At 40.2% G+C, this 288,358-nt stretch overlaps 17 protein-coding genes across 19 annotated transcripts in view; 12 read left to right on the forward strand and 5 right to left on the reverse strand.

Annotated features, from left to right (window-relative positions):
• The first annotated feature begins 2,271 nt into the window (after positions 1-2,271).
• On the forward strand, positions 2,272-13,372 carry urm1 (ubiquitin related modifier 1). The gene is made up of 5 exons (XM_051413494.1): positions 2,272-2,348; positions 4,346-4,416; positions 9,823-9,904; positions 11,664-11,712; positions 12,283-13,372. The coding sequence occupies exons 1-5, from the start codon at positions 2,314-2,316 to the stop codon at positions 12,349-12,351; spliced, it is 306 nt and encodes a 101-aa protein (XP_051269454.1). The 5' UTR covers positions 2,272-2,313; the 3' UTR covers positions 12,352-13,372.
• A 15,318-nt stretch (positions 13,373-28,690) lies between these two features.
• cercam (cerebral endothelial cell adhesion molecule) lies at positions 28,691-40,271 on the forward strand. The gene is made up of 12 exons (XM_051412667.1): positions 28,691-29,139; positions 30,965-31,075; positions 31,822-31,939; positions 32,152-32,286; positions 32,574-32,778; positions 32,928-33,047; positions 33,231-33,307; positions 33,761-33,867; positions 34,119-34,251; positions 34,834-34,961; positions 35,679-35,882; positions 37,946-40,271. Exons 1-12 carry the CDS (start codon positions 28,937-28,939, stop codon positions 38,178-38,180), a joined length of 1,776 nt encoding a protein of 591 aa, XP_051268627.1. The 5' UTR covers positions 28,691-28,936; the 3' UTR covers positions 38,181-40,271.
• A 3,617-nt stretch (positions 40,272-43,888) lies between these two features.
• Positions 43,889-90,621, forward strand: sardh (sarcosine dehydrogenase). The gene is made up of 22 exons (XM_051412663.1): positions 43,889-44,086; positions 45,263-45,452; positions 46,329-46,465; positions 46,692-46,870; positions 48,342-48,521; positions 49,797-49,920; positions 50,243-50,343; positions 52,766-52,870; positions 56,846-56,975; positions 58,299-58,385; positions 63,025-63,115; positions 63,293-63,434; positions 67,895-67,978; positions 68,194-68,307; positions 68,779-68,917; positions 71,624-71,737; positions 72,716-72,863; positions 77,268-77,361; positions 80,152-80,314; positions 80,614-80,782; positions 81,749-81,884; positions 87,195-90,621. The coding sequence occupies exons 2-22, from the start codon at positions 45,268-45,270 to the stop codon at positions 87,321-87,323; spliced, it is 2,751 nt and encodes a 916-aa protein (XP_051268623.1). The 5' UTR covers positions 43,889-44,086; positions 45,263-45,267; the 3' UTR covers positions 87,324-90,621.
• A 127-nt stretch (positions 90,622-90,748) lies between these two features.
• Positions 90,749-108,316, reverse strand: dbh (dopamine beta-hydroxylase (dopamine beta-monooxygenase)). Its single transcript, XM_051412666.1, has 12 exons — positions 104,918-108,316; positions 101,450-101,596; positions 100,344-100,601; positions 99,713-99,889; positions 97,331-97,433; positions 96,249-96,415; positions 95,918-96,061; positions 94,265-94,303; positions 93,748-93,807; positions 93,382-93,509; positions 92,880-93,039; positions 90,749-91,407 (listed from the first exon to the last, which is right to left on the reverse strand). Exons 1-12 carry the CDS (start codon positions 105,284-105,286, stop codon positions 91,297-91,299), a joined length of 1,863 nt encoding a protein of 620 aa, XP_051268626.1. The 5' UTR covers positions 105,287-108,316; the 3' UTR covers positions 90,749-91,296.
• A 2,982-nt stretch (positions 108,317-111,298) lies between these two features.
• On the forward strand, positions 111,299-139,939 carry fam163ba (family with sequence similarity 163 member B, genome duplicate a). The gene is made up of 3 exons (XM_051412677.1): positions 111,299-112,229; positions 132,941-133,056; positions 137,231-139,939. The coding sequence occupies exons 2-3, from the start codon at positions 132,964-132,966 to the stop codon at positions 137,666-137,668; spliced, it is 531 nt and encodes a 176-aa protein (XP_051268637.1). The 5' UTR covers positions 111,299-112,229; positions 132,941-132,963; the 3' UTR covers positions 137,669-139,939.
• A 4,518-nt stretch (positions 139,940-144,457) lies between these two features.
• swi5 (SWI5 homologous recombination repair protein) lies at positions 144,458-151,195 on the forward strand. The gene is made up of 5 exons (XM_051412680.1): positions 144,458-144,659; positions 145,269-145,317; positions 145,401-145,504; positions 145,714-145,808; positions 150,678-151,195. The coding sequence occupies exons 1-5, from the start codon at positions 144,562-144,564 to the stop codon at positions 150,740-150,742; spliced, it is 411 nt and encodes a 136-aa protein (XP_051268640.1). The 5' UTR covers positions 144,458-144,561; the 3' UTR covers positions 150,743-151,195.
• A 1,657-nt stretch (positions 151,196-152,852) lies between these two features.
• slc27a4 (solute carrier family 27 member 4) lies at positions 152,853-170,650 on the forward strand. Its single transcript, XM_051412665.1, has 14 exons — positions 152,853-153,296; positions 154,845-155,006; positions 158,300-158,510; positions 158,698-158,881; positions 160,188-160,346; positions 161,842-161,911; positions 162,111-162,202; positions 162,683-162,792; positions 163,042-163,251; positions 163,593-163,719; positions 164,420-164,557; positions 164,650-164,814; positions 165,822-165,968; positions 166,103-170,650. The coding sequence occupies exons 2-14, from the start codon at positions 154,846-154,848 to the stop codon at positions 166,258-166,260; spliced, it is 1,932 nt and encodes a 643-aa protein (XP_051268625.1). The 5' UTR covers positions 152,853-153,296; position 154,845; the 3' UTR covers positions 166,261-170,650.
• A 1,821-nt stretch (positions 170,651-172,471) lies between these two features.
• ptgdsa (prostaglandin D2 synthase a) lies at positions 172,472-177,016 on the forward strand. The gene is made up of 7 exons (XM_051412675.1): positions 172,472-172,692; positions 174,410-174,549; positions 174,707-174,783; positions 175,686-175,796; positions 175,909-176,010; positions 176,139-176,170; positions 176,292-177,016. Exons 1-7 carry the CDS (start codon positions 172,597-172,599, stop codon positions 176,298-176,300), a joined length of 567 nt encoding a protein of 188 aa, XP_051268635.1. The 5' UTR covers positions 172,472-172,596; the 3' UTR covers positions 176,301-177,016.
• A 48-nt stretch (positions 177,017-177,064) lies between these two features.
• Positions 177,065-179,959, forward strand: LOC127370532 (protein AMBP-like). 2 transcript variants are annotated; one of them, XM_051412673.1, is made up of 8 exons: positions 177,065-177,213; positions 177,559-177,704; positions 177,843-177,919; positions 178,087-178,206; positions 178,281-178,379; positions 178,512-178,564; positions 178,672-178,748; positions 179,869-179,959. In XM_051412673.1, exons 1-8 carry the CDS (start codon positions 177,094-177,096, stop codon positions 179,903-179,905), a joined length of 729 nt encoding a protein of 242 aa, XP_051268633.1. In that variant the 5' UTR covers positions 177,065-177,093; the 3' UTR covers positions 179,906-179,959. The 2 variants fall into 2 exon arrangements, with proteins under 2 accessions (XP_051268633.1, XP_051268634.1); XM_051412674.1 differs by lacking the exon at positions 179,869-179,959 and adding an exon at positions 178,972-179,762.
• Positions 179,960-180,406: 447 nt separating this feature from the next.
• Positions 180,407-185,538, forward strand: LOC127370529 (protein AMBP-like). The gene is made up of 10 exons (XM_051412670.1): positions 180,407-180,580; positions 181,333-181,472; positions 182,208-182,284; positions 182,455-182,571; positions 182,901-183,002; positions 183,244-183,299; positions 183,901-183,991; positions 184,138-184,305; positions 184,760-184,933; positions 185,166-185,538. The coding sequence occupies exons 1-10, from the start codon at positions 180,461-180,463 to the stop codon at positions 185,189-185,191; spliced, it is 1,071 nt and encodes a 356-aa protein (XP_051268630.1). The 5' UTR covers positions 180,407-180,460; the 3' UTR covers positions 185,192-185,538.
• Positions 185,539-199,843: 14,305 nt separating this feature from the next.
• nrarpa (NOTCH regulated ankyrin repeat protein a) lies at positions 199,844-204,342 on the reverse strand. The gene is made up of 2 exons (XM_051412682.1): positions 204,152-204,342; positions 199,844-203,942 (listed from the first exon to the last, which is right to left on the reverse strand). The coding sequence occupies exon 2, from the start codon at positions 203,443-203,445 to the stop codon at positions 203,107-203,109; it is 339 nt and encodes a 112-aa protein (XP_051268642.1). The 5' UTR covers positions 203,446-203,942; positions 204,152-204,342; the 3' UTR covers positions 199,844-203,106.
• A 7,014-nt stretch (positions 204,343-211,356) lies between these two features.
• Positions 211,357-249,019, reverse strand: exd3 (exonuclease 3'-5' domain containing 3). Its single transcript, XM_051412664.1, has 21 exons — positions 248,922-249,019; positions 247,963-248,022; positions 245,199-245,263; positions 244,082-244,243; positions 243,604-243,789; positions 243,445-243,498; positions 243,183-243,322; positions 242,977-243,083; positions 242,821-242,894; positions 241,055-241,093; positions 240,754-240,920; positions 240,098-240,251; positions 239,719-239,917; positions 239,514-239,623; positions 238,659-238,842; positions 238,327-238,481; positions 237,438-237,656; positions 237,235-237,288; positions 236,983-237,114; positions 212,417-212,483; positions 211,357-212,249 (listed from the first exon to the last, which is right to left on the reverse strand). The coding sequence occupies exons 2-21, from the start codon at positions 247,988-247,990 to the stop codon at positions 211,909-211,911; spliced, it is 2,637 nt and encodes an 878-aa protein (XP_051268624.1). The 5' UTR covers positions 247,991-248,022; positions 248,922-249,019; the 3' UTR covers positions 211,357-211,908.
• Positions 249,020-250,560: 1,541 nt separating this feature from the next.
• On the forward strand, positions 250,561-259,727 carry cdc37l1 (cell division cycle 37-like 1). Its single transcript, XM_051412671.1, has 7 exons — positions 250,561-251,075; positions 252,062-252,361; positions 252,577-252,670; positions 253,333-253,448; positions 254,374-254,496; positions 254,748-254,921; positions 256,161-259,727. Exons 1-7 carry the CDS (start codon positions 250,971-250,973, stop codon positions 256,275-256,277), a joined length of 1,029 nt encoding a protein of 342 aa, XP_051268631.1. The 5' UTR covers positions 250,561-250,970; the 3' UTR covers positions 256,278-259,727.
• Positions 259,728-259,930: 203 nt separating this feature from the next.
• ak3 (adenylate kinase 3) lies at positions 259,931-269,081 on the reverse strand. 2 transcript variants are annotated; one of them, XM_051412679.1, is made up of 5 exons: positions 268,767-269,081; positions 265,529-265,648; positions 265,141-265,313; positions 262,117-262,235; positions 259,931-261,260 (listed from the first exon to the last, which is right to left on the reverse strand). In XM_051412679.1, the coding sequence occupies exons 1-5, from the start codon at positions 268,912-268,914 to the stop codon at positions 261,149-261,151; spliced, it is 672 nt and encodes a 223-aa protein (XP_051268639.1). In that variant the 5' UTR covers positions 268,915-269,081; the 3' UTR covers positions 259,931-261,148. The 2 variants fall into 2 exon arrangements, with proteins under 2 accessions (XP_051268639.1, XP_051268638.1); XM_051412678.1 differs by lacking the exon at positions 268,767-269,081 and adding an exon at positions 268,623-268,641.
• Positions 269,082-269,840: 759 nt separating this feature from the next.
• Positions 269,841-279,730, forward strand: rcl1 (RNA terminal phosphate cyclase-like 1). The gene is made up of 9 exons (XM_051412669.1): positions 269,841-270,060; positions 270,476-270,547; positions 271,243-271,418; positions 272,085-272,159; positions 272,276-272,400; positions 272,940-273,065; positions 273,310-273,466; positions 278,288-278,391; positions 279,554-279,730. The coding sequence occupies exons 1-9, from the start codon at positions 269,931-269,933 to the stop codon at positions 279,705-279,707; spliced, it is 1,119 nt and encodes a 372-aa protein (XP_051268629.1). The 5' UTR covers positions 269,841-269,930; the 3' UTR covers positions 279,708-279,730.
• A 43-nt stretch (positions 279,731-279,773) lies between these two features.
• On the reverse strand, positions 279,774-284,823 carry anxa3b (annexin A3b). The gene is made up of 14 exons (XM_051412672.1): positions 284,660-284,823; positions 284,166-284,205; positions 284,004-284,051; positions 283,702-283,789; positions 283,455-283,549; positions 283,228-283,341; positions 282,812-282,902; positions 282,616-282,695; positions 282,177-282,233; positions 281,777-281,870; positions 281,029-281,124; positions 280,876-280,934; positions 280,423-280,545; positions 279,774-280,234 (listed from the first exon to the last, which is right to left on the reverse strand). The coding sequence occupies exons 2-14, from the start codon at positions 284,175-284,177 to the stop codon at positions 280,178-280,180; spliced, it is 1,014 nt and encodes a 337-aa protein (XP_051268632.1). The 5' UTR covers positions 284,178-284,205; positions 284,660-284,823; the 3' UTR covers positions 279,774-280,177.
• A 1,325-nt stretch (positions 284,824-286,148) lies between these two features.
• Positions 286,149-288,358, forward strand: part of si:ch211-282j22.3 (ER degradation-enhancing alpha-mannosidase-like protein 3) — an 11,576-nt gene continuing 9,366 nt past the window's right edge. The window contains exons 1-4 of the mRNA XM_051412636.1: positions 286,149-286,457; positions 286,589-287,064; positions 287,170-287,215; positions 288,146-288,246. Coding sequence (XP_051268596.1) covers positions 286,901-287,064; positions 287,170-287,215; positions 288,146-288,246 — 311 coding nt within the window. The 5' untranslated portion in view covers positions 286,149-286,457; positions 286,589-286,900. The remainder of the gene's footprint in view (positions 286,458-286,588; positions 287,065-287,169; positions 287,216-288,145; positions 288,247-288,358) is intronic.

Here is a 288,358-nt window from a genome sequence, read left to right on the forward strand (position 1 = left end):
GTGGGGGGCGAGAAAGGGATTCAAATTTGCCTCTGTTTTAGTGGATTTAGGGTTGTAATTTTGCTTGAATATGATTTTTTCTGAATTTCAAGGAACATCAGATTCAATTTTGAGGATGAGAGGCTGAGGTGAAGATGATGGAGGAAAGAGATACAAGACATAGTATTTGTCACCACCACTCCTGCACGGAAAAAAATAATAATCTAATTTAAAAACATATAATAAAAAATGTCTGACTTCATAGTGAATTACATTTTTAGTGAGTCCAGGCCAGAGGAATATATGAATATTGGCACTGGATGATGAAAGCTGATCCTTTTAACAGGATATTCAAATTTTTACAAACACACCATCAAGGACATTAGACTGAGCATATCCACAAAGGCTGAAGTTAACAGCTATTTCACATCATCCTGGTAAAAATATATATATATATATATCCCAAAAGAATCTTGATTCAAAATCTAATTTGAATATCTACACCTGTAAAACAAAGAATCATATTAAATAGTACTGCAACTTTTTACGTACACCTATCAGATACATGTACAGGGTTGAAGAAAGCACAAGAAATCCATCAACAGAACAACAGAGGAAGCGCAGTGTACCATCCACAGCTTTAGGTGAACCTCAAAGCAGCTTAGCAAATGTGACGTGACATGCAGTGATGCTGTGATAATTCCTGGATAACTCAGGAAACTTAGAACCGTAACAATCCAACCCACTCCCCATCTTCTGCCTGTGTTGCCTCCCACTGGGCTCACCCTGTCTGTTTTCACTTGTGAGGATGCTGCTACCACGAATGGTACACATCATGTCTTCATTATCTTTCTAGACTGCCACTGCGGCCTCCACCATCAGAGGACCCCCTCGTTTTCCCGCCTGGTGGTTTTCATCCACGCCTCACTCTTCCCTTGCCCCCCTGCCAGGCCCCTGGTCGATCTGTCTATCTGCCCCTGCACTGACTCCTCATTAACACATGAATGTAAACAGGGAAGGGCCTACTAAGGCTTGGACGCCAACAGAAGGCAGCGGATTTGCAATTCAAACCTCTGACCGACCCTCTACCACCCCCACCTCTTCGTCCCAGCCCCTGTATACTGGGACTGGAAATGTCACCAGTATGATTGAGGATGTATGTAAGGAGGGAGAGAGGGGATAGAGGGAGAGAGGGGATATAGAGAGAGACAGATGTGCATTCACACACTCGTGTCATGCCTCTGCATAGTTTCATATTGACATACACAATGCAAATTCAATGCACGTGCACAGGACGTGTGAGAGAAAGAGTGCTGTATATACTAATGACTTTCAAATATAATGATTTTCTAAAATAAAGTCCAAAGTCCAAGGGAATACTAGTTCATAAATGGGGGCACCACCATAAGGCTTTGTAGTAATTTGGCTTAGAATGAAGTGCATCAGACAATTTATTTAACTTATTTTTACCCTCAGGACCAAAATACACCTCTGACTGTCTTTTGAACCCTCTCAGTCTCTCAGGTCATCAGGTAGAGGGGCTGCTAACTGTTCCCAGAGTGCAAACTAAACATAGAGGAGCATTAACTATGTGCACCACAGAGCTGGAACAAACTGCTTATGGCTTTGACTGAATCTGATATGCTCATTTTGTTCTCCTATGTATTTACGCCTCTAAACTTTTTAACATATCTATTCTTTTTAATTTTATTTAATGTTTTTATGCTGTTTTTCTTTATGTTTTAAATTACATTAAACATACAAACTTTCCTTGCCTTGGGATAAAAGAGTTTCGATTTTCAGTGCTGACTCTGGGGTTGTGCAGATTAGAACCATGTCCAAAATGCTTACAGGGCCAAGTTTGGGTTTATAACTGAAAGTGTAAAAAAATGAAATTCTGGAAACAATTAAAATAAAAATTCAAATTTAAATATCAGCTGCTCAAAAACCTGTAAGCTTGTCATGTTGAGGTCAAAGATCTCAATGAACCATAACACACACAATAAAATGAAAGCAATTGAGCAACATATATTTAGCCTATAGACATAAACAAAACTATTAAATTGGTAGGGACAGAGATAATTACATGAACACAATTTTAAAACATTGACTGGCACAGGCAGCACTGTGTAGTGGACTATATTGTGAATAGTGAATATATATATATTTATATATATTTAATTATAGGAGGCTGTACCACGTATTTTTATCTACAAAATACTTGTTCAATAATAATTTCAGATTTCTGTCTCCTTCTAACCACACTGGGGAAAACGTATCCGAATACGTCACTTCCGACTTCCCCTTCCTCTACTTCCTGCATGTGCCGACAGTATGGCAGCGCCCATAGCGATTCATCTGGAGTTTGGGTAGGCGAATTTAAAACCCTTTTAGAAACCCCGGACGTGTGTCTGCCTGTATCGGTATAATGTGAAACAAAGCGTTAGAGGACCGCTGCTGTATGAGTGTGTGTTTGTGTCGCCATCCTCCGTTTGTTTAAACAGGAGCTCCAGTCAGTGTAACAACCAGCTGTCTGCGAGTTTTGAGTTTGTTTATGAATTATCCATCATCGTGTGTGAGAGAGAGAGAGAACTGAACCAAACTAAAATGAGTATTACTGTCAGCTGACTGTGTTTTAACATCTTATTCTGCCCACGCTGCATTGTGCAGCCTGTAAAACATTAAACACTGAGATTATCTCACTCCCTCCCCCCTCCCTCCCCCAGGAGAGACACAGACACCGTTCCTCTCAGCAGCTTCAGACGGATGTGCAAAGTCTGTCTGGCAACAACAAGCCACGACTGTTACTGAGCATAATCAATGAACTACAGAATAAAATGGACTTCATGACTTGGATTAAAGTCAGGTTTGAGACTTTTCTCCCTAAAGACTTGACAGCAGCCAACATCAAGTCTCTAGTTTGGATTTGGTATGATCCCTGAACAATAAAAACACTAAATATGACAGAAATAGACTGTGGGTGCCATATTTCCCTCTTATTTCATAGAAAGGATCAGTTGGTAGAAAAGACCCAATCATAGATTAATATTTTATTAGCTTTAAAGTGTCAGTTGTTCCTGTCATTAAGACAAACTGCTCAATAACTGTTTGTAGACTCACGACTTAGATAACTGAAATCTGAAATGACTATTTCTGACCTTTGTCTTCATTCGACCAATATTTACTGTCTCTTCACAGTTGCAACCCATAAAGCCTAACGGACAGGTGTGTTAAACATCATCATAAACTTCTTGTGTCTTGTGAAAGAAATAAAAAAATCATCATGCAAATCTCTTAACAGTTAACAAGAGTTCTGTCTTCAGACATTTATCAGGTAAAATGAATACAAACAAGGAGCACCAGTAACAGTACATACAGTTATTACACAATTACCTTCAGTTTTTTTTTTGGAAACTTCCCCTGAAAGTTACAGACCTTTAGAATAAAGCATTACTTAATTTTCTGGAAAATCAATGGAAAAAATCATTCAGTGAATTAAATATCTGACAAGAACTTAATCGTACTACAAAATTCTATAAAAAATACAATATTGTCATAAAGCTGCCATGCTCAGTGATTTGTAACATTGTCCGCAATTGCTTCATGCAAGCAGAGATAAAAAAGGAATGACTGTAATGTAATGTAATATCGAGAATGACAGTTGACAAATATAAAAACATTTACATTATATACAGATGAGTGACAATTTAAAGGAAAAACAAACTTCCTAGTCTCTGGAATCACCTCCATTCTTCTATAGGTGTTCACATCATTTTCAATCTACAAACTATTCATTGACTCTCTCCGTCCTTTATGAAAGCATCTGCATTCATCATGTCTATTCACTCATTTATTCAGTTCTATTTGTCCCCTGTCTTAATGGTTTCTTTCGAGACCCCTAGTTTCTTTACTGAAACACACATACACAACCTTTTTCCCTTTGAGTAATGGATTTTCTATATTTAATCCTGCAACCTGTTTAAGTCACTTAAATGTATGTGCGTTGTTTATCTGTAAAAGGTGTTTTTACCTTGATGGTGGGGACATAAGAATTGATCTACTTCTGACTTCTTTTTCTGTTGTCTTAATGCTCCTCATGAGCGTTAACGGCAGGATTAAACAGCAGTATTTTTATTTACTAAAACTTTTACGTACTCTCAACTCTTCTAGACTTCATGTTATGTTAACAGGTAAAACAGTAGTTCCTGTACCCAATTATTCCTGTATTAACAGTTATTCCTGTGTTGTGTGGAAAAACACCACAGTGTGCTTTTGTTTTTATAAAATCTGAAGTGTTGTTAGACGGCTGGTGATGGAAAGCCACAAAACCACTCTCCATTGATCTATCTGACTTTCTTTTGTCTAGCGGCGGAGCGGAGCTGCTTTTTAATGGTGTGAAGGAACATCATGTGACCCTTCCAAGCCAATCGGACCCCTGTGAGTATCACCTGTCTGTGCATGTGCATGTGCATAACTGGTGTGTTTACAGACTGTGGTTACAAAATGTCAAATAGCCGCATCTCAGGAAACCCAAGGATGACACATGTTCCTAATGAGTGTTTAGAATTGTCACTTAAGGGTCCTGCCCAGTGTTTATGCAGCCATTAGTCCGTTTACTGCAGATTAGCATCTCGCCTGCCAAATGACAACTTTTTACTGCAAGTTAAATGAAAAAAAGTACAACTAGATGACGAGGTTCAGCGTAATGGATTACATGTCAAGTTTGAAGCCTCATCATGTTGATGGTCACAACGTAATGAAGTTAATGAAAACCAGTTGCTTCCTTCCTGGCAGGTAGGATAAATGTTTTTAAAGATATAATATAGATTTCATTAAGAAACCAAATCACACTGTCGATCACTTTTTTAAAACTTTATTAATTACGCCTCACAAACTATGAATACTTGTTTATTTTCATCCCAAATTTGTCAGAAAATTTTAAAATCTTTTTAAAATATCCTTGCATTGTATCTGTTTATATAACACAACAGTGTTATAACAGGATTTTATAACTTCAGATTGACCTTAATTGATATTCCATCGATATCAGACATTTGAGTTCCATGTTTCGGTGGCATTATGCTAGTATCATACAACAGGAAAATCTGGCAACTAGACGGGTCAGTATTTAAAATTATTCCATTGCTATTATATTTACCCATCACCAGCATTTAAAACAAATGTAAATAAGCCATATAATAGCTTTCCCTTTGCACTTGACACTGTTATAACTTCCTCCCACCAGCCATTATCCTCCCATCATTTTTCTTCTCATCCTGTTCCTCCTTCCTTCCATCACCCTTTCTATCTGTGTTGCTTCCTGTTCTGCTTCCAAACTGATCCTTTCTGCCTCTCTCACTTTAAACGTTGTCCACTGGTAATGTCGAGACGTCAGTTGAGATAGTAAAGGCGGTAAAAGGGATGTTTTTCTTCTGTGAGCGAGTCACTCTTTGAGTCTGAGGTCATTTTGGCTGACTTGGCAGGCATGTTCTCATTTCTCATTTCATAAAAACTTTTCCACCTCTGGATCCAAATTGATTAGATTTTATTTTGCTGAGGGATTCAGGTTCCTTCATATGGGTCACTAAATTCAGCATGAAAGAGTCAAAGGAAAACCTGCCTGCAGCCCGATTTTACTCCCCAAACTCACCTCAGGACCCGGGCCATTGAGAAAATAAGGAGAGGAAAAGTGAATGCTGTGAATGGCAGTTGCCTAGAAGTTAAAATGTCTTGTGATTTTATGTGTGTGTGTGTGTGTGTGTCTCTGTGTGTATGTCTGTGTGTGTATGTGTGTGTGTATATGTGAGACAGAGAGAGAACAAATGAAAGAAATATGTGTCTTTGGTATTTGACTAAACAAAGGGTGTTCATCCATGGCGCTGATGTTACCACGACAACAAAAAGACAAAAGTTGACCAGAACAGGGAATGTCAGGCAGATATGACCTTGCTTGTGTGTGTGTGTGTGTGTGTGCGTGTGTGTGCATGTGCGTGTGTGTGTGTGTGTGTGTGTGTGTGTGTGCACAGCACTAGAAAATCTGAGGTTTTGCCATGTGGTGCACAAAGTTCATCATTTTAGCGTCACAAGAGCACGGACATTTTGACATAACATTTCCTGGCTGTATTTGCTCATTGTGATCTTAAGTTTGTGTGTCTGGCAGGTTTGCTGATCCTGAAAATGTTGCACCGAACTAATTTCGAGTTACTTGTGTGTGTGTCTGTGTGTGTGTCTGTGTGTGTGTCTGTGTGTGTGTGTGTGTGTGTGTGTGTGTGTGTGTGTGTGTGTGTGTGTGTGTGTCTGTGTGTGTGTGGGTGTGTTAGTACAGAAGGGGTGCAGCAGTGAAGGCAGATATAATTGGTTCTGAATCCTTCGTATTTCTCTTTGACCCCAGCCGGTGATTGATGACCCTCGACTGAAAGACCCCACCCCCACTCACTCTCTCTCTCTCTCTCTTTCTCTACCTCTCTCTCTCTTTCTCTACCTCTCTCTCTCTATCTCATACACACACTCATAACAAAACCCCCGTGGTCTAAGGATCACACAGTTTTTGCCCCTCACATCAGCAGAAAGATGGATAGCTCATCCCCCCCCTCACATGACCATCATAATTGCACAAAGACAGAAAAGCAAAAGGAGAAGGAAGGGGGAAAAACTGCACGCACAAAAGAAAAAGCGGGCACGGTTTTGAATCGGTGTCAAAATGGCGCCTTTTCCCTCCCCTCCCTCCGTGTCTCCTTTCCACCCACGCAACGCAGCTATCCCAAGATGCTTTAGGAGCCGGTGACGCATTTTCCCTCTCGCTTGTCCGTTTGCGCCCTCATATTCCTTTCCCCCTCTACCTGGACCTCAAAGCGCCATCAAAAACCCTCACCTCTGTCCGTCTGTGCCGTCCTTCTTTCCTTTTCACCTCTCTAACTGCTAATTATCTTTACATTGCATTTTTTCACACAGTTTATTTATATAAGCCCGTCTTTTTGGGCTCAGACTGGATGATTTAAATGTGTGTAACCTTTACAAGAAAGCCATTAAAAGGGCAGCGCCTGATGACTGTTTCTGTTATAAAAATCTTAACTGATGAAACTTTGAATTATTATCGACCTGCCTATCGAGCCAAGACGGCCTGTTTATTTTCTGTGTGCAACTTTTTACATGTTTGCGTGTGTGCGTGTGTTTAGGGGAAGGGAAATAAAAAAAAAGACAAAGCTAAAGATGAAGGAGAGAAAGAGGGGAGGAGAGTTTTTATGAGAGAATTAAAGAGAGTGTGTGAGAGTGTGTGTGTGAGAGACGGAGAGAGCGAGAGAGATCAAATGAAAGAGTAAATGGGGGGCGAGAGGATGAAAGAGCGAATAAGGGGTAATGGTGGAGAAAAATTACCAATAGTCAAAGGCAGAGAGAAAGAGAGCAAAGAAAGGAGTCACCACAAAGAAGGAGTTATGACTGCTGTAGTGATTAGTTCTGTTTTTAGCCCTGCAGAGGTGTAGGTCAATATTCACTACCTAGTACTCTGGTGTGTGTGTGTGTGTGTGTGTGTGTGTGTGTGTGTGTGTGTGTGTGTGTGTGTGTGTGCACGTGTGTGTGTGTGCGTGTGTGTATGCGTGTGTGTGTGTGTGTGTGTGTATGCGTGTGTGTGTGTGTATGCGTGTGTGTGTGTGTGTGTTGCAAGGGGAGGTATTTGTCTTTTTTTTATATGGAGTCCTGGAACCGTAGAAAACCAGCACTATCATTACACTACTGAGGTGGCCGACAGCACTGCAATTAACTTGAACGCCATTCACACAGACTTGGGGGTGCATGTGCAGTAACGCACACACACACACACGCACCCGCTCTCACACACCTTTATACATCACATATCATCCACTCAAGTCTGTTGCTCTCATAGCCACAGTGACCGGGCTGGTGCCTCTAGAGATCCATGAATCTTTTATTGTCACAAGCTAAATGCCGCAAGTAGGCCTTTCTTTCTTTCATAATTTTGTGGGTTTTTTTACATTTTCTTCGTTTATATTTAATTTTATTGCATCTTCTGGGTATTTGTATTATGGGTTTGTAATCAAGCATTGGTTTACTAAAATGGGAGCACTGTCATTTCTGCAATTTTATGGATGAATATATATTAAACCTTAAACTTTTTAAGGCAACTCTTCCACAGATAATTAAAGAAACATTTTGATCTGTTTTGTGGAGCCAAAAATTGTATTTTGGTGAATTTTTGGAAGATGTTCGACACCAAAGTCTCAGTAATTTCACACATGCAGAATGTAAGCCCACATTCTATAAATCTAAAAAATCTAAATTCCTTGAAATGTAAAATAAAATCCACATTTGACCTTACTGTGAGCAGGCAACATTTTTTCTCCTGCATTTTTCTGAATGTATTTCATGTAAAAACTGTAGCCTTTGTGCTGGTTTAACGTGATATTAGCACTGCCTTTGGTCCAGCTGAACATGGGGAATCCCTGCGTGGTTCGACGCCTACCTGCTTCGACATCACAGCTCTCTTACACCTGGTTTGGGAGGACTCGCTGTCGTCCTCATACCCTCGTATCTGCTCCATCTGCTGCTGCTCTCTCCTTCTCCTGCTCTCTTGTCATGTATTTGCTCTTTTTCCCTCTCCTATTTATTTTCTTTCTCTGCCCCCCCCCCTGTTCTTCTGTTCCTGTGTAAACTGGTCAAGGAGGCCGATACTGTACATTTTGATGGTGTGTGTGTGTGTGTGTGTGTGTGTGTGTGTGTGTGTGGAGAGAGAGAGAGAGAGAGAGAGAGAGAGAGAGATATGGCTAGCAGAAATGGCAGTCCTGCTCTCAATGTTATTGCGAATCGTCCTTCTCCTGTACATTAACTAGACAGCCGTGAACATACACGCACGGCGCACACTCGAACACACAACCAGGAAATGCTCACAGGAAAATACTATATTTGTGTGTTTTGTGGCATGTGTCCATACTATTCCACTATTTTCCTTACAAAACGTACAGTTTTGTAAGAAAAACACGCCAAGCACTAATACACAGAGAATCAAAAGCTCTTACACCACCTTGGATCTTAATGTTAACGGCCACCATAACTGTAATATATTCATTATTAGTTGTTTAGGGGGGATTTATCCTAAAAACTCTCTTTGTCAGCCAGCCTGAGTGAGGCTCAACCTATTGTTGAGACAAGGTCAATCTGATTGTTCGAGAGGTCAGACTCGTAGAAAATTCAAGCATCGCTGATATTCAAGCTCAGACGGTTTAATGTCCGACTCTAACAAAGAAAATTATTATTGCGAAATTGGATTTTCTGTTAATTTTTTTTGGTCCTGCGCAAATTTTTAACTACAAAGTATGAGGCTTGGAAGAAATCTAATTGCATTTCTATTTTAAAAGAAGTAGATGCTTTTGGAAAATGTCTGGCTTAATATAATTTTTTTTTTATTATTATTTTAACCTTCGAAAATTACACATCACGCTGTGGATGGTCTTTGTTTTCTAATCTGTTCAGTCGATTCTAGATTAATACACACAAATCATTCATTTTATTTCTCTCTAACCAAGGTGAACAATGTCGCTCTTGGCCATTGACATCAGTCAACCCTCCCCCCATTTCCAGTGCCTTCTCCTTTCCCCCCTAACATACACATACACTCATAAATATACATGCACACAGACACACACACACACATATACACAGCCTTGTCCCGCCTGGTGCTACCGTCGCGTCACATCGACCAGGGGGCTGGAACCATGCACCTTGACCCCTAACCCCTGACCTGTGACCTCTGTTGTCTGCCTGTGTATGGGCTTTGTGTGTGTATGGGCTTTATATTTGTGTGTGTGCGTGTGTGTGTGTGTTTTCCAGGGGACGTGAAGCAGCTGCTGGTCTGGATCCAACGGAACCTGCTGAAGGAACGGCCCGAGCTCTTTGTCCAAGGAGACTCTGTGTGAGTATGTGTGTGTGCACTTGACACACACTTGATCTGTGTACAGCAAGATAACCTAAAAGGATATGTTATACATCACACCACCACTGGAAAAAAAAAATCTTAACTGCCAAATATGATAAATAATATTAAATACATTTACTTTCCATATATTGAAAGAAGAGCTTTCAATATATGGTACATTTTAAAATATAACTGAGTCGAGGAGCTTTCTGAAGTATTTTTTTTACTTAAAACTGCTGAAATGCTGGAGGGAAAACGGTCTGGCCTTCAGGTTATGGGTTTCAGTTCGATGATTACTTGTGTGCAATTGTGTGTGTGCATGTGAGCTTGTGTGTTTGTACCCACACACGTATGTATATATATATATATATGTGTGTGTGTGTGGGGGGTCCAGGGCTCACAGCAGTCTTATAGGACTGGCTGACTTTTACAGCTGCCTTTGTGCAGGACTATTTATAGCTCCACCTAACCAATGAATGAAGAAAAAGCTGGCCTACCTATAAACCTTATAGATTTGATGTATGTGTGTTTGTGTGTGCTCTGTGTTGGCAGAACACAGAGTTTTTGAGCAAACCATCATCAAGATGTTTTCTTCATTATCTTTTAAAAAAAGATATATGGATGCTGTGTGTGATTACAATTTACAATCCATACCTTCAAAAAATATATATTTTCATCCATTTCAATGCAGCCCTGTTTGTGTGTTTGTATTTGTGTGTGTGTTTGTGTAGCCACATGTTTGTACTCACAGGTTCCTCTCACATTGCCCTTTCTCATTGACGTCATAGAGCATCCACAAGGTGGAGAGAAGCTCACTTGAACAGTATGAGAGGCATCAGTGTCTGTTCCAGGCATTATCTCGATATCCACATTACTCAGTTTCTTCTGTGGCCTTCACAAAAAAAAAAAAAACCTGACACCGTACTAAATCTGCACCCATAGGTGCCTGTTGTTACCCTCCCCCATTACCCCCATTATCCTCTTCTGAAGGGTGGCGGTTTTATTTGTTTATTTATTTATTTCTTCTGTTATTTTTGGGCCCCCATTCATTTCTAGTGACAGTTTGTTTCCCCTCCACAATCTACTCTGTTACCTGAGTCTCTTATGTTTCTTTTATATTAAAAAAAACGTCATTACTATCAGTCCTTGTTGACCAGAAAACAATTTGGGAATTTGTGATTTGTAATACAAGAGCTCTATGTATATTCATAGATAGAGCTGTTTCAATGCACTAAGTGTCTAGGAATTCTATACAGTGAAGTGATGAAAATTAAAACATCAGACTTGATTTCTTATTTTCTCTACGCTATGTTTAGCTATATATTATATATATTATATATATGTATGTCCTGAAAAGATTTCAGTAGAAACAGCAAAATGTTGTTGTTTTTTTAAATGTTACTTTCAGGTGTTTTAATATATTTGTGTTTTTTATAAGCAAACTACATTACTGTAGTTATAACTGTTGTAACACAGGCTGTCTCAATATATGGCTTAATTGGACAGGCTTACATTCAGAGGGAAAATAAATTCTCCTGCCTGAGAAAGCAATACATTTCTATTTCTCTTTTAAGTTAAGTTTATATTGTGTGTTTTCTTTTTTTTTTTTTTTTTATGTATCTGCATTTTTCTGTGCATCTGTGAAGGCTTTCCTGCTCTACCTGTTTGTGTCTTTTACACATATGTGTACGTGTGTTTGTGTCTGTGTTTTCCTTTGGGAAATGTGTCGGACTCAAAACAATGTGTTTTCCCACAGGAGACCTGGGATTCTGGTGCTTATCAATGATGCAGACTGGGAGCTAATGGTGAGCACTGGGAGCCACGTTCACTGTCAGATGGTGTACAGAGTGTACATGTGTTTCCAGCAGCTTGTAGAATACACGCATTATTTTAATTTTAAGTTCTTTTAACCTATGTTGTCTGTTTTCAGGATGTACTATTATGGTGTAAAATGATTGAAGATCATGTATACAGCTTTATGTCTTCATGTTTAGATCCCTATAACTGTTTAGAAATGCTTGTGTGGACGTTTTGTGAGGACTGTGTGAGTGTGAAGGTTAGCCCTATATGTTCACTGAGATTGTTCATTTTCTCAGAGTCAGTTAATGTTTCATATCATTGGAAAGCAGCTGCAAGACAAGTTTGTCCTTGGGGTCTCATATCTGAACACATATTTACATGCACACACAGTCTGAACGCTTCAATTTCAATCCACTGATTCAATTACAGGACGCAACACAGGATGTAAATTAAATGAAAAGTTTGTCCTTGATTGGCCCACAATGGTAACACAGGAGTAATACACATATTTGTAAAAGTAAAGACAGACATTTCTGTGTGAATATTGAATATTTTGTGTATTTTCTAATCCTCAGGGGGAGCTGGACTACCAACTACAAGACCAAGACAATGTTGTGTTTATTTCTACTCTTCATGGAGGATAGAAAATGAAATGCGGAATATAAACATATCCTTAACATCTCTGTAACTGCCTTTTCACCACATCTTCTGCACTCTTCACTCCCCCCGCCCCACATCTCAACAACACGTCACCCCATTGGACGCTGTGGATGTGCAGCCTGCACCATGACATCTGAGGTGATTGATGTTGGTCTGCAAAAATGAGTGGAAATTCAAAGATGGTTAGCAAAAAAAAATAAATGTGGAAACTGTGAGACTGGAATTCTGTGGACGTTTGCGTAAATACCAACATTTTTTAATCGAGCCGGACAGGTTTAAAGGGCAGCCATGTGAAGCTCTGGTTGTACTGGTCAACCACCCAGGTGCAAGTGTAAATACCTACAGTTGGCGTGTAAACCTTCATCTCCCTGCATCTGCTCCTCCAGCATGACTGAAAGACAGAATGACCTTATCGTGGGGGCCACAATGACCTTCTGTTCGCCAGGACAGAAAAGAAAAGGTAACACTTTACATGAGCCGCATGTCAACATTTATTAAATTGTTTATAACAGATGTATTTGTAAGCAGATATATAAGGACATTTTAAGTGTTTTTGAATGTATTTGTCAACAATTACAACATTTTATGGTTATACACCAATAGCCAGATATGGATGCTTCACATGTGGAGTTACAGTTGTTGTCCGTTTCTCACATTTTCTGTGTTTACAACTGCCTTTATAGTGGGTAATAAACAATTCCTTAAATGTTTATGAAGTGCTTGGAAAAATAAATTTGGGGAGTGTTCAAATACAGTGTTACAGGAAAAAAAAAAAATTTCTCCTTTTTTTTTTACTTGTATGTGATTAAAAAAATATATTTTGTTTATTATGTTTTATTCTTCTTATTGCTTCTGATATTTCCCCCAACAAAATGAAAACAGATTAAAAGCTTTTTTTTTAAAAAAAATAAACTGCCTATATCTGCTTTTATACTGTAAATTCTGAAATTTAAAAGTATTTTTCCACATTAAAAAAGTATTATTTGTTGATTTCACTAACATTAACAGGATGGAATATTCTCAGTTATTAACACAGTAGAGAAATAACAATTTAAACATATATTTTATTTATGGAAATGAATTTTTAGCCTACTCTTTAATTTACAAAGAGTATTGCAATTGCAGTGAATCATCTGTTTGTAGTGAATTTCTATACAGTCGTCTATGTTATGATTTTCATCCTCCAATGTAAATGTTATAAATATTTCAAGTCCCAAACACCACATTGTGTGTTTCTACACTTTACAGTGTCACCATAAAGTCTAGTTTTGGCTGCAAGGAGCTCCAGCAGCCTGTACCGCACACAGGCCTGTAGCAAACGCTTTTCTCAATTAGAATTTAACATCACGCTTCGATAATTCCTGGTGATAGCTTATATCTGATCGATTTAAGCCCAGCTCTGTGATCACACTGCAGTTTTAGGCTGATTAGACGAGACTTGAGGGAGATTTTACCGTCCTATAGCCCCACTCAGCTGGAATATTCATAAGAGGTGGGGGGGTGGAGGGTGTGTGTGTGTGTGTGTGTGTGTGTGTGTGTGAGTGTGATGGTGGTGGTGGGTGGGGTGTGAACTACAGGACCACTGCGGGAGGTCGAGGTCTAGCCTCCGGGCTGCCCTCCCCTGAACGCCCGGGGCGACCTAAAACCTTTTCTCGGTTGTGGAGTCCGATTTGCAACGGGAAACCGAGCGATAATGGCCGGTAGAAAGGAAATGCTAATGAGGCTGCGAGGGGGTTAGAGAGGAGAAAATGTAACACTGTGTCAGCTAGTGCAGGCCTGGGACACTGAGTGTGTGAGAGGGAGACTTTTACAGAGATGATATAGGACATTTTTCTGTGTGCATAGACTTTATAGGCCACCATTAATTTTTTTTTTAGAATTATTTGGCCCCAATATTAAGAACACAAAAGCTTTAAAAGTTTTTTATTTTTTTTAAGAGTGTATAATCTTTTTAAATTGTATCTTCTATCCAGTGGTTAGTTTTCCATAATTTATGTGCAAATCATGTTTACACCCTCATCCTATTCCCTCTCACTCTCCACTGTCACAGAACTATAGAGAGCTCTCTAAATACTGGAGTTCCTCCATTACTCCTGCAGGGTTTGGACTATTACCTGGGCCTCCGCGGGGGGTGTTGGGCTAAACCAGTGCCCCCCAGCCTGCACACACACACACACACACACACACACACACACACACACACTGACTGGCTGCAACAGGAGAGCTGGTGACGATGCTGTTGGTGAGTGAGTTGACTTGGCCTCACCATCACATCACACACACATGGATCATAAGGACTCTGAACAGTCCAGGTTACAACAGTGTGTGTAAAAAAAATAGTAAAAAAGCGCATGTGATCTCCAGTCTGTGGTAACACCGCCATAAAGTAAACACCAGCCAATAAAAATAAACTACAAGACTATGATTTTACATAATAGCATTTTATCGAGAAGGCTAACCGGATGATTCTTGTGTAAAAAATGCTTTTTTTTTCTGTAACAAAAAAACAGCAAAACGAACATGCATTCCCTGCATTAAAGTAAACATATATTTACTCCTAATATTTCAATAATGATGACCAAATTGAAACCCCTAATTAAACATGTAAGTGTAGGCTATGTTCTTGTGTCATCTAAGATTGTTTACGAAATGCGATAAGAGAAAACATATTTTATTAAATAAATAAATAATAAATAAAGTGACACCTGCCTGCTTTCTTTTTTTACGCTAAAAGCAACTGTTGCCAGATTTACCCTCCATCGTGTTTTCCTATTGCACTCACAGGCTCCCATAGTTTCCTGCAGGGAATTCAGTGCTGAGACTCAATGCATGTTATCTGTAAGTGGACAAAACACTGTGTTGAAATATATACAGCCTAAACTGCACAAACTAATGGAAACTAAGCTCACAGCCTGCAAATAACTGATTGATTGATTAGAGGTTTTTTTTTTTTTTGCATCTCTCGCCACAATCAAAATGTTACAAGACTCAGCTCTATAACATCACTACAGCCTTCTGATTGTTATTTTAAGAAAAGGATTTCTGGGTGGGAAACACACCCCTGTTATGCTGCTGTTGTTGTTTTTTTTGTTAACACGTAACACCAAAAAAAAAAAAAAAAAAAAAAACGTTTGCATAAATCATGCATTTCTTTAAGAACAGGCTTCCGATATTAGAATATTTCATATGCGGTTGTAATTTAGAGGATATACCAATATTCTGTTGAAATAGAGAGAGAAACAGTAGCAGAGTCATTTCACACAGAAGCATTTGTGCAAACGTGATGCACTGATCCCCTGGAATTAAGAAAGGTTAGCCTTTAATGTTCAACAACACACACATTGGCTGTGGTGTGTGTGTGTGTGTGTGTGTGTGTGTGTGTGTGTGTGTGTGTGTGTGTGTTTGAATTAAATGATGGGTCTGTGAACAAAATTACGACGTTTTCTAAAAAAAAAAAAATTTGATATTTGAAATAAGAAGTTATCTTTAAGAGGTCAAATATTTTATATATTTTTTGCATGAACCGTTAAAAACTTTCACCGTTTTTATGTATTATTTTATTAAGATTAAAATTTGCCTAATTTGCAGGTAATTTATAGTTTTCGAAAAGAATAATTCGAACTGGTTTTAAGCAGCAAAATAATTCCATTTTAAAAAAAGGATGCAAAACGATAAAAACGTCCAACAATGGGCCAAAAAGTGTCCCACGTGATTTATCAGTGACGCTGTTTGGCTCCAGAGATTTGGCAGCTTCAGTCATCAGGCCTCTTCTGCTCTGTCTGTTTTCTGTTTGTACACCTTGGAACTGAGCACACTGCCTTTGATATTGTCTTAAAAAGCACTAAATGCGTTTTTAAAATTGTGTTTTAAGTAATATATCCGTGGTTAAGTGCCCTTTCTGTAGGATGCGTTGTAGCTTTGCCTTAATAGGCTCTAAATGTGCTCTTAATATATTAATAAATTATAAGGAATTATTTAGAAACCGTTTTTTAAAGCCAAATGTAGCTTTTAACGAAAACTTTCTTTTAATTTATTCTGTCTGCCTCGTTCATTTGTATTTATTCTCCTCGTTCATGACTCCATGTGTCTGAGATGGTCCAATTTTTTTTTTTTTTTTTTAGCTTTGCTCATCTCACCCACAACGTGCCTCTGTGCTGCATGCAGGCCTCACTCTGTGAGCACTCAACTTACTGCTTTATACTATTTGCCAAACACAGTCGATACATCAATGCTTCCAGTCGATATTTGCCATTTTAAACAAACAGTCTTGATTAGATCTTCGACAAAGTGTAAATACCAATCGGGCCAACCACAACGCACACCCCGAATAACACATTACATGAGGCAGAATAAGATTTCCTCCACTTTATTGGCCCAGTCCGGCGTCTTTTCCTCCATAAAATCCTAAATGTGGCTTGCATCTTACCTGAAATGAGACAGTTACAAAACAAAACAAGTCTAAAGGCCTTTCTATAGCCTTCTTTGTGGTTTGGAGGCCTACATTCTTGGTGTGGCGTTTGGCCAAAGACAGCAGTGATGAATGTGAGTCTGCAGCAACAGATGTCCATACACAATTCTTGGGGTTGAATTTGAGTTTACTCAAGAATTGCGTTTGGACAATCAGTCGCTAAAGACTCTGTGTATCCTCTGCCAAGATTTAAAAGGAGAAACTAAGCATTTGATTATTTAAATCACAAGTGTGCACGGGTAGTTATTGTATAGGCCCATGGCTGCACCTGCTACTGCTGCCTAAATGCCCTTTGACAGTATGATCTGCGTCTGACACTGAAAACTGTTTTCTTTCTCTTTTTTCCCTACAAGATAGGGGGTTGCAGCACTGTGCATTATTTTTTGACATTCTCACTGCTCAGCATTGCCTCGGATTTGCCTTTTTTCCTTTGAAAAGAATCAGCTCTCTCACTGAGCATTTCCAACAACTGAGCTGTTGCAGCAGAAAACTAGACCTCAAGATATTCTTTTGCGATGAAAAATATTCAAATGTAGCCTGTAGTTCAACTTTCCTCTAAACTAGTACATCCCAAAATGCTTGAGCACACTCTCTTGTTTAATGTAGAGGCTGATCGCCACATTAGAAGAAAGTCCATCCTTTTTTTTTTTTTTTTTAGCAATTGTTTGATTTAGTATCAAAGGCATTGTTGCAGCCACAATCACTTTGTGACTTTCTCCACTGCTGCTTGAAAGCATCCTATTTTCTAGTTTCTCTTACAGCTACCGTTATCTCTCCATGCCCTTACACTGGTTGCTACTTGCAAAGTTAAACCCCAAGTCTGTCCAGATCTCTGGGCCCTTAAGATGGCTGAATGGCCGTTGCATCTTTAAGTAAAATGTCATCTCCTTTTGGTTCACCGGAAAGTCTTACTTTCAAAGTGTCTAAAAAAAAAAAGAGGTGAAAAAGAAAAGAATCAAAGCAGCTCAACTGGACTTTCTTTCATTTTTAAAGTCCGAGGGGAGAACGCAAAGAAAACGTTTCGCCATTTCTGCACCTGTGTACTGTCATCGATTTAGGGAAAGACGGTTCAGTTCTGGTGCCTCAGGATGCACAATGGCTTTCCACGGATGTTAAATCTAAAAAAAAAAAAAAAAAAAAAAAAAATCCCCTCCTATTTGAAGAAAGACACTTGGAGCGTTCGTGCTGTTTCCTCTCTGGTGTTTTATAGCTGGTGATGAAACAGAACTGTTTTTTTGTTTGTTTGTTTTTTAAAGAAAAAGGAAACCCCTTAGTTCCCGTTGGTGCGTCCTTGGTTCAGTTCCCACGACGTGCGTTCTCTCGGATCTCTCTGCTCCGTCCAAATGCCCCCCCAGCGAGCAGCGTCGGATGGTGACAAAAAAAAGAGGCTGAGGAGCAGGAGAGAGGCAGCGGGCTTCGTGCACTCCGGACAGACGCTCCTGCCTCCCTTCCTTCCATCCTCTCTTTACGGGTCTCTCGGACTGACTGACTGACTGGATGGATGTCTCTCTGCCCTCCTGCCTTTTTCTTTACGCTGCTCCAACAATAAACGCTGCTGCCGCGACGCAAGGCGGAGAGAGGAGTGGAGAAGGTCCTCGCTTGGTACTGAATTTGAATAACACCACGGGGTGATAAATGTCCATTGTACTGCTTAAGTAATGAATCTCCGCTGTCCTCTATGTCACACACACACACACACACACACACACACACACACACACACACACACGCCAGCAGCTGCGATGAGGGACCAGCAGCCCCTCTTAAAGACACAACAGCCCTATTTTCTACCCAAAAAGAGATTACAATCCCGACACTGTTTACTCTCTGACCGCACTGCATGACGTTTAGTGTTTGTCTTGTGCCCCCTCTCTTGTGTGAGCAAACTAGTGCAACGCTGTAACCAGGCACTTGGACATAAAGCGATGCCTTCAGCGCAGCCATGTGCAGCCATTCTGCTGCAGAAAAGGGCAGCCTACTGTAGGCCTGTGTGGCAAGTGTTGTCCGGAGTGACAGAAAATGAGTGGATTATATGATGCTCATGTGACAGGCGATTGATGGGGACAGGGGTCACGTTGTCTTACATTTAAAATAACTATAAAATCACACTTATAGTAGCTTTCATGCAAAAAGATGCAATAAAAACAGCAAAAATAGTGCAAAACTCTTACGATCGTTTTGTATTGACTTAGCAATGCTTTGTACATCCTATTACAGTTTAAACTCCTTATATGTTGCACTTGTGCAGCTGTTTTTTTAATTTATTTTAAAAGGTTAAATATTGTAGCCCTCAAGCGCTCCTGGTATGAACACTGTAACCAATAAGATAATCAGTTTAAGTATTTTTACATGCCTTAAAAACAAAAGAACCAAATTAAAGAGCGTTTTGTCTTTGCATGCCTATATAGGCCTAACTGCATTTTAGGCAGCATCCTATCAAGAGAGCTGGCACGCTCTTGTGTTCATGCGTAAAACGGTTGTATTAATGCCCCAGTGTGTGAGTATAATTCAAGAGGTAAGAAGTCTTAGAGTGTCTCTCTCTATCAGGAAACTGGAATCTGAATCATGCCCATCCTCATGTCGTGCATATCAGCACTTTTGAATGCTGCGTCTGCGCTGCAGCTTTTTGATGCTTACAAACGCCTCCTCTCTCTCTCTCTCTCTCTCTCTCTCTCTCTCTCTCTCTCTCTCTCTCTAATAAATCATCCTGTCTGATCCCGCCCCGGGCGCAGGGGGTCCTCCTCTTTAAAGCTCAATCCGTTTTTTCCCTTTTCATCCTCCTGAAGAAGCAGAGTTAACCTCTGCTGATCCACAGGGCCAGAGCCCCTCTCAGCCCCAGCCCTCCTCTCATTCATTCAGCCAGTCACTCATTCATTGCTCTTTTTTTGAGTGGTGAAAAGCAAACCCCTCCATCTCCACTCCTTTCTCTCTCCCTCTTTTTTGCCTTTTCATTCTCTGATTCTTCCAGAGGCGGGAAACCAGTAAGAAGTCAAGGGGGTCCACTTTCACTCTCACCTTGACATCCCTCACTTATGGCACTCAGGGTTTACTTGGGGTTAGGTACCCGAGAAGTTTTGACACCCTCAGATTTTGCTGTGAACCAGAACCACAGTGCAAATATCAGGGTTTTTTTTTTAAAATCTTGTGATCACATTAAAGATGCAATACAGCACAAGTTTGATCTTTTGATCTAAAAAATCTGTGTGGCAAAAACTGACAACTCAGCAAGTGATGCATACATGTGGGATCAGTTGCAGTATTACAAACTTTAGTTTAGTGGATGATAAACATTTCAATCTGCACATTAGTTTTCTGACAGCAAAATGTTAGAATATTAAAATACAGTTTTTGCTTTAAGGTAAAACTCTGAATCAAGTTTGACACTTCAGTTCCTTTAGTTTGTGTTTTTTAAGTTGTGTGTATTTATTTTGCTCCAGTTAGTGAGAAAACACAGCTGAATATGGACATTGTCCAACTTTGCAGTTTTAAAAAATCATAGACTAAATAGCAACAAAAAAAAATCAAACACTATCAACAATCTCCAGCCGTTGAATGAAGGCCTTTTAGCTCAGTAGCTTTCATGTTGTCTGTTAGTCTTGGTGGTGTATAGTAGGGGTGTGTGTGTACACACAGAAACAGTAGGGGACCGCTGCACTCTACGTAGGGGCCACTGTGCTTCCCTCCATTCACAAATCAATGTTTAACCCGCTGGCTAAAAGGCCTGGCAGGGGAGAGGGAGGCCCAGTCTGCAGGGTGGGCTATGAAACCATCCCATCGAGAGATGGAGAGGAGAGAGAGGACAAAGGGAACAGGGGAATCCTTAAAATAAACCTCCTCTGGTGAAGGCATTTCCGCCCTGCTGCTAGGGCATGGCTATAGAGGATGGAGCGCCGAGCAGAGAGGTTAGAGAGAGAGGCAACACTGTGGCAGGGAATGTCATTGAAATTTATAGTGGGAGGCATGTTTAGGCAAGACAGGACACATAGAGTCAAATGGACAAAGAGGTACATTTGGGAAAAGAGTTTCTGAACAGGCTCAGTGCAGAAACAAGTCCTTCATCTGTGTATCTACCTGCTGGAGCACTGATGTATTTTATTAAAAAGATCAACATGGGAGCAGCACTACACTAACTTCATCCTGCAACCATGAAAAAAGTGGGACTAGTTCATTTGACATAGGCAGGAAATATGATGCACAACCAAGGGTTGAGACAGGCAGAATAGCAGGAAGCCAATTACAGAGAGGTGTTGAAGTCTTAGGGCCGTGACACACAAGAGATACATTTTTAGCTTCCATTATACATTAATTCTGTTTGCCAGAGTCTAATAAGAACATGTATTTTTTTTCTGTTAATCACCATTTATTTCATTGTCTGTTCTAACAGCCAAGAGATTGCTTCAGGTGTTGTTAGGGGTCAAGGGGTTGACCTTGTGACCAGGCTTAACCAATGAAAGCACACTGCAAACATCAAAAACACACATGAGTGCGAGTGCGAAGAGCAAGTGTTTCTTGGTGTGACAAAAGTTGACTCATCAGAGACCAGGGGTGTATTTAAAAGGCTGGATTGTAAAAGGGATCTTTAAGAATCACCAAGTGGTATAATGGCAAAGATTAAAAGATTAAAAAGAAAATTCTCATATAAATGCACAACAGAGTGTGTCCTGCTACTCTCTACTCAGGCCAATACACACTCCTGTTCCTCCTCTGCCACCACCACAACACACACACACACACACACACACACACACACACACACACACACACACACACACACACACACACACACACACACACACACACACTCCTTCCCCCCAAGCATGCCGCTGCCTAAACATCCCCCAGAATTCTTTGACAGTGGCTGCTCTGTTGCTTGGCAACGAGGCGACGGACAGCGTCATCCAGGGAGTAACAGAGAAGATGAGAAGCAGAGAAGTCTACACTAATCTCACCATTACTTTGTAGAGATCACGGGTGCTGGAGGGTGTTCACAAAAATCCTGTAATTTGTTAGGATTGTGTAAGTGTTTGCAAGATTTAAAGATACAAAAGTAATCCCACCTTTGATTAAATGTGAAAGATTGAACATTTCTTTGAGTTTTTAAAAGTAAAAAAAAAGCTGAAGTTCCTACAGCATGCCTCTGCAATCAAAATCTCTAAACTGGCTCTAAACTGTGGCACCATAAAAGTAGATGATGAGCTAAGGAGAATTTTTTTTTTCTGTTTAAAACCACTACTACTTCACTTTACACCAGACTGTAAGGCATCAAACCTGCCATCATCTACTGTAAAATCAATTCACTGTGCAGGTATTTTATCAGACAACATCAAAATTGAATACTTTTTTTTTTGTTTTAAATCGAATGAAAAATTATAAATGTTTTGGTGATGTTATGTTTCATATTCATGAGTGCAGATAATGCAATCATACCTGTATCACTGACCTCATAATCTCATTATTTCAGGCATTGCCGAAGCATTCGGTCTGAGCATCAGCTTCTTTGTGCTGACTAAGTGGTGCTGTGTAAAGACTGGACTTACACAGGTCATTTTTTTACAGAAGCAATTCTGTTTAAGTGCTTGAGTCAAACAGCAGTATTGGCCACCTGGGGTAAAAAAAAAAAAAAAAACATCAACGCCCAGCCCAGTGGCCTGAAAGTCAATTTATCTATACTGCTGCCAGCTCCTCAACATCCCAACCTCACACTGTCCATTGTGACAAGAAACATGCCGTCTGTAATGTGACTTGAACATATTTTATTGCATAGTTTCTTAAAAATATACACAAACACACTGACTTGTTGCTTACTTAAATGTACAAAAACATTGTCACAGAAACAGCTCTTGTTGGATAGGTTAGATCACTGAGAAAGAATGATGAAAAAAATTGTGTTTCAACAAAATTATAATTCAATATAATATAACTCTTTTATCAATGCAGCTAAATAGTGACAGTTTAGTGCAACAATGTGCACCTCAAAAACCTTTCTTCATTATCTGCTTAGTGGCTAAAAGAAGAGTTAAAAGATTTAAAGATTTGATTTTCTTGAAACTGCCTTAAAATGTTGAGAGTACCATAAGCTCAAGTGGTCGTGGATTTTCCTGAACCAACAGATGAATATATAATCACTCAGTTTAACATAAAACAAATAACTACAACAGCAGTTTACCAATAAGTAGATTGAGAAAAAAAAGTAATTGATAGCAGTGCTGATTATCAACTGATTGGTAATTTATCGAAAGATGTAAATCATTCGGTTCCAGCTTCTTGTACATGTGTAGTTCTGCTGCTTTTCTCTGTTTTATATCATTGCAAAAGGAATACCACTGGTTTTGGGATGAGTCGATTATTCAAAAACAATAATCAAAATCATCATTATTGGAGTCACAATAGGTTTTCACCCTCTGTGCAAAGAAAACAATCACTGATTGGATATTTAGATAAAACACATGACTCCTTACATTGTGAAAACTTCACACCCCTGAGATACATGATGACATGGGAGGAGGCAAGCAGTCAGTGAGGCTGCTGTAGCTGCTGAGTAAGAGGGTATGTGCCACGGCTCAGACCCTGAGTGACAGGTATTGACCCACCCAGCCAAAAGACGTCTCTGTGGGAACGCTATTGATTATTGCCACAGCAATAAAGGTCCCGGAAGCTTGTGAGAATGTCACGACTCTCTGCTGCCTACCAGCCCCGGTCCCAACACACAAACACAAAGACAGAAACATTTTCACTTTGACACATCCTAACCTGCAGTCACTCACTCTCTCACACTAACTAAAGTGTTCCGATTGGTTGAGATGTGCGTTTGTGTGAGTGTAACTCTGGACACATGCATCATGCAAGGTAGTTTGGGTTTATTTTGCTTGACGTTTGAGATATTTGTCAGTCAGGCTGCCACTCCAGTGCAATGAGGTAAATGGGGTTTAATTTGTGGTGCTCGCAGCAATGACAAAGTTTTCCTGTGTTTAAAGAATCAGTGTCCCTGCTCCTCAGAAAAATCTAATTAGAGAATTGTCTCTGAAAGGCAGATTGCTGGGGCTCCCTGATAGCTCACCTGGTAGAGATGGTGCCCAATGTACCAAGGTTGAGTCCTTCCTGCTGCAGCCATGGGTTCCAATCCGACCTGTGGCCATTTACTGCGTGTCATTCCCTCTGTCTGTCCCTCTCCTTGTCCATCTTCAGCTGTCCTTTCAAATAAAGACATAAAACCCCCAAATACATATATATATATTAGAGAAAGGCACATTGCTTTGAATTTTCCAAATGTCCTTTAGAAACAAAATCCCATTCATCTGCAATGTATAAGCAAGGAGGGAGAAATCTCTGGGTTGGGCTGTTATTTCAAAACCTACACAAATAAAACCATAAAAAATCTGCAAGGCATATACCACTAGAGGCTGCTAAGAAAATATGGGGTTTTTTTTGTAATATGGGTGAACCAACCATTTAAGCAAAGCCGTAGCACAAGTATATAAGCCTCAATAACTGCGGTTTATCCACTTTCTCTTTTCTTTTTTCCGTTTGTCTCCTGCAATCTGCTCAAAACAATGACGATTTTCTTTTTGTCTTTCCATCTCACTTTCCTTCTCACACCCCCACACACACAAACGCCATCTCCACCCTTGACCTCGCAGTGAAAAGTTAGTGCACCAGAGGTTGAACTCTCCCAGATCTGCCTCAGCCACAAACGCTGGGAAAGTGCCCCTGACATATGTATATTTGTGCGTGCGAGTGTGTGTGAGCGTGGCAACACTTGGGGTGTCATGAATAGGAGAGATTTGACCCTCAACCTCCTGACCTGTCCACACAAACAGCCCCCTTTAACCCGGCTCCGCTATTGTCAGCCATGACTGCCTTCGTTTATTCACAGAGCCCACCAAAAGAGTCAAAATTCATTATATACCACTTTGCTTATTATTTTCCACCCACATTTAGGCCTCTACGTCTCTCCTCATTTCTTCTTTCCATCGTCCTCATTCTCCTTCTCCCATCACTCCTCTTTTTGCTTTTTTCACAGCCTCTGTCCTGTAGATCATAACTTCTGATCTTTAATTTTCACTTGAGTGCTGAGCTGAACACATTTGCATCTTTAAACTCATTATGGACTTACCTAACTCAATTCTTGGCTAAAAGTGCCGAAATAAATTAATGCCTCATCTTAAATGCCAACAAATCTTTTGGGAAAATTATCAGTTTTTAGCATTCACTAAAAATTTCAGTTAAAATTATTTTTCCCAAGCTGCTCCTATATTAATTTCTTATTCTTAGAAAAGTGAACGTGTTCTTCTTCTGACATAAGTAAGATTTCCTTGAAGATCTAACTGTGCATTATATATATACAGTGTGAGTGTGGACATGATTGAACATGATTTGACACTTTTTCTATCATTTAGAAAGTGATATTGTGTCTAATATAATTAGATAAGATAATTTAAAGTCATTTTTGACAATGCTCTCTACAAACAAGGAAAATGATTAAAACTTCGATATATCCACTAATGAGCTCGAATCTTGTATTTCTTAATTTCTTTTGAAAACAGCCCTGACAACAGCTGTCAAAAGAGTTTCTCAAACTGGGCTCGAGGGACCTCCAGGGGTCATTAAAGAGGTTCAAGGTGGTCCCCGGCAGGCAAACCTGAGCTGAACACTTGTGTTGATCCAATGTGTTAAGGAACACAATGGGAAGTGGGGACTGGAGATGCAGTGAAGTATATACCAGTTATGACCTCATTAGGGAGATACTATTAAATTAAAAGGAACCTAAGATTGACAAATACCAGTGGATATTTATTTAAGTGAGTCCATTTTCCATCCATTTCTGGTTGGCATATTTCTTTGCTTTGTGACTGCGACTGTGCCTTGTTCCTTTTGTAAGTGACCCAGAACACATTTAATCCCCTGGCCTCGTCTGTTCACAACTTTGAAAGTCACCCCATTCCTAAGTCCAGTGCGCCTGTCTGCTCCCACATCCTCCTCTCGGCTATGGATTATACTGGAACCCAATACATTAAAGAAGCATTTCTGACCCTTTTATTTACTGAGGAACTAATCTCTGTTTTTGTAGCTCTTTCTCAACAATGGCTATCAACAGCACTCTTCTCAGACCACTCAAGGCTAGAGGGCTGTGAGAAATAAAGCCAGAGTGCAAATGTAAAATGACAAATTACAAGTTGTATTTAAAAAGTCCTCTTGGCTGAATAACCGAAATATTCAATTTTGTTCTTAAGAACTATCATGACTCCACTGACTCAGTGATGCCCCCCCCCCATCCCAAGAATTCCAATGAATATTAGATTGAATGTCCATCCCATTGATCATTGTTTCACAGATCAAGCCTCCAGTGTTTCCTACTTTAAACTCATTACTTAACCCCTCTAATGGGAGACTATAGCCATGAGGCCCTGCTGCCACTGTGGCATTCCACCAGACTCCCCATGCTTCACACCACCCAACCCCACCTTTATAAACAAGATCCTATCATCTTAAATCATTTGAAGGATTTAAGGTTATTTAATTTTCATTTACAGCCCAGGGTTGTTGTTCCCTTTATGCGACTCATAAAACAAACAAAATATAAAAATTATTAACTGTAAAATTGATTAATAAGTCATAAAAATAAAAAAAATACTATTTTGCATTTTGCAAGTACTGAGGATGAATGCAAGCAGTCTCACAGCCTGAGGGAAGAAGCTGTCCTTAAGTCTGGTGGTACAGTAGCGGAAGCTTCTGTAAGTTTCCATAAGAAATACAGTCGTATCTGCACTTTCTTAACCAGTGTGGAGATGTGAAATGACCACTACAGGTTCTCTGTGATATTGATTCCCAGGAATCTGCAACTGTTCATCTGCTCCACCTTAGCTCCACTGATGTAAACAGGGGTGTGTGTCTCTGCCTCCTTTCCCCCAAAAATCAACAGTCAGCTTCTTGGTTTTGCTGAAGTTAAGCAGTAGGTCGGTCCACTCTGCAAAACTGTTGATTTCCTCCCCCGATATGTCTGATATGAAATGTCTCATTATTGTTTGAAATCCGGCTCATGACGGTGGTGTTATCTGCAAACTTCACGAGTTGTCTCCATGTCGGCGGATGCAATAATGGGTGTACAGTGTGAACAGAAGGGGGCTGAGCACACAGCCCTGCGGGCCTCCGTGTTGAGCACTAGAGTGGAAGAGGTGTGAGCACCAATCCAAACTGTCTGGGGTCAGTTTGTGAGGAAGTCCAATATCCAGTAGCAGAGTGCGTACTCAGGCCCAGAGTTCTGAGTTAACCAATACGTTTCATGTTTCACGGGGGAGATTGTGTTGAATGCTGAGCTGAAATCAACAAACAGAATTGTGATGTAGGTGTTATTTTTCATTATTATTTAAATATTTTTAGGTGTGTGATGACTGAGTGGAGGGCAGTCGAGGTGATCCTTTTCCAAATGATCTTTTCTTTCTAAAGTACAGTAAAGCGTGTGTGCTGCACAGAGTGTGTGAGGTAAGCAGCAAAAAAAACAACAACCTGTGTTTCTTTAAAAACTCATCAACACAGCCGTCTATATACAGTAATGTGATAAAGCAAGCGGTGGAAGAAACACTCAGATCTTTTACTTAAGTGAAAGTAGCAATACTACAGTGTAAAAATACTTATGTACTAGTACATAAGTATTATCAGCAAAATGTATTTAATAGGGATGCACCAATATCTTGCCTTTTTGTTATCGGCCTGCTAATAATTATCTACTTATCTGCATCAATTTTGCAATGGTTAAATGTTGTGGTATTGGTCATTCATATTTATATTATTTATATTGAAAAAATATAAGCACTATCACAAATGGCACGCAAACACGCAGACAGTTCAGTGCACGAAGACAGCAAGCGGCTGTTCAGCTCTTCGTCTCATTCCTCTCATGAGAAGAGAAACAGGCTGAGCTACAACAAGGCAGAGATGCCTATTTTTGTAGATGACTTTGTTCCCTGGCACAAAAGGGTGAATAAAGAACAACAACAAAAAACCGTCAGTATCAGCAACAGCTATCGGTCAAATTGTTATATCGTATCAGCACAGAATTTCCGTGCATCCCTAGTATTTAATACATCAAATATGCAGTCTTTATGCAGAATGCCACCTTTTAATGTGTTATATTATTACAGTATTGGAGATAAGTTGTTATGTACCTTAATCTAGAACAATGCATCATATTTTCTAAGTTGATCATATGTTTTGTATGTAGACTGGTACGATGTAAAGATACTAGTCTTGCCAAATAAAAATAACTATTTATGGCTCTAAATGCGTGAAGTAACCCCAGCATTGTACTTGAGTGGTGTACTTAAGAAACTATAATTGGTTGACTGAAGAAAGCATGAGATCAAAGGCCTCAGACAGACACTCAGTTTGAGTAATGGGTCTTCTCTTGGATCAAAACCTCCCTCTGCTGGTGAGTCTCTGAAACTGCTACCAGAATAAACACACCAGAACATGTACATGATGTACATTGTGTCCTTCATGTTTTTTTTTTATTTTATACTACACCAATATATCTCATCCAAGTTGTATTTTATAACCCTTAATATGAGTGGAAACACTTACACTGGGGTCTAAATGTCTGACCCACAAATTACGCGTAAAGGGAGAAAAGAGCTGAACTACTATTGCTGACACAATGTATTATCACTTGTTACTATCAGTGAATTTCTTTATATTTTACACATTTATAGGTGATTTAGCTCTTGCAGAACGAGTGATAAGCGGATGTTTAGAGGGTTTTTCTGGCTGTATATTCCTGAAACATAGCTTCCCCACTATGTCACCATGCTTGTCTCCTGAGATTTACAAAGAACTACAACCTGGCCAAATCACGCCTTCATCTTTGGATGGCGTTGTCAGACTTTTTTCTTGTGCCACGGGCCTAAAAGCGGAAGCTGTAATTTAACCCTCTCTCGTGACTGGGTTTGGATTTGTTCTTGGAAAAAGCGAGCCAGCTTGTACGATAAGGAGGGGGGGTTAAACATTTGGGAAAGCCCTGATTTTTTTCTTTTCTTTCTTGGACTGCTGACGCGTCCAGCGGCTACGTGCTGTGCCTTAGCACTGTGGATTTTCCTTATCCTTCCACCATGTTACTTCACTTTATACTTTTACTGGCCTTGGTTTTCCAGGCTGACTCTTACTTTTCGGAGGAAAAGTATCCGGAGGAGTCGAAAATGCAGCTTCCTACGGTGGTTATCGCTATCATAGCCAGGAACACTGCTCATTCCCTGCCGTACTACCTCGGAGCTCTGGAGAGACTCAACTACCCCAAAGATCGCATCTCTGTGTGGTGGGTTTTTTCCCCTTGCATGGACACTGTGGGCTGCATGCACTGCCAGGCTGTTTGTAGACGGCTCTGCTTTTTTTTTTTTTATCCGACGATTGCAGCCGTTCAAAAGGTCAATGGCATTTAAATTAGTTTGTGAAAGCAGCAGCGTCCTACCCCCTCCCCTGTTCCCCTCTGCGCCTTTCACGGCACAGGCTGCCTTTCACTCTGCCACATTCATTTCCTACTGTGGACTGCATGACATTTTCTCTTCTGTGGAGTAACTTCTAACTGATACTCTTCCTGTGCAGTGATTTTATTGTAAAATATGTCTAACGATCATGAGTAAAACCCACAAACTGAGCTGTCCTCCAAGGGGTTTTAGCAGGCTGTGACTCAGTGAGGTTACTTTATGTGTCATAAAGTAGCCCTGATCTCATCTAAAAGCTATTCTGCTTGTATTCAAAGTTTGATTTGAAGAACCAAGAAGGGGAACATTAACTGTTGCGGCACAAAACAGAGCCCGATAATCATATAACACCACCAATGGGGAATAATGGTGTAACATTAAAAATGTGATGTGTGTTTTGCACAAAGGTGGTAAAGGTGCTGTAGGTGTTCACAGCAGTGTATGTGTGTGGGTGTGCAGGATATGTCTCTGTATAAGACACTTTATATCACAATATCAATATCATGATAAAGTACATTTTCTAAAAATCCATTGAGAAATTGTTCATGGATGAAAGAACTAGATAAGAGTGTGTTTTCAGCTAATTTAGCAAATTAAATACCTAGTAAATCAAAATACTTTATCTCGGTGCCAATGTGATATCCCGTTTTACTTTAAACATCACACTAACTAGTTCCTCATCCAATTTAATCCATTAATGACTAACCACTATATTTAGTATGTGAAGGACACAGAGTTTACAGAGGTGGAAACACAAATCTTGCAGTGGAAACTCTCAAGGCATGCAGAAAACGTTTGGATTTCACATATTTATCAAGCCTTAATTGGTAGACAAAGTTGACAAAAATAACCCCTAAAATTCATTTAACATGTAAAATAATATTAACACTGGATCAATGATGTGTATTATTGAAATTAAAGTTGTTCTGAATCCAATGGTACCATTGTGATAAAACTCCATTATAGTGTTTGAGACACACTGGAGCACACTGCATTTAGTCACTAGGGGTTACTCATTTTATCCAGAATCAGAGTGCATTATAAAATGTTTCTTAGGTCTCCACAGTGGAAATACTGGACCAAGAAAAAACTTTTTTCTTTTTGTATCTAGTGTAACAGTCCAGAAAATGTGTATATAAAAAGTTATAAAGATCTGAAATGAAGCTATTATTATATAGAGCTGTTTCCTGTCAAATAAAAAGCAACCCCTAGTAACTAACAACTAAAAGTATCTTAAGAAAAATCTTGTGCTGTAGCCTCATGTTTTGACCATTTTTAAAAATGTGTGCTTAATACTTTAGGTGCTGCAAAGGGAATTAAGAAATTCCATATTAATGTGGACATTAATGGGTTAGTGATGCTCTTCAAAGTGGTGACCATCTTCTCTTTTAAATAAAGCTTTCTCAGAAATTGTTCTGTGAGGGAAAAGAGATCCAAAGCATATTTCAGAGGACTATATGCAGTAACAGTGTGCTGTGAACTGTAGGCTGCACCACTGAATCAACTGAGTGTGCTTAAAGATGTAAGAAAATGCAACTCAATCACAGACATGAGACTAGCTATTATTTGTAAATATTTGTTGGGATTCCTTTTGAAACATATCAGTTCTTTGGTCAGATCATGTATTTTAACAATCTGCTTTCTCTCTGTGCACCTCAGGGCAGCCACAGATCACAACTCGGATAACACCACAGCCATACTGAAAGAGTGGCTTACTGTGATGCAGAAATATTACCATTATGTTGAGTGGAGACCGATGGACCAGCCCACGTAAGTCCAACTATATTAATTTATTGAACTTTATTTACAGTTGTGATCCAGGCAAACATCCTGTCCTGATCCTGTTGGTCTAAGCAAACTTAGTTAGCCAGGACACTTCATTGGGTGCATTAATATGAAGGATGAGACGGGAGTAAGCCTGCGTGTTGTCTTTTATTTCATCAGTATCACAATCAGATTCCTTGAAGCGCGATTCTGTTGGTGATGAGTTGAATTTATCAACTGGGGGTAACCAAATAAATGTGCAAATGGTCCAAAACTGCACGGCTCTTGCCTGCGCAGTCTTTTGTGAAGTTTATTAACATACCTTAATAGCCTCTTAGACTGTAGTTCATTTATTAGTCATGGTGGAGCCACTGTATTGCTTACAGTTAACGCTCATTTTCACTTAATATAATCAGGAATGATGCAGCACGCCTCTGCTTGTCCATACGCATAACTCTGTATGGACATCTGTTTGAGCTGAAGAGGCCATTAGTGGAAATGATTTGTGCATGTCAATTATACAGTTGGAGTGAACTAATCTGCTTATCACTGAACTCTATAGGCTGTCAGTCTAGCTGTATTTTAAGCTGTGTATAGAATATATATAGACGATTCATAGCATTTATTTGGATGAATAAATTCACCCCATATTTTCTTTAAGAGTTGCTAAAACCTCTTAACTTATTTAGGAAAGGTACAATAAAATCAGTACGGCAATAAACTGTAATGTCTGTTGTGTCTCTCTGTTTTAGGTCCTATGCAGGAGAGTTGGGTCCTAAGCATTGGCCCAACAGCAGATATGAGTATGTGATGAAGCTGAAGCAGGCAGTGCTAAACTTTGCCAGGAAACGCTGGGCTGATTACATCCTGGTACATAATAAAAGAATCTTTCTTGTGACAGCAGTTTAAGATTTATATCAGGCCCCTTCACTTGATTTATCTGATGCGATTTGTTCCCTCTTTGCTGCAGTTGCTCCAGTCCAGAAAAGATTTTGGCACTGATTGTTCCAGAGACATAACACCACAGTCACTCTCCTGTTTTTTCTGCTCTTTCCTGTGTCTCCTCTGTCTCTCTGTTTCAGTACGCTGACACAGATAATATCCTCACCAACCCAGATACCCTCAACCTGCTGATAGCAGAGAACAAGTCAGTCATTGCTCCCATGCTAGACTCTCAGGGAGCGTACTCTAACTACTGGTGCGGAATCACTCCACAGGTGAGTGTGAACTTGATAGTGATCAATCATCCACTGGAAGGGAAACACATGCGCACAACTGTGCTCAATCATTACTGAGTTGCATACATTAAGGACTAGAAAACCTCTTTAGCAAAAACACCCCCCTGAGAAGATATTTGTTTTAAAATAAATGTGACTTTTTTTAATGTATAGGGCAGAAAATTGACTGAACCGAGATTAAAGGTTATGTTAAAAGTAACCGCAGTTGCTCTATTTATATTTCTCTATGAGCGCCCTCTACACATCCTAATCCATCTCTCTCTCAGGGATATTATCGTCGAACAGCAGAGTATTTCCCCACCCGTCACCGTCACAGACTGGGCTGCTTCCCCGTGCCCATGGTCCACTCCACCTTGCTGCTGGATTTAAGAAAGGAAGGCATGAAGAAGCTGGCCTTCTTCCCTCCTCACGCGGACTACTCGTGGCCCTACGACGACATCATTGTGTTCGCCTTCTCCTGCCGAGCTGCAGGTTCGTCAGCACTTGCTTGTGATTATGTTTTTTGTAATGGCAAACCCCTTAAAGATGGGGAGAACAAGACAAGTAATAGGGTTGACTCAAATGTCTCGTTCGTTCATTCATTCATTAATTGATTCATTCATTTTTTTAATCCTACTTAGAGATACAGATGTATTTGTGTAACAAGGAGCGCTACGGCTACCTGAACGTCCCGGCCAAACCTCACCACTCCTTGGAAGATGATCGCCTCAACTTCGTCCATGTCCATCTTGAGTCCATGAGTAAGAGCAGGCTGTATTCCCTATTTTAAGACAAATGCTGACAGAGAATATAAACAAACCAAACTGATAACACAGACTGAAAAATATACGAAAAACAGTATTCACTATGTTGTGTTGGTTCAGCTTTATTTATATATATTTTAAAAGCTCTCTTCTATATTTTGTTCCCTCTTTGTCAAACAGTTGATGGTCCTCCAATGCAGCCCTCACACTTTGTCCATACGATCCCAAAGCAGAGAGACCTCATGGGCTATGATGAAGTAAGAGACACCCCATTGTTTTTCCAGTTGGGATGTAGCTCTGTTTCAGAGTTATTTCTGATATATATTAGATATTTCTAGACCAACATGGTAGTCTCAGCATCTGTGAAAAAAAACATTGTACCCTAACATCTCAACTTCTAAAATGATTATGGCTATCTGTTTTGTCTTACTTACCCTGATTCTTGAATGGCATTAATCAGAATCCTGGTGTTGTGCCTTACTTGTCTTCACATCTGCTTTCCATTTCATTTTTAAAGTCACACAAAGGACTATTAAATAATGAAAGTATGAAGGAAATCAACTTTCAGGCTGTTTCCATCCTTTAGAAGTGAGAATTACATTATTACAGAAAAGAAAGTACAGACTATAGACTTGTTGACAGAAGTCAAAGATTGGGGTTAGTGATTTCAGTTTTGATGTGTTAAATAATCATTGTCCTCGTCTCCTCAGATATATCTGATTAATCTGCGACGGCGTCCGGACCGTAGAGAGCGGATGTTGTTCTCTCTGAATGAGCTGGAGATTGACGTCAAGGTGGTGGACGCTGTGGATGGAAAGTGAGTACACTCACAGGGAAAGAGCACTCAACTGGCTTAGATGGGAAGTATGTTGTTGAGTGTTTCTGTTTTTCCATGAGAAAGAGATAAAAAAAATCAATGCCAGAATAGCAGATACTGACAGAAAGATTAGATTGGAGAATAGTTGGTGGGAAGGAAAAAAAAATCTCTTCAGAAATGTACTGATGCATCATGGTTTTGTTTAATTCATAGTATATAATATGTGTGTGTGTGCGTGTGTGTGTGTGCAGTGCACTGAACAGTAGTGACATTAAGATCCTGGGTGTCGACCTGCTGCCAGGCTATTATGACCCGTTCTCTGGACGCACCCTAACCAAAGGAGAGGTGGGCTGCTTCCTCAGCCACTTCTTCATCTGGAAGGAGGTGAGAAGACACTCACACTATACATTATACATTATATATGCATGACTAATTAACATCCTATACCATGTTTGTTTAATTTGTACAAAAACGATAATTCACCCAGCCAGGCTAGCTTTTTGGCCCCTGTTTCCGTTTTTTGTGCTAAGCTAACCGGCTGCTGGCTGCACTCTTATATGAGAGAACAATGGCATTCTGGTCTATGGTTGGGGTTAGAGTTGTTGTGCATCTTAATCTGTTGATCAAAACCATCCAAATCCCTTTAAAAATGTATTTAGAGGCGATGGGGGTTAGGACAATTTATCAATTAAAAAAATACAAATCTTTTTTATTGCATTCACTGCAACAGTTTTAAGTATAAATAAATAAATAAACTTAATTTTAAAGACTGAAATTCATAGAACCAAAACTCAAAATTCTTTCCTTTGCTATTAAAAAAAGAGGAGATCTGGAACTGGACTGGAACTGGACCCTTTTTAAGTCTCTCCCATCTTTTCTTTCTCCATCAGTCTCAAATCTTGAATGTTTTGTTTTTTTCTCTTTATGCCTTAACCATCAACAAATGTTTGTCTCTCTCCTCCTCAGATGGTGGACATGCAGATGGACAAGGCGCTGGTATTTGAGGACGACGTTCGCTTCCAGGCTAACTTCAAACGGCGAGTCCTCAGACTGATGGAGGAGGCCGAGAAAGTAGAGCTGGACTGGGACATAATGTAAGAGGGACACATTTTATTCACCTGGTTCTTGTTTTAAAAGGATTTAGGCTAATGTTGACAGTTAGGCAGGGATGGGTAAGGTCAGGTTAAGGCAATACAGTATCCTTAAAGGTATGTTGTGTGTATGTGTGGTGAGGAATGGGGTCAGAAGTCAGAAGGAAAAATTCCCGTGCAGGAATGCACATCACTCATTTGTGCACAGGCGTTTCTGTGATGAAGGTTTCCACAGGACAAAGAAACAAATGTTTCTACTTGAAATCATACTGGAATGAGTAGACCAAACTTCAGGCACACAATGAAAGCCGTCTCTATCATTCTTTTTTGTGTGCGTTGTGGTTGCCGTATCTCTCTGAAAATGGTTGGACACACATGCAGAACAAATGCTGCAAAAAAAAAGACACGATGCTTTAAAAATGATTTCCAACCCATATGGCCGCAAAGAAAAGCAACACTGGAACAGTCCCCAGATGTTTTGAACATTGCCTCTTCTCTTTTCTTTCTTTTTTTTCCTTTTCAGATTTGCATGTATTTTCTCTTTTATTGTCTTTATTTCATCTGTATTTTTATTTTTCTCATATTTATTGTTATGTACCATTATACCAAGGCAGATGTCTTGTATGTGAAAACCTACCTAAAGCCATTAAAACGGATTCGAATTCTTCTTCATTATAGTTTGTGTCCTTCATCCTCTCCTATTTCTCGTTGTGGCTAAAGATACTTGGGCAGGAAGCAGGTGAATCCTGGAAAGGAGGAGGCAGTGGAGAACGTTCACAACTTGGTGGTGGCTGACTACTCGTATTGGACTCTGTCCTATGCCATCTCCCTGCAGGGAGCCCAGAAACTGCTCAACGCTGAGCCACTTTCCAAGATGCTGCCTGTCGATGAATTCCTCCCCATCATGTATGACAAACATCCCAAGTATGTATGACAACACTGAATCCAAACACTTGTTGCACTTACACGCATGCACACTCATACTGTTATTGTTTTAATCTTTGATCTTGATGAATATTTTGGTGAAATTATATGATTGTTTCTTATCAATCATTTTCACATTTCGTGACTTCTGTGATAAAACTCTTTCAGCACTCTACAACGTCCTTGTGCTGCCACATCTATAAAGCTAAAGCTGACCTCATAATTGCTCCAAACATTCTTCCCTATAGTTGCCCAAACTTGCATACATGCTATGTATTTAGCCTAGTTTTTTTTTGTGGCGTTAGAAGATTAAAGAACTATAGTAAAGTCTGTGGTTTACTTTACTACTTTTACTTCTCGTTTTTGGCCATAATCTCTATTCTTGTCAGTTTAATATGCAGTGCCTGTCGAGCTGAATTAGAACACCACATTTCAAAGTAGGTCTGTAAGCTTTCTGAATATTTTTCTTTTTATGATGTACAGGTTTCATGGCAGCATCTCTTTCTGGGATTGATTGTCTGGATTTTGGGCAATGTGGATTGTCAGTTTTTTAGGTGCAGTGTGGTTGCCAGAGGGGATTCAGATGTGTTTGTTGCCAGACTTGTGCTGAACTGTTATAAAACTAGCATTTCCTTTAATGTTTTTAGTCATGCTATTGGTATGGGTTGAGGGATGGGAATGTTGGCTGGTCTGACGGTCATTCCATCATTTTGGTCCAGACTGAAATACCTCAGCAACTATTGGATGAAATTTTGTACAGACAGTCATTGTGCCCAGAGGATGAATCCCAGTGAACTTTCGTGAGGTTCACATTTTTGTTTTTTAGTGAAAGGTCTCGGACAGCTGTTAGATGGTTTGTCAAGCCAAATTTATATTATATAGCCCAAAATCACAATTTCAGGGGGCTTTACAATCTGTACAGCATTGAGCGCCCTCTGTTCTTAGACCCTCAATTCGAGTGACGGACAACTCCCCAATGTAAAATGTAAGAAACCTGAGGACGAGCCGAAGAGGAGGGATACATGCCATAAACATTGCATGTACAGAACAAACCAACAAAGTCACATTATATACAAATACTGATGACTATTTCTGACACATGAAGATTATAAAATATATGTGAATAGTATGGGTGCAGGAGGACACTGAACAACTTCAGGTGTCACCAAATAGGTAGAACCTTAGCCACACGACCTCTCAGCCATGGAGACTTGGACAAGGACCACAAACACAGTAGAGACAGCACAGTATTCACACAGAAATGAGACCAGGCCCGCCCACAGAAATGGCTGGGCCCCTGAAAAGGTTGAGGGAATGGGCCGTCCCCAAATATGCTCTCTCTCTCGCTACTATGTATCCTGATTATTGCTGGCCTCAATGTGCCCCCCCTTAGCAGCTGGGCCCCAGAAAGCATTGCCATGAAATTTGGAACAAACATGGCTCTAAACTCTTGTTTACTTGTTTTCAATTGTTTGGCTGCAATTATGCAACCCTGACCCCACTTCTAACCCTAATATCCCTAACATTAGCTCTAACCTAATGACTTTTCTCATCGTCCCACAGTTACAATCTAGCAGAGTAACTGAGACACACATGGCGCTGACTGTAGGAGATAAAATGCACCTTGAGCTGAAGGGCCTGCAAACCAGAAAGCCTCGCAGTGTCTGTGTGCTCCATCATGTGTGGAAAACTGGCTTACAGCCAACCCACTTTCTCTGTTCTCTCTCTCCCTTTCTCTCTCACCTCTATGATTCTAATTCGATATGCTTGACTGGTCCGCTAAGAATGCACAATGACCATGCACCGCACATTGGTCCTGCTGTTGCCCTTCATGCTAAGAGTAACCAAACTGTTTATGAAAATCAGCCTCTGTCTCCATCTCTTGTCAAATCAGTGTATTTCAAATACATCACAAAATGTCACTGGTATTAATGATTAACACTGAATTGTAGGAAAACCTTCAACTCTGACGCAGTTTTCCATACGAAAGAAGTTATATCTTGTGTTTAAGTCTCAAATCAAATCAAATCTACATAATCTCTATCACTGTTCCCTCTTTGCAGCGAGGACTACAAGTCCCATTTCCCCAACAGGAACTTACAAGCCTTCAGTACACACCCCCTCCTGGTCCAACCGTGTCACTACGCTGGTGACGCCCAGTGGGTGAGTGACACAGAGACATCCACTCTGTGGGATGATGACTCTGTACGCACCGATTGGAGGGGTTCCCACAAAACCCTGAAAGGGGCCGCACCGTCACCCGACATGCTATCAGCGGCCTACAAGGATGAACTTTAGCTCGAATAAGACGTAGCCGTGGAGGACATGCAGGTCAAAAGGCCATGAGGTCAGAGAGACAGGCGTCGGGAAGAGAAAGTGTTCTCAGACTTTATTTCAGTCCACTCTGTGTCTTACTGCTGACATGCTCAGTGTGATTTAAACTGGACTCCCAAGCATGTTAGCAAATGTAAAGCACAATATTATTTTTTGGGGGAAACAATATGAGGGACCGTGTGAATTGAGTCTGTTTGTAAAGACATTTAAAACAATGGGTGTTTTCAATACTAGTACCGATGTCTTAGCAATTCAAATGCTTGAATTTGCACAGTAGATTATTCGCAAGAACAATCCATACTTATGATTTTTTACTTTATTCAGACCTTTTTTTCTTCATTATGTTTAAGTTTAAACTGTTTGGTATGGCTGATGTCAAGAAGTTGACACCACAAGTTTCACATTCACAAGTTGAATGCTGACTGAGGCTCCAGTAGCTGCACTGTTCAAAACTCCTGGCAAGTCTGGACAAAGGTCTGATATTGTTATTGCTATTATTTCTCGGTACAACTGTCTGTTCACTTCTCCATTTGTGAATGTCTTCCAATGGGACTGTAAAGAGATACATTTGTATTAAACACAAAGCTAGACTGACCCTAATTAATGTTTCCATTGGCTTTAAAGCTGATGTACCTCATGGTTTCTAGGGACAGTATAAGACTATTTCAGCGGTACCAGATTGTATTCAGGAAATATTTTGTTAGTGAAACTAACACATTGAATGTTTGCATTTGAATGATTTAAGCTTCTTTAAAATGTTAAGTCATCCATAGATTAACTGAAAAAACATTGAACCATTAGACAATAGGGTTGGCCGATATATATCGGCTATCTCCAGTCCAGTCCATCACCAGTTGTCTTTTGTTTTGGGTTTTTGGTGCAATTTTTGTCATTTTATAAATGGTCTGCCTCCAAAGAATATTTTCACATCGAACTGCGTGTTTATTTCGACTAGTTTGACGGCAGGGAATACAATAACAAGGTAAATCACAGAGGATCCAACCAGGCGCAGCACACATGCATGTGCAAATTTATCGGCAATTACCGGTTGTTGGGCTGGCGGTGGCCGGTTGGAAAAACATATCGCCCGACCCTATTAGACAACCTTCTACTCTATGGCTGTGTTTTGGTGTATTTTACATTTAGCCTGAGAAATTGAAAGGTCAGATTTTATATAATTCTACTGCCACCAGGTCAATGCTTATACGCTGGCTCTTTTAATGTTATGTTTTCTGAAGTATCAAACTCTGTTCTATGTATTTAGAAAACTAAATGATATTCTTAAGATGAAACCACAAAATGTTTAGACTCTAACTAAGACATATCTGACTTAACTTAAGTATCTTAAAAAGCAGTTCCCATTATCCAAACCTAAAAAATGTTTCACATGTCAAAGTAATGTTTGAATTGAAAGTACATATGCTTGGCACTATGATACTGCACAATTACTTGACAGGTCAGTGGACTACTATTCCTTTAGACATGCTCATTAGAAATAAACAGCTGATTTGGGGAGTGCTCAAATATTTGTATAAAATAAATGCAGTATCTTGAGATGTTATTTCCACTTGTACATCTAAGAGGGTAATTTTGGTCTACCTGGTGTCAAACATTCATCCAGTCTTAAGTCAATTAAAGCCATATTAAAACAGCCTTTTTGTAGCATCACTGAGATCTTTACATCTAAGAATGTGTTGACACGTCTGCATGGAGTTGCAATGCAAGTAAATGATGTTGTAATTCTGATGTCCCTCATGGTTTTAAATCACGATGATCAAGTTACACTACCCTTATATTACATTTGTCTGTCTTCATAAGCATTTATTCATTCATTTTCTGTCTGTTATTGTTGCTTTTTCTTCATGTTTCTTAATTTATTTGTCTTTTTTTGATGTGGCTGATGGATGAGTCACACAACATAATGTAAAGCAAGCTATCAAAGTGCAATGGGATTTCTGCCAAAAGCTTCTGCGTGTGTGACTTTGAGCAATACATTTGTATTCAGATGAAAACTGTACAGCAAACTTTTAAACGTTAATAAAAAAGTTGATTTTATACTGACTCAATGTGTTTATGTGTTAATGAAGCACACTTTCTGTGGATAGAAAAGTATGTAGGTATACAGTAATTTGGAAAAAGTACTACCAGATTTTGTACTTACAAAAATCCACCACAAGAGGGTGTAATATATCTGATATGCAATAACCAGGTGGACCAGGCATGGCATGGGTGCTTGTATTTCTTGAATGTCTTTGGAAAAAAAGTTACATATTTCCATATTACTAAAATTTTAAAATTTTATGAAACTCTCAAAATGTAATAAAACAATGAAACAAACCACTTTTGCATATTTATAGTTCACACTCCAAAGTGGTAGAACCCTACTGTGTTTATGTCGATTTATAATTATAAGCCTGCTGCAGTGGCTCAAATGGGCTGGAATGAGCTAGAAACATGAAACCAGAAACAATAACTGGAAATGATGTACAATACTTCCCAAGAACCAAAAATGCAATTTTGAAAAGGCCACAACCCTAACACCACAAGTCTGAATGACTTACTTATTGGAAAAGCACGAGTCCAGCTCAGTGTGCTCTACAGTAAAACCTGTACACCACAGACTGCTGCTATCCACCTAGTATATCATCACGAAGCTTAGACATAGAGTGGATTGATAACACAGATTAAATGGTTAGCAATATGACCCAATTAATGTATGGCAAGTTTTGTTAATTAAAATCAGGAATGTCGTTTATTGTTCTAGACTGAATAATTAAACTTTGAGGCTGATGTTGCTCTAATAGCCTTCATGCAGATGAAGAGGTGTGTCATTCAGTTTCTGTGGTTGCCATAGCCACACCTCATGGGGCTTTCATACTGATGCGCGCCACTTCCATTCATTTCAATGAGGGGAGGGCAGCAGAGGGTAAATGATTGCGACCATGGCAGTAGGGGTATAAAATGGTTTCTATGGAAGCCCATTTCCGCCAGTATAATAAGGAGAAAAAAAGGATTCTGTAAGTCATTCAGACAGATCAGAAACTTTCTCAAAATACTGACTTAGTATATAAAAAAAAATAACGAGGTAACTGATGATGATGTTAACTTACACCCACAATCTAGCCAATAGCTAGAATGGCTCTGGATATATCTTGTGCTCCTTTTGACAGAATAATTGCGTTCACTTTAGCACACAGCTGCAAGTTTTGGTTTAATTAAAGCCATTGAAAACCACAGCTAAGCTAGTCAGAAGCTAGCTGAGTAACACAAATCATGAAAAGATTATTGCACAAGAATTTCACCAGAAGAAGAAAATCTAAAGCATAGAAATGGTCAATGTGTAAATGTATTTCTTTGACTGTTTTAAAGGATAAGGCTGGTAATATCAATATATATAATATATATTTTGCACATTGTAAACACATCCCATAAAAAGACCAAAAGTAACAATACATGTATCCCACTAACTACTATTGTGTGTGTATCCAAAGCCTGATCTTATTCCTCTGTGCCACAGAAGCTCCACACACCGTTGCACTGACATGTTCCTTCATCACCATGAATGCACACACTGTAGTTTATTTACACTCAATCACACATATACTGCCCTGATGCCCAAATACTCACTAGAAGACCAAATGTGAATTCAACCTGAAAGGTGAGTCCCCAACAAATACACTATTTCCTCCTATTTGTTCAACATTTAATAACACACCTTAAAACCTATAGATAGGACATTTTTTAATGAAACACTTCAATTTTGATTACGATTCTGGTTCCTAGTGACTGAATGAGCGTGGTCCACAGACAGGATAGGGAAGTAAGACAGTGTTGAGAGATGGATGAAGACACTGCTGGTTTTGGTCTTTTCATGAGATGTGTTGACATTAAGAACAATATAAAGTTGCACCATCCTTAGCCATTAATTCTTTATTTTTGTGTACTTCATAAAGAACTTTTAAGTGCGTTCTAAGTAAATCCAGGCTTTTCAATTCACATAGAATATTCAAGCAAACAACTGGCAGGTAGCTCCGCTCTCTGTAGTTAGTCTCCATCAGTATACAGCTTTGATTATGGCGTCAACCTACACTGAGGTGAGGGCCTGTTTTTATTTTTCCATTTCTCATGCACCGACCTGTTATCACCACTAAGGGTCAGCAGTTAGTAACTCTGATATAATCCCTATTCCACTTCACATCTATCATCAAACATTTTCTCAATCTCAGTCAGTTTGATTTCACCTTTATTTCAGACATTAAGGAGTCTAAAACGTGAATCCATTAGTGACATGCTCTAATTGTTATTGCAAAGAGATAATAATAATTTTACATTTTTGAATTTTAAAAAGAAGTTCATAAACTGTAGTTTATGCACCTATAATATATAATAAAACATAGCTAAAGATAAGTAACAATATACAATCTATGTGCATCTAGGCTTGCTGTTTGCACAAGCACAGCACACAGTTGCACATGCCATGCTGCACTTAATTACTAGTTCAACCTGTTCAAACACATCAAAGGGGTTTGAGGAAGACAACAAAGTTCAATGGTCAGAGTAGACAATTTTCTCTGTTTCAAACGTACGCCAGATCACACACACACACACACACACACACACACACACACACACACACACACACACACACACACAGTAGGCTACATAAGATAGTGACTGGCTGCTCCAGGCTGTATGAACTGGAGAGAACCTCCTATCACTGGTGTGAACCTAAACTCAGCGCCTTATTGGCTGCTGGCTTGGAGGTGGGGATTCACGAGGTCAACTTGGCAGGCAGATAAACTGCATAAGGCTCAGGCCTACAGAGCATAAGGTTTCATAATGTTGAATTACTGGGCAGCAGTGTTTGAGCTTTAAAAAGGTCTTCTCTTCTCACTCCTCTTTCCCACACTGCAAAATCGCCATGACTATATATTCAATGCATCACACACATACAATCTCTTCATACATGTTGTGCTGTGTTGATCTGATTTGTTACTTCTGCTTCGTTTGGGCTCTGGACCTCGAGGACTTGCAACAACAGCTGCTACCATGACACCCCCCTCCAACACACACACACACACACACACACACACACACACACACACACACTCATCAGACAGTTTATATAATTTAATCTGCACACAGCAAACAACAAATCAACTGCTGTGTTTCTCCTTTGACAATGTCTTGACAAAGGACTTACACGCTCATCTCATGTAATGTTAATTTTACCCAAATGTAAAATCAGAAAAAGAGACAGGAAACCACATATTTTATTTATATTTGTACATAAAACCCTGTGCATATACTTAACCAGCAACATTTGGTCAGTACATCAAAGCAAACAAATAAATGTTTTTAAAAAAATGCTCAATTACGTTATTTAAGCACAATCCTGCAACCTGCTGAGTCCTCACACCTGGATTTGGTCTTGTGAACTGCCTGAAGGACCATACTGATCCATGTTTGAGCTCCATAGGTCATGTATATTTTACCTTTAATGCATGCTATGGTTATGAAATTCTATACATTTCTGTAGCTTAAACTCTCTTCTGCCCAACATCAGTTATTTATTTGCAGTGTCCTTATCTGACTGACCTAATGTGTTGGCCCCAACTCAAATGGTATTTCTGAGAGTAGAGACTGTATGGAGGAGGGGAGGAGTCCCGACAGGAACTACAACTACAGTCAGCGCTCAGGCTTATACAGTACCTGACAGCTAACTGCAGCTCCCGGGCCACACTATTAAACCTCTGTCTCTGGCATTCACAAACTATTCGGACTTTTTCCCACGACTCCACTTCTTCAACTTTTTAGCTCTTGCACCGAGTGTCTTATCCGGGGACAGTCTGTACCGGCCAGAACCGAGTGTAAGTCCGCATGTGTGCAAACCACACTGCTCTCATGCAACACAGTTCAGTGCACGATGGTACTCGCAAGTTTGGTAACGTTGTTTTTATGCAATGCTTGTCGGTGTGAGGGGATCACATGCAGCGTGTATGCCACGTTTACCGCTTGCAGCTGCTCAGGCTGTTTTCTGTTTTGTTATTTTGGGACGTGGCGTTGACGTTAGTGCATGCAGTCTGTTCAGTGGGCATGTTAAATGCACGTTGATGTGCCTATTATTATTATTATTATTATTATTATTATTATTATTATTATTATTCATTCTCATGTGCAGTAAAGCGAAACTGAGTGTTGTGACCATGCCTATTAAAAACTGTAACAGTGCACAAGAAGCGCAGGATCAAGCGGTTTCTTCTGTTACTGCAGCATTGCTATTAAACTTCATCAGCCAGTTTCTCCACGCTTTTTCAAATCTTTCTGCTGCCTATGCAAATGTCACCCTGCTCTTCTTCATTCTCAGTCCAAATATGTACAGACAAGTTTGTATGCACAGCTAGTGCCAGCCTACTGTTTTTCTCTTAAGGCTACAGTTCACATTAGTAATTAGTGTAATGTAAGGCTTACTACTGGAACTGATGGTCCCTGTTCACTGGACCAGATCTTGGCCTGCTTTGAACCCTCTGCTAACATAAGCCATGTGGCTGAGAAAGCATAAAACCCACAAGTGATTTTTACCTCCAGAAACAATACTGTTATTCATTCACCATGTTAAAGTTGCAGCTTAATCAGTTTTAGTGATAATTCGACACTGTGAACCTTGATCTCCATAGAGGAATTTAGTTTTACATTTTTTTTGTGTGCAACTTTTGGTGGTAGAAATCTAGGACACTAATCAAAGCAGTTGACTGGAAATTATAACATGATCTCAAACCACCTGACTTTTCACGGGTGCACAATTGCACAATTCAATTTAGTGTGACGGTACACAATCTTTGGATTTGACTGTTTAATTACTACAAATAAGTGTAACATTATCATCTTCTTCAACCAGACCTAGCAGATGCAGAGTATTTTGGATACTTGTACGTGTATACATGTATTCTGGAAAACTAGTTGCATTGTACAAGAGTTTACATTGAGACCTTGAGTATTCTGCACAATACAACCCACATGCCTTTGTGTCATCTGACTGTCCACAGGGGCCATGGCCTTCCTAGGGAGCGCAGTTCGACGGGTGGTGTCAGCAGTGCGACCTCCTCTCTCTCCCTTGTGCCGGACAACCACTCGATCCTACAGCTCAGAGCCCACCAAGGAAAAAAGTGTTCCCTACGAGAAAACACTCAAACAGGCGGATGGAGTCTCTTCTGGACCCACTAAACCTTTACCCAGGTTAGCTTAGTGGATGCCTGCAGGTGTTGACGGTATTTTGTGCTGCAAAAGTGACCATTGACTTGCAGTAGTTTTTGCGACTTAAGACCTGTTTCTGTTCTGTTCTGACATCATGATAAGATGAAGAATACACACATAGCGGGGTAGGTTGACGCCCTGGTAGCTCACTTGGTGGAGCTGGGTCCTTACTGCAGCTGGGTCCTTACTGCAGCGGTCATGGGTTCAGCTCCGACCTGTGGCCCTTTGCTGCATCTCTACAAAACTTGAACAGATTGTAGATGCTCTGTGAATCACTCAGGTCTGAAAAAGGTCTGAAAACATCATCTGATTGTCAGTTTAATAAAATAAACATTGTTATCATTAATCTACTCAGTAATCAAAAACCAACACTTTTGAATTTTATGTGATAACATTTTGGGAAATAAGTTTATTTATTTTCTTGTCGAGAATTTGATGAGAAGATTGATACCACTCTCATATACGTGTGTTAAATATGAATCTACAGCCATTAGCCAGTTACCCTAGCTCAGTATAAAGGCTGGAAGAGAGGGGAAACTGCTAGGCTGACCCCTCCATAAAACCAGAAAGTGTTGTTTTTAAACCTAATCTATTTATGGATTGTTAATTAGTGAGCTTTATAGATGCTTGTAGAAGGATTTTGTTACCTCTGGTCAGAGCCAGGATAGCGGCTTCCCCATGTTTTCATTATTTTTTCTTTATCCTAAGCTAAGCAAATTGGACATATTAGTTATGAAAGCGGTGTCAATCTTTTTGTTAAATTCTCAGCAAGAAAAATATGCCCAATTAGACATCGACCTTATCCCACTTTGAAAGTCATTTCTCAGCTCACCTTTAGTAATCTGCCACCTACTTCAGGTCAGCTGATGTCGTGGTGATCGGAGGAGGCAGTCTGGGCTGTCAGACTATCTACCACCTGGCTAAAATGGGGTTGACTAACGTAGTTCTGCTGGAGAGAGACAGACTGACTGCTGGCACCACCTGGCACACTGCAGGTAACAAACAGGTGTAATGAGTGTGTATGTACCTGAGAGGGAGATGATGCATGCTGAAATGTTGTTCTCCTGTTTTTAAATTATGTTTAGTTCAACTAACATGGTCTTCATGTCTTGAGAAGGTTTCTGTAGATAAAGTGCTCAGTTTGTGTTTGCACACGCACTGCACATGCACTCCTGTCAAAAAGTGTCTGTACATCTGTCGACGTATGGATCTGTTCACTAGGCTTGCTGTGGCAGCTCCGTCCCAGTGATGTTGAGGTGGAGCTCTTGGCCCACACCAGGAACGTGATCAGCAAAGACCTGGAGGAGGAGACGGGTCTCCACACAGGCTGGATCCAAAATGGAGGACTCTTCATTGCCTCCAACAAGCAGAGGCTGGACGAGTACAAGCGCCTCATGTCGGTAAGAACCGAGATAGCTCTTTTATCATTTAATGTATTTGATCATTTTAAACATAATTAATTAAAGACTAATTCCTCTTACAGTATTAACTAATGTCAGAAATCAGACTTTCTTGATTTGTTTGTTTGAAATCAAACAAATAATCAGACCCTTAATGCGTGGTGCAGAAGATATTGAACTGACTAAAATTTGCTAACACTAGACAACATGCTAACACCTGAGCATAATTGTAGCTGCCTGCTGATTGTTTTTCACTATACAGCTGATTGCATTGAGATGAGGCTGTTTAAATATAAAATGAAAGGTCCGGTATTTAACATTTATGAGGATCTATTGGCTATAATATTTATAGGTTTGTTTAAATTAGTGTATAATCACCTGAAAATAAAAATCATTGTGTTTTTGTTCCCTTAAAATGAGATGTTTTTAATCTACGGAGGGAACTCTGCTATGAAGTTTGCCATATTGTGTCAGCAACTATACCACTAGATCCAACTAAATCCTACACACTGGACCCTTAACTGGGATAAGATACGGCATACTCCATTAGAGCTTTAAATGGTTTCCATAACAACGGGTGTCATTGTGTCCTGTACAAAGTAAGTGGCTGCAAACGCTTACAGGGTTTTCTTAAGAACACAAATACTTCAGACAATGGAAGTATCACTGTGGTGGGTTGAAAGATCATACCACATAGAGGTTTATCCTTGTATTCAAAATAATACATAGAAAAATCTATTTGCTCTCTTGCCTGTTTTCTAAGCATGATCGCTGTAAGTCATAGTGAGACATAGTTCTAAAATAAGTTTGTGGATAGGAGATAAATCTGGCCTGTGTGCATGTAAAATACTGATGGTTTCTGTCAGTTAGGGGGCTGCCAACAAATAATAGCTCATGAATAATTCTATTATTGATGAAAATTACCCCTGGCACGATTACCAAAGACCAGGTAGAAAGCTAATCTGTGCATACCGCCAGTGAAACAGATTTTCAGCTACTGGAACTACTCCTCAGGGCTTTAAAAGGCAGAGATGATATTTGGGTTTGTATTTGGGTGTTGTTCGCTCAACATGGTGTTAAGGTTGGGGCACATGACCGGGAAAAGGCTTTGTTTACCTTGATTATTTGTGTTGGAGGTCCAAAGTTCACTTGGAACTTCACCTAACCAATGCGTAGTGTGAAACAGATCGAGCCCCTGAAAAAGAAACTAACGTGTTCAACAATCCTCAGTTGAAACCTAATTAATGATATGCTAGTAGTGGCTGTAAGTCAACTCCTCCTGAGGCTGCTTCACAATAAGAGAGATAATCAGATGTTGAAAGCTTCTACTGTGAAGTACATACAAGTGTTGTGCAAGGATTTCTTATTTGATGTAGAATACAGGTGATGCAACTTAACATCTTTAAATGAAAGAAATCCCTCTCAAGCAACACCATAACCAATAAAACATGCTATCTCCCCTTATTTGTAGCTGGGTAAAGTTTATGGTATCGAGTCCCATGTCCTGTCACCTGCTGAGACCAAGGACCTGTATCCTCTGATGAATGTGGATGATCTGTATGGAACCCTGTATGTACCAAAAGATGGCACCATGGATCCAGCAGGCACCTGTACCACCCTGACCAGAGCCGCCTCCGCCAGGGGAGCCACGGTAATGTGAGCTGGCCCATTGTGGCTACACAATGTTTGGAAATAGATCATGGATGTACATATTTATAATTGCAGTCTAGGCAACCAAATAAAGTTATTATTTATAAATTGTATTTTTGTATTTTTAGAACAGTAGATACAAAGATACGATACAATACTGCAATTAGAAGCTTATACAATTGTGTGTATGTGATTCAAGTTTCAGTTCAGTCTTGCATACTTTTCTGTGTGCTTTACATTATGCTAATTGTCCATATATAGTAAATCCCATCATTCTGAACACTGCAAATATCTTTAAAATAAATTCTGGAAAAAATAAGTAAATAATGTTTAACTTTTCTGTTTGGATCATTTTGGTAGTTTGAAATAACTTTGCATGCATTGCATTTTTTCTAAAGGATTTTGCTTTGCACAGAGTTCTTCTTCTGTAAGCTGCAGCTTTTTTGTGTGACACAACACTGTACTGTGTAAAAATAGCACCCTTATCTAAACAAGAAAATCCAGTGTAGATAACCACGTCATAACCTTGTGTACAGCTAAATATTAATTGCTGGTTCGAACAAATTACGTCTTGAACGGCAGTGAGTAATTGTAACACACAGAACCATACTTCTTAAACTCATCTATAGCCTGAGCCTGACTTCTACATACTAATGCAATTTAAACACAAGAAGAGTAAATATAGGTTTTACATAAAAAAGTAGACATAAGCCTTTTAAGTAATAAAATGCTGAATTTGGGATTTAGCCTGACTTTTTTGCCTCATGAAGGTAGCTACCTTTTGGGTAGATCACCATGGTAACTGAGACTGCACAGCTGCTGGACAGCAAGCTAAACTCAGGCTATCAGATCCAATGTACAGTGTAGTCATGATGTCCTAGATTATGTTACTTAGCCTTACAATGCTAAAGCAACTTGCAACCACTGAAACCATGTGATCATTGAGTGGAAGAATGTGTATTGCACCGTTTGCTTAACTTTGACTGTTATATTTGGAGAACCTCAGCGAAAATGCACTTTAGTGTGAGTGTTAAACACATTTCTAAGTGTTTTACATTAATTTACTATATAGTGATCTATGAGGAATTTTTAAAAATATTATTAGGATTATTAAGTATGGCAAGGTTTCACAGCCTATGAGCAGATATTATTCGAATGATTTACTGCACAACTCCGATGTACGTTATATACTGGGACTCCTGCAAGGGTGGAGCAGAGCATATGCACCATCTCCATGTTGCATGTGAATAACTCCAGACCATCTTCTTTAAATCAGGTGATCGAGAACTGCCCTGTGACTGGTATCCAAGTGCGAACAGATGACTTCGGCATGAAGAAGGTGAAGGCAGTGGAGACCCCTCATGGGACCATTGAGACACCTTGTGTGGTGAACTGTGCAGGTGAGATTCAGGGGCAGCTGAATAATCATTCCAAAGACAACAGTACCTCAGGTTAAAAGGATTTTTCTTTTATTTGACATGTAAATTGAAGTAATTCTGCTGGTAACGTTTTGCCATTAAAGTCGGCCTCTGAAAAATTGTTTGTTACTCTGCTTGTGAGGCCTGACCCTTTCAGCGGGCCAACTGTAGCCCTGGCATAGACGTTTGACACTTAATGCAAAATAAGCAATTTGGTACATCAGGTATTTTTGACCAAATTGCATTTATTCAGAATTAAAGGTGGCATTTTTATTACATTTTTGTCTATGTGTGTTACATGCAGGTGTATGGGCTGCCAAGCTGGGGGAAATGGCCGGAGTCAAGGTGCCTCTTATCGCAATGCATCACGCCTATGTGGTGACAGAAAGGATTGAAGGCATACAGGTAAACCCTCTATTTGTCTGTCTATTTGACTGTGGTTCATGATATATTGTACTAAAAATAAAGTCCACCATTGGTACAATGATCTTTAGACCCCGATAGTGTGGTAGCAAAGGGCAGGTGTGATTTTCATATTTTATGTTATTGCTTTTAGAGCTTCATATCCTGAAAGAAAATGCTGACCTGTGCAGCAAAGCTGTGTCTTAAAATTCTTGTGTTGTCAATACAAGACACCAGAAGATAGAAGAGGCTCCTGATTATGCTACTTATGTTTGTCTCAGTATAGGGTTATTTTGATTTTATTAACTCAACTAAATGACTTGTTGAGCTGTATTGCTCTTCACCTCTTCCTGTATACAACATATCTCTGGGTTCTATGTAGTGTGTTGACTTCTGTTTGAGTATTATATATTTTCTGCACTTTTCATTCTCAAAAATGTCATTTTAAGTAAGCATTAACATTTGAGAGCTTGCATTATGATGTAGCTACCTTTATGAAAATAAGATGAGTTCATTGTTTTGTTAATTCTTATGATAATATGAAGCAGCATAATGTTTCTAAAAACCTTCAAAAAATAGTCCAGAAGAATCGATCGATTATCCTCAGATACAATGCCACTATTACCTTGTGACAGTTATTGTAAGATGTCACAATTCATTAAGAATAGATGTCTCAATTCATACATTTCAGGCATCCTCATAGAAAGTACTACTATAACTAAGATTTTACTATTCATTTAATTCCCCATGGAGAGAGAAATTCTTTCATCTGTCTGTATTAAGTCTGTATGACCAACAGGGGGCACTGTGACATCATAGATTTCCACCTCTAATGGTTCAGACTGTTGTTAGTGAGTGTTGGAATGAGATGTGTGTGCTTGTTTGTGTGTGAGAGAAGTGGAGATTGTTTTCTTTCTATCCTTTGATACTCATAAGTTGTGTATTTGGGTGTGGGGGCCATTGGGGGGGAGGCCTCTGTGTGCAGATATAACACATGTCTGACATGGCTTCTGTATATGATCCACTGTAGCTCTGTGATTGTGGCTCTTGCCTGTGTTAGATTTAGTTAGTGTACACATGCATGACTGGGCTCATCCTCTAGAGGCCGGTGGTTTTAGACGGGCTGTCAGAGCTTCCCTGTGTTATGTAGTTTAAGAGCAGCTTAACCAGCATTACTGCTACATCATGTACACAGGCATCAACCCACACACTAAATGACACACTCACACACTCGGATGCCATCAGGAAATCTGTTCCCACCAGGGTGTGCAACTTGTCAGGTCAAACATCTCATGCTGACCGCATGTCTCTGTGTGAATATAGATGTGTTTTTGTCCTTGGAGGTTGTACTTGGTTTAAATTTAAAAAGGAACCAAGCTTGCTGATATAAGTGGTGTATGTTTTTCACATCTGCGTGAGTACAGAGTGTACTGAAGTCCAGTGCTCAGTATTGATCACATGGAAGTATGGACTGCACTGAAAGAGAGGGAAACAGCAGTTTGGCTTTCATTATATGTAGTACGCCTTTTTCCAAATGTCAGCTTGTTCACTGGTATTTTGGTTTTGTACCCACAGAGCCAATTGACTTTCGAATGAAAAGTGCTTGTGACGGAATGAATACAAATGACACAAAATACTTGAAGTGTAATTATTCATTAGACACTTCTATAAGAATGTTTACTGTGACTGAAGGAGATAAATGCTCCTCTCTCTTGTGTTTTGAAAGAAGATTTCATGCTATGTCAGTAGCTGCCATACTATACATAAAAAAAGACTATGGTTTGTTAAGGTATGTCAGGGTATGTTCCACTGGTGCTGTAAAGATTTTTAAGCTTGTTATGTCCCATATTGTATATCCTGTTCTGTACATACGCCATTGTGTAAAGTAACAAAAAGCACTAAATGCCATCTGAGAATCTGGGCAGAGTAAAGGGAAAATCTGCTTTATTACGATGAGAACAGCATGGTAATTTCCTTTTCGTTTCACCAAATTCCCCCCATATAATGGTCCTATTTTTGGTTCTGTTGTGATAAGAAAAGTTACGCTGAAATTAATCCGTTCATTGACTGACATAAAATTAACCAAGAATTGTGATAACTTTTAAAAAGAGAGAAATATTAAGCATTTTGGTGGTAGAGCTTTAAATATGTTGCCATCAGCTTGGCTTTCTTTGGGTCTTTTCATTATGAATTAATTTTCTACAGTTTTAGCTGCCAATCAAACAAAGTAATCATTTTTTTAGATAAAGAATGAGCCTGTAATAACTTGTGATGTGCATTTGCGATTATGTTTCAGTTAATTGATGAATAAAAATTCATCCTCCTCTTGTTAATGATATTTAATCTGCCCATCATTCTGTGACTACAGCACAATGAGTTTGGACTAATTTAATGTTTTAAATGTTTCCACTTCGGTTTTTTGCAGAACATGCCAAATGTCAGGGACCATGATGCATCAGTGTACCTGCGCCTCCAAGGTGATGCCCTGTCCGTGGGTGGATATGAACAAAACCCCATTTTCTGGGAGGAGGTGAGCTTGAATATTCTCTGAATGATTAACCGTCGTATTCTCTGTCGATAGCTTTGAGACTTTGAAACCTTAAGTATTGTGTGTTTGTGTGCCTGAGTGAGCGGCATGACGCAATGTCCGTCTTGTTTGACATAAAATCAAATACTTCAATTAGGAAGCTTAATAAAGTTTAATCCTGTTTAGAGACTTCTCATTCTCTCCGTCAGTTTGACCTTATGTCTTATTTAGTCTGTTTTTCCATTCGCTTGTCATTAATTACTTGGTACTGTATCAGCTTGGAGGTCAAACGGTATTCATAACAGGACTCAAAATTGTGTGTGTGTGTGTGTGTGTGTGTGTGTGTGTGTGTGTGTGTGTGTGTGTGTGTGTGTGTGTGTGTGTGTGTGTGTGTGTGTGTGTGTGTGTGTGTGTGTGTGTGTGTGTGTGTGTGTGTGTGTGTGTGTGTGTGTGTGTGTGTGTGTGTGTGTGTGTGCGTGCGTGCGTGCGTGCGTGCGTGCAGTTTTATTCCACAGTGGTGGAAGGAAAAATACAGGTCCTTTTTATTTAAGTAAAAGTTGCATAATAATAATGAATAATATAAGTCCTGCATTCAAGTAAAAGTAAATATAAGTAACATTTTCCAGAAAGAAAAAGTCTGGCATTATAGGATATATGCTTACTTGCTTTCTTGCCAAAGGTTGGGTGAGAAGATTGATACCACTCACGTGTCTGTAGCCTAGCTTAGCATAAAGACTAGAAATAAACAGCCTAACCTGAACATCATGCTGTATGGATGAAGACTTGAAACTACCAACTGAGACCATAGAATCATTAGGAAACTTTTTACTGTGGTAAAAAATCAAATAAAAAGTAGGGTAATTTCCCCATAAGACTAAATACTATCTCGCTAAATACTTTTTTTCTTGCATCCAATGGAGTGGCCCCCTGCTGGCCATAAGAAAGAATCCAGGTTTAAGACACTTTGCTTCACTTCACAGACCTGGAAGACCTATCCACTAATTAAATACTGTCAGTAGTTTAATCTTAAATATGGTGGTTTTCCTGGGGATTCATTTTGGACAGAGTTTCTCTTGTTTACAGTCTTTGTACTAAGCTAACTGGCTGCTTGTTCTAGCTTCCTTATTTAGACAACCAACATAAACACAGAGTGGTATCAATCCTATCATCTGAAAAAAGTACAAGAATGCAAAGTACAAACAACATTGCAAGTCAAGCATTGAGGCAAAGTTGTTATACTGAATATAAACGTAAAGAAATAAGGTGTCCACAGGCCTAATCCTCTGGCTGGGTATCAAATCCGTACTTTATCAAAAAGGTATTGTGTACCATGTCATCCATAGTAAAAAATCAAGTGTCTTATTGCCTGCACACTAGATATTTATTATAGGCAGATTGATGAGTTTAGTACATGCCCCAAGAGAGATAAACCCATGGATTTTAATGACCCCATAGCTTTTCTTTTAGCACCACCCACAAACCGTATGTTTTTGGAGCCACTACTGGTGAAATCGCTTTTTACTGGAACATTAAAACCAAAGCATTTCTGTAAAAGACTGTGAAGACAAATTATTCAAACAACTCTTTGGCAGCTATAAAAAGTAATCGTACAGGCGGTTTTTTCATGCACACACTGACTCTATGAAGGGGTGGTTGACTTTGGAGATTGATCTTTTATAAAAGCCTTTGAATCGACAGGTGGTCTTAATGGATGTGTGCTCTATCTCAAAGACAGGTTTTTATAGTAGTTTGTTAACTGGGCTGGAAGGTTTGGTGGCAGGCATCTTTTTCCTGTCCAAGGGTTCCACATTTATAACTTTTCACTCCTCATGAATTCAGGTTTGATTTATTCATTTATTCTTACACTGTAATCCTGCACCCCTACCATTTACAAGTAAAGATTTCTATCTATTCAACCTGCTCATGTTTAAGAATGAGCCATATCAAAAATACATTTAAGTGGTACAACTTGTAGAAACAAACTAAACAAAATATATCTCTCAGTCTTTGATAAAAAGTTATCAGGCCCAAAAAATGTAAATACTAGAACAATATTAAATTTCAGTTTCTCATGAAAGGCATTAGATTGGGGTTCTGCAGGACACTGATAATATCTTCTTTCTAGTCAGACTGACTTTATGACTTTCTGTCTTTCCGTCTGGCTGCCTGCCAGTCCACATACTCCTCAGTGGTTTTACATTTTAGAGGATTTCTTTTTCGCAGAAGCAGCTTCTTTTGTTCGCAGAAGCAGCTGAGCATTGCTTTGATGTCTTGAGGCGGATGGAGGAAGAAAGAGGAGATACAGAATGGAGAATTAGCAGGGAGATGGAGAGAATAGAGGGTGCAGGCTGAGTGAAGATGAGCAGGATCGATGGCTTGGGAGGGATTGAGAGAAGTGTGGTGTCTAGGACAAAGAACGCTGCTCTTTACATACTCCAGTTGAGTGTCAGTGCTCGGTAATAATACAGAAACTCTTTGTTCACATAAAAGCAGCTACCAACAGCTTGCACATCCCTGTAACGTTCAAGTCTTAATAGAAACTGAAAGTGTCACCATTGACGCTAATTGTAAAGCCATAGGAACTCCTTTCTCCCTCAGTATTCTCAGACTTCTGACTTAAAGAATCACTTGTGCCTAATATATTTAACATTATAGGTGGTAGGTTGATATTATCCAGTGTGGTATTTGTTTGCAGTGACTCAGAACAGTTGCCCTCTAAAAAATAAGAGATTGACTGCTTTTCTGGGAAGTGGGAATTGCATTTCACCAGGAGCCAAAATGGAGAAGAGTCAAGTTTGAGTGGTGGGATAACCAGATCAGTGCCAGGATATAGGGAGAAATACATGACTGATAAAATCGCTGCACAGAGCACAAGCTGGTGTGCTGGACTTTTTAAATTGAGCACCCTGAGTCAGTCAGATTAGTGTAGGAGGAAAGAGTTTTAAGGCGAGGCAGTCTGCACTGCCTGGCATGAGTTGTAGGAGCTAAAGGCTCCATTTTGGCCTGGCTGACAAGGAGGGAGTTACAGAAGTCCAGATGGGAGCAAATTAAAGCTTGGACTGGGAACTGAGAGGGAATGGTCTGATTTGACAGATGTTGATTCCCTGGTGAGAGAGAGTCGGTTCAACAGATGCTACAGGATTGTGTTTTGGCTGCAGTGTGTGTCGTCCTCACACATTTGGCACGTTCTACAGTCACGTGTTGACTTGGACTGAATTTACAGTGTTCTTGTCAAAAGTGATAAGGAATAAAAAGGAAAAAGAGCACATCAGTCTCAAAGACATTGACTTTGAGGTGGGGCACCAACATTGAACATCCAGCAATCCACTGCAGTGGTGTAGATTCATTTTGTGGGGAATACAAACACACAGAGCTGAGTATATCTGGTGTTTGATACAAAAAATGACAATGAGACAATGTGAAAGTGGTCGCCCGTAGTGATGAACCTATAGATCATTTTTCCTCAAGAGTCAGTAGAGACTAAAAATAGCTCAAAGAGAGTGAATATTGGGATTGCACTCCTCAGGTGGCCAGAAACACGACTCCAAATTAATTGCAATGTTGCTCCGCAACTACTGGATGTGTGACAAATTTGATATAAATATAGCAACTGATAAAACAAAAAGAAGATGGTGATGTGTAAATATTTTATTTGCAACTTGTTTCCACTGCTTATTGTTATTGGAAGTTATTACAAGTTTAAAATAAATCCTAGAATTTATCTTTGTTATTTTTTAATAAATCATCTAAAACACAAAAATACACAATTTTCTACACAAGCACTGTGTAATCTTACTTGATTTTTTGTTTTGTTTTTTGCTTATTTGGTTCATAATCTGTCACTAATTTGCCTTTTCTAAAATGTTCTTCCTTTATTTTAAACATCAATGTGTTCTTGCTGCAGGATAGACTATATAACTTTCAAAGAGTTTAAAAACCTGTTTAAAGTAAGTCATGTATTTGTGTTTTATTTCCCAGGTGTCTGATAAGTTTGCCTTCAGCCTGTTTGACCTGGACTGGGATGTATTCACGCAACATATTGAGGGTGCAATCAACAGAGTTCCTGCCCTGGAGCAGACTGGCATCAAGTCCACTGTCTGCGGACCAGGTAGTCTCAGACACACACACACACACACACACACACACACACACACACACACACACACACACACACACACACACACACACCAGTTCCACTGAAGCATACATTTTTGTAAAACTTGTGCAAGCCCTTCTTGCAAAAGTCTTATAACATTATGCATTACAGCAGGGAACAAGCAACTTTCATGACACTTCTTAAATTGGACACATTCTAATTTAAAAGTGAAATGGATCCGTATGTGAAATGTCCTATGCCCAATGTCCCATACTGCATTTGCTCATGAATACCTAAACTAGTAGGCTGTGTGTCATGTTTGTAGAGAGAGTTTGATCCCCGGCTTCCTGTCCAAGCTGTAACACGTTACCGACGTGGTTGAATGAGCCGGTCTGGAGCTGTGCAGCCTGAAAAGTTACAGTATCCAAATAGATTTTTCATCATCATCGTGTGATGCAGCTGTTTGGAGAGTCAGAAGGAATTTGTGAAGTGAAACAAATGACTGAGCTGAGCTGAAACGTACAGTTACACAAAAATATAGTCACAGATATGGATGAATGATCAGAGGAAGAGAGAAATTGAGAAGGAAATCTGAAAAAGAGGGAAGGAAACTGCAAAGCATAAACAGTAGAATTTGTGAAGTAGTGGAGATATAAAGAAAGGCAAACAATAGCATAAGTAGAGATGAGAGAGGAGAGAGGAGAGAGAGAGAGGAGAGAGAGAGAGAGAGAGAGAGAGAGAGAGAGGAGTCGAACAAAATGTGAGAAATGGAAAACGGACCATGATGGGAAGAAAAATAAATGGAGGATAAGAAAGACGGAGCTCAGAGGTAGAGGAAGCTCAGGGAGTCCAGTTGTTGTTGCGAGCCATCTCCTCACCCGTGACCTTTATTTTAAGGCTGGATTTGTTTCTTTTCAAGTGTTTTGTTTACACAATCAGTACACCGCGTTGAGCACTTTTCACTTACTTGGTCCTCAGCCGTTTCCTTGAGGAGAGAGCAGGAAGAATGCAGCAGAGATCTCAACCGTGATCAGAGTGTTATGAGTTCTACAAGTACCCTATGCCCTTCAGAGCGTAGAAAACATACAGTAGAAAGGTGTTTCACTTCAAAGAACTTGCACTTCAAAAGGTTGGTTTACCATTAAGGTCGAAATTGCAATTAAGTAGATCTGTTATAATACGTGTGTGTGTATGTGTGTGTGTGATGAGTACAGTACATCGTTCCATGCCTTCAAACCTATCTCCACATCACCATGTTAAAACCTCATGAGTCTGTCTGTCTTACATTTGTTGCCACTTTTAATCGACAAATTTTCTCTCGCTTTCCGTTCCCAGAATCATTCACAGCAGACCATAAGCCGCTGATGGGAGAAGCCCCAGAAGTCAGAGGTTTCTTCCTGGGCTGCGGCTTCAACAGTGCTGGTAAGTGCTGCAGGAATGGAAAAATCGAAGAAAGCATTAGAGAAGACAAAGAAACAAAAGAAAAGAGAGGGAGAGAAACGAGTAGCGCACAAGGATGAGAGTGGAAAGATCGCCAACATCGTAATCTTTACCTAAAACAGATGATGCATATCACTCACAGCCGTATGCTGTCAAATACTTCATGGCATAGAGCTTTCCCTTGAGGGAACCATAAAATGACAGGGCTAGAAAGGTCAACGGAATCTTACAAGAAAGTATATGGCACAATATGCAGGAAGAAAACAAACAAACAAGTAAGTAGAAATGGCCGAGGAGTGTTTTTCCTACTCCTTTGACCCGGCCATCGCCTATATCTGTGGACACTCTCAAGGCACAAATGAATAATGGAGTGCTTTTCATTTCAGGTCCATGGAGAACACACACACACACACACACACACACACACACACACACACACACACACACACACACACACACACACACACACACACACACATACAAACAGCAACCAAGTCACTCCATTACTTACTCCATTAGCTTGCCTCTGACATTAGACAGGGAGAAATGTGAGTATCTCAGCAATCTGAAAAACATAGAGAGAGGGGGCGTAAAGTGTAAAGTAATCGCTGTCAGCGTTGACAGACAGTTGAGAGAAAGCTTTTTCTGCATAAGAGCAAAAGACTACAGGGTCAAGCTCTGAAGTTGTTATGACAAGAGCTTGGGAGGTGGAGTGCTAATGAGTGAGCATATATTTTTATCAACAGTCACACACAACGCCTTCTGTTGTTTTTTTGCTTCAAAAGTGTAGGTTTTGTTGGATGCTAAGTTCTTGCAAATGGCTGAGTGGTTGTTGCTGTTCTCACTCTCTTATTCTCAAAGCACTTATGTATGAGACACTCATTCTGTCCATCAGTCTGATGGTAGGTCGGTTATAATCTTGTTATCCATCGTCAAGTTAGCAATTTATCATACTCTCCTTTCTATGGAGTTATTTTAGCGCCAACACAAATTGAACATTTCATATTCAAAACTATTACATTTTTGATTGAAAGCATCACCTTGAGCTTTGGAAAAATGTGTATTTTGCGTTATAGATTAAATGATTAATCAAAAACATAATGTACAGACAAAAAACGTTAATTAAAAAAAATCCTGGAGTCCCTTTTCAAACCATGTAAATGTTCTTTTTCTTCTACTTTATGCAAATAAAAGTGTAACATTCCTATCTGAATGGAGGTGGATAAAATATTGCAGTCACCTCGCCCTTAAGTCTGTGTTTTAAAGTGTCATGCTGTGCCCAAGCTCATTGAAATGGAACCAGTGTCACCGATGTATTGCACTAGATAATTGATAAATAGGGATTTTCCACTGATCATGCACAGCAAGGATGGCCCTAATGCCTTTGACTAGCCTGACACACAGGCATTTGTACTCTGCATGCACACACACACAAACAAAATATACTAGTTTTATCAAAGCAGGGGCTTGGTAATGTCCATTTGTCCCCATGTCGTCCTTCTTCCCTCTCTGTATGTTAGTCACTCATATCCCCCCCTTGCCCCTTTGTCCCTCTGGCAAGGGAAAAGTCTTCTGTCCATTTTATTCCGTCACACAAAAGCACATGCACACACATGAGCTCATACAGCTTATTTAGCTCAAGGCGGGGCAAGACAAGTGGGGTAATTCAGACACCACAGGGTCAAAGTTGACACATTCACATTAAGAAATCCATCATTGAGTGCTTGGTAAGCTTTTCAGCCTCCAGTTGTTCTGTTTTAGTTGTTGGAGTTCATTTTCGTTTCCAATCAGTAACTGCTTACTCTGTTGTATTTGTTGCCTAGCAACATTAAGTTACATTTCCTTTATTCTAGTCAGAACCATCAAACTCAGCTCTTAGCTTTGAGTGCATTTATTTATTGTGAGTATGGTTCTTTTATTGCTTTTAACTGCTGCACCTCTTACGCAGCTGCATCACTATCTTGCTGATAATCATAAGAATGAGCACCTTCCCAGTTATTATGGCTGTCTGAAGCTTTTTATCCCATTTTAAGACACAGAAAATTGCTTGTGTTCAAGGTAGTAAACAGTGAACTCTGAACTCTGAAATAACTGAAAAAAACACTGGGTTCAGTGGCATAATATTTTTCTAGGATAGTGACACAAATAGCAATGAGACTCATCTGCTGCAGTTTCACTGAGGTAGAAGATGAGGATAGAGAGATAAATAGAAGAGGTGGTAGTAATGGAAGGCCTAAAGAGGAGCTAGTTTGAATCCTTATAGAAAAAAGAAGGAAAAGGCAAGGACTTGACACAAATTCACCTCTTACTTAACACAGTGATCTTAATTTACAGGTGATAATATGTCCCAGCCTCTTAAATACAGTGGGTGTTACAGTATTTCAGTCACTGTAGAAGCTGGTACACTTTTGGATGGAGACCGGCCGGCATTTCCCCCAGCTTTTATGCTATGCTAAGCTAAGCTTAGCTGACTATTTTACAACTGTAGCTTTATATCAAACATGTCTCATCAATTCTCAGCTAGAAATCAAATAAGCATATATCCCAAATTGGCTTTTTATGGTCTAAAGTAGACTTATTTACGTGATGTGTTTTTTTTATTTATCTCAGGTTGTCAGGTTTGGTACCATTTTGGTCAACAGACCAAAACCTGTGTTCACCAACAGTATTTGGCAACTTGCACTGTGGCTCCAGATGCTGCACATAAGCATAAGTTAAATTATGGTGTTGTTTGAATAAGTCAACTATATTGATGCTCATAGCCAAAGTTTTGAACTTTGGACATAGTGAAGCTAGCAGTTTCCCCCTGCCACCAATCATTGTGCTGAGCTACGCTGAACAAATCCCGACTCCAGCTCCGTACTTAACATTCCGACATTAGATTGGTGAGTGCATTTTCTAAAATGTTTTTATCTATTCCTTTAGCTGTAACCTAGAATGCTTTTTAACCAAATGTAGTGCTGTTTGACCAAGGGGTCTAACTGTCTTTCTCACCTGCAAATCAAGATGCTTATTGGGCTACTATGGTGGCGAAGGGAAAAAAATGTGTATGTGTAGTTTTCTCCCTTTTTCAAAGCATGTTTTAATTGCTAGCAGCATCACTGTAAATGTCAGAAGCGAGGGAGAGAGAAAATATGTTTAAAAGAGAGGAGAGGGCCCGGTAGATAATGTCATAGAAAGGAACAAATGTTTGCAAAGCATAAACGAACAATAATAGAGCGAGATACCGATAGCGTGGTAAGTAAAGGGGAAGCACAAAGGCAATGAGGAGGTGATGATAAGATGACTGGAAGCACGAGCATGAGGGTTCACAAGCCGATACACGCTCACACATCAGCGCGGTTATCTCGGGTGACATTTGTCAGCGCCACCGTGCCTTGCTGGTTGTCTCCACATTGTCTAGTACAAACTCCATCATACCCCAACCACCCTCCTTTCCTCTGTCTCTCCACCCCTTGCTCCAATCCATCCATCCATCCCGCCATTCAAACACCAACCCCAGGCTTGGCCCAAAGTGACACTGCAGAAGAGTGAAGCAGTGAGAGATGGAGGGAGAGGGGATGCCGTGAGAGATGGTGATTGAGGGATGGAGCACGAATGCAAGGACACACTGCTCGTGCTGCTGCATAGTGATGTATCAGAGTGTGTATATGTACACACACATACACACACACACACACACACACACACACACACACACACACACACACACACACAATGTATGCAAATTACCAGCAACACAAGAAGGGGGTTGGTAAAAGGGAACAGCTCATTAACCCAGCAGTTTTGGGACTGGATGGATAAAATATTGAATTGTCAGTGTTGAAATAAATAGAATGCTGCAGCCGTTGGGTGCAGCTGATGAGGTCATATTGCTCAGGGGCAGCTGTGAGCAAGGGTCAAATGACGGAACAAAGGTCAAAACAATCCTCTGTAGGTCATATGACATATAGAGGCTGTAGCAGAGGACAGAAACTGCTCTTCTCTTCTCCAAATTAATGAGACGAACTCGCAGTCCTCTAGACAGGCCATCAGTGAGGAGGAGTGGAGAGAGGTCCTGTTTTTTGTTCAGATTTTCCACTGTGATTTCCCAACTAGTGCTTGTGCAACTGTGGACCCAGAAATGTGTTAGGTTTGGATAAAAAGAACTGTCATCATTTTCATCATAAGTTAGATTTTGATTATTTTTTGTTAGTTTCTGAATAATTTAATTTATAAAATATCACAAAATAGTGAAACAGGCCCATCTTCATTTTTCTTTTGATAATCAGTCCAAAATTGTGCTGTCACCTTGGCCTCTGGGAGTTTTTTCAATGGGCATTTTTCTCTCTTGTCTGACATTTCATCGACTAAACTATGAATCAAAGACAGACTTATTGATAATGAAAATAAATGTTGCAACTCTAAACCAAAGCCTGAAGATATTCCGTTTCAGTTTGTATATAAAGATTAGATACAAAGCAAATCCTCACATTCAAGAGGAATGGATATAACCAGCACATTTACCATGTTTTAATAAATGACTCCAGCAGTAGTTTATGTGATTTCTGTAAGAAACTGAATGTGATTACGAGATGCTGTTCATGACAGTTTCCATCTCCTGTATGTGTGTTTCTGTCAGGTATGATGCTGGGAGGTGGTTGTGGTAGAGAGCTGGCTCACTGGATCATACATGGGCGCCCTGAGAAGGATATGTATGGTTACGACATCAGGTACATCAGTGCACACAAAGTATTTGAGCAGTGGCAGCAAGTGACATAGGTGTGGTGCCACCCTACAAAGCAGAACGTGGTTTTAAGGGTCCGATTGGCAATTTATTAAAGGGCGGCAGGAACCAGAATAACTATGAAGTTTTAATGAAGTCTGAATGATTGTGACTTACTTCTCAGACGTTTCCATCACTCGCTGACAGACAACCAACGCTGGATCCGAGAGAGGAGCCACGAGTCTTACGCCAAGAACTACTCTGTGGTGTTCCCCTTTGATGAACCACTGGCCAGCCGAAACATGAGGAAGGATCCCTTCCATCAGGTAGATTAGCGGGTTTGATCTCCAGTGTAGGCATTTAAGTTGAGGCCCCGCAGGTTTTATTGGCAAAGAAATTGCTCTTTTTTTGCATCTGGACTTGTAACCAATAGATGATAGAAAACAAGAATGAAATTAACTATAAAAAGATTACTAATGAATTTGATCACATTTTATACTTCTATACAAGTTTTTCATATTTTTGGAGAATATTGTCAGACTGTAAAATTAGAAAAACAAATTCACAATTCAAGGACAGCATGCAAAAACACAGTGTACCTTCAGTTCAGTGTTATGAGGAAATCAACCAAAAACAGCAACAGTGTTCTCCTGTCCCCAAAGGTTAGAAGACCATATTCTATTTTTCCAAGATTATTTATTTATTTTCCACATTTTTCCTTTTATTTTACAGTACCACCTTGGCTTTAGTAAAGCACCTTAAGTTAGTTTGGCTTTTTTTTGTCAAAAAGTGTAGGCAGTGTTGTGTACCCCTCAGGATTTAGACTGGCAGACACCTTTTGGCTTTTGCGTAGCTGAGGGGAAACGTTCTGGACTGGTATCGACAAGCTTTCCTAACATAGATGAAACCTGTTCACCTCTCTGAGCCACAGGAGCTTCTCTACTGCCATTATCTGACCAGATAACTTGAAAACTTCATATATTTTTAGAGGTTGTATGAGTCACTGTTTTTCTCCTATACTTTTCAGATTTTTGTCCTTCAGCCATTCATTCCACTCATTCTTTTAGTTTTTTTCCCCCATGATTGTACCATTACCTTCACATATCTGTTTCTCATGTGGTATTCTCTCTTTTGGACATCCTCCCTAACACAATTTCCTCTTTTATTCATCCTGTTATTTATACTGGATGTCAGTCTCTCCTTTTCTCTCTTCCTCTGGTTCGCACACTCTTTGTTCTTGCTACAATCTGTACTTTGTGTGACAGAAAAAGCGTTGCCGCTGTTTCGTTCCCTCTATTAACCTCATTAACCTCAGCATCTGATTGGATAATTGAGACAGTAACATGGTGATAGAGCAAATCAACATATAAATAATGCTGCTGAAAAGCCCAGGTTGTGCTGGCTCGAACGCTGAATAGAGTGCACTTAAGTTGTAAATAGGAATGTAGAACCGGCTGTGTGTGTGCTTTCATGTCTTCTCATTGAATATTTTGCCATGCTAGTCTTGAAGTACTGGTAATACAAGTGTGAAGATGCAAAAAATCATTTGTCAAACTGACTCCATCTCTCTCAGTATGTTTATCTCTCTGTCACCCCTTTCTGTCTCCCCCTCTCTCTCTTTCTTCTCCTGTGTTCTCCACTCAAATTTAGAGGCAAATAGCTGATTCAGACTCAGGCAGACAGCAGTTAGCAGTGTAACTTATCCCCAGCAGCTACATTTATTAATGCGATCCGTGCCAACATGGCTATAAATGATACACTTAGTTTAAGTCTCGGATGTCTTTCAGCTTTCTTTCTCTCCGTAGCCCAACACAAACCCTTAATGGGCCTTGCCACCATATTTTATGCATTAATGACCCACTTAGCCTTGCTTTCCTGTTCCAGGCTTCATTTACCTTTTAACTGTTGCAATTTCTACCCCCGCTCATGCATGCAGGCATTCTTTCAGAAAAGATTACTGTCACACAAAATTGCATTAGCAATGTTTTCAATGTATTTTATAGATCATGTCTACTGCTTTCTTAGAGCTTGTTTTATTTAGCTTTCCTGACATCCTTACATTTTTAAAAGATTTTGTACAGAATGAGCAAAGTCATTAAGGTGTGCTAACTTTTTAAAAATATTTTTCAGTTAGTGTCCTATGTGTCCTCACACATTTTTACATATTCAAGAAAAATTTATTTACACTTTGGATCAATTAAATCAAAAATGTGATTTAAATATATTTTGTTATGCAAATAGTGTAACTTTTTTAATACTTAATGAGCATAATCAGCTCATTTGCATTTTTCTCAGTTTCTCTCTTCACTTTCTATCACTTATTCTTTCTGAGCTATACACATGGTAGGAAGACCTTGGTTACTGTGTATTATGGTGATACATTACAACAATTTTAAGATTTGTTTTGGATTAAAATTTGTGTTAAATCAGTTTTATACTGATCTGCTCCTTTTTTTTTTTTTTTTTTTTTTTAATCCCCCAAACTATGAGCATTTCTTGTACCGTAACAAAAAGCTCAGTTTATTACTCCTTTGCAAAAGGCAGTTTGTTAATTTTTAACGGGTATGGCCTAATGGGAGCAGGTTACTTAAAAGAGCTTTTTTTTTTTAAGTAACCTGTTATATAAGCTGTATAGTTTAGAGAATATTATAGATCCACGATGACAGAAGGGCAGGACTGAGAGTTAAAGGCGCAATTACAAATGCTACTATTTCAGCACCACGGACAGCGGCATGGATTTATTAATACACAGCACAGTTACTTAGCTACCGATATTTCAGAGCGATGATTGGGCCATTTAAGTTGAACTAACCTCAGTCAGATAAAGGATCAATGAGTTCATAACCCAAGTTAGACGTTATGATGTTCCTGACCTTTGCTTGAGGAAATTCTTCTGTTTTTAGAGCATGCAATGTGAAATTACTTTTCTCTGACTCACTTATTTCTCCGACTGCTGTCCCTCGTCTCTTCCCTGTGTGTGTATCTCACTCACTGACTCGAGTCGTAATGCTTATTTGAATGGACAGATTTTCCGAGTAGCATCACGTGAGATCATTTACAGCACCTGCAGCTGGTCTGTGAATTTCCTGGGCCATTAAACCAGTGCTGTAAAGGCTAGAAAAGCTGCGCAGCTCAAAATAGAAACACCCCATCGAAATTGAATGATTGTCAGTAATTTATTGATTATAGATCCGGGTTGGGATGGGATGGCATCTGGGTCCAGACCCAGACTGCGGTCCACCAATTTGTGTTCTTTGTATTTGGGGATGGAGAGGGGAAGTGGCAAGTTATCAAGGGTGATGGCAAAAAGCAGTTTTATCACATCCAGGTAGATGTTAGATGTGTTGCTAGCAACAGATAGAAATTGATACATGAAAAATGGCACAACATTATTCGTCATGGCCAGATTTTGCTGCACTTTTGTGTTCCAGTACGGTGTAAAATGTCCTCACAAATATTTATAGACCTCTTGTAATTTGGGATCTCTTTGGGAAATATTTATATAGCCTCTATGTGTCATTGCCATTACGAAATGTAACACCCATTGCTGACGGACACTAGATTGTGTCAGCATGCAGTGTTATTTTCAGACGGCTGTGGCAAATCTAATGTCCTGTTGTACAACACTACAAGACGTAAATCCTTTCACCTTTTTCCAGCCAGGTCAGGTGTGATTATGTTATTTTCAGTATTTTGTATGGTACCAGATTATATGTTAGCAGTGAAAAGACACAAATAGCTGCTCTCAGGTAGACAGACTTGAAGACTCGAAGGAGAGCACAGTCCCTGTGAGACTGGGTTGGTCCAGCCCTTTTCTGCACGCCCATTAGACCCCTGCTAATCACTCGTCGAGGGCCATCACCTAGCAACTAGCTTTCCTGCTGATGGAGAGCCTCAGATAAATGTAGGGGTGGCAGAGAGAAGAAGAAAAAACACCTAAAAAGTCTAATTATTATTTTTAAAAAGAGCTTCTGTTCACCATACTGGCTCTTGCTCCTAATCACGACTGAATGTGTTATAGCTGAGAGGTACTTCAGGAGTTTGATCATCCAAGGAAGCTGTCCCTGTGCAAATAATGGGACTTTCTACTTTTAGGAGGCAACACAAGATTATTTCAGAGCACAAACAGGCCATCTCTGACACTGCTGCTTACACGTTTTCTCCACCTCGGTAGCACGGATGGTAAATATAGCATGGTGTGGGAAGTTTTGGCAAGAGACAGCTAGCTGCCTGCTAGGAAGAGAGCATAGCAGAACATACCTACCAACTGTGGGCGACTGTCAGTTTTAACAAGGAGGATGGTAAGCGCTGAAATATCTTATTTCAACGCTGGTCAAGAATTAACAAGTGCACTGTATTTGCAACTGTTGGTGCTAAAAGAGGGTTTCTACCATCACTTCTGTTTGATTGATCTGTTAGATATAATGTTTGCTAGCAAGTTTCCAATAATAACTTCATTAAATCATGATATGTTGCTGTTGTAGTTAGAGCTTGTTCTGCCACCCCCAAAATCAATTAGTGCTGCTTAAATACTTAAAAAAAAATAAAAAAATACAGCAGCTATGATTTGTTTTATTCTTCGATAATGAAGAGTGAAGTTGCTGAATATCAAAATAATGCTGTGAATATATGCTTTTAATTAAAATCCAAAACATCCCCATTTTATAACTTTGGCATATGTTTTTGTGCAATGATTCCAAAATGAACACTGAATAATAAACCTTATCAGCGGCTTTTTCTCGCTGTGCTGATTTTATCTCTTTGTTTGTGTGATTATTTGTCGTAGGTGCTGACGGAACAGGGCTGTGTTTTCCAGGAGAGACATGGCTGGGAGAGACCTGGCTGGTTCAACAAAAGCAAGCCCGCTCCTGTGAGACACACTCTTACACTACGTACATACTGTATATACTGTACACAAGCGCATGCACGGAAGTGATTTATCTACATATACATATTGACAAAGGGCACTTGGAAAGACAAGAACAATTAAGATGCTATTTTTTCACACTTTGTTCCTCTCTTGTACTTGGAAACACTGATAATTGGTTAGCCTCTAACTATTTGTTTGTCTTTATTATCGCAAAGGTTAAAGACTATGATTACTATGGGGCTTATGACATTAAGAAGAATGTGAACTACAAATACAACGAATTGCTGGGCAAGGAGTACACCTTTGACTTCCCTCCACATCATGACGTGGTAAGGTACTAAGTGTAAAATTGAGTGTGTTATTCAGCAGAACAATGTTATTAAATTGCATGCAACTTCCTGTTTTGTCAAAGCAGTATGGGCCAAACAACTCGCCAGTTGAGTATAAATACACTTTGAAGGCTCCCATAAGGAAAGAGAACATGTGTCCTCAAGGGAAATAACAATCATGGACAAATGAGAGTGATGGAAGTACAGTCAGTGAGGTTTATGGGGCATAAAGTGCTTATCAAACTAACTCAGCAGCTCAGAGGACACACCACAAGGGGAGAATCAGCCACCTTGACGTCAGAACTTCTTTATTACTGCTCCCCTTTTCACAGCTGTTTCCTTCAAGGATCTGGCTCCAGATATAAATACAGTCATCTAGTCATGTTTGGCAAAGAGAGGAAGACACTTTCATTTAATTTCAGGGTCTTCGTTAATTGGATGTGTGTGTTTGTTTGTTTATTTTAAATGCAGATTAAGAGCGAGTGCCTCTCATGTAGAAACGGTGTGGCCGTGTTTGACATGTCCTACTTTGGAAAGTTCTATCTCACTGGACCAGATGCCAAGAAGGCGGCTGATTGGCTGTTCACAGCTGATGTCAACAAGAAGCCAGGTCAGTCTGCTGCAGCAAGAACACACACACAGACACCTACACACACGCACACAAATGCACAGGCAGATGGGAGAGAAGATTGACAGAATGAAGAGGGCAGATACATGGATAGAGGGATGAAACAAGATGCCAACACATGAGCAAAACATTCCATTCTTCTACAAAATCTGAAAATATCACTAACACTAACTGCCAGTAAAAAAGTCTCTTAGAGGTTCTGTTGAAAGTGGTGACAAGGGAGTCTGCACTGCCAGATTTTATTTTATTTTTTATCAGCAAACCGACAGGTACGCCTTTTTTCTGCAGTGACAGGTGTGTACAGATGTGAAAATGGGCAGAGCTCCAAATGCTCTGATATTCTTTTTCTCCACTTTCCTTACAGTCATACTTCAACTGTCAGTTTCCACTGCTGAACAGAATAGATCGCCTCTGTGTTGACAGCAATATCCTCTCAGAAACTGAAATCTGTCATCCGACCTTTTTAGGTCTGATTTTTGGCGACTCCCACTGGTACCACCCCACAGATCTGACCCATGGGCACTGAACGGTTGGACTGAACGCAACACACAGACTGCACTAGTTTTTAAACAAATAATAACTTTTACTGTTAGAATAATTTGAAACAAATACTGTACGTCTACCCACGTAAGCTTTGAGTGGGAACTCCACAATGAAGGTCAGTTTACTAGTCAAAAGCACTGCTTAGCACTGCTTTGCCTATAAAAACAGGCTTATAATGCTTCATGTGTTACCAAAGTGGATGTGTGTCATATACCAGGCAGGGTGGGTCTAATGAAAAGATGCAATTTTCTTTCATTATGGGAAATGTGTCATCCATTGCAAACACAAGGATCAATCGTACACTGGAAACACGGCTTTAAACTTTTAAACTTAACCTAAAATCTTAATTAAAGGTTTTTGACCAACTGCAGGTCTTCCTTCCTGTGTGTCAAGCTAACCATGTTTCAAGAAAAATGAAAAAAATAAATAAATAAATAAATATATAATATAATAAAATAAATATGAAAAGATATACAAGTATGTCTTGTACACACTTGGAATCAATAGGTCACAAAAGATACACAAAATCATGGAAGACTAATTTTAAAGTACCACTGCATATGCTTTTGTGGCATCTAGTGGTTTATTTGCAGATTGCAACTCCCTGGCTTCATTCTCCCCTTCCAAGCAGGAAGAAGAAACTATGGTGACCGTGAAACACATAAAAAAAAATGCCCCTATCTAGTGCCAGCGTTTGGTTCCTCCCTTCTGGAGCTACTGTGACATGGCAGTTCAACATGGTAGCCTCCACGGAATGTGACCCTTAGTGTCTGTAGATATGAAAGCTTGTTCTAAGGTAACAAAAACAGAACTATTCTTATTTTCAAGTCATTATACACAATAAAAAACAATTAATTCATATAATATTGAATTTCTGCCAATAGATCCTCCTAAATGTTACACACTGGAAGTAATAAGGTGGCTGCTATAGGTTAACAAGACACTAGGGAGGCGACAAGAGTCATTAAAAAGTATATATCAAAAACTGTTATACAAAGAAATATACAGGCTATAATGATTGGATGTTAGATCCAGCAGTTTAAAAGCTTGTGTCAGATGAGGGACTTCTGGGAAATGCTAAGAAAGACAGGATAATCCGTCCTCTGCTCCATCAATTTGCACCATTTCTTTGCAGTCTGTCTCCTTTTAAGACAGATTAGAAACCAACTGTAATTGAAGTGCGATGCTAAATTGCTGTAATAACCTCGACTTCCACTTTATTATCCTCCACTCATTATCACAACCATATCTCACCCAACTAACAAAGGTATATTCTCAAAAAGAACTGCTTTAAAAAAAAAAGAGAGATAGACGATGCATCATCCGACCTTGCCTTCTTAGCCTTTTTGTCTATCGCTCTTCCTCTCTTGCTCCCAGTTCTCAATATACAGCAATTACAGTGCTCACACTGGCTCTGAGAATATTTAGTGGCTCAGCAGGCTGAGTTATGCTTTGCTAACACATTTACACACACCCTTTTTCTTTAATACCAGTGACAGAATGAAGCTGTAACATCACTCATTCAGCCAAATGATAGATGACAGAGAGACAGCCACATATTAGCGTGTCACTGCAACAGTCAGCTTCTTTGGCCAATGGATGAGGGAAATGTTATTATTATTTTGTCTCTTGTGATTAGATACAGACTTCATTCGTTAGGAAAATTATTTTGATGATGTTCTCATCATGAGTATCTTTGTTAAGTGATGTTCTCAGCAATCAGTTTCAGTGGGGTTTATATTTCAGTCGTTTCCTTGGTAACTCTCTTCCAAAAAGATGAGGTTCACATGTCGTCAGGGTGACTGTATTCCCCGGAGGCAGAGACTGATAATGATTGCCCCTTAAAAACAACAAAGTTGTGAAAGAAGTGTAAGTACACTTGAGTTTATTAAAAATTCATTCTTATACACACACTGGGAGCCAGAAAAAAGTGCACACACACGCACGCAGACACACACACAAAAGCGTACAAAGATTACGTACAAAGAATCAGTTACAAACAGAAGACTGACCTCAGATTCGGGTTCATTTTTTATTCTGAGATTTCCAACGGCTTGGTTCCAAGGGACTACACACTTTCAAATTGGCCTACAAAGCCTTGCCATGAGAATGAATTGTTAATGTGTGTGTTTTTGTGTGTTTCAGGCTCCACTGTGTATACCTGCATGCTGAATAAGAGAGGAGGGGCGGAGGCTGACCTGACAGTGAGCAGACTGGAGCCTGGTTCTGCCAACCTGCCCCTGGCACCGGAGTCCAATGGTGAGAAACAAACAGAGAAAGAGTGTGTGTGTGTGTGTGTGTGTGTGTGTGTGTTGTTTTCATAATTATCTGATATACTGTTATATCTATTTATTATTCTATCAGTTATCATTTTAACTGTGTAACTGTAATTCTGTTATATTTTATTTGGATTTATTGTTGTTTTTCTCCATTCTGTTTATTGTTCTGTCTTCCAGTCTATCTGTCAATACTCTATTGTATTCATCGTTATATTCTTCCATTATTATTCTGTTCATTCTGTTGTTCTCCTCCTATCGTCATTCTATGTTTGAACTCTATCTTTCAACTTCAATCACTCATCTTATCGCTCTACTGTATGCATGTATTTGTTTGCTTGTTATCGTTTGCCATTCAGTCATTTTACGTACTTTTATGCACATATCTTCATCCACCAGCTTTTCCATATTTACCATCTTCAACATGCCTAAAAAAGAACCAAACAAGTGAACCCAAAGAAATTTACAATAAGCCGGCTGAAATTTTGCAGCATTTTTATTTACACACGGAAAAGTTGGTGCATCAAAATTCAGATGACATCCAGAGAAGCCTTCATTTCACTGGAAAGCCCCAAAAATATTGAATAAAAGCAGGTGTGTTGGGAATGTTGTCCAGATGGGGTAGGGGACCTTGAATGTCACCCCCAGGATACACACAGAGCAGATTTATCCATCCATCTTAGATGGAAAGTAGCAATTAAATGCCATAACGTGAAAAAGTTTGTGGTTCTCAATTAATTATGCAATCTTTTCAAAAATATGCTTAAAACTTGCAACTCATTTGGAAGTACGTAACCTCTGTCACTCATTCTATGTTTTGTTATATTTTGATGTAGTTATCAGTTTAGGTCTGTTGTTGTCTGTCAGTTGTTGTATTTGTCTGATGCTCCATCTGTCCTTGCTTCTGTCATACTCACCCTTATCACGGTTTGTTTCTCTTTCCCACCCGCGATCCCTCAAGGTGAAGCATACTACCTGGCCATCGGAGGGGGTGTTGCCGAACACAACTGGAACCACATTAGAACGGTTCTTCAGGACCAAGGCTTCCGCTGCCAGCTGACAGACTACTCTGAGGACATGGGGATGATCAGCATCCAGGGACCCAAGAGGTGAGCAAAGAAAGGAAGGGAAAGGAGGGAGAGGGAGGGAGAGAGGGGGGGGTGGCTTGTGATGATTTATATGTCCAGGTGAAAAAAGGACAAAAGGAGTGAGTCAGGACAAAGAGCAATGGAGAGGAGAGAGAAGAAAAGAAGAAGGTAACTGATTGGTCTAAAGATGGGTTATGATTCACATCCTGGACAAAGAAGGTGGGGAAACTGAAGAGACGAGCTGTGGGATCGATAAGAGGAGAGCAGGTTAAGAGCCCATTCTCAGGACTTGGCCATAGGCATTAGAGGTGAGTGAATGCAGTCAAGGAGTTGGTATGAAAACAGGAGACAGAAGCAGAGAGGTTCAAGGGTAATTTTGCAATTTAATGTAGCCATCGGCTGTTTCATGACGCTATAAAGTAAATTCAAATCTATTTTTCATCGGAGTGAGCGATAATGATGAAGATTACTCAGAGCTGTTGCGCTCTCAGTCTCAACAATGTTTTCCACCTAGGGTTAGAGGTCCATGGGTTTAAAACCCTTAATTATATATTGATATTTAAAAACATATGAAGACTCATGGAAGCAAGAAAAACTGAATTCAAGCCCGAATGGACCCGAATGTGAATCCAAATGAACCTACAGTCGAATGGATTCAACCACAGAATGAATTAAGACTAACAGGGTAGCTCTGAGGCTAGTGTTGGTCTGTCAGTCAGTCCAATTTGGTCTATCCATGGTCCCCAGAGGGTGATTCCTACTGACTTTGGTGTTTCTCTTTTACTCTAGCACCACTAGTAGGTGAAGGTGTTCATTTATTCACTAGGAACATCATGATCAAATATTTTAGGCTACGATCCCAAACCCAGTGTTGATTGACTATGTATCTGACACACTGAAATAACAACTGCAGCCTTCTAAATTTGGCCTATTTTATTTTCCATGAGCTATTTGATCCAAGTACTGAAGGTCCGATTCAAAGCTATTAGGTTTATAAGCTTGAATTATTAATATGATATAAATTAAAGTTTAACTGGAGAATGCAAGGACTGAACTTCATGTTAGGCAGTCAGCCAAAGTAAAGTCTTCATGCTCTGTTGCTTTGTGGGAACCGCAGAAACACTTGCAATCTTTGGGTGATCACTTTAAACAACAGAAATGTTTAATTTTGGCCTGCCATTCATTTAGCAACAGCTCATATGACTTGCTGCAAGCTACCTTTGTCATTTTAACCTGTGAAATCGCCAGTCAGCGCCAGCTAAAAATGAGAAGATGCTACTTGAATGTTTTGTCTGCTGCTGTTTTTTAGTAAGAGAGACAGAGAGAGGAGACACACCAGATTTGTTGGTGTGTAGTGGACCGTAGTTGACCGGATCTGCCTCAGATGATACGTTTCCAAAGTTTGGCTCCAGGCAGCTCTGATTTCTCTAATTTAATTAACATCAACTTGGTGTATTATAATACAGATATACAGATATTTTGTACACAAGTTCATGTTTTACAGACAATGAATCCTGCTGACTCTGTTGATCCTGCTACTGTTCCTCCAACAACACCATGAGCTTCACATTTGTGGTTTTGAGTAAAATGTGTAGACGACAATTGAATGGATTGCCATGAAAGTTGTTACAGACAACTTTGGGGATCCCTAAACTTTCCATTTGTCCAATACTTTATGAGCAAATACCTGCAAAAGAAATGACATTACCATCAGCTTTAGCTGTAACCTAGGTGTTTTGTTATAACTCATCATAATGTAAAACCTGTAGAATTACCATCGCATTGATACAGAACGGTTAGAGGATAATTAGAACCTCATAGTAGATACTGGTGTTAAATCCAAGGCTTCTCGACTGTAAACTTTGCTCCTCTCAGTCTCAAAGCTCAACATGATATTACAGTCTAGATTGTTGCATTGAATTTCTGTATATTTCCTGTAGAATCATATTTCTTCACCTGTAGCCTCTGCCATGATGACTCCCCAGTGTAAACACTGCAGTGATGACTTTCAAGGACTAAATGTCAAAGCAGATATACTATATTTATATTAGGTCTCATGAAGTTATACAGCTAAGCAGGGATCTAAATTTACAGATTTCAAACTGCAGTACCTCTGGTCCTGTTGTTGTTGTTGTTGTTGTTGTTATTATTATTATTATGATTATTATTATTGTTATTATTATTAGTTTTGCGATTCCCGAAATGACTGTAACTGAAACCTAAACTGAAAATGTCACAGTTTTCCTTTTTTTTATCCTTCATCCATTTCGCCCTTCATGCACTGATTTCTTCTTCTAAGGATGAGAAATCGTGTAGTATACAGGTGAAAATGGAGCAGCACATTCGGACATGGGATGTAGTCCAAGCTTGTCACTTTCTTCTTGCCTTCCTACAGCTTTCCTATTGTTCTTCACTCAAAGAGCAAGCTGGGCCACCTTTACCTCTTACCGATCTCATTCTGTGAACTCCACATCTATCTTTTCTTCCCCTCTCACCTCCTCTCCTCCCCACCTCGCCGCTCTCCGTCTTTGTTCTTCCTTCTTACCCTCAGCAGGGTTAGGCCACTCTGTGTGGGCTATGTCGATTTCTTCTCCTTGAGGCTTTTCTCATCTTCTGTTCTCCTAAGTTTTTTTTCTCTCTCTCTGTGTCTGTGTTAGATCTTATCTAGCTCTTTCTCACTCTCTCCTCCCCAGTCCTGTCTTTTTACTCAATTGCCTATTCTCAGTTTCCTCTTCCCTTTTTCAGATTGTTTCTATCCCTCTCGCTTTTATTGCTTACGTCAAACCAGAAATCAGTGCGTCACTAGCAGCAGTAGCCCAATATATGTGTGTTTCATTATAGATTACACACACACACAGGCAAACGCAATAGGATGTTGATTACGGAGCTCATTGAGTTTTCTTGAAAAGCCCACTCAGCTTGTGAGTGCCTGTTTGCATCTGTGGATGTTTCCTCGTGTGTGTGTATGTGTGTTGATAATATAAACAAGATTGGCATCTGCATCGCCTTTGTCTGCAAAACGCTGTAATGATCCTCAGCTCCTCCTCATTGTTTCTGCCACATATGAGGAATTGCAGGAGATCGACCCTCCAGTGTTTTGGGTTTTGTTTTCTTACAGAGCAAATTGATCTCTTTAAAGCTTGAGGAGAGAGAAAATTAGAAGCGTTTACGGAAATGTGTTTGTCTCTGGTTTTTCTCTCCCAGAGATGTCTCATTTCAATCCCCTGGGATGGGGGAGTCTGTGAACTTGCAGCTTTTTTTCCTGCACAGCTTGGCAGGGCGCTCCAAAGGGTGAAACTGGTGCTCTGTTGTCTGCTTTATAATTATGGACCGTATTTATAATATATGAAATTATGTGATATCCTGTGAGAGAGAGCTCTGTGTGTGTGTGTGTGTGTGTGTGTGTGTGTGTGTGTGTGTGTGTGTGTGTGTGTGTGTATAGTATGCATCCTCTGATCCACAGCTGAGAGCCACAGTTAAGTGGCAAGTCAGAGAAACAAATTGGTGGTTGCAAGACTCCCTCACCACACACACACACACACACACACACACACACACACACACACAGAGCCATTCACTGATTATATATAGCTAATTGGCCTTGCTTTTGGGCCCTTGAGTTCAGTGAACAAAGCGTTGCTTAAAGGAGGACAGCCTGAAGGAAATATCAGCCTGTGCATCGTGCTCGGACATACATGCATGCCTGCACACAAGAAATGTTTTATTCACATATGAGCATCCACACATTTCTACATCCAACTATGACAACCATTGCTTTTTAGAAAAAAGGACACCCACACAGATGCACAAACATGTACGGTACAAACAAATGTAACTTGGACCCTTCCCCAAATATCTTCAAACCCTGGCTTCCTGCCACACTGCTGCAAAAATATCCTCCTGAAAAGGCCTCTACCTGCCCACTCACATACATACAAGTAGCAAAGTAAGCTAAACTTAGTCCTTTTTTTCTGTTGACTCATTTTTATGTAATATAGATTTTTAGCATGTGTGAGTGTGTTTGTGGGAGAAGGAGAGATGGTTTTACAGCAAATATAACAGATACAGCTGTACTTGTGTTGTACATTTTTCTTTAAATATTTTAGATTTTGAAAAGAAATCTGATAATAGAGTATTAAAAAAAAGCATACAGATAGGGTGCCCTGGTGGCTCCCTGGAGCTGGCACCCAATGTACCAAGGCTGAGTCCTTGCTGCAGGGTTTGACTCCGACCCGTGGCCCTCTGCTATGTTATTGTCCCCACTCTCTCTCCCTCCTTTCCTGTCACTCTACAGCACTATTCATTAAAGGCAATAAAAAAAACTGAAAAAGTAGTATCTTTCACCACACCAGTTGCACATGTGCAAGTACAAAATATATTGACCGAGTTCTCTATTTATTACTTTTCTGTGTTTCCATTTTGCAGTCGAGAAGTACTTCAGGAGGTGCTGGAGGCAGACCTGAGCAATGAAGCTTTCCCTTTCTCTTCCCACAAAGTAGTCAAAGCAGCAGGGCATCAGGTGAGAACACACCACTCACACACACACTCAGTGACTGAACTCATTTCTACAGTAATTGGATGTTGTACATATGTCAGCTTCAAATAACCCTGTCAGTGCTAGTTAAAGCTGCAGTAGATAACTTATAAAAGTAACTTTTGGTCATAATTGCTGAAACTTTCACTAAATCCTGACAGTAGTACATGAGAGAGATGTATTCTGGCTTCTCCTAGTGCTTCACCGTGCCTGAACGAAAACAACCAATCAGAGCCAAGAAAGTTGTTTTGATTGCTGAGCCTCATTCCCAGGTCGTCATTACTGCCTCGAGGAAAGAGACTCAACAATCAACTATCTTCAAGCCATCAGCCCAAAGGGTGTTTCCCGTCTATGATTGGTTGTTTTCATTCAGGCCCGGTGGATTGTTGAAAATGCCATCAGGAGCACTGGGAGGAGCCAGAGAAGGCTGATTTTTTTCCACAGATTATCTGTCTCATGTACTACTGCCATATTTCAGCAAATATGACGGAATGTTTTTTTTTTTGTATAAAGTGTTACCTACTGCAGCTTTAAATAAAACAAAATCCTATGCAAATTGCATGCAGCGGTTTATTATTGTAAAGGTTCAGTCAACAGAGATTGTAAACTGTGTGTGTATGTGTGTGGGACAGATGGCATGTCTCAAGGCGTCCTTGTGACTTACTTAGATATCAAGTCTGTCTACATGTTTTGTATTTCTCTACCTTCTTCCTGCCTTCTATCTCTTTCTACTTATTCCCCTGAGGTCAAAGTTTATAGTGCAGTCGTTTACAAGCTCTGGGGAAATCATACATTTATATTCAGTTGTATGTTGTCGTTCAGTTTTCTCACAACAATGCTGTAAGGGTTATGTAGCCTCAGCCTCTCAGGTTGACCTCTACACTGTTGATGGCCTTGGATCAAAAAGAGCATGTTTTACCAGCACACGCAGCGACACATATGTCCACACACTCAAACACACACATACTCCCCCTGTCTTAGTTGCTCTTGCATGAATTATGCAACGCTCCGGTGATTGCAGTCGGCATCAGCTCTGCAGTAGGGTTTTTGTGCATGTGTGTGTGCATTGCTTGTGCTGTGTTCCAGCTGGTTGCCGGCCTTGTCTGGGTGACACTTTAATGGCTGCACTGCTGCGAGAACAGAGCTCTCTCTCTGCCCTCTGCTCCCCTCATAGCTCATTAGACTCTCTCCATCTCTCTCTCTTCCTAACCCTCCAGTTGAAGCAAGTGTGCTGGCATGCGTTAGGTCATATGAATTCATGTTTATATGCATTTCTGTACTCATGTCTGTGCTGTTTGTGTGTGTGTCTGTGTGTGTCTGTGTGTGTTGTGTGTGTGTGTGTGTGTGTGTGTGTGTGTGTGTGTGTCTGTCTGTCTGTCTGTCTGTCTGTCTGTCTGTCTGTCTGTCTGTCTGTCTGTCTGTGTCTGTCTGTGTGTCTGTGTCTGTGTTTGATGTTTGATGTTTGCCCGGTAAATGTATGAGTGACAATGTGCATGAGGCTTGCATGTGTTTCTGTGTGTTTGTTGCCTGCGTGTATCTGGTGGAGTGTGTGTTGTGAATAAGCACGGGCCTACATGTACTGTCCTCCCCAGAGTTTCATGGTGTACATATGGGGCCCAGGGTGATCCTTGGCTGGCCAGATGGCCTGGCTGTCACAGCACCCACTGGGGAAACTGTTGGATAGAGTTTTCTCTCCTCATTTTACACACCCTTCCATATTTTCTCACTCGCTCACTTTCCTTTTCCTTTACTCTTCAGCTTTCCCTCTTCTTTCACATATTGTATATTTTTGTGCATCTTAACCATGATATTTTGTCAACCTGGGTGTTATTCTCATATTTTTTCTATCATAACTGCCTGACTTGATGTTGCAAGCTGCATAGCATGGCAGTTACACTTCTTGTCTGCCATATTAATGTTCACACGTTGGTTTCTTAACGTTAGGTTGAGGCTGTAGCATGCTTGTGATTTAACTTCTACGCATCCTAGAGATGTAGGAGAAAACGGAGGAGGACAGTTTCTGGATTGCAAAAATAAAATGACAACATACACACTGTGCAGTTTTCATGGATTGCCACAATAAGAAATAGATTCTAGTTGCATGAATTGTTCAACAGCTGCTGAGTGGTTCAGTACAGCAGCTAAGGGGGTTTCCAGTGGACTACTTTCTGTGTTTACTTGCAGTTGGAAAAACACGTTTTTGTGACGATATCTGAGTTTTTCTTTTTTTTTTCCTTTGGAAAGCTGCGAGAGGCTGACACTCTTTGCCCCGCTCAACAACGTTCTCGCTGCTTTTTGTTTGTCATGTTTTCAAGTATTCATAAGGCAAAATAATAATTTTGAGAGTAACACCCAGCCTACCTTCTGTGCCTCAATTTGTTTTGTCTGTCATACATTTCACCTCTTTCTGCCTCTCAGGCCCAATCTCTACTTCTGTGCCCGGTTTCTTTATTCTGTTTCCTCTGTCACCTCAGTCCTTCCTTTATCTCCTTCCTGTCATTTCCACCTCCTAACCCCCAGAGGTATTTCTTTAATATCTTTCAAGACTTGAAGCATTTTGGACACAGTTTCTAAAGGGAGATTACAGCCTGTTTCCCTCTTTGTTCACCTTATCTTATCCTTACATCTATTCTATTTTAATTCTTTTCTGCTCCTTTCTGTGTTTGTGTGTGCTTTTGTGTGTGACTGAGCACAAGCAGAGGCATGGCAGCTTGGTCCTTTATATGCCTCTCTCCATCTCTCTAAGCCTCCTTTCTAACCCGCTCTCTTGTCCAGGTGCGAGCTATGCGTCTGTCATTTGTCGGAGAGCTCGGCTGGGAGCTGCACATTCCCAGAGACTCTTGCCTTCCAGTCTACCAGGCTGTCATGGCTGCTGGTGCAAAACACAGCATCATCAACTCAGGCTACAGGGCCATCGACTCACTCAGCATAGAGAAAGGTAACTTTTAATAATATGCCATCAATAACTAACCCTAACATACAAATCCAGATAGAGAGATAAAGATTGTATTTGTGAATAAAACAATTGCTACTGATCTTGTGGGTTTTTCACTTTTTTTTTTCATTGTTAATAAAAAAATATTGATTAGTAGAGCTTTAACCTTTTTCTTGAGCTATAGTTTTATAAAGAATACTTCACAGAATACCTTAAAAAAAAATTTTCGCACACATGTTCACCCTATCTTTCGGTGCTTCTCATTGCTAATGTCTTTGCTTTTCTCCTCCTCTCCTTTTCAGGGTACAGACATTGGCACGCTGACCTGCGCCCAGATGACACACCCTTGGAGGCTGGGCTAGCCTTCACATGCAAACTGAAGAGTTCGATCCCCTTCCAGGGCCGCGATCGGCTGGAGAAACAGAAGGAGGAGGGGCTGAGGAGGCGCATCGTCTGCTTCACCATTGATGAGTCAGTAAAAAGGCTGAGATTATATCCTAGTCAGAAAGACAACAGAAAATTCAAACATTGTTGGAAATTTTAGAAGACACAAAATAAAACTTCCTGTAGTGAACCTACTTATGCTTCCTCCTCAAATGGATTCTAAACTATAACCTAAAATCATTTAGAGAATACTCAGAGAAAAGTAGTCTTAATATTAATGCATTTACTCAATGTGCAGTGGGTAATAAGTGTATGGTTTGGATGCCTGAGCCCTGAGCACAGATATACTGTGTAACAGAATGGAGAAGCGGTTTATTGGAATATTACTTAATTTCCCTGCTGTGGATTTTCTTTTTGGGCATTTGTACATGATAGAGGGGTTTTTTTGTTTATACAGGCCCAAACTGAAACATGTTTCTGTCCTTTTCTATCTAAATTAAGTCAAATATTTCAAATCTTTTATAAGTTTCCAGACAGAAACATCTAAGGTGTAACTACTTTAACTCTTGGTTTGGTTATTATTAATGTTTAATCTTCAGCTGCAGAGATACATCCTCAAATGAGTTGAGGAAATTCTACAAACCTTACATGTATCAAATCAGTTCGTTAAGAGATGCAAGCACACAACAATAGCAGCAGTTTGCTATTATGACAGCATTGCTTTCTTTATGTGAAACTGATATTATCAGACTTGGCATATTGTGTTTGGGCCTGACAGCTGTGATTAGAGTGAATGTGTGTAGATGTGCATGTGTTTCTAAACTCATTAGACTAACACTCACACACACAAGATTCACCTGTGTATACAGTCAACAGACTTCTGTACATGTTACTGAGCACATGAACATATTTAATTAAATATGCTCTGCCTTCAAGACCATCTGAAATTAAATGAGTTGATTTTGTGAGTGTGCGAAATAAACAGGGTGTGTGTGGTGTTTGTTTGAATGTAATTAAACTCTTTTTTTCTCCCTCTCTCTCTCTCTCTACCAGGAAAGTACCGATGTTCGGTCTGGAGGCCATTTTCCGTAACGGCGTTCCCATTGGTCACCTGCGGCGTTCTGACTATGGCTTCTTTATTGACAAAACTATTGCTTATGGATATATCCGTAACCCCGATGGAGGAGTGGTAAAGACCTTAAACAACACAACACTTACACATATACCTACACAGTATCTCTATCATTACCTTCTGTGTTTAATATGTTTTCTGGGCTGTTGAATTTTTTGCCAATTTTTTCTGAAATCAAGAAATGTTGTGCCAGCATGCTGATATTAATCCCACTTATCCACAATTTTTCCGATATTAAGTAGAAATGTGCGTCAAAACAAGATTGAAAAAGGCAGATTCCTGCACAAGCATGAAGAGAACATCATAGTTACCTATGATTTTAAGGTTTGCTGACTCAATAATCGACCAGTTTGGTATTATTTTACATGTGGGTAGACATTATCATTTTAATTTTCCCTGAAACATTCAGCATAATGTATCATTTCTAGTGTTCGAAGACACCATCATATTCTGGGTTATTCAATAATGAATTAACAATCACAATATCAAAAAACAAAAAAGATGTAAATTCTGTAAAACTTCCTGTGCCTCTGAGCAGGATGTACTGAATCGCTCATTTAGTTCTTCTGAATCAGTGCGCATAAGTCCACTATACATTTCACAAAAATTATGTCCAGCAGTGTCAACCTTTCCAGGTAATTTCTTTATTTTGTGTTGTTTTGATGTATGGGGTTTTCTAATGAGTAGAGAGGCTGCTTTCTGTCATTTTTAAATATTTAAGCCGTTTTTAATGTCACTGGAGCAAATAAAATAGAGCAGCAAAACTAAACCCTGTAGTTAACTTGACAGGACAGAGGAAACTCCCCAGAGGAATCAGAGGATTTGTCAGGAGGACAGCTGCTTTACTCCAAACAATTTTACAGTATGAACCTGTTCTGTGTGTGTGTGTGTGTGTGTGTGTGTGTGTGTGTGTGTGTGGAGAGAGAACTTTTTCGATGTGTAGAAGAACATGGAACATGAATTAACATTAGATGCTGACCGATCCTGTCGGCATGTCGGGAGATTTAAATAATCAATGAAGTTATGCTCCTGTGCCTCCTGCGTAAATGCACACAGCCTCTCTTTAAATGGGGAGAAGCTTCACCCTATTTCACCCACCCTCAATCCATCCACTTTTAATCGTAATGTTATCCTAATATTTATATTTCTTCTAACTTAGCACAAATGTCCACTTGGAGTCAACGATCAACTGAATTGGTAGTCAAAGGTCACTGTGACCTCACAAAATGCATTTTTGGCCACAATATGGTAATAATGACAAAATATCCCACAGATATTTAATGTGATACTATGATAAAGTGATGATTTTTTACCCAGGTAAACGGTCAACGTCATTGTGATGTCATAATGTCCTGGAAAAACAGTTGTTGGCCATTATTCAACGCTATAACTCAGGAACAGGATGGGAAGATATAGACTTGGTGGAGAATAGGTTTCTAGCCATATTTTAAGAATAAATTGCGATTCCAGATTTAGCGCAAATGTTGACCGGGGCAACATAGTGAGTACAATAACAATACCATACAATACAATACTTTAACTCACTGCCTCATTCTGAATGTCCCGCCTCATTGGAATCACGTTACTGCAAACAATGCGCCTAACTAATTGTGATCCAGTGAGTGACTGAAACCAATTCAGTCTCAGTTTAACCTGCATCACATAGGGAGGCGTCACATCTAAAAATACCAGGAATTTACAAAAGCACCACATTTTGTATAGCTATACTCCACTCCATATAATAATCCATCTTTACATACTAATCAAATACATGTGTAACATATATTAACTGGAATAGTACATGGGCTCTATCTTGCACTCAGCGCAATTGACTTTGTACACTGGCGCTTGTATAATTCCTATTTTGCACTCGACGCACATTGGAATTAGCGCACGTCCTTAAATTAGGGAATGAATTTGCGCTCCGGGGGGCGGTTCAGCGAAAAGAGGAGGCGTGTTCCGGCGCAAACATTCCCTGGTGCTATTTTGCTGTTTCAGAAAACAATTCCGCCACCACAACCTAGTCTAAAGTCAGTGGCGCTTATTCAGATGCTATTTTAAGGGCGCAGACTTGAGGGGATGCGCCTGAGAGGCAGCAGCAACATCATCACCCAGTCAAGACGGGCATTAATACTTTGCCGCATCCCGGACAGCTCCCGCTCCAGCATGTCAAACCCGGTTTGCTGCAGGAACGGGTGGTCCTCCGGCGTGTAGTGGGTCTGGATCCTCTGCACCTTGGTGTTTGTGCTGCTCCCTCCTCAGCTGGCCCTTGCGCACTGCTCCCGAGGCCTTCTTCCTGCGAAGCTGCGTTACATTGTTTGAATTTATTGTATGGCTGTGTCACATTTATTTCATGTCAATAATGTCACTTCTTGGTATTTTACGGCCCTGACGAGAACGTCGGTCTCCTCGGCTGTGAACCGCTCCTGGCGTGCGCCTGGCAAATCCGCCGTTATAATAGCAATCCGCCATGGAACAAGCACGCCTGATTTTAAAGGGAATGTGAGATGACGCTCTGATTGGTTTATTGCACGTTACGCCCAAACCACACCTATGACTAATGTAGCTGCTTCAGACCAACCCATTTTAGATTTGCGCTGGGCGCAAGAGTCATTTATCCCGCTGGCATAATAGCAACAGCGCCCGAGATCCGCCCACAAAGCTACTTGCGTTTTGCGTTTGATACTTGCGCTTCAGATCGGCAAGATAGGGCCCCATATGTATCATCAGTATAGTGATCACTTCCATTTTGCACTACCGTTTAATTAAATCCTTTCCAAGTATTCACTACATACATTATTATGGATGTAAACTGCAACTTGACTGGTTGGTGGAGGCATACAACCACGGGGTGGTAATTCTCCTTTACTAACTAAACCAAAAAAAGTGCTATATTTGTGTGGTTGTGTTTTTGCATACAAGAAGGGAGGTGCATCAGTCTCCTTTTTTTTTAGGTACTTATCAGGTCCCACTACTCACTTTACACTGAATAATATGTTTTTTGGTCCAGAATACAGTTTTTTGTGTGTGTTTCTCTCTTGATGATAATACAGCCAGCCCTTCACTATTAGTTCAAGTACTCAAAGACCTTAGACACTTTTTAGATTCTGAAAAATAGAACCATCCTTTTGTGATTTTGAGTGTTTAGGTCTGTATGTATGAGTGTGTGTTCAAGAGACACACAATGTGTGGATTTGTGTGTGGTAGTTTGTTAGTTTTGTGTTTGTGTGCTCATCTGTTTAATATCCTTCCGAGTCGTGACCGGCAAAACAAAGTGGATTGACCCTTTGTTCTGTCGGGGCACTTGAGTTTGGAAATGTACTCGCATGTGGACACGTACACAAAGACACACACACACACACACACACACACACACACGACACACACACATACACAGGTCTATGGGATCTTGTCTCCTGTCACACAGAATTACTGAGCACATCCTGTACAGCCACACCACTGGCTTCAGCAGAAATAAGTGTGAGTGAATGAGAAGTGTCTTCTCTCTTTTCCTTTCCTTCCTTCCGTCCCTTTTTTGTACCTTTCTCTTGTTTTTACACAGCATGTCCTGATTACATTTTTGAAAACGGCTTCAATTTTTTACTTCTGTTTCTATTTTCCATTCACCATTTCAATGTTCTGTGATAGATAGTGGTAAATAGGGAAGTAGGTACGCCATTAAAATATATCCCCCAATTTCATTGGCTGTCAAACTGAGTACTGTTCATGCATCAGTGGTATTTTGACAAGTAAGTGTACTTAGTGTTTCCTTAAATTCATTCCGGTTCACTCATTCACAGTGAAACTGCAGTTATTGTGTCTTCAACCTCTGTAATGTGACACAAATCCAAGTGACTTGGAATATATGGCCAGGGCATAAAGAGGGATTTTAGTCCGGTTCCTCATATTTGATTGGATCATTCAGAAGTGGATGTGGCTTGCTGTTAGCCTCCACTCGCCCCTCGCTTACATGTGATGTTAGATCAGGAAGTGAATTTAATAAATTTGAGCTTGACCGTGAATTTTTGACGTCCAAACACACACCTCCTATTATTATATTGCTCTGTTAGCTATAACCGCTGACACTATGGCGATCCAGTGCAGTTTTATATGATAGGCCGGTTAGCCAGTCACCCCAAATCACATTTGATTGGACACATTTATGTCCGCCCAAGAGTTTAATGAGTCATCAAAAATACTGTAATGTTTTACAGGAAGAGAAAAGATTCAGAGATGGAAAAATGCAAGAATGATTATTTTTATATATATTTGGCATTTGTAAAGAGATAACTGAACATTTAACACAGGTAAAGCACTTGGTTAATTATTCCATGTCACTGTGTCTTTAAGCTTTGGTTTAATCTAAAATTCTGATGTGTTCTTCTGTGTATTAGATTGTCCCTGGTATTTCATTGTGTTATTATAGGAACACTTGACTAAACCTTGGCATTTAGATACAAAACAAACTTAATTTCACCTTACATCATTTTGTATCTTAATAGAACACAGTGATAGTGGCAGCATGTTGTACGGTCGCTTTTAGAAAATCAGGGACAGAGAGGATTGAGGCAACACTGAATGCAGCCAAATTCAGGTCAATTATGGATCCATTTGTCGATTGATGTTGTAACTGGCCTTCGGTCTCAGATCATTGCAGTGTGTGTAATACTTGTCCATTCACACAGAGACAAGGGCATCAACGTCATTCCCGATGTACCTTTACTGGCTGTAGAGCTTTTAAACTGGAGTAAAGGCAGCTTTGTCCCTGAATAAGGTTATTAGTTTGATATAGCCTTTGACCACGATACTGTTCCCTCTAAAGCTTTCAACGTGGAAGTAGTAAAAACTAAGCAGTAATGAGAGTGGGCTCTGTGTGTGTGTGTGTGTGTGTGTGTGTGTGTGTGTGTGTGTGTGTGTGTGTGTGTGTGTGTGTGTGTGTGTGTGTGTGTGTGTGTGTGTGTGTGTGTGTGTGTGAATGACATAGGGAAAGAGAGGCAGAGTGACAGATCAGTGGGAGAGCTGCAGGGAGGGAAAGGGGAGTCAGTCAGTGAAAATTAGCTCTCTGGGTTACGAGGGAGCTGACATTGACTCATGAGTGAATGAATTGCTTTCAGTGTTCTATAACTCCTGCGCCGTTCTCGTCTGTCAGATATGAACGCCGTGAAATTGACCGTTCTGGAGTGCTGTGCCAGTTGGGAACACTATTTTTACTAAGAGTGTGGATTAATTGGTCATCTCATTTTCACTTTCTGTTTGAATTTCCATCGTCTCCCAAAATTTTAATTCCCTTCCCTCTCCCTATTCTTGCTTATCTCCCTCTCTCATTTTCTTATTTTCACTCAATCTCTCTTTTCCTGTCTTTATCAGGTGAGTGCTGATTTCATAAAGAGTGGCGAGTTTACCCTGGAGAGGATGGGAGTGACGTACAAGGCCAAGGCCCACCTCAAATCTCCATTTGACCCTGAGAATAAACGCGTCAAAGGCATCTATGCTTGAGAAGGACCACACATGTAAAAACACTCTGTTCGGGGAATAAGGCAGAGAGGGGTGCAACTGTTTTTTGTTTTTTTTACATGCAGATGCAGCTGTTTTAGTCTTAACCTCTCTGTGGAATACTATGAATCTTAAATGTTGATAATTGTATTCATATTATATCTGTGATTTGATGGAAATGAAGGGGATGTGATGGAACACTTTAAAAGCCTTAGATGGTGTAAAATCTGTATGGACATATCGAAGAGGTGTCAATTAAAATATTTTGTTGTTAAACTCGACATGTTTATATCCACTCTGGGTTTGAGAGTAATCATGTGAATAGTATTACTCTGAAGACACATTGAAGAGGTAAACCCATCTCATTATCTCCATTCATCATCCAGCTAACTTTGAATGAGCCTGCACCTTTCCTGGACTGATCTTAAGGACTCAAATAACAATTTTAGAAACAGAAGCTGAACTGAACAACATGTGTTCATGTCAAACAATCACCAGTCAAATCAAGCTTTACAATGGGGCCTTAATATGTCCATGTCACCGTCTTCAGGCAGTGAGGTTGCATGTATGATTGCTAAGCCTCCACTGAAAACGGTGCTAAGCCTTAACACTAGACAACTCGGCACGTCTTAATCTATTTTTATAAAGAACTATCAGCTAAGCAGTGAACCTGTGGGGACAGTATTATAGGTGTGATGGCAGTGTATTATATGGAGCACATACAGATGTTGCCTTTGGAAGCAAAATATTAAAAATAGGGCCAAAAGCAACAGCTACAGATGCACAAGTGTGTAACTTAAATACCATAAATTCTCAATTAGTGACCAGGGCCCTTGTGCATTTCAGTTAAAGAGAAAACTACTGCAGACCCTTATTAGAAATAGGCTAATATTAGAGTCAAACCATTCATTCTAATTTTGGCTTTTTAGTGCACAATATTAAATTATATTGTACTGCTGTAATATTTCATTTCCAATGTATCCTACGAGTCCTGTATTAGGGAATAAAAGTATTGTCAGACTATAGACTGACCCTTCAGGCAGTTTGAGTCAGTTTGCAGATGACTGATGTTTGTGCTGATAACAATGACTAAACACAGAGTTTTACTTGCTTGTATGGTATCTAAATCTTAGGCAGACAGCCCGAGTGTTTATCAGAGTTGAATGGAAAGTGAGAAGAAAACATCCAGAGGCACAGCGTACCAGCTGGGGACAAAACACTGCTGAAGAAATATGACAGAAAGAGACAAGAGTTATCAGAAAGCAGCTGTTACAGATGGACCTGCCTTGTTTTCTGATCCGTCCCCTCCGTTACTGTGCTCCACGGCGATAAACTATCGCTGCTGTTTGCAAACTCAATTCTCTTCGTTAAGTTTTTTAATAGATGCATTGTCATATAATAAGGCAATCTAGCAATCCAGACAAGAAGAGCTCTTGTTTTGTATTGCCTTGCTGTTAAATCAAACTCAACAGCATTTTGTGCGTCTGCTTTACAGTTAAGCCCTCCCAGTAGTTCAGAAGGCATAATCACTTCTTTTTACCGTGAAGCTCCCTCAGGAGGGGTTAAGCAACAGCTCACTGAAAAACATCTTGACTCATTAATTAAAGGTCCAGTGTGTAGAATTTAGTGGCCTCTGTTGGTGTTGTTGCAAACACACCCTCACCTCACCCTCCTCATCCAAGTGTGTAGGAGAAACTATGGTGGCTGCAAAATTTGTGGAAGACACAAAGGGCCCCATCTAGAGCCGGTGTTTGGTTGGTCTGTCCTGGACTACTGTACTATCATGGCGCCTCAACATGGCAGGCTCTGGAAAAGGACTGGCTCTCTCTGTAGATAAAAACGGCTTATTCAAAGGTAACCGTTTTTCAGGTGATTATAAAACATCTATGAAATGTTATATTCCATTTCTGCCCAAAGACCTTTAATTCTTTCAATTCAAAATGTGAACTTACAGTATTATAGCAGAGAGTGGCAGGGCTGTATTGTAGCACTTGTGTAATTAAATGTAAATTATTGTGAATCAGTTACCTAAGTTCTCATAGGTTCTTTAGGATAGGTCTTAATTTGAAAATGTATACACATATCACATATTTAAAGTTCCAGTGTGTAACATTTAGGAGACTATTGGCAGAAATGGAATATAATATCCATAGGTATGTTTTCATTAGTATATAGCGACCTGAATGTAGGAATTGTTATCTTTTTGTTGCCTCAGAATGAGCTGCTTACATTTACAGATGCCGCAGGTCACCGTAGTTTGTCCTTCACCCTTGGAAAAGTAGGATGAAGCGAGGGAGTTGTGATATGCAATTCCACTACTAGATGCCACTAAATTCTACACACTGACCCTTAATGCAGGTTTGCGCAGTAATTGAAGATATTTTGTTAAGTCTTTGTGTTAGTGTCTACAAACTAACTACACAATGTAGTTGCGTACTTTTTGTTTTCGTACCTAACATGGAATTAAATTGTTAATTTTATTTTCCGTCTAATTTTACATCCACTTAACACAGTTAAGGCCAAACAAAAAGTAGATCTCACACACACACACACACACACACACTCTGTGAACAGCAGTCAATAAAGTGTGGAAGCAGAAGAAGGCATTTGTATGTATTAGCTACTTCTTGCCTCTCAGATGTGTGTTGCTGCACGTTCAGCACAAAATGTTTACTAATGTGGAATGATTCATTGATTCTGCCCAGAAGACCATTAATCATTGAAATGGTTGTTCTCAGGAGGGACTTAGGTTAATAACAAGATTTATATGGGAAATGTGAAACAGACTGATAAAACACTATCACTACAGGTCCTCTTCCACAATATGTCCAGAGGTTGGTTTTTTTCCCCTTCTAATTCAGTTTATACAATTTATCTTCCGTCCATAGTGTAATGTGAATATTGCTGAAGTCTTGATAATAGAAAGCAGGCGAAGTATAAATTCTTTTAAATATGGTTCTTAAACGTATTATTACCTCCGCCAAGGAGATTATGTTTCAGTGCCATTTGTTTGTCAACAGGATTAGGGAAGAACTGTTGGCCTGATTTTCATGAAACCTGTTGGAAGGGTGTAGAATGGGCCAAAGGAAGGACCCACATTTTTACACAACATGCAACCAAACATAACCTCCACCTCAGACATCGCTGTAGAAACATGGCGCATGTCTTTGCTCTCTAAGAGCTCTTTTAGTTCTTGTTGTTATTAATGTCTTAAGACATTTAAATGACCAGGGGAAGGATATGTACTAATGACTCTGTCCTAAGCAATTTGTGTATTAATAAATTCCTTTTTAACTGCCAACATTTTTGTGACATTTATTATTTAACACAAAAAAATGCAAAGGCACACAGGGGCATGCAGGAAAAGAGAGTGAAAATGATAGTGGTAAACTGTAAATGTGGCAAATAAAAATGTAAGTAATTTCATATTGCGTTGTAATTTTTTATTTTTTATTGTGATTACCACTGAAGTTATTCATTATAGAACATTTTTAATTACAGAGTGCAGTTATTTACCAAATAATGCTTCAAGTCTTAATGATGCTTGTTAGTTGTTATCTGATCATCATGGGGAATAAAATGGAACAGGATAAATATGAAGGAGTAATAAAATCCCATTAATTAAAGTAACGTAGCAGAAGTTAATGGCCAACAGCTTTGCTTCACAAGACTTTGCTCCCCAGCACCAATTTGTTAGCCGCAGTTGTTTGTTAAATGTCAATCCTACTTCCCAGTATCAGAAATAATGCCCTGGTGCAATGCTTTGCAAAATGACATATTAATAGGATTATCATTAATGTGTGCATACTAATAATATCAGTCAGTGGATGTTTAAATAAGCATATAATTACAGCGGGTGTCAGAAAACCCATTTGAGGACGTCATCTATCCTCCAAACAGCTCAAATTACGTAAAGTCACATGGGCCTCTTTAACTTTCCCCAGCTTAGGTGTCCTCTTCCTGGGCTGAAGCGTGCTCAGACGGTGGGTGTAAGGGGTCGGCTGGTTGGAAGAGCTCCCTCACAGGGGTAGCGTGGTTTTTCAAGGGTGGAGGTAACCACTGGTACAGGTTGTTTGTCCCACTCTCCCTGGAGAAAGAGATAAATGATGTAGGTGATGGGTTGTTTAGCAAAAAATGTGAAGTGTCCTTGATATTTGGACAGCAGGCTTTATTAGGTAACTGCGCAGTTGTCACTGTGCGATGTATCAAACATGGTTCCTCTTCAAAAATGACACTCAATGGCATTTTTTTTGTGGTCTTGAGTGTATTTTAGTTGGACAGCTTTAAGACTGTGAAAAGGTTGTTTCCTTCCCTTTTCACAAGGTCCAGTTCCCTAACATCACAGTCGCAGTGTTTTTATGTGAAATGATTATGAGTGTTTTGCCAGTTAATCTGTCAAAAATCATTTTTTTCTTGTGATGTCGTTGCCGATCATCTCTCCATTCACTGAAAGTGTGCATCAAGGGGCATTGAAGCAGTGGGCGACTGGAAGCTGTCAAGTGATTTTAGAAAGGGTAAAACTGTTCTTGGTGTATCTGTGTGTGTCTGTACATTTAAATGTCAGAAATAACTGAGAAATGATTGTTTTCTATGTCATTGCGTATTCATTGAAAGCTTTGGACCTGTGTAGCTCACCCAAAGTTTGCCTGAGCAGATGCTAGGTTGCGGTTAGGTGAGGTGGAGAGGGTATAATGTAAAGTAAATGTCTGCAGTAAGAGAGTAAAAGGCTTTGATTTCTCAAATGTTGATTTCAGCAGAAGTTTTTTGATTGCATGAGCTCCTGCCTACAGTTGGAGTGCTGTGCATCATTCCTTGCAGCTTTCTACTGCCAAACTAAATCTGCTGTCCTTTCTGTGGAGTATCGACACTACAAAGACTAAAACTGTGAAAGCCTGGCTATGAGTTTGACTGCTGAATTACTCTGAGATTATTTCATGCTTGATGTCTTCACCCAAAATATCTTGAAAGCAGTTGTAGCCAAAGTCTTTCAACTGCCTTCCAGCAGTGGCACCATTAATGGAATGCATGCATGTTTGTGAAAAAGACCACCCCTTGTGGCTGAAGTTAATGAAATAAATGAATAAAAATGCTCTTGAAAGCATCTTCATTTATGTATGAATTAAGCAGTATGCATACTTTCATGAACCTCATCCTGATGCTTTAAATTACTCGCTGGTTTCCATACAGATCAGCTGTCTAGTACTTCATCCAAACACTGGAATCTCTTTTATGTAGGTGTATTTTTCCTTGTTTGCACTTGCACAACTGATGTTACACATCAAGGAGCAAGCTTGACCAAAAAAAAAAACTTGATCAAGGCCTGCACACAGTTTTGAACTGTAATTGATTTATTCACTCTGATCCAAACATCTTGTGTGCGTGTCTGTGTTTGTATTACAAGTTAACAAGCTGTCCGTTCAGCTGGTCTGACTATGCTGTCCAACTGATGTCTGCCATTGAACTGGTTTAATTGGCGGCTTGACAGACGACTGTAGCGTGTGTGTGTGTGTGTGTGTGTGTGTGTGTGTGTGTGTGATGTGTGTGTGATTGGGGACTTACAGGAAAGAGGCTTGCAGTGGACTGGTTGCAGTGCATGGACATGGGGGCTGTATTATAAAGGGAGTCCAGCACTTCTCCAGTGAATGCGTCCCACTGTAGCTGAGAATACTGCTCCGTCACACTAACCTCACCACACACACACTGGTCATTTCCATGGAACCTGGAGGGAGGAGGGAGAGAGAGGTTGAAGGAAAGTCGATAATAGAGGGAGGCAGAGTGAGATTGAGAAAGGTGGAAGAGATTGAAAAAAAAGCAGCTCGAATTGGCATTAGGAGAACACAGTTTCACTTTAAAGGACAAAGCATCTGGTTTTCGAGATTAAAAGAAGTAATCACTGTGGTTCCCCGGGAGCGAAGGGTGTAGGGGGAAGGGATGAATGCTGAAACCAAAAATTGCTTAGTCACACGGGAGATGGAGGGGAAGATGCAAAATGAAAAAGATAGAATGAAGGACAAGGGGAACAAGCAAACGATTTGAGGGAGAGAGTTTGTGTGTGTGCTACCTGTTAATGATGTTAAAGAATTTCTGGAGGTATCCTGGGTCAACATGGGTCTTGCAGAGCTCCAGCTTAGTTCGAGGGTAGTAGTGAATATAATTAACACACATTTCCTCCATGATGCCAAAACCTCCCTGAGGACACACAAAGATTTAGATGGAGATGGGGAGAAAGGCGTAGATATATAGTACAAAGAGCAGATGTAGGTATTAGGGTGGGAGAGATGGATGGATTAAGAGACTTAGGGAAATATGTTGAGATTGAAGGAGATAGATGGAGGCAATACTCAACATTCTGTTGCTGCTGACAGTGCTCAAGGTGAACTTTAGCAAATATAAAAATAGTCTTGCATATTGATAGTGTGCTGCTCACCACGGTAGGCTTGGTCCTATCTTCTGTGTTATAAGTGCACTTTGTTATGAGGACATCGCCCTGCAGGATCAAGCACAAACAAACGAGCAGTTCACCTTATTTCACGTTTAACAAAACAGTACCGAAGATGATTCAAGGTAATTGACGGAAAATTAGTTATTTAAAAGAGCCAGTTGTGTGTCGAACAGAATTCTGCTTTGTGATGCTCAGCTGCGGTTGTGTCTCATCTGTCTCTCGAGAACTTCCTATGACAGCACTGATTTTACAGCTTGTCCCTATTTGCACCCCGTTTAAGCACCTTATGCAGCAGCAAGGTATTTTAATTCAATACTTTAAATGCAAAGGGTGGGAAAAAAAATACATCTGGGGCACCACCATTCAGAAATAGTTGGCTGAGCATGCAGAATAGTAAAATTCACATTCTTGTCTGAATGTAAAATCTGCACAGTGGAAAACTAAACCACTGCCTTTGTTTGGTCATTTCAAATGCAGGCATGATGATCGACTTCATACTTACCGGTAAAACATTCACCATTTTCCTCAGAACACGGATTGTCTATAAGTATGAAGAGAAAAACAAATACAATATGACAATATGATAAACATTCATTTTCATTCATTTTCCTCTTGGCTGCAATCTGATTACAATGATGGTTTCTCCATTTCCAAAACACAGACAATGATTTCAGTGGATTGAACAGGGCTTTGCTTAAGGTTTTCTTCCCTCTCTAGCATCTTATTTTGGGCACAATTAGACTTTGTGTACAGTAGATTTATTTCAAACACAGTAAGATAAAACACTGGTTGCTTTTGATTCTTTCCTTGGAGACAGCTTTTTATACTTAACTACCTTTGTATGTGTGTGTGTGTGTGTGTGTGTGTGTGTGTGTGTGTGTGTGTGTGTGTGTGTGTGTGGAGAAAAGGTCTATTAGCTTTGCTGAGACTGCTTTGATAAAGCCTTCATATGCCTAATGAGGCTGCAGGGTTTGAAACAACACCGCCACACAGGTACACTCAGATTAGTCTGACATCAACAGCAGCTGGAGATTTTATCAGGCAGTCTAGCAGATGTCCCTCCCAGCTCTGTGTCTGTGTGTGTGTGTGTGTGTGTGTGTGTGTGTGTGTGTGTGTGTGTGTGTGTGTGTGTGTGTGTGTGTGTGCATACCTGCCTCAGGATATTGTGCATAAAAAAACATATGTCATCTGCTGTCTCCCCACAATGTTAATGTTGTTGTTTGTCAGTTTTGATGTTGAGTTGATGGTCAGTGTTACACCTTATGAGGCCTAAATTCACATCATGACTGATGTGACTGTGAGAGCTTATAACAGAATGGTTATTGCAGTCTGTAAAATACTGACAGCAAATTGCACAAGAGCTCTGTATTTGTATTATCATCACTTGATAATAAGGTCATGTGCAAGTTTTATTAAAATCACAAATTTATGCAACTGTGTAGCCAGAACCTGAGAGGCTCACTCTGTGCTATAGAGCTCCATTGTTACAAACATAAGCACTGTCATTTGTTTTAAGATACAAGCTAGAGCATCACAAGTGTATTAATCCACTGCTGAAAATAGTCCCCAACAAATGTACTATTTACTCCTATTTCAGTAATGTTTGCTAAAAATGGGAATTGCTAAACCTTTTCTCAAAGGATTAAACTCCTTTAATATCTGTCTTTTTGTGACTTGTGTAGCATCCTTTCTTTGACCTACAACTTCTGTAGCTAAGAATAAGTGCAAAGCAGATTTTAAGTAATAGACAAAGCCATTCTCTTTGCACAGATAAATATCACATAGCTGTTATTTAACACAAATAATTTTTAAATTCCTTGTCTGCAACAAGTACTCAGTGGACCTTTAAGCATTGCTTGTTATAAAACCTATGTATAAAAGGGTCACCCACTGCAACATTAAAGACTAATTCTAAGGCTTTATTGTAATGAGGTGGCAGGTTTTTATTTGAAAGTGTGCAGTAGAACAAGTCAGTAGAAACAGCTTCAGTCTTCATTTCTCAGTTATTTGTGGAGGATGATCTTTGTCCCAGTGGCACACAGCTCAATGTGATGTGAGGTAAAACTCACTTTTATCCAATTTAATACAGTGTAAGATAAAATGCACAATGGTGGATGCAGTTCCTCTGGGTGAACTGAGCCCTGCTGTTGCTCACCTGGTAGTGTGTACTGAAGTGCTGGTCCTCCTGTACCACCTCCAGCTCTTTGCCTCCCCTCACCAAAACTGTCCTCACCCCACGACCCGCCAGGTGGGTGTGCAGCTGGGAAGCAAATATATAGATTCCACCTGGAGGCAAAGCCTAGATAGACAAATGGGTGGATCGACGGAGAAACAGACATTTTAAGGTCTCCAACCAAGATTTGTGTGCTTTAGGGACCAAAACTTTAAGAAATATGTGGCACAGCAGCTGTAATATACACCCAGCCTTTCGAACATTTGAACCATAAATAATGCAGAAAATGAAGGATTTCTTTTTGTATACACACAGTCTGGGTACACTTGGAGGTGCAATATCCACTGAGGTAGAAGGTGTGTTGTTTGGGTGGGATAGCCATGATAGGAGTATAAACAAGGCCCAACTCCATGATCCCTGCATCATACTGCCTCAAACTAGGGGTGTAATGCAACCGTATCCCTGATGCATCACGGCGGCCTGCAAGAAGAATATCATGGAACATTGAAATATGTCAAATACTGTCAGTTTACCAGTAGATCCTATTAAAATAACTAGAATTAATTTGCACTCAACCAGGCTATGAAGTATGTATGAATGAATTAAAATAAATCATCTCTTCACTAGATACTGTTCATCTGTGGAGCAACAAATGTAAGACTTGAGAGGTGGATATGATAATACAATAGAAAGTTAGCAGAGAGATTATAATGTCACATAAAAAACCGAACAGGTGTAATGAGTATCTAATGTCTGCTCTCTGTGTGGTCCTGGTAAACAGACATGATGCTGCTGTACATTTTATTCTGTTCTGGAGATATTTCTGAGATTGGTTTAGAAACTCAAACCGAGAAGGTTCCCTGGTGGCCTTTGGGTTTGATTTGCAACATATCTCTCTACTTGCAACCTTCTAGATTAGAAGACTAATAAAGGCATTCAATGCCCCACACAGACTTTAAAAACAAATCAAATCAAGATCACTGAGCACACCAGTGTTGTTTTGGCTTGATAATTTGTTTCTAGCTTTGTTGACCTGCAGGAACGTTTCAAGGAAGAGATAAGATGGATCACACAATCACAACAGAAAAAAGTTATGAATTAGAAGATAGATATGTAGGATGTATGTGTATTGTGGGGTCAAATCAGGATAAAGGAAGACACACAGGCAAGATCAAAAGGTATACCTGGAAAATTTCAAATGAATCGCTCTGTTGAAGACTCATTGGAAGGGATATGGAGAATCCTGTTGCTTGTTTGTCTGTGTGTGTGTGTGTGTGTGTGTGTGTGTGTGTGTGTGTGTGTGTGTGTGTGTGTGTGTGTGTGTGTATAAGAAAAAGAAAAAAAAAGTATATGCTTTGGGTCAAGTGTGTGTGTTTATGTGTGCAGTGCATGTACCAGATATAAGGAGAGGGTTATGGTAATGGACCTCCAGACGGAGGAACCTTGAAGAACCTGGTCCGCCCATAGACAGCCCTGCATCAGGAGGATAGTAAAAAGCCTGCAAGCAAACACACACACATATTATTCATTATTCCTCTTCCTCTCAATTATGCACAGCTGCTTTGAAGTTGTAGAAAAAGACTCTTCTTCACACATCGTACAGATGATTTAGAGCTGTAGAGTAAAAAGTCAAAATACAGGTGTATTATGTTCCTGTATTATACTTATTATATATACTTATACTATTATACTAATACTATGAGACATTGTATTGGAGATAGAGGTAATATGAGCAAGGAAGATTTCCTTAAACAAAGTCACTTCTGTAGGTTGACATGCTGTAGTGAAAGGGACTTTAATCACACCTGGCCTTTCTGAAAAAGTTTTTTTTAGCATCCTTTTCTGCTCATTCACTTCAAGGCAGTCCCCCACCCTCTTTAAGAGGTAATCCCCTGTCTAAGGGGTATATCTAAGGAATCACAATTTATATCATTGCATCTTCTTCTCCATACTGCAGAGGTAATTTATTGCCTCTCTAGCTTTACCAGTGTGGTTCTCTTTTTGATGATGGCCTAAAAATAAAGATATGCCCACTCACAAATTCCCAACCACCCACAGAATTTTAAATTGTAACAGCAACATATTGTAAGACTGAAATTTTATGTATGATGCATAAAACTGAATAGATTTATTCATGTCAATGTTAGGATCAACTACAGTATGTTCCTTGTTCAAAACCTTCAAATGCCTTTGAGGCTTTTTGGGGATCTATGAGCTGGCTGAAAAAATGTTTATTGATTAATTCTACATCAAGAAAGGTTGTATTCAACCTCAGATGCGCCCTTAGGGATGCTGGTTGAAGCTGGGAGGTATATTTTCTTTTTCTTCCTCTTTCACTCCTTGGATCTTGAACTGCTTATTGTAGCAAAATTTAATTTCTGAGTCACTGCTGGCCCCATTGGGTGTCAAACTTCCACGCTATTATGAAGGAATCTTTATTTAATCTTGATTCATCATCAGTGTCTTCTTCAATTCACAGGGAGGACACCATAAGCCACTTATGCTGATACTTACTGTGTGTAATGGAAGAAATAATTGTTTAATTTAATCATTTCATATCAGTGAAATCCTTTAGAGACTTCTCCCCTATACACACACACAGCTTTTTTTATTTACTCTGGTGCCATCCTGGTGACTGTGTTGTGCATTATTGTTTTTCTGCTCTTTCAAACTTCCCCCACTCTATTTCCCTCTTTCTCTCTTGTTTTGTGTATTTTTTTTTTTTTTTGAAAGGCCATGTTTGCCTTCTGATGCGGTACCGGGGAGAATGAAACAACACTATTAAGAGGTGATGAAAGAGGCCTGAATATTTCCCACCTAATCTTGTCTTCACAGCTCACAGCTCACAGAAGGCATCCTGCTTGTTTTTGTTTGGCTGGCAGATAATCCAATCAGAGAGGGGCCAGGCTCGCTGTGATACAGTGGGGAGCAGAGCAGAGAAATATGGTGACAGGCTCACGGTTCCCTGTCCTCTTTGCTTTATGTGAAGAGCAGACTGCTTGCTTGCTTGGTCAGCTGGCTGGTTGGTAGCCGTAGTACATAAGTGGGGTGATGTAATGCCTGATAGGTGACTGACAGACTAGTTGACTGAGGAAAAAAGGTGTGTTTTTCCTGCACTGAATAGTTCAGTCTCATTAAAGACATTTTTTTTTTTTAGCTTTTAGCTTTTAGCTGGCTGACTAGTTGACTAGCTGACGGTCAGGGCTGTGGGCAGTCGATTGAATGAAATTATCAGCCATGATGAAACCTACGGTTGCACCTCTTTCTAAGCTCCCAGTCTACATTGTACATGTGGGTTTCAATCATATTTGTGTTGAGCAAGTTTGTGAATATTTGCATGTGAGTGTGCTTCCCACATACAGACTGTCTCCAAGCTCTTAATAGACTTGTGCTGCGCGTTGGATCATCTTTAAAAGGTTTTCTGGTCGCAGTTTAGGCTTGGATATTACTCGCGTAGGAGTTTTTGTTTATCTCTTATAATAGGTATGAGGACTGGATCAAAATCAAGCTTGATTTCAAACTCTCTTTCAATTAGACACCTGTTGTGTGTATTAAAAAACTTGTCAATGTAGATGTTTATTCTGCTTTATCTGGTGGTTTTTGTGTGGATGACATTCTGGTTAATTGTTCCATATTTTAGGGTTAGGACTTTATTTGTAAAAGTAGTACTGTTTTTTTAGTTTTGGATTCCAGGGAAGGGAGTGAAAATAGCCAGTAGAAGATCCTCATTATGATAGAAGTAAGCGTATGTGCGTGGGTGTCTGTTTCCCATCATACCTCAGCACCCATTGCCCATGCAGCGAGCACATGGCGGCAGAAGTTGAGCTTGCCCGGTTTCATCTTGTCATCACAGGAGCCGCTGTACTCTGGAACATCGCGGATATCCGGAGCACATTCAAACACTTCCATGTGATGCACAATGGCCTCGTTACCTGGAGTTACCACTGACTCATACTGACAGTAACAGAGAGAGGGGTGCAAAAAGAAACTGGTGTAAAAGAGAGAATTGTGTAGATTTATGTGTTTCTACTGGCTAAAGGCTGAGGCAGTATTGTTACTTTTTAAGTATATCAATAAAAACATTATTGTACAATACAAATTGATTGTATGCAACATACTTCTATCTTATTCTGTGGTAGGTTTCTGCACTGGATTTGTTCACATTTCATCACATTATATATACCAGATCTATTTCTGAGAGGAAATTGTGAGGTTATATGCTTGGTAATGTGTTTTCTTAAATTAAATTCTTTCTAACCATGACAATGCGGCTCTTGTTATGTTAGGCCCAGCTGGTAAACAAGGAGCAATAATAGCTGCCTGTGCACGATCTCCATCTAAAACACCCACTCCACTGTGTGTAAATAAACTCTATGTTAAGTGTTTCCATTTTTAGAGGCATTTATACCATAACAATGTGGTTCTTGGGCATGTTTTCAGGCAGCTCTTGTATGAAGCACCAGTAGGTGGTCTCCTGATTTGGTATGATGACATTTGGTGCCACGACATCCAGCATCTGCACATCTGGAGGCAGGGTGGGTGAGGGTGTGTCGGGGCGCAGCATCAGCACTCTCTGCACTCCTGTGTGGATCCGAGACAGGTTTAGCTGCTCCAGCGAGGCAAGTGGTTGATCCAAGAATCCATAGATGATGTGCACAGTTCCCTCCTGACCAATGGGAAAAAAATCAGAAAAGAGAACATGCTTTATAGCCACAAAGCAAAACATAAACAGCAGGACTGTGTATTTCAAATTAATAGTCTCTCATGATTATTATTGGGCTGAAATGCCTGCTAAGGCAAACACAGAGAATTTTTCATTATGTTGTCATAGTGATGAGTATTGGTTTTGTGTCTGCAACTTAGAGGTCTGATGTGGTACCATGGAAACCATAATCATTATAAGGAATGCTTCAGCGGACGATCATTCCAACTTTCTGAGTATTTTTTATGTCCACACCTGAAACCATGAACTCTCTGTGATCATCAGCCTTGTTGCTTTTTTTTCATATCCACTAAAGACAGCAATAAAAATATCACAAAAACCCAGACACACACCCTCCCACACACACACATGGGCATAGTGCAAATAACACTTTGCATGTGTGTTCTTTAGGTAACACACGCCTTCCTCCCATGTTCTCTGCTTCTTCTCGCCACCTGTTAACTGTCAAGTTCAGTTAGTTCAGGATTGACAGACGTTATTTTGGCTTTAGGCCATTTGCTTGCCCTTTACATGTGCTCAGCTAAAATAGAGAGGGTAACATAAATGTAGAGGAGAAATTCCTGCTGTGAATCATGATTTCTATAGCACTGATCATTTGTATGAGCCCTCCTTCAGTAGTTAGAATACCCTAACCCTGTCAAATTTCTACAAACTTAAGATTCTTCAAAAAAAGAGGATTTTCTAGATACTAACATAATAAAAATAAAAATAGACTATGAATTAAACCAGACACACATTCTGCTCCCCTGACATAAAATACACACACACTGTGAAAGAAAGACTTTACACACCTCAATGAGGTAGTCTCTGGGATCACAGGTACTGAATGGTCTTTTGAAGAGCAGGTAGAATCCATCAGGTTTCTGTTTGGCTTCTATCAACTCATAGTCTTGTTGGCTGTCCAATGAAACGTGACCCTCACTGTCACTCCACGCATCCTGAAGGAGAAAACACACACATTACCTTTGACATAACTATAGATATTATAAACACCAATCAAAATGTTAAAGAGCACGTTATTATATTTTATTAATAGCATATAGTCATTATTTCAAGTTGGGCAAGATTAGATTGTGGATAACTTTTTCTTTACTGCGGTTTTGATTAACAATTAAAGTAAGACTCGTTATTCAACCATTACTGAATACATTTCACGGGAGATGTGTCCATGCAAACTAGGTTGGAGAGTTCTAGTGAATAATACACAGAATCTGTTTTAAATACATATTCTGTAGAAAAAAAGTTTCCAGTCATTGTTTTTGTTTATTCAGACACAAAAGGAAGCTTTGTGCTCAAATGTAACTTGTCAAATAAATGTCCTCAACTAGAGGAAAAATTGTGTATTTTCTTAACACCGTTTTAATCGATTGTTTAACAGTGGATTATAATACAATGAAAACAAAGAAATCCGTGAAACTGTGCAGTTTGTGTTGTGAAACCTTCCCAACCTGGTATAGAAGACTCCACTTCTCTGCCAGGAGGCTTTGCAACAGCTCAGTCTATCCGCTTCTGTTATGTTTCTCACATTCATATTTGTCCAGAATAGCACCTAAGATCTCTCTCTTTATTTCTGTCTCCCTCTCTGTCCGTCTTATATAACTGTTCTACAAAAAAAACCTGCAAATATTCTGAAGCCAACGATTTTGAAAATACTTACAGAATATATAAATCTAAAAAATGTAATGTGGGCAGTATACAGTATGTGTCATATATGTTAGATGTCTGTGTACAGACTACACTAACTACAACTTCTGCAGATGGCTGACAGACAGAGTCATGTCCTGACTATTAATGTTTATGTATAAAGTTTTTGTTCTAGTTGTGTTTAGGTTAAAGTTAATGAGGTTAATATGGTTAATCAGTTAGCTTTGCTTTTGGTGTAGTTATAAATCTTTGAGTCTGTTTTCTCACTTGCCTCTCTGGTCTTCCATAGCTATGATATATTGGAAATTCTTAATTCAAGTCTCCATGGTCTGCTTTAAATATATTGATTTAAAAAGGGATTTTAGGAGGTCCATGAACTAGAGCCTATCTAAAATGTGCCTGGCTTTGTGAGGAGCTGCGTTTGTGCATTTGTATGTGTGTGTATATATATATATATGTGTGTGTGTGTGTGTGTGTGTGTGTGTGTGTGTGTGTGTGTGTGTGTGTGTGGAGAGAGAGAGAGAGAGAGAGAGAGAGAGAGAGAGAGAGAGAGAGAGAGAGAGACAGAGAGAGAGAGAGGGATCAGCAGTGACCTTTCTTCTGCTGGTAGTTTTACCCTCCTGAGGGAAGAGAGACAGATGGGACAAGGGGAGGAAGGCAGTCGGATACCGGAGAGGAGATCAAGTTAACAAGAAAGTACAATGATGTGTGTGTTACATTATGATTGTTTGATTTGAAACTGCAGGGGTGTGGTACACTGGGATTTGGGTAACTTTTTATTATTATTTGGGGCTTTTTTGGGGGGCTTTATTTGATAGTGAAGCTGAAGACAGACAGGAAAGGGAGAAAAAGAGAGGGGATGACACGGGCAACGTGGGACTTTTTGCGCGTAAAAATGATTTAACTACATTTATTTAATTACGTTACATGTAATTACAAAAAAATGCATTATAAAGCTCCAAAATGTACCAAAACTATAACTTCATGTTTGTTCCTGCTTGCTCCCTCCCGTCTCAGATCAAATCACAGTAGAGTTTTCATTTTTGTGCTCTTCTGAATAAATCAATTAAACTTTATGAATGGAGAAAATTCTCCATTTTAAAATATGCCTGTTATTATTTCATGCATACCAATCAGCATTAAAAGAAATAGTAATATCATTTTTACTGTGCATGACTCCATTACCCATTACCACAGTGACAGACGGATAAGAAGCAGAGATGTCATTTAAAAAAAATAATTAAAAGGAAAGATGAATTTTAGAATTGAATGCAATGGTTTTAACATACAAAAAATGGTAATAGTTAGTCAAAATTAAGTGTGACTTTTTAGCAACAGAGATCTGCCCCAGAAGGCTCCAACAGTGTGATGACTTAATACCCGTAATAACCTTTAGTAGCTATTTAACAATTAAATAAATTAACATGCTTCCTATTTTTTTGTTCGTTTACAACTTTTTTCCTCAGTTCATATCGCAGTCAACGTAAAATGAGATTTATTTTTTAGATTAACATCCTTTACTTATGTTTACTGTGATCAAAGAAGTACTTGAGAGAATATTAATTTTATGTATTGAATATTTTAATTTCTCTATTTCTAGGCATTGATGAAAGGAACTACTTAACACCGAGCACAATGCCTGTAGCTGAGTGACACGGAGGAGTGATCAAAGGGAGTGACGTGATATTCAATATTTTGGCAGTCATTAAAGAAGAACAAGAAGCTGTCCATGTGCTTTACTTAACTTATGACCTCATATTAACCCCAGCTTTCTCTTGGCACTGAAACAAGAATGTCACTGTGGTCAGCATAAGAGGCAGGTTCATTTCTTAGTACAGATGTAAAAACAGGTTTCTCAAGGTCCCAGCAAATGTTATTATTTTACCAACCAATCAGATGTTGGTTGATACAGTCTTACTTCCTCTGATACAACACAAATAAAGTAGATAGAAAAGGTTTTCCCAGGAAGAAGAATCAGAATAGATACTTGATCATGTTTAACTGCAATTAGTGTTCAGCATTGCTTACTGTCTCTTGTTAAAATTTCCACATAAACCCTATGGACAAAATTGTTTTTCAAAAAAATGCATCAGGAAATTTCAGATACAAATATCTGAGTTGAATTTGTTGGCTTGTGTGTGTCAAAATGAAAATGAGGCATTTCACACATCTAAATCAGCACAGGATTCAATTTTGATATGCTAATATCGGCTAATGATTCCCCGATGAACTTCAGCTATTAGTGCAGTTTGAGCGATTTCCAATTAGCAGGGGCCGATAACATCCTTTGTGACTATGTGATCATGAAGCAAGCCGTCCGCCAGCTCCCCATGCAAAAAACACCAATCTCACGCCCCAGGGACCACAGACAGATGAGGAACACTAAGAAAGAGGGAAACCTCCACTCCTTAAGGACATTGTAATCCCTGAGCATTTATGAATCTGACAAGTGAACATTTGAGGAAAATTGGAAGAGAGAATGAGAAACCTGCTTTATATCCTCACTTTTTAGAGGCAAGCATTGTGTCAGTCTGGCTTTTTAAAAATGTTATCTCCCCAAATTGTTTTAAATTCAGTCATTTGAAAGAGTAAACACACATTCCAGAGCCACTTACCCCAAAGTAGCTTTTAGTTCCTGAGTTCCACAGCACCACCAGATCAGCATTGGTCAGCTCCCCACGGTCAGACATCCCCAGGACCACGCCATGTTTGAGCTCCTCAACCCTCAGCTCCATGTAAATCTCCTGGTCCGCATAGCTGATGTTCCAGGCCAGCTGCAGCTCCCCGCGTGGGTCAAGGGGCACACGGAAGGGCATGGGGAGAGGTGGGAGGGGGCTGGAGGGGTTTGATTTAAGAATGGACACCTCGACAGCACTGGTGGGCGCCTGATACGAAGCCACCAAGATGACCATTAGAGCAGCCAGGGCAGTGAAGTACATGATGGTGACATCCTGAAGGCGAAGGTTCTTATTGAAGAACCTCATGATAGCCCCTAATGATTGTTCTTACTGATGGATTTCTTTTCACCTTTGTTTTGTCGTTCAGTCTTCTTCCGTCTCTTCAGCCAGAGTTGATTTGGAGTTCAATCAAGAAAGTTGTGAGGAAAGTTTATTCTTCAGCGCTGTTGTAACAAAAACTCACTGGTTTTCTTTTGCCTTGTCAACTCGGCTCTTCTTTCTGGCCACAGAAGACTTAGTATCTCCCACACGGTGGTCAAGTGAGGTTGTTTATTCTTTTCTTCCCCGTGTTTTCTATCCTCTCAGGCCCTCATTTTCTAAAAAGTTTGACTTTCTTTAGACTATTGCTAACTTTCCAGTCTTTAGGTTTCTCTGTTTCCAAGCCCTTGTGGGTATTGTCTCCTTCCTCTGTGCAACTGCTCTGTCTCATCCCCCTTCCTGGTTTTTAAGAGACTCCTCCCTTGTGAGTTGTCTGTTTTTATCCAGCCTAATGGCATTACATTTGTTGAGGAAAATTGGATTGTATCCTTTAAGCCCTGGGGTCAACCATGATTCTGCACATCTGCCAGCCCCTAATTGATCCAAATTCAACCATGGACATTTTCAACGACAATCTGCTTAGACTAACTAAACTTTATTGCTCGCTCCATCTCTGTCTTTTTTCTTTTGCTTTGGTGAGCATGTATCATTATCATAAAATTTTCCGTCATTTCCTGACAAAAACTATTCCACACACTATACCTCTCACCTGGCTTGTTGGGTATTTGACTCAAAGCAGATTTAGGGAGAAGCAAGCACTTGTGGAAGCGTAAACAAGGCATTAATGCATTAGGTCCCTTCCTTAAGCCACCGCCTTAGGCTGCAGAAGACCTAATCAAACTGTCAATTATGGGTTTTAAAAGCAAGAGGGACACATTGGTTTGAAAGGTTAGTATAACCCCCCCAAGAAAAGTGTGTGTGCTTGTGTCCATATGTCATGTATTGAAGCAGGTATAAGAAACAGGTGAGTTACACTAGACAAATGGATTTTAATGGATTTGAAGATAAATTAAACACTTCCCTTCTGCCTTCTGCACACATTTGACAATCACTAGTGTAAAAAGATTACAATTAGTGAGCTTGACATTACACAAAATCCGGACTTACAGCAAAAAAACATCCAGAAAAATCTAAATTAATGACAGCTGAATTCCATTTAGTTGCTTCAGTTTCAAGGTCTTGGTATTGTTCCTGCTGACTCACTGTCACACTGTCATTATCTACTGGGACACTTGAATAGAACAGAGCCACCATTAATGTTATCAGTAACATTAGGTTGTTGTTGTAAATTTGATGTAGTATTTGAGTTGGTTGTGTTTTGAATCGTTTGTGCTTTTCTTTTGTAGTTTATTACTTTATTTTGTTTTTATTTAAATGTGCATGTTTATATATATATATTTATATATAAATACGCAATGGCCATAGATGTAAAAAGAGCAATGATAGGATAAATTATGATGAAACATTGCAATATAGTATAAAAAATTGTATTAGTAACAACTGTGCTTTTCCTGCTGTGAAAATCCACTGATATTGTCTTTTCCTCGCCTTTATTCAGTTGGTGTCTTTAGTTGGTATGAAAACCTGCAGGCTGTTGTCTTGCCATGGTACAGAGTTTACTGCAAATACATATCTTTTCATGTCCTGTTATATAGGAATGATTTAATCAATTTTAAGTTCATATAAACTCTAAGGAAAGCTCATCATCAAATGTGCTGTAGGGTGAATGCAAATTCTGCGTGTGTTGGATTAAATTTTGTACATGACGTCAAACCATAGAATCCTTTTTCCGGAAGAGGCTCATAAATGAAAAGGTTTGGATGTGAGCAGAAAACAGAGCAGAACAGAAAGGCACAGACTGGTATCGTGTTGGTTAATATAATAAACTCCCATAGTCCCTTAGTCCCTGAGGCACAAACAGACACATGTGTCCTTCTAATGTCTCTGGCCTTCACCTGAGGCTCAATAATCTTCTCTTTCTGTATTTATTTTGTTTCTTTTCATCTTTTACGCCATCTCACTTCTACCTCTTTAAACTCTCTACTACTGCCGATCATCCTCTCCCACTCTCTTCCTGCCTCTCTTACATACAGACTTATCTTTCGGCTGCTGCTCCTGATGTGTCAGCAAACATAAACGAGACACGACGCTGTAAAGTCGGCTGTGATCCGGAGGGAATGACAGAGAAAGAGGGGGATAGAATGGGGGATGGGTGGGGGAGAACAGATTTCGGGAGAGAATGATGGTCCTCTGTGTAATCGTGTCTGTGTGGGTTTATGCAAAAAGCCTGGAGGGTCTATCTGACATTATCCTGCCTAGAACAATCCAGATATTGCCCCCAAAACTTTCCCATCATGCTTTGCAAACAGAAACACACACAGCCCAAATAATTAGGCAATCTATGTGACAAATGATCCATAGCTTATAGTTTTATGTTTTGTGGCAAATGTCACTGTTTTCTGCTATGATTTGCATTGCATTTAGGGTCTGATTGCATTATATTATATATATAATATAAATCAATATTATCTATTAGTGTTGATTTAGCCCTTTGTGGCCCATGATCTCTTTTTTTTCTTCTCTTTACTGCATTTATTTCCAGGTTTGGCAAAAACTTTATATTGTCCTTTTATTTACACAGAAGAGAGTCAAAATAACATTATAGTAGTACCTCTGAATATAATAATCACACAAAACACCAGAAACTACTGACTCAATGAGCTGACTCAGCAACTTTCTGATAAAGTTTCAAACAAGTTTCATAAAAGCTTCCCAAAAAAATAGCTGGATTAACCTGTTAGGAGGCTTAAATTGGCTCCAGTTGAAGAAAAAAAAAAGGATTAACTGGAAAATGCAATGTCACAAAGCTAAAAATACAAGGCTGTTTTTCTGAGCTCATGAAAAGTTGACTTTTTTAGAGATATATGGTTCTCAAAGGACAGAAACACTACAAACATATAATGCTCTTATAGAATATGATGCATTTCTGTAGATTAAACCAGGGTTGGATCAGGGGCCACAATACTCACCCTACTTTAAACACAGGGCCAAATCTGGGGGTTTAAGGGTCCAACACCAGAACAATTTGAGTATTAAACACTTAATTTCCTGCATTATGGTAACTTTTCATGCATGTAAATAACCGCAAAGCCTTCCTACCCATCTTAAACTTAGCTAGATAACATACACTGAAGCTCACTAATATTTCATGCATCAAGATTACTATCAGTAAATTCAAGGTGTGTAACTTTAAAAAGACAAGATCTAATCCACATGCCATCATATTTCTTGGCCTGACCCCAGCCTGTACGGACACACATGCAAGCTAGATGGATATCATTACCTTCCAACAATGCTTTGCAAGGTAGCTAACATTAGTTAGACAGTCAGAAGTTCAGCAACAGCAGGTAAATACTCACATAAACATTAGCCAAGTGTTTAATCGTAACTTACCATGAAGCTTGTGTGGTGTCATTTGTCCCATTAATGTCAAGAGGCTCTCCATTTGTGTGTGCAGTCAAAGATCATACAGGTGGTTAGATCCCTTCCAGGTTGATACTTTAAGTACATTTTGCTGACAACAAGCTTTTGAATGAAGTATTTTACTTGTAGTGGAGTATTTTCACAGTGTGTAGCCTATCTGAATCCTTCGTCACCACTGTCACAGATGAAGATACCAACCAGTATCCCTATACAGAGATAACAGAACCTGACCCCATATAGTTTGTAACAGTTTGATTAAACACAACTTTTATTGTGAAAGAGCTTCAAACTGGATTTTTACATGGGACCCACAGTGTTAGGTGATAATACATGATCTGTCTTAGTTAGATAGATATTGTGCTTAAAGCAAGTCTATGTAACATTTGCTGAACAGCAGCCATTGAGGACACAAGTGGCAATTACAGGATAATGATCGGTGTAGTGTAACAGAACCAGGTAATGTTAGTTACTCAGTAATATCTATCTTAAGTTTACTAACATTAGCTAGTGTTAGTCACTCTGAGCTATAGACCAAGTAAGACTGTGACAATACAACTCTAGACTGTATTGAATGAGCATGGATGTGTTTCATTGTGTATGAGTTCAACTTTTCAATTACACAATGAAGATTGTGTAATTTCTTCTTTATAAAGTTACATAAATTATCTTTAAAAGGCACTTAGGAGGATCTGTTGGTATGAATTGAATATTATATTCATAGGCATGTTTTCACTGGTGTATCAGCTGAAAAAAAGAATCGTTTCATTTTTCGTTACTTTGTAACAAGCTGTTTTTATTTACAGAATATGCCATGTTGAATTGCCATGTTTCTACATTCTGGCTCTAGATAGGACCTTTCACATATTTTGTGGCCAGTGTAGTTTCTCTTACACACTTGTAAGTCCGCTGCCTTGAAAGTTGGTTGCAATCTGCATCTTCACAGCTAGATGCCACCAAAATTGGTCTTTTAAGTGTTGAAAGTGTGAAAATCACAAATATCAACATGTGGTGAAGGTGGTATATACGGTTAGCTCAATTTGCCTGTTTGGTGATCCAGATTTGACAAAAAGACCATACTCAGTTGCAGTGGTTGATGTTATTGTGTACATCCAAAGAAAGCTTTTGCTATTAACTTATTTTGAGCAAAAAAATAATAAAAGCTGTAAGTATGAGTTGAGCTGCCTTTCCGACACACCTCACCCTGCATGCATGTGAACACAAACACACACAGAAAGAGAGAGAGAAAGAAAAACAGAATTCACCTCGACATGACCGATCCAACTATCTCATTCTCTCCAAATATAAATATTTCAACGTTACACACTCTCATAGTGCACTAATCTCCACTTCTGTGAGTGTGAATAATGAATGTAATAAAAAACACACTGCTACTCTTAGCGTTGCCTCAAACTGCCCCTCGTCTGATCTGAATTGGAGAGGCCAGCCGTTGTAGGGGTGGATTGGACCATTAGAAGAGACGATGAGTGTGGAGTTTGGAGAGGAGAAAAGAGAGAGCGGGCGAGAGAGAGGTGGAGAAAGGGGGGAAAAAGTGGTGAAACAGTTTAGAATAAGAAGCTGACAGCTTGTAATACTGTAACACAAAGAGAGGCACAGTGATCACATGAGAGAGAGTAACAAGTAGGAAACGGTCACATCCGTGGATCTTAACATGTCCTGTCGTCAAAGGTGGAGTGATCCAGAGTAAAAGGACAAGAGAAAGAGGGAGGTACACAGAGAGAAAAATGATCCTCCCAGGGACAGTTGTGTATGTCGTCCTAATGGAATTTAATGAACGTTTTGTTCCAGACAGAGGGCCGGTTTGTTTTTCCACCTTGGCTGAACCTTGGGCAGAGGACAGGTGTAACTTCTTAATTATCTTTATAGAGTTGGCTGTCACATATGCATATAGCTTGGGTGATTAACTGCTGTGACTGTAAGTGGGAAGCCTAATGAATCTCCTTTAAATGCTGCTGCAGCTTCTGGTTTCCAGTGTGGTAGGAGGACACAGTGAAGGTTGACTTTCTGGTCTGAGGCTACACTTGGCTGCCTGATAGTTGCAGAGAGTTTTCCTAAAGGACGCACACTCCCTCTCACTACCTCTTTGTCCCACTGCTTGTGCACATTTTCTGTTCATTCTCTGAGACTTATTTCACATACAAGTCTGCACAGCCTAGAGCTGTTCAGTTTGTTTTGATGTAATGAAAATGTATAGCCACATCCCCCCCTAATAAAAACTCACAGACTTCTGCATGGAAGTCAAAGAGGGGCCCCTCATCCAGCATCTTGTCCCTCTTTTTTCTTTTTTTGTTGAATTCCCTCCTCTTGTCTCTTTTCTCTCTAGCACCCATAGCCAATCTGAGCCTGCGACTAAAGCGCCATCTCTCAGGCTGCACACTCCAGGCTGCATGCACTCACTGAGTCTGCAGGCGCCTCTGAATTTAAAGCGCATTTTCACTCGTCTCCGCACAGTGCCGGACGTCGCTCTACAGGAATCAGCAAATACACGGAAATCCAACAACCGTGCATCAAATATCCAGGCTACAGCAGACCTGTATTCTTTCGGACTAGCCAGCTACAGACACTTCTCAGCCCTAGAACGACCGAACGGCTTGCTTTTTTTTCGTCAAGCATGGGATGCAAAGAGAGAAACATACTGGTCGGAGGGAGGAGATAAATAGATAGAAAGAGAGAATAGAAAAAGGGAAGCGTGCACAGGAAAAAAAAAAAAAAGCCCCACATCGATTGTGCAGCGGAACCCGGAGCAGCGCTACAACAAATATCTGACCTCGACCCCCTCGGACGGTGGGGGAAAACTGGTTGTTGAAATGGAGATGTCGAGATTTTCCATCATCCCGTCTCCTCCTCCAACACGCACGCTGCTGAGGCTGCTGATGATGATGTTTGCGTAGGAGTGTTTTATTTTGCGGACAGCCGCTGTTAAACCAGCCTCTACTGTTCAAACAACTCCAGACAAGCGGTGGATGGACCTGTGCGTGTGTGTGTGTGGCTGCCTGCTCCAAACACATATTTATAGATATTATTAGTTTTATTAGGCAGTTATTAGAGTCCGGCACCTTTTCTTCGCCTTTGGAGTGTTTTTCTGATGTCTTTTTGCGAGTTTGGAATTGGACAGAAAATGTTTGGCGTGCGACTGGCAAGAATGTGTCGGGAAAAGTAGTCAAGAAGCAAAGAATAATGATATAATATATTTTGCAAAGGACGCACCTGCTATTTTGTTCAGATTAACAACTAAAGAGGATCCGGCCCAGCGGGTCAGCTCCTGTTGTGCTCTTTACTTTGCTGGCATTGGGGGGCTTTATTTGTTACTGGTTTCATTATTCAGTGACTGAGGTCGACACAAACTACAACTAGCAGAGGTTGGGACCTGAGCTCCAAGGAGCTTCCACTACCCTTGTTGTGACCCGGTGAATTCCTCTTATCTCTGAAGGTAAGATTCTACACCCTTGTGGAGAAATGGTTAATCTTCTGCTCCATTCTCTCATCCTTGTGTTTTATTTCTATATTGGTTTTAATTGTGGCAAAGGGGATACATCTGCTTGTTGAGTCATGCATGCAACTGAGAAGTTGCGTTGTGAGAAGAACCAATCCAGCTGGACTGCTTTTCTTTTTTCACCTAGAAGATTTATAATTCATTATATTTCACATATACACCCACCATTCAGTACAATGTGCATATATAGCAGAGTGTGTTTCTAGAAGATTGAATGAAATCACAGCCAACATACAGTCCTTAGAATAACAGATTTAGACAAACAGAAAGACGAGAAAGAGTGGGTAAAAGCGAGGGAGAGGTTCTGAAAGGTGCTTTGTATGACAGACTTGCTGGCTGGCCGGCTTGCCACATGCTGACAAAACAGCATGGCTTGTGAGCCACAGCTACTGTCACCAACTGTTAGCCATGGTCACATCCAAACTGTTCACTTCAGATATTTTTAGGCTGGGTGGAAATGCATCTCAAGCAGCATTAGGGCCGTGCAACACGAAAAACATTCCACTGAATGCGGTTGAAATGACAACATGTTTTAGCCAAGGGAACACACAGGATGCAACCCACCACCCACTGGGTGTTTTGGAAACACTGTGGTGGATGAAGTAATAACTAACCAGCTAAAATGTGAACCCACAAGTGTGGCCGGTAAGATTCAATTGCTGCTTCTACAGTATTTAGGTAATATTTGCTGTCACCACAAACAGCACAGGGGAGCAGTAAATTGGGCCCAGAAGAAGGAATTTGCACAAAACACATTATTAAAATATAGATAAATACTGTAGTTTATTTCTAAGAGTGATAGGGGATAGTTAGGGCTTTATACACCTTTCCCTGTAGTTAAAGTGTTTTGGTGTTACAGTTGAGGGATGGTCCTCATTATTATTATTTTTTTGGGGGGGGGGCTTTTTCCCTTTTTTACATAAAGGGCAGCTGAAGATACACAGGAAAAGGCACGACACACAGCAAAGAGCCACAGGTCAGATTCAAACCCTGAGCAAGAACTCAGCTTTTGTACATGGGGCCCCAGTTCTACCAGGTGAGCTATCCGGGCGCCCCAGGAGGGACCTCTTTTTGTAAAATATATTATAAAATATATTATACTGTCCAGATTGGGAAAAAAACTTATTTGACTGTATAATCACAATGTAATACAACATCCCTACTTCTACAATCAAAACTCGATTATACTGCTTCAGTCTAAGTTTTAGCCCTAGTTCATGCTCCACTGTGTGCTTACACTACCAAATGAGGGATCATCACTCTTTATTGTGCTCGTGTACCAGCAGACGTAAGTAGTATTGTAAGTAAGTATTGATCTTACCCGTGCTAATCTCCCTAATCCCCTCATCTCTTCCTCTTGAACTAAAAAGTTTGAAATCAAATCTTACCACCGACAGATAAAAAAAGATTGGAAAAAAACAAGGTATGCAGATGCTTCCATACAGAGTCACTGAAGGTATGAAAATGATTGTGACCCACATGCTATGGCCTTCGCAGTCACCATATCAATAACACTCTCCAGCACTGTCAACAAAACACCAAATAAGGGAATATCTGTTGGAAGAACATGCTTCCATTTCAGCACCAGCACTTTACAAAGATGCTTAATGTAGGGTTTTCGTTTAATTTCCCAGGGGGTGGGGTGGGGTGGGGGGAAGAGAGTACACTTACTAAGATATTGATACCTGGGAGTCCTCTGGTGTATGGGTGTTCATTGATCTACAGTGAATTCAGTGATGATGTCAGTACAGATCTGACATACAGATTTTTAAGTCATGCTAGTACCGCCATCACAGTGAATGGCTCTTAACAACACACCATGACAGTATGACCTAAACTAGTAGCCAATAGGGAATGACAACTGGGACTAGATTCATGTTGTGAACTGAAAAGAAAATAAATACACACAGACACTGTGCTCTTAGAGGGCCTACAATAATGAAAAAGACAAGGCGGGGCTTGTGTTCCCATGGCGACTTCCTCAGTGACCCTCGGAACAACCTTGGCCCCCTGGGAGATCAGTCATACTCCTGCGTGCACAGACATACACACTCACGTTCCCCTCGGAGCGTGCCTATGAGTGACTGTGTGTTTCTCGTCTGCTTACTGCTGCTGCTGCTGCTGCTGCTGCTCTCAGTCTGTACAGCAGGGGAGAGACGAGGAGGAAAGCGAAGGAGAGGGAGTTGAAGGACAAGCAGATGAGTGGGATGGAAAAGCAAATTTCAAAGACAGATGGGTGGGTGATGAAGATGAAGAAAGGTGTGGAGAGGAGAACGCATATCAAATAGGGAGAGAGGGAAGGAGAAGAGGAGGCGGAGGTAGGGTTCAAACACTGGCAGAATTGTCAAGAGTGAATGCAATTACAGAGGCATCATATCCACTTTTTTTTCCTGGGCATTTAAAGTGTACTCACATATCAGCGTAATTACTTTTAAAATCACTATTGGGAGGAGGGATCATGATAGATCTGCTGTGGTTGAGATAAAGAGGAGAGGTGGATGGATTGAGACTGGGGGAAGGGAATATGGCTGCTCAATGATCATGTTAAACAGTAACCACCCGTTCCTCCCTTCCTCCACCCGTCTCTCCTCCCCTCCCCCTCAGCACCACGCTCTGCTCTCCCCTCGCAGCTACACCCTGACATGCTCACACATCACGCTCATGCACAGATGGGTTCCCCCACAGACAGCAATATCACGTCCAGACACACACACACACACACACACATGCACAAGCCGTTGGTCAGCTGCCCTCATCCCAATGAGTGATTGTAAAAAAGCTCATTCCAAAGAGTAGAGGGGTGGTGAGGGAGGCGGGGAAGGAGAACAGGAAGAGAGTGAGGAGAAACAGCAGCAGAAGTCCTTTCCTTCCTTCATTACCATGTGTGTCCGGGAATTTTCATGCACATATGATGATTAAAGTAAAGTTATGTGAGTTTTTTCCAAGATGGATGTCGTTTCCATAGTTTTGGCCATCATTCCTGCCATTACATTTTACTACTCTGGACAGAGGATGGCATCACTAGAAACACTTAAGAATTAGGCCAAGCAAAAGAACATAAGGTTGGCAGGTTGTAAACAAACTCCAGTTTATCCCAGTTAGTGTCGAATACAGTCAGTCATGGCACTGAAAAACTCTCTCAATGGACAGTAATTTAAATATTTGCCTCTGTTTGAATTTTTAAATGAGTATTACAATATGGTGAAACTGGGGATGCCCTTATAACCTGTCAGACTGTCTGACCACTCGTCTTACTTTCCCTACTGGAGCTTGCTGTTGCTGTGTTCTCAAAACTTGGTAAAATTAGTCAAATGTTAATATAACTTGTAGGAATGGTGGCTGAAGCTGCAGAAATAGGACATATGTCATGCAAACGTCAAATTTCCCTTTAAGCCTTGCACAACTGGCCCGTCTGTCTATATCTGCAGGCTATATAGACAGACATGCTGCATATATTACACGCTAAATATAAAGGCAGACGGCATACTGCTCAGAGTAAATTCACCATCTGCATGAAGTCTGTAAGTATAATCTACAATATATAGTACATTTTAAAGAAGCCTCAGGGCCTTTTTGTCCTTACAAAGCCATTTTTTATTTCACAAAACCTACATGCTCATTATGGGAACAGTCGAGTTTAGCTGTATAATGTTAAATCTGAGACTAAAAAGTTGCAAACGTCAACGTGGTCCTTTTAGAAAGTGATGAAGCAAAAAGAATTCAAGAACAAGCAAGCTCAGCAAGGTCATGACTTACTCCCTGATCACAACAACACTGCACATGAGAAGAGAGATTCTCATTCATAAATTCCTCTCTTTCCGATGTGTTGTATCTTGTTATGCGTCTCTGCAATACTGCCTGACTGAACTGTGCTTTATTTTTTATCAGCTTAGAGATTAGCATACAGTATGTGAGCAGGGAAAAGTTGGTTCAAGCACAATAAGGCTAGAACTTTTAAGCGTAAACCACCCACTCAAAAAAACAGAAAAGGCGATGGTAAAATGTCAGTCTGTAATAGCCCCGTTGCCATAGTAACTGAAGACCTGTTCGTACTTTTACACACTGCCTCTTGAGCACTGACCATTAGCACTAACAACCAAGCGATCATCAGCCTTGAGCTTTTAACAAATCCTTCAACCATCTATACGTTTCATTGAGGACATGTACATCCAGCCTCTCCAAGGTGCCCTTTGCTGCCTTTTCTTCTTCATCTGTACCCAACATCTTTCTACATCTTCCTCTCCTCCCATTTTTTATGCATCTTCTGTTGCCTTCTACTCTTTCATCCTGTCTCTTCCATCTTGGCCTTCTCTACCTGTTTCTTGCTTTCTAAGGTTTAATCAGACATGTCCGCTGTTGCTCCTGCATGGACCTCTAGACCTGTAAAGGCACACGCGAAAACGCCGTAGACACATGCAAAGACTAACCTAGCACGATATATCATGCATTTGATGTTTAGGCATACACACACGATATCTCCTTACAGTACTTATTTCCTAATGGATAGCAGTAAGGAGCTTGATGCTGTACATTACAGATAAGAAGACCAAGGAAAATTCAGAAGTTAAGGCTGTACGTAACTCCGTCTGATTTTCCTAGATAAGTCCCTTTCTTGTATGATGTAGATTTTTATTTGTAAATTGTACAGCTAAACTCAAGTAGCTAAAAACATAAGAACAAAAATAAAAGAGAGTTTCCTACGTCGTCCCCCCTCCTTTCTCTCCTATTTTCAATCTGTCCTATCAAATAAAGGCATAAAAAGCCCCCAAAATATATAAGTTCAATGTGCAGGATTTCACATCAGAAGCACGTCTCTGTATAACCGATTTTCACACTGCATTACCCAGTCGCTTTGTGGAAAACGGAAAAACGCTGGCTATGATATGCAACAAGTCCGAAATAAACTACCAAAAATCTGCATTTTTGCCTCGACACCCCTATAGACAAAATCCCTCTTACAAAACGGATTCATATGACTGTTTTCTTATTTGACATTGCTTTAGTTACGTCTGAGCAGAAATAGGGAAAGGACTAGGGATCATAGATTAGATTATTGTCATGGTCTAAAGAAACCAACATTGACTGCTGGTAGGAAACAGGTTGCAAACAGTGCTTTTCCGTGTCAAAGTCACATGCATTTGCGGAGCTATAACAGCATCACATCCCTACTGCCAGACAGACAAAAGTTGTAATTTGTACAGACACTAGAGGTCTTTGTCAGGGAATTTAAGCCATTTGAACAAAAAGAAAATGTTGTTTTGAGGCGGCTTACAGGAGATCAAGACCAAAGTGTTATGTCTGACATTAAAGGCTCTAATTATGTTCAGGTGCAAGGAATGAAGCACGACTGCACCAGTGAAGTGGCTTTTTCCTGAAGCACAGTGTTTTTTTCCCCCTTGTCACAAGAATACCAAACTGGCAGCAGTTTGGTATTTTTGTGACTCGCAGTGCACCACAAATGGAGGACAGACGCAGAAGAGAATGTGTTGTTTGAAATCTGGTGTAGTACTAGAATTTCAGTGTTACGAGCCGGTCAAGGATAGAGACAGAGAATATCCTGTCCAGGTTCAGGAAGGAGAAAATCGGCTGAAGAACTTTCTAAGAATGAAAAGTATTCAAGTGAGTAATAACTGATGATATTTTGTGTACATGCACATATTTGTGTGTATCTGTGGCTATAATTCCCCACAGTGCTTTTTGCCATAAGCCACAGTCTGTGTGATAATTCCATCAGTGCCTCAGATACGTAGCGACGTCTGACTCTCCTGCGACTCTTCTAAGTGATGTAACTTGTAAATACTCGACAGACTGCTCTTTGAATTTTGCAAAATGATGTACAGCAGGATCTCTCAATCTCCATGTCAGAGGTGCTTGTCTTTGCTTGTGGGTGGCACTGCTGTTCAAAGTGCTGTTTAAAACAGAGGCCTGTCCGTGCTCCCTAGGCAGTGTACATCAGCTGAGCAGACAGAGAGCAAGAGTGGTGGAGAACAGACAGGGAGACAAAGTTAATGGAAGGAGAGGCTAAACAGAGAGAAAGGCCACAGGGAAAGAGACAGAGAGAGAGCAAGTGGAGACAGAGAGAGAGGCAGTGGAAAGCAAAAGCAAGAGAAAGATGACAAAAAGTGAATGACACAACTGGCCGTGTGCCAAGAATATGGATGGGGATATAAAAAGATGAAGGAGAGCAGCAGAGCAGCGCAGGTGCCCAGCTGCCCTCACAGGATGCCAAATATACACACACAGGCGGATGCAAGGCAATATATCCTGCCGTATAGTGCAAACTTATTCATAAAAATACATAGATAACTTTCTAGTTAAGTCTTGTACTACACTAACAATCATATAACTGCTGCCAAGGGACTCCTGTGCTTTCAACACTGATTATCTCTCCTCTCCTCATGTCTTGTCTCCTGCCCACAAAGCGTATGCTTTGTCAGATGTGTGCATCGACAGCAGCAGCTGGGGTTGTGTAGCGGTGAGCGCTGAGATAACCAGGTTACGATGTTATAATACAACTTGACCTTCACTACACCACCTCTTGTTTCACTATTTACTGTGGCATCTGGCCAGGTGTGTGTGTGTGTGTGTGTGTGTGTGTGTGTGTGTGTGTGTGTGTGTCTTTGCAAAGTGTAAGTACTTATCCCTCTGATACTGTATGATGCATTTTAATGCACATATTTAGATTAAGTATCAAATGAAATATCCATTATCCAGTATGAGGACATTATGACCTATCGGGTTACGTGTCCTTGATTTACCAGGAGCTCAGGACATTCACACAGTCTGCAGAAACAACCTGCTTCTCTTTCAACCTTATCTCCTCTGATGCAGGCTCTTTTCTTCTTATTTAAAAGGATTACAGAGAAAGGGACATTTTGTTATAGCTAGAAAACATTAAAAGGCCTTCTGTATGAGCTGTAGCTAAAATGTTGCTATAATGAGACAATTTTGAAAAGGTTCAACCTGTAACACTTCACTCTTTATCAACTTCAGTTCAACTTAGAGAAAGACAGTAATGGCACAAAAGATTGCATTTCCACATAAATGCTGGTTTTATGCATCCACATTTTCAAGACACAGACCTTGAACGTGGGTGTATTCTTTTTATTAAAAACAAAACTTTGTTTGACAAGTTGACAGCCAAGTCACACACTGGGGGTGACCATGCATAAAAACTGGAAACAGAAATTTGGTACAAAATCATGCAATCAATGAACAATTAGTGTAATTCTTTATGTAAAATACAATCTCTTTGAACTTGATCCACTTTGCTATGAAGCCAGGTCCAGATGTGATCACACTGTATGACACTGTTGTTTTTATACATGTTAATAGCGGCCAAGTGTAATCATAGTATTCATTAATGTAACAGATTTTTATTCAGAGCCACTTTTATAGCCTAGTTTATACGTCTCACGTTATGCAATATGTGTCAACTGGCAGCTTAGACACATGGAGATGCTTTAAGACACATTTTCACCCAAACTAAATAAGCTAACTAGTCCCCAACTCAAGGCTGAAATTATATTGAAGCTGAAACTGTTGCCTGGGGGGAGAAAGCAAAGTAAGAAAAAAGTTTAAAATTGGAATGATCTCATTGTCAAGTGTCAAGGAGCAAGTGTAATTTAATGGTGTCTTATCTAATTCAGGAAAAGGAAAAGGAATTACATTTATCTGAGGGCAGTCTATTACCCCAAACAGACCATGTAGCCACTGGGAACGTTGTGTATGTGTGTGTGCGCACACAGTGTATGTTCTTATTACACTTTTGAGTCTCTTTTGCAATAACATATTAATCTTGCATAGGGTCAGACTCAGCACAGTATTATCTGCACAGTGTTTGCATGGCTAATGTTTTCACACCAGGAGTTCCTAACGGAGCTCTAAGTGTCACAACAAACTGTCTCCTCCGTCACTGCAATTTCTCAGGAGCAGACATGACTGACACTGAACTTATAAATTAGGAGTGAACCAGTGGCAGGCAGCAGCTACTGTTATTATCAAGTTTAGAGTTAGATTAGAATGGAATAGAATAGACACACCTACTTGCACACATGCAAACATGCAGAGATTATGCATCGCCAGGGGTGAGCGAAATGTGCTGAGATTTAGTTTTGTTGTTTGTTGCTTTCATTATTGTTATTGTTATTATTTAATATGAAAGAACAAACAGTGCAGAGAGTTTGCATAAATATCTCTCTCCACAGACTTATATTCTGTCATAAACAGCAGTTTATTTCTGAGGGGCCCTGAGACTAGAGACGCTGTTGAGTTGTAGCTCTGCTCTCGTCTGTTGTATTTATGCAGCACTAAGCAGAAAATGTACTGCTCATGCTATTAGAGTGAAATAGCTTGAGGTGTGTGAGTGTGACTGTGTGTGAATGTGTGTGATGTGATGTCTGAGTAAATAGTTGGCTCTCTGTGTATTCACACACAGACACACTCAACAACCTGTATATGAAACAGAGGTATGCACACAAACACAACTGTCTTTGTAGATGCTCAAGTAAGACTGTTTTTAGTCATTGTGGTGGTTGTAACTTTTGCTTGATTGCCTCTTGTATCTAATGGCTTTGATGCACCAAGCTGACATTCATCCATCCGGTAGACCCTGAGCCTCTATGGCAGCCCACTGACTGTAGTGTTTGCAGTGTGTCCAGCACTGCTCACATTAGTCAGGGCTCATCAGTGGATGGTCTTGAGCATGTTGATTCGGCAGCAGAGGCAGTCAGTGAAATACTGTATACATAAGACAGACCTGGGGTGAAATACCTCAGATTCTAACACCACGTTTGAGCCTTTTGGGTCAGTTATTCTTCTCTCTTGTGGGTTAGAGTCAGTTAATGTATCCAGATACTCATAAACTTATTTGGCTCCTTTAAGTGTCTAGAACTACTCTCAGTAACGTTTCAGATCTCAGCCTACAACGTACAGTGTAATTACTACAGAGTTATGCTGTAATCTTTTGTCCTACTGGTATAACAATACAGTACTTACCAGTATATATATACTTAGGTACTAAGAGACAATATTCAGGTGGTGTTGCGTGTTGTGGCAGACTTCCATCCTGAGCTTTTTGGATCAAGCTAGCATGTCAAGGTGAGCTGTGTCTGTTTTTACTACTGCTAGTTTAGCTGTCAAGGTTGTTGGCTAGCTATGGCAACCACTGCATCCTCTAAGGGGACTGCTGGTGGCGGCAAGGTTAAGGACATTGAGTTCCACCCTTGCCCAGCTGCATGTGGGTTTAGCATCTTGGGGAGAGACCCCCATCCCCTCTGCATCACCTGTATGGATGTTTAGAATGCCCAGGTCTCGCCCGGGTACTCCCAAGTCCTGTGAACACTGCTGTGCCATGCCAATGAGGATTCTGGAGCGTCGCTTACGAGTGTCCGTAGCCTCAAAGGCTTTCCAACAATGCGATGAAGCCCAGCTCCTCAATTCAGGGGACCAGCGTGGAGGCACAGAGGAGGGCGAGGATAATATGAACTTGGATTTCCTCTGTGACGAAAATGATGAGTCTCCCCCCCCATTCAGATGTCCCGGCACAGCAGCTCTATTGGTGGTGAGAGGCAGCCTTCCTCTTCTCCTTGTGAGGTGGACCTGCATGAGGTGTGTAAACGGGCGTAGGCCAGACTGGCCAGTTTCACTGGTTGACAAGGGGGAGCAAAGGGTTTGGTATGATGGCGCAGATGAAGGAGAAGCAGAATTTGGACAAGCCGCTCCGACACAGGGTTACTTTGGCCTGGACATTTCTAACAGCGAGGTTCTGGGGGTCACAGATCCCCCTGGCAGTGGAGCCGGTGGTGGCACATCATCTCCATCCCAACATCCAATCCACCATCGTCTTTTACACCATGTACCAGAAGGTGTGCAAGTCTGCAGCCTAGTCCATTAAAAATCTGAACGTGGTCACCCTGCTCACAGCTTACCAAGCCAAGCTGTTCCAGGATATGGGTCACCTTTTAGATAAGGGCTCCTCAAGTCCGGCTTTTTGAGAGGAGATATGTGCATCATCACAGACTTTATTTTTTGTGTGTCCAGTGGTGTTGTGCAGGGCTGTGGCTGCATCATGGGCCTGGCTGTGGCAGGGGAGAGATTGGTGTGGCTAAATCTCTCCAGCCTGCTGGACCAGGATAAGCAGGTCATAATGGATTCCCTATTTGACCCATCACGGGATAAGGGCTTATTTGGAGAGGCTTTTATTGCCATGCAACAGGCTAGTGACCTGAGAAAGAAGCAAGGGGAGGCCTTTGATCTATGTCTTCCCCGCAAGACAACACCTTGCCCACCACTGCCAACCTGCTTGGGTTTTACGGCTGTGAAAGGGCATGGTGGGACCTTTAAAGGCCCGATATTTTCCAGTCACCCAATCAGCCAGCTCACCAGCATGCCCCCAGGACCAGAAGCATCGGGGCAAAAAGTATTTTGCCACCTCTGCTGCTGACACTTCAGCATCCATGTTGAGCTGCTCATCCTGCTAGCCTGAAGGAAAAAAAAAGGTGCAGTTAATGGAAATAGAGGCTCAGCAGTCAGCACTCAGAGAGATCCCTGTCCTGAGCCTCCCTTAGGGGTCAGTTCAGAGGGAAGAGAGATTGAAGAGACCACTGTCGCAGCCAGGCATAAAGCCGAGGGCGCCTAGGTGATTCAAAAAAAAGAAAACCAGAAAGTGCAGGACGGATTTGCACCTCAAGAGGGTGCAGTTGTTCTAGTCTTAAGCTTCAATCCCCCAGGTCCCTTGCTGTCAAGGTAAAAAAAGAATGCGTAGGTCATAACTGGGTGTTTATAACTATTTCCAAGGGCTACAGACTCCAGTTTGCAGCAAAACCTGCAAGTTTAAATGGTGTGGTGTTTTCAGAGGCCATAGGAAAAGCTGCAAAGGCTTTGGAAAGCAAAATTTCTCCTCTCTTAAGCTTCAGGGGCAATCCGAATTGTGCCAGAGGAGAAAATGAATCTGTGCTTCTTGCATAGAAAAATTCTCAGGTTGGCTTTCCAGGGCATAGCCTACGAATATCAGACGGTGCCTTCGGGGCTGTCACCTGCCCCAAGGGTCTTCAGCAAGTGCGTGGAGGCAGCTCTGAATCCTTTGCGAGCCACAGGTCTTAGTGTGTTGGCATATTTAGACGATTTTATCCTCTGCTCTCCCAGCAGGGAGGAACCGCAGAGGGACAATCATCGGTTTCAGTGTCAATCACGTAAAGAGCGTCTTGTTTCCCACACAGTATTTGGGGCTTGAAATAAATTTGGTTTCTTTTTGAACGAGTGGGAGAATTTCACCAGCACCTCACTCTGTTTCACCAGAGGAACACAGTCTTGTTGCGAGCCTGCCTTTGCCTGACAGGGCTGAAGGCCTCAGGCATTTCTGTCGTTCCTCAGGGGGTTGTTAAGGATGCAGGATTTCCAACGATGGGTATCCTCCCTATGTCTGGATGTTCAATGTCATTTCAGTCGAGTGGTGATGGTTCCCCGAAATGTCTCCTGGCTCTCCATCACTGGAGAGACCCAGTGGTATTTTCCTTCAGCGTCCCCTTTGGAACGGTAGTTATGAGAAAAACAGTGACAACAGATGCTTCACTGACTGGGTGGGGAGCCGTGTTCGGTGGGGGGGGGGAATGTACCCCATAGTTACTCTAAGTACACCATAAGTAAGAATAAAGGAGCAATGCTGTTTGCTTGTTTGTTGGTAATAAGGTAATTTTGAAATAAAACCACATCAGATTTATTAAGTGATGCACTCATCACTCCATCTTCACTGACTGACAGGTTCAGATTATTTCTCAGTAGGTCATACATACCATGTAATAACAGAATATGTACCCAGTAGTTAAAAAATAACTACAGTATATATTCTCTGTATAATCCCGAATTGTTAAGCCCTTATTCCATAACTTCACATCTTGTTCCCCAGTACCTACATATGTGTACTGGTCCATACTGTATTGTTACACCATAAGTACAGAAGATTTAATCGTAACTCTAAAGTAATCACGCTGTATGTTGTGGGCTGTAATCTTATCTGTTCGCTCTGTAAAATAGGATTATTGTTTAAACCCAGAACTTGTCCGTGTTTTCCATAGCGAGAGCTGAAGTGTTCCGAGGACACTGTTTTACCGCTTGTACTCGCCAGTTTCATGGTTAAGAACTGCTCTTCAATCCATCAATGTGAAGTTCAAAGAATTCTAATATCTCCAAGCCAACTTCAGTTCCTGCTGGTGCCAAGATTATAGGCTGTCACACACAGACTAGTGGTATTATTTGCACAGCAGAGGGTAGAGCATGGCATGGCAGAGGGGAGGAGCAGGAAGTGCAGTGGCAGACTGACAAAATGTGATTATATGCAATTATTTTTTAGATGATTTGAACGTGAAAGCTAATTTTCTTTAACCATTCAGGGGAAAAGACAATTTGGGAAAAAATATAATGTATTCACAGACAGACAGATAGATGGATGCCATCCTTGTAAGGATTTTTTTGTTAGGTTTTTATTTGCAGTTCAAAATTAGACAGTTCAAAGTGAAAGAGGCAGGAAGCTTTTAGGCTTTTACATTGTCTGAATCTTACACCACAAATAGACCCTTAAATTGAAACTGTAGTGAATTGAGTGAGTTGTCTGCTGCTACGTTGCAGAAACACACACCAAACACATATGCTTTAGCAGCATATTATCACTTCTTTTACATGACATGATGAGAGCCTTTATCTGAGCATTGATGTGAACATCTTCTTCATAATGCGATTTTCTCCAGGTGCTGATTATTGCACCTAACTGGGAAACAATCCATGTCCTATTACATCTCTGCAAGAGATGACGGCTTTGTCCATGGACTCAGTTGAATACAGGTGACAGAGCAGGTCACATATTGATTATGCATGCTAAAGTACATTAGTCATAAGAGAGATTTATAGGTAAGAGGGAGAAGAGCATAGATTACCGACTTGGCTTTGAGAGAACTGCAGTACTTCTAAGTTTTTAGTTTTAATCATCCACAACATGGCATTTTTTTAAAATAATTTTCTCTCTATGATTATCACTTGTTAACTGTTTTGGTTAAATCCCAAATCTGAGACAAAACCCAACGTGATGATACTCCTCTGAAATGGCTTAATTTTCTACAATTCATTATATTTACACAACATTCCCAAACATTCCTAAAATTGGATTGGGATTCTAGAGGAAAACCTGAAAATGCTTTGCCTACAAATACAGTATGTCGTGCACAAGTAAAGTTGCTTCCAGTGCATGCACAACACGTTTAAAATTACAGCAGCGCTTCTCACATCAGCATGCAATTTGAACTGGAAGAACAACCAAGCAAGGTCATTCAGATGGATGAGAGACATTTAGCGAGCTGTATAATTAAATGAAGAGACCCCCAGGTCACCATTAAGTTTTTCCAAACGACCTCATGGTGCTATATTCATTCTAGCCGAGAGCCATTTTTATGATATATCATTCATAGAGGGCAACTAATTACAGAAATGTTGCCCAGACAATACTAGGACACATGAGAGGGGTAAAAACTATTCCTGGGCTCCATTCGTCGCTACATGAAAAAATTAGTTCCTCTCTTTTCTTGAATCCTGAACTCTCCCTTTTCCTCTCTGTCCACCAGCCTATGGGATTTCCCAGGCACCTGATTCAAGGTCATGACTGGGGGTGAGCTAAGCTGGTCAGTGCCTTTCAGTACAGGGATGAGGAAGGAGTTTTTTTTACCTGAGTCTAGCTCTCTGTGTAGTCATTATTCCTGGAGGTGGGTGCAGGGACACAAAGAAAGGGTAGCAAAAGACATTTTTGTGTGTCTGGTGAAATTTTATGCTGGAACAGGGTGAGCCATAAGCCTGAGAGGGAGAATCAAGTGCAGCCATACAGGATAAGGAGAAATTTGTAAGCTTATTAAAAAGTCTATACTTGAGTCTATTAGTGTGGAAGAGGTGGGCTTGTGAAGATTCTTTTGAGGCAATATTACTGCTTGCTTTGTGGCTTTATGGAGATTAAAAAAGAAATTAATAAACATCCAGTCAAATCAATGTTACACCATTGCATCATAGCTAAAGCTAATTTACTTGAAGTTAACTTCTTCATCATGTTAATGTTTAGGGAACTCATCTTCTCCCACTTGGGGAACAGCCGAACATGCGCATAGGCTTCAGTATTATTTGTAATTTAAATTGTATTGACACACTGACATTTCATGCATGTTCCAGCCTCAAAATTAGTTTTTAATGCAAATCAATTTAATTAGAATTAATTAATTAGAATCAATTGCAATTTAGTTTTTTTTAGGATTGAAGATTGACTTTTATTATTGCAGAACTGAAGTGTTTGCCAGTGAAATCCCTCTGCTCATCTGCACTATGCAAGACTGAACATTTATTCGTCTAACATAAATGGGGAATTATTTCAATTAGGAAAGTCTTAAAGGGATGGTTCAACAATTTCGGAAATATGCTTATTTGCTTTCTTTCAGAAGATTGAAGGAATGTATGTGCAACAAGTATAGAGCTAGTGTCAGAAGGCTATTTGTTTAGCTTAGCATAAAGACTCAACTAAAGCTCTATGATTAAGTTATAAGATATAAAGTTTTATCAGTATACAAACAGAAATGTAAAAGCTATTTATGGTTTGAGGGGGAATACTGTAAGTATTTCTTGGCACAAGAACGACAGCCAGTCCTTTCATCACACTGAGGTTCCCAGGCAACCAGTGGAGATCAGCAGTGCCTTGTGGATTGATAAACTCTTGTTTGTCAAGAAATTGTCTTCTAAAGCCATTTTTATTACTGTTTGTGTACAAACAAGATATAACATGTCAATAAATAGCTTTAAAGGGGCTAACTGAACTTTACAGAGAGCCAGGCCCAGCTGTTTCCCCCTGCTTCCAGTATTTATAAGTAATATGGATAATCGCATCTAACTCAACGCACAAAAGCATATTTCCTAAAATGTTGAACTATTCCTTTAAAGCCATACAGCTGTATCACAAGCATATCACAGCAGGGCAGGTTGTGCTTCACAGAAATAGTAATGAAGTGTGGATCACAGTGGCACTTCATTATCTTCATGATGTTGCATATACTGCATGTATTGCACATCAGTATGTAAGTGATGGTAGGTAAGGTGAATGTTGCTTAATGGAAATTATAATTCATTTTCATTTCCTCTGATAAGAAGATACACAATGTAGGTGGAAGTTATGTAAGATGTGAATTATTTTGGCAAATACGAGTTGAATACTCACTGATTGCAGAGTTTATTAGAGGGTAGACAAAGAGTAATGGAGGACAAAAAGCTGTAATCAAACAGAATTTATCACGACACTTGATGAAGCATGGGTCATTGTTTCTTTCTCTGAATAACAGATTGGGGCTCTGTTATCAAAGACAGGTTCGTGAGCTTGAAAACTCCCGACATAGAAACTCGAGCTCTCTGAAGGACGTCAATCACTGAACTTTTAAATATAAATACTTTTTTAAGGATTGTTTGATTGGTCATTTCCTTAGATAACCATGTATGTGTGTGTGCGCGCTATGTCTTTGTATATGGAAAATATATGTGTGAAATCACTCTTTGACAGCTACAGTTGTAATAGAGCTCATCCCATTGTTCTCAGGGTGTGTTATTGTCTCTTATGTATGACTCGAATCCGCCACCTACTGCGTGCTTCTCCCCCCATTCAACTGAAAGCCTGTCAAAAGCCATTATTCCTAGCAAGACCTCTGCTGTGATCCCTGCCATGTTTCATCAAAGCGTGGCAGTTTATTCCAAAGCCTTCTGTCTGAGCATGTTAGCTAGTACTAAAATTATTGCATATGAGTGTTTGTGTGTGTTTGTGTGTGCGTGTGCCCACTGCTATTCTTCTTTCGCCCCTGACCTCTTGTCATTCCTGTGGACGAACACCAGCAAAAGGAGCTGCGCAGACAATTTGCCTTTCTCCAGTACTATTTCACAATGCACTCTGGGTTTGTGTTTGCGTGTATGTATATTATTGTGTGTGGTTAAATAATTAACTCTGTTTGTCGCCCTTGCTGCAACATATCACACACTGTTCTGATTAAACGAGCCCTAGGAGATACACACCCTGCACAATGACTAATGCATGTATACGTCTCTGTGTGTATTTGTGTGTGTGCACTGGAGGATGGTTAAGACACTCTGTGTGTGTGTATACACATGAGTAATGACTTTTCATGTGTCATTGGTTGTGTGCAATATGTGTAAGCATGTAGAGGTTTTGAGTAGTTGTCTTTTTGCAATAGTAATACATCCTATACATGCCTAATATTATTCTTCCATGTGACTGTCGTGTATTGTATCCCTTCATTATGTATGTGTGTGTGTTTAGTGCGTGCAATTACTGTGTGTGCATCTATTAGAGAAGGGTGAGAGGTTAAGGACTAATTTTCTACAGAAACAGTACCACCACAGGAAATACTGCACATCACATTGGCAACATTATATATATTTTGTCTGAGCTTTAAAGTTAAACAGACATACACATCTAAACTACTAAATTGTCTGTTGGTCGTATTCGTTATGTCAAGTATTATTATCAACCTGACAAAATGTGTTTTTGGTCAAAAACAGCACTATATACTGTATGTACAATGTAACACTAGCATACTATGAGTATTAATAAAATACAATTTTTTTTTTCTATTTTGCCTCTTGGAATCAGTGGAACAATCTGTAAATGCAACACTTATATATTATCAATTATAAAGTTGGTTTGGCAACTTTACAAGCAAAAAGCTGCCTATTTACACCTCCAGCAGACACGGAGTAACCCAACGTTAGTAGTTGTAATGTGTCTGCCAACCTGGTGAAAGTCCAGTATTAACTCTTCTTCCTATTTTTGTGTCTACCAACTCCAAAAGTTAATATCTGGCTCCTGCAGTTTGGTGCTGAGCAGGTAGCGTAAAGTGGGTTTTTAGAGCTTGTTCAATGATGACAGCTGGCTGTTGCGGCTGGAGACGGGGAGTACAATGAGAATGATTCAAAACAGTAAAGTGTACTATTACTCCTTAATTTCCTGTTCTACTTTCCTGACACCAAAAATGTCCTAAAATCACCACATTTCCCTCATCAATTTAACTTAAAGCCTTTAAGGTCAAAACGCTCTGTTCTTTTTGTACCTCTCCATATTGATTTGGTTGGTGGCCTGAAGATTGGATTAGAGTCCACTGTATTCCAGCCTGAGGGGAGAGTAGCTGTGTTGCGTTTGCAGACAGGACAGATCGCTACTGTAGAGACAGTCTGATCCATTCTAACTTTATAAATAGACATATTACAATGAAAGCTAATATGATTTAGACAAGTTACTCACAAAGGAATTCATCATGGTCTAGAGGTGTTTCAGGGTGAGAAGGTCAGAGCTCACTTGTGAATAGTGCACACTGTGAGTAGGCTGAGGGATGCTGATGGAGAGCATTGTTTACACCAGGATGTAGGAGGGGAAGGAAATATTATCAGAATGCTCAGAATTCTCCATATTTTGTATCAGCAGTCCTGCTTCTGTCTTTACTATTCCTATTTTAGGGTGTGTCCATGTCACAGTTAGATCTTGACAACACAGGCCTGTATTGCTGTGTGCTTGCTGCTGATAATGGCTTGCACCATTGAGTCATAGCTTAGCAACAAGCCTGCTGGCCTATTTTTGGTTTCAGGCAATTATCCACAATGCAGTTTGATGGTGTAGTCCTGTGACACTTCCAGATTGTGGATGTAATGAAGAGAAAAAGGTCTGTGCACACATCTGTCAAGTATCTGCAGGGTTTCCCCCAAATATATAGGAATGTTAGATGTAACTAAAGCTGGGAACTGAGTGATAACATTTTTATTTCTATTAAATTTTTTATTTAAATCAATGTGTGATGAAATCTGTGCAAAGATACAGACAGACAGTATATTTTTGCATCAGTGACGCATGTAAGTAAGAGGGCAAAAGGGCAAAAGGGCACTGCAAGACAAACAATCTTAAGTTATGGATGAACTTTTTTGTATTTGTGTGTGTGTGTGTGTGTGTGTGTGTGTGTAGACAGAAAGGAGGGTAGAGAGAGAGGGGGTGACCCGCAGCAAACGGCCACCGGTCAGATTCCAACTCATGGCTGCTGCAGCAAAGAGCCTTGTAGAATACTCAAGCTTCTATACTGTTCAGAATTACTGTTATTTATTATTCAGAATGTGCAATATGTAATATAAATACTAAGACTGAGGTCACACAAGATCAAATAAATAAAATGCAAAACACCAGATAGAATTTCCAGGTTTCTCAAAACCAGGATAAGGTATTTATATGCGAAAAACAGCACCATGATAATAGTAGTGTAATAGTAGTAAGTAGTGATAAACACGCTACAGTACAGTTACATAAGTATCACACTTAACTATAACTGTAACAGACGTCACGTGACCATAGTCAAGTGTGATCTTGAACCACTAAGGTCAGCACAGCGATGCATATCCAGGATTTACGGTGGGGTTCCTTTTTAACTGCTGTTGTCATGTAGCAGATTATACTATGAGTGAGCAGGTAATGGTTCAGAGTATTGTTGATGGGCACACACTGGCTACTGCAGGGATCAAACTCCTCAGTTATGTTACAGCCTCAGATACTGCTTTACAGTGAAGGGAAGGCAGAACAAAGGAATTCTGACAATTTGAATGACAATACAGTGTTTGTGATTAATGCACATTACTTTCAAGGGTAAAATGAATATTTAAAGCCTCTAGGCTCAAGGCTTCTTCCGGTAATCCAGCTGCTGTAGAGACTGAAAAGAGGTAATTAAAGGGAAGCATTGATCTAATGAACTGAGAATGAGGTCAGTTAAGCCTCAAGTCAGTCGTTCTGCTGCAAATGTTCTTATGACATACTGTAGTATTCACCCGCAGTCATTTCTATCGTGTTATTTTTCATTATTTAAACTGTAACAAATATCAACCATGTGAATTAACAGAATCAACTAAATAACATAGTCTCATGTAGACTGTACGTTGTGGCATAGGCTTTGTGAATCACACAAAAGACGGCATGCTAAAGTCACAGCTACACAATCTGTGGCTCTACCCAAATTTGAAAAACAAGGAGAAGGGTGGGTCATCATCGCCATTTGTGTTTGTTGTGAGCTCTGATTTAAGGTCAGAGTTCACACATCACACACACACACAGCTGTCCAGTTGGATGTGTCTTCCTGATTGATGCAAAGAAGGTCACAATCTTTCTCTGTATCTGCTTTGCGCAACGCCTCACTTTATTCTGTTTCTGTTCTTTCGTTTCTATGTGCTCATTGAATCACAGCAAAATGAAAAAACACCTTTGTCACCTTGTTTGCAAATATTACATGTCATCCTATCCTATCATATAAGATTGTTGTTTTCTCTCCTTCATCTGATATTCCCCTTGGTCTAGACTTTGAAATAGTTCCTGTTTCATCAAGAGATTCATCTGATTAAGGAAGCAATACTCTTAAAGTGCTGTTTCATTGTGACTTTGAAAACGCTCTCAAGAGTGCTAATGCATAACCACTACCAAGGAGTTCGCTCCACCTGTACTTGTTATACAGCTGTGCATATAGTGAACCATACATCACTGAGTATCAACTGTGACACCAAGCACTCTGGACTATCTGTATAATTTTTTGGGTTTCAAAGGTTTTTTGTAACTTAAAGTATTTTGTTTTTTGTATTGTATTATTGTGTTCCAAGAGAGCTGGTATTAATACAAAGATGACATTTAGTTGTTTTAAACTGTTGTGTTTGTAGACTTATTTCTACCACTAATGCAAAAGTTGTGCTCTCCCAAGGTTTTTAGAAAATAGTATTTAGAGTAATATCTCATATCAGGAGTGACTGAATATCAGCATCTATCAATACAGTATATGGATTTCACTTGATTGTTTTGTTTTTTCTATTTTACTATCAGATGTTTTTTTAGTTTAGTTTAAGCAGTGTGTATGAACGAAAATCTCTGATTAGGCATTTGTGAGTCCTGGGTGCACACATTCCATCTTCATTTCCTCTTTCACCCATCCACTCTTCTTCATTTCCGCATATCCTGTTTATGTTTCACCCTCCCCATCTGTCTCTCACATCACCTTCTTAGTCCACTCCATCATTTTGTCTTTCCATTTCATATCCATTCATCAAATGCCCTTTCTGTGCCTATAACTTAGTTCATCTCGACCTCTTTTTCCCTATCACTCCACTGCAATTCACTGCTCACTCCGTCTTTGTTTCTCTCACCTGCCTCAGTCACTTTTACTCTCCTCACTCCCACCATCCATTCATCTCTTCGCTCTCCTGTCATTTCTGCGACTCATTTTTTTCTCCTTTTTTTTGCTGTTCTGCTGTTGAATGCTGTTTTCCCTCTCTCTCACATTTCTTTTTTCTATGTGTTCCAGCCTGCTATACCGTCTATATTATGAGCAGCATTTGTAGGAGTGATTTTATTACATGTCTCCTAACTGCTGGATAATTCAATAAGCACCACTGAGATGACACACAGTTATAATCTACTTAATGAAGCCACCGTACTGATGAATTGTGTGCTTTCTCTTCTGCCATTTCTTCTTTCCGTCACTTATACCCTCCTCTACTCTTTCTTTCTCTCTCTCTGTTCTTCTCTTCCAACCCTTCCCCCCTTTTGCTTTCTGCAGGGTGTTGATGGAGAGCCATTCGAATGACAGCCGGGACAGTGGTCATCACTGGTGGAATCCTAGCTACTGTTATATTACTCCTTATCATCGCAGTACTGTGCTACTGTAGGCTGCAGGTGAGGACACAGCTGCTTTCGGCCTTTGTTGCATTCACTGTTTTTCCTCTGAAGGTTTGCAGAGCTGCAAGGAAGGGGTGTCCCTGAGTATAGCATTTTGTTGATGTAAGATGTCATAAGATGGTGTTAAATAATAATAAGTATAGCTTCTTTAATCTGTAAAGTTGCGTTTGTGACCCTCAAATATCAAGGATGATAAGAATGATAAGAAGATAATAAGAAGATAGGAATATAATCTATGTTAGATGATCAATAGAACATTTTTAGAAATTTTCACTGCTGATTAAGTAATGGTGTCAAGATTTTTGAAGCCTGTCGGAGATGGTCATACTGATCATCAGCTCAAAAATGAATTCAGATTTTGCAGGATCACTTTGGATGTGCACAATCACCAGAATTTGGTTGCAAGCCAAATCATTAAGCCATTTGTAAATGGCCACATGGTGATGTATTCAGCACCTAAAACAAAAGATTTACTCCTTGGCCCATGGTAAAAACTTCCCACCAAAGGCAGTGCTTTGAGCTCAGTGCTAACGTGCTAACGTGTGCTTACACTGCTATTATACTGATGTTTGATGAGCAGTTATAAACTTTACAATAATCACCATCTTAGTTTGGTGTAATAGCATGCTAACCTTTGCTCATTGGCCCTAAACGCAGGATATCACTGAGGCTGATGTGAATGTCTTCAACTTTGTAGCTGTCAGAATCCAAAGTGTTGGACAAAATAAGATTTTGACCTGATGATGGTGCTTAAAGAAAGGCAAGGGGATCACCAAAGTTATTACAATTCATCCTGTGGGGAACATGAATGTCTGAAGAAAATGTCATGGCAAATAGTTGAGATGAGATATTTTAGTCTGGAAAGTGCTGCACTGAACAACATTGCAATCTCTATGACAATAGTTCTTGATCTTGGTCTTTGGAACTAAGAGCCTGCTGCCTATCAAACTGGGAACAGATCATTATTGTAACTTCAGGTGAATCATCAATTCTATATCTAGAACAATAGAAAATGTCCAAGATTGTTACAACACTTTGAGGATTAAAAGCTATATCTGTGTTCAAAAATAATCTCCAATTCTTCTCATTTCACACCAGTAAGCAAAAAATTAATATGTCTTAGCACTTTGCTTTTAACAGCACTTCTGCCTTATTCTGAACCCAGTCTTCTCTACAAAGTTTAGAAAATCATTCCTTTGATCCTTAAATCACATTAGTTGTTTTATATACTTTGGTTTCATTTCCAAGGAAATTACATTGTGGTAATTTTTAGAAAGTCATTATGCTGTCCATCTCTCTATGGGGCTGTGCTCTGATATTCAGATCTCTTTGTTTTGGCCAGGTGCTCTGTGCAATGTAAGAATAAAATGAGAAAGGAATTAGGTGAAAAGAACTGCTATGTGTTTTCATGCTTGAAAAAAATCCAGTTTGGTTGAAACATCACACTAATAACACCATCAGTAAGAATGACTGCAATTAGTGGATTACTATTCTAGCATGGCTGTGTATCTGTTTTACATTATACTGTATACTGTATCTGTTACACTGAACTAATCCCTTGCATTTCACTGCTTGGACCTGCAATGGAGCCTTAAAAATCTTTTTTGGCAAAGAGAATGTGCAACAATCGGCTTCTGGTGCTGAGTTCGATCTCTTGGACCACTCTCATATCTGTCCATTAAATACAGACACCTGCCAGTTAGCTTAGCTTGGCACAAAGACTGCAGACAGCTAGCTTGGCTCTGTCCAATGGTGACAAAATCCACCTACCAGCATCTGTAAATCATCTCGTTTATTGAATCGGTACAAAAACCAAAGTGTAAAAATTTAATTTTGCCATTTTACAGATGGTAATGTGCTGGACACTTGGCCGCAACCAGTAACTTCCTGGAGTCTCTGCTGGTTGCCTGGCAACTGCTCAGAGCCAAGAAATTGTCCAACACATAACCCTCTTTAAAAACAGCACATTGTCGTTTTTACACATCAGTTTTCATATGGATTTCACAAACAAGATATAACATTGTAATTAGTGAGCTTTATAGATGCTGGTAGGAGGATTTTGTTAATATTTATGCTAAGCTAAGCAAATGACTGAGCAGCTGCACCAACCGACTACCACTGCCCTTCTCTCAGGGCCCGACGCTGTCAGTAGCAGGAAAGTTTAAGTTTGCTGCTATCACATACCTTTAAAATAGATGAAAGATATTTACACACCTATGGGACTGAGCTATTTTTTTTAACATACACTGAAGCTCATCTTTGGTATCAGAAAATACTGTATCAACTTGATATCATGTAGCTCTCTATTTGAAGTACTGTAGCTTTAATATACAAAAGATTTGGCTCTCAACAGCTTCGTTTAGGGACATGAAAAATATATAATTTTCATCGAGGGAGCTTAATAATAATTTAATCAAAGAATTCCAAATTCTTGCTCAAGCTCTGTTTCTAGAAACTCCTTAGAGTATTTTTATAGATTGTTCCAAATACTCAATACCCCTTTAGTTCATAAGAAACACGGCAAGAGCATTATCCAAGTGTATTTTATTCAGCTCATCTTCATTTACGGGACAAAGTAAATTTCAAAAAAACAAGGAACAAGAGACTCTTTTATTTATTAGATGCTTTGCGTATGGATGTGGTGTTTCTGCACTTCACTCTTCAAATTCAGTTTTCATTTAAAACAATGGGCTAAACATGGTTGTATGCTGAAGATGGGGGAGTTGATGCTCAATGGGGAGAGCATACTGAAAGTATTGTCACGTTGCATGGAGTCATTTGGTTTTAGTGTAAAAAAATATGTGGAGTTTAAAAGAAACATAACAGACTAAAAATTTTATGTCAGTCAAGATGAAGCTGATAATCTATGTGTGCACTAATATGTATAATGGCTTAAAAGTGACTCATTATTGTAAGGCTATGGCAAAACAAATCATGCATAAGCTCTTACACTTAAACATCTAATGTAAAACTCTGAGAGAGGCGCCTGTGGCTCACCAGGTGGAGCATTATTCACAGAGTTAGTGGTTTATGTGTCCAAGTGTCCTTGAGCAACACACTGAACTCCAAATTGCTCCCAGTGGTAGCTCCCTGCCATTGGTGTGTGTAAGTGTATGTGAAGGGATTAAATGAGAAACAAATTGTTAAGCACCTGGGATGAAAGCACAAGATGAATGCAGTCCATTTACAGAGATCAACTACAGTAACAGAGTGGAAATTACAGTATATGATCCTTTCCACTCAGAGCTGATTACACTTCTTAGGATTCTTTTATTTCACAGCAAAATCAAAAGTGATCCCCAAATGATGGCTTTATATTACTTGGCGGGATGCCAGGAAAGCGTTTGAAAGCTACATTTTGTGGGGATAAGACAGAAATTGGAACCACAAATTCTCCATTGAAAAGTGGATTCTGTATTTACGTCAGCTTGAACTATAATTGTTAAGGATTTAGCAAACCCTTTTGACATTATACTGTAGCATATGTGCAGCTTTAAGACTACACATATGAACATATAGGGTCATGTGGGTTGGAGAACACCTCATGGGGAAATGTGCTAAAGTGGGGTTAAATTCTGAGAGACATCCTCTCCAAGAGTGTTAAGTAAATGGATGCTTTCTGTCCATAGTGTGCAAACCATATTTAAATGTGGTAGACTTACGTTGTTGAATGTGTAGATACATTCATTTAAGCCATATTTATTTTATATATAATAGTATTTTCCATTTTCTTCTCATTAATATGCACAGAACCTCTGGCTTTATGGTTGCAGAACTACATGAACATAATTATTATAATAGGAGGCTGACCTAGACTTTATTGGCTGGATTGTATATGTAAACTAATTTTACATCCATTTATTTTGGGTTCGAATCCGACCTGCGGCCCTTTGCTGCATGTCATCCCCTCTCTCTGCCCCCCTTTCCTGTCTGTCTTCAGCTGTCACTATCAATAAAAAAAAAGGCAATAAAAGCCCTAAAAAAAAAGTCCTTCCCTTTCTGTTCTTCAACTTTATATTACGCCTCCCTCTCTCTGATTTCTCTTGCTTTTTACATGATTCTGTACTTTTTTGCCCTAATAATATTCTCTCTGCCTCTCCCTCTCTTGCTCCCTTCTTCCTCTTTCATCTCTGCTTGCCATATCCCATCCTCCTTCCTTTCTCACCTTCAGTACTATTGCTGCAAGAAGGAAGAGTCCGAGTCGGAGGAGGAGGAGCCGGACTTTGCTGTTACATCCCGCCTCCCACCGGTCCACTCCAATCACAACATTGTGGCGGCAACGGCCGCCGCCTCCTCCATCCCAAATGGCCCCGCCCTTTTCTCCACCCCTCCGCTGGCCAGGAAACTGACACGCTCACAGACCTTCTGTCCATCCTGTACTCACTATGAGCTGCCTTTCTACCTCCAGCCACCTCAGCCGCAGCTCCACCATCAACCAGATGGGTTGAGGAATGGAGGTGACCGGATCAGCTACCGCAGTGTCCAGCAGCAGGATCTGGACCTGCCAGTGCCTGTGAACATTTCAAACTACCGTAAACCTAACCTCTCCCGGTCGGTCACCATGAGGGACATGTTCACACGCAGCTGTAGCATCAGCACTGATGTTTAGCTGGGCGAGGTTGGACCTCTGTGTAAGTTTATGCTTAAATGAATTGTGATGGCCTAGGCTGGACTGGCTTGAGTCAGACTGTATTTTTGTTATCTTGACCAGTTTAGTCCAGTCTAGTATGGTCTGACCTAGTCTGGTCTTGTTCTACTGGCCACCTCTTGCAGAATGGAAGACTCAGATGGCTCTCAGGACAGGATTTTCAAAGGTACTATGCTAAGGTCCAGAACCTTACACTTGCGCCAATGTGGAGTTTAAAGTATTTAAAAAATGTTAAATTATCAATAACATGAAGTTCTTTGTTTGTTTTCTTCTGACTAGTTCTTTTTTTAACAATAAGAATGGACTTTGTTTTACCATTTCATAAAGTTTGTGTAGCCCATGGCCTGAAAGATAAACAGATTCCCGCCATGTCAAAATGACATAATCAGCAGGGATTTTCTCTTTGCCATAGCTGCTACAAACAAAATATGATTAGGTGAAGTCCAGTGTTTCCCCCTCCTATGATGGGATGATCTGTCTGTTCCTCCATCCACAGATTATAGATTATAAAAGATCACTCTCCACCAGTGGAAAGACTAGCGGAGGACAGGGGATGTTATGTTTTAGCTGCCACCCACAGACATTTTAGACAGACTTAACTTAGGCCATAATATTTTAAGACATAAAGGGCTCACAGAAGATGGAAATCCCTGCTTGTTTTCCACATCCTTTCATAGAGGTCTCCGGTTTGACGGGAGGCTGGTTTCTCTGAGCGTCTGCTGACTGAAGTGTATATACAGTACACTTCAGCAGAGAAAGACCTCTGTGTTCTTGCAGGCAAGGTGGACTAGGTGCCAAAGGGGGATGGGTTCTTGCATTTGTGTGCATTCGTACGACTGTGCTTGCATGCATGTGTGTGCGTGTGTGTGTATAACTTGATCAATTGTTATACCAGGATTCTTATTCCATACAATTAAAACACAGTCTGCCCTCCCCCCAACTGTATGTATCCTGAACCCAGCAGTGGGTTGCAATAACATTTTAAGCGTTTCTTGTAAAGGGTGAAGGGATTGTATTAGTTTCCGTGTGCCACTTTACCTTTAAATTCCTGTTAAAGCTAAGAATGACCCAACCAGATGATGTGACAAACTCTTTAGTGGGTTTGCAGCTATTTTGTAAATGTTTATTTTACTGATCGACGCTATAACACAGACTCAAGTTGGTGGTGGCAGTCAGAGGAGCAAAAAGTTTTTGCGGCAACACTTAACGTTATAATGTGATGTTCATTATAGTTCTTCACCGAGGTTTCATTTTGTGGACTCTTCACTACATTCCTTGTGTTGTCTCTGATATGTTGATATATGGATTCATGGGCTAAAGATTTGTTCACCTTTAAAGGCACATCTATAAATATTTAACAGGCCATAACATACACAGTCTCTCTCCCTCTTCTCTCGACTCGCTGGACTGAGGAAAATTTGCTCCTGCTCTGAGAGTTCCTTCTTGGGATTGTTTTTAATTGTTGTGCTTGGCTGATCAGCCTGGCTAGAGATTTGATATTCTGACTGGATGGACACAGGACACACATTTAATGAATGAAATGATTTAGTGCTTGATTTCAAGAAGAAATGCTGGTGATTGTGTGACGGGCTTGACGCTGATTGGATTATCCCTATTGCCCCCCCGGAAAAAACGGATGGTAAATGCTTCTAAACCTCTCTCTCTCTCTCTCTCTCTCTCTCTCTCTCTCTCTCTCTCTCTCTCTCTCTCTCTCTCTTTGTCTCTCGCTTTCTATCTTTCTGTCTCTGTTGATTTTATTAGCAATCATGCTCATGTATTTTCCCAAAGGGTGAAACAGTGAGTGATGTTTTGTTTTAAGTTTTTCCTCTTGTGACATGTGCTTCCCTGCAAATACATTACGAGACACATGTACGCACACACACACACACACACACACACACACACACACACACACACACACACACACGCTCGCACACACACACACAGTTCTGCTACAGTATGCTTTCCTTACTTTTTAAACAGAAATGTGACAGTTGCACAAGAAATGTAGTGCCATAAAGAATTATGAGAGAAATTTATTATTATTATTATTATTACAAGTGTTTATTCAAATGCAGTGTTGCTTTTACCCTAAAGTATTTGAATTACTTGCTTTATTTTATGATCCAGCTGTTTTTTCAGACTCAGTACAGTACAGCAGAAATGTTTCTGTCCTTGTTTCTAATGTATAACTAAGAAACACATTGTTGCTAATAAAATGGTGTGAAAATCCTTCTGATCTGCTTTGTTACTGTTAATTTCACCAAAACCAAATGTTCATTCATTCAATTCCAGTTATCTACACTTTCAAATGTTTTATATGAAGTGAAATCTCTTGATCTAAAGGTTAATCAATGGATATTTACTGTAATGAGAATGTGTTTTCCCTGAGCACTTCACAGGACCATGTTTTTCTGCTGGCTTCCAAATGTTGAGCAGTAGATTCAACTGAAAGCGTGGTGCATCATCCTGGATTATCTTATTTAGTGAACTGCTAAACCCAGGGTAAACATCAGCTAGCTAAAACATATGCTTTGGTCAGAGCACCACACCACAAACAGCAGCGCCATACAGAGAGTCCTGCAAGCAATCTTATACAAGATCATTTTTTTGTCTTGACTGTAGGATTTATACCATTACTGATCAAAGCTTTGTTTGGATATCTATTTGAAGAAAAAATGAATTTGTACGATCACGGATAGAAAACAACAATCTAATTCTGCTTTGTGTGGTGCATATGTTGGCTATTTGTTGTTGATGAAGCTATGTAACATCTGTTCATTATCTCAACTCATTGCCCATTAGCAGCCTAAAGTTATATTCTGTAAAAGCCTACAGGTATAAATATGTATGGAAAAGAGTGAACCTCGACCTACTAATAAGTTTTTATTGTTATGTTAAAAGTGAAACATCAGACACACGGATAAAATGTTAACATGAGAGAACAGTGAAGCCCCCCAAAGCTCCTACCGCAGCAACAGCGATTGAGTCTGTTTGCACACAGATCCAGTCAGCCTTGAGGCGACGAAGTGAGAGTCATGACAGCAAATATGTTTGAATGAGAAGGGTAAGAAACAACAAGGGGACGCTTAAGTGTGGTGATAAACCAACCTGACAGTTCGAGGCGAGGAGATGATAGGCGCAATGAAAAGTCAAGAAGGCTAAAAGACAAAAATGGGAAGCTTTATTCTGACAATAAACTGAGTGAGTCAGACTTATCATACAATAGAAAAACAACTGAAAACTATTTCAGAGAGGAAATAGAGGTAGTCATTAGAAAGATGAGTCAGAGCTAATGAATGAGAAATAGCACATAGAACAGAATACACAGACAGATGGAGGCGTAGAGGAGCTGATATCAAACCGAGGCCTCCCTGGCAGAGACATGAATAGCCATTTTGTGATGGCATTAATACAACAGCACTGCTTCAGACATGAAAAACCTCTCCGATTATGACGGATTCCCTTTGATGTGGATACATTCAAACTCCCACTTATTCCGACATCGAATTGCAACAAGGAATTACTGTCACACTAGCATTCCACCCACAAGGTAAATTGGCTGGAATATCAATTATTGATTCTCTTTACAGTCACCATAATTTACATGTAATGATACTAGGACCACTTGTCTCACAACATTGCATCTCAGTTTCAGGTCTGGAACATGGTTAACGTACTGTAGCTTGGCTCAGAGACTGGAAGCGTGAGTAAACTGCTAGCTCTGTCAAAAGTAAAGTCATCTGTAACTTCCAGTTACACCTGATGTGGGACTATCTATCAATACTGTTTTGATTGAGATGTTGTTGTGAAAGTGAGGTTTGTGACAGTATCCTTCCATCACTGCTGATATTGTCTAGCTCAGCAAGAACCTGCCTCATAACTAAAACAGCCTAACAATCCATCAGCTGCTTTCCGGCTGAGGGTCTTTCACCCAGGGTCTGGATGCTGGTCTGACTAGCAAAATATAAACAGAAATCTTTCCTTCTGACCGTTGTCTCGAAGTTTTACTCCAGCCATACCTCCAATATGTGTATTTGAAAGAAAACACATGGCATAAAGCATACCGTATATATATGTCCTGTCCACATGCACTGCAGGAGTATACATTTTTGTGTGTGTTTGTGTGTTTTTGCATTTTGTTTGTATTTGTATTTGTATGAATAAGCGCTTGTGCAAGCTCTGTGAATTATTTAGAGGCATAATCGCCTCCAGTGTAAGCAGAGCTCATAGCACGGCCTTTGGAGGTGTATCGATGTTTTATGACATGCTTTGAATCATCCCCCTCATCTACCCCTCATCCTGCAGCAGTGTGCTCTCTCTCTCTCTCTCTCTCTCTCTCTCTCTCTCTCTCTCTCTCTCTCTCTCTCACTCTGTGTTTCCACTGCATCTCTTGTAGTCTCTCTCTCTTTCACTTCTTCCTGTTCCTCTGCTATTCCCCCCCCCCTATTCTCTAGTACATGTCCTGTGTGTGCGTGTGTGTGTGTGTGTGTGTGTGTGTGTGTGTGGCCTATTTTATGGTCCCTGGCCATAATTCCCCAACAGTGGAATTTAGATGCATACAGAGGAGCGGCTGGGATTCCATGAATTATGAACATGATACAAGGCTTTCCAACTTACATTGCAAACCAAACCTTCCTAACCCTTCTCCTCCTCTCCTCTTGTTATCTTGCTCTTTCAATCTCCTGTCCTGTTCCCTCCTCTCATTCCCATTCCTTGCTCTTCTCCTGCTCAGATTTTCCCTGTACTTGCTTTTCTCACCGCCTCCTCTTCCACCTCCTCCCTCTTATCAAATCCTGCTTCTCTCTGTAGCCCTAATATAAATGTTTGTGGACAATGAAATGCGGTTGTTTACCTGCTTTTTTTTCTGTGTGGGTTTTTGTCCAGAGAACACAAAAAATAATCAGTACAAAAAAAGACATGAAATTGGCTTAGAATTGTCACAAGTCCAAGAAAATACAAATGTGTTGAGCGTTTAATCCGTCGCTCATTCTTTATCTTGGAAAGAGTAGTTTGACAAAAAGAAACTCATTTCAAGGTCAACTTACTACCATTTTCCAGAGATTCCAACAACTTCTCTTCTTCAATTGTTTGGCGTTTGTTAAGAAAATTGATTTTAAAAAGAACTTCAAACTATAAATGGGAACTGAATGAAGACAAAAAAGGTAAAAAAAAAAAAATCAAAAATAAAGTAAATACTGAAACTAATCGAGTACTCAATATGTTCTTTTCGCAGAATTTTTACATGTTACAGCAGGAAAAGTACATTCCATGGCAATATTTCCGTCCTTTATTTTGGCGTGCCCGAGACCCCTCACCACCAATATGGACATTACTCAGACTGTCAAATATAAACACAAGCTGTCCAAGCTTGGAGAGGTTGGTAGTTCATTGGAGCTCTTTCCTATACAGTCAAAAGTACAACCAACATCAAGAACAGACACTTCTCCATTGCTCACATTCACAGTGACAGCGGGATTTATATTTAATGCGACATTAAAAACAAACAAACCCTGTATATACTGCAGGATCTTTGTACATTTGTACATAATTAACATAACTCAGAGATATATAGCAGCCGTTAGATTATGTGATTCAGTAACACACCCACACACATACACACACACACACAGATGCTTAATTGCTGTGTCAGAGATGCAGAGAAATAGCCATCCTCCACAAATCTCTCCCTCTCTGTTTCACGCACACATGACTGCATGAGGGAGCCATTACCGCCCAGTGTGTGTAATCTTGCGATTTCTAAAAGGAGAAAAGGCCATGCCTCCTGTCTGAATTTTTCATTCCCCACCCTCTCTGTCTCTGTATAACAACTGATAAATAAGCAATGAATCCTGTGGATATAACGCAGAATGGACTTGATTTTATGTCCTCCTCACCCCAACACCAACTCCCCTAGATACACATTTTGTCTGCCGTTTTCTCTTTCTGTCTCACTCTCTTCTTTTCTCTATGAACCCTGTCTGTCTTTCCAACTCATGCTGTCTGTCTCTCATCCACTCTCTGTGTTTTAAGAGCTAAATCGTTTGCTGTGTTCCTCTTCCCTTGGTACTTGCCCAGTGAACCGTACTGGGACTAAAATGTGGTGGAAAAGTGTGTTTGTGTGGGTGTGTGTGTGTGTGTGTGGTTTTGTGGATTGAACATGACCTTTTGCTTTGCTAATCCACCAACGATTTAGATTTAGAGCACCGGTGGCTTTGAATCAGTCTGAGAGGCACCTTGGTTGGTGAGCAGTTCAGAGAATAACCTCAGTTTAGATTATCAAATGAATATGAATGCCACAACATTGCTCTCTGAATATGCAATATTCTTCTCAGTCAACAAGTGTGGGTTGTTTCAGACAGAGAGAGAGAGAGAGAGAGAGAGAGATCTATATTTGAGCGTTATGAGAGGTGAAGATGTGTTGAAGACAGAAATAAAGGAGTCAACTTAAACCATACTTTGTCGCCATCTGGTGGTTAAATAAGGATATTGCCTTTGTTGACACATTCCGGCCAAACCTGAAGTGTCTGGTACAATAAAAGCTAAAATACCAATCTAGGTTGTCTATTTTAAAAGTGTTTCACGCTAGTGTTGATATTCAAATACTCTAAATTCACCTAAATCATTCCGTCAAATTGAAGAGCGTCAGAAGTCTCCATTTCCATACTGTCGATGGGTTGTTTCCACGGTAACCAAACTTATAAGTCCCGCCTCTCAGTTTCAAGAACCAATCAGAGTCTGCATCCCATCAGCCGCGAATTGCAAACTTCCTCCTTCCTACTTTGTTCATATATTATGTTCTTACTGCAATATATCAACCATAACATACACATTCGTATAACATTTAAGGCAGTATGAGCACAGAGCAGCCCACAGAAACTCACTGTAGTGCAAATAATTCTCCAGTTTCGACACCGGAGGGCAACGACTTGAAGAAAGGAGCACTGAGAAGGTAACTTGTTAGCCCCAGTATTGCTAACGCTAGCTAGCTGATACATCGTCTACTACCTAACGTTACTCTCTGTTAACAGTACTTTTAATCACTTTAAAAATGTGTTGTCACATACACTGGATCCACTGTCTCGCTGTGATATTGCCCCAAGACCCCTCTGAGACGATATATACTGTAACATTAACGGTGTTAAGTAGTTATATTAGCAACAACAACAACAGCCACTTTTTTATTTTCAGTATAAGATAATCTTTGTGACCAAAAGCAAAACATTAGATATCTGATCCTTGGTTTGAGCATTATCATTATTTAGCCATAACTAGGAAACTGATGAATACTTGACTTCAAATCCCAAATGTATGTTTACATAAATGATATGATGTGTTTGTGTAATGTTTTGTGTGTAACATGTTGTAAAATGGCTCAGTGTTGTGGGAGGTTTGAACCCTGGCTGTGTCTTGTATTGTTGGCCATTACGAGAGCGTTAATGGATACTGAGGGAACATCTAAATAACCGGTTCAAAGAAAATTGTATTCCTTACACATTTTTTCATCCAGTGAAATATATCCTGTCTTTAACAATAGTTTTCCCCTTCCCTCTCTACCTAGAACTCCATTCTCAAAGTTTAAGAGAGTGAACTCCAATTTCAAATCACCTGTAAGTAAACCCCCCTCTCATACATATAAATCCTATTATGTAGTGCCACACGTGCATGCCAGTATCATGGTGTTCTGTTACAGCTTCAAGTATCTGGGAGTCTTAAAGTTAGCCCTGCAGAGGAGGTGGCAGAGCTCGAGAGGAGAAGAGAGCAGCTGGACACAGAGATAGCACAGCTGGAAGCTGAGTGAGTACAGCTGTGTGTGTTTGTCTTCCTGTATTTCTGTCTTTGAGGTCCAACTTGAATAGTATGGGTTGAGGTTAAGCATGTAGTGTTGATGATTTGGTTTAGCCTTAGGGGACAGGGGGATCTATAATGTTGATCCCCACAAATAATGCCCTGTAGTACCTATATTGCATGTATGACCAGTTGTGTGTATATGTGTGTTTCCCTAGGGGATACAGTGTAGAGGAGCTGGAGCATCATATTGATATGTTGCATGAATACAATGACATCAAAGACATTGGACAGTCACTCCTGGGTCGTATTGGTAAGAAAAATAGTTTTAAATTACTAGTCTTAGGAACATTTAAAAGTGCATAATATTACCTTAAAATGTTTATGTTTGAATGTTTATTATTTCAAATTGTGGGTCAAATACATTACACTTCAAGACAAAGTTATACACAGGCGAATGTTAAGTCCTCTCCTCCTTTCTACCATATACAGAATTTAAGTTCAAAAAGAGATTCTGTATAATTAACATGAGTTTTTGCAAGTAACAAATATGTTTGAAGTGAATTTACTAAAGTTTATGGGTAGTGGGGTATTTTGTAATGAAATACATACAAATTAAAATGCTGGACATGTCTGCTGATTGCGGCAGATATTTATAGGATGAATCCTCCCCACCCTCTGTTTGCAGTGGGCTTATTTGTATCCATGACAGATGGCGTCCAGTTGCCATCATGACTTATGAGTTCTTTTCAATTATATCTTTGCGGGTTCCTCACACACACACAAAAAAAAAGTGTTCCAAGATGACAGCTATAAACTGTGAGTTGAATGAGTTGTCCGTCTGTCTGTCTGTCTGTCTGTCTGTTTGTCTATGTGACTCATGTTTACAACTCGTGGCTCATTTATAATCAGGCAGTGTGAAACTCTGAACACACTATATGAGACATACAATATGTCTTTTTCTGGTGTGTTCTGGACCAAAGAAAACAAACTGTACAAAGGTGTGATCACTTCTTTTAACACTACTTAAATGAATATGAATGTAAATAGACACACACAACATCATTACCACATAGTTGCATACAGTTCTTGTTGTCACAGTCTTTACCTTACACGTATACACCATTACAATATTGTAGCTAAGAATTCTGTCTGTTTAAAAAAAAAAAAGTGTACTCTTAAAACTATGCAGCAATGCCCATGTGTGCTAAAATTTACATTTGTGTTATTTAAACGTATATCCCCAAAGGAAACATTTGAATAAGCTGTTAACTGATTAGGCATTACAATGATAGCTTGAAGGAAAATTGCGAACTAAAAATGATGGGCTTCGATCAGTCTAATAAGACACATTGAGACTGGTTGAGATTCAAGTTGTTCTACAGCCAGCCACCAGAGGGCAACAGAGTGTTTCTTTTTCCTTTGACACCTGTGACAAAAGCCAAAGCCAGTCTTTCATTTGACTTTGAAAGTATTTACACAAGGCTGATTATATTTGCATTTAGATTGCATTGGTCAGCCTTTAAAGGTCCAGTGGGTAACATTTAGGAGGATCAGTTGCAGAAATGGAATATAACATTCACCTATGAATGTTATATTCCATTTCTGTTGGTGTATAGGTGTATTCGTGTATAATCACCTGAATATAGGAATATTTGTGTTTTTGTTACCTTACAGTGAGTCCCTTTTTATCCTTAGAGGCAACGGGTCCTCTTCTATGGAGTCGGCGATGTTGAAAAGCTATGTTTCTACGGCAGCCCAGAACGGACAAACCAAACACTAGATCACATCTAGATAGGGCTCTTACATGTTTGAAAGGCTGAGCTGTATTCAGATGGTTGTAATCTGCAACTTCACCACTAGATGCTGTTAAATCCTACTTACTGGTCCTACATTCACTCCTATTAGATTAACACTTGACAGAAAAATGTCCTGTTTGATGTGCCTCTGTTATTTGGGTCAGCTTGGTTATACTTAAGTTCCCACCTCATACAGCTTAAATAAACCACTGAGCGACTGAAAGTCCTTTAATTTTATATGTCCAGTTATGTGTTGGCTAATACTGATCAGCAGCATTGTCATCAAACATTATTGATGACGCTCTTTTTGTCCCAACTTCTACTTTCAACTGTCCCAGACTTAACAAGCCATTTTCCAAACATGAAACTTTTTTAAAATTATTATTCTTCATAATGAATATAATTTTTTAACTTTATTTCAGTAACTTTCACCACTTCATTGACTCACTCTTGTCCGCCATTGAAGTTCTGCTAGTTCCTTGCACTTATATCGGAATAACAAATTGCAATCATTCAATCCAACAATCAGTTTTCATTATTCTTTTAGTCATTGGTTGAGCTACTGTTTCTTGTTTATTTCTGTTTGGTCAATAAATACATTTCAAATAAAAGCTAAAAAGCTGTCTGATTGGTATACAGCAATCGACATTTACGTACACACACTTTTTTTTTTAAATCAACAAAGGGAGGGAGAATATCAAACAAACTATTTAAATATTTAAAAGCTCAAACCAACTATTTACATATAAGCTATAGAAACACTCTAATCCAGGTATCCGGTAAAAAAAGAAAAAGTGAGACAGAAGGTCAAACATGCCCCACTTGCCACACCTACTGACTGCCTGAGGAGAGGGAGAGACCCCAACGCTTTGGGCAGAAAAGCTGTGCAGCATGCACCTTTCCTCGCCTTTTCCCTGATGGTCTATTTAAGACACAAAATTTGTTGCTAGTCGCTTTTTAGAAATCAAATTGATACGGTCTGAGAAATCACTAAATCTAGCGTCAGCAAGTTGGCAACACTGATTGATTTTGGGTGTGTATGTGTGCATCTGACGTAGCATAGAGCAGGTGCTGGTACCAGCTCACCTTTTCCGGATTTAAAACACCTTGTAATTAAAGATCCAGTCTGTAGAATTCAGTGGCATCTAGCGTTGCAGAACTCCCTGGCTTCAGCCTTCCCTCCAAGCGCAATGGTGACTACGAAATGCTGCGTTACTGCAGAAACATGGCAGTTCAACATGGTGGACTCCATGGAAAGCGACCCGAGTCACCTGTAGATAAAAACACAACTTATTTTCAGGTGATTATACACTAATGAAAACATACCTATAAATGTTATATTCCAGTAAAAAAATTTTCCTATATATTTGAAAGTCTGTGTGTATTTGAAATATATCTGTGACTGCATGTGCTGCACTTGATAAAGTGTGAAAAAGTCCAAACATTTCACACTGTTAGGGAGGTTTTGGTGTATCACAGCCAAGTCACATTATGGACTGTGTGTGTGTGTGTCATAACAAACACGACTTTTTACCCACTTTGACATGCACATGCTTGTGTGCAATAAAATCCGCCTGATTTAGTGTTCTAATCTTTGTACAAAGGAACAACACACATATTATATTCAATGAATGCTCTAATGTCACTCATTTCGCACTTCAGTGTAAAAAAACTGGGCATATCTCCTATTTTAAATCTATATTATGAGTTAAAAGCTTGCTATCTCTTTAAATTCCCTCAGTACAGTGGAGAGTCAGGATGATAATGACCACTTAGTGAATGGGGGTGGCGTTTCCCCTCTGACACAATAGCAGTCTTTCACATCACTCACACACGCGCACACACACACACACACAACTACAGTCCCTGTCTGTCATGCACACACATGCATACACTCACATACTGTCAAACACAAACACATGCTATCATCCTCTCTTTGCCCCACCCCCCCCCTTTCTCTCAAACACACACACACTTTCACAAAGAGTCTACACTTAAAACACTGAGTTGCTGTTGTATGCTGTTATTCTGAGAGGGAGGAGAAGGGTGGGCAGGCTGTAGAATGAGAGAGGAGACAAGAGGAGATGCCCTGCAGTACCCTTTAAAGACAACTGTCCCTTTGTCTTCCACCATGTCCGTCTGTCGGTCAAGATTAAGTTCATTGTCACGTCTGTCAAGAAATGTCTTCTTTTTTTAGCTTTTAAAATATTCACATTTCCACACGTCCAACTATTATATAATCTACTCATTTCCTTAATGAGAAATTCTCCAGACATCCATGCATCATTCAACAGTTAAGTAACAGTTAAAGTGTTCCTGACAGATTCTAATTTTTATAATCAGTGTTTATGTATTCAGTATATAAATATGACAAATCCATTAATTTGACACTGTAGTCTGAGATTAGCATATTATTCAGGTACAGTACTTTTTAAACTGAAATGTCATTAATCAAATTTTGAAAACTCCCCACAAAACCAGACTTAAACAATGAACCCCTCTGTAGCTCCAGGCCTTCAACCCCCTTATTCCAACTGCACAGTTGCATCACTTAAGCGCTGAGCTATTGCTTATTCAAGTCAAGGCTGGGGAAACCAGGTAAGGATGAGGGTGAAAGAGAATTATAAATCAAGAGAAAATACCAAACAGTTGCTTCTCCTTCTCCAATGTGATGTTTCCTTTGCTTCTTTCTGCTTATTGATTATTCATATTTGACTGCTGGTCAAAGTTATCAACGCTAGTCATGATAAATTGGGATTGGTCATAATCTTTTTTTATATTTATTACTATAAATTATTGGTAAAATATTCATGCATTAACTGACAAGAAGCTATAATCATTTTCAATCCTGGTTGCATTTTCCAAGTACAGCACATTAGCATGCTGTCGTAACAAATGCTACAGCTTTGTCAGCCCTGTATAGATATTCCTTTATTTGTCCTTTATTTGTGTGTAAAGACAACTGGTCTCTGTATCAGGCTCAGCCCGGCACAGCTCAGCATAGCTTGGTTCTATATGATGTAAAAGAGGCAGAGATCTAGCTAGTAGGGCTAATTTGCCAAATATGTGAGGTAACATATAGTAAATGATGCTTTCACAAGGTTCATTTATGAGAAATCTTTTAAAAGATTTAATATTTTAAGCTGCAATGAAAATGATGATGGAGATAAGCTGTTTTTTATGTCTTTTTCAATAGATATTTTTAAGCTACTGAATAAAATCTTTACACAGAGTACAAGTGTTATGTTTAAAGTGATTAATTTGTTTGGTACTGTGAGCTTGGTCTGTTCAGTGTTTTTAGGATTGTTTGAAAAGTAGACCAGAGGGAGCTGACCCTGTAATCTGCTGAAGGGCCCTAACCCCCATTTTGCTCTGTCTTGCAGCTGCTCTGAGGGGGACCACCACACGAGATCTCTACAGCCACTTTGGTCTCGAACTTGATGACTGAAAAAGGGAAAGAACACTGAGGAAAAAAAAAAAGTATGAAAACGCAGTGGTGAGAATGGTTCCTCAGAACGAGGGGAGAGGGTTTGGGTGTTAACCTCAACCTGTTCCTTCAGGCAGAAATCTGCCCATTTTCTTTATGATTCTGTTTTCACCTCTTTCACAGTGGCTATATTTGATTAATGAGCAATGGGAGACCAGAACGGTGTTAGTCCAGCAGGCAGGCATGATATTTAAAACAGGGCATCTACTAAAACCCTTGTAGGTAACTTAAGGCTGTGACAGGCTACAAGTGTTTATGAGTTTTTCCTACCTTGCTTGTGCAACTTTGAGAGGACCTGTTTTGTTTAAACATTTCTAACATCTAAATGGAATTTGTCAGTTATTTCTCGGTTTGTTATTTGCAAGGCTTGAGTGTCAATTTAAATTGTAAAATAAAATGTTCTGGCTATTAGTATATTATGCTTTGTATGCTGGCAGTAACATGTCGTAAGTAACGCACTCAGACCACCACAGACAGTATGTTCCCATTCGAATCGTTACCTGAAGACACAATGGAAACTAAAGATAGACACAGAGTTCGTACTGTAATTAGAGCATTTATTTTGTGGAATGAAACAGTTGTGTGGAACTATGTCACAAGGTATCACTATAAACTGTTAATCTTTTCACATAGCTATTTAAGTCGGCGCATTCATCAAGTGAAAGTGTAACCGCTAAAAATAGGTCAGGCCAGGTCACCACTGTGTCACTTTTTAAAACATCTTAGTGGAGGGGAAAGGGATATTAGGCAACTGTCACACTCGTTTACAGCTTCCTGTTTGTCTTAGCTAATGGTTTAAATATAAATAAAAGGTTCGGTACCTATTTCCCTTATTTAAAAAAAACCCAAAAAACTCCCCAATGTTGCTCTGCTTGCCTGAAATATGCAGTATACACTGCACAGAGAACGCAGACTAGTGGCATAATACACTGGGTGTGCCCTTATCTGTCTGAGAACCACTGATAGTGTGTCTTCTCTGACTGATAGCAGTGGAGGCGCTTCACAGCCCTGATGATGCTGTTTGACTGTGTGTGTGCATCTGTTCTGAGACTGTATGATGAAGTGTGTGTGTGTGTGTGTGTGTGTGTGTGTGTGTGTGCAAAACAAAGCACAGAAATGTGTGTGTGCACTTTCATCTCTCATTTGCAGGTCAAAGCTCATCTTTTTTTTTTATCTTATCCTGATCTTTGCATCACCTTTAAATGTTCACATACTGGGGTCAGTGTGGTGCATATGTACCAGAGGATAAGTGCTGATGAAGGTGCTCACATGGTTATAATGTAAAACTCTGACTTTATTAGTCTTTGGTGTTACTGCTATATGAAATTTATATTATAATATTTTATAAATTGTTATATTATTGTTAACAATACTATTATCAATGACAATATTTAAAGCATACTGAATAGGATTTTTTCGAAAAAAATGTACAGACTAAAATAATCCCTCTCAATCAAAATTTAAGACCCACTAGAAGTGTGTGGCGGTGTCTGTATTGGATGCATCTCCAATATTTCCACATGTATTGGTTGGCAAACTTGCTAACCTTGTTGAGTGAAGGTTTCCAAATGAGCAGATATGCTGAGGCATTACAATTCAAACTAACTGCTGATGTACTGTAGCGTTTGGTTGCAGGGAAAACCTGCAGGCTGATGGCTAACGGGTTTTTTTTTTTTGTATTATTTATTGTGGATCGTGGCCCGCAGAGGCTTTTGTTTTACACGGTCCTTCCTCAGTCCCCCCCCCTCTCAGTTGACAGATGCGCATGTAAAAGCTCATCTTGTGGATGGAGCGCGGAGTGAATGAATGGACGTGGTGAGGCGGACTCTACGGGCAGAGGCAGGGCTCATTGTACAACCACACGGTTCAGCATCAGGGCCTTGTCACTACCGGGTGGAAACTGCTGTGAGTGCTGGCCTCGCTGTCTGTCGGCAAACAGGCAGGGCCGCACCGCATTTCCTCTTCACCAGTGCCGCAAACCCCGCCCCTGCCGGATGGGATGTTGAAAGAAAATCGCCGCCCCTCATTGGCTCAGGCACCCGCCCGTCCGCGCTTATTCCTGATGCGCTGATGGGACGCTGACGGCGGTGGGCGGGCGCAGCTAAGAAAATTATAAGGTCATTTGAATTACGCTTGCTAGCGAGCTTATCGGCTACAATGAACCCAGAAATGATATCAATGATTGTGACAATGAACGGATGATGATCGCGGGGTCAAAGTCGACGCCCACAGCCAGGCGCATTTGACGCCCGACCCACCGGAGGAGAGGAGCAGCAGCTCGTTGTGGTATTAACAACAGGAGGAGGGGGGGGATCCCGGTGCGTGTGTCCGTCTCTCGGTGCGTTTCTGTGAGCCTCTGTCAAGCCAAGCCGAACGGCGGTGAGGAGAGGAGAGGAGCGGAGGGGGCGACCAGGCTAGCCGATAAGCCGATCAAGGCGGGATCGCACACAACGAGTTTTCACGTCTGGGATTTTCTGCGCACCTACATGCTGTGACGGTGTGAACGAGGTGCAAGGTATGTAAGCAAAAAAGAGAAAAAAAAAAAAATACTGACCCCCCCAAAACCCCCCCACTCTCTCCCCGCAGCCACAGCCCAAGCTGACTGTGCGCCCCCGCGATGCTCAACTTCACTGATGTGCTCCGGTTATTATGTGCTAGGACAACGGGAAACAGTCCCGGTAAAAACGACTCTTATTGTCCTCTGTCAACCTTGTGAGCGCGGGACTCGAGAGGGTGGCTCGACACTTTTTTTAATATCAAAGACAGCTCTCGGTCCATGAAAGGTAATTTATGTGAACGTGGACTGCATATTCAGCATGCCCCCTTCATCCTGGACGACGCTGCTGCTGTCACACTGTCCGTCCGCTTCCTTGCTTTTAAGCCGATGCGCGCAGTGCGCTGCGCATCCTGCTTCCCCGGCGCGCAGTTACCATGATCACCTACGTGAGGTTAGCCCGAGAAACATGGTCCATTCGAGGTTTTGAAGGCCCGGTCTGCAGGCGCACATGGCACGGTTAGTGAGGCGTAGTCTAACCAACAGTGGGTTGAGCCTCTCTATCGTTTCCCCCATCCACTACCGCAATATGATGCTACGCGCCTTTAAATTTCCGGGTGTAGCAACGGCAGCGAATGATGAAGCTGTTTTCTTCTTCTTCTTCTTCTTCCTTACTGTGAAGTGGCTGCTGCCCTCTTAATGCATCTGTTTCCCTTGACGTGTGACAAATCCTATCGTGTCTGACAGTCACAGTAATTTAATCGACCTCCGCAAGCTCACTTGTAACACGGAGCGTCGGCCTGTGTTTTAAATAGCAGCAGACTTGTTGAATTGCTATGACATAGTCATCATCACGATTACAGCCACATGCAGGGAGACAGCAGTAAATATGTAGTCAGCATCTTGGCTCTAGAAAATATGCTTAAAACAGATATCTTCACACACAAAAAAAGCCCATTTGTTCCATAATGATAAACAGAAATAACAACCCTGCAGTGTTTCTCTACATGGGCCAATGAATAGATAATAAGCGGTCCTGTAAACCTATCCTTCCCTGCTTTAGGATCGTCTTCCCAGCTATCTGGTGGCACTGAACACCAATGTCAACACAGGCTGTCCTCTGCTGCTCTCAGCTGTCAGTACAGCCCAGTTGCTTTGAGTTAGGGTTTCCTCAAGGTCTCAGCAGCCCTGGGTTTTATTCAACTGCCGGAGAAACGAAAACTTGTTAGATTTACAGATTTTATACAAGATGATCGCATACAGTAAACGACTGGTTACATATGGGTGACCTCTTGCTCATTTATTACAGGCTTGCAGTCTACCAGAAGCTGAGTCAGTGGATAAAAATGGGCGCAGGATTTGTAAACAAAATTATAGTAGATAACATTCTAGTGGCTTCAATGCCTTTGTGATGATTCTCTTTTTTTTTTTTTTGCTTATTTAAAACACATTTAACCTTTGTCCCACTGAACTGATGTTTGGTCTGAAATGTTTGTGAATAGTTGCTGCAGTCTGCAGCCATTATCCATATCTATTAATATCTGTGTGTGTGTGTGTGCATTCTTTCAGGATGATGCGTCTAGCGTGTTGCGCGGCCCTGCTGTTTGTGTTGAGGCTGCTGGTGGGCTTGCCTTGGTACCAGGTGATCCCGGCCATCCTGATCTTCTACCTGGGCAGTGGAGGATGGCACTTTCTGAAGATATTTGTCAAAACAGTTGGCAGAGACCTACAGTAAGCAATAGGGGTTCCAGTGTTAACCATATTTTAAAAAGTCACGGAATTTAAATGTTGATGCTTTTGAAAGCTGAAAGACTGCTTTGCTATTTTCAATTCGCCGGTCAGGTTTTGTGTTACTGTCTGCTGTCAAAGCAGCCACTGCTAAATTATAGTGCAGCCTGTAAGTATTTTGACAGTGACTAATTTACTGTGGTTTTGGTTCAACACTCTAAAACATTTGACCTAAAGTGAAACACGCGCCTTGGGGATAATGTGCTGACTTTCAGCTTTAATTTGAGATTGAGTGATAGCTGTAGCCCTATCATGGTCTCACGTATGATTCCTACAGTGTTCATTCAATATTGATGGGAGAGAAGCTAAAATATCCTCCTATCAAATGTAATGCACTGGATACACAGCCAAAACTACAAAAAACTGTGTCACTGTCCAAAGTCTTACAAGTATCTCATAGTTAATGTCAGCCAAAACAAGACCTTGAACATTAGATTTAATACAACGTTGACGTAGTTTCTGACAAGGAGTGGAGATGAAAATTGTGCAATATGTCACTAAAAAGTTAGAATAAGATTTGTCACTAGGATAATGAAGATATGGCAGGGCTATAAATCAGAGGTATCGTTTATCACCTCTCCCCTGAATGATGTGTGATGAAACAGTGATATTGACTCATAGTGATATACAGTAAAGGTGTCTAAGTTAGTTATTAAAAGCATGCATTAGCTCAGGTTTCAAACAAACTACAATCAGAATAACTAACTCCTAACTAACATTGCATTCAAGCATTCATTTGATTATTGAATATTTTGCTTGTGCAAGTGAGGTTTTCTCACGTCTTTAGTCCTGCAAAAATGTAGCCTTTCATCTTTGAGAGCAACTTTAAAAGAGTTTACCACAAGACCTGATGCTCTTCCTCTACAGGCTTAGTCTCACTGCTGGTGTTAGCAACCAACTGCATATTCCTGTTGTGCCTGTTTTTAAGACTTTTAAGACAAATGACATTGCAGGTAGTTTGAAATATTTTAGACAAAGGACATTAGAGAGGAAGGGGACAGGGGCAGTACAGATCTTATCTAAAGCCAATATTTACAGATGGGGGTTACCATGGTAATTGGTTTGTGGTTAACTTCCCATTTTCCTCTAAAGTTCCAGTAGTGGTAAAACAGGACATGACTAAATAAGCCAAAGTGAACTAACCAGTTATGATTAGTGCTTTTCTGTGACACAGCGTACACAAAAGCTGGCCTCTGCTTCGTTATAGTGAGAAGGATCAGAGTTTCCAGGGCTATATTTTAAAGACAAAGACAGTCGACTAAGTTTTGTTAATTTTTAGACCCGTTATTACCTCCATTCTTGAAAATGTAGTCGTTACGTGTCTTTGTATTGACAGTGTGTGAATCCTCGAGGTTAAAAATTCACTACATTTGACCCAGTTAAAGAATGCCTTTACCACAGTGACTTATAAAATCCTAATGCGTAATGTGCTGTAACAAGGCTTAGATTTAAGAAGCACTATGGTTCACATCTTAATACCTTTAGTAAACAAAAAAAAAACAACCCCCAGTATACACATCTTGGTCCCTGCAAATGCCAATGAGTGTGCCTTAGGGGGTTTAGTAGGCGTGAAGCACCTGTGTTTGCTAGACTTGGATGTGTGAATGTGAATGAGGAAACCAGTATTTCAAATCGTAGAATTTAATGATATCAGTTTTATTATGGATTGTTCTAAAAGTCACTTTGCGAGCAATAGGTCAGCTTGATTAAAAAAAAAAAAAAACTCTGTTGAAATAAACAAATTAGTTACATAATGTAGAGTTTATGTAGCTCCTCTGTTGCAACAGAATGAGCTCCAACATTTTTATTGTGGTTCAAATTAAATGCCCAACATGAAGCCAATTCTCTGTATAACAATAAAAAATATCCCCACCACAATTTAGCCATGAAGTAACTTGGCTCAATAGATTTTTATGGCACTTAATCATAATAATTATACAGTGCTCAGGAGAATGGCACACTATCTGTACCTTTGCACCATGAATGTAATTATCAAGTGAGATTCTTCTATTTAGGCAGACTTTGCCCCTTGGACCTACCCAGCCATCCCTGTCATAATGTTTTATGCTTAGTGTTGTTACGTTTGAATATGTTCAAAAATAGCACCTGGTACACAAACAAATACAGTGTCTGGGACAATTCTGTGACAGTAGAGAAATGTGTTATTACAAAATTAATTATTACCTTTTATGTGTCATGGAATATATATTGTTTATGTGTTAGTTGTTAGGCACAAGCCCTGTTCTACATCACACATGTGTTAACATACACAAGATCAATCATAGAGCCAGCGATGGAAACTTTATCTCTAGATTAAGCAACTTTTTAGACTTAGACTTATTATTTTAAAAAGCCATTGGCTGCAGATTTGTAGTTTGTGAAAAGTTCGTTTGACCATCTCTTTCACTCTTTCTCTCCGGATCTCTGGATTAGGTTGTTTCTAAAGCTTATATGTAAATAGTTAGTTTGAGCTTGTAAATATTTAAATAGTTTGTTTGAGCTTCTTCTTCCCTTTGTAGATTTATGATTTTTTTACTTCAATTATACAATTCCTATTATTTGGGCAAATAATAATAATAATACATGATAACTGACTAATCATGTATCATTCATCACAGTGGGATGCATGAGAGTTATAGTGCAGAGCTCAAAACCAACTTTTTCACCACCTTCCCAAAACTCAAAGGGGAGCGCTAACATTGTTTCACAGCAGCCACACTGACGAAGCTACGTGCAGATGTGTCCCACATTTTTTGCTTATTGATTACCGATTAATCGGTCTATCACTATGTTAAACGGTCCAAAATATTGGCTGTTTTGAAAACTAAATAATGATAATGTCAAAGTGTGTGTATGTACATGTTCATCACCATATACTAGTCAGAAACCGCCTTCCATTTGCACTGCAGTTTGCAGTAATGCATTTATTGATCAAACAATTAGTGGCTCAACCAATGACCAAAAGAATAACAACTAATTGAGACAAAAATCCCAGAGTGATATCAATGTTTTATTCAGATGTAAGTACAGGGAACAACTAGCAGAATTTCCATGTCGGACCAGAGTGAGTCAATAAAGTGATGCAAGTTACTGTAACAGTTATTAAACTATACTTATTTTGTCGAATGAAAAAAATTAACTTCAAGTTGGGACAATGGTTGTTAAGCGTGGAACAGTTGAAAGTGGAATAAATTTCAAGCCCTGTGTTTTAATAATAGTTTTTCTTGTTCCATCAGTGCGGCAGGTGTGTTACTGCAGGTGAAGATGAATGTCAAACGCCACCTCAGAGAAAAGAACACTATTCCCAAGATCTTTGCTGAAACAGTGCGCCGACACGGGGACAAAACAGCACTGATCTTCGAGGGGACTGGGGAGAGGTGGACCTTCCGACAGCTGGATGAGTACTCCAACAGAGTGGCTAACCTCCTGCTGGAACGGGGTTTCAAGGTAGGAATACAATACAAAATATTTCAGAATTAGGAAAAAACTCTCTACTCTCTTAGATACTGTTTCCATCCAGGAGGAGGCATGCTATGACCCCTTTACAGAAAGTTGTTAAATAAAAATAAATAAAGTCAATCAGTTAATGGCAGTAGGTGTGACAGCCCCTTCCTTTTGTTGTTTCTCTCTTCAGGACGGGGATGTGGTGGCCCTTTTCATGGAGAACAGGTCCCAGTATGTGGGCCTCTGGCTGGGCATGGCTAAGATCGGAGTAGAGGCTGCTCTAATCAACTTCAATTTGAGACTAGAGGCCTTGGTCCACTGTGTCAACATCTCCAATGCCAAGGCTGTGGTGTTTGGCTCGGAGCTGAATGACGGTAAGAGCAGGGAGGATGGAAGAGGGCAGTGGCTAGAGATTAGAAAAACATCTGAACGATATGTGGCAGATTTTGTTTGTTATAGTAGTGAGAGAGTCATGTTTATGATCAGAAATCAGAACATTGTCTCAGTGGGCTTTGCAGTCTGTACAGCGTTGACTTGTGCTGATGAGTGTTGTTATGCTTCTGCTGTGCGGAGAGAAAGTAACAGAGGTCTTAAAAATTTGATGGGTTTTGAAGGAGGTGTCTCTTCAATATCAGTGGAGCTTTAAATGGCTGATGGACGGAAAGAAGGGAAGAAGTGATGATGAGGAAAGTGGAGAAATGTTTCTGTGATCAATCTGCAGGTCTAAATTGGTCAGCATATATTAAATATCTCTATAACCAATTTAAGGTAAAGACCAGTATTACATGGGATAAACAAATTAGTTGCCAAGCAGATGTTCAATGTGCATTCATTTGTGATTTTTCTTGACAGTAAGATTGAAGATTTAAATCAACTTTTGAAGGTCCAAATAGAACTAATTACCTGTTATAATGTCTAATCTATTGACCCCCAGTGCATTATTGAACATACCTTATATTGCTTAGACTTGGGAGGCACCAATAATATAAAAGTGCAGCAGGTCAGTAGAATGGTGAAACATAAATTAGGGATCTATTTCAATCTTCTCACTGCCCTCCTCTGGGTCCCTGCCCAATCTGAAAAGCCCTGATCTCAACAGCTATAAAGAGTGAATGAGTTCTGAGCTGTTCATCCTGGGATTGATGGAACAGTCTTTGTATTGGATCCTGGACTTGTCATGTGCTTTATGCCTTTAAGTAATTGGAAACGCAGCCTCGTTGCTACTGAGCAGGCCAAAGTCGAGCCAGTAGCCATTAGTACTGAGCCAGCATGACATAAGGCTTTTAAATTAAGAGGACGTCTTTTTAGGGGAGAAATATAAAAGCTGTTTCAATTTGTTGTTTCCTCCCTTCTGTCTGCTTCACACACAGTCACATATTCATACTTTGTAACAGTTTTGTCACACTGCACTTCCTCTCTTCCAAGATATTGCACTTTTCTCTCTCACTCCCCCACTCTTCCACCTGATACCCAAAGTTATTTAAACCTACTCTGTCCCCTATTACCCTGCCCCGTACCACCTTTCTTCCCTGTTTGCTATTGTACCATCTTTTCTTTTTGTCTTTGTCTATAATGGTTCCAGTTTTGTGGTGCTTAGCTATCTTACCGTATAAAGTCTTCTTACAATTTAGTATAGTGGACTAAATGTCAGTAATCTACTGTGTTTCTCTTAATCTTAAGCGATGTGTGAGGTCCACAATTCAATGGGGAAGGCAGTGCAGATGTTTTGCTGTGGAGACTGGGATGCCAAACGAGTCCCGCAGGGAACCGAATGCCTAGAGCCCCTGCTGGATGCTGCCCCATCTCATCTGCCAAGCCGGCCACAACGCTGCTTCACAGGTGAGAATGCCATGCCCCATCATACCTCTTATAACCTATCCAGATTCCCAGACTTTCCCAATAATTATAACATTTCCAAGCATTTCAAAAAATCCATTATCAGATGCTTTTTTAAAATAAATTTCAAGTGATATTTTCTGTGGTGTAATAATAATCAGCAACCAAAATGTTAGCACTTACTTTAACAAAAGTACCACAGTAGTTTTAAAAAGTCATTTGTTTGCATTTACTGATAGTCTGGCAGCACAAACCAGTTGACAGGGGGTGAGTAATACTTTTGGAGCCAAGCAATGACTCAAAGTCAAATAAATCACATCGCTCAATCATGTTAAAAAATGAAACGCTTGCACTGAACTAAAATGTCAAGAGCAATATCTTTGCACCAGGGTTTCTTTTTGTTTTGTCAAGTTTTCATACAGTAGGTATATCTTTGTCCAGATTCAGTGTTGATTATTTTAAATATTATTGTTTTAATGCTATTTAATATATTTTTGACTGTTGCATACAGAGCCAGACAGCTAGAAACTTTATTATATTGAAAGAAAGAGTATAAATGTTGAATTATTTATTTAGCCCAAATTTGCCATTATAGCTTTATAATCTATACAGTTTAGGGCACCTTCTATCAGAGCCTCAAGTTTGATTAGGATAGAAACGTTAATTGTTTTTGTTTTTTTATTGTCTTTATTTAGCATAACAGCATGTAATCACTCACAGCCAGGCAAGCTGTTGAAGCAGTAAAACCTGTGACCTTTGATCATGTCCACACCTGGAAAAATTTGTCTCTGGTTATCTGGACAGATGGCAACCAAAATGCATAAGGATCAGATCAGTCAAAACAAATTCAGAGGAGACGTGTATGTACACATACACTGCACTGAGGTTGCTGCGACTCATAGCATGCACACAGCTGATTTGCTTATGCCAATTGAAGTAGCACATAGCCACCACCATCCAGTTCTCTAGCTCTATATCAGAGCTTGAAAGTGTATTTCTTCTGTTTAGCAGTATTTGGAGTTTATTACAGATAAAAGTTGTGGGCAGAAGAGCCAAATCCAAACACAAGTGGTTGATACCAGGGAGCCCTCAACTGGATCTACAGCCAATTTGTATACATGTGGATACCACTTTGCTTTCACATCACAATGTATCCCTGAGGGGGAAAAAAAGCGACTTAATGGTCTAATTTTCACAATCTTTAATTCTGCTTAATTTTGCCTCCCTCCGTCTGTGCTGAAACTCCAAATTAGCTTGCAATCAAAACTGTGAACAAGCCGGTAATTAAGGATAAAAGCCGAGCACTTACACTCCTGCGCGACGATTCAGAAGTGAGCATTCAGCACAATGTTTGTTTCAGAAAGACTGAATTGAAACTGCAAGCTTAAACATAACAGCCTTTATTTTTATGCTCTCAAACACATACCACAAACGAGTCTTAGCACATTTAGCTGTTGATGGGTATTTTATCTCACTCTCACTCCGCTGTCTCTTTCAGATCGCCTGTTCTACATCTACACGTCAGGAACCACTGGGATGCCTAAAGCTGCTATTGTTGTGCACAGCAGGTAGGAAGGAGCCATGCAGCTAACTAACAGACACACAGGAATTGCAGCTGCTCGCTTTGTTGCTCTGTAGCTTTCATTTGTAGCATAAATACTTTTAGAAGAGGGTGGAAGAGAAATACATAAAACTTATTGGACTTCTTTCACTTTCTTCTCCTGCCTTGTCTCACACCACCTTTTGTTTCTGTTTTTGTTTTTCCAGGTACTACCGCATGGCAGCCTTGGTATATTATGGCTTTAGGATGACATCAGATGACGTGTTGTATGATTGCCTTCCACTCTACCACTCTGCAGGTAAAACTACCTTTGTGTGATTACAATTGAGATTTAAAGTTACAATATGCAACTTTTCCTCTTGTCAGGAAGTTCAAATTCAGTCCCTTCAGTCAGTCTGTTCCTCATAATGTTTATCTTGATTGAACTTTATAACATGAAACAGCATCCAGACTAAGTTAATGGATAAAACCAGTCACCAGCAAAAAAGTGGTGCTGATGTTTACCAGTTTTTATTACAGTGGGTCTTTTATGGCACACATTTACTTTCAGTGACTTCTCCTGCTAACATAAAATGGTGTACAAACAACATCTTTGAAAAGCCAAGTTCAGATAAATAAAGGGCACGTGCATATAAGGTCACAGACAAACAATACCATTTATAACATGTGCTATTTTAATGAAGGAAAAAGTTGTTGCTTAGCATTATATGTCTTTGTATATTGCCATGTTGAGACTAGCATTCTGTGACCCTGACAACTCGTATTACTTTTTCTACAGGTAACATTGTGGGAGTGGGCCAGTGTATAATACACGGCATGACTGTAGTCATCAGAAAGAAGTTCTCTGCCTCACGTTTCTGGGACGACTGTGTCAAATACAACTGCACTGTAAGCATAATACAGATAGGCACAAATTTAGTGGGCAGAGTAGCACACCACAATCTCACAGCAATGCTGAAAGGATATCTCTCCTGTTGCTTTCTGTTAAAAGTCATCTCAGGATTTAATGTTATTCCCCAGTTAATCTTTTTGAATCCATTTTTCATTATTGTAAGCTTGATTTTAGTAATTGGTCTGTTCTTGTCTCTGCTCTGTCTCACTTTTTTCTCACCACCGTCCTGCTCCATTTTCCTCCAGATTGTGCAGTACATTGGGGAGATCTGTCGATACCTGTTGAACCAGCCGGTTCGGGACATGGAGCAACAACATCGGGTGCGTATGGCACTGGGCAACGGCCTGCGCCAGTCCATATGGGAGGAGTTCATGAACCGCTTCAATATACCACAGATTGCGGAGTTCTACGGAGCCACGGAGTGCAACTGCAGCCTGGGAAACTTCGGCAACAAGGTGAGAATGTCGGCTCAAGTGTTTGAAATGGCGTCATTGTAGTGAAATACCCTCTTCTGAAATCCTTAAAAATATGACCTCCCACTCAAGTGAGAGATTTTCACATTATGTTCAAATGTTCAAAGGCTTTTTCTTTTCTGTGCTGCTCTAGAAATCCTCTTCATGTTAAGCACTCAGTTAATTTTACCAATAACTGTTTTCTCAGTTTTGGTAGCTTCTCATCAGTACAACACAACAGATAGCACAGCAGGTTTTTTAGCTGATTGGAACTGGTCTGCCTTTCATTTTCCTCACCACACTGAAAGCTCTGTGGTTGTTGATCATTTTTGTCTGTGCTCTAGGTGGGAGCGTGTGGCTTCAACAGTCAGATCCTACCCTTCATCTACCCCATCAGACTGGTGAGGGTTGACGAAGAGACCATGGAGCTCATTAGGGGACCTGATGGCGTCTGTATTCCCTGTAAACCTGGTAGGTTGGATGTGTACACATATTAAGCATAACACTTCACACTTCGTAAGCTTAAATGTATATACAGAGTGGTAGCACCTCAGGAGTATTACACAACCGCTCCTATATTCCCATCCACATCATATGTTTGATTATTTATGAAATAAAGATAGACATATACTTTTGGCAGCTTGTGGTGATTCTAGCTCTTGTATACATTTGTCTGGTACTAATAGATTAGCAGGCTAGCTAAGACTGGCACATAATGTGCTTGTCCTTATAAATAAAGAATATTAAATGATATTACATAGCCCTATATGTTAAGAAGACAGAAGACTCATCATCCATTGTACATACATCTTGTGTATTTTCATCAGAAAGCAGTAGTCTAGGCATACTGCAGTATTTTTCTGGAAACTTATACATCTCACTACATTACTAACTTAGGAAGTGGGTTGAATACTCAGCTTATATGTTAATAGATTCACAATAAGGCTTCATCAAACCCCCTCAAAATTTTTGCATAGCCTAGTGTTTATAATGTAAGAGTTGTACAGCAGACATACAGACATGCACAGACACACTTAGTCCTTTCTGAAACTCCTGCTGGAGCTCAAACAGTCCGGGTTGTGTGTGGAAATGGTAATTTGATTTCACATAAATGCCAGTTGTACATTCATAAATTCATCTGTGCTTTCAATCTCTCTCTCTGTCTCTCCAGGCGAGCCTGGCCAGCTTGTCGGCAGGATCATACAGAATGACCCTCTTCGGAGGTTTGATGGTTATGTCAACCAGTCAGCAACCAGCAAGAAGATTGCTAGTAGTGTCTTCAAGAAGGGAGACAGTGCCTATCTCTCTGGTTAGAGTCACTCACACACTCACACACACATACATATTGAGTTTTTTGTGTATCCCATGCTGACTTTCTAAATTAATATGACCACTCTCCAGGTGATGTGTTGATCATGGATGAGTACGGACACATGTACTTCAAGGACCGCACAGGAGACACTTTCCGCTGGAAAGGAGAGAACGTCTCAACGACCGAGGTGGAGGGAACTCTCAGCAGGCTGCTAGACATGAAAGATGTTGTTGTCTATGGAGTGGAAGTACCAGGTAAAATCTTTCGATATACATGCTTTAGTACTTGTTCTTATAAGGGACTAAAGGGTCACCATAGTGTGTTTAATACTATAGTCATTACAGCTCCAGTGTCTGTGCTTACTCATGACCTATTGTGACATGAAATGAATTATGCCAATTTGAAATGTCATCACATATAAGACTGAGCTGTAGTTGAGGTTCTGCAGACTGAGCGACAAGATGCCACTTTCCAGTCACTGTGATTAGATCGGATAACTTTATTAACCCCCAAAGGGGAAAACTAATGTGGCACGCACAGTGACAAATGACATAAGACACACAAGTCGGACAGATCACAATAGACAACATATGAATGAGATTTTCTACCACAATGTTATTACTGCCACAACGGTAATAACACACAAACTAACAGTATATATTGATATGCAGTAGCAGTATATGAAGGGTAGTTGTACAAGTGAGATACTTTGTAAAGACACCAGGATGGTTCTGCACAGCATTCATGGTCTTGATGCACAAACCATGCTTATTATAGTTAAATAAAACTTAATTAAAAACTAAACCTTAGTTTCAAAAAACATTTTAGTTAACTGAGATAAAAAAAATAAAAACTGGAATTCAGAAAAAAACATCAGTGTAGTTTTAGTCTTTTTCAATTTTGTCACAAGCATGAGCATTGGTGCATATGTTTATTGAGACTTTGATGTTTACATGACTGTGAGTCAATGTGTTTGTATTGTAATACCTATTCTGAACTCCTTAAATTTTGCCCCTTACAAATACCCTCCATATTATAATATAAAACGAAAACTATTATAAACTACACTAAATCTAACCCTTTTTAAACAATAAAAAATCAACTGAAATGAGCAAACCCCCTCTGGAAACTAAACAACAAAACAAAAGTGAATGAAAACAAAAACGAATGAAAAATACAAAACTGTAATAACCCAAGCATCTGTCTGACATTAAACCTCCGCTGAATGAATCCTCTGACATGCTCTATTCTCTGTGCTCAGGAGCAGAGGGAAAGGCTGGAATGGCAGCCATCGCTGATCCGTCTCACTCCACTGACCTGGAGAAATTTGTGAAGGACATGGAGAAGGCGCTCCCTCCGTACGCCAGACCGGTGTTCCTCCGCTTTCTTCCGGAGGTCAACAAGACAGGTAAATTGTTTTGAAGGAGCTCCTAATTAGACCTTAAACATTTTTTAAAGCTGTAAAACAGTGAAGTACAGTCATTCTAAATGGTAGCTTAATTGGCAAAATGAAACACCTACCTCTCTGTGTCTCCTCCTCAGGAACGTTTAAATTTCAGAAGACAGACATGCGTCGGGACGGCTTTGACCCCAGCGCAGTGCCAGACAGACTGTACTTCCTGGATTCCAGCAGAGGGCGCTATATGCAGCTGGACGAGGAGGTCTACCGCTCCATACTGTCAGGGAAACACAAATTGTGATGACCAGGCTGACCACTACATGTACACATAGACACACACACATACAGATACAGAAAAGAAGACAAAATTATGTGACCAGGATAGCAGAATGCAGGAACTTGTCCCCATATACAGAAGTACATATAAACTAATAGCCATACACACTCCATGCACCCAGACTCAAATGCCAACACATTTACACATACATCCATGTACACATTATATTGCTCTTTAAAATCCCTAAAAAACGGACTTATGCACGCCCACCCCACCACTCCACCCCCTCCTACACACACACACACACACACACACACACACACACACACACACACACACACACATACATACAAATATACATACACACAGAACCACTCCATCTATCCCTCCTGCAATCTCCCCAGCAACTCCTCTCGCTACCTCAGCAAACACAGAGAGAGGCTCAAACCTAGTAACCAGGTCTATTTGGTAACTTGAAATAGAATTGAATTCATGAATTCATAGCCAAACAATCCCATCCCACGCAGGTCTCAAACAAACCATGCCTGTGTCCATTCTGGTCCATCAAACCAGATGTGTTGCCGGGGGACACAACTGGGAGGGATGCCGAGTACAGGCTGCCTGGCATCCAGAATGCAAAAACTTGAAAACTACAGATAACCACAGACTTAACGGATGTTGAGGAGGAGCATGGATTGAGTACAAAAAAAGTATGTGGGACAACGGAGGGACCCATGAGGACCTAAACTGTCTCTCGGTTTGTCGTTTCATCAGCGGGATTGTTTTGTGAGAGACTGGAGCCTCTACCGTCGACTTCACCTGCACAATTAGCCAGAAGTGACAAACCTGTGTGACAGCTCCAGCTTTCCTCTATCTGAAGTTAACTTAATGAACGTATTTCCTAAATAAATAATACATTTATTTTTGAAAAAAGGAGAACAGTGTGAGGGATTTTGGAAAGCCTATGACATGTAACCCACGATTACAGAAGTTAAATTAGACCAGTGGTTGAAGCTGAAAGATTTACTGAAGTGCAATAGGGCTCCAGCGTTTGCAGTGCAATAATCAGCCGCACCACATGAGCGCTGATATAAAACAAAGCTTTGTATTTAAATATGTCTGTGTCACACCAAATATATTTAAGTTGTAGTGTTTGTTTACATTTTTAAGAAAATATGGACGTTTAGTAATTTATTCTGTTTTGAAAGCTTTTTCTTTTTATAGTTCAAATGTATCAGATTGATTTTGCTTTATCTTTTATCCAAATCTTCAGTAATGCTCTTAGAATCCTCAAAAATGAAGCTGCATTATGCATTTTATATCAGCTGCTGGAACACAAAGTCAAGTGATCTGACTGATTCAACCCTGAGCTAAATACATGGGGCTATTTCCACAAACGGGACACGTTCTGATATCTGAGCTGGCATGCAGTATGTTTCTGTGGCTGTATTGTGCAGGTTTTGTCCTAAAAGGTAGACTTTGCCTATAGTAGGGTGTGTGTATATTCTTCTAAAACATATGAAGAGGACTTTACTGAAGAGAGAGAAGCACCAAATCGCCCTATCAGCGAGGACTTGTGTTTTCAACAAAATTCTGGTGCTAAAGCGGGATGTTTAGCCAGATTCAAGGGAGCCGAAAGATCCAAAGATTCACGGGGGGGAGTAGGGACGCTGTTTTACGAAGAGGGTGCATCGAAACTGAACAGTAGAAGAAGAGAAAATGTGCTTTGTCATCGATGTTTTGTCTGTTGTTTGCAGTAGCTGTCATCAGAGGTTGTAGCAGCATGAATGAGCATCATCAACCACAAGCAGAGCACTGTGCCTTACTGTGAGTTCACCTCCCAGATTCACAGGCCCTGGCCCACACATAGTATTTCACATGGTTCCCTTTGTTGGACTCTCTTAATTCAGCCTACATCTACCATAATCTCAATTCTCTGTCTCCAAGTACCCTGTCGTAGTAGCCTGGCAAAGCTGGCCTAAATCTTGGGGGCTCATATTTTATTCTGAAAATCACCTTCCAGAAGAAACCATGGTAGCCCAGCGACTGGCACCTTCATCCTGCCAGGTGCAGGAGGAGTTTGTGTTCATGTCTCGATGGGCAAGGGTAAAATATTTTGCAAGGCTGCTGTCAATGCATTTTGCAGGACTCTGTCTTCATTACTTCCTGTCCTTTTGAGTCTCTTTGGTCTTTACTTAGTCCTAACTGTAACCTTAATTTGTCTTCTAGCTGTCCTATTCATATTGTTTGTTTTTTGGGTTGTCTTATAGATATTCTTCTCCCTACAGTTTCCATTTGTTCAGCACCTTTACACCAAGCCTTTATCATCTCTCTGCCAAGCACCCCAATCCTTTCCATTAATCCGTGTCTAACCTCTTCCCTCTTCCTTCTCTCTCTCTGTGTCCAGCCGGCACCTCTGTTTGATCCTCGCTGTCTCCCTCAGGTACCGAGCCTCCTTCTCTGCCATATCTGCGTCATCTTGCTGTGCTCACGTTGATTCAGACAATGGTACAAGCAGTAGTTGAATACATTTCAAATATTTCCTGATTGGAGTTTGTTAAGTGTTTGAGGGATTTTTTTTTTTTTGGTCCACTTTTCTGGTGACATAAAGCTACAACCACACACTCAAAACTGTTTTCAGATATCTTTTGCCCATGTGTGTTGTGTGTAGTCTGCCACTACCCTGTGACTTTTTGTCTTACCTTTGCAACTGACCACATCATGAGTCACCTACAGTACAGCCAGGCTGGCCGTCACTAACTGCGGTTGTGTAACAGGTCACGTGAAGATTGGCTGTAGTGTAGATGACTTATTATTCCTCATGCGTTATAGGCTGCTTTGTTTCCTGCAGACTGATTCTCAACACGTTTAAACAGCTTTCCTTAGTTCGTACTTTGCACTTACAGACTGAATGACACAGTTGATCTTGACGGCTACAGTCTGCTGACAGTGATCGTCAAAGTCATTCCCCTGTTTGGGTGGGAAAAAAACCCATCAAAGGCGTTTGACAGATTTTGAGATTCATTCCTGCTTCCTCTGTGGTCTTAGTTCAAAGAGTCTCTTACTCACTTGTATGTATTCTTTAATGATGAGTGTGAAATGTTCTCATGAATGTCTGAAATGAGTGACCGATGATGATGATGATGATGATGATGATATCGTGAAGTAAAGTGTGATTTACGTATCTTAGGGAACACAGTTTGGCTGTTATGATGCTTGTGACTGAGGGTTATACCTGTCAACTCTGACTGAACAGCCCCACAGCAGATCACTCTGAATAAGATGTTTCAATTGTCACTTTTTTTTTTTTTTAATGACTTTAAATTATTATTTTTGAAGGAACTGTTAATTATACTTTGATTGTTTCACTGCTAAATGTGTTTGCTTTTGTTTTCTTTGCGTGATATCAGAGCTTTGGGATTTTGGTATATAAAATGGGATTCATGCATGAGTGTAAGACAATCGAATGGCAGTTGTTTTTTTCTACCTTTTTTTTTTTTTTAAAAAAAAAGGGCACTAGGAATCAACCAGGGAGCAACCTTTTCTGGATTACGGTGGTTGTACACGTTGACCAGAAGCCAATTTGCAATTTCCCAGCTAATAAATATTGTTTTGAAAAGCAGATGGCTAACCAGATATGTCAGGTGTAAAGCCTAAAACAGCTGATGGCCTGCAGGGAGCCACATGTCTGTGGGACAGGGTGTGTTGAGCTTTTGAGGCACATATTTGACCAGAGGGGGGTGCTGTGTCCCACATCAAGTTTCCATGCCATGTCATTTTATCAGGCAGTCTTTGGATAACTAATGAAATAATCTAATGACAACTACCATAGATAGAAATATATTGGTGAAAATGAAACAGTAGATCCGGTTTCATCTGGCAAATTTCCATTCCTCAAATCCTCGGCATATTAGTTGATTGATTAAATTTAACTTTTTTTCACTAAACTGTCACCAGTCTTCCCAGTTCATGCTGAGATCACTCAATAATCAGTCTCTGATTGTAAAGCACTGAAAAAAAAAGGATTTCTGTGTCTCTGCTCTTGCTGTCCCTCATGCCTCTGATCAACATTTCTCACTCTGCTTTTTGCACTTTTTGTTTTTTGTGTTTTTCCCCACCGTGGTCCTCAGGAACATCAAGCAGTACTACAGAAGGAAACAAGTTTTTTCACGTCGGCTAATGTGTGTTTTTTTTATTTTATTTTTTTCCCCCTCGTCTTATTGCACAGGCGGCAGCTCTTGTGCAGAGTGTGTAGGGGAGGTCTGTGAGGTGTGCTGTGTGTGTGTGACACACACACTGATGTCCTCTTGTTCACTGAAGGTTAGCTGTATACATCATGCATTTCCAGAAAAATTAGATAAAAGCAGAGCTGCAAATGGAAAATCATTATTAATAAAAAAACTATTTAAATTCACTTGCGCTCAGATTGTTGTTCCACTTTCTTTCTTTTCAGTTGTAATAGTTTGATTGATGCCTGACTGCTGTGTTTAGCTTACCCAGATAGAGTTTGACACAAAAACCTAAAACATGTTAGAGATATTGCAACACTATCAGTACGGCCATTTACATTTACCCTAAAAGCTTCATTGGGTCAAGCAGTTTATTTTGGGTCACACTCAGATTTCCTTTTAGATGACTTCCAGGTAAAATTTAAAATGCTGTATTTGTGTTTTTGTTTTGCTTTTTTTTACAATAAGGTATCGAGCCATATCAATTTAATTTCATACAGTCTAATGACTGGCATTAGACAAAAATCCCTCTTTTAGGCAGTCTAACAACCAAACTAATTTATATACAGTAGGATGTTAATTTCAACAAGTATACATGTATTTAATTTACTACTTTGTCACTTCGTGTCTACTTTGTTACTATGAGGTCTGTAAAAAAAAAAAAAAAAAAAACTTTTCCAATATAATTTTTTTTAACAAGATGATCAACTCTTTACAAAACTCTTTGGATATAAAGAAAACAGAAATTGGATTAGACCCACGACACCTCTAAGGGACTCAACAGTGGGTTCTTGTCCTGAAAACACACCTCACTCCAAACCAACTCAAACATCAACATTGTATATTCTGTATATTCATTTACTCAATGTTGGCCACAGCTTGCAACATCAATCACAGCCCCAGTCCCTAATTTCTAGCCATGTCAAGCTACTCAGCAGACCTCAGAAATAAAATGATTCCTTACTTTTTATTGTTTAGCTTTACCTTAAACTTGTTAGTAAATGCCCCTTTGAGTCATTTACGTATCTTTACTCTTTTTGTGCTTTTTGGGGACAACAAAGTGGACCTATCAAGACAAAAATACTGAAACTGAGGAAAGTAAAACTAAGACTTGAAAAGGAGTTTCGAAATGATCTTGTGAGACACCTAGTATTTTCTCTTGTAGTGACATGAGTAATAATTATGGCTCACATTTCATACTGCAGTTGTGCAAACTTGTCAATATGCAAACTTGAATTCAAGCCGAGTTAAGACAGTATTTTTCCTAGCAATAGTGGAAAGGTACTGTAAGTACAAATTTGAACTACTGCTAATGCTTGAGTAGTTTAATTTTCTGCCACTGTCTACTTGTACTCCCCTACATTTATTCACATAACACTAGATAATGTACAAACTACAAAACACGCGTTCATCAAAATATGATGCATTGTTACTAATCCAACTACCGAGCAGTCTATAGAACAGTTGACCAAATATAACATTAAAGTACAACTTATTAATGCATCCATAGTAATCCAGTAATACTACAAAGTAACACTGAATGGAGCAATTGTGCATAATTAATACTTTTACTTTTGATACTGAAAGTACAGTTTGTTACACTTCTGTAGTTTTGAGTAAAATTCTGAATGCAGAACTTTTAATTGTTATTGAATATTTCTACTTAAGTAAATGATTTGAAGACTTCCTCAAACACTACATAGTTGTCTCTTAGATGCAGAACTTACTGATCGCTCTAAGTTTACTCTTCTTGATGTACAGTATCTTTCAATGTGGGACAAAGTCTTGTGAAACCAGTGTGTCATATGCTTGTGAGGGCAGCACATGAGATCCAGCTGATGCTAGGTGACCACAAGCATGATATATTCCTGTACCCATGGGAAGTGAAGTCTAAGTCAAGGTTGTTTTGGAACCACACGTCTTCAACACTTGGCCACTGTTCTCTGATCCCTGGCGATGATTGGCTGACAACCAGGTGGGTGGATCAGGAGAAAAACAAACATTATCACAGGCTTTGCCACTCTGTACCTGTATCTGTTGACTGCCTACAGTTCACTTTAGGCTCAGATCAGATACCCTTTCTCAACCTGTCAGTCCATCCACCTGGCCGCTTCCTTTTCTCCACGCAGCCATGAGGACCACTGTGAACGCTGTTGTCATGGTGATGTTGTGTGCCGTGATGGTGCAAGCAGACGTGAAGCCCCAGAGAGATTTCAATCTGCAGAAGGTAAGATATACACACAATTTTTTGACCTCAATGTATTTGAATCAGTTTGATTTAAGTTAAGGTGGTTCTGCTCATTATCTATCGAGTGACTCCATTGGTGAAGGAACGTTGTGTTCTGTGTGTGTGTGTGTGTGTGTGTGTGTGTGTGTGTGTGTGTGTGTGTGTGTGTGTGTGTGTGTGTGTGTGTGTGGGTGTATGTGGGTGTATGTGAATGTCTACATAAGAGTGAGGGTGTGTTTTTTAAAGCAGAGTGAGGACATGTCCATATATAAGTACATGGGTGTGTGACTATGGGTAAGATCCTGTTTGTGTGTGTGTGTGTGTGTGTGTGTGTGTGTGTGTGTGTGTGTGTGTGTGTGTGTGTGTGTGTGTGTGTGTGTGTGTGTGTGTGTGTGTGTGCGTGTAGTCAAAGTTTGAGCTCAGTTGATGACCCAAAACAAACAATTAAGGGGTTAAGTCTGGCCTTAGAACAAATTGTTATGATTAATACATTTGCGAATCCTTATTTTCCTGGTTTCCTCACACACCAGAGGTTGAGAGAGGTCAGTTTGACATTTCCCATGTTCGTGAGAAATGTCTTTAAAAAGGAAGGCCTCCATTTGCTTCCTGTGGCTGATTTGATAGCCAACTGTATTTATCCCAGAAGCATTTTAAAGATGGGATTCTTCCAAATTTATCAAAAGGTCAGTTACTCACCCAACTGTTGTGGGTTAATGTAAAATAAAAAATGTTTTCCCCCAATGTCTATTCTATATCTATGAACCCTAAAACAGTGTAAAGAAAATGGAGCAGAAGGTAAAAATGGTTTATCATTACATAAAGCAGTGTGTGGACACGTAAGGATGTTCCATCAAGATTCAACATTCAAACTCCCTCCAACCCGTTTTAAAGTATCTATGTGCACATATGAGGAAATGCTGTGGCTAGCAGCAGTGTTTGCAACATGGTACAAATACAGCTCACTTGTTTTCCCACTGAGGCCCTTTATGCTAAAAATGTAGACACTAAAAATACATGTATGCATAAAAAACAGCCACAAAATGGCACATGTTCCATAAATGCCTATCCATGGTGATAAATGGTGGCTTAGTGTGGTGATTTGTTTAACACCAATGAATTGATCCTACTGTGTAAGTGTTGGCTGCAAAGCCTTATTTTTTATGTCATAGACCTCCATTTTTGTACAAAGACCAATACAAATTCATGAGCTATGTTACTCCATTACTATAAAAATGGGCACAGTGTTTTATTTGGAGTCATACACCTTCCTGCTTCCTTAAATACTCACTAGTGCACCAAATCCACAGCTGAAAATAGTCCCCAACTTGAGTAAGTTTTGAGTAACTAAGCTAAAAACTAGTGTGTCCAGCTGTTTTAGGATTTTTGTCTTCACTGGGAATCATTGGGCATAGAGCCAAACACGGTAAGGAAGTCAGAAAGTATTGAGAAACTGACCTGCACATTATTGGTTTTGCTGTTTTCCTGGGATGTGCTGACAACATGATATAGTCAGCCTTGTCCTTTAAATTTAACAAACCACTGAGGTTTTTCACAGCATCAAACATTTCAACTTGTCAGAGCATGGAAAGCACAGGCATAACCTGTGCATAAATGATGGTCAGTAGTCAAATAAACACTGAGAAACTCAAGATTATTAGTATGTCAGCTTAATTTCCTGTGTTCCTGTCTATGTGTGTGTGTGTGTGTGTGTGTTTAGTTTGCAGGAAAGTGGTACCGGGTGGGCCTGGCCTATGACTCTCTGAGTTTTGTCCCTTATAGAGACAAAGTGAAGGCCTCCATGGGCATCATCACTGCACTGCCAAACGGCAATGCTAACCTCACAATGTGGGACGCCACGTGAGTACATGTTTGCATAAATGGGTGGCCCCCAAAACAGTTTGTTCTATTCACAGAAGGTGGGGAAACTGTTAGAAACAACTGAGGGATGTATGGAGGGAAGTTTAGAAAAGATACAGAAGATACAGACACACTATGTTTCCTCTTTGTGCTTCAGACCTTTCAGTTGTCAGAGTAAAGTATACCAGTATGAGAAGACCAACGTCCCTGGACAGTTCACATACTTCAGCACACGTAAGTCTTTGCTCACTTCTGAATGTTTGTGTCGACCACAGAGTGTGTGAGAGAGAGGTTGTGGATACACGTGATTGGAGGTTTTGTGGAACATGGGACCATAAAATGACTTCTGTGCCTGCCTGAACTACAGCGAGGCTCCATTCATGAGCGCCCCAACAATGTATGCATGATATAGAAATAAAAGTCTTGTCTTGTACACAAAAAAACAAGCAAGTATGTTCCTAAAATGTTTTTGTTTTGTTTATGTTATGCCCTTGGTGTTATTTGTATGCATTTAATAATGTATTTATTAATGTTTGTTTGGACTTATCTACATAAAAAAAATATTTTTTCTTATAATAAGAAATGTGTTATATATACAGATAATATTTATTATAATTGTTACAGTTTTATATTTTGTTGTTATTGATAGCTATTGATACAATTTATAAGTACTGTATTTGTGCTGGAAATTGTAGTATATTGCAAATACACACACGTCTTGATTTATTTACTATGTGCATTCATACTTTTTATTCTTTCATGTTTTATACTTCCTTTTTTTTCCTGTTGTCATTTTGCATATACTGTATTACATAATGTTGTTGACATTGTTTGACATATTTTTATTCAAAAACAACATACTTTGAATATGGCCTCCTCCGGCATACTACACCCAGTTTTATCTATCTCATATAGACCCTCTTTGTTTGAAATCTCTTCCAATTTCTGTGTAACAATTTTACGTTAAATCAAAAAAGTCAAGTCATCCCAATTGTAAGCTCTTGTACTTTTGCAGATTTTATTAGTTGTTCTACAGAGAGTGTTACGATTCATTATCATATATATCTGCAGTTATGTTGCTATATAATACTGAAAGTTTTTGTCCCTCACTTCTGTGTTTTTATGTTTTCTATCAGGCCATAACATGGTGAAGGACATCACAGTGGTCGAAACAAATTACACTGATTACGCTTTGGTTCTCAAACACAAGGTGTTTAACAGAGAGTACACACAGGCAGCGCTTTATGGTGAGACACACACATTCACTTATACATTTTTATATAACGTCTAAACATGTGAGCTCCAATGTGAATATTGTTCATCACTGATCAGTCTGTCTATATGTGTCTCTGTTTGCAGGTCGCTCTCTAAGCCTCAGAATTAATATAATTAACAAGTTTAAAGCCTTTGCCTTGTCCCAGGGTTTCTCCAGAGATTCTATTCTGACTCCACCTCCTGCAGGTAAAGTAGTTGGCACACATATTTATTTACACTCATGCAATATATATATATATATATATATAAACACTTGCACACAAGGACAATGGGACATTATTCTAATTTTTGTCTACATGTTTTCTGGCCGACAGAAAATTGCCCACCATCAGGATCTGGACGTCAGGTGAGTCTCTTACACCAGGGGTGTTACGTTTACATTCCGGTGTGTGAGTGACTTCTGCCCAATAAATCTTTAGTAGTAACTTATTTACTTACAGTAAATTATTTTCTGTTATTCTTTGTAGGTTCCCTGATGTACCTGAGATGAGGGTGCCAGCGTATTCTGATTTTGCATTTAAGAACTACAAAAAACCTTCATCATCATTCTGGCTACAAAGATAATATAATTAGCTAATATTACTGATGAAATGTACTCTTCCTCCTCTTTTATGTGGTGGTTTTCATCCTGTGCTGTCATAGTTAAATAAACAACATTAACCTCCTAAATATAAATTGGATTGTTTCGCCGTGTTGACTTAAATAATCAATATTAATCTCCATGTTTGAGCGTGTGTATAATCTATAGTTTGTCTGTTGCACACTGCAAGTAGTGTAGTTCACATATGAACACCAGGGGGCAGATGCTATACATCACCACACATCAATGTGTTTCTGCTGTGACCTCATTGCTCTCTGATGTGCTATCTATTGCTAACTAATAAAAAGACAGCTATGTTACCCAATATCATACAGCCTGTAATGCACATATGATACTGTGAGAACCTAGATTAAAGCCACAACATGTAGAATTAAGAGAATGTTCCCTTTGGTACCCCTTGTGTTAGTTTCATGAAAGACACTGTGGCAGACAGAAAGACAGCTGTTAAATTCTCACTTGTATTGATTGGTTGTTTGTTTAGCTTCAGATTCTGAAGTCCAGGGCTGATTGCTGATTATACACACTGTCATATGGACAAACACCCACACGCTAAGAAACTCAAAGACAAATAAAGAGACAATCAGAACTTTGCTCAATGGGTTTTGTGGTTTTTGTAGTGTTGTGGGAGGAAATTTACAAAACCAGTTTGACTCAAGGGGGCTGACAGGATGCTGAGTGCAGGGAGTGTGGTGTCTCTGCTGGTCCTGTGGTCGGCCTGGACCCCGCAAGTGGCCCCTGTGCACCCCGAACCCCTTATACTTGCACAGGAGAACTTTAATCAGAGCCAGGTGAGTGGTTGTAAATACAGGTTTTATTATTTTATGACTTTGTTTGACTTTTTATGATTTTATTTATTTATTTAAGGCAGATATTACAGTCAGTAAAATGTCTGTTGTGATATTTACAGATTTTTTCAAATTATTCCAGAACCATAATCAAAATAATTCTTCTTTTCATAATATATTACAGTAGCTTCCCTCTGAGACCCCTTTTAATAACCACTCAAATAATCCAACTGGGGATGGAAATAACCATCTATAAAAGTAAAACATGCAAGTGTTTTATTACAGGTTCTGAGATCAGCACATCAAGCCATATGCAAATGCTTTACTCTACAGTTCTGTCCCTTGCAGTTCATGGGGAAGTGGTATGAGGTAGCAGTGGTTGCTACTTGTCCTCACTACATGCAGCGCAAGAGGGGGAACCCAGTCATTGTTGCACTGGAGCTGCAACATGTTGCCTCTGAGGCCAACTTCACAATGACGGCCACTAGTTTCAGGTTAGACTTAGATATATTTTAGTAGACACACAGGTTAAAGTATTCAGTGTAACCTGCCCTCTTTGTGTGTGTGTGTGTGTGTGTGTGTGTGTGTGTGTGTGTGTGTGTGTGTGTGTGTGTGTGTGTACCTGCACATAGGAATGGCATATGTAAGCAGACATCTACAGATTATAGTTTGACCAACACTCCAGGACGATTCTTCTACCATGTTGCAAGTATGTTTCTCCAGCTTCTTCCACTTCCCATCCTTTTTTTCATGTAACTGTACATTCTATCCCTTTCATGCCACAACATGATTTATTCAACCAAAAAGCAACAGGCTTTGTATATCTATGTGTTTACAAATCTGTCATGCAATGTATGTACACTTTCCTCTCCGCAGGGTTTGGAGCAGATGTTGATTCCTTTGTGGTTCACACCAACTATGATGAGTACGCAATGATGCTTCTGCTGAGCACAGAGATGCCATCAGGGAATAAAACCACCATAGTAAAGCTTTATAGTGAGTTGTGAAATGTGTTGTTTTTCATTTGATATATGCATCAGTCTGTGTAATGGTAGTTCCGTCTTCCTCAGGTCGAACTATGAATGAGACGGCTGGACTGGACAGCTTCAAAACCCTTGTCAGACAACATGGAATGAGTGATGACACCATCATCATGAATCATAATAAAGGTACACTCTCTCTCACACACACACACACACACACACACACACACACACACACACACACACACACATATAGGCAAAGCACAGGTGTGACTAACAAAAAACAGAAACACCCTCTCCATCTTATTGTCTTCCCAGGTGAATGTGTTCCAGGTGAACAGGTGACAACGCCTATCACTGCTCAGCCTCAGGTACATCCTTCACACTGTGAATGTGCTTAAATAACATTTGCATACGAAAGACATGTATATAAAGACTGGTTAGTCACCTGTTGAGGGTACATTGTGTGTCTGTTCAGATTTTTGTTCCCGAGAGGGTGAAAAGAAATGTGCTGCCACCTGTGGTTCCTGCACAAGAGGAGGAGCTGTTGACCAGGTGAGAGGACAAGTGACTGACTTATTGTTTAAAGGTCATAGTACATAAATACTGATCAGTGTTTAGTATGCATTTATTTATTTTCCACTCATTATACACTGACTCAGGCTCCCACAGATTGCATATGGTAGCCTGTGGGGACATTAATTTGTGAGCTATCGAGGGTATTTTTTGTCCCCAATGTTATTGACATTTTATTAAATTTTTTGACTTTATTGGACAGTGTACAGTAGACAGATGGCAGGAAATGAAGGGAGAGAAATGTAGAATGGCATGCCCGAACTGGACGCAAATAGGTGACGATGCATCTCTTGGCCAGCACCTCCTCAATCCATCTGGACCCCATCGTTGGCATTTCCAACCCCAAGGCCTTTTATTTCAGATCATTACACAAGCTCTAAAGCATCCAACTGTGTGCACACAAAAACAAATACCACACATTGTATTTCTGTCTGATTTTTGGCATATTAATCGATGTTTGTTTACTGTTACAAGGTGAGAGTTCATGTGGAATAACTGAAGAGTAGAACCATCACATAAACAGAACCATTAATGCATTGAGTGTGAAAAACATGTTCCCCAGTAAATAATCATTAGCACTGATTTCCTATGTATACATTGCCTACTGTATGAATATTATTAGCCACTACTGTGTTTCTTTTAGTTATTTGAAAGGCTTGGTATGTCAAAATAATTTGCAATTTAAGTGCTTTGATTCAGTGTTTATCTGAGTGCATTTGACCTTTGGGAGTACATACTGAAGCTCATACTGTATGCTGCAAAGTTTTAAAAAACTGTTGAGAAATGTTTGTCTGAATCTCATTTTTCAAACATAAAATAAACTAAAGACAATAAATGAAACAAAGTAAGATTGAAGTGCAAAAATTATAAAATTATAAAACTCTATTCCCACCAGAAAACTATTAAAGAATCTGTTTCATAATTGGTGCTTTATTGCTTTTGAGGTAGCAATTAATCTCCCCTTTATAATAAAAGAAATAGCATGAAACAATATTTATTATCTAGATCTCTTGTTTGAAGTTAATATTCTTACTCTAAATAATATGTTGTCATTTATTTCCTATGTTTTAATTAATCATGGAGGGTCTTTCTATTGCAGAATGGACAGATGCTCCGGGGATAAAAGCAGTAACTAGGGCCTAAGAAGAAAAAGCAGTGGAAGTCTTAATAAATGTACAGTGTCATTTAAACACTTGGCTTTCTGCAAGTTCTGTGCCTCTAGAGGTTACAACTATATATATAGGTCGTAGAAATATATAACTTATATCCAACAGAAAACATCAGCATTGTGAAATCGGGGGTATTTAGTTGCTGTGAACTCCAAAAAACTTAATGTGTAATACACAATACAGAATAAAACAAGTAGTTGCTACTCCTTAGTCTCTCAGATCATGGCATGTACTGATTTATTGATGCCAAAACAAATGTCCAATGTTTGAGTGGTCAGCTGCCAGGCAAAGTCAGAACACAAAGCGAGAGACAGAGAAGCAGAACTTTGCTCCTTTACGTGTTTGTTTTTTACTTGGTTGTGGGGGTGAGTGCATGCACTGCACACAAAACATAGGTCAATGCCCTGTTCCCCTCTGAAGAGTTGGAGGAGGGGGTTGAGAAATGGTTAGGCAAAGAGGTGGCCCCTTCCTGGGATTCAGTGTCTCAGACTTTAGAGACGAGTGGACAGGCAGGCTGACAGGATGCAGAAAGCAGTGATTCTTGTTTCCCTGCTAGTCCTGGGGTGGAGCTGGACCCTCCAGGGGGTCCCTGTACTCCAAGAACCTCTCTTTCCCACGCAGGAGAACTTTGATCAGGCCCGGGTGAGTGACAGAGTTCTGCAGTCTTGCATATTATTTTTCCTCTTGTATATGTATGTATGACATAATATAATATAGATATAGGTATATATAATGCAGGAATGCACTTCTGTACTCCTTCTGTTCTCTGTTCAACTGTTTCTTTCTGTGATTAGATTATTACTTTTACTTATTAGATAAATAAATCATGTTAATGACCTCAACCATAACATACATATCCTGAATAGAAAATAATGTATTCTTTATGCATTAAATATTGAAAACGCTAAAGCAGTTTAGGATAAAGAAAACAGACACAGTGGACTTCAGAGACATTCAGTTACATGCAGGAAAAATCTAATTTAAGTGCATTACTGGTAAGTATTACATCGTCATTTTTATTGTAAGATCTATTCTAGTGAGCTCTTCAAAAGACTTCATATCTATAGTAAGCTGAAGAGGACTGACTGAGTGTCCTTTATTAGTACTTCTCTCAAGTGTTAAGTGTGATAAAAACCTTAAAAACAAATAAAGTATAAGAATATTTCAAAATCATAATTTTTGACTGATATGTTATTTGTTGTACTGGGCCATATGCATTACTGTTCTCATCAAGTCTTTGTTCAGTGTTTACATTCTGTAACATTGTTATTATCTTTATAAAGTGGGATAAACAGTATTTTTATGTCTTTGGTCTATATACTGAACCAACAGTACCGATCAATTATAGATTTTATGTGCATTGTGTGTAAGATATATATATCTTATGGTAACAGTTTTTGGGAACCTGGTATGATGTTGCCGTGGCAAGTACGTGTCCCCATATGCAAAGTCACAGGAAAGATGCAGCCATTGGTAAACTGGTTCTGCAGAGCAGCACCCAGGGCAAACTCAAGGCAACTCGAACTGCACTCAGGTATGTAAGATGTACAAGCACCATACTTATACACACACTTACACACTAATGCAACAAATTAATCAAAATACATGCTTTTTGAAAACCTCTTTCTCTTAATTTTATCAAAAATTGGAAAATACTTGTCAAAAAGTGAAAATATATGCAATTTTGACAACTGAAAATTTCATTTTTATCATCTTTAACCTTCTTTAAACACTGACTCTCTCTAAACATTTTCATCCAATGAGACATAAGGTAAAACAAACATAAATATTTAATTAACAGTCCAGTTCAAAGTGTAAAATCCAGTGGTTCAAATTGTTACTCAAGTACTAATTTTTGTATTTGTGAAGACTTTATACTTCCACTCCACTACATTTCAGGGGGTAATATTGTACTTTTTTCTCCACTACTTCTTTGCCAGCTTTAGTTACTTTGTAGGTTCAGATTATTAATACAAAATATAATCAGCTAATTGATAATGATGAATTATTAAAGATTAAGGTAACTAAGAATAACTACATAGAAACGGCCAGTCTTCTCACTGAAAGTCTCGTTTGTTCGTGTTGGTCATACAGAGGCATCCATATTTAATTGAGAGCCCTGATAATAAGTATATATAGATTCTAATACATAAGTTCTGTTACTTAAGTAAAAAACTTGAATGCAGGACTTTTACTTGTAACTGAGTATTTTTTGTATTTGTTTTGCATTCTTTGTTTCACTATGAAGTTATTGTTTGTGTTTGTGCAGACATGGAACATGTAAGGAGATGTCTGTGGACTATGAGATGACCAGCACACCAGGGCGATTCTCTTATCACATTGCGAGTACGTCCCTCTCTCTCTCTCTCTCTCTCTCTCTCTCTCTCTCTCTCTCTCTCTCTCTCTCTCTCCTTCTCCCTCTCCCTCTGTATAGTCAGTGATACATCTCTCTTTTCAGTCCATGTTGTCCGGGATGTTTTTACAGGTATTATATTGTTTTCCTGTCCTTTCAACAGAGTGGGGGGCAGACGTGGATTCCTATGTGGTTCACACAAACTACAATGAGTATGCTATAATGATAATGAGCAAGCAGAAATCTTCAGGGACTAAGAGCACCTCAGTGAAACTTTACAGTGAGTGGACACTCAAGAAGCACTGGAACATGTCATTATCTAATTAGGTTATTGTTATTTTTTTCTTTTTAAGTACTGTTTCAGATTTGATTCTGATTAAGAAACTAAAAAAGTAAACCAAACCATGTATATTTTTTGTTCTTATCATCTCAAGAATTAGATTTACTTTATTTAATTAAAGTGTTCTTATTGAACTTGAATAAATTATTATGACAATCGTTTGAATCAAACTAAAGTGATCATGAGGTGAATCTGAACACGTCCTTGTACCTTGAACTTTTGACACAATGTTTACATCTGCTTCATCTTATTGATTCTGTCCTCCTCAGGTCGAACTAAGACTGTGAGGGCCACGGTGCTGGCTGACTTCAAAACACTGGCCAGACAGCAGGGAATGACTGATACCAATATTGTCATTAAGCAGGACAAAGGTACAATACAGACAGACAAATAATCACACACCTGTGAATATAAAACATTCAGACAATATTTGAATGAAGATACATGAAGAATGAAACTGTTCAGATCTTTATTGTCCTACAAGAGGAAAGTCTTCAAACATAAACACAATCAAAATACAATAAGACAGTGGACGACATTAGAAGAGTACACTGTCTGGATATAAAGTGGATGGTTGTCTAAATGACATGTTTTTATTTAATTTCTTTGCAGGTGACTGTGTTCCTGGAGAGCAGGTGGCAGAGCCTTCAGCTCAACCTGAGCCTCAGGTACTTACGATACATTTAATCCATCTAAATTGTCTTTCAATAAAACACAGTATAACAAATTCAATATTTTAGTTCTTGTTTTACTTCAGTTCTTATTGAGTGATTTAAATCCACTGTTTTAATTCAAAGAACTACCATAGAAATAAATCATTTTCAGCAGTAGGTGGAGTATTATTATTACAATGTTAGTAGTAGATGTAGTACAGACTACTACTGTGCTCTCAGTAGGAGAGTAAAATAATGAAACAATGTAAATGTGATGGAAGAAGTATCATGTTTTAGCACAATGTAAATAATGGATTTCCCTCATTAGAACTATACAATGTATTGGTGCCAGAATCTATACATTGTACGTGTAATAAATAAAAATACTGGTAAATTTTAAAAAATGTCCATTGTTCAGAGTGTAAAATTATTGATGCATTACAGTAATGTGGGCTATATATTTAATGCTGTTGCTTTACAAGACATCTATACAAAAATGTAATTTGATATGTGTTGCTGTCTCAAAGGATTTTGAAGCAGATTAAGGGCAGATTTAAGGGGAATATTTGGGGCTCAGGTGGCTTTGTATGTCTAATGATCTGTGGCTGTCATACAGCGAAAGAAGAGAAATGTGGTGCCTTCTTTGGCTGTTGCAGAAGAGGAGGGTTCTGGTGGTGGTGATGATGCACCTTTTTTCAATGGAACGGGTTAGTGATCTGCTCACTCAGCTAAATAACAGCTAACCCTGATACGCTTTGATATTACTGTATGATGAGTGGAAGATAAGAGATCTGCAGCAAATGGGTATCTATCCTTCCTTGTGACATCTCTCTCCCTCCCTCTCCCATTGTAGAGTCCTGTAAAGCAGCACCAGATACCGGACCTTGTTTTGGGCTTCACCAGCGATACTTCTACAACTCCTCTTCAATGAGCTGTGAAGTCTTCAAGTATGGAGGGTGTATGGGCAACCAGAACAACTTTGAAAATGAAAGAGAGTGTCTGCAGAGATGTCGCACTGAGGGTGAGGAGTAAAATATGAAAACACAATATCTTCTTATGGGAATGATTGTACAATACATGCAGCATCATTATTTTTGACCTGCCAATGTATTCTGTATCAGTGCAATATTTTGTTTCTATCTCAATCTTTTTTTTCTTCCAAATTTGGAATTTCTCCACTTCAACAAACTGCTGTTGGGGTTGTGTTGGGAAGGATGGAGACACCAAAAACGCATGTAGTTGCAGCCACTTCTTTTTACCAACCAGTAGAAGCTGCTGATGCAGGGACAAGAACATGATTCCTCACTGGTCTCCCACCTACAAATACAATACAAGGGATTGGGTTTCCCATCTGTTGGCCAAATTGAAGTAATATTGCCTGTTACGATGCTCAGATGTGAGCTGGGAAAAATAAAAAAAGGAAAAACATTGGAAACGCATGAAAATATCAACACTTCTGGGTTGTCTCTCCCCAGCTGTTTGCCGTCTGCCCATGGCGGCCCAACCCTGCACAGGCCAGCCACCCATCTGGGCCTTTGACTCCACTGCCGGTCTGTGTGTGCTCTACAAAGGGGGCTACTGCCAAACCAACGCTAACAAGTTCTACACCAAGGCTGAGTGTGAGGAGTACTGCGGGGTGGTGAAAGATGGTGAGATGATATAATAAGATATAAAGAAATACAGAAATGCATAACAGAGACACATTTTAAGGCCCCCGAAAGTTCTGGAATAACTGTCAATACACCGCCCGTGTATATGTGCTAGACACCAGAAGGAAAGCTTGATGAAACTGCATGTACAGCTTGTATGTCTTCATGCAAATGCACCAAATATCCATTTACATATGATCAAAAGATTGAATGTTATTCTGCTATTTTACAGATGCAGAGCTCCTGAAGGCAAACTGAGAAATATTGCTGCACATCTGAACTTATCTGTGTGTGTATTTTGGACCCAGGAGGGAAAAAATGGAATTTCCCCCACTGAGGATTGATAAAAGTAATTCCTCTTCATATTGTCTGCTTCTGTACCTGTAATAACAGAGTAGGTACCTGCTAAAAAAAAAGGGGGGAGAGAGATATCTGTTCAAATGAAGAAAAACTGAAGTTTATTGCAATGGAAATATAATTTCCTGTGGATGACACGTTCAACTGTACTTAGAGTCAAGGGTATGGTCTTGACCTGCTCCGTATGAAAAGTGCCCTGAAATAACTTCTCTTATGCCATACAAATAAAATGCACAAAATGCCACAAATGTATTGTTTCCACTGTCTGTTACTTTGATCAACATCCCAATCAGAATCTCTCTTCCATTCAGGACACATTTATTATCATCACTGCACAAAGAAATATATATATGTAACATCATATGCAATTAATTAACTGCTGATCTCTTGAACAGAGTTACGTTAACAGTAGGACCCTCCACAGTACTGTTAGCTGCTGTATCACAGCCCCGAACCCACATACAATCTCATATTCAAAATATTCCACAATAAATGCATTTGTAATTGTTTTTATTAGGTTAAACATGCACATTTCCAGTTTGGTTAACAAAATTGCAAATTCTGCAATGCCTTATTTCAGCTTTTCACTGAATCTCAATCACATTCAAGTGTGATATTCTTCCAAACAAAAAAACAAACAAAGCAAGCAATATAAATACATCAAGACCACATCGAGACCACCAATATATCAGGGATAATAGACACCTCAATAGCTTCCTGTCTTACACAGCAATGATTAACAAGGTCATAATACCCTCTTGCAGCAGCACCCGTATTATAAAATGCACTCCAGCTTACAGCACGTAGCAATACATTTGAACAACAGCAACACTTTAACCTATATCAGTAGAATAAATAACCCACACACTGATATATTTATATTATTTACATATTTCTACTCATTAAATTGGAGTCCTTATTCATTTCTGAGGTAGGGTATAAACTCTGCCAAACAATGCACATATCCTTTCCTTTGTAAAACACAAAACTACTATTTCCTTATTTAATGTAATAACAATGCTTTAAGGGTCCAATGTGTAACATTTAAGAGGATACATTGGCAGAAATGTAATAGTAACATGTGTAGCAGAAGGGCTAATAACTTCAAAGCATTCATCTTTACAGGTTTTTATTGACTGGGCATAACCAGGAGGGGGCGATATTGCTCTATTTACAGGTGATTCACATGTATTTCACATAATCTCAATCAGATACATACACACACACACACACACACACACAAACAGTAAAAGACACAAACAGTACACAACAGCACCTTCCTCATTCCTGTGTCATTAGCCTCTGTACTTCCAATTTAACTCTCTCCTCGCTGCTTATGTTTGTTTGTTTTTTACAGCAAATGAGTCTGACAGTGCTGCAAAATCACCACTACTCTCTCTCTCTCTCTCTCTCTCTCTCTCTCTCTCTCTCTCTCTCTCTCTCTCTCTCTCTCCTGTAAAGGAGCCAGGCTTCCTGCTCTTAGTTCCCAGAGTTCCCGGCTGCTGGCAGTAGAATGCTGGGAATATCCGGAGAGGAAGGGGAAGTGACATCACAGCGGTGACCTTCCGTACCAGGCCATATCACCTGGTGCTGGCTGGACGAGACTTACCAAACAAGCACAAACACACACACACACACACACACACACACACACACACACACACACAGAGAGAGAGAGAGAGATAACCACAAGCACATTCACTAAGAAACCTTATTGACACACTTTAGTTTGCTTTCCAGGAGAAGAGAAAGAGAGAGTGAGGAAGTGATAAGTGGTCATACAAAAAAAAGGTTCCAATACCTTCGCATTTACAGGCTGAGCTGACCAAATATTTGACAGGAAAATTCCCACCACACAATGAAAAAAAACAGCCTGTCCCACAGTGTGTGGTGCTGCACAAACCTGCTTCCTCAAAATGTTTTAAAGGACCAGCGTGTAGGATTTAGTGGCATCTATGGAGGAGAAACAATGGTGGCCACGAAAATGTGAAAGGCCCTGTCTGGAGCCAGTGTTTGTTGTCTGTTCTGGGCTACTGTTGAAACTGTTTTGAGGTACATTCACTAGACTACTTAATTTCAGAGGAAAATATTGTACTTTTTACTCCACTGCATTCATTTGACAGCTGTAGTTACTTTTCACTACCCCTTGCATTAATAATAATAATCTGGTTCTGATTTGTCCACGAGTTGCTATCAGTTCATAAATGATTCCACACCATTGTCAATAGTGACACTGGTGGCCATTTTGTGAACTGCAGTCAGCATCTGTTGCTCGCACTCACACTCTGTACGTAGGCGTGAGCAGACATTATCCTGGGGATCGGCCAAAATGGACATACATGAGACAGAATGTTACTATCTGCAGTGCTCATTGGTTATTTTGACCACTGACTCCAACCTATTTAGCTTTGGTTACAGTTAGCCAGCCCTTCCTTGCATCTCTCTTGGCTTGTAGAAACCAAAGATTAGTATGCACCTCAGCTTTGTACTGTTGGCTAAAATCAATACCGTTGACTGGTAAAGTGATTTTGCAAGCAGACAAAACATATCCACTCAGGTAGAATTTTGCAGAACGTTGTCTGGTGTGTCGAGTTCTGTCTGTCCCCCAAGAATAACATGCAACTCAGCTATCTATATATTTTTCTTTGAAAGATACTTCAAGTATATCTTCTTGATAATACTTGTGTACTTTAACTTAAGACAGGGAGATTTTGAATGCATATTTTTAGATTGACCAGAATCTGAGTAAGTCTTCCACCACTGCAAATAACTGAAGTGAAAAATCTTCCACCAACCCAAAAGCAAAGTGAAGCAGACGTCAATATACACAGATTGCACACAGATGGGAGCTGGATTTATACATTAACATATGGTCTGTAACAGAGATATTTACCGAGTTTGGAGAGTATCTCAGAGGTTACATTCTTTAGGAGCAAAGGCTGGAAAACACATATACAAACCCACATACTTGCACAAACACAGACATACCAAGACACACACAGACACACACAGCAAATTATATATTGAAAGAACACATGTCTCTGAAGAGCAGAAAGGACAGAAGAAGACGGGTATCGACAGGGAAGGTATGGACAGAGGGTAGTAAATAGTTAAAAAGGATCAAAGAAATGTCATTATACAACACAAGCTTGTACAACAAATGAAACTCTACAGTCCCTCCCTGCTACACACTAATAGAGGCCCGGAAAGAGAAAGAGAAGATGCAGAGGTCCTTTAATGCCAAATCAGAAAGAGAGGGAGGAGGGATGAGTAGTAATTGGAGGAGGAGGGAGTGAAGGGAGAGATGGAGTGTGTGTGGTGGAGACGTCATTATGCAGGATGACAAAAGAAGAAGGGATTCTCTGGTCAGCTGCTGCTTCTGCTGCCACTGTCTATTGTCCGACCAAGGACCCCCCCTCCACACACACACACACACACACACACACACACACACACACACACACACACACTACTCTCTCATCTTCTGTTGGACATCACTTTCTTTCCTTCTTCAAGTTCAACTCTGATTACAAGGCCGACCAACTGGCAGCCCCAAACATTTAAAAATCCTGAAAACCCCCTCCCCTAAACCACAGCTGTGTCATCTGAGTGTTTTCAGCAAGTCTGAGACCGAACAGATGTTCTCCCAAGTCCAGAAAAATTTGCAAAGGACTTCATGTGTGGAAAGAAAACACTTAAATACTTAATGCGGCTATTCAAGTAGAAGTAAGATTGCTTGTGTTGAAAACTAGTAAAATTACCTAAATATTTGCTAAAGAAGAAGAAGAATTTTTTAGAGTGAATAATCTTTTACCTGTCAGTGCTGTGCTGAGAAATACTAAATAAAGGGATTATAAGTTGCTACTCATTGCTTTATGGTCATTAGAACCAATACTCGTAGGCAATAATTTTTCAATTTCAATTTTATTTGTATAGCACCAATTCATAACAGAAGTTATCTAAGGACACTTTTCAAATACAGCTGGTCTAGACCAAACTCCTTATAATAATAGTTAGAACTGGCCCCATCAGAATAGTAGTTGGGTTTTAAAAAAGAGAAAAATGCTATCTTCATAATTTAAGTTAAAAGCATTATTTGAATTCCATACAAGCATTATTTAAAGTAGTATTTCGTGGTCTGGTGAAGCATTTGTGAACACAGTAAATAGAAAAAAATATTAAGTCTCAAATAGTAAAAGAGATAAATAAAAAATCTTAAGAAAGTTAAATACTTTTCACACAAGTATTATTATTTATTAATTAACAAATAATAAAACAGTTACACCTTATACACACAATATAATGTATGCCTCTCTAGTAAGCGGTAGTCTACCTAATCCAAACTCCTCTTTAGTAAATGTGAAGTCACTGATTTAAGACCTTTTTTTTTTTTAAGTAGAAGTGCATGAAAAAGCGGATCAATTAAACTAACGAGCGTACTTGTAATTAGTTGTTTTTCACCCATTGAGGAGTTTTATTGTTTTTAATGAAGGATGTTTTATAAGAGGAGGCGATAAATTCAGCCAACTAATAGAAGCGGCTCTGAATGAAGCTCCTTTCTTCCCTTTGTGTGTGTGGTGTGTATGTATGCGCCTCACGTAAGTGGCCTCAAAGGTGCTGAGCTCTGCATTATCATTAATTTACCTCCTTGGTGTTTCTACGGGCGCTGTGCAGTGGTGTTCGAGTGTGTATCACGTTGAGTAATAATATCATAATGCTTTCATATACACAATCAGTGTGAACTCATTAATGTGGAAATGCAATTTTGAAGTGTGTCTTCATTTCTGTGTTCAAGGCAGTTCAGACCAAATGACCCTTGACCAACTGACCTCGAGAATATTCAACCTTCCACTGTCTCTCCAGTTTGTGGCCCATTCCCCTTTGATTGGTCTCTCTCTGACACACACACACACACACACACACACACACACACACACACACACACACACACACACACACACACACACACACACACACACACACAGAGGACATATGACCACTCAGTGACACTCGCAGACTGACAGACACAATAGGAGACCCAGCACATTCCTTTCCCCAGGTGGCATAAAAGACGCAACCAGGTCAATGGCCTAATGGGCTCCAAACCAATGGCCGACGATCATTAACCCCCGACGAGTGTCAGTTCCTCATACCCCTAGCCAGACTATTGTGTGACCACAGTGTGTTCGTATACAGACTATTGTGAAGACTATTGTGCAAGGGTTTTTTCTGTCGTGTGGAGCTGGTTAACTGCTAGACGAGGGGTCTAACTTAGGGCATGAGATAGTAACAACATGTGCTGTCTTGACTCGAAGTAACACTGGACATTAACATGTGCCGAAAACGTTGTATGAAGTTGCAAACTGGCTACATTTATTCAAGTACACCAGGATAGTTTGTTACTACTTATCTGATAAAGATTTTACACATAAAACATATGATCTAATAAAATATGGTGTGTTGTTAGATTAACTAAGTGTTCAAATTTAACTCCTTAAAATGCTCCTCATACATGTTAATGCATCAGCAGTGATAATCCAATGAAAAATATAATGAGCATTTTTATTATTATTATTATTATTATTATTATTATTATTATTATTATGCGCATACATGTGTACTTTTACTCAAGTAAAATTTTGAATACAGCACTTTTAAAAAGTTATGACTTTCTGGTTTCAAATGTAAACAAAACAAATTTTTCACAGCATTTGAGTATTTGTAATGACACGACTCCTAAAATATAATATATATGTAGATGGATTATTATACCAACTAAAGTTTTGATCACAATTTCATTTCCATCATGCACTCCATCCAATGGTGTTCCCCCCCTTTTCCTCCTCACTACACGCCCAAACAGCTCTCAGATTTAGCAGGGGCTCACTCCATCCTTCTTTCTCCTGTGTGTGTGTGTGTGTGTGTGTGTGTGTGTGTGTGTGTGTGTGTGTGTGTGTGTGTGTGTGTGTGTGTGTGTGTGTGTGTGTGTGTGTGTGTGTGTGTGTGTGTGTGTGTGTGTGTGTGTGTGTGTGGTGAGCTGGTGGTGGGATCACAATGGGCAGTAAGGGGGTTGGCTGAATAGGACCATTGAGTGTGTTCAGCCAAACAGAAAAGCATCTTCCATCTCACTTCAAAACCCACAGTTTCACTCTGTACAACCAAGCCTTTATTCTCCATAATTACTCCCTGACAAACATGTATACACATATGCGCGCACAGACGTATACATAAATGCATATTTATAAATATATATGAATGCACTAATCACAAAAAATAACACTGGCACACTGACTCTTGACAGTCTAAAACTGTGTCAAGTGTCAGTTTAATTGTTCAGATGATACGGTTCAATATTTCACATAGAAAAGTAACACACACCAAGGGCAGTAATGAGGGATCACTGGAAGTAGATTTAATATTTCATCACAACAGCCAAACCTGAAAGTTCACTTGCAGAAAAATAATATATAGAGTTTTTTTCAAATATGTTTTATAAAATTACACTGCTTTATGTCCACACTGCTGTGTTGTGTATGGGTGGAATACTCTACACACTCTTAAGATCACCACCAGCACAAATGGAGCCTGTCATTCCTTATAGACACAGATGTATACTGAGATCATTTTGGTAAAACGAATCAATCCACAGAGGTTTCATATCTGACACCTGAAACCTGCCTTGTTGTTGTCTTTCATCATCGTGTCACAACGTGTCACAGCTGGACTGCAGCCAGAGTAAAGTAGCCTATACACAACTCTGATCAGAACATCTTACTGTTGTGCAATACTTTCTGGTATGGAGAAGGATAACGCTACATGAGAACATGTACAATTACATTGTGGATGGGAGTTTTCCCTTGCTATATTCAATATTTTCTGTGTATCATTTTTGTGGGTTCTGGGACTTGAATATCTAATTGTAATCAGTTATGTGCCTATATGTACCAACATTTTGCTTTGGATGCTTCAAGTCAGTGCATATTCCCTACTTTTGCCCTTCCTGAATCTACTGTTCACCTGCCCTTGACCTAAATAACCGATGTGCACTCAATCACCCTCATGCATTCTAGCCCACATCTACAAAGAAATGATTCAGCCAGTGCATATGGAGATTAATTTCCAAAGCCATTTAAGCCTAATTTTCTTTACTGTAATAGAAAAAATAGCTGCAACAGCTGTGTCACAATATGTATTAACTACCTAAATCACAGTGAGCCCATTAACAAGAGGTATTATCGTAAACAGCCTGTCGGACAAAGGCAGTGGGCCTTGACAGAGAGAGTGCAGTATCACCGACCGTTTTTGTCAGTGTTACACTGGGCCATTTAAACTCCACCAAGCTCGTTAGCCTAGATCCAGCCCTGCGGCCAGCCTGCTCATTGTGCATCCAGCACACTGAATCATTGTGTAGGAGGATAATCCATACAGGGTAATTGTTACACCCTATCATGCAACACATAAGGACAGCAGGATTTAGGTATGGACTAATGGGTGGGTTGATCCATCCTTCCAAACGACATATGTAGATAGATACAAAGTACCTAGAACTTATAGAAAATGACCTTAACCGCAAATATTAGCAGAGGAGTTTCAACACAGACTCAGTTTTAAAATTCATCAACATTTTTGTCAGAAATGGCCTCAGACACACACGCACACACACACACACACACACACACACACACACACACACACACACACACACACACACACACACACACAACACGCGCACACTCCTAAGAGTCCAGCTGGGCTAGGTCATGACACAGTGGCCTCGTCAGACCTATGAGCATGTGGCAGTATCTATCCATCTATCTAACTATCTATCTATCTATCTATCTATCTATCTATCTATCTATCTATCTATCTATCTATCTATCTATCTATCTATCTATCTATCTATCGATCCATCCTATATGTATATATATGTATATCTATATAGGATATATATCTAGAGGTGCTGTGTTGGAATGGCATGACAACACATGAGAGGGACAAAGGGTGCAGGCAGCAGGAGATGTGGTACTGGAATTGTGTGTGTGTTTGTGTGTGTGTGTGTGTGTGTGTGTGTGTGTGGGTGGGAGGCTGGGTTGGGGGTTTGGGGGGGTGTTGAAGCTCCATATGGGCACCCCACCCCTTGTATCTCCGCTCCCTCCCCCTGCAAACAGGCAGATGTCAAATGGGACGTGCCTCCCTGATGGGGCACAGGGTCACACTGCGCAGGGGTAAATAACAGAACAGGAGGGACAGAGAAATGCCTTCCTGCCAACACCCCCTGCCCCCCCAAGCCCCCCTCACCAAAACACACCAAAAGAGATGTATACACATGCTAACCAGAAAAAAAAAGCTGACACAAACATGCCAGCACACAGACACTGGCACTGAATCACAATCAGTCTGAAAAACTTTTGGCATATTAATCCTGACTCTTGATCATATTGAGTCACTTCCATACTGGTTTTCCTGCAGAAGAAAAAATAGAAAATACTGTATAATATTTTATATTTGAGGGTCATTTGTCACATCACTGCAAAGTAAATTCATTCATGCCTGATCCCTCTTCAGATAATGATTCTTTCTGAGTTTTTATCAAGTACAATTGTGCATAATTTGTCATTTTATTGTTGTGTTTTGTATCACGTTGTATGCATGTTTACTGCTCTAGGAATCTAGGCCATAAACTCCATATTAAGGTGCATTCGTCCATTTAAGTCTACTGTCATTAACATAAATGAGATGGACAAAATATTAGAAACACCTCTCAGTATCACACATTACAATTCAAACTACAGCTTCCAAAATTATCATAGAGGATCGACACCTCTCTGAATATATGTTATAACTTTCACTAAGTTAACATTGCAGCAGGGCTGTTGCAGAATTATTTTCAACTAGGTGTACCTAATAAATAAGCAGCTGAGTGTATCTAAATATAAATTACTCAACACCAAACAGTAACTGGTCTGTGTTTGTGTGTGTGAGGAATAAAGGTCTCTGATGTGTCCAGTGTTATTTGACTAGGAAGGGAGATGAAACTCGACTCAAGGACAGGTGTCACTTGTATGTGTGTGTGGAGGTATGGGCTGCAGTCCTAAACAAAGCAGGGGAATGGACACACACACACACGCACACACACACACACACACACACACACACACACACACACACACACACACACACACACACACACACACACACACACACACACACACACACACACACACACACACACACACATTCTCTGTGTATTGAGCCCTGAATGGTTACGCCCGCAGGGCAGGAGTAAGGTTACTTTACATACTGCACTTACAGCTCCCTTTACCACTGGGGTATAAAATGGATTTGAATGAGAAAGAGGGGAACAGAGGGGTGGAAGGAGGGGGGAGATGGTGAGAAGGGGGGAGGAGGGTAGGGGGACTCCCTTTGTAACAGGAGGTCTGCTGCTGCTCTGGCATGGCTATGGAGATGGAGGAGCAGGGTCACTCTCCCTGCTCTCCCTCCCTCTGTCTCTTTACTATGGACTGGCTGCTCTGTCTCTCCTCCTCATCCCTCCCTCCCTCCTTCCCTCCATCCATCCCTTCCTCCCCATTAGCATAGCAGCTGCCTGATACATGGCGTAGGGTGGGGAATGGCCAGGTTGCTGTGTGCATATGTGTGTGTGAGGGTGTTTGTCGGAGGGAGGGATGTTAAGGGGGAGGATAGAGGGGGGTCCAGTCAATGGCGGTCCGTCTGGCTGGTGAATAGCAACTAAAGCAGGCCCCCGCAAGCTAGACAAAGGAGCCGGGAGGGAGGGGATGGGGTCGGGGTGTGTGAGGGAGATGGAGGGAGGAGGGAGGGGTGGAAGAATGAGGCAGTGAATGGAGCGCCTTGTCACTAGCGCTATGGAAAGAAGCCCAGAATGAACTGGAAGAATGAAAGAAAAGTTCAAAAAGGAGCGGAGGGCAAGGAAAAGACCGGCCCGACCACCTGTCTCTCTCTCTCTCTCTCTCTCTCTCTCTCTCTCTCTCACTCACTTTATTTCTTTTACTCCCCTTCTTACTCGCAGGCAGACTTTGGGGAGGGGGTGTTCACTTGGTCGTGTTTAGCGACAGACATGTTTTTGTTTTTGGAGAGAAAGTGTTGTATCAGCAGGATTTAAAGCTCACTGTCATCCACCAGCATCACTGACTCTGTGCTGATTTCACTGCTGTGGTATGATGATGATTTTGATGCTCCAGTCTGTGAAATTACTGCAAACAAAAAAAGTAACAAACACAGTGCAAGACTGAAAAAAAAGGATACCATACTGGATGAATGGACAGAAATGTGCTGATACGTTAGGAAATGGGATCCCTCAGGGATGTGATTATGGACACCAGGAAGAATAGTTGTTGCAACAACTAAACAGGACAATACTGAGTCAGTTTGTGGACTTTATAGAGTCTTTTAACACTTTTTCCATTTACTCTCAGTCAGCACATCTAAAGATGATATCCACTGACTCAATGGTTTTTGGAAGTGCAATTCACTGTGCCATTATCCTGTAACTGACCTTTGTGGCAACAGTGGCTGCTGTTCAGCAAGGTTTACATATAGACTAATTTTATGTATAAATTCTTTGAACTTTTGGCAGTTATGTTCATGCAACAGCCAGTGACAATGCTGACATCATGTCATGTAATTTTCATTTAAAATTCATAAGAACCAGCTGAACTATGATGAGCAGATACACAAAGAATGTCAATTTGTTATATGTAATATCAAAATGAAGGTTTGTGTGTTACCACCAACTTTAAAACAGCTATAATAAATATTTTACTATTAATAATCGATCAAATGACCATGTGTAATGTGAAGGAGTTGCATGTAGTGACAATTATCACTCAAGTCTGTAGTTCCCCTCAGCTTCAAAGCGCATTTTACCATCTTTTTACTCATTGTTTTGGTTTTACAGCATCCAACTTTACTGTTTTACACCACTTGTATGCTACCTGTCTAGCATCCAACAGCAGACAGACACAGTTAGCAACTATCTGGTGAACATAGTGGAGCATTTAGCATATCCAAGAAACAGATGTTTACCCCAGGAGTTGAGAACGGAAAGGAGAATGAATTTGGATTTACAGTTTACAGTTTCATCAGGTATACACAAACACAACTTCATATGAATGCCAATGTTGCTGCTGGATGTGCAAACAAGTTTACTATATCAACTTTATAAAGCGATAGTATAAAAGTGTTGTTTCTTAAAATCAAAAATCAGTAAATACAGGAGGTTTAACTTTGGCTCTATTCCAATATATAACATTAAGTTGGTAAATTAAAGAATTCTGTGACTAAAAATAATAACAGGTCTGTAAAATAACATAATTGTTGTCAACCATGCAGTTAAAACTTGAAATAGTTTTTAATATAAAATTGATTTAACTACCAAAATTACTTAAAAAAATAAAAGGGTGAATATTTTATGATTTAGCAAAGTTTCTTTGTTTGATATCATCCTATAAAAAAGTCGAGCACATGCAAAGTCTAAGAACATCTTTATGAACGAGGCCTCAGGCAGACAGGTGTGTGCGTTGAGGAAAATTTCCAGTTGCAGCCATGAGCACTAAGTACATGCCAGGACTGCTTTCCCTCTGTGCCATATTAAACATATATAAAGGCCCTTCACACCCACACAGGTATTTTCAATTACTCTGACTGATCAGGCCTCTAGTCAGGTGGAAGTTGGCCCTAATAGGTGGAACAAAACAGGAGACAGGAGAGTGAGGGAAACTGTAATGTAAGGGAAAGCACGTGTGGCTTTAATCCCAAGTAGAATCTAAGACACATTTTGGGAGATGTCATGATTTGAAAGATATCCAGTTTAGATAAAGTGACTTTGAGCTGCCATGGTTATAGTTATTGCCCAAGTGTCCTTCAAGGAAAACACCGAAAGCTAACTAGCTCTAATAGCTGACACTGAGTCTGGTATATTAAAGTGGCAAATAGAAAATCTTGTCACAGGGCTAGATAGGGTCTTCTAAGTACTTTCCATTGTCTTGAGAGAAAAATGGTGGTTTACCTTTTCTAACCTTAAGTTATTTAAACAGTATCACAGGTGTCATGTGGAGGCCAAATGTCATGTGAAGTAAAATCACAAACTATTACATTGCCTAATTCAAGAGAACAATAGTTAAACACTTCTCTAAGTTCCTCTTTATGTGGCTTTATGTCACCACTCCACTGGTGGTAAAAGGTTCCTCATATGTGTTCTCATCCTACATGTAAAACAGATCACATTCAAACAAGCCGTTTGTATTACAATTTTACTCAGACGGCAATTGTGTCAATACCGAGGCACTTTGAGGAAGTCATACACAGGATCTCACAATCAAAGCTCCTATCATTGTACACAAGTTGAACGGGAACAAAATGAGCAATTCAGTGTTGCAAAACCAATTAAATTGCGTTTTACACGTATCACAAGATGTTCAGTTAATCTTGTGTCTTACAGATTGAGTGTAACCCTTCAAATGAGGGGTGTAAGCATGGATATGAATATTTTATGAGCCCCTGAACAATGGCCTTTTGAATGGAGATGGAAAATAATCACACAGATGCACTTGATTGCAGCTGCTATAACATCAACAATATTTTACTCAATTTATCTGTGAAATACAAAAACGCTACATATACTGGACAATAACTAGTTATATTTGTCAATGGGGCTTGTTTACTTTGGTGATTAAGTGATTTTGATGCAACTCTCTTCAGTTTTTTTGGACTTGACACGATTTCCCCAGACAAATTATTCATCTGATTTTCTCTCACTTTTCTCTGCAAAATTCCTCCCAAAATGCCTTGTGTTGCCTGGCTCACTAAAGCAGGCCACTCCATGCAAAGGCCAGACCAAGACAAGCGAGGAAAGCCAAGGCACATGAAGAACCTATTAGGGGGCCTAGCGGCCAGCAGCAGCCCTGGGAGGCCAGCCAACTCAGTGTGTGAACAATAGGGAACCCAGCTCAACAAAAACATCCTGCAGAAGTGAGAGACTGGGAGGGAGAGAGGAAAGGACAAGCGAGCAGCAAGCCAGATAGCCCGTTCGGCCTGCCACGGTATCAAAACACAGAGGGGCTGGTGTTTAGAGGAGCTAACTTTCCTGGTGTTGAGTTGGACAAAGAAATGCATCAGATTGGTGCGCTTGGTGTGGCCGGTGCAGAACATTTGAGCTGAGGTCATAGATGGTTCAGCTGCAGCCCAGAAAGCAAGGCTGCTCTAACAATAGCACAAACTTTTACTTGCCAGTGAAGACCAGATGTAAGATACAACTCCCTTTTTTCCCTTAAATTCAGGGTTCATACTGAAACGGAAACTAACCACAACCGTTACTTTCATCACATTTGAAACCCTCTTTGCTCAAACATTTTCAGTTAGCTGCAGGTCGACACCCAGGGAATGTTACAACACAAACAGGTCCGACATGTAGAAAGATGTATTGTCATGTCGCTTTTCCCACGACCCTCCCACAGCCGTACAATATCAGTTGCAACTCAGCATTTGCATGAAATGCGGAGAGCATGACTCAATCAAAGGTTTAATTTCATATAAAAAGGTGCTGAGATTAATGAATCCATGGAAGTGGCCAAAATGTAACTCACAGTTTCTTGTGCTTGTTTTACCATTGCTACAGTACAGTCTTTTAAAAGAACATGAAGTCAAACTGAACCCTGCAGCACAGAAAATGGTAAAAAAGAAAAAAAAGAAGAAAGAAAAATTTAACTATTTGGTCAGTATAAAATGCACACATTAACACAGTGTTTCCTAACAATTATTGGCTGCAAATGTATGCACGTTCCAGCTTTTTGACTCATGACCAGTCCAAATTAAGTGAGAGTGGTTAACAGTTTAACCGACCATTTTCAGGGTTATTTCATGCATCATTAGAAGAGGCTAGGAGGCTTCCGAGTACATATTTCCCGAGAAAAAACATCACAAAAATAGACATAAAAAACAACAAGTATGAATGGTTTGTTCCCGTCAACTGATGCGAATTAGCGAGTCTTTTTGTTACACAACTTGTGGGAAGGGGTTAGTAAAATGAAAGGAACAAAGATAATTTTTTAAAAGCCTATATAGCTGATGAATGAAAGACATGCTCAAGTGAGGCAAAAGCAGGTTGTTAGCAGAGAGCTGAATTGTAGTGCAAAGACTGGGCCTTAGTCGTTAGAGAGCACAAGAGAGGAGTGTGTGTTGGAAAGTTTTTGAGTGTGTGGGGGTAACATAAAACCAGCTCTCCCACAACACACACAGGGGAGGGGACCCTTCTTTAAACTGAGCCTACCCACAATGCACTGGGCTCTTTTATCCCGGCAGTGAAAGGATGAGGCCAGATGAATGACAAAAGGAGAGAATGGGGATCTGGGTTGGGCCCGGCTTGGAAGACAGGGGAGGGAGAAGAGAGAGAGGAGGGTAGGGGTGTGTTTCCCAAACCAACCTTTTCTATGAAAAATGCAAGAGGCGGGAGGGAGGGAGCGAGGGAGGAGGGGCAGCTTGCTCGGGAGATGAGGAAGAAATGTATGCATACACAGAGAATTTGAGTTTAATGATTTCTTTACTGGCTTGTACACAAACGTACAAAAATAATACAGCACTCATCTCCACATGACATCACGTCATCATCACAGTGTTACAAACGTTCAAAAATAAAAGAATACAAACAAAAACGAATCAAACATGATGGAACATCTGCATCACTCATGAAAAATCAGCTGTTTCCCCTTGCTTGAAATGAAGCAAGACCAGAAACTCAACTTGGTCCAAAGAAGTCAGCACTTTTTTCTTTTTTTCTTAAAAAAATCATCTCACTCATGTACACCAATCCGGCGGCTGGCTCCTTACGTCATAAATGTTATGACCCTGGTAAGCCAAACAACCACACAACCGTGCAATTTTTAATCATGTTACAATGATCTTACCATCAAATGTATTATTCCCCTTTCAAAAAAAACAGGAAGACAGCACTTCAGAAAAGAAAGTGCCCCAAGATATCATCATCATCATCATCAGCGTCGATATATATATCCATATGTACTGTATATATACATACACCCAATCACAGAGATACACGCATCTTTGTTAAAAAAAACATCATGTTTTTTCCACAAAGTAACACACACATTAGGACATTATCACCTGGAGCATATATTTATACAATAGTATTTTGTTGTGTTTGTTTTTTTCTATTCAGAAAAAAAATTAAAATGTTGACACATAAAAGCCAACTTTTCAACAACAGTCATCAGTGCAATATTCAAACAAAAAAAACAAGAAAAAAAACATCAAGTTTAAGACAAGCGATGCATATTTCATTTGTTGCCTGATACCAATCTATACCTTGATGTAGTGGATCTATCGCTTCAGTTACTTGTGGTTGTTCCAGGTTTAAAATGGGAGGTTGTCAGTCTGGATGACTGTTTTAACACAGTGACACAGGTGGGGGGCCTCATGAGAGCACACAATCACACACACTTCAATTAAACACACACACGCTTTCTCTCTCTCAACAGCTTCTCATGAGGTGAACCTGCTGCTGTGAAGCTTCTATACAACTGTTGGCCATTTGAGCAGTAGGCTTTAAAAAAAATAACATCAACATTAACAAAACCAAAAAAAAGAAACATACAAGCAGCATTGATACAAATGTTAGGGTGCCATGACTTTCAAAATGCAGCAGGCAAGTTTGTGAAACCAAATTCTTTTTTTCTCTCTTCCTTTTCTGTGACATCCTGCAAAAGTCATGTGTTGTTTTTTTCTTAAGTCTTCTTCGTTCAACAGTAATAGGGTCCTGCTCAGTAGTAGTAACTATTCCAAAGCCTTGGCTCCTGCAGTTACCCCGTACAGACACTGGGGGCGCACAAGGCTCCGCATTTTTGTGCAATAAAACTCCCTGCATTTATAAGTCATGCGATAAAATTCCATTTTTTGTATGACTGAAAAAAATATAGAAAACAACCATACAGGCTGATAAAGACGGAAAGAGAGAGAGAGAGAGAAAGAGAGCAAAGTGGATGTTTATAGGAAAACATGCAACAATTGCAGTGTGTGTAAGAGAAAGAAAGAGACACAGAAAGACGGACATACAGACAGACAGAGAGAGAGAGACAGAGAGAGAACCACAGACTCCCTCGCAGAAAAAAGGCAAAACGATGCCTTGCTTGTCAGAATTGGTTTGGTTGTAGTGTAGAATAAACTGTCCCGACTGAGGATGCAGGAAATTGGTTCACTGGATCTTCTGTATTAAGTCCATCGTGTCTGTTATATAGGTACAGGCTACAAAGCAAAAAAAACATACTGGCATGCGGATGATCACAGACAAATTGTGAATCTCCTCAGACTGCAAACACAACGTGGCAGAGTGGTGAGAGAGTTGAACAACTTGAGAATACTTTATAGTCGAGGTAGCTGGCAAAAGGCAACCAAACAAAGTCCTTTTAATGGGAGGGGGAGAGGAGGGAGGAGGAGGGGGGGAGTCCTCTTCAGAGTCAACAGGCTATAACAGAGGGGATTCGGGGGGGGTTGGTAGGTGGCAGATCTATCTCCACACGGGACAGTTTATACTACGAGTCTGAAGCAGCTTGAGTCACCCCTAGATATTCTTACACTTACAGATTTTTTTTTTTTAAAAGAAGAACCACAACATATTTTAAAAAAAATGCATCTTCTCAATGTACCTTCATAAATAAAAAAAAAAAGAAAAATTAAAAAAACCCAGCCTGCTTTCACAGTGATGACCAGGATGTTAATAAAATACTGAAAGGAGATTATAAAGTGATTTCCAAATGCGACTTTTTTTTTGATACAAAGCGAAAGCAGCGGGGTTTTTTTTTAATAACACAATGACCACTGGCAAAGTGGACGCACTGGCCTGAAAAAAAAAGTTGGACGCCAGCATGGCAAAAACTGCAGAGCGCATTCAGCTACTGTCTCTCCTCCTCTTTTTAAACAGAAACAAAAGTAAAGCTATTGTGTACAGTACTTCACAACAATGATGGAGTCAGTTGTTGTTACATAATGATTACACCTCTGAAAGCGTGTTGGATAGCCATAATGCTGCTCTTTGAGAAAAAAAAATATAAAAAAAAAATAAAAAAATCAATGACTTTGAAAGAAATTAGACCTCTGGTAGCCAACAGAGGGCAACCCTTCTTCTCTTGTTCATGTGTCTTCCCTTTCAGATATTCCAGCATGCAGCCATATAGCATCAAGTGCCGTGTTTTCATATAAAATAACTTAAAAAAGGGTTTTACAAGCGAACAATGGTGGAGCAACAGGTCAAATCTGCTGCCACCCACAAAGAAACTATTCAACTGTACTGGGGATGGGAGGTCATGGATAGAAAAAAAACTGGGCCATCTGCACTCTGAGGTCCAAACACACACACATACACATACACACATGTGAGACACTGGCTTCTTTTATAGTGGACGACAAGATCTAGCATACACATTCAAGAGGAAAGCTTTAGTACCAACAAACTCACCGAAATGGCGTTTCTTTTGTTAAAGATTCGTGTTGAAGCGCTTGTGTATGAACCATGCGGTGCTTCACTCAGGAGTGCACAGAGGGCCCCGTTTGGTTTAGAATGAGGGAAGATTATTGTGCAGGCCTATTTTTTTTTAATTTCCTTTTCTATATAATTTGGCACAACTATGTAGGTAATGGCAGTTTTTTTGTTTGTTTTTTGTTTTTTTGCTTTTACAAGAGCCCGGCTTTCCCGTGTGTTGCAGTTTTATTTTCCACTTGTTGTTTTGTTATTTGTTATTTTTTTTCTTATTTTACCTGACAGCAGAGACAGATCACCGGGCGCCAGAGGAGTACTTGGCCTTGGTGATGAGGTATAAAACAATGTCTTGGTGGCCCCCGAAGGCGGCGATGTGTAAAGCGCTCCACCCTTCCCTGTTGGCCAGCCGGATATCTGCACCAAACTTCACCAGCAGTTTTACCAGCTCCAGGTTTCCATCAATGACAGACTGGTGGAGGGCCGTCTGTCCTTCTGGCCCGAAGGAGTTGACGTTGAACTCGCAGTTTGTCATGTTCTGCAGCAACGAGTGCAGCTCCTTGGTGTTGCCCTTCTTCACCGCCTCCTGGAAAACCCTCTGCGGCGCGGAGCAAGTCGACACATCCGCCTGGCTCATGGTTGCAGCTCGCTGGAGGGTGGGGAACCAGTAATCCTGCCTGGGCTCTAAAGCTGATAATAATCGTCTTCTCCCTGTTGAGCGTCTCTGGTCTGGTGACAATGCCACAGTTACACTGGATTATAACCAGTTAATAAGGCACTTTAAAGTACTAAAAAGGGGGGGGGAGCACTGTATATATCCCAAAAAGGACAAGAGCGGAGATAACACACGTGGTGTGCAAAAATGTTAATATTTAAAAGATCCTAAATCCCTAAAACATAAAAAGGGATGTGCTCTCAAGCGATCCAGGGGTCTCTAGATGTAGTTCCCCCTTTGTAGCAGCAGCAGGTAGCCTATAGCAGGGGATGGAGAAGAGAGACACCCTTCGACTTCACTGGGGGAAAGTGGATGTATATCTCCACAGGGCAGCCTCCGCAGGTTTTTCCTTGAACGATCCGACCTGGTTCCTGGCTACACGTCCTGGCTATATGTCGCTGCTCATGTGGCCAGGATGTCTGGGAAATACACAAAAAAAGACAAGAGAGGTCCGCATGAATTCCGATTCCTCACCAACAGACTGCGAGGGAGACCACACATTCCGCCACATCCAGGAGAGAGAGAGGGGTCCATGCGCACACGTTTACGCACGGACACACTGCTTGATTTTTCTTTTTTTGGCATTAACATGTCTGGAAATGTAATCCACTGCACATTTGTGACTTACCTGTGACAGATGGACGGGTCCGTGGCGACGAAAACGATACAAATCCACCGTGTGGCCCGGTCTGTGTCCTCCGCGCGGTCCGTGTGAGACTCTGCCCTGCGCTGCGCTCTGGGGGAATATTTTACGCGTCCTTTATTTGCATGACAATACTATCCCAAAGAATCAACTGTGGAGGAATGGGCGGAAACCCGGGGAGGTTATAGGCTGCCGGCTTGGGTAGGGGGAGGGATCAGGGCTCTGTGAATCTGCAGGGAGGGGGCGTGGTCTTCCGAGGGGGGAGCCAAATGTTGCTGCAGAAATATTAAACAATCCGCCGGCAGCAATATTACAGTGAGCTCTGTATCAGATCTCCCGTAGCCGACCCCAGGAAGCGGACTAAAGGCCAGAGGCATGGTGCTGCCGGAGCAGTAAACTGCTGAGAAATCGAGCACGTTGTAAAGGATCAGCCACTGGATCAACATCAACAGGAACTCAGACCTCTCCACGTCCCATTGATAAGGGTGTAAATGAACAGCATCCGAGAGGATATTCACTCAAAGTAAAAAGTCTGCTATAATAAAATAACTACTTTATTATTTTTAAGCAAAAAACATTTATTTTGAAACACAAAACATGAGTCAACACGGTTTATTAGGATGTCTTTTAGGGGCATCATGAACACCCTTTCATGTCAAATGGGGTCAGAAAAGGTTCTGATAATAATATCCACCATCAAAGACGGGGTGCGGTTTACAGCTACGTGCTGCCTGAGCTATATGTGTCCCAACTTTATCTGCAGTATGACCATGAGACGGATGACTGAGTGCTCCGTTTAATAAGTTTAAAGCTTTGTTCTCCAAAGGGTTAAAGCTCAGGCGAGGCATTGGAATTAACAGCGGACGCAACTTTTCACAACTAAAAAAAAAAAAAAATAAACCTCCTCAGAGAGCTCAGTGTGTTCTCTCCAGACAGTGATTACCTCCGAACCAAATGGGAAGGACAGTAAAATACAAAAAACCCCAAACGGTCATACCGCTCAACACCTCTGAAGAGGAGATTATAGGTGGCTGTTTAAATCATAAACTGCGGATATATTCCAGTTGTTTTTCATGACTAGACTGTGGGACTTCAAATAACAAAAGCCCTGCGCTACTTCCTTTTTGCAAGTGAAAAGAGGTGACGCTGTGCGCAGATTGACACGCCGCTCGGCTTCCCCCCCGGCCACCGTGGGAACTGGGTGCCTGTGAGTGTGTGTGTGTGTGTGTGTGTGTGTGTGTGTGTGATAGAGAGAGAAACAGAGATGGAAAAGGTGGTGACAGATAAAAACAGAGGTTGGCAGAAAAGAATGCATGTGAAAGTGATGGATTGATCGATGGAAAGAGAGAGAGAGAGAGAGAGAGAGAGAAAGATGTTGAACCCACACCAGGTACATCTCAGCCTCTCTCGGTCCGTTTGCTCCGTTTGTCGAGCCGTACATCATTTCATCTGTAACACTTTACAAACCGCTCTCCGCTCTGCTGGTTTGGTGGCTTTCACACTGTCCTCTTTTTCCCACACTCTGAACTGTACATTTGGCGCACGTCTGTGGCTGCATCTGTTTACGTTGAGTGTGAGATTGTGCGTCTGTGCATCTGTTTGCAAAAGAGAGCCCGCATATGAAGTTCCCAGCCTGTTTTATTCAATCTTAAAAGAAAAACAACTGCAACAATATTAATTAGATACAGCCATTACTTCCTATATCGGCACATTTGGAGTGCGTTATCACTGTTATTGGACATGTTCCTTTTAGAGTGGACAGCAGATGTCCATTACCGTCATGAAACACAGTTTAAGAACAGTTTTAAATAAATGTACGTGCTGGTTTATTAAACCACAAGTAACCATGGAGACAGTAGTCGTGTTTCAAGTTGTGTTACCACAGACTAACCTAAATAACTACAAACGTTCAATAAGGATACAATATAAAGTGGCTGTAGTAATTTCCCCTTTATTTTCAAAGTATCCTGGTATTTGAAGCAGAAATGACACTTTCATGGCAATTCCCACCTGCACCTCATCCATTATTCTTCTATATAGGAGCCCATGATCAATTTTGTTTTACTATGTGATCATGTAAAATGAATTATCTTAACAGGACACCTAAGGGTGCATTATTAAAGTTTAAACCATGGCCACAAACACTATTAGCAGGATCCACTTTTGTAAAGTTTAATCATTTGGAAAATGTTTAGGCTATATAGATTAAACTGACTCCACTGGAAACTATGGTGAGGTTAGTTTCAACAGTATTGTTGCTCTTTTTACCCATGAGTTAACATATCAGCTGAACCAACAGTGGTTTAACTGTTGGTCTGAGCTATTTTAAATATGTTCCATACAATGAAATTTAACTCGCCAGTCAATGAGAAACAGCCTTTTCTGTGTGCCACTGTATCTTAAATGTTTGTCAGAGATTTGTTGGACAATAGGCCTTACACTTTGTGTGGGAGACTGTGATTCATCTGTTTTAGGTGCATCTGCAGGTGACTGTTTGTCTTGTGTGTGCTGCCTGTTTACTGTTTGTTCCTCTGCACCCACAGCTGCAAATGCTCCAAAACAAAGACAGCGGCCCTGACTCATTCATAGAAATGTGGTGGATTCTTATAACACAGACCTTTTCGGGCTACAGCAACAGATGTGTGTCCCTCCTCCACAGCCTTCATATGACACAGCATAGACCTGCTGCTGTATGGGCATACTGGAGTTTGTGTGGTTTGAAACTTTCACAGCACAATAGCAGGAAGCAAAGGTTATGGTTTCTTTTTCAGATTCTATTTGGTACTTTTAGGATCACTGTAAGTTTTACTATGTTTGTTATAAATATGATTGTTTTTTCTTATGGTTGCTGAGTGGTGCAGAACATCTTATGGAAAATCAGGAACATCTGTCCGCTATCAGAGCTTTGGCTGCAGTGTGTCTGGACACTTGGAAAACATTTGCACAGACAGGGAGCCAAAAGTTTCTCCGACTGGATGAATTTCTCCCCCCAAACTCTGTGGCATTTGCTCTGCTCTCCCCCCACCACCACCACCACTTCGCTCCTGAGTCTTTCCTTGGTAATGTGTGTCCTGGAAGCAGCCAAAACTAGACAATGTGTAAATAAACTTTAAAGCAGCGGTGGAATACTTTTACAATCTCTGAATTTCTCTTTGACATTTGAATTATTAACAGTGTAAAGGCGAAACTTCAGCAACCAACGCATTCCATGCATGCGTAAAAGCGCAAGCCAATCACAATCATATTTTGTAATAATTGATCTCCAAAAATCTAGGGGGGTAGTCAGGTGTTGTGCAGTTAACCCGAGAGAGGTCGTATTGGCTCAGAGGCTGCACTGGGGCCAATTCTCATCAAACTCATAAATGGAAACGGTTCACTCCAGGATAACAAAGTCTATCCTAGTTCTATTTTTACAGCCATATCTCTGTTCTGTTGCTGTGTGTTGATGGACAAGACTTTCCCAGCCACACAGAAACAACCCAGAGTCGCATATAGTGTTTTGTTGCTGTTGCTTGTAATACATCGAGGAAGATCCGTGCGCTGTGCCGGGTTTTGGCGCCCACACCCGGGGCGGCAGGGGCCAGACGTGACGGGAGCAGAGCCGCCTGCCCGTCCCCGTTAAGACATGTTGCGCGAATGAATGCCCCAGAAGAGGAAAGGAGTCCAGGAAAAAAAAACGCACATATATACTGGGATGTACCAAGGAAAAAACACTGTTCTTTTACATTCACGTCAGAAAGCATGTTGAGGTAAACCCAGTCTGTGTGTGCGTATATGTGTGTGAGTGTGTATTGTGTGTGTGTGTGTGTGTGTGTGTGTGTGTGTGTGTGTGTGTGTGAGAGAGAGAGAGAGAGAGAGAGAGAGAGAGAGAGAGAGAGAGAGAGAGAGAGAGAGGTGACGTTTTATCAGGAGGGAGGGCCTTCTGAAGCCAATTCATTCCGGGCACCACGTGTCCTCAGAGCGTGGGAAAGAGGCGAGCTTTTCTTCCCAGCAAAGAAAGAGCAAGGATCAAATAACATGGTGCTGCGGCAGAAAGCTCGCGCTCTGCGCAGAGGCAGGGGCTGCGACCACCCGGACAAGGACGGGACAAGACACACAGAGAGGGGCTTATTTGGGAGCTAGGGTGTCGACTTCATTCATAGCAATAAAACTACTTCAGGGCAGATTAATGTTACTGTAGTTATTATACAGCCTGCTCCAAAAAAAGAAAGAAAGAAAAAAAAAAGCGCACGGAAATACGCCGTAGGATTTTTGGTGTTCCATGATGTGTGTTTCAGAAGAAATAGATCTTTTGTAAAACTATATTTATTAGGAGCAACTGCAAAAAATTGACGTCTCATTCAACCCCCATTGTGCGGATGTAGAGATTATTCCCTCTAATTTAACCAGCACTCAAGAATTAGGCCAGTCTCCTCTCCAGATTGATCTCAACGGCCATCTACTCCTGACAAGATCAGTCATGCTTTGAGTTTATCATCAAACTTTTTCCACACCTGAAAGTCTGTATTTAAATACTTTAATATGGAGATGGTAATCTGTTCCGTTTATCTAAATGCATGAATGAAGTACAACTGAATATTTTAACGAATATAATGACGACTTTAAGTTTGAAGGTGTTGCTTTGGTATTCACTTTGTATTTGGTATAAACGCCAGCTGAGTCCAATACTCTGGTGAAGCTTTTAAGGCAACCTTTATAAAGGGTTTATAATCTCTAACTACCGTGATCAGTTTTAAGATAATAAAAACCTTTGGGTGTCCATCTTGTAAAACATTTTTTTTAAAAAAAGCCATTGACTGGTGTTTATCCTCCCCCAGCATGCCACTGTGTTTGTCTTTCAGGAAGACTCTAGCCTGGTGCAGACCTGTGAATGGCTGCCCACCTCTCCAATTTCTTTCAGCGATTCAAATAGGAACAAAAACATAAGAACAAGTCAGATTGTCGGGCTAGGAGGATTTGAGGAACATTCAGGGAAATACACTTATTTTCTTTCTTCCTGAGAGTTAGATGAGAAGATCAAGACCACTCTCATAAGGTCACACTTAGCTATAGCTATCAGCCAGTGAGCTTAGCTTAGCATAAAGACTGGAAACAGGGGGAAACAGCTAGCCTGGCTCTGTCCAAACATAACAATATCCTCTCCAAAGCTTTTTTTTAATATCTTTTTTTATATATATATAAGAAAGAGTCATGCTGGAGGAGCATATAGAACAGAGACTTTAAACAACCTGGCAACCCAAAAGTTGTGGCTTATAACCGATCTATAAAGCATTAATAATTATTACTAACAGTGACATAAATTATAACATATAAACCCTTTTTGTTAGAGAGTGGTACCAGTACAATAGATGGTGGAGTATATTACAAGATTCACAACAGGCCTATGCTTTAGTGCAAACAGTTTTAACTTTAAGAATTACTCTAAAGCATATCATATCATCACATGATGCTCTGCTTGAGGCTCGCCAAGCACTCGAAACAATGAACTCGAAACACTTAGCCATGGCCACAGACACCCGCTTTTGTATGCTTTTCTTCAGAAGTGACACATACTGTAAGTCCTTAGAGGAAAAGGCCCACTTCCTCCAAATTAAATACCCCTAACTGATTTGGGACCTTTAGTTGAATAACACTTCCTTCCAAAGTAATATTTATTTCCACTATTTCTTGGAATAAAGCGTACACATTTTAGCTTACACATATTAAACACTTTACATCTGTTACCTCAATGTGGTAATTAAAAGGTATGACACATGCTATATCAGGTTATAGCACGCATGTTGTGGAGAGATTGCTTTCACTTAATACATTAAACATTAAAAAAAGAAGCATCAAGATAAGTCCCTGACTTCCCTACTGCTGCTGCTGTGACTCAAACAGTCATTGAAAACACATTTACAGCAGTGATTCACAGTATGACCTGTCTTTGGAAATCACTGTGGCTTTTTTGATGCATGTTAAGTGATCAGTTAAATAAAGTGCACATCTGGTTGTGGTTAGAGTTTCCTAGATTTTATGAGTATAAAACTCTTCCAATGTAGTCTCAAAAAAATGCATACTACGTACTATGTCCCAAAACCACCAGAACACCTTTAATTACAGACTTTTCCACATTAGATCTCTTAAAACCCTTTTGGGCAATCACATTTTCTATAATCACACAAATCCAATGTGGGATTTGTGAACAGCGGAAAGGAGGGGTTAGAAAGAAAGGTATGAGAAAATATGAAGGGATTCAGGCTGTGTATGTGTTGGGCTACTCTGTGACCTGTCTGCTCTTCAGCCTCGGGGCAGGAAACCCCCACACTGTTACACCTGACAGACATCAGTGAAGCTTAGATGATCTCATCAATCTGTCCTCTCTCAGTCCCTGACCATCTGTTTTGTGAATTTTGAAACAAACTTACTGACTGACAGAAAGTGTTATAACTTCACTCACAGATTTATAAATTAAATAAAAGCCTCTTTATTAACACTAAAGCGGCAGTTAATAAACCACCCAGCGGTCCCTGCTCTTTGAGTCCTTCACATGCTCAATGCGTATGTTAATCCCCTTAGCCGTGATCTTGCCCCGGTGAGAGCTGAATGCATTAATGAGTTCGTATCAGACAGATAAATCAAAACAAATTGCCAGGTAGCTTAGCTGGAAATTCAAATTATTGCTGTTACTTTACAACCACAGGTCAAACAGGAGTTAGACTGAAGAGCTTAAGGATCAAAAACTATCCCCCACTCAGGACATAAACAGCCCTGGTGGCAAAGTGAAGATGGGGTTACATCCCTCCTTCTAGATCAGGTATATTAGCCAACAATGAGGACCTGAAGGAAGAACAAAAGTAAGTTCTTATATGTTTGAGAATGTTTGTACGAGTTTTAAGTCCTTTGGTGTGTGTCAGCCCAAAGTGACACAAGCATACATATTCAGATATGTCCCAATAAATGCCACTTTATACTTATTTGACCTGCTTGTCAGCAATGATGCAGAAAGCATGTTGGGTTATATTGTAGACACGCCCTGTCTTGCCGTGGTAGCACATGTGAGGCATTTCTTTTCTAAATGGTACCTGTGCCCTGAAAAGAAATGACATGCAAAAATGCAACAAGTCACCTTCTTATCATTAGTCGCCACAAAATGGTACCAATAAAATTCTTCCATTGCGTCAAATCTAACAAGAATGAGCACCAGGACATCTTGAGGATTTCTTTTTATTCAACTTCCAGATAAATAATTATTCAAATGCAATCACAGAGAATGATTGTACCACAAACTGCTAAAAAAGAAGCCCTGTCATTATTTAACAGCAGCTTTTAAAACAACAAAAAAGTGTCACAAAAACGTGACCCTAGAAAACATTGACGCACCTACTTGGGATGATATAATTCCCTGCTGAGTAAAATCAGTCTGGAAGAATAAACGTATTACATTTCAAATAATCTCAATAGGATCTGAACATTAAATCACCATGACTGTGCCATGGTATAACCGTCAGTACCATCAACAACAAAAATTCATCAATTCACAACATTCTTTGGTTCTCTGTGTTTTAAACCGTTTAAACATCACACATCTGAAAAGAACGCTGGGCTGACAAAAGATGTGAAAATAGAGCCGTCATCCATCATATTAAAAAAACCAAAAAAAAACAATTAAAACTGAAATTAAAAAACACAATTATTCAATATGAAACAATCATCAGGGTTTTTTCAGATAAACTGTAGTAGCTCTGTATCAGTCAGTTCTGTTAATCCACTGTAATGGCTGCCGCCGCTGATTCAGTGTCTGATATGTGCAAGACCTCTTGAAACATGGAAAGGACACGGTCGAAGTGAGAGCCTTCCCAGAACACCTTGCCACATCTGGTGCAGACGTAGAAGAGCGGTATCCTTGGCAGGAGGCCGGGGGGCACGGTGTGGAGCTGTATGGGTGCGCCCCCGGGAAAGGTCAGGGTGTCGGGATCCAGACGTGAAAGGGGGGCCCATTGACACTGAAGGGCATACCTGGGGAGGTCAGGGGTCACACTGGGGGTTATCTCCGCATCCTGTTGTTGTGTGTGGCCAGTGTTGTCCTGGTCCTGCAAAAATCCTACAAACAAAATAGTAAAATTTAGTTTATTCTTGAACAGTCAAAATCAAGTGAGTCATAGAGAGTCTTAAAACTACACAAAGACATGTTTTAAGTATTCTGCTCTACATCATAAGGAGTCCACTAAAAATTAACCCTCTTCGATGATACGATGTAGTTTGACTGACCTTTCTCATTAAGCATCTTGACCATGTCCTCTCTGGGTATCGCCACATACTGATCGCTGTTACAAGCCTGGAAAAACGGATAAAAACTGTCATTAGCAGCAGGTTTAAGTGTTTTTAAGTCGAAAAAATGTCTCAGAGGTGGAGTTTTCCCCAAAATGTATTTCTACTGTCTCCTTTACACTGTCTGTTAGATTGCTTGGGTTGTAAGAGTTAAATGGGACAACAAGTTCTGCAAAGGAAAAATGCTTTAATTTTAATGTTGTGCCACATTTTGTTCTTTTATCTTGACCAATTATTTCCATTGCCATGGCAAAGTTGTTATAAAACCAGCAATAATTTGTATTATTTAAATTTCATAATGTTTAACAAAAGTATGAAAAGATGAAAAGGCCACGCCAACTTCTGTTGGAGCTGGTGAAAGGTAGATGTGAGAAAGATGTGGGGAGGTTTCTTACGATGTCCAACAATCCGACATGCACTCTGCTTGAAACATACTGATCCCCTCAGTTGTACTGCAGCATACAGCGACTTTTACCCCTCTCTGTCATATATTAGTAATGCTGTGGTAACTATGGTAACCTGTTCACCTGTTCAAGTCGAAAAAAGACTCAGACCTATGTTTGAACTAGGTGTAGACCACAATGGCAGAGCTTGAAAACTTGGTGTTGATCCATTCACACCAATGGCAAACAGACATGTTTCCCCGGTGGCTGCTTTGGTGTGAAAGAGCCCAAGTGTCACAGACAGATCAGATCAATGTGTGAGTGTGTGTGTGTAGAGACAGCATTTACGCCTCCGCAACGTTCACACTTCCATGCTGTCCTGTCCTTCTCCATGGTAAAGGTCTTCCTGGTGGGACATTAGTGACCTCTTGTTCGCCGGCCCCTAACGTGCACACACACACTCGTCTGTAAGCCATCCTGACAGCATGTCAGTGCTAAAAGCCTTGTCAACACACCTGAGCTCCACCCAGCAAACAGCATTCCACCTAGAGGTGGGCTGTAAATCAAACTACACTCTCAGACATCACAAAGCAAGGGATTCTTGACTAGCTCACTTAAGGCCAACTTGTCTCTCTCCACCCGGGAAAAGTTTAATGAGGACTGCAAATCAGAAAAGGTATGTCTGCTCCTCAGTGTGCACATGCAGAGCGATGTTTGCCTCTGCGGTAACGGAGGTCAGGACAGGAGAAAGCAGCGAGACAGTGGAGGTGTGGGAATAGCAGAGGTGTCATCTACAGCCTTGCCTGTGGGAATGAGGCTCATCTCTGCCTCAGTACATTCAGTATTCTCTTTTTTATGTACTCTGCCATACACACACAAACGCACAAAAACTAACCACAAAGATGGTTTACAATTGGCACAGGATACACTACAGTGCACATAAACCGCATGCATATAAGTGCTCACAGTGCATACACACATGGCTCACACATACAAGTGTGGTGGCAGCCAGGAAAACAGACCCAGCTATTTGCTCAGCTCAAAGTTTCCCAGAGTTGAGCAAGCCAGAACCTGCTCTGAACTCTCAAGGCTAATTCACGGACCGGCAGGCACACACGCACAACCGTCCCACACACACGCAACCTGGATGAAAATAAATTGATCTACAATTAATCCAAACACAGCTAGTTTCAAATGCAAAGATCCTGCAGAGATCTATTAAGAAGTTATGGGGGTCCATTTACAAATGTCGCATTGATATTAACAGATAAGCAGGTAAAAGGCATTTGTCAGTGCTTTAAGTGCAATAGTGGTTCTTGAAGGAAATGGACAAAATGAACTTGGTGAGATCTTGCAGTGCTTTATATATTTTGAATAAATCCAGATGGTGGGTTTGTTCCTTCATCTAAGTTTTGACTCGGACCGGATGATTTAAAGTAACATTTTTCCTGTTTTTGGCTTGCTGCAGGACATGAAGGCTTGATTTTTCCACAGCACCACTTGAGTGCTAGTTTTCAGACAATGCAGTCAATGCAGTTGTCACAGAGAGCCTAAGAAGCACAAAGGTATGAAGGTTCTGTCTCTGCAGCTCCTGCATGTGTAGCAACACAGAGAGACTTGGGCTGACAGTATTGTCAAACCAATTTAAATTTGGCACGTTTGCACAGGCAAAATATCATGTTTGTGATCATCAAGAAGCACGGCATGTGGCTTCAGTCAGCAGTCTGTGCCGGTTGGTCAGCTGGACTTTTGGGAGTTTTTATAGAACTCATGCCTGCAGCCAGCCTGTACTGTGTTATTGATTGTGTATTAAACATGTCTTTCGGGTACACGTCTTCACTAACCGCAACTCACAAGCTTCTCCCTATGGCATTGAATGAGTGCACTGACTGTGGATTCTTCTTCCTTCTTCACAGTTCAACAGCATTTGCAAACATGCCAAATTATATTCCAATACTGGCTTTAAGTTGGCCACCAAAAATGTAACCAGAAAACCAAAACATTATTCATATGTTTATTTATTTCATTCTCTAAAGTTTCAGGCAGTTGCTACATGGCTGCATTTCCTTACTGTCTGTCTTTTGTTCTTCCTGTGCTTTTCAGGGAACCTCCTGCATTCTCACACTCCGTGTGGCCGTGCCAGAGAAAGAATGCTCCTTGCCGTGACAACAAAGGCTATCTAAAGTGTGATACTGTGTTTCAAAGGATGGGAGGTGGTGGAAAAAAGAGGAGAGAAAGGGGGATAGTGGAGAGGAGGTAGGAAAGAGAGGAGGAGGGGGGGTGGGAGATTTTTCCCTAACGTTCTCAAACACACACACACACACACACACACACACACACGCTCACACTGCACTGGCTCTGTAGGCAGCTCCCATGGGAAAATCCTAGACCAATCTCAAAAGGCGGTGCTTTTTAGGGCCGATGTAGGTCACATGGTCAGAGCAGCCAATTGGCCGCTAGTGATTTGATTCAAATTGTGGTTAGTCAGGTAAGGGGTACCGTGGGAACTGGAGAGAAGACGCGGGAGAGGGGAGTAAGGATTGCACCATCGTTTCCCTTTGAAAATGCTGTCTTTTCATTCTCAATGTGAATTTTGAGTCCAAGTTAAAGGGTAAATATACTTAATCCCACTGTACAAGATGTGGTCTAAAAAATACACACAGTGTATAAGAAAAGAACATCTTTCTTCAACAGTATCCCTTCCAAGAAAATAAAAATAAAACATGAAATACCCGAGATTCATTGTTTGCTCCCATCCCATGTCTGGGACGTTCTGCCATCTCTGGTTCCCTGTCATTCTGTTGCCACTGTGAAATGATGTAACTCAATTGTAAGTGGGATGGCAAGCTGAACTGGAAAAAGCAGCTTCATACTAACACAGAAGTGATGAGTAAGGAGAAGCTAACTGGCCAAAAGCTTTAACCTTTTTCCATGCTTTCCCACGCAGTCCCAATGTCATGCTAGCTGATTTGGACACCTTCCAACAGCGACGGACAATCTCATATTTGACTTTAACTGACAGATGCAAACTGCAGAAAAGTGACCTGTTTTCATTTTCCTTGGCTGGACAGAAGGAGGGAGAAAGAAGTGGAAACAGCATACATAATTTAGCACTCTCCCACTGAGAAAGCTGACATCATTTCAGAGTTAAACATTAAATCAAGTTATCTTTGAGTGGAAAATTAAGCCTGAATGCCAGTCGGCAGTTTGCAGTGTAACGCCGGAGACCAAAGAGGTGAGAGAGTCACAAAATTCTCTCTGCTGATAAAACACGTACTGGATGACTTGAGTTAAAATGTACGAGATAATCTTATGATTCAGTAACCACAACGTCCTACTATAGGTTTGAACTTGGTCGAATATTTTATCATGTCACCTTCTATCTACCTACATATATACATATCAATCCATGCAGTTAAAAACATTACTACTTATATTTGCAATAAGATACAATCAGATTTTGAAACGCAGCCAAATTATAGTGAAGTTAGACGATTGCAACCATTTTTTTCATGTTGAAACTGAATGATAAGAAGAGGGTAATTTATTTAGTAAATTTAGGAGGGCTGTATCTGTATTGTTCATTGGAATTTGTGTAAACACTGTATAATGTAATTTTACTGCACAAGCAATGTGCTACTAGTCATTTGCACATCTTGTCCATTTTTTAAAAATAGTTTAGAAGATCCTTTTAAAAAGAATTTCTTCCTTTATATACTGTACCTAAACACCTGGAGAAGGGGACTTTTTTTTCTGCAGCAGGAACATGAGGGTAATACTGCAGTGAATGTACTTTCCCACAGTATCCTGAGGGTATCTGGCCAGTGTCTCAGCCCGACAGTCTGAGGTAATTACCAGCTCAGTTAACTAACCACTACCACCTGACAGCAACGTGAACTTGGACCACAGCAGAGCCTGTCTGGGCTTGACATCACACACACCTTCCTCTGACTCACTTCACTCGCACACATGTACAAACATACACGCTCACACATATTTCACCGGCATGAAAAAGATGTAAAAACTCAAATGCAACTCTCGCACACCCTTTCCTGACTCTGACTCTTTCCTGACTTTTTTATTTTTACACCTTGGAGACACTGACAATAACTTTTATATATTTATTTTCCTTTTTACAGTTTCTTTTACTGCATTTTATTTTAACAAAAAGATAGAATAAGCTTTATGATTATCAAATCTACTGTACATTTGTCCTCTTTTATATGTGGTTGAAGTCTCTGCATATGTGTGTTTATTTCCGATTTCTTAAAAACCCCAAATGTAATATCATATTACAATCCCTACATTAGTTTATGGTAGGTAACATTACATGAATATGAAATGTATTCTATTGGTGGGATCATTTCATCATTTACCTTTAATATTTCATTGATTTATGTATTGCTTGTTTAGTCTCGCTCCCGCAGCTTGTTGCTCAATCTCTTTTTTGTTTCTTTCTCTTGTCAACTTTGTTGTCCACTTTTGACCATTTTCTCACCCTCAACTTGGCCTCTACATTTCTGCCTTTTCTTCCCTCCCTCCTTTGCTCCCCTTAGTCCCTCTTTATTGGAGCTCACTAAAAAGGGTAATGAAGAAGATAATAGTCTAGAGTCTAGCAGATAACAGTCTAGCCGTCACACAAATAGCGCTAATGCTTTCCCTTGGCTTGGCACAGTCAGTTCATTCTGTTTCTTACCCACTCAACCTTCAACCTCAACCTCTATCTCTCCCTCTCTCCTATTGAACCTATGTCTTCTCTCTTGTTCTATTTCTTGCTTGAAGCTCCATCTACCCCCTTACAGTGTTCCCTTCAATCTTGCTCTCTCCTTCTCTCTAGTTGTCTCTCACCTCTAACCTCTTTCTTTCTCTCCTCCTCCAAGTACTCTTTTTTTCTCTCTCTTCAGACGCCAGATAGCTGGGGCCGGTTCTAAGCCAAACAGCTGAGGAAAACAACGTACTGAAAAGGTCCGCTGACAATGCTGCTTACTGGGCAATGGGTTTTGAAGAGGGATGAAAACTCATATAAGCTCATCTTAAAAACATAAAAAGCTGGATTAAACCGCCAGCCAGCCTCTGTTGATAAGTTGGTGTTTTTTGTATTATGGGTTAAAATTAAAACAACCAGACTAAAACATTCAACAAGTTGGAGGGGCATACCCTAGTTGGCACATGACATTCAACACTTGCCCTACTGTGTTTTTCAACTGTAGTAGTTAATTCCCATGTCAGTGTTGGGTTGGGTCACACAACGGAAAACTGCTCAGTGCTTCAGCTTCTACAAATGATGGCTAATAACTTCCAGTGGCTGATTTATGAGAAGCATATCGGCCAACGATGAAACAACTGGTCCGATAATTGAGTCAGTCAGTCAGTGGCCAGAAAATTAGTGGACGACTATTTATCAAGCAAAATGCCAAATAATTCCGAGATGTACCAGCAGGTCCTCAATTGTCAATCATTGTCTTTAAGGAATGTAAACGGACACAAGTTCTTGTTTGTACAAACACGTCAGCTTTGGGTTTAAACAGCAGGTTTATTGATTATGAATATAACCATTTGTTGCGGACCTAATCACTTGAAACTAGTGAGTATCCTACATCTGTAAGTTATTCCATTCATGTCTTGTAATTTGTAGTTCAAGTCCTTCCATTTGTCTAGACAGAAATAGACAGTATTTTTTGAATAGGAAGAGATTTGTAGATATCAGAGGCTGTAACAAATGTTGCAAAGAGGGCATTAAAAGAAAGCATTGGTAGAAATCATAACAGTTTATGATCAGGCAATATGTATTTCACAGAGATTAAACTTTTTCATTAAAGCTGTAGTTTTCTGAAGTCATTTACCCTGGGAAAACACCAGAAGGTGTTTTGGTTTTATAAAACGTAACCTGAAAGAAACCCTAAAGGAGAGATTGCATTAAGTTACAAATATTAGAGGAATGGCAGCGAGCCTGGACGTGACATCAGGACTTTGGCTCTCTATTAATTGTGACAGCCAGTCACAAGTGTTGCAACTGTGAGAAGTAGTTCTACTTAAGCACACTCTGGGGTTTGACCCTGAGAAAATAATCCGTACTTGTAGATTCATATGGATTCAGAGAAAACTCCACACGCTTGAGTGCATAAGGTTGGGGAAACCCTGGGATCCTTCTCTGCTTTGTTTTCTTTTTGCAAAACACGATTGTTGAGGAGACAAATGGTGGGTTTTGTGGCACTGTCATATGTGCAATAAAGACAACTGGTTCTCTCAAATATAGAGCATCCACGCAAATGTCAGTTAACATTTGTCTTTTTGAGGCAGACCTGGTGCTCCAAATTTTTTCCCCACCCATTTGCCTTTGCAGTGTGACGTTTACACTTGCGTACACGCTAAAACTGTCTAAATATGCTAATTATTCCCATGCCTTCAATGCACCCATTCAACCCTATCTTGTTACGACATCCACAGCTTTCCTCGACATGCGCTAACAGTTCTCAAACTGTCATTACACCCACACACACTGTAAACTGAAATTCCACCCACTCGACCTGAATCCATCAACCTGAACTACATCTGCACACACACACACACACACACACACACACACAAAGACACACAGACAGTCCCGTCATGGGAGAGCCACCAGCAGATTCCTCTGCTCAACGTTTATCACTGCTGGTGCATATTTCACCCTCCAGCCCCCCTCCCCCCTTCTCTCACTCACTCCCCCCCCATCTCTTCCTGATGTAGAGGCACACAGGCACGCAGGGAATGTTATTGTAATGCAGAGTGATTCATCCAGGACTGTAAATATTGACAGTGGTGGCTGCTGCTGCTGCTGGTCTGGTCTGCTCTATCCAGAGGAGCTGTGAGGGAACGGAGAAAAAAACGACTCACCCACTTGGCTGTTTAACAGACAAGGTGTCAGCGTTGGAGTGGGGACAGCAGCAATTCTTTCACATACTGGCCCTTGTGTCCGCTGATGGACAGCTGCGATGCTCGCATAACCAGATGTGGTAGTTCCAAACAGACAGAACAACAAACACATGGTGGTGGATCATGTACTAGAAGATCATCCGTTGAGACTCACACTTTATAGTTTTGGTTAGTCTCTAAACTTTTTCTTTCAACTTGATCTGCTGCATTGTTCTGGAGGACCACAAAATCTCCTGTATTTCAACATGCATCTTTACGTTTCTACTCTCTCCCTTGTCCTGACTTCACTGGGAGTGGTAGAAATTCTAGTTATTTCTCAGCTTGAGGCATACACTGCTGGCCAGACTCATACAGGTGTGGGCTGGTACATTTTCCATGTATTTTATTTAGATGGCACCCAAGCAGGATACCAGTGAAACAAATATGGTCTCTCAATTCAGTGCAATCTGGTGACTAATTGGGCAGACGCACTGACATAACTACCTTTTGTGTGGGCATCATTTTGTACACAACAGTATCAGATACACGAACAACCCCCCAAGCAATATTGAGGGTTCATGTAACATAAATTTGTCATCTGCACGTCTGTGAGGCTTTGCATGGAATGTAAGCACAGACTGTACATGCTGATAGATGTCCATGTATGCAGACACCCTGTGTTGTATACACAGAACTGCATGTGCATCCACTTTCTGTGTTTCCTTTTGGACTATATGCTGCCGCCATTATATATATATATATATATATATATATATATATATATATATATATATATTCTTTCTAATGGCCAGCAGGGGGCAACTCCATAGGCTGTAAAAAGAAGTCTGATAGTATGTAGTCGTATGGAAAAATTACCCTACTTCTCACTTGATTTATTACCTCAGCAAACAGTTTCCTAATGAGTTTATGGTCTCAATCACTAGTTCGAAGTCTTTCTCCAGCATACAGCATGATGTTCATTTAGTAAACTATAGTCCTATTTAAATAAAAATAGAGAATAAAGCAGGGTATGCTTCATTGGCAAATCATTCTCAGTGAGTCTGTCCAGCACGAAACTCGGATCAAACTGTCAAACTAGGCAGATCAAATATTCTGGGTTTTGTTACTATTTCTTGCCTGAAAGGTTTTCAGAAACATATTTTAGTGCAACAAACCAATGGGTGACAAAAGGTTCACACTTGAAATGAAAAAGAAATAACAAGGAGGCCACTCGCATGCGAAGGCCAACACCAGTTACAATCTATGACTAGCTATCCCCTGACCAAAGTTCAGTAACCAAGCTCATGTGATGACAACCGAGACAGCGCCAATCAATAAAGACAATGACAAGTGGTTGAGATCATTGCAAGCTTCTAAGAGACCTTATATCTTAGATCATTTAGTTTTGACACATAGAATGAACTTGAAGTTCGTAAAGTAGTAAACTTGACGTTATATAAAACAACATCAACTGAAGCAGAATGGTCATCGTACTTTCTGGAGTTTTTATCCCAATCTGTTCCCCGTCAGTATGAAAGAAAATGTTGGTCTTACGTGACCCTCTTATTTGTAACAAATCCAGCATTAACAGACTTTTTTTTCCTTAAGTATTGAGTCCTCAGACCAAAACAAACAATTGAAACGGTTGAAGTTACAAATTACTACACTACAATTACTACACACCACAAACCACCAACATTACATTTTGCTCAAGCTGACCAGTAAATAAAATGGGTTCAAGAAGAAAACATACATCCATGCACACCTTAAAAGCTGGTGTTTATCTCTTAAAGAAGACAGTAAGCTTTGTTAAAATGTCATTTTATAGGGGCCGCAAATGACCAACTGGTCCACGAGACAATGCAGAGAGATGCTGAGCAAGATAGTAACATCATTACTGCTTCAAACTGTTATCAACCCACTGGTCAGCATGTGGACACAGACAGACATAAACACACAGCTATGTCTCTGACATCATATATATTATCAGGACACACACAACTGAGAGTGGACAGGCTATGGGAGGGTGAGATGTAGCTAATAAAAGAGGGAAAGGGCTCAGGGTTAAGTGGCAATAATGATGCAGAATAAGACATCAGCATGTGTGTGTGTTCTGACTCAAAGTGTCTCTGGTAGCCTTGTTCATGTCAACAGGAGACACAGGAGAGGAACACAGCACTAGAAACACAGAGAGGTATGGGGGGAGGTAAAATAAAGGGGGGGTGGGGTGGGGTGGGGTAAAAAAAGGAAGCGGTACACGATGGCAAACAAAGGCTGAAGGGAAAGAGAGGACTGAGGTTGGAGGAGGGTAAGGGAGGGTTAAGGAGAAGTGGGTCGGAGGTGAGAGGTTGGGGTATTAGGGCAGAGGAGGGGAGGGGACTCGTAGCGAAGGGGTTCACCTCTAGTGTGAACGCAAAGAGGTAAAACCAAAATAAAAGGACGATGGAGAGAGTTCCTGTGTCATATACCCTCTTTAATTCCACCCTTCCTTCCCTCCCTCTCCTCTTCTCCTCTCCTCTGTCCCCTTCCCTCCCTCCTCGGCTGCTCCCTCTCTGCGACCGGCCCCAGCAAATTCCCTAGGGCCAGGGGCAGTCCCCTTTCAGTCTCCAGTGACACAGTAATTAGAAGTGTGGGAACTGAATCCGTCCCTCTTTCTGAGCCCCACACTCCCACCCGCACCCCTCCCGTGCTCCCTCCTTTCGCTGGCCTTCACCCCCACCCCACCCCACCCTCACCAGCTCCCGGCTCTTACCCTTCTCCTCCACTTCCTTTGCCACCTCTCTTTTTTTGCACCCCACCTCATATCAGGAAGTAACATCTACCCTCAGAAAGAGGTCTCATATGAGGTTAGAAAGATATGCCAGCAGCCATGGCTGATATTGACCTTATATTGAAAACAAAGTATCTGCCAGCAACCTGCGTCATCTAACATGATGGATACATTCAACTAAATGCAACAGATGTTTTTAACTGACAATTTTAAGGATATTGAAGATATGAACCTACTAGCACATTCAATTAAAAAAATCATGCATCTAGTGAAAAAACATATGGACCAAATCCTCATGGGCCACCTGTGATGTTCATGGGAGCTATACACCACACACACTCACACACATACACCCCCGACCTCCTCTACAGCCACAGAGTCCCCTATCTCTTCGAACAGAGCAACGCTGTCTCTCCCGTTCTCTGTCAAGCCCACCACCACCTCCCCAACCCCCCATTCGCTATCTCCGCGGCGATAACCATGGGAACAGCAGCACTGTGGGAACAGGCCACCAGCTGACCAAAATAGACAGCAGGAAAATGGAGGGAAAGAAAGAAAGAAAGGACTCCCTGCATCCAAGGAGGCCTGTGTGTGTGTGTGTGTGTGTGTGTGTGTGTGTGTGTGTGTGTGTGTGTGTGTGTGTGTGTGTGTGTGTGTTTGTAGGAGGTCCATGGGATCATCCAGACAGACAGGTACTCAGGCACTCCAGTCACCTCTGGTTTCCACAGGCAACAAAGGGGACATTGGGTGGCTTGAGATGCTACATTAATTCATTAATGGATATGTGGCTTTGGTGGAACATACAGAAAGTTCTCCTTCACACACACACACACACACACACACACACACACACACACACACACACACACACACACACACACACACACACACACACACACACACACATATACACACACACACAACATATACACACACACACACACACTCACACACACCCTACGGTCCTTCAGTTACTAGATAGCAATGTCTCACGCAAAATGGATACACCCTTAACCACGAACACCCACACCCAAATAGCATACTAATATTACACTATCATACACCCAGTCACACCCGCAACCACGCACCTCTAACAGGCACATGTGCGAACACAAGCATTCAGTCTGCAAGTTTACATAAGTTCAGGAATGAGATGACTGGAATGATTGGCATTCAAAAATAATTCAAACACTTACGAAGAATATTTTCAACCAATACCAGGCTGATGCTTTAGTACACTTAAAAATCAAATGAAAAATGAATGAATCCATGACAATACCTGACATTAAGTAGTAAAATGCTCTTAAATGATAATAAATCTTGACTGTAATATGTCAAATTACTAAATTACATAAGGTATTTGCTTGCTCTTTTGATGATGTTCGTCATGATCTTTTAACATTTATCTTTGTAATTGGTCCAGTCTTCATCTCTTTTCATGATAAAGTACATGGTAGCTTGGTATGTTTTGTTTATTTTACATGAACCAGAGCCTCACTGGGTCCCTGGTCACAGGAAAAGGGATATCAGAGATAGGATTCCCTTTGATGATGACCTCACAGCTTGAATACACACTTCTGTATATATCAGGAATTGCTACTATTGGTGACCTGTGTATCAAAAAGGTTCATACTTGCATTTTGGTATGTTTGTCTTTGGTGCACAGGCAATTCTGCTAGTCTCCAGAGAGTACTCACAAAAATACGTGCATGCAAACACACATCTCAGACTTCATGGCATTAGTTAAAATGCTGGGATGCAGTTCCTATGAGAAACACTGGTTTTCCTTGGCCTGAGAGATGAGGAGGAGGATGTGAGGAAAAGACGCAAGTTGCGCATCATCATCATTTTTTTTTTTTTTACCTACTATGGGCCGAATTTTCCATCCCTTTTATATCCTGCGTGTCTCTCAGTAGCTTAGAAATTCGAGAAATCCAAAGTCTTGGCTTCTAATCTTATTTTATCTCCCATTCTCTCTACTCCAAACTTAAAGCACCAATTTATGTATATCTCCTTCTTTCGCTCTGCTGCTTTGTGTCTTTGTCGTATATCTCTGTTCTGTATCATCTCTTTGCTATTTTCTCTTTTAATTTCTATCAATTCATCTACCCTCTCTATCTATCCGCACTGCCCCCCTTTTGCTCTATCAGGCCTTTCCCAGGCCAAGCAGCCTGACCTCTCCAGCCTTCTACCTCTTTGCTCCCTGGGAGTAGGGGGGTGTCTGCCTGTGACCATTCCCACCCTGCAAGGACTTTCACTTTAATCTGACTTTGTGAGTAACAGAGGAGAAAGAGAGAACAAAACAGAGAAAATGTGTGTGTGTGTGCCTGCCAAGCCTGCGGCTCCCAAAGCAAACAGACTTCTAACCTCCTGATAGCATCACATCACGCAAACTGCAGGCTTTAGGAAGAACCACGGCAAGAAGTTAAGAAGAAGTTTAAAGTTTTAAGGCCGGGCTGGCCTCACATTCCCAAGACCTACACATGCACGTACGAGTGGCACAACTCAACGCGAACACAGCTCAGACATTTAAAGAATGTTCACAGAATGTACAGACCTACTCTCAGAACATAAACTGTGAAAACACACGGTCACAACGATGGCGTTCAGTTTCACATACGAGAGATGAGTAAGAAAAACAGCAATACATAACAGGAGCATCAACATAACTGGCGAACACACAAAGTACAGTGGTTGAGTTCACAAACCACAGACTATGTGGGGGGTTACCATCTATTATCTCTGTCTCCATGAGGTTTAAATTTAATTGTTGACACAACTCATTCTCGGAAACTGCACACGCACGCACACACACATACGCTTGCACATACAGAGGGGTGTTGAAAAAAAAAAAAAAACCCAACTCAGCCCACAATGGATGGGGTTATTGTTGTAAAGATATATAGGTCAGTGGTTCCCAGTCTTGCTGGTTTTCTATCCTATCAGTTGCATTAACCACATTCTCATGACACTGAAAGTGTAAATCAGTTCCTGATTGATGGCTGGAATAAAAACCAGGTTCCTGTAAACCAGAGCTTTTTACATGAGAGAGTACATATCTTATGTATTACATACTACAAACACTGGGAATCATGGAGCATCCACCTTTTCTTGACTTCAACTGATTTCTGTTTTTTTCTTCTTAATCTTAACAGTCCCGGAACTCTATAAACAGGAGACAGGAAGACACATCCAACCACAGAATTTCAATATCCCTACTCTTGTGTGACTGTAAGCACACAGACAACAGACCACACACATTCATCACACAGAGAGACAGCAATCATGAGCTGAAAGGTAGCTAAAATTATGCAGTTAATAACCTAACATTAGCAAAAACACAGCAGAGAAGGATAACATGATTTGCTTCCTAGAAATCCTTGTTATTGTATGCACAAACCTGCCCAGGACGAGGTACCTTTTCTTCTCAAATAGTGTTTTAGAACTGTCAAATAGCTACCAGAGCTTCTACTGGTGTCCTAAACATGTGAAAAATATGCCCTCACATACCTAACCATAAACCTTTAGTTTATAATTTTCTTCAGTCTAAAATTGGGTGCTATGGTGCAATTTGGACATGTAATTAAACTGGAATAAAATCCTACAAACTTCGGAGTAAATGTGGTAGAAGGACAACTACAGTGTAATAAGCAGTCTTGAATCAATCAGTAAAAAGCACACTGGCTCCATGTTAGCCTGTTATGTTGCCTGCCTCCGTAGAAAACGGATGTAGCCCTCATATCCTTAAACCTACAATCATGTTATTCTCTCTCCTGGAAGTCACAGCAATCAGATCACAGTACAAAAAAACCTTTCAAATAGATGCAAAAAAAAAAAATAATAATAATAAAAGGTTTCTGCCTCATTTGCAATATCACATGTGCTTGACTGCATGTGGAGGAGTTGCCCAAGCTACTAAAGTGTGCACGTGTGCCACAGAGTTGTGATAATAACAACCCTAAACCTCTCACCTATTTCTCACCGGGAGGTATTCGCATGGTTGACAAGAGTTCTTTATCTTCCTAGATGTGTGCAGACCGAGTTAAGATGGTTTTGCTATGTTGCACTGCACGTTGAGTGTGAGAGAATGATCTATGATTCACTAAGCTCCAAAGACTAAAGATCACATTTCACTATCGCAAGGGAAATCATTATACCATGACCACAGAGACAAAAAGACAGTCATACCAGCAGTATCTGGGTTTCTCAAAACATGACTGCTAGAGCTATTTCTCACAACATTTTTCTAAAGTTACCTATTTGATTTCCATATCATTAGTGGAAGCAAAATTTGTGGGTAAGCCCTCTTAAATCTAGAGACAGTTGCATGGGTACATACGTTTTTGTTGGGGAACCAAACTGAATCCAACTGTTCAAATATTAAATATATTAAAATATTTTAAAATTTCTACCCAACAAATCTTTGACCTAGTTTTGCCATTGGTTTCATACAGTCAGGGTTTCTGCATGCACTAATTATGTTTTTAGAGTCGTATACTGAAAAATTATTCAACACAGTGAACAATAATGCATTTTTAATGGGTTAAGATCTGTTTTCTGTGTGGTACTGTTGTCATTAGCTGACCCAAGCTTTGTTATTATGCTGCAAAGAATTCTGCCTCCCTTAGGAGACTATTTAGAAGCAGAGGGCAATCACTCACAGCAGCACAGTCTGGCTGTGCAGCTACTGTGCTCTGAAAAACATGAGAAACTTCCTCTTTCTGTGTGCATGTTTCAGAGGAAGGCATCAGTAAGTGGTTCCCTCTCCCTGAGCGGCAGGGGAAAGTAGACCCTCTCGAGTGCCTCTCGGCTTCCCCACCTCCCCCATGAGCCAATAACGCAGTCAAACAGAGGCACACACACACATTCATGCGCACACATACACACACTCAGACACACAGTGTGGTTTCTCCTCTGGAGGGGAACATAAACAGGGCTGTCTGTCTGCGAGCGGAGAACTAGTTCTCATGACATCACCACCCAGCAGGAATGCTCTGCTCTGCCCCGTCAAAACCCCTCCACCGGCCAGCAACTCGTACACACACACAGACACGCGCACACACACACACACACACAGACACACACACACACACACACACACACAAAACACATGTTGAATGATTTATGCACGTCCACATTTTCACAGGGAAATGTACCACATACACAACATGAAACACAAATGGCATTTTGAGCCGTTTTCTATCTGTTGGCATCATCTTCCTCTGCAATTGTTTTTCATTTCTTGCCTCTGACAGACATCTTCTTCCTCTGCATCACTTCTTTGAATCACTCTGTTTGACTCATTCTCATCCATAATTTCTCATTCTCATATTTCTGTATTGCCTGTAATGTGTGCAGTGTCAGACCACACACACAGACCACAGTAACAGAGAGCAAGCATGAGAGAAACACGAGAAAGTACCGAAGTATAACTGACTGAATGTAGAAAATGAAGCGATATAAACTATGAGAAACTGTGTGTGTGTGTCTGTGTGTGTGTGTGTCTGTGTGAGAGAGTGTGGGTGTGGGGGACATGGGAAATTACGCACTTCTTCATTGTATTGGTGTTTGGAGGAAAAGCCCTATTGAAGCTCTCCCTCCTTCCTTCTCACCTCTCTTCCTCCCTCTCTTAACTCTCTCCTCCCTTTTCCATCCCTCCATCACTTCCTGCCTCATCTTTCTTTTCCTAGCCACCCCTTCCCCCATCTCCGCTTGCTATTTTTTCCTTCTTAGTCAACCTTCTTGCTTCCCTCTCTCCATCTCAACCTGTAACTATAATGTTTTCTGGCAATTCCTCTCCCTTCTTTTTCCTCCTGTCGGTTTCTCTCAGGCTTTTGGGGAAAGCAGGGGCAGGAAGCAGCTTGGCCCTCAGACAATGGAACACATCAAAAAGCAGCACCAGCCTCACCAACTTCACACACACACACTCACACACTCACTCACACACTCACACACTCACACACTCACACACTCACACACTCACACACACACACACACACACAGAGCAAGACAAACAGGACATTCCAGCTGCCGGCTGCACCGGATTCCTCGCCTTGGCTAATCTGAAACGGAGGAGAGTGAGACTGGGAGTGGAGTGGAGCAGGGAGGCAGGGTGAGAACAGTGTGTGAGGGAAAGAGCAGGGGAGATGGAGAGAGAGAGTGCCAAGCAGAGGGCTAGAAGTAGAAACAGATACAGAGAGGGAGGGAGAGAGAGAAATAAATGCTGGGGAGCAAAAAGGGGAAATTTGACAGTGTGAGATTAGAGAAGGTGAAGCACGACTGAAAATGTGAAGAGTAAAACAGTAATTTGTTAGTGCAGAACCAATGTTTGAATACCGCTGTGTCCTCGTGTTGTCCAACAAAGCATATTTGTTGAAGCATGCACACAAATTATGATATGCAAATGCTTTGATAGGATACAGAGTACCTGCCAAGGGACAGAAGACGGAATGTAATTTTTTTTTTAAACGTTTGACATTAATGTTTTGTACAAATACATTTTATTTTGGAAAGGATTTTTAAATTTGTGTCACCAGTGTTTTGATAATGAATGTGTGTTTAAAGGTGGAGTATGTAATTCTAATCCAATACACATATTTTTGTGAAATGTGTGCTCTGTGTGTGCATTGAAAAAAATCTCATCCTCTCTGCATGTTAACTAATCAACTGTAGCGACAGATTGCAAAACCCATCACTGAGCTAAGTAGGCATGCATGATATGCATTTTTATGTCAGCTGATACGCTAACTGAAGAACTGTTTATATAAATATAATAATTATTACTAATATCGGCCAATAATTTACTGTAATTGAATTATTGGGATAATTTATAATAATATAAATGTCCTATTATCGGACGATCATTTATCTGTCCTGACAATTATTGTGTATCCTTAGAGCTAACATTAGTTACATTACTGGCTGGGTCGTTGTTCACTCTATATCACAGCAAAAACAACAACAACGAAAGGAGGTAAAATAAGGTAGAGTTCAAAAAGTTCAAGACCTTTATTTTTCCCGAGGGGCAATTGATTTGGCCACATTACCAATAAAAAAGTACAAGGTACAAGTACAAGGTCAAGTATGCATTAGTGACAACAGGCATGGTGGAGATGTGCTCATGTTAACCATACTTCACAGAGATGAGCAGAGAAAGAGCAGAGGGTATGAAAGAGAATTTATATGTTAGTTTTGTCTAGTGGTAGAAGGTGGAGGTAGTAGAGAGAAGAAGAGGCCGGTATAACGTGGAAAGAAGTGAGGAGAGAAAGGGGGAAATGAGAGAGAAATGCTGAGAAAGAACAGTTTTTGTAGGTTTGCTGTCCACCATGAAGGGCATTCCTCTCCCTGGTCTTTTTGGTAGATGGCAAACAAGCTAGCTAAAGAGGCTGTTTGAACATATAGACCGTTTTAACAAACATGGGTGGATACACGCTCCGTCTACGAGACAAACCTTAGTTCCTCAGAGACTGTTTCAATATACAGATTGCACAACACAGGTGCTCGCGCTGTCCTGTGTTGAAGAGAACTACACAACTGTAAAAGAAGTATATGACAGGCAGTCATGGATGATACTAGATAGATATGATACGTGTTACGATACAGGAGTTACAATTCAATACATGGCAATACTTTAACTAAGGAGATATATTTAGATTTTTTTGAATCAAATTTTAGAAAAACAGTCAAAGAACACACCACCACATGCATAAAAGTTTTTTTATGCAAACAGAACAGGGGGATCTGCATTTGATCAAAGTCCCTGTAAAATCTTAGCCCCCAGTTTACGTCTACAACATTGCTATCTAGCCGTTGGGGATTTGAACACAACAATGTATAGTGCTTTTGATAATGGATACAATATCACAAAACAAAGTATTGCATATATATATATATATATATATATATATATACATATACACTCCCTGAAGCTACCTATGTATCTAGGCTATTTAACTGAATCTTTGTTTTACACCAACATAATATGGCACACCTACATTGTGTGATTGGCTGTGCTCGCATACAAAATAAGCTATCATAGGGAAAGCTAGAGGCAGCCCCTTTTGAATAATTCCTAGATCTATAATTAAAGGTCATGAAAAAAAAAAAAACAACATATACACATATTCATCTGCCTTTCTAAGTACTATGAGAAACCGCAGTGGTGTCTGAACAACAAATTCACACAGCAGCATGCACACACACACACGCAGATACATATCATGCATTCACCCGCACAGACAGGTGTCATTGCGCTGCTATGCTATCCTGGGGCCAACTAGACTGTGGGAAAAAAGAGCAGGCATGATTTCTTAAAAGACCAGATGCGTAGTGAGTGATGGCTCATCTTCTTCCTTATCTATCCATGTGTGTGAATGTGTACGTGTGTGAATGTGTACGTGTGTGTACCTGCTATCTGCATTTAACCACTACTTTCAGTGGAATCATATTGGGATGATATGATCTTATGATGTTATTCAGTTGCACATGAAGAGGTTGGTCTCATGTATATGACACTGTTACACAGTTGACTGCTTTGAACATCAGTTTGATTATTATATAATTATTATTATTATATATGACTTTAAATATATTTGCAATGGCACAATTTGTCCTTATGGGAAGTTAACCCTATCCATATCATGAGAGGGATTTCATCCAGGTTTAATTATTTGCTTTCCTATTATTTATCCAGTACATCTGCATATAATATTTACTCTTGCAAAGGACTTCTCAATTCTTGTGAGACACTCTTTCCCCTTTAATTGACTTCTCTATGAAATCCAGTGTGTTCCAGTGAAGCGTATACAGGAGTGCCTTTATATGTCTGAGGAACAATAACTCAATGAGTCAACATCTCATTCCAGTAAGTCATCTCCACAGAAAACGCAGAGTAGCAAAACAAAAGCTTAATATCTGTGCTCATGTCTTACTTGCTCATTCATTCATTCATAACCTCACACCTTGGTATGATACAACCATCACAATGGCCAGTCCCGATTTGGCTCCCTTACGGACAGGCAGAAAGACAGACACGGCAACATCGCGTCGCCCCTCAAGACGAAGAACAAACAGGGGAGACGGACACACAGGTTGTGCATCATTTACCCATAACTGCACCCAACAACTGTCTACATGAGTGTATGAGTGCCCTGTGTGATGCATGTGTGAACACTTTCTCCCAGTGTGTGTGTATATTCAATTATAGCACTTTCTCAAACCGTCTGTGTGAGCCCTCGCCACACACAGTGGGAAATATTTGGGATGGTTTCCCTCGGAATGTCTTGGCGTGCCTATGGAATGCCCCCCCCCCCCCCCCACTTCACTGTCTCCTCCTCCGCCCCTCTCTCACTGTCGCTCCCCTCTCGTCTCCGGAGAGGGGAGGGAGAGTGGGAAAAAAACGGTGGGACGCACAAATTTCACCTCCTGTTTTGTCACCACGAAGAACGGTACATGCACAGAAGATGGCACCACAAATACAGAAGAAACCACAGGGATCAAACAAACACACGCAATTTGAACAAGTTTGTAAAAAGGTGAGAATGTGCGTTCCGGTTGCAGAGCTTGCGTGCAACACTGAAACTGTGCATATTTGTGGCTATCTATCTCCAACCCTGTGTGCATTTAAAACATAACAAATATAAATTAAGGTGTGAGAACAAACAAGTCTATAAAAGTTTCTTCTGTTTTCTTCTGGATTTTAACACGTGTACACCCTGATACTGACTAGCCTTCATTCACTCACATATGCACAAACATATACTAAGAGCCTGTGAGGGTAACTTTAAACGTGTCTCAACCTCTCACATTCCTCCTGTTTCTAAGCCCGCGGCTCTCTTTGTAGATCAAAGGACAGACAAGTCTTTCTATCGCCTCGCCCTCCTCCACCCCTCCTCTTCCTTCAGTGCCACCTTTCTCAGACACTCTCTCTTCCTCTCGCTATTCCTCGCTCAACAAACACTCATGTCACTTGCGCGCCAACTGATTATTTCGAACACAATCTCTGAAATGCAGTCTCAACTGCTCCACGTTATATTTGTCTTTCTCCCTATCTTGGACCAACATGCGCCTTCTCATTTGCTTTCACTGCCATTGCCTCTCTCGCCTTTCTCTCTCTCTCTCTCTCTCTCTCTGTCTTTTTACCGCTCTGCCATCACCTCTTTTCTCACTTCTCTCCCTCCCTCTCCTTTTCCTCTCTCTAACCCCCCCCCCCCACCCCTCCCTCTCATGGTGTGGCGGTTCCTGTTGCTCTTGTTTTCACTTCCCCAGTAGTCTGGTGCGTGGGAACCAGCGTTTCTACTGCAACAGTGTCCATGACTGCGTCTGAGTGCATCTGTGACCAAGTCTGAGTGCTCTTAACGGCTGCATGTAAAGGTGCTGAGGTGACTGTGTGTTTGTATGATGGTGTCAATATGTGTTTGTCACTTAGGGATTTTAGGCATGTATGTGTATCACTGTCTATGTGTGAGTGTATGTGTGTGGTTGGTTTCATGTCTATCTCTCAAGATATCTCTGTTATCTCAACATGTCTATAAAAGGCCAGTATGGGACATCTGATGAAACTGCACAACTCAACGGAAGTGTGTGTGAGCTTGTGTGTGAGCGTGTGCGTGTGTGTGTGTGTGTGTGTGTGTGTATATGGAAAGTATAGACGCAGCAGGCATTAGTGGTAGGGATAGGATATAGCTGAATAAGGAAACTCTAAGGGACCCATCGCCAACTCCACCCTCTTACCCAACCCCTTGCAGGAATCCACACAGATGAAATTTAAGGACTACGTGTCAACCTCTTGACACCGTAAAATTTATCAACATTCTTAATATATTTTTGTGGCATTTTGCAGCTAAAGATACATTTTGTTTTACAAATTGATATATTGTGAAAAAAACAATTATTTCTTTTAATTATTTCAAAATAAATGTGTTATACATGTTCCAATAAGATTAATATTTAAACATATCCATTGTATGCTCACATCCCATAGTTTTAATTTGTTCCAGAGGGGACAAATCTGAAAAAATGATCCTTAATAAGTAATGTCACACTGTTTTATTTAAACAAGAATGGTTTTACCGTGTTAGGAGACCTGTTTAGGAGAAACCAAACAGATTCATGTTCTATCACATAAACAACTGAACATTTTTAAACGTTGAAACACGACTACAAACCAGAAATAGGTGCATTTGGATATGTGGTTGGCCTACAGACTATGGATGAAAATAAAAATATATTTACTCAATATTTTAAAGGCTTTCTAAACAATTATTAAATATCTTCCGACATACAGAAATTACTTCAAAATTAACCTGGTTTGACATCTTTACGTGTGAATACAAAAATAAACATTTCTTTCCTATTATTTGTATAAAAGAACACAACACTCAATTTTATGTTGTCGGTTTTCTCTCAGAGCCACACTGATGATAAACCTTTTGTAGATAAATCCATTAAACCCCACAAATAGAGATTTTGAATAATAAAAAAAAATAAAAAACATGTTTTTTCCCTTTTTACCACTTCCTCATTGTACATTGCTGCGTTCGTTACTAATGGGTATGTAGACAAGCGCACACACACCCACACACACACCCACACCCACACACCCACCACCCACCCACACACACACACACACACACACACACACACACACCCACACCCACACACACACACACACACACACACACACACACACACACACACACACACACACACACACACACACACACACACACACACACAGGCCCTTCTACATCTCCCTTTCCCTCTTGGGGTCTCCATGGTGGACACACATTCCTATGCCTCTAAAATCTGTGTTGGGCCTATTGATACACAGAGACAAACATTAACCCTTTCCCTGCACATTCGACACATGTATTTATTTTTTTTTAACTTCTCTTTCCTCATGACATCCATCAGTGGTGTATGTGTATGAGGGAGAAACACAGAGAGACAAAGGGAGAGAAACTAACCCATCCACTGATAATCAGAGAGCTTTACAATCAGATAACAAAGGGGTTAACTTCGCCTGGGTGGGCCACGGAGAAACCCCCAGGGTGAAACTCTCTCTAACTCACTCACACACACAAAATCATGCTCACCTTAATTCGGAATTAATTAATTTCAGTAAAATATTTAAGTATTTAAACAGTAATCAACTACATTTTAATATCAACCACTTATTGTATTTTATAACCTGCATCCTTAAGGTGCTGGAATACTCCCATTTATTGTTAGTCCTTAACTTAAGAAATTACACTTTCAGATAATAATCTTCTAAATGTGTAATGTGCTGTAATTCCCATTCATTCTTTTAAAAACAGGTTTAAATTAGGTTAAGGGAGAGACAGTTATTCCCTGGCTGAGGTTGTAAAAATTACCCACATGCTGGAACAAAGGTGAGAGATAAATCGGAAAGGTAGGTACCATTTGGCCACTGGTCGTTCAGGCAGATTTGTTTTGGTGTGTGTGTTTGTGTCTTCATCATATCATCAAGACAGGAGGTAACATCAAGGTGGTCCAGGTTTTTCTAACATCTTGGGGCCTGGGACAAATGCACCCAGTAGTGTATCTCGACACATTTAGGGCCCCCTACCAGGAACAGGCCAGAACACCCAAGTTTAGAAACTTGCTCAGCAAAGATACCCCTCTCACACAAAGACAAACATTGTAGCACACAGACAGGTTTCCCTAAACAGCCACCCATGGAGATATCTACAGGTCAGGTACCGTAAATCCGACAATGATCGGTTAAACTAACAGACATCTTTTCCAGGGTCCACAAACATGTTTCAAACATTGCAAGTAAGTAATATTTCTGAAACTGAGGTAAAGAAGAATATGATACTGAAACGTTTTTTAAGAACATAAGAACTGAAACATATTTAGTTTCATTTCTCATCCAGGTTCAGCTCCTTCTCCTGGTTCCTAGTGGTTAAATTGCCTTCCAACTCATTCCGCCTAATGTTGAATTCTTCCTGCGGAATGATTTCCCCTTCAGTCCATCCATCCCTCCATTTTCCAGCACCTGTACAAGGCAGTAGTTGCATCTCAGACATCCTTCTCCTCGGCCACATCCTCCAGCTCCTCCTGGGGTCCCCAAGGTATTCCAAGGCTATAGGGGATATGTAATCCCTTTCAGTGTCTCCTTTATCAGCCTCACTGGTTGTCCACTATTCAGAAGGTTGGCGGTTTGACCCCCGGCTCCTCCTACTGCAGGTTGATGTGACCTTGAGCAAGACACTGAACCCCAAAGTGTTCCAGATCCTGTGCATCACTGTATGAATGTGGCACTTTGAGTGGTCGGGAAGACTAGAAAGGCGCTATACAAGTACAGTCTTTTTACCATTTTACATGTTAAGAACATTTCCACAGGGAGACAACCAGGGAAGATGCTAATAATACCTTTTAACAGTCATAACTAGCCACCCTCATCGTGAAGGTGTGGCATTTCAACTTCAAGCTCCTTTCGAATGTCAGAGTTCCTCATCTTTTCAGTAAAAGTGAGCCAATTGTGGCTGCTTGTGTCTGAAACCTCACTCAAGTACAACACCCAGATTACTGCCAATGCCATACCAATCATCTTGACAAACTCTCACTCCATCTTAATCTCACTCATGAACAACCTTGCTCTGAGGTAAAAACTCCACCATTCTCTACCCTTGGGCAACACTGGAAAAGGAGAACCAATAGCTTAGTTCCAGAGTGAATGCTGCATGTAGAGGTGAGCCAAACTATATCAAGTTTGTGTACCTTCACCTCTTGCACTAGCTTCAACTCCTTCCCCAACAGAGAAGTGACATTCCATGTCCAAAGGGCCTGTTTTTATAGCCAGAAGTGTTGCATGTCAAGGCCCCCACCTTTGACCCCACACTGACAACTTACATTTTCTCACAATAGTAAAATAAAGTTTTACTTTTAAAGCCTTTCTTCTCCATTCCCTCTTATCATATATTTATTTCTTCCCCTTTTTCTCAGAATTACATAAAACACCACAGCCACCACAGGCTTTGTTCTCATTAATTCAGGAACCTAACCAGTTCTGCAGTGTTTTATAACCACAGAAATATTGCCTGGGTATTCACATTGCTTGTACTTCTGACTAATAGAGGAACTCTCTTTTTTTCCCTCTTTCTCATTGGAAGTTGTTGTGTATAAAAGCATCAGCTAATTTAGAAATGTAGTCCATGGCACGTAAAAAGTTGGAAATATGGTTATTTTTAATTGTATGTAATTTTCCTTCAATCAGCATTTGCCTCTTTCACTCCAGCTGTCTATCATCCTCTTCCTTCCTATTCTATTCTACTTCAACTTATACAGTGTATGACTCTCTGTGCTCGCTGTACTGACTATTTGTATGTATTAATAATCACTGACATTATTTTACATATTTATAATTGTATTATAAAGTAGAACGCCAAATAACTCAGTTTATACACAGTTTAAACCAGCATGAATGTTCTTACCTGGCAGCGGCTGAATATATCACTGGGAGTGGGCTGGACATTGAAGTGTCTGAGGACTCGAACAGCCTGGTCTCTGGCCTTTTCCGAACAGTCGAGGGACAGACAGCGACCCTCACCTACCTGGGACCGTAACTATATGGGACGAGATGGGAAAGACAACATGTCACACACACACACACACACACACACAAAAATGCATTGTGACTTTATATTTTATGATATGTTCATGAGTTTACATTAGTTAGTACTTACAGTTTGGAACGGTTGCCCACAGGTGAGTATGACACGGCCTTCAGCTTGTGCTAACTGACACAGAACAAAAACACATCAGGACAAAAGCACACAGGAATGCAGTAACGCTATTATTGGTTATCAATAACATGTAGTATTTTGGCTATAGGTTCCTCTTGTGTTTACTGTCTGTATAAAAAGCCACGTGTATGTCCCTAACTAACCTTTCCTGCCACTCTGTGATCATCAGTGTTCTCCAACATGACCACATCGACTCCTAAACAGCGCAGGTACCTCCCGAGTCCCTGCAGCATGTTGTCACACACTACCCGTAACTGCTGGGGGGGCAGAGGGGGGGTGTCTTCTGAAGGCTTCTCGCCACACAGGAGGCCTTTCTCTGTGTCAGAGCAAGGGGGACTGACCCTTTGAGCCCCCTGACATTCCTAAATGGACAGAGACAATAATGTGATACTTAACTGATCCCCACAGGGGGATTTTCTTTTCACTTGCACCATAGTGCAGGGAGGTCAAAGCACAGTGTGAGCTATACAACTGCACCCCTGGAGCTGATAGGAACTGCTGAAGTGCCTTGGTCAAACACGCATTGTCCCTCCCTGCAGGTTGGATGCTCAAACCCAGGTTCTTCAGTTGGAGGTTCTCTTGAAAGCTCACTGGCTATGACAGAACTAAGAACTGTTAAATGTATTAGCACAATAGTTATTAAAAATAGAAAATGGGTCGGTCCTAATTCATGATGGCAGTCTGTGAAGTTAAACACACATCAGATTTCATCCTGCCATTCTGCTGACTGAATGTTCTAAAGTCATGAGCAGAAAAGGATTAAAATTGAACCAATGAAAGGAAAAATCTTCTCCTCAAGGTCCTTGTTTATTCATAACAAAGCCCTGGGAAAGTGTATAGAAATGTTTTTAAGGAAGTGAAATAACAGTTTATGAAGGAGGTCTGAGAGACAAAATTTCCCCACGATTCATCTGTATCTAAAAAAACATGTGTCTGTCTGACATCTGTCAAATAAAACCAGAAAGGAAGAGTACATTTTTCTTTATATTCCGTGAGTTGACCACCTAGAAAATTTGTGACCTGACTCCTGACCTCTTTGCCATGGGCCCGTTTCTCCTTCTGCTTCTTTTCTCCACTCTTCCCTGATTGGCATGAAGAGATGCTGCACAGGTCAGCAGGTAGCCCAAAGTATGCTGGGTTGCTGGAGAGGACGGAGTACACATCCAGCAAACAATAGGCATCTGCCACTAGAAGGAGGATTAAGAAACAAGAGAGAGGAGAGAGAGATTCAGGAAGAGGGTGTGAATATATTGGTTTGCAGTTCAGCAGGGGATAACAAAATAATCTTTGATATTCTATAGCGAGGAGAACAGCGGCCATCTGTCTCCCTGTCATTGTCTGTCTGTGCATGCACAATACCTTACCTGCATATCTAATTTGGCTGATGCGCAGTGGCCGTTTCTCCCAGTTGGACATCTGCTCTGTCTTGTCCAGGGGCCTTCCCAGGACTTGTTGTACCAGCAGACTGAGGCCTTTCTCTGCAGAATCCTCTCCTACCAGCACCTCCTTAGGTCCATTTTGAATCCTCTTGACCTTACCACGCTGGATCTGTAAAAGGCATGATGGACAAATGGTATGGTCGAGTATTTAATATTTCTCCACTAAAACCCCAATTACTTGATTGTAATTACGAAAACTTTATTAACTTTAAAATGTCTAGAATTTGTGACAATGCAAGACTCTAGGCAAGACATTTTTAAACTTTTAAACAGTCCCTCCCATCTAATGTCCTGCCATAACCTCTTTCAACCAGACATTCCTTGTGATCTTCAAAAATATGTCTTGGGTTCCTTACATCCTGCAACATGCAGCCTACTCCACCAGATGGTGAAGCGACCTCATCAGTTACAGACCCATGTTGCCATTCCCACATTCCTATCCACCTCAGAGACTATGAGTTCAGTTACATACAGTATATTTCAGAGAAACTACTGGGCCACAGCTGCAGTATGTACCTGAGTTATGACAGTGAAACCAAACACAGACAAGAGCAGCACTGACTACAGTGATAGCCTACATGTTGCAATCCTCTGGTCCTGTAACCCTGGTTGAATAGGGTATAATATAATATAATATAATATATATAGCCTATATATAAATACCCCTACTAATTAAGGAAGCATGGCGCTCTAATTGTGCATTTCCTAGTGCACTATAACTGTAGGATTTAACTCAGAAGGGATTCATACGAAGTTATGGGAATGACAGAATAATGTTACCTTCTGGTGTATATTAAGAAGATCAAGCACCCCCTCCATCTTCAATGGCTCCTCTAAAAACTGTTGCCAGGTGGCCAAGAGACACTTGAGATCGCCTGACATACCATAGCCTGAATGTAAAGACAGGAGAAATGTTGGAAATGGAAGTACAAACAGAAATGCCTCAGATGAATTTGATTTCATCTTTTTCAAGTCTGTTGCTTACCCAGTTTAAGAACATTTCTCCCAGAGAAGAAGCTTCTGATGAAACTAATAGTGTCTGGGTGTTGACAGAATCCGTTGGCACAGAGGTCTAACAAGAAAACCTGGTCAAAAACTGCAAGCTGTATCAGGGCAACTTGCTGGGTTGAGATACAGCCAAATGTGGGCTGCCACTCCATGTCAACTCCTACTATACCACCTTCCTAGGAAAGGGTAAAGAGAGGGGTGGATAACACAGCAAAACAAAAAATTATTCACCATAAATGCTTTATATAGTAACCCCATTCAACTACTTATTATATATAGAGAGAGAGATTCTCATTAATGGTTGATTTAGAGTGATAAAACCTTTTTTTTTAAATCAAGCATCTACATCTCTGTACCTTTAGAACAATGTTTCGACATCTCTGGAGAGCTTCCGGCGTGTCCACAAAATGAACCTTGTCTTTGGTGAGTGGCACCTGGTAGTATTTCTGACAGTGAGACTGAGACGGCATCCACTCCTCAGTTTGTGCTGAGTCACTCAAATGTATCTGTCTGAGCAGAGGTGAGAAATGTGTGCACATTAAAAGGAGACAATAGCGAGGGGAGAGAAAAAAAAGGAAAAACACAAAGTCAGCTAATACAGATTGTGAGATGATAGAGAACATCAGAGGGATAGAAACTGATCAACAATCATCATATCTCTAGCATCTTTAATTTCTAACAAAAAAAATGAATTCAAAGTCATTTTATTTCACACTCTGTAACAGCTTCAACCCACATTAATATTTAGCCCACACAAGCCAATCATAATAGCTGACTGAATAACAGACAATTCAGTTCAAAAAGGAGTGTCAATAAGACAGCATTAAGCAGCTGTGGCTAATAAAGTGACAACAGAGTGACATGCGATACATGAGAAGGGGATGTGGTGAACAGAACTGAGGCTCCAGGTCGCACTTCAGGGACAACAAGTCTGAGGCTGTAGCTATTTCTCTCCTCAGCATACCAGAAATTGCGTAATCGTATGTGTTTTTATGCACATTCCGTCACTCACTGTAGATCAGGCGGTAGACTCTGCTGCGTTTCCCATACACCATAGGGAAGTCGATTTCTGGGGATGCTGTATCTCAATGACCACTGAGACGCTTTCTGAAGACCACAGTACTTGACCAACATCTCCACCAACTGGATCTGCAGCTCAAGGTCATCTGCCAATACGTACTACGCATACATAATGTACAAAAAAAAAAAATCACACATGCTGCCTTATCCTATTAGTACTAATATACACTATATAACGTACAGTGTATCTCTACACACTGTCAAATGCACGCACACCTACAAGCAACACTTACCTGTACATGGTCACTCCAGTTCTCCTCTGTCATGCTTTTCTAAAAGAAAATAGAGGGTGAAATACAGACAAGAGTATTATTCATTGATTCTGTAACTGGGTAATCTGACTGCAATATTGCCTGTTCCTGTGCCTATTATTTTCACTGTTCCCAGCAGTTCTGTTAACATGGGTAAATTTGTAAAATTATTAGTGTCCATTCCCAATAGTCCTTGCTCCACATGTTCATCCACTGCCATCAATGTTTCATCAGTGTTTGACAGTAACAGTAAGATTGCTTTTGTGAAAGTTCCGGCAATATGCATTTACCAATAAAGTCAGTTGAGTTAATACTTAATCATACCCTTTAGTTTTTTCTCTGAAACTCACAGACCTGAGCCAAAAAGTCCTTTTTTAGAGAACCTTAAATGCCTCCAACTGCTCATGTTTTCAGAAACTAAATCTATCCTTCACCCTAAAATTCCTCTGAGATCTGTTACCGGCTTTTATTGGCTAAAAAGGCGGAATTAATACAATTTTGACAGTGATTAAAGTTGACATATGTGTAACTAAAACGGGAATATGAGATCTGCACAAAAGCATGACATTTTGAATAAACATTTTGAAGGTACTATTAAGCCCCGAAGACACAATGAATGTATGGATGACAACTTGTGCTTCCCTTATTTTTTTACTTGATAAAACCGATTTAACCTAATAAAATAAATAACTCCAGCATTGCTTTAGTGTTAAAACACTGCGTATATCACTGAACAGAAGCACAGATAATTTAATCTTAAGAAATATTTTTGTGGTTAAACAACGTGAGCAAAAACCCATGGGCTATACATTTTTTATAGCAGTGTATGTAAGCCAGCTAGGTTTGTCTGAAAAAAAAAGAAAAAAAAAAGAAAAAATCCGAACTACTCCTTTAAACATTTTTCTGAGAAAGTCTTTTCTTTCTTCTCATATGCATATCATGCTCATTCACAAGTGGCCAAGTCCTCACTCAACTTTCACCTACAAAGGCTAGCTCATACATTACAAAGCCATATAGGTGTAGTATGAAAAAACATATTAATTTGTTGTTGTTTTTTTAACCGAAGGAAGCAGAACTGAACTACACTCTCAATCTGGTCTTTGAAACTAAGGAACTCAGAAACAAATTCTAACAAGTTTAAAGCATGAGGCTTTACATAGGTAAACAGAAATAGGGCTGCAACAATTATTTTCATTATGGATTAATCTTCCAAGTATTTTCACAATTGATTGATTCATCATTTGGTCTATAATCAGAAAACAATGAAAATTGCTTATCACTCAGTCCAAGGTGACATCATCCAATGTCTTATTTTGTCCAACCAACAGTCTAAAACCTAGAAAGATTCAATTTATTCTATTTTACTTTAATCGAATAGGAACAAAAGACAAATTCTCACAGCTAAGAACGAGGAACCATCAAATGTTTGGTATTTCTTACATTAAAAATGACTTAACAATCAGTCGTCAAATTGTTTTGGCTCTGAACAGGAATCAATTAAGAAAGTTGTCTGAAGCACAAACATATTACGCAAAATTACAAAGAATTCAGCCACCAACAATAAACTCGTGTGATAGAGGAAGTGTGAAAAGAGTTTATTTCGGACACCAAACAAGAAAGGATGTGTGTCTTTCAAAGGTATTACCATTATTGTTATTAATTTGTGCTAGATAAAACAAATACAAGTCACTGACTAGTAGCCTGCTTATGGTGTTTAAGTAAAATAGAACGTCTGCTACGTCACTTACCTCCACAAACCTCTTGTACATGAGAAAACGCAAAGAGTCCAATCTCCTCTTGTGCAGAGCATTGGGACACAGTCCTGTGTGAAAAAGATGAGGTCACATTTCTGCCATAAGTGCACGCCCATACATGAATAACTGCACATGTGCCCGGTTACACACCTTGGTCAATGTTGAATTTCTCCATGAGCCGGAAGACTTGCTTGGTGAGCATTTTGGGCTGGATCTGGCCCATGCACTGTTTAGACAGAGAGAGGCGAGGGAACCGCCTGCGGAAACACACACATGCAGACGCAACCATCAGTTCTCACCGCAACATAACGATGCCTGCACACATATGACCCAGTATGTTCACATATGCTTCATACTTGCTTATTTCTTCCACACTGAAGTTGGGGTGGCACCACGAGTCTAGCAGTGCGACCAGTTGTTGTTCGAGATGATTGTGGCCTGTGACAAAAGCCTCTGCCATTGGCAACTTATTCTGCATGATTAGTGGTACACACATCTGCAGAAGAAAATAGGACAATTTTGGAAGTTGGTTAGAGATTTAAGAGAGACCTTTTTTTTGCTTATGAATAAACATGCACAAAAATTACAGACATGTTGACTGAAAATGTTTTCTCTCACCTCCTCCATATTCAGTTCTTTCTGTAACTGCAGCTTTATGCTGAGCACTGCTGCCTGTGAAAAAAAAAGTGTAAAGTGTAAATCAAAATGGAAAATCTTTTGCTTCAGAATCTTTTTTCTTCCATAAAGAATAGTGTTAATATCAAATGAGTCATTCACCTCTTTGTAGCAGTTAAGAGCCTGCAACCTCACAATTTGCAGTCGGAGTATAGCCGGATCCAGGGAACTGAGTTGGTAGATGTTTATGAGAGTGTCTACAAAGCTTGGCTGGGTATCTGTTAGTAAGCTCAGAGCCTGCTGTTGGACTGCCATTGCTTGCTGCTCTGAGAGTGAGCTAAGGGTCACCTGGTGGAGGGACACAAATGACGAGGAATCAAAAAACAGGATTGGAAACATAGAAAAAAAAATAGAAGAAAATAAGAGCCGGGAACACAAAGCAGTAATTGTGGAACTATTGGAACTAATCTTGCTGCTGTGGTGGTAGTGATAATACAAAAGTAAAGTTTTTCATTAGGGGTTAGTGATATTTTTGATAATAATATGCACACAAAAAGTTATGCTCTTTAAACTACTACTAAAAATGACTGTAACATGCATTCTTTAGTTTAAAAAGGTTTGTTTGATGAATTTCGTCTACCTGTGGATGTTCCTTCATCCATGTCTGAAATTCCATGAGGATGTGGTGGCCAAGGGTGTGGCTGCGACCCTTCTGTTTGCCTGGACAGCTCTCTAGGATTGTTAACAAGGCTTCCAGGGGCTCAGACAGCTTTGAAAATCCCTGGAGGGCTACCCAATGTAGCTGTGGGGGGAGAAAAGGAGAAAGGAGAGGTGTGAATGAAAACTATAATTGTGGAGTTAGATATATAAAACATTATAGCTCACGTTTTCATAGTTTTAATCTTGTTTCCTGGTTAATTCATTCAAAAAGGGTATCAATCATATTATAGTCACACAGTACTCATTGACAAATACACAGAACGTGTGCAGCTTGTAGGTCATTTAAAAGGAAATTTGGTCCATTTGGGTGAGAAACAAGTGTTTGTTCTCCATCATTTATGTATATGATTTGTGTGCAAAGTTTTATTCAGTGTGACATCCTTAGAGGGGAGTATTAATGATGAACCTTTTCTAAAACAATAAATAATTTTGACCCATTTTAGGTCTTAGCTAAAGAATGCAAACTCAGGCATTACAAACTTCCTACACAAGAAAATAATATCTGTGTGAGAAAATGCTTTGCGTTGTCTTAATTTGCAAAACAGATGTCATCCACTCAATATCCTCCTCACACAGATCTCAAGTTCATTCAGTGCAATGCAAATTCCTTCCTTCCTACTGACAGACACTCTGGTTTCCTCATTAACACACACACACACACACACACACACACACACACACACAACAGACAGACAGACAAAAAAAAAAAACACACACACACACACACACACACACACACACACACACACACACACACACACACACACACACACACACACACACACTGGTGAGCGACATTTAAACATGCTGATATCCAAGCTCTCTCTCTCTCACTTGTGTTCCTTCCTGTGCATGTGCTTCTTGCAGACACACAAAGACTTCATCTCCCTACCTTTGTTAACATGCGCGCGCGCACACACACACACACACACAGACAGACACACAGACAGACACACAGACAGACACACAAACACACACACACACACACACAATATTGCATGTGTGGAATTGACACACGCTGTGAAAGTGACTCTCACCGTCTGCAGATCTTTCCGGTTCCATAGCTCGAAGAGTTTGTCTCTCAGCACGGCAGGGTCAAGACCTGGGGGATCATATACACATAGAAGAGGTGAGGTTTCACTCTGACCTTTGACCTCTATCAACCTGTCAAGAAATTAACTCTCCCTCAACACTCTCCTTTTAACTCTGTCTGGATATAATGGCTTTTACCTTGCTATGCAAATATACATTTGGCACAGATCATACAAACTATTCTAAAAACCGCAATGCTGATTTGCCCTTGTAGTTAGCTACTGGTCAAGTTAACAAAAGGTCAAATTTGTTGCCAAGCGGTCTTGAAATACCATGTTTTGTGTCCAACCAAAATCTTAGCTTATAGGTAATGCGATATACTGGAAATATTGTTTGTTAAAACAGGCATAGCTGAGTAGCCATAACGTCAAATATTATTTCTTTAACAGGCATAGCAGAGCAGCCATAACATCGGATTAACAGCTGAGGCTGGTTGGATAGTAGAGGAACCCAGCATTAGCTCTGCATTCCAGCTGAATCTGCAGCCAAAATACTCTAGAGACGACTCTTAGGGCACATTTTTTTAGAAGGCCACAGTGGGTAAAAGGGCCGAGAAACAAGAGGAGATGTAAGCATGCGTGTGAGTTTCACGTTTTGTGTCTATCTGCATGTGCGTGCGTTCCACTGAGCCTTCCCTAAAAGCTCCAGCTTCTTTCTCTGTCGCTCACGCTGTGTGTGCTCCACCGTACCTGCCCCCCTCCCTCCCTCCCTCCCTCCCACCATCCCTCCCTCCTTCCCAGGGCTAGTTTTCCTGTTCTCCTCTCCCTCCCTGCAGCAGCCTCTCTCGGTTTTGTCTCGGATTTCCCCAGGAAAGGGCTATGCGGTGGTCATGGTGTAAAAAATACAACCTTCCTGATGCATAGCCTGGGAAAGCAGACCAAAGGCCTCTCCTTCTCTCCGTGTTGGCCTCTTTCTCTCCTGTGTCTTCTCCTGGCCTGACACGTTGTCTTTTTCATGTTGCCTCTTAAACGTGAACTTTACCTGCCTGGGCCTGTGACTTGGTTCAGTGTGTTATGCCAGCCCTTTTGCATGTTCTGGCCTATTTAGTACAAATCACAAATGCTTTACATTATATTTCCAAAGTAATTATTTTTTTTTTGGAAACGCATTTCCTACCTTCTAGATAATCAGTGTTTTTAAATAATTGCCATTTAATATGAAAATCTATTTCCAGTTACTAAGAGGCTTGAGACAGCAACATTGCAGTTTGCTATGGAAAACAGCAAAGTAGACTGGATGTAGTAAATGGGCTAAGATCTGCAAAAACACTGTTATGGTCCACTGAAAGGGCCTTTAATCTCAAGAATCTGAATAGTTTCCTTTGCTGTTCTCCCCTGTTATACACCCCACTCCAGCCCATGTATCCCACTGACGAACATGCGTACATGCACAGAGCCTCACACAAACAGCACAACCCACTTCACCTCGGTCTCACTGTTTGTGTGAGGAGGGGAGAGGAGAGAGCAGGAGAGGAGAGGAGAGGAATGTGGAGCATGTAGCTTCTTTATAGTCTGCTTGTGGGTGAATGACAGAGCTGGAGGCTCCCCATTCACTACAACATAATAACCTCCATCACCACATACACACACATACACAGACACACATACAGTACATGCACTCATTCACCTCCGAGAGGGTGGTTTGTATTTTGTTTATTTTTTGACACAAGATCATTTGAAATGTGAGAAAATACCGCATTTTCCACTAAGTGGACTTTAAAGTAACCGGAGACTATCTTAACCTCCCACTCTTACAAAACAATAAAAGTCACACTTAAATTTCAGTAAAATTAGACAGAGATTAAATCCACAGGCAGGTCTAACTCTCTGTTGCCAGGCAGCTGCCAAAATAAAGGAAACACAAAGATCAAGTGTCTAAATGGGGCATTTGGTGTCACTACAGCCACCAGAGCAGCTTCAGTGTGACTTGGCAGAGGTTGTGCAAGTGGCTCAACTCCACTGGAAGTATGCCACAACATTCTTCTACAAGTACTTCTCTCCTTTTGTATTTTGTTGTAGGTGCTGGAAAACCCTTTCAACAGGTGCAATTACAGAATCTTGAGAATGAGGAGAGTACAAGCACTTGCTGAATTTGATGCTTTTTAAAGCAGTGTTTGCATGTTAATTAGCTCTCCAGAACTGACCCACTACAACTTGGTTTCCATCCAAAAGTGGAATGACACACACCTATAGGCTCTACAGTGAAAACGGAATGATGCTGCTGATATCATTGTACACCCCATGAGCTCTTTGTGTTTCGTAAACTAATGCTGCCAAGAAACATGTGAACAAAGATACAAGATACCGAGATGAGTCAAAGTTAGTCACTATGGTGTGGCAACATATTTATCAACACCACAACGGGAAATAGCTGAGCAAGTGCTGAAAACTGTTCAGATTTAAAATGTCATCCATCAAAAGACCTGAGATCATTTTCATAATAAAGCATTTATTAATTATTTAAATTAGGACACAATACAGTTGAAGGAAGTACAGAGTTGACTCATTTTTTCTCCTGATGTAAAAATATATATGTGCCTCATAACCACTGTTACTTGACATTAATGACATCAGAGGTAATTTATATTTCACTACGGAGACTACTCAGCTATGTCAGTCTATATACCTGTCATCACACCAAAATGAACCCTCGTGTGTTGTTTCTATGTTAAATATTGAGAGAGAACTATTGTGAAACTGTGATACCCACCCACTGCCTCTGGAGTAGTATGGCTCATTTCTGTCCACAGGATGGTGTGCTGCTATAACTCTGTGGAGGAAGGCACACAGAACAACAGCGCTATAAAATGGGACGTATCCACCACGACTGCTCAAATATAATACTGTCACAACATAAAAGGTAGAGATCCTTTTATTTGCAAAATATGTTATTATTTATCTTCAGTAATATAGTGAAGCAACCGCTTGTAAGCTCACAAATTTGCTCTCAGCTATTCTGGGCATCAACTCTGCTGTATCTGAATGGTGTCACGGTGCCAACAAATAAAATAAAACAAACAACTGAAGTGAAAATCAAACTAAAAGAATGTGAGAAAAATGTAATATGAAAATGAAGCAGTTTTGCTGTGGGAACAGCAGCCTGAGAAAGGGCAAGATGCCAGCTGGCTATGAGACTTGATTTCAGGCTGAGGATGTTTTTTTAGGCTTGAAGTCTGGTTGTTTCTCCCTGTCTGCAGACACTAGAGGCGGGCTTTAACATTCAGCTCTGTCTGGGCAACAGACATCTTTTTCCACGGGATGGAGGAAGAAGAAAAGAGAGGAGAGCCACGGTACCTGCAGTGAGGGGTTTTTATTATCTTCTACCCCCACCTAGTGGTAATAAAACACATCTTACTTCCTCATTGCTTCATTTCACACTTTCTGTACGCAAACATTAGCTTGTCGGACCCAGACAAATCCAGCACACCCTCTGATGACAGTCGTGCGTGTGTTAAGTTCACACTTGATCCAGTGTTTCTGGTGTAAGAGCTAGCTAAAAGCCGAACACTGTTTATAGTTTTGCTAGTGACGCTGTGCTGGTTAGCTCGTGACTCCCTTTTAAGCTAGCTAAAAACTCAGTGCTAGTTTGTATTTTGAGTGTCGACAAACAAACACAATATTAAAATATATAATAATGTAACGTTACATTATCGATGTGAATTGACTTACCATGTGCTATTTGCTTCCAGTTAACTATCGTTAGGTAGATTATAGTACCTAGCTAGATATTTGTGTGGACCTTTTTACTCAATAGCAATTTTTTTTACGTGGAAGGTTTTAGGCCCTGCGTTGCGCCTCCCAGGCAGCTCTTGCTCTCACATTGTACACAAATCCACGTTTATTCGTCAGGACTTACATATCGTAAACCATGAACCGTGCCATAGCCCTAACAGCAAACATAAATATCTACAATCTCAAATATTTGATTGATGGAGTTTATCGGGAGCGACAAACTCACGTGTAGCTAAAGCTGCCTGTAAGACTAAAAGTAGGGGCAAATTAAACATAGTCTGTGATGTTGGTCTACTACGTTGTTTTCAGTGGAGGCTGTCAGGCAGGTTCAAAGTGCACTACTGCGACCCTCTGGTCAATGGGCGCAGTGCACACAACGTTTCTTTTCCAACTCATTTGTTATATGTTGATAGGTTATAGAATAGATTAATACATTTTATGCAACGTGGTTTAACAAACACAATGAAAATAGCCTGAACCACTACAGATTTAGTCATCTGGGTTCGTTCAGGTGACTACATTCATATACCCTGTCATCTGAGTGGGCCCTACATAATGACTACATTCATATACCCTGTCATCTGAATGGGCCCTACATAATGACTACATTCATATACCCTGTCATCTGAGTGGGCCCTACATAATGACTACACAGCATTCATTTATCTTCGAAACGTATTGTAGGTAAACAATTATCAAAACCAATGTACACCACATCAGTTTCCATGTTAGAGCAATAACTCTTCTACATGTTAAAGACACATTTTGAAATATAATGTCACATATCCAGACTCACACAACATGCTAAAATACCTCCAAAAGACTTATAGGTGTCCCTAACATAATAAAAGTTCAAATGTTTGAAAACTATGTCCACGAAAATCATTGTATCCACATCTATAGACAATATATGTAAACTATATATTTAATAATGGCTAGTCCAAAACCAGTACACATTCCAACAGCTTATCTTTTTATATTATTTGTTTTTATATTATGCCCTTACACTGAACTACGGAGACATTGATCACATTGATCACACTGACCACACTGATCACATTGATCACATTGACCACACTGACCACATTGATCACATTGATCACACTGACCACACTGATCACATTGATCACACTGACCACATTGATCACATTGATCACATTGATCACATTGATCACACTGACCACACTGATCACATTGATCACATTGATCACACTGATCACATTGATCACACTGACCACACTGATCACATTGATCACATTGATCACACTGATCACATTGATCACACTGACCACACTGATCACATTGATCACACTGACCACACTGACCACACTGATCACATTGATCACACTGACCACACTGATCACACTGATCACATTGATCACATTGATCACACTGACCACACTGATCACACTGATCACACTGATCACACTGATCACACTGACCACATTGATCACATTGATCACATTGATCACACTGACCACATTGATCACACTGATCACACTGACCACATTGATCACACTGATCACATTGATCACACTGACCACATTGATCACATTGACCACACTGATCACATTGATCACATTGATCACACTGATCACATTGATCACATTGATCACACTGACCACAGAAGAAGAGAACTCACTAGAACAGAACAGAACTTTTGAGACGTCACGTGGTCAGTGTTGTTTACCACGTGCTCCGCATGTCACCCCTTAAAATGACGCTGCCGCGGTACGTGGGGCAGTGATTGTTGTTATTGTGGCTGTCGTTGTTGCTGCTGTTGTTGTTTACAGGAGCGGAACTCCTCGTCGCGGTGCATCCTGTTCCTCTGTCGGTCCTGTTGTCTTTGTGGATCGGCGTTTAGATGAAACACAACTCTGGCAGACTGCAGAGAGCAACACTGTCACTGTTTCTTACAGCACAGCTAGCATTAGCTAACGCTAGCGGATCTCACAGCAGAGCTAGCCTGCTAGTTGCTTAGCAGCGATGGAGTGGCTGGGCAACGGAGCTTCAGTTTACCCCAATGAAGAGTCTAGCAGCGACCCAGCTTCCACAACCAGGGGCTTCAGTGGTATTCATCCTCACCAGCAGGTAATAAGCTCATGCTAGGTTGTTAAGTTACTCACTTTACAGAGATAACGGAATTGTGTTCAAAGCGTGCTAGCTAGCTAAGCCTATTGTGGGAACATGGCAAGAAGTTCACGCTATTTTCCCAATAGTGTTTTTATTACATAGCCCAGTTTCTGCCCTCACCATCGTGTCACTGTCATATCAGTTCGCTTGTAGGGAGCAGCTGCCATCGTATGTTAGTCAAGAACTGTCATGGTGCAAAACAGTACCCAGGCTGCACTGCTAGAGGGAATGCTAACCTGATCAAACCCAGAGTTGCGCAATCTAGCTACCTATTTTACACTTCGACGTGTGGTTATCAGGTAAACCGATCACTCGCAGTGTCTTCATCCTGTCAGAAAGAGACTATCTATATGTGGCATGGTGAGATCAGAGGCCACAACAAGACATGAAGCAGTAGCTCACTCTCCCATTCCCTCAGGTCCTCGTTATTCTCACACACTGGCAGCTGTGTGCCATGTCTGTCGTGGACTAGAAAGGGCATTTGGTTGTTTGGGTAGGCATGGATAAGATGGAAACAAGCATTCATTTATTTTTAGCCACCTCGCCCCACCCTGTACCAAACATGGCATGGCTGTGGTCATGAAAGCTTAAAAGCCAATGGCCTACATTTAGTTTGTGATTCAGAGTGAGCAGGCAGTTCTACGTGTCAGCTGTTCACCTCCTGTAGAGCCAATCCTCTCTCCTCAGGATGATGTTGTAAATGTGACCTCCCATTGTGGGCACGTTTGTATGTTCAATCTAAACTTGACACTGACAGAAGGGCAAATTACCACAGGATTCTTGCATGTGAAAAAAATTGGGTTCTTTGGACAAGAAATATTTGTTTCCTGCCCTACAAACCACAACAACACTCTACTGTGTAATAAATGAGGATTTACTGTTGAATCACTGACAGTGTTTTCCTTTTCTCTCATGTCCTAATCTATTATTTTCCCATTAAACAGTCACCCTCATCGCACATTTGCAATTGTGCCATGGCATCGTTGTGCCAGAGCCAGCAGCGCTGTGTGAAGGCCTCTATCGTCTCCAGCTGGAAACTGGCTGAGGCCCAGGATCAGATGTGTTCTCTAGGCGTCCACAGCTCAGAGTCCCTGGAGCAGGAACGTGCTCGGACTCAGGCCTGCCCTACCGAACTCACACACAATGAGGAGGAGTGGCGCCGCAAGGAGAGCATGCTTGGAGTCCAGGAGCCCAGCCGCAGTTCTGTACTCGGAGCTGTCGGAAGTTGGGATGTTTTTGATAAGGTAAGCGTGCAAACAGTTGGGATTTTTTCCAAGTTTAGGTGAGCTATTGTGACTCATACAGCTGAGACGGAAAACTGAAAGCAAACAAAATTGGGACAGGAAAGTGGAACCCTGTTACATTATGTATATGTATGTTAACATTTTCTTATACTTATTTGACTGTTATTACCTATTGACCATGTCAACAGTTCGGTGATGTCTTCTCTCCCCTCCAGAGTATCATCAATGTCCAAAATCAGCCTGTAGAAATGGATCAGGATAAGTGCAAGACGTTTCTCCAAAAGTATGAGCAAGAGCTCAGACATTTTGGTAAGTGAGATGCCAAATCTGAAGTTTCTAATAAGAATAGTCTCACACTCTTACACAACATTAATGATAAATGATTTGTTTATCCTTACATAAAACCTATTTCAACAGTACTTTGAAAAGTGTTGCAGCTTGAGGCAGGATTTCTTCTCCAGTTTCCCTGGAATAGATCTAATAGATATTTAGTCTGCATGTCCATAGATTTCATGTGTCTCAATACATGTGGTAGAAGAAGTCAAGTCACCTACTTAAATTATTGGCGAGAACACCTGCCAGCAAGACACTGTTACTGTCTTTTTATTCAAACTTTTACCAAACTATAGATTCATTATGATGCATTGCCTTGCTCATAAACAGTTTAATGTCCTCAGGGGTATTGCCATTCCTTAAAAGCATGATGTGTCTGCACTTGCAGGAAGTTAATCAGTCATAAAATACGGGATGCTTTAGAAAATAATTTGCACAAATGTAAAATATAGGTCACACATTTCTTAGTGTGGGAGGAGGGGTGCTGGATAGTTTAAAATTTTAAAATGGGAGGGCAGGCACTGCCAGTCAACTAGATTAACATTCTCAGAAAACAGTAGCAAGTAACTGGGTTCTCTTTGGCAATAGTTTCACATACACACATCACATAACTAATATGCTTTTGATCCATTCGCCAGGTATGCTGCGGAGATGGGATGACAGTCAGCGATTCCTTGCAGACATGCCTCAGCTCATCTGTGAGGAAACGTCCAACTATTTAATTCTGTGGTGCATGAGACTACAGCAAGAAGGGGTAATGTATTGAAGGATAAAGCTGGTGTTATTTTATCTTGTTATTTTCAACAACAAAACCATAATGAGACCAAACCAAACAAGGAATTTATCCTACTAACCAGTCAAACTAGAAAAGCAGTGTAAACATGGAACCACATGCCTGATGATGTGCATATCTGCAGACAGACTGAAATTGAAGTTAATATTAATAATTGCACTGTTCTATTGAAGTGTCCAAGTAAGTCATGACAGTGAGCCAGCATGCACAATACCAGGACCCTGAAACTGAAAAGGCTAAATGGAACCCAGCCTTCATTAATTGAACTGTTGTTGTTGTTGTTGTTGTTGTTGTTGTTTTGCAGTAACATGTTAAAATGTCTTCAGTGAAAAAGGCCAGTGCATCAGGATGTATGTATGTATGTATGTTCGGAGGCTATACTGAATGTGTTTGCAAGCATTATGATAATGATGAAAAGATTAAAAAGTGTCTGATGTGCTTGCACACACAGTGATTTAAGCAATCACTTTGAGTGCTTTTTTTGGTTATTGAAATATGTATTAGGTATTCAGGTTTCAGATATGTGTAGCAGTTTCTCTTTCCCTTGATGCCAGCTGAGAGTACCACACTTCTAAATAAAGAAATGCCCTCACCTGCTTTATTAGTCCCATATGTGGGTCCTAATTTTGTTCATGTTCACGTTTTGTCAGGGCTAACCTCTCTGTAGAAAGCGGACATTTTTAGTGAAGTGCTCCAGGGAATTTACACCCCTAAGTACCTGTAAACCACACCATACACAACATACATACTGCTTAGATGCTAAGTGTAAGAATTCAGTAATTACATAGCACAAGTTATTCACAGTTTAGCACAGTTCAAGAAGTTAAACAGATGCCCAGACACACAGAGTGGTCAAAAATTAGTTTTTTTGTTTTGTGTCCTGCAGAAAGAAGCACTGATGGAGCAGGTGGCACACCAAGCTGTAGTGATGCAGTTTATCCTGGAGATGGCCTCGAACTCTCAGCAGGATCCCCGAGGCTGCTTCAGACAGTTCTTCCACAAAGCCAAAGTAAGACACAGACATCTGATTAATGCTGTACAACGGTATGATGGTCAACAGCTCTGTCCTACAATGTATGTATAATACAGTGTAACAAAGGCACATTATTTTAGAAATATGTTTTTATACTTGGATTTTTTGTTTTTATTGATAGTACAGTGCTCTATGCCAGGTTGAAATTTTTTTTCAGGTGGATGCTTTTTCTATTAAGCCAAGTTGTGCCACGTTTTCCAAATATTGTTTCCATTATTGCTCTGTAGGACGGAAAGGACGTCTACTTAGATGTCTTCCACACAGAGCTTGAGACCTTCAAACGCAGAGTGAAAGAATATGCCATCAAGTGTAGAGGTGGTACACCCAACACCATTGAACAACAGAATACTGGCACAAACTGCAGACTCGAACCCAAAGAAGCCGTAGACTCTTTACCTTCAGTAAGTGCGGTTTCCTTTTTTCCCAGTGCTACTGAGACTCATAGACTGTTGCAGTTACTGCACACAGCTGTAAGATGGCACCATTGAGCTATTAGTCCTCTGATGTATACAACTCTTAAGGTTCATCTTTAACTTGGGTGCTGGATTTTAAAGCATCTGCACTCATGTTGAAGTGGGATTAGGTGTTATTGTTGCAAAATGCTCATGCTCAGTTTCATGTGTGTTTATCCACAATTTTTCATAAGAGGTGAGAGCACTGCAATGCACCAAGGAAGGTTTCATGGGAATTAGGAAAACATGGAGTAAAAACACTGAACAAGTTAGCACTTTGACCACGACCACTGTCAAAAGTTGATTTTACCTACAAAGCATGGCCTGTTGAACCATCATGTTATCTGCAGCCTTTTTCTTGTCTCCGTAATTCGAAACCCCAACATCTGCCACACCGTAGAAACTTGATCCCTACTTTTAGTTTTACCTGACTCAGTCAAATGTGCGTCCGTGACTCGCGGTTAGTGTGATAGAGTAGCAGTGGAGTGATATGTTTCATAGAGACATGAGGGGAGGAGTTGCATGTAACAAATGGTCTCTCTCTGGAGGCCTTTATTATTTATGGCATTCTTAACTAATAACAGACAAAGAGATTTTTATTTGATGATTGAAGTGTAAAATAATTCAGATGAAGTAGAGTGTAAAAGTGCCAAATGGATTTTCTAGTAAACTTAATGTTTGTAGTATGAAAGCCTTTTGTAAGGGAGAGAGAATGAGGCCTCCTCCCCCCGGCTGGCCCCACAGCTTGACTAGCTGCCAAACATCAACCCAGAGAGAAGGAAAAGAACTCCCCATAGAGGAAAGATGGCTACCCAGGAATGTGATCAAGCCTGTTGAAACTGAAGCTTGGCTCATCAGGTCCCTGCTTTTGGATTTGTGCGGTTTTCATCTCGTAGCATCTCCCCTCACTTTGAACTCACAGTCAGTCTCTGAGGAGTGATTAGAGGAGCGTTTGTGGATTCACAATCTAAATGCTAGCTTCAGCTCAGATCGGTGCATTAAATGTTTAAGAGCCAAAGTGCAGTTACGTAACCATTATAATCCTCTAACCAGGCAACAGTAGCTTAATCCCCCAGAGTCTCTCTCCAGTTCCATGTAAACCTATTTTTGATTTTGATTTGTGCCTGACAATCCTCACCTGTGAATGGTTGTTGATTTGACGCGACTGTCTTTCTCTCCCTCCACTAGGTGGCAGAGTATCCTATGAAGCGCTGTGTAGAGGCGGGGCTGTGGACAAGCACAGGGAGGTGGACAAAAGAGGACACAACAGAAACTGACGATATGCGCATGATGGAGACATCCTAGGGGTTGTAGGATCGACCCCCTGCTTTTCTTCCATCTCCATTGTCTCCCCATTTAGGAGCTACCTGAGTTTTAAGCCCCCTTTACGCAGCGGATCAGGCCGAAAACCCCCAGTGCAGAGCAGGAAGAAACGGAGACATGATCTATCTTTTACGCTGCAACTGTTGGTGGCTAACCTGCAGGAACATAATGTTTTTGCTCATGACAAACAGGTTGGCCTGTGGCCTTTCTGCAGTGTCTCTCTCCAGCTCAGTGCATGTGTTGTGCCATAAGATACAGGTGGAGTTCTTATATCCTTCAAACTGGTTCTCCTGAAATAGAGAAACCTCTTTAAGTGAAAGCAAAACAAAACTGAAGTAAAATCCAGACAACACAAAGAATACTACACTAATAAAGTCTATAGGAAACAGTCAGTTACCAAATCCAATGCCTGAAGTAGGACTCATCTGAGGCTTATTGTTATATCTGCTTACAATGAATCATGTCAAGTATGAGAGAAGCATGACTGACAGATCAATGAACATTTTGTATAAACAGTATTGTCGATAGTTTGCTTTACTGTGCTTGACATTTATTATGGCAAAGTGTCTTGAAGTAAAATTTAGAACTACCTGATCATGTTTCTAAAATAGAGAGAAGGTAGCTGCTCAGCAGGGGTGATTTGTTGAGTAATTTGATTTCAATCATGAGGGTAAAAGTATGCATATGATAAGGCACTTCTGAGCATATTTGGAATACAGCTCACCTGAAGGCGAGACTGTGGCGTAATGTCGGAATCTGTAACAAATACAGAGAGCATGAAATTAGTCTACTGAGTAAAACGTTTGTATTAAAAGGTCTAGGGTCACACTGGGAGGTTCTTTGTCAGGAGAGGATGAATAATGCAGTATCTGTGCTGACTCACAGTTTCTGCAATGAACATATAAAACAGATGTTTCATGATGGTAGCTTTTGGCGCAAATGTTTAGACCTTCACTTGGCTTTTTGTCATGTTTGTCAGATTCTGTCTTTACCTGATTGTGGCCGTTCCTTGTTGTGCCTGAAGGGCCATCAAGTAAGGACTTTCAAACAGCTCGAGGTATAACGGAAGGTTCTTAAGTTAATAAAAACGATTGTTTATCTAACAACACTGCTCTTACAAATGCAGAATGGGAGCTTACATATTTTGCGTCTTTTGAAGACTGACATTTGATGTCATTTACGCATTTCTTCAAAGGCAGGAGAAGAGTGGTTTTAGGTTTTCTAAAAGGTATTTCTAATGTTGTCTGGTGAAGCTTAGAGGAGCAAAGTATCAGACTACCCCCTTCACATCTGCCATTAACATGCGTCTTTGACATTCAGATTTTAACTCTGCAGACAAACAAATAGATTCCCACAGTATACACAGTGCCTACAGCATGTCATTACATTCAACAACAGTAGAAAATCTAATGAAATTCCACATAGTCCACATACAGCAATAAAAGATGATGTTTGGCTGCATTGTCTCATATTGTCCTCTGTGACAGAAGTTATTCAGCCTTTGAGAACAATAGGCCGATGCTTATTTATTTAAGCAGCTTGACATGAGGCAAAGCTGAATAATGAGCTTTAGACAACAGTGCATGCTTTTCAGTATGCGACAATATAATATCCCAGTATTTATTCATGACATAGCACTCAGCTTTCAATGCAAACATGCGTGTTAGAGGGTCAAAGTCAGCTCAATCTCATGAGGATATTTGAGACAATCTTGGTGTCTAGTGAAAATGTGAATTCTCTGCATCCAGGTTATTATCTGGGTGTAAGATGCATGGTAATGTAAGGTGTGATGAGGGTTTAATTGTTTTTTATTCCCTATGAATTTATTTTATCAGGCATTCACTTAATCAAAGCCTCAAAATGTAACTGGCACACAGCTTATTCAGATCTTTCAGTACATAAAAAGTTTACTAGGCCTGCATGGCCATCTGTACCCAGCATCTGAAGCCGAGTCACAACCTCCAGTTTCCTTATACATATATAAGTGCTCTGTGCAGACTGGTGTCGGTGGTGTGTCGAGAATCCACAGCTGAGTACGGGCTAAAAGCACCGCTGTGGAGGGGATGGGGGAGGAACAAAGGGCTGCGCTATCCATAAAGACATTTACTGTATTTGTATGCAGAATGGAACTTTCTTTATCTGAATGTGTCCTGCACTTTATATTTCTCTTTTCAAAACAGAAATGGTTTAAAAAAAGAGGCAGAGGTAGAGTGATTGAAGCACTTGACTTTATTATTCTTCCCAGTCATCAAGATTTGTTTATTTCACAAGCAGGCTTTAGCTGAGCTCGTGTTTTGAATTGTGTGACATTTTGCTTCATACTTTTATATTTTGTTGTTTGCTGACTTTTCTTTTGTCACTTTTTAGTGTTTGAGGGTTGTGCCAGATTTATTAGGCTTCCAATTATCTGTCCCCTTGATGAGTGATATTCATTATTTAACAAGACCGCCAAAATCAGTATGAGAATCTGCTAAGCGACGTGATCAGTAAGACATTTACTGCAGACTGGAATTAAAGATACCATACGATGCATTAAAGTACAATACATGTGTTTATGACTTAAAGCTGTGATGCAGTGTTGATTCTGCGGTGCACTTGGTGTCCTCTCACTATTCATCAGTTCACAGATTTACATGTACTTTACACACAGTGCTGTTGTGGGGCAGTTCACATATGACGTGTAACGTAGACTGTAAACATACATAGAGGTATTTTAAGCAGTGAAGCTAAAACAATGTGCTTTAGTGGTCTTATATGTGTTTCTCTTTTTTCTGTCCACAGTGACTAATTAACTATGCAAAATAATTATATGGCTTAAGCTGTTGTACAGTACCTGTGGCCAGTGTCCATAGTGTCTCAACTTCGTAAATTAGCTAAAGATTATTACTCTATTAAACATAGTGAAAAGGAGAGAATTTGTCACTAATCTGTGAGTTTGTTGAATTACACAAGTTACATTTGTCATTCACAGTAAGTTAGTGTAAGATTTGGTTTCTCTTGCTACTGTTAGAAACTCTATATACATATAAAACCAGTGCTAAATGTTTGTGTCTTGCTGTCAACTGCTACAGTTATTTATAGACCTGCAAATTATAAAGTTGTTTCCTCTTGTCATTTAAAACTGATGAGCCTGGGACATCATTAAATCCCCAGGATAACTAACTAATGATTTTACACATCAGCATCTGTTACCTGGTCACAGGGAGTAACTTACCTTTTTGATAAGTTCCATAAAGCCTTTTGTGGCTCCAGAGGGAGCTTCTTAAAACATTAAAAAACAGTGGTTTTATAAATTAAGTTGACTTTACTCTGTAGCCTGCTCCTAATCTCTGTTTGAGGCTACATAAACCCTAATCTCCAACCCAATATTTGGCAGTTGAGTTGTATTAAGGGGGAATTGTGGGAATAAATAAAGGTAATATCTCTGCTGCATTTGATTTTGATACTTTATTTTTTGTTACTGTAACTTAGGAGCACAAGGAAGAATCTGTTTTATGGGTGTGTTAACTGTCAAAACCGATGACTGGGATGCTATCCAGTTGTTACTCTGGTTATAGTAATATATTACAATATGTAACAGTAGTATCTTATCAGAAGTTTATTGTGATTCGTAATAAATACTCATGACACAGTCGTAAGTTGTCGTTGAAGAGGAGGTGTGCTTTTAAATATTCAAGTCTTTAGAAATACACAGTACAATTCAGGAAACAGTACATTGCAAGGCAAGTTAGAATTGGTGTAGTTTTCGAAATGCTTTTGACACGGTGAAACATTCTTAAGACAAAGTGCAAAACACAGAACTGCAGATCAACCTTGAATGTCATGACATTTTCTAATAAGATGATGTGCTTTAAATGTTTTAAGTTCATACACTCATCAATATGGTTTTTAGTTGTTAAGTCAAAATGGCAGATATTGGTATACATTTATAGAATTGGTCACAGCAAGGAATGCCTGGTTAAAATGGGAACTGTGTATTTCAAAAGGCAACACTATTAAGACTTGAGGTGGTTGAAATAAGCTGTTACTCACTGATGGCTTCATTAAAAGTTAAAAATATTCAGTATAATAAGTGTGGTCAGTTTCTACATTATTCACTTTGTGGCCCATATGCATAAAAAGTATTTACAAACTACATTCATGGAGCTACCTGTTACATTTTCAAAAGCAGCAAAAGGCACAGCTTGTAGACCATGGCACATTTCCCTTTTAGGGCAGTTACCCACTGCATAAGTAACAGTCCCGTTCTGGGGCTTTTTTAAAAACAATTTCTTACTTAAAAAAGCTGGAAAGTCTCTCTCTCTTTAGCTCAAGATATCTTATGTGTGTCCATTATTTTCAGTGTTGCGGCCATCAACTAAGACAACAAGTCATGATTGCAAATACAACAAAACCTATAAGTTAAAAATGTATACATAACTCTAAAGTTGGTTGATTTCACCAGAAAGGACATGCCAACTATTCCTATCATTTATATTCTACTGTTAAAGACCTTGATATTAGATTCAGTGACACCTCCTGGTTTTATAAAAGGCACATTATGGAATGAAGAGACAATCTTTTTAAATTTTACACTCACATTCTGAGAGTTTCCCAAACTAATTGCAGCGACATTGTGGAAACAGAACAACAGTAGTGCAATAAGTATTTCAAAAGTGGAGTTTTCCCCAACAACATCTGTATCTTACTATTGCTTCTTGACATAAACTATGAGCTTGTTCCTCATTTTGAACATCCAGAATATATTATTACACAGATGGCTCTCCTCTAAGTGGCACCTCATTTGACAATATGTACAAAGTTGTTTCTGCTGGTAAACTTGAAACCTTCTCGTGCCTTTCTGTTGAGGCTTTCTATGCAACTGTCTGGTTGACGGAGGGGAGTTTTCTGTGGAGGAAAGCCTCAACGTGCGGCCAAATCTTGTTGGTTTCTGTCCCAGAGAAGGTCTGTAGCACACCTTTACTCCTGGAAGGACAAAGAAACACAGAAATCTGTTTGAGTAATACCTTAAAATGTTCAGTGCAGCAAATAAAACATGTTAAACATCCTTTAAAGTGAACACACTCTATCCTCTTCTATGCCCAGTCTGTAATTTCATCCTTCAAATGATGACCAGCCTCTCGTAAATTGTGGTAGAAATAAGTAGGACACTAGCTAAGCACATCCCTGTGGTTTGAGGGAACACAGAGTAATATGTTTTCCTGCCTAATTAGTCCAGAAATAGCAATTATGATGCATGTACTTTCAAATTGGGTCCACAGCCTCTCGTGTAGTATTTGTACTTTTGTGTTTCTTGTGAGAGGTTTATTGATTCTGGTAAACCTTAAGAGAGATTTTTTTTAAATATGCATGTATTCATTTAACTCCTGTAATAAGGAGAAAAATGGTGTTTGGAGTAACATTTAGGAGACTCCACTGGCAGAAATCGAATATAATGTTATTAGGTATGTTTTCATTGTTGTATAATCATCTGAATATACGAATTGTTGCGTTTTCGTTACCTTTGAATGAGTTTTTATCTACAGACATTGCAGGTTTTCTCCTACATGCTTTACAGCTCTTTTTCATTCGCAGGTAGTCAAACACAGACGCGAGCCGTGTTCAGGTAGCTATCTGAAACTTCACTGCTAGATGTCACTAAATCACACACACTGCTCCTTAAAGACATTTATGTGGAGTATAATTCAGTAAGATCTGAGACACTGTAATGCATTCAAACATCTGCCCATTATTCCTCTTTAAGTTCTCTGTGCAGGGATACAAAATAGGTTACTGTAATAAGTAGATGGAAGTATATTTTGATTTATTGGTACTATTCTACCTGTAGTACTCTAAAACAGGCTCTGTCTGGGTTTCGTATGACTTCAGTCTCCGTGTGACCGTCTCTGGTGTGTCATCATCCCTCTGGACCAGAGGCTCCCCTGTCACATCATCCAAACCCTGGAAAAAAAAAAACATAAACAAATATTGTGATGACTTAATTACTTTAACACTACACCTGCAAAAGATGCTGTAACAGTACTTTTTAAATGCATGTTTTATGCAAGCTGCAAACGGTTTTGTTCACTCTTTCTGTGCCTGCTGAATGATAAGAAGAAACATAATGTAATAATTTTTTTTTACCAGACAAATAATGTGAGAAACCTGCTGAGACAGAGTTGCGTAATAAATGCTGGAGGCACTGTAACTTCCAGCCATTGTACTAGTCCACAGTTGTAGGATTTGTCCAGCTCAAACCCAGACACACACACACAGACTCAAATGTAAACACTGATCAAGAAACAGAGTGTGAGTGTTGTCTTTGCTTTCAAACCAGCTGACCAAGAGGAGGGACAAGGTTGATAATAGCAAGGCTGAATAACGTTAAAAGACATTTTAGTTGTGTCATTGTGTAGTTATGTCATGTCTGTTTCCATTGTATACATGTAGGGTTTAAACATGACCTCCCTGATAATGATCTCAAGCAACAGTGGTTTATTACCATGTTATATACAACATCTTTGCCAAAACCATTTCACAGCAGATGTTGGAGGAAAAGCACAGGTATTAACTAATAACATTAGCGTTGGCTCTGTTCTATTCAAATGCTCCAATAAGTCCTGACCGTGTGACAATGAGTCAGCATGCACAATACCAGGACCATGAACCTGCTAAATGAATCCAGCCATCATTAATTTGATTATTTACACACGTGCTTTTCCTATCGTAAGATGTCGAGATGTTGTGGAAAAAGGTCTAAACCTCACTTGGCTTGTAGAAAAGTGAATTTTATGTAATCTATATCACTTTTGACACTACAGGGGTTTTTTCTTCTGCAGTCTGAGGAGTGTTATTTTCCAAAGTGTTTTTGTTATGGGCCCTGCAAAACATTTACAGTGACCCTGATGTTTCTGAGGACATCATTTGAAGGTGACTACAACTGAACAAGAATCCCTGCAAAACTGCTTATTTTTTGGTGTTAAATGCTAACGTTAGGGTAATATGTGCACAATGACAATGCTAACATACTGATATTTACCAGGAAATGTTTGTCTTGTTGACAATCTTAGTTTAGCATGCCAACATTTGCTAATTAACACAAAGTACAGCGGAGGCTGATGGGGAGGTCATTAGTTTTATAGGTATTTGGTCATAAACTGAAGTATTGGAAAAATTTAAATGTCGACATGCTGCAGGCACTAGAGGAAAATTCTACATGGTAAAACCTTTTATACAGTCTACGGGTAAAACACAGCAGCAGGCGTATTGAAATTACTTAATCAGAAAGACTAGAAGGAAAAGTGTAGGTCTATGTGTCGAAATATCTCGCCACTATCACAAACAGAAACATACACCACTCAGGGAAGGGGGTAATAATAAAGGTGTGAAGTGCATTCACATTATGATCCTCAGTCCTAAACATTAACACTGACTAGTAACATCCTTTCATAGTATCAGTCTACCTCTTGTATATACCAGAAGGAGATGTTATGAAACATGCAGGAACAGTTCCAGGAATCTGACAGTGTCTTCAGTTTACTCAGAGAGCATGCAAAGTCCCTAAAGAGCATGTGTGGGCTGAGGGGGGATAGCATGTGCTGTCCCAAAATCTGCATGAAATTAATGATTCATACGGAGCAAGACTCCTGTGGGATATTCCCAAAACCTCGCTGAGTTCACGCCTCTAATAATTCAAGTTCCACAGAAAGCTAAGCTCAGATCTCCGAAAGAAGGTAGATGTGCCTAATGACCTCTAAGTGTGTTCGCTGTTCGTTTTAGAGGGGCAAGTGGCAGCTGCTTCATGAACATAAAGAAAGAAGAAATACTGGAATTTTTAAACTCTTTGCGTGATTGTTATGTATGTTTCTGACACATTGTTCTTGCTAAATCAGGACAGTGAAGAATGCACTGAAGCCAATGATTAACTATAAATGTGTTACTCCTTGTGCAGGAAATGTTGCAGGAACATGCTGAAAATCCCTGACACAGAGACATGTGACCACGGTTACGTTAGCTCTGAGTCATGCATATGTTAGACAGAAACCAAATAAAATAAAATATCTTACCATGACTACTGTTATAATATACAGTCAGTATTGCTGTATTATAATAAATAATGATGTACCGACCTACAAAACAGTATTGCCTACAATTATCAGAGAGCTCTGTAGTCATGGAAACAGATCCACCAAAAAAACATGCTCATCAAAATAAACTTCAATAAAAATGACTTTGCCTGACGCACATCTTCACAAAACACTAAATCAAGGAAAGCAGTCAGAAACCTGAGCTCTAGTAGCGTGCCTGATTAAATAATGCATGCACGTTCACTGTTGTTAAAACTAAAATCCAACTGACAGTCTTTAACTGCACTAGATGCCAGCCACTCTGTTAACTGGTGTGTAATTGCACTGGATGAGAGCAAAGGTCCCCACTTGAATTTTCACAGCTAACAAGTGGCCCGTTCCTGCTATTTTATTATTAGGAAGTTGTCTCTTGTGTCAATTGTTGTTGTCTGTTTCTGTTCTCTTTTTCAGTAATGCAGTCCTTTTGTTCGGCTTCACAGTGGCTTTTTTCCTTTTTCTATTTTTTTTTTTTTATATTGGCTTTTGCACCTCATTTTTTCCAAGATGAAAAAAAAATCAGTAATCTCAAATAAAGAGTATACCTTGCTTCTCAGGATGAACGAAAAGACAGTTATGTGCCATTTTTTAAAGCCAAGGGTAAAGTACTAGACCAGCTGAAAGCTCAAGGACATTTATGTTTGAAAAGATGCAGGTTGTTGGTGCAGTTTCTGTACTGACAATATCTGGAAACCAAAACCCGAAACAGGGACAGAGTAATAGGTAAGAGAAAATATATTTACAGGAACTTTAGGTGGGTTGAAATCAATGTTGTAGACTCTGCCGCTGGGAAAGTGAGTCCAGCGTGAGGTCAGCCTCTGTTTGATGGTCTGGAAAGGTACATTGAGGTTGATGACTGTATCCACAGTGTAGGCACTGTCCAGAGCCTCTGCCTGGGATACTGTACGAGGGAAACCTGTTACAGAGACAGACAGACAGAAAGTGTGCAGGGAAGAAAGAAGGTTGTGATAAATAACTAAACCAGGATTTGAATTCAACAGCATAAGAACAAATGGGAGAAAGAAACGTTCCCCTGAGAGCAGACCACTAAAAGCATCCCTGAAAAGAACATAAAGATCTATAACAAACAACGCTGATAATGGGTGGGGAAACAAACTTGTGAGCTCTTACCATCGAGCAGCCAGCTGCTCTGGTCCAGTGCTCTCAGGTCACTCAGGATGAGACGAGACATGACGTCATCAGGTACCAGCTGACCTTGATCGATGCAGGACTTCATCAATAGGCCGAGTTCTGACACACAGAAACAAAAAGAGACAGAGGGAAGTTGCTGATTATACTCCATGATATACTTATATACTTATACTTATTTTCTCCAGAAAACATTAACTTTTGTATGTTTTTAGTTGCTTCCACCCTGCCATTGTTTGTAACCGGCTCCTCGTTTTAAACACATTCAACTTGCAGACACACACAGTCACTTATTTATTTTATATCAGTAGTATTACTTCTATTATTATTATTTGTTTATTTTTTGTTATTTTGTTTAAATAATGCCATTGTTACACTACAGTCAGCACGTCATGGTCCATCTGATTCCTACATACAGGCAGAAATGAAAGCTATGTTAACCTGTTGAGGACATCGAAGCAGTGGAATACGAACTGAATGAGTTCTACTGTTACTTTGAAAGACAAAGGGACAGTCACTCCCCTGTGACACCCTCCATCAGCTCCCCCACCCCCAGCTCAGCAGGAGCCTGGGCCTCTCCTCAACTCCACAACTCCTGACCTCTGTGACCCCTCCCTCCTCTACCACAGTGAAGACTCTCTGCCTCCAGGAGAGGGACTTCAACCGGCTCTTTAAGAGGCAGAAGCCCCACAAAGCAGCCGGACCAGACTCTGTCTCTCCATCCACCCCGAAGCTCTGTGCTGATCAGCTGTCTCCAGTGTTCACTGACATCTTCCACACCTCACTGGAGACATGTCATGTGACAGCCTGCTTCAAAGCCTCCACCATCATCCCCACCCCCAACCCACTCCTGGACCCCCTGCAGTTTGCCTACAGAGCACAACAGGTCTGTAGATGATGCAGTAAACATGGCCCTGCACTCCAGCATCTGGACTCCCAAGGAACCTATACCAGGATCTGGTTTATGCACTTCAGCTCTGCTTTCAACACCATCATCCCAGCTCTGCTACAGGACAAGCTTGCCCAGCTCACTGTGCCTGACTCCACTGCAGGTGGATCGCAGACTGCTTGTTTGACTGAAAGCAGCATGTGAAGCTGGGGAAACATGTCTCTGACGCCTAGACCATCAGCACCGGATCCCCCCAAGGCAGCGTTCTTTCTCCTCTGCTCTTCTCCCTGTACACAAACAGCGGACGACACCACCCTCATTGGGCTCATTGCTCGTGGAGGCATGCAGGTAAGAATGTGGCTGACCCCTCCCACCCCGAACACAGACTCTTTGAAATACTTCTCTCTGGCAGGAGGCTGCAGTCTATCAGGACCAAAACCTCATGCTGCAAAAGAACAGTTGCTTCCTGTCTGCAGCTGGTCTCATCAAATAAGACTGGGGGACTCCCACTGACACTGACTCTTAAACCCGCCCTGTATATATGCATTACATTAATGCACTTCCATTGTTTTTTTATCTTGCACATTGCAAATATAATTATATGTCACACTGCTAACTTGCAGACTCTCCGGTCATTTTTATGATATATATTTCATAAAACAGTTTTATGTTGTTTTATATATAGTATGTATGTCTGTCCATTATGTTTTTTGTCAGACTATTTCATTAATTAAAAGAAGAAAAAAAAAACATTCTGTACATCGAAGTATTGCTCAACACATTAGTACAGAAGTGTATTTTAGAAGAATAACAGATAAATGTGTATAAAATTATGTACAGAACATCTAGCCCACATTATATATATTAGTGATTGCTTTGCATTGTGGGTTTGAATATCTAACTCAGCAAAATCCTCATATACTGTAGCTACAGTCACAGCTGCACAAGCAAACAGTGCATGCACTGTGATAAGAGTGTGCAGGATATTTAGTTTCACTGTAAAGTTACTTAATGAGACATAATTTAAAGGGATACTTCAGGTTTAGGGGGTTAAAGTATGCAAGGTCTTTTTTTCCTATCACTAAAGGAATTTCCTGACAAGCCTTGCAGAAATGAGCTGACATAATGCCCATCGCCATAGGAAATAACTAGGATTTTTACACAGAATGGATGTCATTCTGTTTGCTCTGACATATACAGACAATTAAGTTTCATTTTGTGTGTGCTTAATACATACTAAATATAAAGGAAATATTCTTTGGGCCTGCAAAATGAACCCTGAACAAGGTGTTTAGAAAGCAAAGTCATTGTTGCATGACAAGTGCCTTAGCAAGGCAATACTGGCAAAGTGCCAATTTAGGATAATTTGCATACTGGTAAGTGTATCAGTCGATTTAAAATATTTTGAGGGGTTTATATGCAATGCTCAGACCCAAAAAAAAACTTTTGAAGTGTTTCAAAATGACTTCGCGAGGCAGTCCCAGGAAGTGGAAGGTCACTGGTTCAGATCCAAGGACTGTTGAGCAGGGAATGTCAATAAGAAGAGCTGCTTTGACTGCCAAATGCTTCACTGAAGCTGCTCAGCTTCCAACAATACGAGGATTGAGTTAAACTGAGGAGCTTGAAAATGTCTGCACGAGTACAGTATGAAAGTATAACAGGGGGGAGTGAGGAAAAAAGCATATGTGCATAAATAAAGCTTTGATTATAGAGTTGTTGCAGGAGACTCCAAACCCCACTTTAACCTTACATTAACTGCTCTCCTGTCATACAGCTGTAACACACTTGTAGTAGAACCTCTTTATCTTTACACCTCTCTTTATCTACATCCAAGGTGATATTGAGGAGCAGTGTGCCTCCTTCCAAAGTTCAGGTAATGCTGAGTTCAAGTGTTTCCAGTATAAACAGGCTCTATAACACTGCTAACCAGTTTGACCTTGCCTAAAGAGAATACGGTCTTCAATCAAATTCCACCTCTGTGGTATGTCACCGCAAGATAAGGAAATAAACTGGGAGTGGTCTTATCAAACCAGTCCAGAATATTTTCACACTATAACTTCCTGCAGTGGTCTAGTTTGTGCGTAATAGTCTGCCTATGTTTTTTGAGCATAATAATAGGTTGTGAGGGTTGTTTGGACCAGTGCAGGAAGCATGAACATTTATTTTTGTTAAGCAGGTAACACACACCTGAAACAGCCCAATCTCGTGTTGCAGTCTCTTGACTTCTAAAAAAAAAACAAGTTAATCTGTGGGTTTAATTTAAGGTCATTCATAACTATACTTGTTTAAGTAGGCTACCTACACGTTTGAGACAGGACAGCGTTTTCTTACCGGTTTTCGCGTTGATGTTGGCTCTCAAAATGTCCCCACTAGAAATGTGTTTCAGTCCAAAAGTTTCGGTTATGCGCGCAGACACTGTTCCTTTCCCCGACCCCGGAGGTCCCATAATAACAGCACGGAAAATCTTATTAAGAGCCATCTCTTTTTGTTTTTTCAGGAACAGAGTAGTCGTATCCTTCCCATGAAAACCTCCCTGGATGCGGAGCGGAGACTCGATCGGAGCAGGTATACTTTCTTTCCCAAGAAGTGCGCAACGTAGCCAAGAGTGGGCGCGTCTTCTGCAGCCAGTCTCGACTCTCACTGGACCTCGACTTTTATTTCCCCCTGCGCTGCAGAAGCAGAAGGAAGAGGAGGAGGAGGAGGAGGAGGAAGAAGAAGATGAGAACTGCGACTAGTTCAGTGCCATTTGGGGCAGAGGAGGATGCACTTCCTCCGACGACGCACGCCGAGAAAAATGTGATTTCTATGGCGTGTTGACAAACTTCCTCGCCCGTGTCAGTGTTTACGGTTTACTGGAGACGTATTTATTGTATAACACGGTTATGTAATTGGTCTACAGGCGGAAAAAAGCGTGTTGGCAAGGTTGCGGTGATTAATCCCTTCCTAGCCTCGATCCCTTCAGCAGACAGACCTGCAGATTGTCAGACAGGCTGGACTGAACAAATGACCGCTTTAAAGGAATGAATGCCGACAGACATGGCTGATCTAAATAACCCTAACAGTTCAGAAAAGTGTAACTTTTTTTGTGTTAGTCTGGTTAATATATTAAAAGATCTTCAATCATTATGAGAGTGACAACAGATTTTATTTTGCACTTTAATTTGCTTTATTTATTTCACCTACAGTCCATAATAAAGAACAATAAATGAGACAATCCTTGTAAATATGGGTAGAAACAGATTTGTTTACACTGTGGTCACGTTTTGTGCCTTTAAAACCCCAAAGATATGATATAGAAACGCCCATGTTATATTAATAAATGGTGATCTGGCGCCATCTGGTGCCCATCTTCCGGCGATGCACCCTTTAAAAACAAATTATATATATAGACATATTTTTGTCCCTCCTGCTTTGCCGTACCTTCGCCTCCCACCAACGTCTTCCTGGACAAACACACGTGGATTTCCACTGACGCCAGGCAGACACAACAATAACATGGCAAGCCATGGTCTCACGTACGACGGCTGCAATTTCTTCAGACAGCGCCTGGTGCTGTCCACCCTGAGCGGGAAACGCGTGAAGATATCGAACATACGGTCCAAAGAGGACAACCCGGGGCTGCGCGGTGAGTGGCGGCTTCACTCCAGCATGTGGCGTCGCAGTTAGCACGGCGGCTAACGAGCTAGCTGTTACGCAGTTGGGAGTGTGTTTTCTCGCTGGGCGTAGGAGGTGGGGAAAGGATGGGACAGCTGGTGTGAATGTGAGATAAAGACAAAGTTACGTGTTTGTTTTTGCTCTTCAAGAAACATTGGACGTGTGTGTTACAGAGCTCTGCTTTTACATTATTATATATATATATATTATATATTAGTCACTTATCTTGGCACATGTGGGAGGGGTTTCAGAAGTTCCCTCAGCAGATGCAACAACAACACTTCCATCCACTTGTTTGACTCCATATATGTTGGCTGTAATTTAGGCTTTCATCCAACTGTTTGGTTTGATTAACTGTATGTTTTGTTTCTCTTCGTCTCCTCCAGATTTTGAGGCCAGCTTCATCAGACTGCTAGACAAAGTGACCAATGGCTCCAGGATAGAGATTAACCAAACAGGTGAGTCTTATAATTAGGATGGGAGTGTAATATTAGCTTTGTCACAGAGGCTGTGGTTTATGTAAGTACTGTTTACTGTTAGAGGGACAGAGGGCTGAGATTTCATTAATGTTCAAAACAGCAACAGGCCTACACCTTGAACAGGAACATTAAGGTATTATTTATTTATTTAACCTTTGTTTAACCAGGAAGTTCCTTGAGATTGAAATCTCTTTTCCGAGGGAGACCTGGCCAGGACAGCGCACCGGTTGCAATTTAAATAGAAATAAAACACAATCAACAGGGAAAGCAAACGTCATATACACAAGGGACTAAATTTCTCAGTTACATGGACTTTTAACATTGCTTTAAATTATTCCAGTCATTAAGATGAATTACTCCAAGTCCAGCTGAATTTAAGTAGTGTTTTTCCACTGTATTTTTGTTCCCTTATAATTATTTTTACATGACATTGTTGCTGTTATTGTGCATGGCAGTGATATAAAGTTCAACTGTGAATTATATCAGATGATATGACTGCAGTTTTCTTTATTTTTTTTTTTTTTACACAGAAATCTCAGTTGACTTTGTTAACAATTTAATATTTTGGGCAAATTCTTCCATTTTCGTTCAGTGAGTCCATTGTTATAATTATATAAAGAGTGTAAAGTAACCATCCACTCACTCACTGTCCTTATGTGTCTTGTCTTTACAAGGTTCTGTGTTATTCTACCAGCCTGGCTTGTTGCAAGGTGGCTCTGTAGAACATGACTGCAACACGCAGCGTTCGATTGGCTACTATCTGGAAGCCTTGCTCATGCTGGCTCCGTTCATGAAGACCTCATTGAAGGCCACACTGAGAGGAGTCACCAATGACCCCATTGACCCGACGGTGAGGAGGCACTTGCATCTGATCACATTCTAACTTTTGCTTTTTGTTTCTTCATTTTGCTTCCCATAGTTTAATTTTGATTCAAAACACACTGGGTGGAGGTGAGGCATGCTTCTGCAAGGAAACGTGTCAAATTCTCTGTGTATTGAATATCTGGGGAGAGTGCTCGTCTCTCAGATACAGATGGACACTGCCCTCTAGTGGCTGCGCTTCATTACAAGTAATTGCATGTCAGATCAACAATGTTGCAGAGAAAAGTTGGTCTCTTTACAGAGTGAGAGTACCTGATAGTTCAGGGGCTAGTCAGGTTTTTGAATCAATTCAGAAAGTTTGTATATTCTAAGTGTTGAAGGTGTTCACAGTTTGTGGTTCTCTCTTGCTAATGCAGTCTGTTTTCCTCGTTGTCACACCCAATGTATAATCTCTTTTTCTGTTTTGTTTTTGCTCTTGGATATGAGCTGCAACTGTTTAGAGGGGCATAATGTCAACAAACCACTAACAAAAAAAAAAGAAGCGGAGACACTGGGGGAGGCATTGTCATGGAAACAGTGAACAGCGTCTCTGTTTGTTGCTGTGATGAGAAATGTCCTGGCGTTGTTTTGCATTGCATTAACCACTGAGACACTGAAGCACATTTTAATGATTTAAACACTGTCTCTCCTGCAGGTGGACGTGCTGAAGTCCACAGCCCTCCCTCTGATGAAGAAGTTTGGCATTGATGGAGAGGGATTCGATCTCAAGGTGAGGACACAGCAGTGGCCTGTTTAGTGTGGTATAATGTTATAAATTTTACATTAAAATAGAGTGCTGTTACTTAAAAAGAAGTCGGCCTGTCTTTTCCTCTCTCTCTCCCTCAGGTGGTGAAGAGGGGGATGGCGCCTGGTGGGGGAGGGGAGGTAGTATTCACATGTCCCGTCCGCAGGACCATCAGGCCAGTACAGCTGATGGACCCAGGAAAAATCAAGAGGATCCGAGGTGTAGCGTATCCTTCTCAGGCTCACAATAATGGCCTTTTCTTCATCTTTTTTCAAACAAATAAAACCATCCTGTTGTATTTTATTGTCTATTAGGACTGCAACTATTGATTATTTTCATTATTATGATTATTGTTGTAAGTATTTTCTTACTTATTCCTTTTGTTGATATATATTCATAAGAATATCTGAAAGCCCAGCATGACAGCTTTAAATGTCTTGTTTTGTATGATCAACAGTCAAAAAGCCAAAGATGTTCAGTTTACAATGTTGATAAACAGGGAAAAGCTCAGCTAGTTGCTGAATAAGAGTCTGTGGACTAATTGATGAATTGACTAATCTCTCTCTAGTATCTCTTCATAAATGCCAGAAACTAAACTTTCCAGTCATATAGAACAATTACTGGACATATGTTTGGAGCCGTATAATAACATACATTTAACAGCAATAAAATGCGTCTCTGCATCTCAGCTTCAGAAAATGACTGAAGTTACTACAACTACGTAGGCTACAGTTAGTCATCAAAGGTCCTTGACAGTTGGTGCAGATATTCGGTGCGAGTTTCTCCTCAGATGGCCAACAGGATAGTGGAGTCAGCCAGAGGCGTCCTAAACCAGTTCATTCCAGACATCTACATCTACACCGACCACATGAAAGGAGCCAACTCTGGCAAGTGAGTATCTCAACACAGTGCAGGGCCAGTGAAAAGAAATCCAACATGCTGTCTATTTGTACTCACTTTATGTCAGCTGTTTCTGTCAAACTTAGTTGAATAGTCAAACTACAATAACCATAAAAGTCAGTTCTTATACTTGTGTTTCAATGCAGATTACCCCCCTTGTGCATTCGTAAGCAAAGTTTCAGTTATCCCTGCTTATTCAGAGAAAGACTCAATAATTCATGTTGGTTAACCGCAGGTCTCCAGGTTTCGGTCTGACCCTGGTGGCAGAGACACTGAACGGCTTCTTCCTCAGCGCTGAGATGTCGTCAACGCCGCAGGGGCAGGGGGACCCAATGCTTCCAGAGGACCTTGGCAGGAACTGTGCTAAACTGCTTTTGGAGGAGGTACATCGGGTAAGACGCACACAGTACATAGTCATTCACACACACACGTGTCAGGTCGTCAGCAAAGAGAAGATCCATGGTTTCAGTCGTCTCAGCCTGGGTTACAATTTGTTTTGATGTTTGACATTGAATTTTAAAATATAAGTGGCTGTTTTCATTTAGGGGCAGACAATATGGTTTTTCTGAAGTGGCCGAAGGGCAAACAGGCCGTGTGCCCAATAACATCCAAATAAAAAAAGACGGACTTGATCTTTATTTGCTATAGTCTACTATGCAAATGTGCTTCATGCTGTTTTTGTTTTCGAGAGGCAGTAGACAAAATCAAGCCAGTGAGGAAACACAAGGCTTTGCTGCATTGTTTTGCACAATGTATGTCTGTTTTTCAGTTTTTCAGTTTCTCTAACACTGCAGGCAACTGAGGAATCTTTCATCACCTAACTGATCTGCAAGGCAACTGCCATTCAAAATACCAAGCCCATCCTGTTTTATTTGCGTAATTCAAGCAGGCATAGTGGTTGCCTGCCCACACTCATCTCCAACAAGTCTGATAACTGTTTACTGACTACATCTAACGCTAATTTTATGTAAGATATTTTTTTAGGGATGTATTTTTTTAAAGCTTTTTGTACTGAGAAGTCATTTTAATCTTGACAAAAAATCACAGACAATGCAGTATTGTAATACTGTTCTGAAGTTTAACTTACTCTGCACACAGCAGCTGGGGAATTGGTTTTCAGACTATCCCTGGACAACTCAGAATTCTTGGGGAATACCTGACAACACGCAGTTAAGACACAATCGAATCTGAGCATGCAACAATGACATCTGCTGCCCTTGTTTACTCACATTCCCCAGTAATCACCCCAGTCTGGAATTCTACTGAGAATCTGTTTGTGGTCAGAACCACAATGTAGAAAACAAATCAAATGTTTTGATCAGGCCTTTTCTCCGTTTTATTAAAATGGATGCTGTAGTCTGTTTAATAAGTCAGTCATGTAATTATGTCTGTGTTTGAAGACTTAGCCTTGTCCTGTCAGCTAGGGCCAGACCTGAGTGATAAGAGTAAAAAAATATATTAAATAATAAATATATTTCAGTCTCTTAAAGCTCTCAATGATAGGGTCTGTATAGAGGAATGATCGTTTATATTTAGGTATTTTCTCTGTTTCTGATTATGTTTGAAAAAACAATTCAACCGCCATTGTTTTAAGTGGAGACATTGGAAAATAACAAAATTAAGTAATGCCAGAATACTCTTTTCGTCTTTGCTGACTGTTGACTGCGAAGGCCCCAATTTTTACATTTTCTCTTTCACATATAATATGATTTGAAATGTACATTTAATTTTTAGGAAAAATATAGAACTGGAAGTGTGAATAATAGATCCCCTTTAAGTTAATAATTTAATGGCTAAAGAAAATCTAAACTGTTCAATATTAAATACATAAATAAGACATTATGAAATAAATGTTGAAAAAAAATGACGTATGACTTAACTATTATGAAATGTTGTTTTGTCATTCTTAAGTCTTAGTTCATTTTTATTTCATCATATTTCAAAATGTTCCTTTATCTCATGTTTTTTAGATGTTTTTGTTGGCCAGTGAAATGAAAAGTTCATTATTCAAAGAACAATCAGTAAGAACTGTTATGAAAATAAGAATAATGAAATAACGCATCATAATGAGTTGAATTTGAATTGTTTCTTATATTGTTTCACAGTTTATTGGTATGTATTTTCAACTGGTGATTATTTCGTAATGTCTTATTTATTTATTAACTACATCAAAGTCACAGGCAGGTCTGTGCACAGGTCAAAGCTCAGTTAGTTCACTCACACTAGCATTTCAGTCGTTTAGCCGATGTGTCAGCTGAACAGTGTTCATTCAGACAGGCTCGATAAATGAGGAATTCTTGAGTGGAGCTTTATGGTTGTGTTTGAGACAACTGGGAAAAAAACTCTCATAAGGTCACATTTCATGTATCCATATCAAACTACCTGTGTAGTTTGTGTGACTTTTACAGTAGGAGCTGTAAGACAAAATAACTTGGCTGCTACTAAAGAGTTACACAAGCAGAAATAATTTCCCATAGTCATGCGGGAAAAAAGAGCCCACTTCATCAGAATATGCACAATTAGATCCAGGGATTCTGTGACTTCAGTTTGCCTCCACATGGCTCTGCCTCTCATAGGAGCCATGTGAGTCCAGTTAGCTGGTCAGGGTAGTGCTGATTAACTCCGAAACAGGAAAAATGTTGCATGCATCCTCTTAACTCTGAGCAACAGAGTGGTTAGCTTACATTTCTCTTTAGCAGCCTCAGAGGAAGGTGGATTATAAATCCCTCAGTTTTTAAACTTTTTCTTTATTTTTTTTTTTTTTTAAAGCCACAGCAGCTGGTAAAACAGGTTGATTCACCAGCTCGGAAACTGAACAGCATTTGAATAACTGCTGATTTTAACTGTAGCAGGAAGAAAGGGTAATTGCTACAGCAGAGAGGAGGACAAGAGGAAGGATAACACCAGAGTAAAATGGATGTGTGACTCGTGCTGGGATAGTTAATTTTTGAAAGCTGCGAAAAGAGATTTGCTGGATTCGCATTAAAGGGCATGGGCACCGTTGTATGTGTGTGTCTGTTTGTTTTATGGTTAATCAGTACAGACTTCTTGTAGTAAACCAAAGCTACTTGATGGACATTTTGTTTTTGGAAGCAACATCAACACTGGACATGAGCTGATGTGAGTGGTGCACTCTTCAAATTTTGTTGACTTTTTGGTTGTTATTTTTTTTACTTTAAGAACAGTTTAAAGTAAATTCATTGTAGTTACCATTTTTTATTCCACTGTTGACTATTGTCACTAAATTTTGAACACCATAGTTTTTTTTTTTTTTTTTTTCCTTCTACTGTAGTAAGAATGGTGTCAAATTAGGTTGAAATCAGTCCTCAGAAAAGAAGCTTTGAGCCTTGACCCATTGTTCTTCTTCACTGTTGAACTAACAAATGCCACACGTGGATTTATCCCTTTTTTCTCTTTTTCTTTTTTTAATTTCACCTTGTTAGTTATACAGTTTTACATGTTTAGGTCAAGTAAGTCTTTAAATGCTTGGAAGTTCTACCATGATTTTATATTTTGGAAGTCGCTTGAGTGTGCCCATGTTTTTTTTTTTTTTTCCCCCTTGAATTTGTTTGTTGGGAAAGGGGGTTGCCATTCACTCGAAGGATTCAAGGGACTTTTCCATAAGGCCTTGTGGCCGGTTTGTGGCTTCTGGCCTGTCGGGGGACCTTAACTGTCTCATGTTTTCTCTGAAAGGCAGGGCCTGAAACTAGCTGTCAGAAATGGTGTTAATGCGTCACATTTCTTGCACTGAAAGGAAGCTGCTTGTTGAAAAGGATGGGCCAAACAAAAAGTGGGAAAACCAGAAACTGTTCGGGGGAAAAAAGGTCATATGAACTTTTGTAGCCTGGAACGGCAGCGCAAAAAGGTAGGGTGCTCTGGCGCAATATTATTTCAATAGTCAACTTTATTTGGAAGGAATACGGTTGACTTTTTTCTGGAGGCAAATTGAGCGTGATTAGTTAAATGGGGCGTTTAATGTGAAATATTCACTCATGTATCCCCACAGTAGGAAGGATACATAGAAAAACATTTTGTCTTAAAGTAATTAAGATGGACTTTGTGCATTTTATGGTAAAACCTGTATCAGAATATGGAAAACTGTTCAATCCGTCATATAGCTACTCTCAAGGCTTGTTGACTGAGGTGTAGTTCTTCATAATGTCACAAGTGATTAAGTATTTTTTTTAGTTCATTGTAACGGTATACCAAGTTTGATGAATCTCATCCAGTTGTAGAGGGAAGGCATTTAGCAAAATCTCTTCCTCATCAACAATATAGACAATGTCACCATAGTTTGGCCATGGTTTCAGTGATATGATTATGTAATTGAATCATATTCCTGCTGACAAGCTGTCACGATGCCATAATACTGCATGACTGGGCCACGCGCATGCTTGGTTAGGATGGACGCACAGAACAAGAAACTGACCTTGTGTAGCTGCAGATAGGCTGTGGCCACTGTACCTCGGATTAATGCAAGACGCTAAGTGGTAAAAGTTTTAACCATAAACCTACAAAATCACAAAAGCCATTTTGGAGGTCATTTGGGTTTTATAAAATGCTCTTGTGTGTGTCCAGCCTCGCATAGGCCTCTTCATGCAGCCGGGTGAACAGCACATAGCTGTTGTCAAGTAATCACGATGGCATGTGATCACTTGGATACAGAGAGTGGATCCTCTGTCCTCTAATTGTCCAAGGAAAAAGGGGAGCAAAATGAGAAGGGCTAAGAGGTCAGACGGGACAGAAAATGCAGCATTATTTGGGGAAAAGAAGAGAAACATGTCGTAGGAAGACAATTAACAGGATTTGAATTTGTAGAATGCAAAACGAGAAATGCCATGCATCTTGTCCTGGACGACTCCTCCGCCATTAAAACGCAACAAAGCTGTAAACAAACATGGTTCAAAATGTTTTGTACTTGTGGCTTTGGGCATATTTGTCTCAGGATTAAAATGGATTCACTTTTTTTTTTTCTTTTATTATATAAGTTTAACATATTCTCTCCCTAAATTTGCTGAAAAACATCTGCCCTACTGACACCTCTTCTGGATTCTCACTATGTTTTTGCAAGTGTAGATGGCTATCAGTGTTGGACCTGAGATAATCAATCCCCCGTTGTGGGGTTGCAGAGTTCTTTTTAAACATCTCCACCTCTTATGACGTATTTCTGGGCTGTTTTTGTTGCTTAAAAACATGGCCTTTGTCTGTTTTAGGGTGGCTGCGTGGATTCATCCAATCAAAGCCTGGCGCTGCTCTTGATGACCCTTGGCCAACAGGACGTGTCGAAGGTTCTGCTCGGACCCCTCTCCCCATACACGTAAGCCACTGTCATTCAGTAATAGACTCTCACAAAGCGCGCTGCCCCTCTGAACTTTACAAACAGGCCCTTGGCTTATTCCTAAGTTATTTAACAGATGCACTTTGTCCAAATGTAGAATGTACTGGACCTCGCATTTTGTTATTCTTTTACTTTCAATCTTGGCAAGTGACAATATTCCAAAGTTCTCACACAAAATTCTGGATAAATAAACAGGGGCAATAAATGCTCACGTTTGTTAGACACAAGACTCCTAGTTTGTTTTTGACTGAGTTGTCACTGAAAAATAGCACTTAACTTAATAACACCATTTTTTTTTTAACTAATCCGTACCTATATTTAACTTCCCAATTACCAGAAATGTGTTGCTTCGAGCTGCAAACACACAGACTGCTGCAGTTCACAGTAAGCAAGGTAATCTAGTAGTGACTGCCGCTCAGAAAGGTTATACCAAGGTAAAGAGAAAAATAGTTGCAGAAAATGCAAGTGAACTGCTGATGAGGCACCAGGCAGAAAATAACAAGCCCCAGTTCAATTCTGTGGACTTTGGATCCCTTTTTTTCTGCACAAATTTTTCACATACTTTTAAACAAATGCATTATCATGGGACTTGGCCAGCTGTGTTTATACATGGTCCGTGTCAGTTCATACAGAGGTACTTGGTGAATGTGTGATCACTGAATACATTTACAGTTTAAGACATGATTTCACTACACTGACTTCTTGTATACAAACTGTAATAAATGTTAAAGCATAAAGGAGAAAAACGAATAGGAAAACTGAACACAAAGTTGATTTCAGACAGAGTCATCTCAAATGAGGAGCGAACTATGAACTGTCCATTTTCAGTTATCATGGTACCGGTGCTGTGTCCCTCTCAAGTACAGTACTATGATAACTGAAGATTGGCAGTGCCATCGCAATACACTCCTCCTCTTAACTCCGGTAATGTCGATGACAACACAACCTGTTACCTCAAAGATGTGTATTTATTATAAAAACAAATTGGTTTCTGTGTATGTAAATACCTTTTGTTTTGTAAATGTTTGGCATCCTAGCTTTAAGAATCAAAGGCTTTGACGCTGATCTGCAACTCCCAGTGTGTATTATTTATAGTCAGTTGTAATATATTTAATCATGTTTTCCATTTCTCTCAATCCAGGATCGAGTTCCTCAGACACATTAGAGATTTCTTCCAGATTATGTTCAAGGTTGAAGTTCGGAAGCCTTTAGAAGATGAAAGGAAAGGAGGAGACAAGGTCCTGATGACGTGTGTAGGAGTCGGTTACAGCAACATAAATAAATCCCTTAAATAAAATAAGTATTTTTTTTATATAAATGGCATGGTTTTGTCTTGTATCTTTTCTCTCACTCACATGAAATAGTAGAATACAGTATTTTTATTTTCTTATATGTGAAATTATAACAGTTATTTGTGACTATGTTGGAATACAAACAATTTCTTATATTGAAAAAGACATTCAACAGCATCTTCATATCTAAGAATAACAGCTTCTCCTTAAGTGTTTGTGTTAATCATTCATGGCATGGTCATACATGGCACTGTAGTTTAAAACATCAATTTCTGGTTGAACATTACTGGAATTCCACATTAAAAAGCATTGCTGGATGGTTAGTTCCAGCCAAGTCCAAGCTAATGCATCAATATGATTGGAAAGGTCAGCAACTGGTCACCCTCCTTATTAGATGTGGTTCTTCCCATCTGCTATGGGGTAAAGCTGCACTTCATACACCACATGTTTCTCATCACAGGGGTTGGGAGGAGTTAGTCTTGGCCACATAGACGCTTGAGGGTGTCTCCGTAACTGCCCGACACTTCAGACTACACAAACATGATGAAGAAAAGAGATAAAAAAAAAAACATGTTTAAAGAACACGTCATCTCATACAAACAGGAACTGTCTGAAGTTAACCTTACAAAATTCTTGTCCAATGTCTCAAACCTCTCAAAGATACAACATTTAAACTAAATAAGCACATTAAATATAATTTCTGGTGGTGTGTTCTGACCTCTAACTGGGAGTAGAGGGAATATCCAAACAACTTCTTGTACTCTGCTCTGATGTCCAGCAGATCGACCTCTGAGCGGCTGACTAGTATTCTGGTCAGAGTGGACTCTGTCGTCCCAGCACCCTGGAAAAAGTCAAATTTGGGGAGGAAGTCAAGTCAGAAATTGAACCTTGATAAATCAAATAATACTTACATCAGTTCACACACATTCTCCTGCAATAATGGCTATTATTTCAGCAGTGTCTGTTTTTTGGTTATCTACTTTAGAGCCTGTTGGCACATTTAGTCAAAGCAGCAACAATAAAACAGTGGCTTAACATTCCTTTCCACACCACTGGTGACCAATGCAATTGTATGGTGTGGCTAAAATGGACCGGGTGCAAGCAAACAATATGTGGATTTTGTTTTGGGGGCCACCAGTACAACTATGGAAGGACATATTGTACAGCTTACCTTCATGCTCTTGAATAGCCTCTCAGCGAGGTATGCAGGAACGTTCTTCACACACTTAACTAGACAAGAGTTGAGTTGAAAATATTTAATACGTTGTTGTGTTGGATTAGTTTAATGTTAAATGCGTATGACTATATGACACATCTTTCTCACCAACAGCCACTAGTAGCTCCTCCAGGTTTCCAGACATCTCGCTCTCAATGCTCTCCTGCAGAGTCTTCTTACTGATGTTTTTGTACTCCACCAGAGCTGGCAAAACATAAAACAAATTTGAATTTAACTTTTTTTCTCTCCTGTTGAAGGTGAGATACATTTCTTTCATGATTTTTTTATCCATACTAGCAGCATGGCTGTAGCGCTGGCATGCCATGTCGGCCAGTTGGTCAGTTCCCTACTCTCTCAATTACCATGAAATTTTGACCCCAAAGGATCAGTCGTGCTGACTTTGGCGATCCCCTGACTTTTACCTTGAGCCCCAACCATGAGGTTGCCATTTTTGGCTTTTAGTAAAATATATTTGGGTGTATTACCACGAAATATGATGTAAGTATCCATGATGTCCAGAGGATGAATCCTAATATGTTTTCTGATCTCTTTACTTTTCATCTAGCGCCACCATCAAGTTATCACTTTAATTTAACCCAAACTTTTGATTTATGACCAAATTCCTGCAAAACTACTGACACTCCTATCAGACTCAGGTGTGCTTTTGCTTAGTACTAGTAAGCAAATGTTAACATGCAAACACTGAACTAAAATGGTGAACATGGTAACCATTATACCTACTTTGCATCAGCATATTGGCATGCTGACATTAGCATTTAGCTCAAACCAGTGCTGTTTGAGCTAAGTAAGTACAACTTAAGCATCTACAAACAAGATATACAAGTGGTGTACCCACTCTGTCGAAGCTGGGGAATACTCCTGTGGCACAGGATGTCAATAAACTTCCCTTCATCAGTTCCCCACTTCTTCTCTCCTGCTTCGTACAGGGCCTGGGTGGAATGAAAGTGAATGTGAATATACGCACAGTTTTAAAATCATAAATAAAGATTTTCATGGCAAAAACCACTGAACCTGTAATACAAGGGACAACCATGACGTGTTAAGCATAGGAAAAGCAAGTTCAGGCTTGAATCACTGTGTGCGTGAGGTGAGTGGTGCCTTCAAGCCCCATGAATGAGCTAAGAATGTCAAAACAGTAGCTGGAACTGACATAGCAACTAATGTTTCCTGTAGCCACATGAGCCGCATGGTGGTCGCACTACGTGTCACTGAAAGGCTGAATGTAGTGAATATACCTTAGCATCAGCTTTAGCCTTGGCAGCATCCACATTGGTGCTCTCGTCTCTCTTCCCCTGTGAGGACGAACAGAAGAACAGATTGTGATATGTAGAATAAATCCAATATATTTGGCATTTGGTTATTTTAAGTGATTTTAATTCAGAATTCAATTCCAAGCTAAACATTGTTTGTAATTTGATAATAGAGATGAAAAGCTTTCCAAAGATTTACAGATCTGTAGAAAACATTTGATTTTTTTAGCGATTTTATTGTGTGTTGACTTTGTTTGGCTCACATAAGTCAATTTGCTTTTTGTTTGCTGATTTTTATTTTTTTTTTCCATCACATTTTTTGAGATAAGATAGGAATGTCCACAGCTGTTTGGCTATAATAAATGTAATGCTTTAGGTCTGATTCTCATTTGTTGGGAATGCAATACAATTTAATACACAGTACCTCAGCCAAAATGAGCAGTGCTTTGCCGTAATCTCCAGACACCTCCGACTGCAGATCGTGAATCATCGATTTTCCAGTTTCTTGAATGAAACAGCACAATGCAGATACTTTCACAATATTTGCCAACTGTTTCACAATAAGATGAGTCACTGACTAACCAGTGAAATTACAAGTACATTGTGTTGAAGACAATAACCTGCGAGGTATGCTTCAGACATGGCCTTGATCTGTCTGTTGGATCTCGAAGCAAAGATTTCTGTCAGCGTACACTCTGTAGTCCCTGCACCCTGAATGTGATACACACAAGAGAATAAGAGTGAAATTAAATATTAAGTATTTCAGTCTCAATATTGTGCTATTATACATAGACATAACACAAACAGTGACATGCTGTTCTTAGACTACAAAGAGAACATAGTATTGCACGAATCCAAACTATACTTAAGCCTATTTAAACAAATTAAACATGTAGAACTGGAATTAGCTCCCCGTAAATGTAATTTTTCTTTATGTTTCTTTGAACACACTCAAACACATAAGAATTTCTGCAGGCAAGCGATCTTGATGCAACAGCAGGCCAATACAGATTCTGTGAATTCGACACAATCTCACCTTGATGGCTTTGATGACTTCATGACAGTCGTAGACGGCAGGCGGCGTCACCAACGCCACTAACAAATCCTCAAAGTCTCCGTGAGTGTCGCCCTCCAGGTCAGCTACTAATTTCTGATGAAGGAAGGTTGATGACACACAGATCTTACCCCACCATCATGAAGCTCATTTTGGTCTTTGCCACAACACTCAGAATTCATATTTTAAGAGTAAGTACATTCATATACCCTTCCTGTGGCTTTCTCATAGGCCTTAGCAATGAGCTGACGCTGGGCATTACTTCTTTGGGTCAACACCTCAATTATGGTCTTTTCTGTCGTACCTATAAAGAAGAGCACAGTATGGGGCAAGCTTACCATTTACTCCATGCCTTTACAACCTCATAAAACTCCACCAACTGACATATTTATTAAAATATGATTTAAGTGCTTTGCAGATAACACTAATGGCAATAATGGTAACTCATTAACTCACCGAGGCCCTCTATGGCTTTCCTCAGTGCAGAAACATCCTCCTCCACTTTAAGGTTTGGCTTGTCCTTCACAGTTCCTCTTGTAGTGGACTGAAACACACACACACACACACACACACACACACACACAAGTTCACACACAACAGCAATGGAAATTGATCGACTTGTACATGTAAAACAATCACATCGCTCTCTGATTAATAGTTTAAATTCAAAGCTTTCCTATTGGTCAATATCCATTAAAATCAATATCCATCATCTTCATATTCCTGCACACTGAAAGGTAAGAGTATGTCCAACTTACTGTCACAGTCAGTGAGGAGGGGGAGTCTAAGAGCAGATCCAGGTCATCCTATATACAAGCCAACCAACATGCTTCAGTTATCACCTGTATTTACTCACATTTTAAGCCTCAAATTGTTATTTACACCCTACTATGGTTCACAGACAGCCTGCAACTACTCACCCAAACAGACATAGTTGCGGTTGTGGAGAAAAGTCTCAAACTAGGGAGAAGAAAAAAAAAACATACAGTATCAGCATCTTTATGTCACTGTATGGGGATATAATGCACTCCATCAGCTCTGGACTCTTGCTTCTGATTGGTTTTGCTCCCATCTGCGCATTTTCTCTTCCGCCGCATCCTCTGACTTGGCATCCAATGTTTATTATTGTTATTATTCCTCTAAATATCCACCATAACCTCCCTCATTTGACAGTTCAAGATCGAGTGAGCAAACCAGCAGTGTCGAGTGGACGCGTGTAAGTGGATAGAACTGTAGAAAATGAAAGCCTATGTCCACTGCAGAAAAAAACAAACAAAACTATTTTCCCGATCATTACAGCAATACTTTAAGCATCAAAAACAAAACCACGGAGCACAGACAGAGCATAAAGACACGTAAAATGTATAAAGACTGTCGGTAAAAGTCAGAAAATGTGTTTGTATATGTTTCTTACCTTAGTGACAGCACAGGATTGATGTCAGAGCAGAAAACTCACAGTGGGCCAAAATCACCACACCTTTCTGAGAAGTTGAGAGGGAAACGCCCCATCATTAGCTGGAGGAAGTTGAATCATAGAGACCGTAAACTCCTCCTCATTGGCACACAGTAACAGTACTGGTCCTGGCCTCTCATCTGTCCTATTGGACCATGCCTCCCCCTGTAACTCGACTCCCTTGCGCAACAATCTTCCTAACTCACTATAACATCATCTGCTGTAAAGTATTTCTCGAACAATGCGTGCCTTTAATGTAAAACACAATATTATAGTGTGTCCTTATAAGCCGTTAGGTTTCAGTAATTACCCGACAGGCTCTGTGATAGCCTACTGTGGGTCCAAAGTCGTGTTTGCTCTCAGGGCAGGGGTAAGGATATGAGTCAGAGAGACAGAGGAAGGGAATTGAGAAACAGGAAAAAAAAATATTTGTTTGTCAACAGTGTACATTTGATCACTGGAGTGACTTCATGTTGTCAAATAACGTTTATTAAATACTATTTTAGATCTAAGAAAATGTAGACTATTTAGTAATTATGCACGCAACTAACCCATTACTGGATGCGTTTAATCCAAGCAAAATTCATAGACAACCCTACTGAGGTAGAAAATGTGTATAACACACACAGAGCATGCAGCTCACCACAGCATCCTACACTGAAGACATGTTTTATCAAAGGTAACCATGGCAACAGATGGGTGATCAGTCCATATAGAGACACCGACGTCCTCTTGAGGACAGGCAGCAGTTGAGTAAACATATCACCACCGGTCAATTGTAAAAAATAAATAAATGCATAAAATCAGGTGAGGTATGAAAGTGATGTACTGAGAGGAGACAGTTGCGACATCTTGTGGTAACTTGTAGAAATTACACAAGTGAAGGTTTTGGGTAAGGAACCATTCACAGTATATATGCAAGGAACCAGAAAAAGGTAATGATATGAGGATTTGTGGATGATGACACGGCCTGCTTTTGTTTCAGTGGATGTGGACATGTTTTCGGGTTCATTATGTTGTGGTTGAAAATATTCAATGAGTTGAATTTAGTGTAAACAGTTAGTCAAATGAATAATAAATAAATAAATAAGGAAAACCCCTATTGGGTTAGGTTACTCCTGAGACACATGGAAATATACACATATAACGTTACATCCCCTGTGACTCCGCCTACCTTGTGACGCGGGTCCTGTCACTGTTGGAGTAATTGTGTATTTTACCCTGAGTACAGCCTGCCAGGTGACCTTCACCCTGTCCTGGACAAACAATCCAACGTCCGCTACATTGTCAGACTGAAACCTTAAGCATGGCCATAATTTAAACATCCTATAATGCTATATATAAACAATTCAAGGGTGGGAATTTCCAATGGGGAGACTTCAAGTTAGCCTACGTGGGCGTAGTGCTCGCCTGAGATACTAAACTCAGGGCAGACAGACAATGATCGTCACTGCCAGGTTCTTTGACAGCTGGGAACTCGACGTCAGGCTACTGTACAGAGATACTTGGCGACGTGTCATCGACCATTTAAACTGTATGATAATCGGTCTACACGGCAGGTGAATCATTCGTTTTAAGTTGAAGATGGTGTTTAGACCCAGCGTACTCTATTTATCTATCTATTAAGATTGCTATCTAACTAACCGGCTTTGCTGACGGCGAACTAGCAACTTGTTAGCTGGCTAGCAACAGGGAACCTCCCAGCACTGTGATGGCTAGCAAGTGTTAGCTACACCGTCTCACCGTGCCGTCAATTTTGGTAACTGCCTAATTATTTTCCTTCATATTTCTTAACATTTCTTGGTTCAACAAGACGTGTACTGTTAGCCCTGCTTGGGCTTTCTTAAATGAGCCAGTGCCCTGTGTTCAGTCTTGTGGTTTTCTTTACAGGAGAACGTCAACAGTCATTGTTAACGAGGATCAGCTGTAGCTAGCTTCCTCTATTGTTTACATGGATCCAGTCAGCTGAAGGGCTCTGTAGGCATGTGGTGGTCCTAACAATACTGGATCAACCGCAGAACAACCACAGCGGAAATATGGAAATGGATCTGGGAGGTAGCTAACGTACAGCCGACTGTCTACCAATATGAGGATGATCGGGACTCTAAAGGAGGACGGCTGTGTCCGCTGGACTGCTTGACTTTTGTGTGGGCGTTGGGCAAAGGACAGGGGGTTTGTTTGTCCATATTAAAGCTTAACCCGATGCAAGACTACACGAAGAGAAGAGGAAATAAACTGTTCTGGGAACTGGCCCACACTTCTGGCACTGGGATGATGCTAAAGACCCTACTGATCACCAGTCTTCTTGGCTGGGTGAAATGTCAAGAGAGCCAGAGCATGACACCGGAGGAGAAGACTGTTATCAGGTAAATTGGTGTCTGTGGAAGTTTCTGCAATATTGTGAAAAATATTACAATTTGAGCCATTTTCACAATTGATTCATTTATGTTTTTCCTTTTTTTCCCCCACAGGGACCAGATTATAGAAATGTTTGATCACGCTTATGGCAGTTACATGGTAAGGTGTCTACGTTCATGTTTGCTTTTAATGTTTAGCTTAGTCTGATGTGTTTTTAATGTTTTACTATTTGATGTTGTTTTGCTGCTTTTATGTTTTTATGTAAAGTGTCTTTGAGTATTTAGAAAAGCGCTTATAAATAAAATGTATTATTATTATTATTATTATTATTATTATGTAATCCTTGTAATTACCACTACATTTATATTTGCATGTTGCAGGAGTCGAGAGGAAAGTTAAGAAAAGCCTGTAATATAGAGAACAACTTTATTGTGAGACCAGCGTGTTTCAGCTTGTGGCCCTCGTCAGCATAATCCAGGGAAGAAAAGCTTGAATCAGTGGCTGGACCAGAGTCCTTAGTGCAGTTGGATCTGATTTAGTGGGGTTGTGCAGAAAGCAAACATGCAAGACATGCAAACATTTTGTTGCAACTGCAGTGTCAGCCTGGTGGAGCAGATGTGGGCAGAGCATTTTGTGATTCATAGTCTTTTTTGATAGTATTGATTCGTCTTTTCTCAGTGATAGCGATGTCTTCCAGGAATCAGGATTTTCCTTAATGAGTAGAGAGATTAGATGCTCCCATTAAGAACGAAGTGCTGTTGTTGGCTATGAAAGAAACAATTGATATTAATTACTATAGGCCAATATCAATATTAGATAGATCAAAATCTGTAATAATATATCAGTTGCTGAAACTTACATTTCTTTTTCAAAAAATTAAGACTAAGATATGTACTGAGTGGGAGGTAGCCAAAAAGAAACTGTTGCTCTAATGACCCAGCAACAACTTTGTATAAAGTATTTAGCTTTCGACTGCTAGTTTCTTTTCCTCCTAGAGGGCTTTCAACCATCCAGCTGTTTCCTTAATGACACCTTTTCTGTAGACTGGGAAATGAAGCTTGAAGACAGTTTCTGTTATTTGTGTTGCAGAAATATGCCTATCCAGCAGATGAGCTGATGCCTCTAAGCTGCAGAGGAAGAGTCCGTGGCCAGGAGCCCAACAGAGGGGACATAGATGACTCATTGGGGAAGTAAGTTCATCATCAACAAACAAATGTGTATTTTTAATGCATCAGTTGGCACCCATTAAGACCATAGCCATATGTACCCCTTTAAAGTCTAATATGTACAATAACGGGCTTG

The sequence above is a fragment of the Dicentrarchus labrax genome, unplaced genomic scaffold (genome assembly GCF_905237075.1).
Source record: "Dicentrarchus labrax unplaced genomic scaffold, dlabrax2021, whole genome shotgun sequence".
Lineage (NCBI taxonomy): Eukaryota > Metazoa > Chordata > Actinopteri > Moronidae > Dicentrarchus > Dicentrarchus labrax.

Bases quoted from the DNA above. Each gene is read 5' to 3' on its own strand.
- urm1 (XM_051413494.1), top strand. From the start codon at position 2,314: ATGGCAGCGCCCATAGCGATTCATCTGGAGTTTGG. The intron at 2,349-4,345 runs GTAGGCGAATTT...TCTTTTGTCTAG, and splicing joins GCGATTCATCTGGAGTTTGG to CGGCGGAGCGGAGCTGCTTT. The intron at 9,905-11,663 runs GTGAGTATGTGT...GTTTTCCCACAG, and splicing joins TTTGTCCAAGGAGACTCTGT to GAGACCTGGGATTCTGGTGC.
- cercam (XM_051412667.1), top strand. From the start codon at position 28,937: ATGTTACTTCACTTTATACTTTTACTGGCCTTGGTTTTCCAGGCTGAC. The intron at 31,076-31,821 runs GTAAGTCCAACT...TCTCTGTTTTAG, and splicing joins AGACCGATGGACCAGCCCAC to GTCCTATGCAGGAGAGTTGG. The intron at 32,287-32,573 runs GTGAGTGTGAAC...TCTCTCTCTCAG, and splicing joins GGTGCGGAATCACTCCACAG to GGATATTATCGTCGAACAGC.
- sardh (XM_051412663.1), top strand. From the start codon at position 45,268: ATGGCCTTCCTAGGGAGCGCAGTTCGACGGGTGGTGTCAGCAGTGCGA. The intron at 48,522-49,796 runs GTAATGTGAGCT...TCTTTAAATCAG, and splicing joins CCTCCGCCAGGGGAGCCACG to GTGATCGAGAACTGCCCTGT. The intron at 58,386-63,024 runs GTAAGTGCTGCA...TGTTTCTGTCAG, and splicing joins CTGCGGCTTCAACAGTGCTG to GTATGATGCTGGGAGGTGGT.
- dbh (XM_051412666.1), bottom strand. From the start codon at position 105,286: ATGAGGTTCTTCAATAAGAACCTTCGCCTTCAGGATGTCACCATCATG. The intron at 101,597-104,917 runs GTAAGTGGCTCT...TTTCTCCTTCAG, and splicing joins GAACTAAAAGCTACTTTGGG to GATGCGTGGAGTGACAGTGA. The intron at 97,434-99,712 runs GTATGATGGGAA...GTTTGCTTGCAG, and splicing joins CATGGGCAATGGGTGCTGAG to GCTTTTTACTATCCTCCTGA.
- fam163ba (XM_051412677.1), top strand. From the start codon at position 132,964: ATGACAGCCGGGACAGTGGTCATCACTGGTGGAATCCTAGCTACTGTT. The intron at 133,057-137,230 runs GTGAGGACACAG...TCTCACCTTCAG, and splicing joins TGTGCTACTGTAGGCTGCAG to TACTATTGCTGCAAGAAGGA.
- swi5 (XM_051412680.1), top strand. From the start codon at position 144,562: ATGAGCACAGAGCAGCCCACAGAAACTCACTGTAGTGCAAATAATTCT. The intron at 144,660-145,268 runs GTAACTTGTTAG...CTCTCTACCTAG, and splicing joins AAGAAAGGAGCACTGAGAAG to AACTCCATTCTCAAAGTTTA. The intron at 145,505-145,713 runs GTGAGTACAGCT...GTGTTTCCCTAG, and splicing joins ATAGCACAGCTGGAAGCTGA to GGGATACAGTGTAGAGGAGC.
- slc27a4 (XM_051412665.1), top strand. From the start codon at position 154,846: ATGATGCGTCTAGCGTGTTGCGCGGCCCTGCTGTTTGTGTTGAGGCTG. The intron at 161,912-162,110 runs GTAGGAAGGAGC...TTGTTTTTCCAG, and splicing joins GCTATTGTTGTGCACAGCAG to GTACTACCGCATGGCAGCCT. The intron at 163,252-163,592 runs GTGAGAATGTCG...TCTGTGCTCTAG, and splicing joins TGGGAAACTTCGGCAACAAG to GTGGGAGCGTGTGGCTTCAA.
- ptgdsa (XM_051412675.1), top strand. From the start codon at position 172,597: ATGAGGACCACTGTGAACGCTGTTGTCATGGTGATGTTGTGTGCCGTG. The intron at 172,693-174,409 runs GTAAGATATACA...GTGTGTGTTTAG, and splicing joins GAGATTTCAATCTGCAGAAG to TTTGCAGGAAAGTGGTACCG. The intron at 174,550-174,706 runs GTGAGTACATGT...TTTGTGCTTCAG, and splicing joins CTCACAATGTGGGACGCCAC to ACCTTTCAGTTGTCAGAGTA.
- LOC127370532 (XM_051412673.1), top strand. From the start codon at position 177,094: ATGCTGAGTGCAGGGAGTGTGGTGTCTCTGCTGGTCCTGTGGTCGGCC. The intron at 178,380-178,511 runs GTACACTCTCTC...TTGTCTTCCCAG, and splicing joins CATCATGAATCATAATAAAG to GTGAATGTGTTCCAGGTGAA. The intron at 178,565-178,671 runs GTACATCCTTCA...GTGTCTGTTCAG, and splicing joins CTATCACTGCTCAGCCTCAG to ATTTTTGTTCCCGAGAGGGT.
- LOC127370529 (XM_051412670.1), top strand. From the start codon at position 180,461: ATGCAGAAAGCAGTGATTCTTGTTTCCCTGCTAGTCCTGGGGTGGAGC. The intron at 182,572-182,900 runs GTGAGTGGACAC...TGTCCTCCTCAG, and splicing joins CACCTCAGTGAAACTTTACA to GTCGAACTAAGACTGTGAGG. The intron at 183,300-183,900 runs GTACTTACGATA...GCTGTCATACAG, and splicing joins CAGCTCAACCTGAGCCTCAG to CGAAAGAAGAGAAATGTGGT.
- nrarpa (XM_051412682.1), bottom strand. From the start codon at position 203,445: ATGAGCCAGGCGGATGTGTCGACTTGCTCCGCGCCGCAGAGGGTTTTC.
- exd3 (XM_051412664.1), bottom strand. From the start codon at position 247,990: ATGAGCCATACTACTCCAGAGGCAGTGG. The intron at 245,264-247,962 runs GTGGGTATCACA...ATGATCCCCCAG, and splicing joins TACTACTCCAGAGGCAGTGG to GTCTTGACCCTGCCGTGCTG. The intron at 237,657-238,326 runs GTCAGGAGTCAG...CTGTCCATTTAG, and splicing joins AACGGGCCCATGGCAAAGAG to GAATGTCAGGGGGCTCAAAG.
- cdc37l1 (XM_051412671.1), top strand. From the start codon at position 250,971: ATGGAGTGGCTGGGCAACGGAGCTTCAGTTTACCCCAATGAAGAGTCT. The intron at 251,076-252,061 runs GTAATAAGCTCA...CCCATTAAACAG, and splicing joins GTATTCATCCTCACCAGCAG to TCACCCTCATCGCACATTTG. The intron at 254,497-254,747 runs GTAAGACACAGA...ATTGCTCTGTAG, and splicing joins AGTTCTTCCACAAAGCCAAA to GACGGAAAGGACGTCTACTT.
- ak3 (XM_051412679.1), bottom strand. From the start codon at position 268,914: ATGGCTCTTAATAAGATTTTCCGTGCTGTTATTATGGGACCTCCGGGG. The intron at 265,649-268,766 runs GTAAGAAAACGC...TCTGTGTGTCAG, and splicing joins CAACATCAACGCGAAAACCG to AACTCGGCCTATTGATGAAG. The intron at 262,236-265,140 runs GTAAATATATTT...TTTTTTTTCCAG, and splicing joins TCAACCCACCTAAAGTTCCT to GGTTTGGATGATGTGACAGG.
- rcl1 (XM_051412669.1), top strand. From the start codon at position 269,931: ATGGCAAGCCATGGTCTCACGTACGACGGCTGCAATTTCTTCAGACAG. The intron at 270,061-270,475 runs GTGAGTGGCGGC...CGTCTCCTCCAG, and splicing joins GGACAACCCGGGGCTGCGCG to ATTTTGAGGCCAGCTTCATC. The intron at 270,548-271,242 runs GTGAGTCTTATA...TGTCTTTACAAG, and splicing joins GATAGAGATTAACCAAACAG to GTTCTGTGTTATTCTACCAG.
- anxa3b (XM_051412672.1), bottom strand. The intron at 283,790-284,003 runs GTAAGTTGGACA...TGTGTGTTTCAG, and splicing joins CCTCCTCACTGACTGTGACA to TCCACTACAAGAGGAACTGT. The intron at 281,871-282,176 runs GTATATTCACTA...CATTCCACCCAG, and splicing joins AGGCTAAAGCTGATGCTAAG to GCCCTGTACGAAGCAGGAGA.